The 270,443-nt window shown below is 42.4% G+C and overlaps 5 protein-coding genes across 5 annotated transcripts; 3 read left to right on the forward strand and 2 right to left on the reverse strand.

The window, feature by feature from the left end:
* The first annotated feature begins 39,126 nt into the window (after positions 1-39,126).
* LOC140122894 (saxiphilin-like) lies at positions 39,127-84,722 on the forward strand. Its single transcript, XM_072144136.1, has 22 exons — positions 39,127-39,284; positions 40,860-41,023; positions 41,780-41,888; positions 43,053-43,283; positions 43,661-43,882; positions 49,044-49,256; positions 63,380-63,598; positions 64,617-64,835; positions 68,104-68,295; positions 70,777-70,912; positions 73,596-73,651; positions 76,580-76,743; positions 77,726-77,867; positions 77,941-78,089; positions 78,185-78,281; positions 79,703-79,744; positions 80,021-80,185; positions 80,279-80,429; positions 81,611-81,675; positions 82,906-83,090; positions 84,300-84,501; positions 84,616-84,722. The coding sequence occupies exons 1-22, from the start codon at positions 39,236-39,238 to the stop codon at positions 84,705-84,707; spliced, it is 3,264 nt and encodes a 1,087-aa protein (XP_072000237.1). The 5' UTR covers positions 39,127-39,235; the 3' UTR covers positions 84,708-84,722.
* A 4,870-nt stretch (positions 84,723-89,592) lies between these two features.
* On the forward strand, positions 89,593-119,540 carry LOC140122493 (serotransferrin-B-like). The gene is made up of 17 exons (XM_072143422.1): positions 89,593-89,727; positions 92,341-92,504; positions 93,530-93,638; positions 93,807-93,983; positions 94,443-94,581; positions 94,691-94,746; positions 103,080-103,243; positions 106,389-106,536; positions 106,615-106,763; positions 107,314-107,410; positions 108,652-108,693; positions 112,251-112,409; positions 114,626-114,776; positions 116,117-116,181; positions 117,246-117,430; positions 117,646-117,838; positions 119,386-119,540. Exons 1-17 carry the CDS (start codon positions 89,682-89,684, stop codon positions 119,418-119,420), a joined length of 2,079 nt encoding a protein of 692 aa, XP_071999523.1. The 5' UTR covers positions 89,593-89,681; the 3' UTR covers positions 119,421-119,540.
* A 3,696-nt stretch (positions 119,541-123,236) lies between these two features.
* SRPRB (SRP receptor subunit beta) lies at positions 123,237-131,956 on the forward strand. The gene is made up of 7 exons (XM_072143423.1): positions 123,237-123,458; positions 123,833-123,927; positions 126,398-126,475; positions 127,349-127,431; positions 128,126-128,262; positions 130,420-130,474; positions 131,298-131,956. The coding sequence occupies exons 1-7, from the start codon at positions 123,320-123,322 to the stop codon at positions 131,512-131,514; spliced, it is 804 nt and encodes a 267-aa protein (XP_071999524.1). The 5' UTR covers positions 123,237-123,319; the 3' UTR covers positions 131,515-131,956.
* A 3,775-nt stretch (positions 131,957-135,731) lies between these two features.
* Positions 135,732-172,404, reverse strand: RAB6B (RAB6B, member RAS oncogene family). The gene is made up of 8 exons (XM_072143424.1): positions 172,043-172,404; positions 156,929-156,987; positions 154,499-154,552; positions 151,305-151,410; positions 148,820-148,931; positions 137,764-137,857; positions 137,600-137,666; positions 135,732-136,464 (listed from the first exon to the last, which is right to left on the reverse strand). Exons 1-8 carry the CDS (start codon positions 172,110-172,112, stop codon positions 136,400-136,402), a joined length of 627 nt encoding a protein of 208 aa, XP_071999525.1. The 5' UTR covers positions 172,113-172,404; the 3' UTR covers positions 135,732-136,399.
* A 17,854-nt stretch (positions 172,405-190,258) lies between these two features.
* Positions 190,259-223,809, reverse strand: SLCO2A1 (solute carrier organic anion transporter family member 2A1). Its single transcript, XM_072143425.1, has 14 exons — positions 223,548-223,809; positions 207,051-207,188; positions 206,641-206,803; positions 205,471-205,689; positions 205,297-205,395; positions 204,927-205,060; positions 204,133-204,214; positions 199,963-200,127; positions 197,959-198,145; positions 196,121-196,250; positions 194,869-195,038; positions 194,726-194,790; positions 194,479-194,602; positions 190,259-192,802 (listed from the first exon to the last, which is right to left on the reverse strand). Exons 1-14 carry the CDS (start codon positions 223,626-223,628, stop codon positions 192,682-192,684), a joined length of 1,878 nt encoding a protein of 625 aa, XP_071999526.1. The 5' UTR covers positions 223,629-223,809; the 3' UTR covers positions 190,259-192,681.
* Positions 223,810-270,443: the final 46,634 nt, after the last annotated feature.

The raw sequence follows: 270,443 nt of genomic DNA on the forward strand, positions 1-270,443 counted from the left end.
TGTGGTCAGTACTGAGCTGTAGCTAGTGGTGATTTTATGTAATTTTTTTGTGACCACTTAACATCTTTTATCCAATCTCAGAAAAAAGATTGTCAGCTATTCAGCTCCTCTCATGGGAAGAATTTGCTTTTTGAAGACACAACCACCAAGTTCATTCCTCTACCATCACCAATGGACCCTGCTTTGTTTTTGGGATCAGAGTTGTATATTGCCATGAAAAGACTGCACGGTAGGAGATATATATGTGCATTAGTATTTTTTGAGTTTAACAAGTGTTTTATATTTATTTTATATTCTATTAAAATCTATATTTTCAATTAGGAGAGCCTCTTCCATCCAACAAGGAGGTACGCTGGTGTCCACAAAGCAGTGATGAGAAGAAGAAATGTGATGACTGGTCTGCAGTGAGTGGGGGCGCTATTAAATGCACAGAGCCATTTACAACCCTGCAATGCATTGAAAAGGTCCTGGTAAGTAATCCTTAGTAGCAGCTGATAGGAACATCCATCTCGAAGATTGAGAGAAAAAAGTAAAAAGTGCTGTGGGCATCGCTGATGGGTTTTCTTTGCAGAAAGGAGAAGCTGATGTAGTAACAATCTCGTCGGTACATGCGCACACGGCTTTGAAATGTGGACTGGTCCCATCAGTGGAAGAGTACCACAATGAAGGTAAGATTAAATAGGCCAATGGCCACTTCTAGATATCTTGCCATTTTACCAGTTATAGTAAATAAGGTGAAAAAAAGAAACCAGTCCATCAAGTTCAAACCATTAATTCTACATTATACAGTGTTGATCCAGAGGAAAACAAATATCCTTTCTGAACTTAGAAAGGTAAAGGGTGATTAACTGGTACAGGCACAATACTGTAAAAAATATCCACTGATTTTTTTACTCAGTATTAGCCCATCTGCCTATAAATCTATGTATATGGTAAAAAATACTACATATAGGTTTGCCATGTATTGCATAAAAACTGTGTACAAATGGTTTTCAATTCTCTTTTGGGCAGACTTCAAACCTTGCGAGACAGATGCAGCAGATTATACTGGTATGGTACAGTACACATAAAATAGACACATCTTTTTTGAGTACTTAAAGCTTTGTGATAAGGGAGGACAAGTAAAATAGTAAATTGTTTCTAATAGACTAATAAAACTACCCAACTTGTCTGCTCCATTACTGACACTTCCGATCACACTGCATTTAATTTGTTGTCTTTCTGCTGATACCACAGGAAACACTAGGAGTATCTGCTCAACCAGTAGTTGGAGTGGTGACCCGCCTAGCAAGTGGTTGTCTAAGTGGCCTCTCCTCGAGTTTCCTGGGAGTTTTGGGAGACACCCAAGAAGTCCAATGCAGCAGGTCAGCAGCTGGCATTTAATTGGATACTAGGGGGCAACAAAGTCATAAACCTTCTCTTCAATTTTCCATACGTTAATGAGTCACAAATGCTTTCTGTTTACTATATAATTTTCTGTGTGTTCCAGAATTTTTGTCAGACAGAGTTGTGGCCGTCGTAAAGAAGGAAGACGCAGATATCACATGGAACACACTAAGAGGCAAAAAGTCCTGTCACACTGGTGTTGGCCATATGTCCGAATGGATCCGCACTGTTGGGCTGCTCAGTAAGCAGACCAGAACATAAGCAGAGGCTTTATATAAACTTTCTAAATATTCAGGAACCTGGATAAGCAGGGCCTGGCATAGAGATACACACTACGCAGAACCCTGCTTGATAGATCAAGAGGCCGGAGCCTCTTGATGTATTCGACTGCAACGGAGAAGCGGTGGGGATATCTTACGCCTGCGCACGAGTGGCGGCGTATGATAAGTAACCGCCTAAGTTTCTAATGACTTAACACTTTACAGATAGTCTATTCTCCTTAGAATCAACAAGGAAAGTATTCTCTAGGAGTGGAAACTGTTAATCATTAGTCTCCTTCTAACTTCAGTGGACTAACTCAGAAGGCTTTCATATACACTGCTCACTACAGGAGAACGAAGCAGAAAAAGGGACAGAGAGGCTGTTTAATTATGAATTATATTACAAAGTTTACTATTATCCCCTTATATATTCATTTCTTTAACCCCTTAAGGACGCAGGGTTTTTCGGCTGATTTCTCGCTCTCCAACTTCAAAAATCCATAACTTTTTCATTTTTACGTGTACAGACCTGTGTGAGGGCTTATTTTGTGCGTAACAAATTTTACTTTCCCGTGATGTTATTTATTTTAACATGCCGTGTACTGCGAAGCTGAAAAAAAATTCCAAATGTGGAAAAATTGAAACGTCACGTTCTTGTGGGCTCAGTTTTTACGACTTTCACTCTTCGCTCCAAATAACATGCCTACTTTATTCTTTGGTTCGGTGCGATACCAAATTTATATAGGTTTTATTGTGTTTTAATACATTTTCAAAAATTAAACGAATGTGTACAAAAAAGAAAAAAATTTTTTGCCATCTTCTGACAATAATAACTTTTTCATACTTTGGCGCACGGAGATGTGTGAGGGGTCATTTTTTGCGAAATGAGACGACGTTTTCATTGCTACCATTTTGAGGTCTGTGCGACATTTTGATCGTTTTTTTTTTCATTTTTTATGTTATGTAAAAAGGTGTAAAAGTCGCATTTCGGACATTTGGGCGCCATTTCCCGCCTCGGAGGTCACCGCCGGCCGTAACCGTTTTTATATTTTGATAGATCGGGCATTTTGGGACGCAGCGATACCTAATATGTTTGTGATTTTTACTGTTTGTTATGTTTTATATCCGTTCTAGGGAAAGGGAGGTGATTTGAACTTTTAATATTTTATTAATTTTTTTTATTTTTTAAACTTTTTTTTTTCTTTTTTTTTTCACTATTTTTTAGACCATCTAGGGTACATTAACCCTAGATGGTCAGATCGCTCCTACCATATACTGCAATACTACAGTATTGCAATATATGGCATTTTTGCAGGTCATACATTACAATGCATGAGGCTACCATGGCTACCATGGTAACCGATCGCCGCCCCCCCGATGACGTTCGGGGGCATGGCGAGCGGAAAAAAGATGGTGGCGCCCGCGCCCACATTTAGAGGGTTAATAGCCGCGATCGGTGCAAGCACCGACCGCGGTTATTAGCGGTGGGGGTTTTGTGCAAAATGCAAAAACCCCCACCTCTGCATGAAGAGGACTCAGCCCGTGAGCCCTCTTCATACATCCCTTATACCTTTGCACCGTAGAGCTACGGCGCAGAGCGTTAAGGGGTTAAAAAAAATACTGCTTTAAAAAAAATGCTTTAAAGGTTTATTTACTCTTTCATGCAAATGAGTAGATTTATTAAATATGCATGTAAAAGAAAAGTGGAGTAGTTCTTTTAAAGATGCTTTAAATCCACAAACAACAGACAGTCCCCAGGTTAGTTACGAGATAGCTTCTTTACGTTTGTTCTTAATTTCAATTTGTATATAAGTCGGAACTGGTATATTTTATAATTGTAACACCAGACAAAATTTTTTTTGTCCCAGTGACAAATTAACTTTTTAAAAATGTTGTGTTTTCAAGGGAACAAGTATTATCAATAAAACTGTATAACAGACACCTTACAGCTGATCATTGCAGCCTGAGACTAACGTAACATCCAGAGACTTCACCAGAGGTCACAGTGGGCAGAGGGGTCCTTCTATACCTAGGGGGGTCATATGTAAGTTGGGTGTACTTAAGTCAGGGACCACCTGTACTTAATTTCTCACTGGTTGCATATTATATATATTAAAAAAAAATACATTATTTTACATTATTTGTAAGGTACTTTGTGATCTAAATATCTATTACCCAGAACAGATCTGATCAGAACAGTGTCAGATTTTTGGACCTGCTTCCTGGAATTTAGATTTATAGCACACTGTGGGTAAATAAGCGAAACATAGAAAATCGGAATCAAAGTGACCTTAGACAAGGGATGCATGTAAAGCAGTTCCGCAGATTAAAGGGGTACTCCAAATTTCAGACTGGAGAATCTATCCACACCCCTGTGGATAGGCTTCTTTCAGCAGTTACAGCCAGCATTTCTCCATCAAATACAGATGTCAGTATCATCACATTCTCTTCCTCCATGGCCCTATTTCAGCTCAGCCAAATTACAGTGAATGTAGAATTAGTTTCATTACCAAACAATGCGCAGCCGTTTGCTTGGTAAGAAGGGAATGGACAAGCGCAGTTGTCAGATCCCGGATTACTCTTGTAAAGGAAATCAACCAAATGGATTCAGTATTGTACACCTAGAACACTTACACTCTGGTGTGTGTCTCCTGAAACAGGATCAGTTCTTCCCTTATCTTCTAATAGAAATCAAACTAAATGAAAATTATATTTTTAAATCATGCAAATGAACCTCAGGGGCTCCTATCTACATCACAGAAGCCCCTTCTGGGTTCTTCTTCTGCTAACTATGCACACCTCTGTTCACATTACTACCTGCCTCCTCCCTCCGCAGAATGCTGGTGCTGTCAGATGGAGCCTGATTGGGCTTCTTTGAAGTAAAAGGGATCGATCCCCAGAGGCTCATTTGCAATAATTTTAAGTCTCTTCTATGGTGATGGTAGAACTTCTCCTATAGGCATATAGAATGTCTCCTGTCTATGGTGATGGTAGATCCACCTCTCCCCTAGATGTAGAGGATGATGCCCCCCATCTATGGTGATGGCAAAACTACCTCACCTCTAGGTGTGGAGGATGTCCCCTGTCTATGGTGATGGTAGAACTACCTCTCCTCTAGGTGTAGAGGATACCCCCTGTCTATGGTGATGGTAGAACCTCCTGTCCTCTAGGTGTAGAGGATACCCCCTTTCTACGGTGATGGTAGAACCGCTCTTGTAGGCATATAGGATGCCTCCTATCTATGGCAATGATAGAACCACCTCTCTGCTAGGTGTAGAGGATGCTCCTTGTCTGTGGTGATGGTAGAACCGCCTCTCCTCTAGGTGAAGAGGATACCCCCCTTCTATGGTGATGGTAGAACTTCTCCTCTAGGCATATAGGATGTCTCCTGTCTATGGTGATAGTAGGAACACCTCTCCCCTAGGTGTAGAGGATGCCCCCCATCTATGGTGATGGCAGAACTGCCTCACCTCTAGGTGTAGAGGATGCCCCCCGTCTATGGTGATGGTAGAACCACCTCTCCTCTAGGTGTAGAGGATGTCCCCTTTCTACGGTGATGGTAGAACCGCTCTTCTAGGCATATAGGATGCCTCCTATCTATGGCAATGGTAGAACCACCTCTCTGCTAGGTGTAGAGGATGCTCCTTGTCTGTGGTGATGGTAGAACCACCTCTCCGCTAGGTGTAGAGGATGCTCTCTGTCTATGGCGATGGTAGAACCGCCTCTCCTCTAGGTGTAGAGGATACCCCCCTTCTATGGTGATGGTAGAACTTCTCTTCTAGGCATATAGGATGCCTCCTATCTATGGCAATGGTAGAACCACCTCTCCTCTAGGTGTAGAGGATGCTCTCTGTCTATGGGGATGGTAGAACCGCATCTGTTCTAGGCATAGAGTATGTCTCTGTCTATGGTGATGGCAGAACAGCCTCACCTCTTTGTGTGGAGGATGTCCCCTGTCTATGGTGATGGTGGAACCCCCTCTCCTCTAGGTGTAGAGGATGTCCCCTGTCTATGGTGATGGTAGAACATCCTCTCCTCTAGGTGTAGAGGATGCCCCCTGTCTATGGTGATGATAGAACCGCCTCTCCTCTAGGTGTAGAGGATGCCCCCTGTCTATGGTGATGATAGAACTGCCTCTCCTCTAGGTGTAGAGGATGCCCCCTGTCTATGGTGATGATAGAACTGCCTCTCCTCTAGGTGTAGAGGATGCCCTCTAACTATGGGAATAGTAGAACCACCTCTCAGATTGATGTAGAGGATCCCCCCTTCTCCTTGCCACAGGCCTTGGTATAAAAATATATTTGGAGAGATCTCTGTACTGCCCATTCAGGTATTTTTTACACTGTAAGGAGGTCACTCTTTAGTCACCATTTTTCTAAAGTGAATAATCCCTAATTTAGTACTGTAATCTGTTATTGTTTTCCATTCCATGCCTTCTCTGTTGGTTGCTCTCCTCTGATAATGATAGCATATCCATAGAAGATGTATTAAAATTTGCTAAAATTTAGAATTTATACCCCCATGATATTTGGATGGCAAGGTAATTTCTAGAGATGAGCGAGCACTAAAATGCTCGGGTACTCGTTATTCGAGACGAACTTTTCCCGATGCTCGAGTGCTCGTTTCGAGTAACGAGCCCCATTGAAGTCAATGGGAGACTCGAGCATTTTTCAAGGGGACCAAGGCTCTGCACAGGGAAGCTTGGCCAAACACCTGGGAACCTCAGAAAAGGATGGAAACACCACGGAAATGGACAGGAAACAGCAGGGGCAGCATGCATGGATGCCTCTGAGGCTGCTTAATCGCACCATTATGCCAAAATTATGGGCAACAGCATGGCCATGACAGAGTGACAGAATGAAGCTAGATAGCATCTAAAACATCCAATAATTGACCCTGACACTATAGGGGACGGCATGCAGAGGCAGCGGCAGCAGCGGAAGGCTAGAGAGTGGCATGGCGACATACCCTAAATGGACTCAGGCTTCAAACCAATGGGTAGCAGAGAGGAACCAAAGAAGGTGAGCAAGAAGCGCTCAAATAATATTGGTACATGATAAAAGTTTGCCAGTATATTTTGTGGATTACACAGCAGGGTGGCGACAAAGTTAACATGGAAGCCATGAAAACAATCCAAAATTCTGCCTGACACAGCTCGTTTGATAAGGGGACGATGTATGGAGGCAGTGAACTAGTAGTAGATTAAAGGTACTGCAGTTAAAACTATGTTAGTTGGTTCTTGGCATGGAGCTGGCGCTCCGCTGCCAGGCGAGCTTTCGCCAATCCAAGCCCCTGTCTCTAGGCTACTCCCCAAACAGCACTTCTAAGAACCTTTCGGATAAGATCAAGTGTAGTAGCGTTCTTATAAGTTTGGGATATGGCGGGTGAGGGGAATGTAAACATCTGCGCAAGAAGCGCTGAAATAATATCCGTAAATGAAAAAAGTTTTCCAGTATATTTTGTGGCTTACACAGCAGGGTGGCGACAAAGTTAACAAGTTTGATGTGGAATGCCCTGCAATAGCTCTTGGGCGGTGTGCCTTTTATCACCTAGGCTCAGCAGTTTGAGCACCGCCTGCTGTCGCTTAGCAACGGCACTGCTGCTGTGCCTAGAGCTACCGACTGATGGCGCCATGCCCACGGATGGTAATTCGGAGGAGGAGGAGGTGGAGGAGGGGTGGGAGGATTTGGAGGTATAGTAGGCCTTTGAGACCTGGACCGAGGTAGGCCCCGCAATCCTCTGCGTCGGCAGTATATGACCAGCCCCAGGGTCAGACTCGGTCCCAGCCTGCACCAAGTTAAGTGTAGTAGCGTTCTTATAAGTTTGGGATATGGCGGGTGAGGGGAATGTAAACAGATGCGCAAGAAGCGCATGATGCGCATGGAGCTGGCGCTCCGCTGCTAGGCGAGCTTTCGCCAATCCAAGCCCCTGTCTCTAGGCTACTCCCCAAACAGCACTTCTAAGAACCTTTTGTATAAGATCAAGTGTAGTAGCGTTCTTATAAGTTTAGGATATGGCGGGTGAGGGGAATGTAAACAGATGCGCAAGAAGCGCATGATGCGCATGGAGCTGGCGCTCCGCTGCTAGGCGAGCTTTCGCCAATCCAAGCCCCTGTCTCTAGGCTACTCCCCAAACAGCACTTCTAAGAACCTTTTGTATAAGATCAAGTGTAGTAGCGTTCTTATAAGTTTAGGATATGGCGGGTGAGGGGAATGTAAACAGATGCGCAAGAAGCGCATGATGCGCATGGAGCTGGCGCTCCGCTGCTAGGCGAGCTTTCGCCAATCCAAGCCCCTGTCTCTAGGCTACTCCCCAAACAGCACTTCTAAGAACCTTTTGTATAAGATCAAGTGTAGTAGCGTTCTTATAAGTTTAGGATATGGCGGGTGAGGGGAATGTAAACAGATGCGCAAGAAGCGCTGAAATAATATCCGTAAATGGTAAAAGTTTGCCAGTGTATTTTGTGGATAACACAGCAGGGTGGCGACAAAGTTAACAACTTTGATGTGGAATCCATGAAAACAACCCAAATTTCGGCCTGACAAACCTCGTTTGATAAAGGGACGATGTATGGAGGCAGCTATATGGACGACTTTTGGAGGTAGCAATGGAGACAACGTGTGGAGGCTGCTATGGAGACAATTCAATTTGGATAGTGCCTGTATGTGGCAGTCCAAAAAATTTTTCAAACCAGAGGAGCAGGTAGGTGGCCCTCCAGAAAAATGGAATAGATTGAGTGCCTGTATGTGGCAGTCCAAAAAATTTTTCAAACCAGAGGAGCAGGTAGGTGGCCCTCCAGAAAAATGGAATAGATTGAGTGCCTGTATGTGGCACTCCCAAAAATTGTTTAAAACAGAGGACCGTGTCGGTGGCCCTCCAGAAAAATTAAATGCATAAAGTACTATACCTAGAGCCAGTGGGCCCTGTCAAAAAACAGCCAGTTTCCTCTGCTTTACTGTAGAAAGAGGAGGAGAAGGAGGAAAATGAGGAGGAGGAGGAGTGGATAAATTATTCAGGTTGAGCTTCCTTCACCTGCTGGAGATTTGAAATTAGGAGAAATCCATGCTTTATTCATCTTGATAAGCGTCAGCCTGTCAGCGCTGTCAGTCGACAGGCGTGTACGCTTATCGGTGATGATGCCACCAGCTGCACTGAAAACCCGCTCTGACAAGACGCTAGCGGCAGGGCAGGCAAGAACCTCCAAGGCGTAGAGCGCCAGTTCGTGCCACATGTCCAGCTTTGAAACCCAGTAGTTGTAGGGAGCTGTGTGATCATTTAGGACGATGGTATGGTCAGCTACGTACTCCCTCACCATCTTTCTGTAAAGATCAGCCCTACTCTGCCGAGACTGGGGACAGGTGACAGTGTCTTGCTGGGGTGACATAAAGCTGGCAAAAGCCTTGTAAAGCGTACCCTTGCCAGTGCTGGACAAGCTGCCTGCTCGCCTACTCTCCCTCGCTACTTGTCCCGCAGAACTACGCACTCTGCCGCTAGCGCTGTCAGAAGGGAAATACTGTTTCAGCTTGTGCACCAGGGCCTGCTGGTATTCATGCATTCTCACACTCCTTTCCTCTCCAGGGATGAGAGTGGAAAGATTTTGCTTGTACCGTGGGTCCAGGAGAGTGAACACCCAGTAATCGGTGCTGGAATAAATTCTTTGAACGCGAGGGTCACGGGATAGGCAGCCTAGCATGAAATCTGCCATATGCGCCAGAGTACCAACGCGTAAGAATTCACTCCCCTCACTGGCCTGACTGTCCATTTCCTCCTCCTCCAACTCCTCCAACTCCTCTTCTTCTGCCCATACACGCTGAACAGTGTAGGACTCAACAATGGTCCCCTCTTGTGTCTCGCCAACATTCTCCTCCTCTTCCTCCTCATCCTCCTCCACCTCCACCTCCTCCGATATGCGCTGAGAAACAGACCTAAGGGTGCTTTGGCTATCAACAAGGGAATCTTCTTCCCCTGTCTCTTGTGAGGAGCGCAAAGCTTCCGACTTCATGCTGACCAGAGAGTTTTTCAACAGGCCAAGCAGCGGGATGGTGAGGCTGATGATGGCGGCATCGCCACTGACCATCTGTGTTGACTCCTCAAAGTTACTCAGCACCTGACAGATATCAGACATCCACGTCCACTCCTCATTGTAGACTTGAGGAAGCTGACTGACCTGACTACCAGTTCTGGTGGAAGTTGACATCTGGCAGTCTACAATGGCTCGGCGCTGCTGGTAAACTCTGGATAACATGGTCAGTGTTGAATTCCACCTCGTGGGCACGTCGCACAACAGTCGGTGAGCGGGCAGTTGGAGGCGGCGCTGCGCTGCCCTGAGAGTGGCAGCATCTGTGCTGGACTTCCTGAAATGCGCACAGATGCGGCGCACCTTCGTGAGCAAATCAGACAGATTGGGGTATGTCTTGAGGAAACGCTGAACTATCAGATTTAACACATGGGCCAGGCATGGCACATGTGTCAGTCTGCCGAGTTGCAGAGCCGCCACCAGGTTACGGCCGTTGTCACACACAACCATGCCTGGCTTCAGGTTCAGCGGTGCCAGCCACAGATCAGTCTGCGCCGTGATGCCCTGTAATAGTTCTTGGGCGGTGTGCCTTTTATCGCCTAGGCTCAGCAGTTTGAGCACCGCCTGCTGTCGCTTAGCGACGGCACTGCTGCTGTGCCTAGAGCTACCGACTGATGGCGCCATGCCCACGGATGGTCGTTCGGAGGAGGAGGTGGAGGAGGGGTGGGAGGAGGAGGAGGCATAGTAGGCCTCAAACACCTGGACCGAGGTAGGCCCCGCAATCCTCGGCGTCGGCAGTATATGACCAGCCGCAGGGTCACACTCGGTCCCAGCCTCCACCAAGTTAACCCAATGTGCCGTCAGAGATATATAGTGGCCCTGCCCGGCAGCACTCGTCCACGTGTCCGTGGTCAGGTGGACCTTGTCAGAAACGGCGTTGGTCAGGGCACGGATTATGTTGTCTGACACGTGCTGGTGCAGGGCTGGGACGGCACATCGGGAAAAGTAGTGGCGGCTGGGGACCGAATACCGAGGGGCGGCCGCCGCCATGAGGCTGCGAAAGGCCTCGGTCTCTACTAGCCTATAGGGCAGCATCTCCAGGCTTAGCAATCTGGAAATGTGCACATTAAGGGCTTGGGCGTGCGGGTGGGTTGCACTATATTTGCGTTTCCGCTCCAGCGTCTGGGGTATGGAGAGCTGAACGCTGGTGATTGCTGTGGAGGATCGTGGAGGTGACGATGGGGTTTTTGTGGCAGGGTCCTGGGCAGGGGGCTGACTATCAGCTGACACAGGGGAAGGAGCAGTGGTGTGCACGGCCGGAGGTGAACGCGCTTGTTGCCACTGAGTGGGGTGTTTAGCATTCATATGCCTGCGCATACTGGTGGTAGTTAAGCTAGTAGTGGTGGAACCCCTGCTGATCCTGGTTTGGCAAATGTGGCACACCACAGTCCGTCGGTCATCCGGTGTTTCCTTAAAGAACCTCCAGACTTCTGAAAATCTAGCCCTCGCCGCAGGAGCCCTCGCCACGGGAGCTTCACTAGTTGACACATTTGGCGCTGATGCACCAGCTCTGGCCCTGCCTCTCCGTCTGGCCCCACCACTGCCTCTTCCAACCTGTTCTGGTCGAGGACTCTCCTCCGTCTCAGAAGCACTGTGTTCACCCGGCCTCTCAACCCAGCTTGGGTCTGTCACCTCATCATCCTCCGATCCCTCAGTCTGCTCCCCCCTCGGACTTCCTGCCCTGACAACAACTTCCCCACTGTCTGACAACCGTGTCTCCTCATCGTCGGACACCTCTTTACACACTTCTTCCACTACGTCAACAAGGTCATCATCACCCACAGACTGCGACTGGTGGAAAACCTGGGCATCAGAAAATTGCTCATCAGCAACCGGACAAGTGGTTTGTGACTGTGGGAAGGGTCCAGAAAACAGTTCCTCAGAGTATGCCGGTGCAAATGGCAAATTTTGCTGGGAGGGGGCAGACTGGGGGGGAGGAGGCTGAGGTGCAGGAGCTGGAGGAGTGCCGATTTCGGTGACATGGGTGGACTGCGTGGAAGACTGACTGGTGGACAAATTGCTCGAAGCATTGTCGGCAATCCACGACATCACCTGTTCGCACTGTTCTGGCCTCAACAGTGCTCTACCACGAGTCCCAGTAACTTCAGACATGAACCTAGGGAGTGTAGCTCTGCGGCGTTCCCCTGCTCCCTCATAAGCAGGTGGTGTCTCACCCCGCCCAGGACCACGGCCTCTGACCCCTGCAGTAGTTGGACGCCCACGTCCCCGCCCTCGTCCTCTACCCCTAGCCCTCGGGTTAAACATTTTGAAAATGAGAGTTATAACTTGTATTTTTTTTTTAACTTTTTTTTTTTTTTTTTTTTTTTGTGTTTTTTAGTTTTTAAAACCAAACGATGCTATCCTATTGCTATGGCTATTTTCTAGCCAAGTATTACAGCACACTACTATGCCAGATGAGATGACGCTGAGTTATGAAAAAAATAAACGTAAAATAAAAAAGGAAATGGCAGACTGTGCCTAGTTGAAATACAACCCCGGGCCCTAATAAATTTTCCCACTTCGGTCTTTGCGATGGATATGTGCGTCACTAAAACACAGTGGTCGCAAGTCTGACTCCAAATTGCTCCCAATTTGATAGTAGATGCACTGCAGCAAGTACAGCCACCAGCAGATCAACCAGAAATCAAATATATATAACGCTACTGTAGGCGTAATTAAGACGTTTGTATTCTCCTATGGCTATTTTCTAGCCAAGTATTACAGCACACTACTATGCCAGATGAGATGACGCTGAGTTATGAAAAAAATAAACGTAAAATAAAAAAGGAAATGGCAGACTGTGCCTAGTTGAAATACAACCCCGGGCCCTAATAAATTTTCCCACTTCGGTCTTTGCGATGGATATGTGCGTCACTAAAACACAGTGGTCGCAAGTCTGACTCCAAATTGCTCCCAATTTGATAGTAGATGCACTGCAGCAAGTACAGCCACCAGCAGATCAACCAGAAATCAAATATATATAACGCTACTGTAGGCGTAATTAAGACGTTTGTATTCTCCTATGGCTATTTTCTAGCCAAGTATTACAGCACACTACTATGCCAGATGAGATGACGCTGAGTTATGAAAAAAATAAACGTAAAATAAAAAAGGAAATGGCAGACTGTGCCTAGTTGAAATACAACCCCGGGCCCTAATAAATTTTCCCACTTCGGTCTTTGCGATGGATATGTGCGTCACTAAAACACAGTGGTCGCAAGTCTGACTCCAAATTGCTCCCAATTTGATAGTAGATGCACTGCAGCAAGTACAGCCACCAGCAGATCAACCAGAAATCAAATATATATAACGCTACTGTAGGCGTAATTAAGACGTTTGTATTCTCCTATGGCTATTTTCTAGCCAAGTATTACAGCACACTACTATGCCAGATGAGATGACGCTGAGTTATGAAAAAAATAAACGTAAAATAAAAAGAAACTGGCAGACTGTGCCTAATTGAAATACAACCCCGGGCCTAATAAATTTTCCCACTTCGGTCTTTGCGATGGATATGTGCGTCACTAAAACACAGTGGTCGCAAGTCTGACTCCAAATTGCTCCCAATTTGATAGTAGATGCACTGCAGCAAGTACAGCCACCAGCAGATCAACCAGAAATCAAATATATATAACGCTACTGTAGGCGTAATTAAGACGTTTGTATTCTCCTATGGCTATTTTCTAGCCAAGTATTACAGCACACTACTATGCCAGATGAGATGACGCTGAGTTATGAAAAAAATAAACGTAAAATAAAAAGAAACTGGCAGACTGTGCCTAATTGAAATACAACCCCGGGCCCTAATAAATTTTCCCACTTCGGTCTTTGCGATGGATATGTGCGTCACTAAAACACAGTGGTCGCAAGTCTGACTCCAAATTGCTCCCAATTTGATAGTAGATGCACTGCAGCAAGTACAGCCACCAGCAGATCAACCAGAAATCAAATATATATAACGCTACTGTAGGCGTAATTAAGACGTTTGTATTCTCCTATGGCTATTTTCTAGCCAAGTATTACAGCACACTACTATGCCAGATGAGATGACGCTGAGTTATGAAAAAAATAAACGTAAAATAAAAAGAAACTGGCAGACTGTGCCTAATTGAAATACAACCCCGGGCCCTAATAAATTTTCCCACTTCGGTCTTTGCGATGGATATGTGCGTCACTAAAACACAGTGGTCGCAAGTCTGACTCCAAATTGCTCCCAATTTGATAGTAGATGCACTGCAGCAAGTACAGCCACCAGCAGATCAACCAGAAATCAAATATATATAACGCTACTGTAGGCGTAATTAAGACGTTTGTATTCTCCTATGGCTATTTTCTAGCCAAGTATTACAGCACACTACTATGCCAGATGAGATGACGCTGAGTTATGAAAAAAATAAACGTAAAATAAAAAGAAACTGGCAGACTGTGCCTAATTGAAATACAACCCCGGGCCCTAATAAATTTTCCCACTTCGGTCTTTGCGATGGATATGTGCGTCACTAAAACACAGTGGTCGCAAGTCTGACTCCAAATTGCTCCCAATTTGATAGTAGATGCACTGCAGCAAGTACAGCCACCAGCAGATCAACCAGAAATCAAATATATATAACGCTACTGCAGGCGTAGTTAAGACGTTTGTATTCTCCTATGGCTATTTTCTAGCCAAGTATTACAGCACACTACTATGCCAGATGAGATGACGCTGAGTTATGAAAAAAATAAACGTAAAATAAAAAGAAACTGGCAGACTGTGCCTAATTCTACTCAAACCCCTAATAAATTTTCCCACTTTGGTGTTTGAGGTGGATATGTGTGTCACTAAGAGCTAAACACAACGGTAGCAAGTCCCCCTGCTAATTCCTCACAATATGGTACTAGCTGCAAATAAAAAAAAAAAAAAATTATAACGTTATTGTAGCCCTAAGAAGGGCTGTTGGGTTCTTTAAGAATCACTCCTGCCTAACAGTAAGCTAATAGAACACCCTAACGCTTTCCCTGAGCAGCAGCAGCTCTCTCCCTAGCGGCATCCAGACAGAGAATGATCCGAGCAGCGCGGGCAGCGGCTAGTCTATCCCAGGGTCACCTGATCTGGCCAGCCAACCACTGCTATCTACGTGTAAGGGTACCACGTCATGCTGGGTGGAGTGCAGAGTCTCCTGGCTTGTGATTGGCTCTGTTTCTGGCCGCCAAAAAGCAAAACGGCGGGAGCTGCCATTTTCTCGAGCGGGCGAAATACTCGTCCGAGCAACGAGCAGTTACGAGTACGCTAATGCTCGATCGAGCATCAAGCTCGGACGAGTATGTTCGCTCATCTCTAGTAATTTCCTCTTAAATCTACTTGTGTTCTGACTGTAGGTGTCTGGTGGAGAGAGGAGATGTCGCTTTTGTGCCTCAATCTGCTGTGCTTGACAACACTGATGGTAAGAAAAGTGTTCTACATGCTTTACCACAATTATATCAGGGTTATTGACTTAGAATATTGCATTTTATAGAGTAGTTTATGATTGTCTTTAAAATGAAAGTGTAATTTAAGAACATGCACTTCCTATAAGGTTTTACAACAGAGGTGGTTCATGTCAATGTTCTTCTCCATCTGGTCCAGACCGCCATGATTATTTGTTTCAGCTAAGACTTTTTTCCACATAATTTTCTTTACAGACTCTTTTAGCTTCTCACTTTTCCAGTTCCCCTCGCCAAAAATTAATTTACCTTCAATTTCAAATGTACGGTAGCCAGTTTAATAGAACCTTACAAAATAATAGAAAATCCCTTTTTATAGATGTGATTACAACATAATTATTTACACTGTATATGATAATGTTCTACAAATAATCAATTTCTTATTCAGGTAAAAATCCTGCGGATTGGGTAAAGGACTTAAAATCCACAGATTGTCCTGATGGATCCCGTGCCCCTCTCAGTGACTACAAAACCTGTAGACTTGGAGGAGTCTCCCATGCAGGTGTCTTTTGCAGAGAGGAGAGCGCCACTGATGTTGCACGAATTATTCTGGGTCAGCAAGTAAGTGCCTGAACCAAAAGAAGTTGAGGAAAGTTATGTATTTTGTCTCTTGTTCTCCTCTTTCTTTGAAAATAACATTAAAATGTATTATATTTTTAACGGATGCACCATGTTACTGATGGAGATAGCCGACTATGGTACTAGGCTATCTCCATCAGTTCCTTACACATGAATAGAGCCAAATGGGGTTATTTATCATTAGGCCGCTCCTTGGGACAGTTCTATGTCTGTTTTTGGAGCTCCTCTGCCCATGAGAGTAATTTAAGTGGCTTTGGCCCTTTTATAGATGTTTGTTTGCTCTAATTGTTTTGTGGGATTTTTTTTCTTTAAAGTCCCAAAAAAGTCTCAAAATGCATTAAAAGTCACAACACATACACCAGCAGGGAACTGGAGTAACTATGAGACTTTTTATGGGACTTTTTGCAAAAATCACAAGTCATTAATCTGGCTTTGCACAGTGTTGCACTAGCAATAGTTCTGTTTACGCCAGATCAAAGAAGTAGCGGAAATAGCCCTGTGAGACTTTTTAGCAGTAAAAAGTCCCAAAAAATATAATCACGACTTATTGGAGACTTTTTTACTTGCCCAAAAGCTGAACAAAACCAAAGATAAATAACACCCACAGAGCGCATCTGTGACTGGCTCTTGTATTCATTAGGGGTACAGCAGAACCCCGTTCTTGTACTCTGTAAGAGCCTCACCGATGAGACACCCACCAATCATGTTAGGTTTTCTTCAATTCCCCCATCAATTAAAATATAAAAACAATTATCCCATGCCATGAATTGCATAATAGAAAACTGAATCCAAATGTCCTTATAGATGCTTCTTTATAATTTTACCAGCCATAAATATTTAAATACAAAGTGATCAAAAGGTCGTACAGTTCCCAAATTGGTATAAAAAGAACGATCAGCTTATCATACATAAATAAGACACAATACACTGTTATTTACACTGAAGTGTGAAAAAGATATGAGGGCTAAGAAACCAGCCAAACACAGAGATGTTTACTAAGTTTTTAAAAATTTTTAGAGGTCTTAAAATATAACAAATCTATATAAATTGTTATCTCTGTGATTGAACAATCCTACATTTTAAAGAGGATGTATTATTTGGATAAAACTGGAAAGAAAATGGTGTAATTGGGTTTTTGTGTCAAATTTGTGTTAAAATCACACTTTCATAAAAATAAAATTTCCAGCTTCCCAAAATATTGGTGGAGATTCATTGTGCTCTCGCCACAAAATTTCTGCTAGAGAAAGCACATAAATCTCCACCAGTTGGCCTGTTTCCATGGCCCGCACACGCCACTTTAGGCATGTTGGAGTGGGGATGGCTGGGGAAGGGCAGGGGCCATATATACCTTAGTCTCCACTGAAAAATGGCAGAGACTATAGTAGAAATCTCTGCCAGTTCGGACCTGGTCTTAGCTCCGACCTGGTGTAGATTGTGTCTGATCTACTAAGAGGCCAAAACCTCTAAGAAGATATAGGTGCCGAAGAGCCAGCGGGGAGAATTTTAAGACTGGTGTTTTGACTGGACGTTCCAGCCAGCACAAGATGCGAGTTTGTTGCGAGTTGGACATATCAGACTTACAGGTGTGTAGTGGGCCTCAGACTGGGTCAGAGATTTGGCTTTGAGTCTCAGACATTGCTCTATTAATAAGTGTTTTAATAACAGATCTGGTTTGATTGTTCTTATTTTACTCTAGGTACTGATCTATAATCACAATTATGGTCTAAGGGCACATTCACATGGCCGTCTGCGGGGACGTACATGCGGCCGCAAATTTGCGGCCGCATGTACGTCCCCATAGACGGCAATAGCGGCGCGGCGCAGATGCGGTGCCACACATGTGTGGCACCGATCCGGCCCGCACACCGCAAAAAGATAGAGCATGCTCTATCTTTTGGCGTGTGTGCGGCCGTGCGCCGCTATTCTCTATGGAGGGAGGAGGGGCTGCCTCCTCCTCCTCTCCAGCACACGGCGGTATGGCCGCACGGCGGGCATACCGCTGTGTGAATGTACCCTAATAATGTACATCAGTTTGATGTAACAATCACTTGTGTTGAATGTTTTCCTCTGTACTGATTCATTCAATCCTTCCATGCTGTTAAATATTTTTTCCTCAGTCTCTCTATGGGCGGAATGGATTTGAGAAGGACATATTTCAGATGTTTTCTTCAAATTTCGGACACAACCTCCTCTTCAGTGAAGGCACACAATGCCTGATTGAGTTTGACAGGATATATGAAAGAGACATCATGGAAGATTACTTTGGGAAACAAAATTATGCATTTTTGTTCCGTGATAACCGCTGCTTCCCAACATCAGGTATAGTTTCCGATCAAAGTAAACAGATTCGTACTTTCTGTAAATGTACTACCAATAATTTCTTGACTGAGGCCTCATGCACACCACCGTTTTCTTCACCGGGGCCAGGTTCATCCATCCCACCTCCATAGGAGAGCTGAGCACCCACGAATGGGACCTGCCCTATCTTTTACAGCGATGCTTCCTTGCTCAATCAAAGTGCGGTGGGAGATGGTGCACCCACGTGTGTAATAGAAGTCAATGAACACAAAAATGATGATGTGAACAGAGCCTTTTTTAAGTTTTTAAATTTGATGTCTTTTTGCCACATTCATATTGTCTTTCTTGACATTTTTATGGTGCTAAACTAATTGTTGGTGTCCTTTTCTAGTTTTTAAAATATTGTTTAGCATTTTTTAAAATCTTTTTATTACTTTAACATGAACATAGAATTCTGATCACTAGTATATTAGACTGCACTACTTTTCTTTGCTGCTGTGTATAACACCTAGCATCATTACACCGACAGTTATCAGAATAAACTCAACCCATTACTGGGTCATCATGCTGTCATTTATAGCAGGCCCGTTGCCTTTATAGAAGCTGCATTGTGGGGGGCAGGTAGCACAACGCACCCATCAAAACCCTTAGATGCTGCAGTGATGGTTCCATCTAGGGGGCTAATATCCATGTTTGTAGCTCTAACACTGCTCACTACCCACTACTGGGTTGGTAGAAGAATACCAGCCTATACACCAGTATAGATCACTACATCCCCCACATGTTAAGCAATTTTGCCTTGATCTCCTCACTTTAGTCCTTCACGAGAACTACTTTATGTTCCAAGATTCATTCTATCTCCAAATACGTGGCACAGCCATGGGCTCCAACGTGGCCCCCCCCCATATGCTAACAGTTACATGTCAGAATTCGAAAAACGATTCATCTATCCCAATGTACTCTATAAATCCCACGCAATCTAATGGAAAAGATATATCGATGATATTGTTTGCATATGGGGAGGGCCACTTGACACCCTCCTGGCATTCCACACACACCTCAATCAGATCTGGCCAGAACTACAGTTCACTATCAACTACAGCCTAGAACGCATTGACTTTCTTGACACCACGGTCATTAAAAACGAAATGGGTCTACTTATGACTGACCTGTACACAAAACCCACTGACCGCAATAGTCTTCTGCATTTTTCCAGCTGTCACCCAACCCCTTGCAAACAATCCTTTCCTAACTCTCAGTTACAGCGTGTACACAGAATCGTCACAGACCCATCACAAAAAGACATACGCCTTAAAGAAATGTGCCAGAAATTCAGAACCCGAGGCTATCCAGAGCACACACTCACAACATCACCATCCACCGATAAGAAGACCACCACTAAGGAACCACGCATCAACTTCATACACCAATATCACCCCACAATCTTTAGGTTACACAAAGCTATACGCAACCACTGGTCCATCCTTAGAAATAGCTATCCAAACATTCCAGAATTTGCCAACAATTTCCGTCCTTGCTACAAACGTTTACCCAACCTCAAGGATAGATTGGTTAAAGCAGACGAAGGCCCCACCAAACCTACGACCACACAACGCTTTCTCAGCACACCTAAATTTGGCACTTTCCCGTGCCTTAACTGCACACAATGCAGTAACGTACAAAAAGGTGACAAGGTGTTTCACCCCCGTACAGGCAAATCATACCCCATTCTTGATTACTTCACATGCGAATCATCTTTTGTAGTTTACGTCATCAAATGCCCTTGTGGTCTCGTGTATGTTGGTGAAACAGTTCAACATATACGAGATCGCATATCAAAACACAAATCCGACATCCGTTGCAACAAATTATTACTACCCTTGCCCCACCACTTCCATCAGGCCAAACACAGAATTTCTCAACTCAAATTTCAAGTGGTAGAGCATGTTCCCGTCCCACGGCGGGGCGGCAACAGGATTAAACAGCTGTTACTTCGTGAAGCCTTTTGGATCCATCGATTGGACGCCATGACCCCACACGGCCTCAATAGAGAATATGAAATCCAAGGTTTAACTTAATTTTCTAACTTTATTCTCATTTACTCCACAGATACGCTGAGGCTACCAACCCGCATTGCTAAGGTATATTCTTCTCCCCTTTCTCTTTAAACTCCTCTTCTCTTCTCCATCCCACACGCTCCTACACCACATACTCCTCATTCTCACACACATAAGTATCAGATACATCATTAGCCTTATAAATCCACTCACTTCCACTTACACGATCCCCACCATCTCCTGATATACAATCCACATCACACACATTCCCAACATTCTTTTCCATTCTCACCACACCACAGATTTCATTCATATTCCATACAACCGGTAATCTACTTGATGTATTACTTCTTATATCCTGTCCCACACAAACCAACCTTCACACATATGATTTACATTCACCACTGTTTGCCCAAAACATATATTTTATTAGGTCAATTTATCACTCCATCTTCGGTTTATGTCCCACACTATACATCGCCCCACTCATACCTCTCTCTGGCCTTTATCTCCATCAGCTCCGCCCCTTTCCAGGCTCCGTTCTGGGAATGATTACCTAGGCCTTGATAGAATCCATATGCGTTCCACGCTGGAACGCACAGGGCGGATCTGGAGCCGGGACGTCACTTCCGGCCCCCGACTTCCGGTCCGCGCTGTACATTACCGGGTGATCACACAGAACGCCAGCGCACTTTCCTCTAGCGGGAGACCCCGCTCTGCACACTACTCCTAGCGCTGCAGCAGTCATAGCACTGCGCCTCTCCTTTATGTCCTCTCCTATACCTAGCAATCCGGTAAGTATCTGTTGTCCACCATATTCATTATTCGAGTTCACCAGTACTACTTGTTTACATACTCTTTGTGCTTACCTGACCACAAATATAATCTCCTGACTACATGCCTTTTGAAAGACTGACCATTGTTTAACATACTTTTCTGTATACACTTGTCATTGGTTTACTATGGTCTTACTTGTGAACACCATTATACACCATTTTATGGACTTACAACCTGTTGTACATTAGTTTCTAATCATGATGCCTTTATTTTCAGTAATACTTACCTCCCTTTCGTGCCGCTATACGCACTTTCTCATGATATGCAGTTTGGAATCTTATGTACCATTCCACTTGCCGGCCTCAGACGACAAATACCGTATGCTAGATTATATTATCGATTGTATTATCGCTTTTGTAAATTACTTGTTGTATATACACAATGCTGTCATATTGATATGATTTATTCACTGTTTTATTCATTGTTTCACTCTATTAGCCTGATGAAGGTCTGAATTAAGACCAAAACGTTGCATAAATTGTTATTGGATTGCTGTTCTTGATCACATTGGAACTAAAAATAAAATAAGAATTCCTGATTTCACAAAATATAAGGAGTGCCAAGTTTTTCTTCATTTATAAATACGGTATTGTAACCTACTTGTGCACCCGTCAAGCTTCAGAGACTTCGAGTGGCGTGTACTCCTTCTACGGTAGAAGAACATCAACTGACTTGTCACATACTATTGTGGAACTTTTTGGGAATTAGGAAATGAAAAGACTATGGGGCACATTTACTTACCCGTCCCGTTGACGCCGCCGTTCCGGAATGTGACGAGAGCTGCTGCGATTCACTAAGATTGTGCGTTCAATTTCCTGCATATGTCGCTTCCTCAGCGACATATGCCGGAGTTCACCTTCTTCTTCCTGGTGTAAGTGCTGATCTTGCGACACAATTTGATTTTAAATTCCACGGTTTGTCCAAATCAGTTGGGTTGTCCGATGGCCACGCAGCGAACCCCCCCCCCCCCCCCCCCCGATTTGTGTTGCATGAAAGCCGGCACCAATGCGCCACAATCCGATCGTGTGCGGCAAAAACCCGGGTCAATTCAGCGCAAAACAAAAAAAATTCAGGAAACCCGACGGAAATGCGTCCGTTGGACCCTTAGTAAATGTGCCCCATTGTAAACAATAAACTGGTTATGTCAGTGAGATCCATCAAGATCAGCTTTTTTTTTTCTTTCTAAAAAAAGGTACATTCGGAGAAATGCAACAAAGCAACATATATATGATTTACTAACTTTTGTTTTCTCTTTTGTATCTACAGCATTGGACCCTGTTTGTGACTTTGATCACTACTAAGAGGACTAAGGAATAAAGATGTGCTGACTAAAATTTTGTCATTCTTTTACTTTTAGTTATTTACATTCTTCTTGCTTACAAACTTCAGTGGTTCAAATAAATGGTTTGAATTTACCACATATACTTTTTTTGAGAATTTGTGTATTTTGATCATGACGATCTGCTGCAAAAAAAATCCTTTATCATATAAAAATCATTCCACCTTCTTGCTGGAATAAGTTTAACAGTCAAGTTCCTATGTATTCCAGATGTTCAGATTCCTAGACGTCTTTCCTAGCAGATCATCTCATTGTCAGGCTTGCGGGTAGTGGATCCACTGGACCACTGCAGACGATGACTCAAGCCACCACCTGGGAGTCTAAGTGGTACCCGGTTTTCAGCAGAGCCCGCCGCAAAGCGGGTTAGACAAGCTGCGGCGTGGTACCACCAGGTCGTTCCTCAGGCATGACTTGTCTGCAGTGGCGGCCAAGGTTGAGGTACAAGAATGGCAATCAATGTCATGGTCAAAGTCCAAACACAGGGTCAGGGCAGAGATGCGACGTCAGGGTTCAATCCGGGGTCAGCAACAGGAGGTCCAAGCAGAGGGGTACGGGACACCGAACAGCAGCACGGAGGAACACTGGTACACGGAAACACGGAGGAGCTCAGGTAACACAGGAACACGGAGTGACACAGGAACGCAGGAGACACAGGAACGCAGGAGACACAGGAACGCAGGTTAATCACAGTAAAGCTTTCTCTCAGGCTGTGAGGCACAAAGATCCGGCAAGAGATACAGGAAGAGGCAGGCTTAAGTAGTTTTAGTGGGCCATGTGGACCGGGATATACTAATTAACATCCTTATCTGGAGGCTGCCGTTGACTTGGTTCCATGATGCAGCCGGGTGTGTATGCCTATATAGTTTTGTTTACTCTTTGATAATACTAAGTTGTAACATATGCTTTGCTAGCTGGTATCCTGTGTAGATGTTTACAAATGATGTTTACAAATGATGTTTACAAATGATGTTTACAAATGATGTTTACAAATGATGTTTACAAATGATGCTTACACATTTGTACTATTAAGTTACAATACGTTGTTTTGCTAGCTGTGATTATACAATATTAGGCTTTTCACACTTCACACACAGATTGACCATCTGTGTGCTATACTCATTTTGATTCCCTCAGCCACATGTCCACCTGTTTAAGATTTTGTGTATGTATTTTTTTAAATGATTTTAAACTGTCCCTGTGTAGTCTGTGATTTTTTAGTTTAAGAATTGAATAAAAAATATTGTTGTTTTTGTACCCTCAAAGATTGTTTTTGAGTGTTTGGTTTATAAGTCCATTTTCCTACATATAGGTAGTATATTCTCATAGGTTGATAGGTTTTTGCAGAAGTATTTTTGGTGCTCTGATTCATAGGTATTTATTGTTTTAGTGAAAATGGCCAGCGCCAATTAGTGGCGCGCTGGCCCTTTAAACTTGCCAAAGGTGGCTCGCGCGCGTCCCCGTGCTGCCGGAGTCGGCGTGGGAACGGTAAGTAAGAAGCCGGGGGACCGGGGCAGCCATGAAGCGCGGCACGGGTGCCCCTGCGACCCAGGAGGGAGGTCACAGAGGCACCCGTGACACTCATATATAAGAAATTACATGATGTCTGGGGCTATTTGGACACTGTACAGCACAGCTTTCTAAATATTCTTCATCAGTATATGTGTTGTGTAAATTTTAGAGATTTTAGGGCTGTGAAGGAAGATGTGACGTTTCGGACCCCTGAAGGGGTACGCAAGGTCAGGTAATTATCCTATTATAGACACTTCCAGAAAGCACGGGTTCTGAGAGGCGCGGCAAATGATTTAGAGTTGTCCACACAACTTCCGGATATGACACAACAATAAACCAAATCCCTTATTATCAAACCAATAAGCTGCCACCAGTTCTCCTATAATATAAGCCCGATCCGTAACAGGATTATATAGGGTGAGGAACCAACCCGGTAGCATGTATAGAAGTGAGACACGGACGTAGGGATTCGTGGATCGAGATAAAAGAGCAACGCAGGTTAAATTTTATGTTTAATTGCCTTAAGGGCACGCTAGACAAACAGTACACACATTTAATATATACAGTTAACAGAGTACAAAACCAGCATTACAAGTATCAGTATCATATGTTACTTACCTTATGTGTGGGCCTAATGGAAACTGATAGTCAAAAAATGTATTTGCCCTTCAGCTGTGATGGACCACAACTCCACAACTGTCCCTTACCAAAATATTGGTCAGAGATTTTAGAATCCTTTATCTTCTGGTTTAAAAATTGGAGAGAAGTCTCCTCAAGCCTTTCGGAGTCACTGTGGCTGCAAAAGGTGTTAGTTAATAGCTACCCCCTACAGAGCCAGAGCCCACTGCAGCCTTTGTAGTAAGAAGTTTCCAAGGTCTCATTAGTTATACAAGATAAAGTAAGGGATATTAATGGCTTGATGAGCAGGACCAGAGACTCTATTTGGTGTACCTTTCCTATGTGAATAGACTAATACTATAAACAAAATATTTTTTACTGGGGCCCGACAGCTTCAGTTACACCACTGACCACCACCACCACCACCACATACGTCCTGAAGAGGCAGCAACCCCATTCCCCCTGTAATATCAGATGGTCATCGGGGGTCTCACCTGTTATACCCATAAGCACCAACCGATCACCAGAAAGTTCTCATTTAAAGTTAAGGATGTCCATATTCGAAAACACCTTTATGGGCAGCTTTATTTGTCCTATTTGGAGAAACAATACTGTTTAATATTCAGTTTTTACACAAATAATTACTTATGTGCAAAGGGTTGTTTTTGTAAGTGTTTTTCATTTCTATGATTTATAATTTTTAAAGTGATTTTATAAAATTTCATTGACATTTTTCCTTTCCAATAGGAAAATTACTTTTGTGATCCTTTGATCGCTCATATAATACACTGCAGCACGTCCATACATACAATACACTGTCAGTTTTACACTGACAAGAAGCCTATTAGAACTAACCTCTGGCTGAGTCTAATAGGCTTCCAAAGTTGGCAGATCTAGAGGCTTTGATTAGGCTTCTGGCTGCCGTGGAAGTCCCACTGCACCCTGCGATCACATTGTGGTGGTTTGGGGCGACAGAAGGAACCTCTTTTCCTCTGTCTGTCTCCTCATCTTCCACAATCAGGGGTTTAAATTAAGGGTTGAAACTGTACTAAATGTAGCACAGATGCAACAAGCGTCAGGCTGTATTTTACCCACTGTCTGCAATATTTTTCACAAATCCTCATGGTCAAAAGCCTCTGAATGGACTCTGGCTGTGGAGTACAGAGCTCGTGAGTCACACCCAGAGCTGCCTTTCTGGGAGTTAAGTGACAGCTGCTTTGCCATATCTAAACCCCTGAAAAGTTGGGTGGTTTCATTCTGAAGCTATGTGCTAGAATCTGTGTGTTAATGATGCAGGGACTGACCAGGCAGCGACTGGGGGCGGCTCCAGGGGCTGGATAAATTCCCAGGGCTCAGTTCACTCATTGTGGGTTATTCTTTCCAATGTGAACCTCACCCTGATCCAGTACTGCTGTGTCCTGTTGTTGTTCTTCTGTCAGTTACCGTTGTCTGCGACTGGGGGCGGCTCCAGGGGCTGGATAAATTCCCAGGGCTCAGTTCACTCATTGTGGGTTATTCTTTCCAATGTGAACCTTAGCCTGATCCGGTACTGCTGTGACCTGTGGTTCTTCTGCCTGGTACCTGTGCTTGACTCTAACTTCATCAGCCTGACCTAACCAGGTTCACTGTATCCTTACCTGATCTGGAATCCTGTATCCTGACCTGGAATTCTGGCCTTATCTGGACCCAGGGTTGCTAAACCCCTTAATGCCCCTGGCTCAGCAGGACACTTGTCCGACTGTCCTGGCATCTTTCCTCACTCTCACCTCTATCTACATCCTCGAACGCAGATAGAGGTTTGTACTATAGTGGTCAGTACAAGCGGTGGTATATAGTGGTTATATACTGCAGGATGTGGAGGACATTATATACTGGGGACTGCAGAGGACGTCATATACTAGGGCTTGTGAAGGACATTATATACTCGGGCAGTGGGGGACGTTATTTACTGGGGCTGTGGGGGACATCACATACTGGGGACTGTGAGGTACATTATATACTGGGGCTGTGAAGGACAATATATACTGGGGACTGTGGGGGACGTTGTCTAGTGGGGGCAGAGGGGAGCATCAGATACTGGGTGCTGTCTGGGACATATACTGGGGGACATAAGATACTGGGGGTTGAGGGGGACAGTATATACTTGGAATTGTGAGGGACAACACACACTGGGGGCTGTCAGGCACATTAGATACTGGGTGCTATGCGGGATATAATACTGGGGGTAATGGGAGACATTATATAGCGGGGCTGTGAAGGACATTATATACTGTAAATGTGGAGGACATTATCCTGGGGGCTGTGGGGTACATTATATATTGGGGCTGAGGGGACATTACTTACGGGGGGCTGTGTCTGTATATTTCATACTGGGACCTGTTGAGGACATTATTTCCTGAGGAGACTTATTTAGTGTGGAATAATTATTCAATGGGGGAAATTATATACTGGGCTTCTGGGGAAACTTATATTGATGGCTGTGATGGACATTATATACTGGAGCTCTGGAGGTCATTACTTAATTACCGGGGCTGAGGGGAACATACCGGGGATTGTGGGGACATTAATTTTTGAGTAGAATTTAAGTGGGGGGGGGGGGTATGTAGTGCATGGGTATTGAGGGGGCATTAGCAGATGCCACAGGTAGAGTGGTTTGTATTATTATGTTCCAGGCTACATCCAATGTCGTTATCTAGAATATTGGAGAGGATAAAGAACATGTCACCTGCAGTCACTGGATGTAGGAATTTCTCCTGTGTTTTCTGTATGTGTTAGGTACTGTTGTTTTTGGCACATGTAAAGGAGTGATAGCTACTGAAAATTCGTTACATATGCATTGAGGCCCATACCCTGGATGCTTTATGACCCGACCAATACCCATGTCTGGATGCCCAGTAAACTGGAATCCTGTATCCTGACCTAATCCGGAACCCCTGTATCCTCATGTGATCTGGTAACCTAATACTCAGTGTGGTATCTAGCTCTGCTTACCCCAATTCTGAGCCAGAGACCTGTGTACCCTAGCCAGAACTCTGTACCCTTAAAATCTGTTTATCTGATCCATTTATCCGGTCCGTGTCTATGCTTATCTGCTATGACGGTTCAAATCAGATTTGCAATGTCTAAAGGGTAGGTGTAAATTGAAGCCAGAAGATTAATTTAACCTTGAAACAGGACACAGGATACAGTACTGGTGTTTTTATACATGGTCAATGTTGTAAAATCTCTGGGTCATTCACCTAAACTAGACGAATATTCTTTACATAACAATATGTACAAAATGCATTCATACAATGGATAATCTGAGCAAACATTGACATGGTGTCGAACTTTCCCCTTCAGACAGATAGCGTACAGTGCGGACCATGGAATAATCCAGTCCACAGAGAATTTATCTCCCCAGATCAAACACAACAGAGCAGATCAAGCACAACAGATAGATGGTAAAGTAATGGAAGTAAATGTATTACTAACTGGTTGCTGCAAATGTGATTTATTTTTATTGTTACCAAAATATTAACTATAAAAAAGAAAACAATAGACGAAAAATCATTTACTGTCTTCTATATAGTATTCTCCAGCCGAACTATAGACAGGCTCGGAAGGATCCATTCAAATACTAAATACCGTTTATATACTCGAGAATAAGCCGATTTTTTTCAGCACCAAAAATTTGGAAACTTTGAAAAACTCCAAGCAACATAGTTTTGTCGTCTATTTATTTCGACCTCCTCCTTTTTAACCGTATATTCTCGAATATAAGTCGAGTTTTTCAGCACAAAAAATCTGAAAAATCTTCTGAAAAAAATCTAACTCGGCCTATACTTGAGTGTATAAAAAAAATTAACACTGTACTCAACTTTCAGGGCACTCCCCCCCCCCCCCCCCACAGGTCTTCTATTTGCCTCCGATGTTCTGGTGCCTCTTCGGGTGCTTTGGCCCCTCTTCGGGTCGTTCGGCTCCTCTTTGAGTCCGCTTGCGATGCCAGTGGCTCACAAACAATGACGTCGGCAAGCGGCTGACGTCATTGTGTGTGCCGGCCGTGCGCAGAGACCCGAAGAGGAGCCGGAGGAGCTTTATACTGGCTGGAGGCTGTGACCAATGCATTTCCCTCCCTAGGCTTATACTCGAACCAATAGGTTTTCCCATTTTTCATGCTAAGATTAGGTACCAGTTTTTTGTTTTAAAACTAGGTTTATACTCGATTATATACGGTATATAAATTTGGTATCCCCGTGATCGCACCAGCTCAAATAATAAAGTAGACATGTCATTTGGGGCATACAGTGAAAGCTATAAAATCCACGCCCCCCAAAAAAGGATGCAAATGCATTTTTTCACCAATTTCACTACATTTGGAAATTTTTTGTGTTTCCCAGTATATGGCATGGTACATTAAATACTGCCACTGTGAAGTGCAATTTGATATGCAGAAAACCAGCCCTCACACCGCTCTTTACATGGTAAAATAAAAAAATATATAGGTTTTGAGGGTGGGGAGTGAAAAATGAAAACATAAAAATGAAAAAGGGCCAACTCGTTAAAGGGTAAATGAAGTTATCAAATGCTGATATTACCGCCTTCTCAGTTATACATTAGAAACCACTGTGTGAGCAGGACCACCGTCCCTCTATTAGGCAGACTAACTATGGACTTTCATGGTTATCCACTGATGATGGGGACATTGTTTATGCCTCCAGAAACACTTCGGGATGCAATGTTAGCACTTAGTGACAGGGATTATTCATAGCCCGTAGGCGGGTGGTGACTGCCTGCAAGGTTGTGGGGAAGATTTTGGTAAGGTGATCAGGTTGAGCAGAATGGCCCCTTTATTTCCCTTGGTAGGTGGGCTACGTGACGGTGGGTGGGCTATCCGTGTGGGTGGTCCCTAGGGCTGGTGAGGGTTGCTCACCTTCTTTCCTTGGGGAATCTTCCAACCCTCCCTTCCCTCTTTTTAATGATTTGCATCTAATGTCACAGCTGGCGGTCTTTTGAACAGGTTTGTGACCTTCATGCCCTGTAAAAGGCTGGCATACAGGTTCCCGGGGTTTATCTGATTATGATTTAATTGTGCTATTGTATGAATAAAAGTTATTTTGTTATAAGTAATTAATAAAGCTGTGGCTGACTTCCTAGTCGTCATACTGCAATGTTAATAGTGTCTGAGGTTATTTTGGTTATTAAAGGGAACCTGTCACCAGGGACCTAATTTTCACTAAAGTCAGGTTACAGAAGCCCATAACACCTGCAATCGAAATCTACGATAGGGTACATATTAGTGAGTTAGGGTGCAATAGGGTGAGGTATTTCCCCTGCATCCCATGAACCAACACACTTTCAAGGACCCCACCTGCCTCTTATCCGAAGCATTTCACAGCTGGTAAGACCTGACCATTTTCTTATCTACTTATTCAGTTATTTCTTTAAGACATTGCAATTATTCAGCAATTTTAAAATAATAGTTATCTGTTATTCTGTATCCCACCAAATGATTATTTATTTCTCTCCTCCTTATACTGTACCATCACTTCTAAATATCCTTCCATCTGCTGAGAAGGAGTATTGAGTTTACATATCAGCACATTCTTCAAACCCAAGGGGAATTTTATTTGCTCTGGCACAGAGACAGTGCTGGCTTTGTTACTAGATTATGTAATATATTTGCGCACCACAATGTTCTTACAATGGCTATTTTGATAAATTAGCATTTTGTTCTTGCCGTTCTACTCTTTTCATGGCCTTCGGACTCTCAGATTTAATGGCAAGAGACTAAATTAGTGGTTGGAGACTTACCGTACAAAGATTTAGCAGAGTACACATAGCCTCATGGCATTGGTCTTCCTTCCTGAATATCATGAAGACATTATTATCAATGTATCTATGCTACACCATTGTATGATTTTAAAAGAAGATGCACATAGACAAACCCACCTTTGAGTGTAACCCAATAAGCATATGGGGAGTCTGTAGCAGATTATAATATTAGTGGTTTGGCGTAACCGCCTAGGGCCAAAAGCTCCTGGGGAGCCTATGGCCATGCAACCCAAGAACTAAGATCGAAACTGTTGACTGATAAAAGAAAACAATTGACAGAAGGAATACCCCTTCCTCCCCATGGTGCATTAAGTGTCAATCCATACAAAAAGTAAGCTAGTAGGGAGTCCAAAATTTTCATGGCACTTTTAATTCACTCTTGTGGGGAGAAGTAAAAGTATCCACAATTCTAATCTTAGATTCTTCACACATGACAGCTGTACATTTTTGAAACACATTTTTCTATTATAACTCTTCAATTTTAAAACTGTTAACACAATGAAATCTCCCTACTCATTGAAACCATCCCATCTATCACTCATCTATCACTCATCTTTCACAGACATCTTCTAGCCCCAGACCCATATTTTGTCCTTCAAGGTTCTTTCCGGAGAACCCGACCCTTTTCCATCCTGGGACAGTACCACTTCCCCTCCACCTGCATTAATAACATATAAATTTACCCCTGAAGGACATAGACCTTTTTCATGGTTGCTTTTCCATTTTCATCCCCTCACTTTCAAAAAAATCTATATATTTTTTTTATTTTTCCATGTCCAGAGCTTTGTGTGGACTTGTTTTCTGTGTAACTAAATGTACTTCCTACTGATGATATTTGATATTCCTGACTGTGTACTACATAAAAAAAACGGGATAAACGATATGGGCGCTGACCACCGGGTTGGAGTATCCACGACAGTAGGCACTACCTCCACTCAAAAAATTGTTTATTAGTACGAACACTTTATGAAAATTATATAAAAGAATATTAAAATTAGGAAGCATAAAAATACATAACGTCCTTCTAACGCGTTTCGGGTGTCTACAGAGTGTCTACAGCACAGGGATTTATACACCTAGTCACATGACACAAAAAGCTGATTCATTAACTTGATTACAAAAAGCATTGCGTAATAGGCAAGAACCAGTTAAAAGGTTATGGATCATAAACATAAAGATTTGTACATTAAGAACTTACATGTTGGTGGGAACGCGCCAAAAACCACTTGAGGGTTTCAGGAAGGGAGATACGGTGTATCGCTCAGAACGCCACACATGCGATGTGCCAACTTCTGTTGGGCGTGCACGCGAGCTCAACTGTTAATAGAGAGCCAATGGGAGTGCGCATGCGCCGCCCAGGGTACTGAATATTGAAATAGCAAAGTTAAGATGTAAGTGTACTAGAGATAATGGTATTGGGAAAATAGAAATAGATAAATAGAAAATGGATAAAATACATGATAATTGGTTGTAAGTACTAATTAGGCAGTGATGGCCAAGAGATTATATGATAGGGGGAGCAATATGACTGTGGCTGTGTACTTGGAAGCTGAAAAAAATTCCAAATGTGGTAAAATTTACAAATAAAATCACATTGTTGCCACTTTCTTTTGGGCCCTGATTTTTAGCATATTGACGCTGCTAATTTTTATATACTTTGGCGTATGGAGCTGTGGAAGGTGTAATTTTTGTGGGATGTCATGATGTTTACATTGACTGTATCACTTTTTGATTGCTTTTTATTTCAATTTTTATGTGTTACACAATGGCAAAAAATTGATGTTTTGGACATTTCACTGCTATTTTCCCCTATGAGGAATAACCGTTTTTATATATTGAATGTTTATATATTGTTATATATTATTGTTTGTTTATTTTTATATCAGTTTCAGGAAAGAGGGGATGATTTAAACTTTAATTTTTTTATTTGTTATTTTAACTTTTAAAAATTTTTTTTTACTATTTTTTAGAACCCCTAGGGTACTTTAACCATAGGTTGTCTGATTCCTCCTTTCATACACTGCTATACAACAGTATAGCAATATATGGCATTTTTGAACATTTTAACAGATCTTCAGAAATTATAAGTCCTGGGGTCTTATAAATACCCAAAGCTGTCACAGTGATGGATCGTCGTTCCCCCAATGACGTGAAGTGATGGTAACTGCCAAGATGGCCACTAGCTGTTATATGCTGCTGGCAGCGTTGTCAGTGGCATGTAAAAAGTTAACAACCACAACCAGTGTAATATGCAGCAAACATTCAGTCTTTATAAAGAGGGCTCAGCCTGTGAGCCCTCTTCATATACCCCTTGCAGCACTGTGACATTCTTGTACAGCCTGGTGAAGCAAGGAGTTAATCAAAGAAAAAAAAAGTCCTCAAATTTTACTGAATGTGCATTAAAAGTCCAACGGATAGCCTAAAGGGGTATCCAGGGATAAGCATAATTTAAATTCAAATAGGTCATTCAAATATCAGTTAATTACACAGTTGTTTGTGGTGCACAGTTTGCCCCTTAAGGAGCTACTCACGGTATAAGACCGGTCCACACAGTCTTTGAAAAAGTCCACAAAATAGAGAAAAATATTTTCACTATGACCGGAGCTCCAAGGATTCTAAAACTTCGATGAACAGCACCAATCTTCAATTTCTCCTGCTGAAAGTATGTCACCATTCAGACTAGCACCATCGCACTCTCATTCTCCTCCTTTATTGTATTGTAACTGGAAGAAAATATGCAGGCAGATGGTGTGGTACGTTCCAACAAGGTTAAAATTTATTCCAATTCATTATACTCACAAAAATCCAATAAAAATGCGCATATCACAAATTCACATAACGGGATGCTAGCTTTCTATCCGCCCGACCCAGGGTTTCGCCGGCAAGGCTTCTTCCGGGGCCCCTTGTTGGAACGTACCACACCATCTGCCTGCATATTTTCTTCCAGTTACAATATAATAAAGGAGAAGAATGAGAGTGCGATGGTGCTAGTCTGAATGGTGACATACTTTCAGCAGGAGAAATTGAAGATTGGTGCTGTTCATCGAAGTTTTAGAATCCTTGGAGCTCCGGTCATAGTGAAAATATTTTTCTCTATTTTGTGTAATATGTAATTAGTTGTTATTTAAAATTTAAACAGGACTTACACTTCAATGAAGAATTAAAATGCTATTTTAAATGCTTTCCATTGACTTTGTCCCAGTGGAGGAGATACAAGACAGAAGATGGACGCTGGTCACATGTCTACATGACATGTCCTGTATAAGTCCAGAAAGAAGATCCGCTACAGCTTACACCTATCCTCCAAGTTTTAATAGTGGTGCCCAAATGGGAAGTACGATCCGTCACCATGCACGGATGGACTGGCTGGACTCCAGGATATCCACACTGGCTTCGAATATAATGAGAATCATCCAGCACTGTGTTTAAAAGTTTCTCCATTTTATTCTTCAGATATTAAAAATAATTTCCATACAAGAAAAGGGCATAGCAGCTGATGCGTTTCGAGCAATCACATGGCTCTTAGTCGTAGCTTGACTGCGTCTGTCCTGTACCTGCCTGGTCAGGTCATGTGTTCATCACTATGTTTGGCCAGTGTTGTAATGAGATGCCATCTCAGTGGGTCAATGTACAGTGATGACAGTTACACACATTATGACTATGGTAACAGAGCAGGAAAATCTGTTACATCAACAGAGCCTGAGAGGGAGGAGCTGAGAACTGAGGGATCATGGGAGTAGTAGTGTCTTGTGGCATCTTGGAGATTACTCTTAGAGACCACTTTAGAAAGCCCATAAAATTTTGTGAATGATAACTGCAAACTATTTAAACTCCATTTTGTGAACAATGACATTAAGCCTTGTTGTATTTATTTATTTATTTATAGCATGATTGGTTTTTATATCAGAGGTTCTTATTCCCAGAATACCCCTTTAACAGTTATGTACAATTTTGATGAGGGAGAAAATACCAACCGTCACCAACAGGTTTTAACTCTTATATAAGTGGGCTGCATTACTCTTGGGTTACAGCTTCTATCCTGCTTTTTACTAAGATGAGAGAGTAACTAAGTCGTTTCCAGTTTTGTTATAGAGGTGGAAACACTGGACATTTTATTGAAACTCTGTATTTGATCATTCTTTTTTTAGCTGAGCTGTCCTAATGTTGTAAAAACAAATAATGTGTCTGTGTCAAAACCAAAGTCTATCATCACAGAGAAGGAGGTGGACAGGTCTTATTGTGAAACATTTCTGTACATAATAAAGAACAAGTCTTTTGTATTATCTTACACTGCATGGGACCCTCTTTATATTGTGCCAAGTAAGAAACAAAGAATCACTCCTCACTATATCTTTGCCTGTTAGGTGAACCCAGACGACTTTGACATGTTCATGTAATGTGACTGAGTGAATTAAAGATAACCAACCACTTAGAAAAACAAAAAACACCTAGAAATACTCACCTCTGCTCCTCTTCATCTTGATTCCAGCGCTGTCTTTGGCTAGTTTTGACAAGCCAGAATCAGCTAGAAAAGAAATGTATAATTAGTAGCAGGGATCGCAGCGACAAGATGTCCGGCGCTTTTGGCTGCTAATTATGCACACCCCGCACCTCCCTCTCCCATGCTCACGTGATGTCACCTTGCTCTCCCATGCTCCAAGCATGGGAAAGGGAAGTGTGGGGTGTGCATAATTAGCAGTCCATAGCACCGGACATCTTGTCCCCGCACCTCGTTCTGCTAATTATAAGTTTCTTTTATGATCCCGGCCTGACTAACGACAAGGGATCAAGATGAAGAGGAGCGGTGGTGAGTATTTGTAGGCTTTTTTTTTAGTGGTTAATTTCCTTTAATATGATCAAATAATTAAATCTGTATAACGTATATTCTCAAGTATAAGCCGAGTTTTTCAGCACAAGAAATGTGCTGAAAAACCGTAACTTGGCTTATACTCGAGTCAAGAAAAAACAAAAAGTGTACTCACCTTCCGACACAATATCAATTATCAATACATACTTCATAATATTTTAATACATATTACAATAGGCGTATACCAGACTTAGTCTTAACAATGGTATGTACTGAAAAGATATTAGTTTATTTTTCAATGTGTTGTTAGTTACACATTGCATCAGAAATGTTTAGTCATTCCTAAATATCCCCCCTTATGTTGACACAGGTGGGTTGCTAGATACTTTTTAAGGTTAAGATTGTAAACTAGTGTTTGCGCTGTTTCATGATACACTTTATGCAAAGACACCTTTGATTCCTTTGTAAGTTTGAAGGTCTGTTACCTAATGATGTCTTAAATGCTGACAAAGAATATCTTACTATTACTATAATTTATAGGTTAACCATATCATACTACAGGGGGGTGGCATGAAATATACTACAGGGGCTGCCAGGCTATATACTACAGGAGGCTGTCTGGCTATATACTACCGGAGGAAGGCTATATACTACATAGGCTTGCTGGCTATATACTTCAGGGGCTGGCAGGCTATATACTACAGGGGTTGGCAGGCTATATACTACAGGGGCTTGCTGGCTATATACTACAGGGGCTGGCAGGCTATATTCTAGAGGGGTTGGCAGGCTATATACTACAGGGGCTGACAGGCTATATACTACAGGGGTTGGCAGGCTATATACTACAGGGGCTTGCTGGCTATATACTACAGGGGCTGGCAGGCTATATTCTAGAGGGGTTGGCAGGCTATATTCTAGAGGGGCTGGCAGGCTATATACGAGAGGGGCTGGCAGGCTTTATACTACAGAATGCTTGCTGGCTATATACTTCAGGGGGGCTGTGACTAATGCATTTCCCACCCTTGACTTATACTCGAGTCAATAGGTTTTCCTAGTTTTTGGTGGTAAAATTAGGAGTCTCGGCAAATACTCGAGTATATACGGTATTTGAAATTCTAATTACAATTAAATGTTTTAAAATGCAGGTAATATTTATCCAATCACAGATAGTCCAACCCATTGGACCACCAATTATCAGGACGATCAGAGACTGAGTGTCCCATAAAGAATCTTGTACAGAATAGTTGTGAATTTATTGCATTTCATACACCTCTATGGGATAATTGATATCTCCTTAGATGGGTTTCAACATTGAAATGGCATCTTCATCAGGCCAGAAGTTATAGCCACTAAAAAGCAATAATATAACAAAAAATTATCTAAAAAATGAAATAAAGTCATTGAATGAATAAACAAATGGAAAACCTGATGTGTGAAGTATTTGTACATGTACTGTGTTATTATCTATATACACTCACCGGCCACTTTATTAGGTACACCTGTCCAACTGCTCGTTAACACTAAATTTCTAATCAGCCAATCACATGGCGGCAACTCAGTGCATTTAGGCATGTAGACACGGTCAAGGCAATCTCCTGCAGTTCAAACCGAGCATCAGTATGGGGAAGAAAGGTGATTTGAGTGCCTTTGAACGTGGCATGGTTGTTGGTGCCAGAAGGGCTGGTCTGAGTATTTCAGAAACTGCTGATCTACTGGGATTTTCACGCACAACCATCTCTAGGGTTTACAGAGAATGGTCCGAAAAAGAAAAAACATCCAGTGAGCGGAAGTCTGTGGGCGGAAATGCCTTGTTGATGCCAGAGGTCAGAGGAGAATGGGCAGACTGGTTCGAGCTGATAGAAAGGCAACAGTGACTCAAATCGCCACCCGTTACAACCAAGGTAGGCAGAAGAGCATCTCTGAACGCACAGTACGTCGAACTTTGAGGCAGATGGGCTACAGCAGTAGAAGACCACACCGGGTGCCACTCCTTTCAGCTAAGAACAGGAAACTGAGGCTACAATTTGCACAAGCTCATCGAAATTGGACAGTAGAAGATTGGAAAAACGTTGCCTGGTCTGATGAGTCTCAATTTCTGCTGCGACATTCGGATGGTATGGTCAGAATTTGGCGTCAACAACATTAAAGCATGGATCCATCCTGCCTTGTATCAACGGTTCAGGCTGGTGGTGGTGGTGTCATGGTGTGGGGAATATTTTCTTGGCACTCTTTGGGCCCCTTGGTACCAATTGAGCATCGTTGCAACGCCACAGCCTACCTGAGTATTGTTGCTGACCATGTCCATCCCTTTATGACCACAATGTACCCAACATCTGATGGCTACTTTCAGCAGGATAATGCGCCATGTCATAAAGCTGGAATCATCTCAGACTGGTTTCGTGAACATGACAATGAGTTCACTGTACTCAAATGGCCTCCACAGTCACCAGATCTCAATCCAATAGAGCATCTTTGGGATGTGGTGGAACGGGAGATTCGCATCATGGATGTGCAGCCGACAAATCTGCTGCAACTGTGTGATGCCATCATGTCAATATGGACCAAAATCTCTGAGGAATGCTTCCAGCACCTTGTTGAATCTATGCCACGAAGAATTGAGGCAGTTCTGAAGGCAAAAGGGGGTCCAACCCGTTACTAGCATGGTGTACCTCATAAAGTGGCCGGTGAGTGTACATATAATGGAAAAATATAAAATGTTCATTATAAAAGGTTAAAAACATTTCCAAGATACCAGTTTATGACAGGTTTTTAAAAAATTTTTTACCCTATAAACCTTTTCTTCATCATAGATTGTAAGCTCCTGCGAGCAGGGCCCTCACTCCTATTGTTTAAATCATGGATTATTTTAATACTCTATAATGTTAGCATATTTTCAAATGAAAACTAGTAGTTAACCCCTTCCCGCTGTAATAGTACGCCGGTGGAAGGTCAGATGCAGGTACATGGGCTGAGCCCTCTCCATAGCCGGTAAGTCTTACAGCAAACATTTACCGGTAACACTCGTGATCGGTGCTAGCACTGATCGCGAGTGTTATCCCGTCCATCATCCCAGCAAAGCCGCCACTGGCTTCAAAAAGATGGCGGCACATGGGCGCCGCCATCTTGGTGAAGATTGTCGCTCCCCGTGATGCTTTTCCTCACCATTTTCACTGCATTTGGAATTTCTTTCCTGCTTCCCAGTACACGACATGTAATATTACATACCATCACTATGAAGTGCAATTTATTATGCAGAAAACAAGCCCTCACAGAGCTCTTTACGTGTAGTAATAAAAAAGTTATAGATTATTGATAGCAGGGACTGAAAAATGGAAATGCAAAAAACAAAAAAGGGCCAGGTCGTTAAGGGGTTAAAGGGCATCTAGCATCATATTTATTGATTGTAGAGGTCCCAAACTTACAGAAGACAGATGATGGCTTTGCTTTTTTTTTATATCCAGGCACATCAGCATTAAAAAACACTTTATAAAAATATTCAAATGAGTCGCCGGAGTCGCGAGCTGGTCTGCCCACTGATCCTGACATCTGCCTACCCTGCCCTGAAAGTAGGGAAGGCAGATGTCACATGCAGGGGGCGGCATATGGTGAAATGGTTGAATTGTAGCCTCAACGGGGCCCAATCTGTACAGTGATTGAGACTGGATGTTTCCATTCAGGTTCGGCCCACAAGACCCGCACATATTGCCAAATCGGCATCAGACCGGCTGTTCGTCGATCACTTCTGCTCATCTCTTGACCTCATCTCTTGACCTCTAACTTGACCTCAATGGACAAGCTAGACATTGAACCTTCCGTGCATTAGTGTCAATTTGCCCCTGAGTGTCTAAACTAGTGGAAACTAAGTAAATCTTAGCTGAATTGCAGCGATGGAATGACTAGGAGCATGTAAAGGATGCATGATTCATCAGCTAAACATTCTCTTCTGTTAAGTAAATCTATGATAATGTTACATAAAACTAAAAAACCTGCTTCTGTGCCAAAAACAAGAGTCTATTAAAATAATGGAGAAGAAGGTGAACAGGTCTTATTGGGAAACCTTTGTGTAAATAATACAAGGTCACCTGATCAGTTCACTCAGCCGTCCTCTTCTCCTATAAAACTAGGAAACAACCAATAACAGCGGTCAAGCTGCAGCACTGCACAGGACCTTCTTCATATGGTCCCCTGTAAGAAATGAGGATGACTCCGGCTTTCCAAGTCTTACTATATCTCTGCCTGTTAGGTAAGCAAACACACATTCATACTTGTGAGTTAAATATGAGTTAAATATCAGTGTTACAGCAAAGTGTCTGAATACTTATGACCATGTGGTATTTAAATTATTCTAGATATTTCTAGTTTTCTAGTTTTTTCTGTCAAGATGGGTGCAGAGTGAGTATTAATGAGCAATTGGCTGCAGTGAAACAAAGAGTGAAACATTTAAAGGAGTCTGAATACTTTCCGTACCCACTGTATATTTTCTACGATCCCTAAGCCCAAATTACTGCCCAAATTCTAAAATCTGTCTTCTTCAGAGCCTATAATGTTTTTCTTTCCAAACTTTTCTTTAACTTTTTATTCCTGATCTAAAAATGTCCTCTTGCACTGTGGGGACCTTATGTTATGAAGAAGATTTATCCAACAAGTTTTGTTGGATAATTAAAACTAAATTATCAAGCTCTCAAAATTTTTTTTTATCCCTGTGAAATTTTGGGTTGTTATGGGAACAAGGACTACCATTAAAGCTTCATTGCAGACACCTTTTATAACTCTTACAGTTGATCACTGCAGCCACAGCATTTAATAATTGGCATCCAGAGGTCTGTCTGTAACTAGGAGTTGTCTGTAAGTTTCCTTAAGTATAAATATAACAATATAAATCTTCTAAGGTTTAGTTACTTTTCAAAGCTATTTATCTCCAATGTCTGTGCCAAGACGTTCCTCTGTCCGCGGATGGCAGATTAGGTGGCGTTAATTCCTGTTTGTATTTTCTGTGTGTGAACTGTAGCTTAGGTATCTGCAGGGTTTGCATTTTTTGAGTTGCTTTATGCTTTATGCACTTCAGTGCTGTCCAGCTAAGGGTTACTAGTCTGATGGGCAGCTGATGGAGTCTGGTGCAGGAGACAGGTCCAGGATCTTCTTTATATACCTGCCCAGTCCCAGCAGATCCTGCGGGCTATATTTCATATCTCAGCTTGTATCCTGCTTGTGCCATTTCTGTTCTATTGCTATCTCTGATTATTTGATCTCGGTTATTGTACTCTTGACTATCCCTCTTGGATCCTGCGTCTGTACTGTACCTGCTATCTTGTTGTGACCCGGACCTCTGACCTCGTTTCTGTGATGTTTGTTTGTCAGTTTTGCTTTGTGTCTGCACTGCGGCTTAGGGAGTGACTGTCCTTGTGGTTGTCCCATATCACCTTGTACTGGAGGCAAGTAGGTAGGTGATAGCTTTGGGGGGCTCAGTTTAGGGCTCACTGTCCAGTTTGTCCTTCCATGTGCTCCAAGCCAACCCCACCTTGCACATACGGTACAATAGCTAATAGATTGTAACATTAATGACACCTATTGTTCTTTGTCAATATTTTTGTTTAAACAATTTAAATCTTATTTAACAAGGTAAATGTATAGACATTAATATTCTAAAAATCAGTATTCTTAGAGTTTTTCTAACACACATGCACACATACATTTTTACATTTCCGAGATGTTTTATTTACAATTTCTTGACACTTATAAAAAGGCTTGTATTTATTTAATAAAAAATGGTTATCTATACCGTTTACTTTAATGATAATTTCTAATCTTAATTGTCCAGGGCTGAGCTTTGCAGCACCCAAATCCAGAAATGTACGTTGGTGTGTGACATCAGATGCTGAAAACAAAGAGTGCAATGATCTGGCGAGCTCTTGCTTGGTCAGCGATATTCAACTCATATGTGTGAAAAAAACCAGCACTGAGAACTGTATAAAAGCTATCACTGTAAGTACACCCCCCGTTCATTGTAATTAATAAACACAGACTTAAAGGGGATCTCTACTATGGACCATGCCTACTACCCCAACATTGAGCAGCTCCTTGGGTTTGTGTATGGGCGCCTCATTGAACAGAGCTGGAAGCAGATGGCTCTGTGCACTGTGTAGTGGTCATGCACCATTACTGAGGTTCTGTTCCAATTGAAATTAATTCAATTCAACGTGGCACATTTACTTACCTGGTCCAGTCGAGATCCCACGGCGCGTTGTCCGACAAGGATTGGGGTCTGCCAGCATTCACTAAGGTCCTGCACCCGTTATACAGCAGGTGTCGCTGCTGCGCCGAGGTCTGCCGGAGTTCACCTTCTTCTTCCCGATACATGTAAGTGCTTGATCTTGCGACACAAATCGCTCTTTAAATCCTGCGGTTTTTCCGACGGATTGTCCGATGCCACGCCCCCCGCTTTCTTTCGCGTGAAAGCCGGCGCATGGAAATATTCGGGAAACCTGACGAAAGTGCGGCGTTCGGACCCTTAGTAAATGAGCCCCATTGTGTGTGCTAAATAGGGTATAGCATTATCCAGAGAGCTAGACATGTTCTTTTAAATTTTGGGAAAGGTCTCATGACAGTATAGCGCCAAAACTTTAGATACTGCAGCTGTGAGTTGCTGGATTCCCCCATGTTGTGGGTTGTTGTAATCAGCCTATTGATGACAAATCCTTCTAAACTTTTACTATCAATAATAAACCTATTCTCTTTCAGCATGGAGAAGCAGATGCAATGTCTCTACATGGTAAAGATCTTTATGAAGCTTCTATGAATCCTTATACCCTGAAGCCCATCCTGACTGAAAGTTATCATTTGCAGAAAAGTGAGTGCTGGCGCCACTTATGTTGGTACGGTAAATACCTGATGTATCCAGCCTACCCTTACATATCAGATGCATTTCCTAGAAAACCACAAAGCATTATTAAAAAGTTAATTATATTGTCAAGGCGGGCAAAAAAGTTCAGTAATTTGGAAAGGGAATTTGGGCTGAGGAGATTTGTTTGAGAACATGTGTAATAATAATAATAATATTAATAATAATTCTTTTATTTATATAGTGCACACAGATTACACATCTCTACACAGAACTTGCCAAATTGGTCCCTGTCCTCAATGGGGCTCATAATCTAATCAACCTTCCAATATGATTTTTTGGAGTGTGGGAGTAAACCGGAGGACCCGGAGGAAACCCACTCGAACATGGGGAGAGCCAATAAACTCTTTGCAGATGTGGACCCCAGCGCTGCAGGGCTGTAGTGTTAACCACTGAGCCAACGTGCTGCCCTATATCTCTAAATCTGAAATTCTGCACAAACAAACCCCATGAAGTAGCTTGTAGCATACCTTAAAAGTCTTCATTCAATGTGTTTATATATGTTATTGGTGCCACTGTTTCACCAAAAAGCAGTTCTATTCACTTCCTTTATTAAAGTCAATGAGGAGGAGTTGCTCTGCTATACAGTCAAACTACCCCGACTCCTTTTTATCCTTCACGCTCTTAACCCGACCCCTACTCAACTACATCATCCGCTTCTGTTCCTGAGGTCTTCTGTTCCATATATGCCATCACAGTGTACCGGGATCGCTCATCAGCTAACCCGTCCGATACTGAGCACATGCACACTGGAGCATGGACCTTATGAGTGCTACCACTGTGTGCACTGTGATGGCGCATGCATGTTGTGTCTATGAAGGCGGTCAAGGATGTGTAGGCTGGTTTCGAGCTCACAGGTACACTGTACATGCACAAAAATTTAAGCACCAGAGGAGGATGACGTTGTTGAGTAAAGGGCTGGAGTAGTAGAGAACAAGAGGAGGTGGGGAAGCTTGACTCTATGGTGGACCTACGCCTCCTTTTTGATTTTATCAAGGGGGTGAATATAACTGCAATAGTGGCACCTGTGTGAGGTTTTCGGGTGGTATGGTTGGTAACAGATTCTCTTTAACCATATTAAGCTAAAAACTGATAAAGCTTCCATTTTTAAAGTTGTCAATTTAGTGAACCAAGGCCCTTGTCATAAAGAGCGTCAGCGATTGCTTGAAGGAGGACGACCAGTACTAGGAGCTTTCGAGCCAACATGTGATGAAAAGGGAAACTATATTCCAAAGCAATGTCATGCCAGCACCGGATACTGCTGGTGTGTTACTGAAGAAGGTAAAGAGATTGAAGGAACAAAAACTCCCCGGGGACAACCACCTCCAACCTGTGAACAAGAAAGTACGTCACTTTTTTCGCTTTTAGTTTGTATAATAGTTTGAGAATATTCTATTATGTGACATTTATATTACATGGGATACTTTATGTTCAATGAATTTCTTGGTGATATAACTGATCCCAAAAAAAACAAAAAAAAAAACAAAACTGAAAGTACAGAAAGTACAAATGAAAAAAATCAAAAGACAGTAAAAAAAAATTTATTTTGCAATATTCTGTCCTGTGGTGTCTATATGTGGCCATTCACCCATATTCCAAATGAGGTACAGAATTGTTCCTCAAGTTAATGGGGATGTGATCCAGCGCTAACCATAATCAACTTTTATTATTTATTATAAAGGCTACAAAATGTTTCTTACTGTTTGTTGTGTTCTAAATAGAAATTACCCCTTGCTTGAAGCATCGACAGAGTGTGCTGGGAGGAAATAAGCCTAAAATAGGGGCATTTGCACCAAAATGTGATGAAAAGGGTAACTACGTTCCAAAGCAGTGCCATGGCAGCACCGGATTCTGTTGGTGTGTGAATGCAAACGGAGAAGAGATAGAGGGTACCAGAGCACGACATCAACCAGGCGCAAGTCCCCTAACATGTGAAGATACAGGTATAAGTCTATTTATTAATAGGAGTTGTGACTGCAGTCTATATATAACAAAAAAAGGATGCAACAAAGAAGATACAATATAATCAATAAGAACAACAAGGTAGAAAAACAGTTGCTTACATAGACTAAGCCTACACCCAAATAACCAAAAATATCTAGTATTTTATTATTATTATGCATAGCATACTGGAAGTCCCCCACAATAGTAGGTCAGCACTTCCCAACAATCTTCTATTCTACATAAGACAAGTCCAAAGCCCTAAAAAGACAATTAACCCCTTTCTGACCAGCCCTTAAGAGGCTTTACTGACCCGAGCATTTCTAACAAATTTTGATACTTTTTGGTTTAAGGGCCATAAATTTCTTTTTTGTCCAAAATCTTAAACATTGTTGGTTCATTTTTTTGTGACAAATAGGAATAGTTTTAAATAAAATATTAGGTACCGTAACCTTTTTTTTAATTTTTAGGTTTTTTTTTGGGGGGGGGGGGGGTTAAAGTTAGAAAAGCTGGAGAAAAAAATATGTTTTCGTTATGTATAGTATATATATTTCAGTTTTGCTAATTAATTAAAAATGATAATTATAGATTAATTCCCTAGGTCGATTTGATTGTATAATGTATGTATAGTCAAACAGAGCGACTATGGGGAGGTTTATTATAGTGTAGTGAGGTTTTTTTTTAATTTTATGTTTATTTTTGAAAATTTATTAATGAGATGTGTATTTTAACTTTATATGACCCCCCCATGAGGGGGACCACTGGCGGAGCCTTCCACTTTTTTTTATTTATTTTTTTTACAATTTTTTTTTCTGTTTTTCACCTATAACTGAGGCATCTGTAGGCGCCCCAGTTACAGGTCGATTGAGACCCGCAGCTCTGATTAACCCCTTTAGACCTAGCCATCACATGACTGTAGGGTCTGTAGACCTGGCGGCAGTCCCGGCTCTTCACCTCACTACACCGCACTAATTTAGCACAATGCAGAGAGAAGTGGGGAAGGAAGAAGCAGTAAACAACTTTTCCCTTCCCCCTAGGGTCCCCGGTCCTGCTCCCATGTTTAGTGCAGGAGATGAAGGAAACTGCAGCAACCTCCTTTGACTTGGGACACGCACCTGCTGGCGTCTTTCGGCAGTGGGCGGTCGGGGACAAGTTAATATGTAGTAAAAAAACAAAAACAACAAAAATATGATAAAAGATAAAGACAAATATAAATAAAGATGAATGGGATAATTACGATAATTTGCCCTATGCAGAACCACCTATAGAATCAATAAACATATAAAATGAACGGCTAATATAAAGTTATATATAAAACTGAATGCACCACTAAAGCTTTATGCACATTAGACATTAGTCCAAATAAGTATTGAAGATCAGCCGAGGTTTATTACCATGTATGGTTTCTTCAGGAATTGCTTGTGCCTAGGTGTATTCTCATTTTTAAGTTGTCACTTTAGCAAACCAAGGCCCTTGTCATAAGGCACGGCAGCGATTGCTTGAAGGAGGACGACCAGTACTAGGAGCTTTTGAGCCAACATGTGATGAAAAGGGAAACTATATTCCAAAGCAATGTCATGCCAGCACCGGATACTGCTGGTGTGTTACTGAAGAAGGTAAAGAGATTGAAGGAACAAAAACTCCCCGGGGACAACCACCTCCGGTCTGTGGAAGTAAGTCACACTTCTCTATTTTGTATAATAGGTTCAGGTTGATGTACGAATATTCTACCTTAAAGGACATCTGCTATCAGCCTGACTGATGGTAAATGTGTAGCACTTTAAGGCTCGCGGAGTGAAGCGGGTCTTGGATGTGGTCGTATTAAGTGCAGGAACGGCATCATTAACTAGAAAAAGAGTTTTTAAAAATATGTAAATTAGCTGGAGGCTCTTAAGGCTGAAATCACCTGAGCGTCTCTTGGCATCGCTGTCTTTTCATTTATTCATGCCCAACCACCAAGTCCTGCCTTGTCCTGCCCGGTGATGTCAGAGGTCCAGGGCTTGGAGAGTGCGGGCGTGAGCTCTCTTCTAGCTCTTCTGGAGGGACCAGTTGGGAATATGATAGTCTATGGTATAAATTAAAAGACGATAATGCCGAGAAGTGCTTGGGTGTCCTCAGCCAGAGCGCCTCCAGCCAATTTACATGTTTTTAAAAACTCTTTTCCTAGTTAATGATGATGTTCCTGCACTTCCTATCACCCAAACCTTGATGGTAAATGTACTGCTGTTAAGTTTGAAAATGTTATTACATGACCATTCACCTACTTGCAATGTGCATGTGAAGCTGCCCGCCAACACCTGCAGAAAAGCAAGGCTGGGACTGAAATCACAGCATACTCAAGAGTTGGATAGGAGAGTGACGTATACACAAAAGGGTGGTATTTTCCTTCCAGAATGGCTGTATGAAAGCAGATGAAGCTTGACTGACTGCATGGTTGAGCACTCAACCTTTGACTTTATGAGGGAGGTTAAATAGGTTTTAAAGTATACCCACCATGAGGAATCTATCTATTAATATACATCTGATAGTAGGTTTCTACTAACATCCTAAGCCCTAAACTACCTTTTGCTAGTTCTTTAACACTTTCTAACATGGACTACACTTTCTCTAACCAATATGCTCATTTTTGGCAGAGGCTACTGGGGTGGGGAAAAATCTCTACGGGCTTTGGGAGCAAAGCCTTCTCCATGCCCCAGTAGCCTTTGCTGTCCCTCCCACCTGCGCGTCCTCAACATGCTCCTTCTCACCTACAGCTTTTTAAAGTTCTTCATATGAGCAGTAGCTCCTTGCTTATAGCCGCCAGCACTATAGGGGTTACTGGGGTTACTAGAGGGGCACTTAAAGTGGTGGTGAGAATGAGCGTGCAAAGGAACTCCGAGGACATGCAGGTAGGAGGGGTAGCAGAGGCTACTGGGTAGTGAAGTAGCCCTTGATCCCACAGCTCGGAGAGATTGATCAGGTGTAGATCAGGTTAGAAAGTTTTATTTATTAGGCGCAAGATAGTTTAGGGCATAGCATGTTAGTAGACACCTAGGTAGATTCCTGAAGGTAGGTTTCCTTTAAAAAAATGTAAAAGGAACTGGATACAATTAAAGTGTAGAAGAAGGTACTACTGGGGGTATGGGGGAAGGGAGTCAGGTGACATTTTCCCTTTCATTTTACACCAATGAGGAAAACCCAGAAATACAGGTGGCTTGGAGATGAGACTGGTGGATACTCTGAATTTTACAAATTCTCCAATTAACCTGGGTCATATGGTGGTGGTTGTGACAACTAGCCACTATGTACAGCATCAAAAATGTTGAGGCAGACTAAGAAAAATACATATACAAAGATCTGGATCTTTCTCCACTGTTGTAAAAGCTACAGGATACCACATTTACTTATCTTTAGTCTACAGCCGTTTAAAGATAGTGGGGCACAATTACTAAGGGTCCGCGGACCGCATATCCGTTGGGTTTTCCGACTATTTCCGATTTGCACCGCATTTAACAAGGGTTTTTGGAGCACGTGATCGTTTTCAACACAAATCAGGGGGGGGGGGGCGTGGCCGTCGGACATCCCAACTGATTCGGACATGCACTCACATACATCGGGAAAAAGATAGTGAACTCTGTCGGACCTGAGCAGGGAAGCGACACATGCAGGATATCGGGCACATGATCTTGGTGAATCGCGCCGGACTTCATCGTCGTCATCGGGATTGCGACAGGACTGGTAAGTAAATGTGTCCCATACCGTCATTGTAATGCATTTGTATCATTTAGTTAGTTAACAAAAATGTATCAGAAATATAAATAAATTAAGATCTATTTTTAGTAAACACAATGCCATGCTTGAAAGAACGTCAGAAAGTGCTTAGCGCCGGGAAAGCTACACCAGGAGCGTTTCTGCCGGACTGTGATGAAAAGGGCAACTACAATCCCAAGCAGTGTCATGGCAGCACCGGACACTGCTGGTGTGTTAAAGAAAATGGTGAAGAGATCCCTGGTTCCAGAACCCCACCTGGACAACAAGCCCCAACATGTGGAGCTACAGGTAGGAACGTACTTTACTCTTACATTACTCTCATTATCACTTTAAGGATGTGTCACCAGTAATACTTTAATATGTATCTATTTTAAGATATCTTTTATGGCATTTTGAGGGGACAATGTATTGTTAAGGAAGAAGATATAGTAGTGGTTTTTGTAGGAGAGTGACACTTGCTTTTTTCAGTTTAGGAGATGTATAATTAGCCTATGGGATGATAAAATGAAATAAAGAAAAAGATGCTGTGTACTACCGCCAAATTCTACTGTTTAAGATAAATATGGCGTTCTTATCGGTGCATTGGACTACAACAATAAAATGAGGTGTCAGGGCAACTTAGAGAGAAAACACTAGAAGGCCACAAGCGAGTGCAGTCAGAAAAAATCTCTAAAAGGGATCTCCCGACCCAAACCTGGAATGAACTGACTTGCTGAATTCTTCAAGTGATCAGAGGTTTGAGTCTGGAGATCCCTTGAACTCCATTCCTTTGTGGGCAAGAGGTCTTAAAATAAAAAAAAATAAAAAAACAAGAAAATGAATATGGCACAAGATAATCCTATACAGGCACGAATAAAGAAATCTTTAGTGGAGTGAAGGGCCTTACAACTAGAGACTTTTAAACCCATTACCAGCCTAATTTTGCCATCTATGGGGGGCATTTGTCTTTTTTTGCCTTTTCTGTGTTTTTGACTGGTTTCATATATCTTAGAGGGTGATATATCAGGCATGTATGTCTGTTGTTTTTTGGGCCTTTTTCACAATTTCTTCTGAAACTTCTTCTACACTTTTGCTTAAGCCTACTTGAGACTGAAATTTATTTGTGCCAAATGGCACTATTTTACAGAGATTTGCGATCAAATTTGCAACTTTTTTAATATGTCCACATCTTGATTTTAAACATACATCAGGAGCAACAAAAAAACATTCTTGTCCAGCTTACTTTGCTTGGTGAATCAAAAAGTCAAAAATTTTGGCACTTAAAAAGTCGGAAATATAAGATTATAAAATATAAGATGACTATCGAATGACCGCTTGTTCAATTCCAAGAGTGGGACAGTAAAAAAATGTAAAAGACAGTAAAGTGTGTGGCTTATGCCTTGGTGTATACTAATTTTTAAGTTGTCACTTTAGCAAACCAAGGTCCTTGTCATAAGGCACGTCAGCGTTTGCTTGAAGGAGGACGACCAGTACTAGGAGCTTTCGAGCCAACATGTGATGAAAAGGGAAACTATATTCCAAAGCAATGCCATGCCAGCACCGGATACTGCTGGTGTGTTACTGAAGAAGGTAAAGAGATTGAAGGAACAAAAACTCCCCGGGGACAACCACCTCCAACCTGTGGAAGTAAGTCCCATTTTTTTTCTATTTTGTATAATAGGTTGAGGTTGATGTAAGAATATCCTACCTTAAAGGACATCTGCTATCAGGCTCACTGGGTAAAGCAGGTCCTGGATGTGGTCATAGTAAGTGCAGGAACGGCATCATTAACTAGAAAAAGAGTTTTTAAAAATATGTAAATTAGCCAGAGGCGCTCAGGCTGAAGTCACCTCTTAGTGACCACTTAGCATCGTTGTGTTTTAATTTATTCATGCCCAGCTATCATTGTCCCGACAAGTTCCGTCCTTCAACCCTTTAACGTCCTTGGAAGTAAATGTGTGTCCAAATCGCTGTGTATTTCCCATACAAAATCCCCATACAAAGACTACATATTATATATCACCGCGTCGGTGCAGTGAACACCGTAAAAAAAAAATAATTAAAAAACACACCAAAAATTTGGATTTTTGCACATACAATCAAACAAAAATAGCAATAGTAATTGATCAAAAAGTCCCATTTACGCCACAATGAATCCAATAAAAAGTCTTCTTAGAAGATGGCGATGCAAAAACAAGTGATTTTGTCAGCAAAATTATTAAAACATAAAAAAGCTATATGAATGGAATATTGCTGTACCGAGACATAGAACATAAATAACATGGTATCTATGCTATACCATGTGTAAAACTAGTAAAAATAATTAGAAATAAAAGTAAAAAATCAGTAAAAAAAGTTAATAAAATGTAACCACGCCAAAATAGTGTTACTATACTCCTTGAGGGGTTTAGTTTTCAAATGGGGTCACTTTTTAGGGGTTTCTTTTGTTCTCGTATGTTATAGGCTCAGCAAATGCCACTTAGCTCCTAAAATTTGTATCAGCAAAATTTGCCCTCCAAAAGCAAGATGGTGCTCCTTCCCTTTTGCACTCTGCCATGGGACCATAAAGTGGTTTACATCCACATGTGGGGTATTTCCATACACATGAGAAACCTCACACCAAATCTGAGATTTATTTTGCATTTTATCCTGCAAGAACATGTAACATGTATAAACATTTTATAGTCAAAATTTGACAAGATTAACAAGGGCTGTTTTGAATAGTTTGAGAGGTGTAATTTAAAAATGTGGTACATTGTGGGAAGTTTCTAATGAATAGAACTTTTAAAACCCCTTTACCGTATATACTCAAGTATAAGCCGACCCGAGTATAAGCCGAGACCCCTAATTTTACCACAGAAAACTGGGAAAACCTAGTGACTCGAGTATAAGCCGAGGGTGTAGTATACAGCCAGCCTGCCCCCGTGTAGCATACAGCCTGCCCCTGTGTAGCATACAGCCTGCCCCCGTGTAGCATACAGATAAAAAAAATAAACTTAATACTCACCCTCCGGTGTCCCCGATGTTCGTTGCGGCTCCCAATCCCCATCGCGGCTCCCGGCGGTTTCTTCACCCTTCTATCTTCTATCTCCTCTGGCCGGGAGATCGCGCCGTCCGTCGCACACTGTGATGCGCCGCTGTCGCCGCTGATGACGTCATCAGCAGCGACAGCGCTGCATCACAGTGTGCGACGGCCAGAGGGTGAGTATTAATTTTTTTTTTTTATCATTGACTCGTGTATAAGCCGAGACGAGGTTTTTCAGCACATTTTTTGTGCTTATACACGAGTATATACGGTAGGTGATTTTTTAGTAGCCTCCAGATTTTTTTTTCTTAGAAAAATCTTTGACCAGAGCAACCAGAATTTATTTACTAGAGTCAACCAATTATTTTTCTGCAAAAAGAAAAAAAAACCTTATTACTAGAGCAACCTGCAATAATTACCGTATATACTCGAGTATAAGCCGACCCGAGTATAAGCCGAGACCCCTAATTTTACCATCAAAAACTGGGAAAACCTATTGACTCGGGTATAAGCCGAGGGTGGGAAATGCATTGGTCACAGACCCCCCCCAGTATGTATACAGCCTGCCCCCAGTAGTATACAGCTTGCCCCCAGTAGTATACAGCTTGCCCCCAGTAGTATACAGCCTGCCCCCAGTAGTATACAGCCTGCCCCCAGTAGTATACAGCACTGTCTCCCAGTAGTATACAGCACTGCCTCCCAGTAGTATACAGCACTGCCTCCCAGTAGTATACAGCACTGCCTCCCAGTAGTATACAGCACTGCCTCCCAATAGTATACAGCACTGTCTCCCAGTAGTATACAGCACTGCCTCCCAGTAGTATACAGCACTGCCTCCCAGTAGTATACAGCTTGCCCCCAGTAGTATACAGCCTGCCCCATGTAGTATACAGCTTGCCACCAGTAGTATACAGCACTGCCTCCCAGTAGTATACAGCACTGCCTCCCAGTAGTATACAGCACTGCCTCCCAGTAGTATACAGCACTGCCTCCCAATAGTATACAGCACTGTCTCCCAGTAGTATACAGCACTGCCTCCCAGTAGTATACAGCACTGCCTCCCAGTAGTATACAGCTTGCCCCCAGTAGTATACAGCCTGCCCCCAGTAGTATACAGCACTGCCCCCAGTAGTATACAGATTGCCCCCAGTAGTATACAGCCTGCCCCATGTAGTATACAGCTTGACCCCAGTAGTATACAGCACAGCCCAGCATTAAAAGAAAGTAATAAACTTATATACTCACTCTCCGGTGGCCCCGACATGCAGCGCTGCTCCCCCGATGTCCACGCGGGTCCTCTTCTGGCTTCGGCGCCCGTCTTCTTTCTTCTCTAACTTCGTGCTGGGCGCTGACTGTATGACTTATGTATGACTCGTGTATAAGCCGAGGGGACGTTTTTCAGCACATTTTTTGTGCTGAAAAACTCGGCTTATACACAAGTATATACGGTAAATATAAATAAGCCTCTAAAATAATTAAATCTTAAAGGAAATCTACCATTTGTTTTTATGAATTGTGAACCAAACATACATTGAGCATGCTGTAATAACACTGATGCAGAAACATATCTTATCTGGTCAAAAAACAATTATAAAATTAAGGACCTTGGGAAAGCTGGGTGCCTACAAACACATTACACACGGAGCTTCCTGAACTGTCCAGACAGGACTAATCACCTGAGCTGAGGTACAGCGATTGAATACGTCTGCCTGTCAGGGAGAACACAGTGAACCACATGTATCATAGTTTTGTCTCTCTGAGGTGAATTTTAAACAAAAACGAAAGAAGAAAGCAGATGTGTGTATACGGAAAATACTTTATTAATCACCAACAGGGCAGAAATAAAAACATTTAAAAACCCTAAAGAAGAGGGTGTGCAGTCACAAAAACTCCCCAAGACGTGTTAGTATGGTAATAACACAGTAGGTAAGCAGATGAGGTAGGCGAATAAATAAATAAATATACAGTAACAGTATAGTACAAGTAATAAATAATGAAAAGCCACAAACTCATACAAATGATAAGAATACATTACCGATAATAAAAACCCAGGGGAGGATAGGAGACCCCACGCGTATCGCCCGTCTAGCGGGCTTCGTCAGGGGATAGTGGTGTAGTGGTCAGTGTGCCCTTAAATAGCCCCAAAGGAAGTCCTGATGCGACTCAGCCGTGGAATCGGCACGCCAGCAAAGCGCGACGTCACTTCCGGTTTAGACCGGAACTACGTCAGTATGCACGTGGTTCATGCGGTCCATAGAATAGGTGGGGTATACCCCACCTATTCTATGGACCGCATGAACCACGTGCATACTGACGTACTCCACCTATTCTATGGACCGCATGGGTGGTATACCCCACCTATTCTATGGACTGCATGAACCACGTGCATACTGACGTACTTCTGGTCTAAACCGGAAGTGACGTCGCGCTTTGCTGGCGTGCCGATTCCACGGCTGAGTCGCATCAGGACTTCCTTTGGGGCTATTTAAGGGCACACTGACCACTACACCCCTATCCCCTGACGAAGCCCGCTAGACAGGCGATACGCGTGGGGTCTCCTATCCTCCCCTGGGTTTTTATTATCGGTAATGTATTCTTATCATTTGTATGAGTTTGTGGCTTTTCATTATTTATTACTTGTACTATACTGTTACTGTATATTTATTTATTTATTCGCCTACCTCATCTGCTTACCTACTGTGTTATTACCATACTAACACGTCTTGGGGAGTTTTTGTGACTGCACACCCTCTTCTTTAGGGTTTTTAAATGTTTTTATTTCTGCCCTGTTGGTGATTAATAAAGTATTTTCCGTATATACACATCTGCTTTCTTCTTTCGTTTTTGTTTATTGATTCATTTAGATGTGTTAATCTTCCCCAATATTGACTATTTGCCCCGAATTGCTGAGGTGAATTTTAGAGACATTTGGAGGCTCTTTTTTGCACCTTGAAATTTGCATTTTGAAACAAATTACATTAGTTGAGGAGAGGTGATTTTCCCAATTACATTACTTTTAATATTTGAATTTAAAAAACGCATAATAAACGCAATGTTAACACGCACGTTAACATGGTGTTTATATTGCATTTTGTAAACGCAAATGTTAACAGTAATGAAATAAGGCAAATCACCTCCTCCGCTGTTGTAATTAGTTTCAAAATGCATTAAAAACACAATTAAACCAAAATGCAAAAATTTAAGAAGATTGTCAAAAGAGGTTACTGTGCAAAATGTTAAAGCATATGAAATAATTCCAATTTACATAATCAAATCAGGAAAAAAAAACTGCCCTGGATTTTTTGTGCCAAAGAAGTAACAAAAAAGGCACAAAAAAAGTGAAATGTCGCACGGAGCATCTGAAAAACAATGATACATAAGGCACGCTGCACAGAGGTGCAGACAAGGCGTACTTGAAAAAGAACAGAGTTAAAAGTCGCAAAAATGTCGCTAAAATTATGATACATGTACCCCAGTGATTACATCATTCTCTAAAGCAGTGCATAATTAAGGTAAGAGGAGAAGCTACGGAGCAGCTGGAGCCTCATTATCATAATGTTATAATTTTATCAGCAAAACCACTCAGCACAGGGATTAAACAAGATATGTTTCTGCATCAATATAGCTACAGCATTCTCAAGGTATGTTTGGTTCACAATGCAGAAAAAGAATTTTTATGAAAATCTTGAAAAGTGCTGATTTGTAAGCCTCCTAACATCCTAATAAAATAACATTTAAAAGTTTATGTCAACATATAGCAAAATATGGGAGACATATGGTTAATGTTAGTTAGCTACCAATTTGGGAGGTCAAACTAACTGTATGATGACAGTTATAACCCCAGATTTGAAAAATTGGTGGAAAAAGAGCAGGAACCTTAAAGGGTTAAGGGGAGCAGTGTCATGGCAGCACCAAGTGTGTGTTACCAAAGCTGGTGAAGAGACCAACTCGATATAAGTTAAATAAAGGAAAGGGATAAAAGTATAGAAAATTCTGTAAAACAAATGTCTCGTTTAGAAGGATGAGTGGATTTCTGTATTAAATTGTAAAGAAGGGTTTTCCAAGGTCAGCGCAGCACACAGAGCTTGTGATGTGACAGAAAACCAGCCAAAGTAACTACATTTGATTTGTTTGTCATGTACTGTTCAAAGTCCTAAATCTGACCATACTGACCCCTTGTAGGTGTTAGTGTCCCTCACTGCCCTACAGGTTAACACTTGAGTGGCAGGAATTTGTCTCACTAGGCTCACATACTTTGTTGGCTTTAGATTAATCAAAGAAGCAATGGCTTCATTTACCTCAGACATGACAGACATTGATCTCCTCTGAGGTATTTATATGCTGTGAAGCAATAATGGAGCCAATGCTCCAGTCACACACTGCAGCCACATTACCACAGAGCGACATGTCTGCCATGTTCTCACATCTGTAGTCACCTCACATGTGGGTCACGGGTATAGGAACAGTTATAAGAGTTATTGTTGTGATATCTCTTCTGACCAATGACTGGGATGCCTAGGGCCCACCAGTGAAGTAGATTGTGGAGGCCCACCTACCGCTACATACTGCAATTAAATGTACGTATATTTTTAGGCCACGCTGACATAATGGGGCTTTTTACTAAGGGTAACGGATCAGACTTTTGGTGGACTGTTCTCCGCCTTCGAGGATTGCACATCTTTGACAGGTACTTAACCGGTGTCTGCGCCAGGATTGTGTCGCACGTGATCAGACTTACAACTACTGACCACAATTCTGTCTGCACGACAATTCTGCAGCGTGAACAAAGTGCAGCAAAAAAAATGGTGCCCACTTTCTGAGCAGTGCAGGGGACACCAGATTCATAAAGAACGTGCGCCACAATTCATGAATCTGGCGTCCTCTGCACATTACACAGGCAAACTGCACAAAGTTTTTGATGTGGGCCATAGTGTGAAAGTTGCTTAGGGCCATGTTTACAAGATGCGATTGAATTATATTTTAGACCTCAGTGCCTGCTTCTGATAAGTAGTAACAAGTGTTTTTTTTTAACATGTGAAGGCACATTTCCCTTTTTACTGAACACATCAGTTTAGCTCTAAACACATCTGTGTTCAGGGAGGAGTTTTCCAGAAGTTCTTGGAATACATTTTAAAATGTAATTGCATCTTGTGAACATGGCCTTAAGGTCCAGCATTAGGTAGGACCTCTTATTAAAAGCAATCTGTGCCTCCCCCATCTCAACCTCTTATTGCGCTCCCTCTTATTGTGGGCACCTCTTATTTACTGCTCTTATTGTGCCCCATCATCTTGTAGGCCCCTCTCAACCTCCCCTTCATAGTTTGGCCCCTCTCATCTCCTCCCTCATAGTGTAGGCCTGCTAATCTCCAACATCATAGTATGGCCCTCTCATCAGCCACTCATCTTGCAGACCCACTCATGATCTACCCTTTCATAGCGTGACCCTCTTCATATGTCCCTCATTTGTGCTCCTGTCATCTCCTCCCTCTCTTAGTGTGGCCCCCTCTCCTATTTTTAGTGTAATTAAAAAATAATAAACACTATATACTTATCTCTCCCCATTTCCCAGCAGCTGTTCTCTCCTCTTCTTTCCTCTGCATGCTGGGCTGCAGCACAGAGCATCAAAGAGGCACAATAATGTTCAGGGGAGCTGCTAGCTGCCTGCAACATCATTGATTTCAACTATATCTAGAGGATCTTTGTCTAGAGGATGCAGACAAAGTTGAAGTCCCAGACGTAGTCAGCAGGAGGCGGCGTTACCTGTGATGGGGAGGAGTCAGTGGAAATCAGGCAGAGTCAGCAGGTGTCAGGCCAACCAATGGGCTCATTGGTACTCTGATGGGCCAATCCAACCCTAATCCTGAGTGATTGACATTCACATGTAAGACCTAATTTACCACAGAAATATGCTCTGTGTAAAATCTGCACACACCAGTATATATATAGCGTTGACAACCACTTCTGATATATGACTGATTTCCCATAGTTATACAGCATGTGGCCTTCTTCATTTGTGCAGAAACAGACCACAAAAATTCTCGTTTTCTGCACAGAGCCTCTGACGTGGGTCCCCTGACACCTGCTTTCTTGCTCCACCCCGATTGCCCGATTGTCATTGACCATCAATCAACCTTAATGGGGACAGTTGGCTGCAATTTGTGGCTTTGCTCATGGCCACATATATGGTTGAGGCCCATATCAGATAAAACTGAAGAGAAGCCCCGACCAGGATGCACTTTATCTCAGGTGAAGGTCTGCCCCATTCTGGTCTCTCTTGAAGCAGTGATGCACATTCACAGTAATGCATTCAATGGAGGCCACATATCAAGTGCTCAAACTTTTATTTGTTTTGATAAATTTTGTAAATTCAAATTCCAGAACCCAGGAATCAGTGAAACATGAAAAGGAAGGGACTATTAAGTCGCAAATGATAAATGTCGCCATCACTTTTCGATGCATGAAGTAGGTAGCTGATGTTGATGTTGCAAGGTGGCTATGATAATATGATATGATAAATAATATTTGAGGGGTTATTTAGAGATGCTACCTTGGAGGTGCTATGGAGTGTCTTGTTGGTAATAACCTTAAAGGGAATCTGTCAGCAGAAATTGACTTAATAAACCCGATTGTATTTCTTTCATGTGTGGTGGCATCATTCAGAAAATCAACTTTGAAGTGAGATGTAAATTGGTTGTATAAAGTTCTCAGAAGGCCCCCTTCCCTGTAATTGACGCTCCTGCATCCAGAGAAATGACCAGATCTCCTGAAGTCTAATGCATGATGTTAGTCACGGAGGAGTTCAGAGTTTCCCCCCTTGACTTCAGTTCTAAACTCTCTGCCTCTTTGCCTTTATACAATCAATTTACATCTCACTTCAAAGTTGATTTTCTAGATGATGCCACCACACTGGACCTTGAAAGAAACAAAAACTAGAAGGTGTTATGCTGTGTGACAATATTCTGTTAATGGTTTATCAGGCCAATTACTGATGACAGGTTCCCTATAAAACCCAGCATCACCATGGGCTTATAAAGGATCAGTTGTGTTTATAAAGGGATCAGTCGTGTCAAATCAATTTCTGTGAGGGGCAAGTTCTAAAATTGACCTGCGGGAAGCTGTGGATGTCATGTATCTGGACTTTTCCAATGCATTTGATACTGTACTGCCTTAAAGGTTGGCGCATAAAATTGATTAATAATCCAATGTTATAGAAGCTTGTATAGATGTAAGGTAAGGTGGGCAATACTTTTCTCCATAAAGTATAAATATCAATGGTCTAAAAGCATTAAATGTGCACAGAAATGTTAATGCATTTGTATCAGTCAGTCCTAATAAAAATGGTTGCAAAATTGGACCAATGAGCTAATTCCTGTTTGCAGCACAAGATACACCCTGCTTGAAGGAACGTCAGAAAGTTCTCAGTGGGGGGAAAGCTGCTCCGGGAGCGTTTCTGCCAGACTGTGATGAAAAGGGCAACTACAACTCAAAGCAGTGTCATGGAAGCACCGGACATTGCTGGTGTGTTACTGAGAGTGGTCAAGAGATTACTGGATCCAGAACTTTACCTGGACAAAAGGCCCCAACATGTGGAGCTACAGGTAGGAACAAAATATTACATAACTTTCAATCTATCTGCATCCACTTTATTATTAGCTGAATCACTGTTAAGATTTGTTAATACTTTTTGTCACTTTAATTGTGTTTCTTCATGGTAAGGTTGGGCAAAACAGGAATTAATCACTGCGGGTTTGCTGCAGCAGAAACTTCAGGGATACACCCGGAATTTGCAGCAATAATACTGTGGATTCAGGGTGCAGAATTGAAACTTTGCCATTCAAAGATTGAGCTCCACCGACTCTTACAGAAAAACTATGGCACTAGGTGCAGTCTACCTGTGGAGTGTGCAGGGTGCGCCAGATTCATGAATTGTGGCATGTTTTCTTCATGAATCTGGTGCCCTCTGCACCGCTCCGACAGAGTGTACCAACTTTTTGTGGTGCACCTTTTAACATAGAGCGTGCAAAACAATTCTGTCAGGCTCTGCATGATAAATTTGCCGCATGGACCGTGCACCAAAACGCCCCTGTCAGTGCAGAACTTTGTGTCTTGTCGGGTATAGTGCAGCTGCGGCACACCATTGTGGACATTTTATAAATACATTTGCAAGCATTTTGTACTGAAAAAATGTGTAAACCCAAACAAAAAACTGGTACAGGGGCTTTAAAGGGAACCTGTCACCAGAGACCTCATTTTCACTAAAGACAGATTATAAAAGCCTATGACACCTGCAGTGCAAACATGCTTTTTCTAGGCATTTGCATTACAATATAATTGTGTGTTATAACTTACTCTTGCATCCTGACAAAATCCTGGGGTAGGCACATGGGTTGGGCTTTGGTTTAGATGCATGTGACATGTGACATGATTGAGCTGCAGGTTGCCTCCATCTTTGTGCTCCAGTACAGCTTGTCCCTCCCCCACTGATGTCAGGCTGAAAGGGCTGTGACCTCTGAGAAGGAGCAGGAGGAGGAGCTGTACAGGAGCACAAAGGTGGGGGCTAAGCTCCAAGGAAGAAGTAACACAGACAAGGCACATTTTATTTTTTTAAATGCATCCAAACCAAAGTCCAACCCCTGTAACTACCCCAGAATTTTGTCAGGGTGCAAGGTAAGTTATAACACACAATTATATTGTAATGCAAATGCTTATAAAAGGCAGAGAGGCAGATTTGCACTGCAGGTGTAATGGGCTTCTGCAACTTGTCTTTTGTAAAAATTAGGTCCCTGGTGACAGGTTCCCTTTAATAAATGTGGGCCTATGTATTTAGCTCACATCCTTTTGCCAAGGGGAAAGACTAGTATCCACGAACCCACTTCCTGAACCTGGACAAAGCAGAAGCAAAAACAGGCAGAATGGACTTGTGAATCATGACCAGAGGGCAGGGAACTGTGACTTGGTCCCTAATTACCTCCTCCTGTGACCAGCTACAACTAATCTGCATACAAATAAAAAAAATCATTCCTTCACTTTTCGGTTTAACTTTGGGGCATGGTTAAAAAAGCTGCTAGGTATTTTAGAAAATCACCCTCCTTTTAAGGAAACTCACACTCCAGTATACTTTTAACCAGGTCGTTGGCTACCAACAGCAAACATCCATTAAGCCATATATCAGGTGAAATAAATATTGAGCACATCACCAGTTTTTTAAGTAGCTATATTTCTGAAGAAAGGACACAGGGAAAAAGTACTAACACATGAGAGGTACAAAAAGTCATGTAAAGTCATGACACCAGCTTAAATCTATCGGAAAGCAATCCTCACACTTAGTGAAAAATAAATTCAGCTGGTTCAACTGATGGCCTATAAATACATTTTGCTACCCTCTACTTTGTCATGAGTACATGGGTCGCAGGGGCACCCGTGTACCTCTGTGTGCTCCTCAGGGCTGCTGGCAATTGCACTTACCTCTCCCTGTTCCAGTGGCATCTCCCATGGCTCAACGCCCTGGTCAGCTGCCCATTCTGTTAAATAGCCAGCCCCTTCCTGTGTCTATGTCTAAGAGAAAGCTTTGTTCCATGCCCTTTGCGTTTATCCTGATTTGCTGTTGTGACCTCGATTCCATTCCTGACTCTGATCTCGTGCTGCCTGTCCTGAGCTACCGCTACATCACCGGCTCTGATCCTGTGGTGCCTATCTCAACCTCCTGCCTGTCCCCAAACACAAGTTTCCTTACAATTCTGTGCGCCTGGTGGTACCACGCTTTGCGGCGGGCTCTGGTGAAAACCAGGTGCCACTTAGACTCCAGTCCCAGGTGTCCAGAGGATCCACTACCGCTGATCCTGACATACTTATTATGTGTTTTGAGAATGATTATGCTTCTATTTAAGAAATACCCTGCTTGAAAAATCGGCAGAAAGTGCTTAACACTTGATTAATATAATGCAATTTCATAAAAGTGGGCAATACTTTTCTCCATAAAGTATAAATATCAATGAGCTACAGGCATTTAATAAAAATGGAAAACAAATTAGACTAAAGTACTTTGTATGTAATGTATATATGTAATTGTATATATCCTTTGTAGCACAAGAAATGCCATGCTTGAAGGAACGGCAGAAAGTGCTTAATGCCGGGAAAGCTGCACCAGGAACGTTTCTCCCGGACTGTGATGAAAAGGGCAACTACATTCCCAAGCAGTGTCATGGCAGCACCGGACATTGCTGGTGTGTTAAGGAAAATGGTGAAGAGATCCCTGGTTCCAGAACTCCACCTGGAAAGCCGGCCCCAACATGTGGAGCTACAGGTAGGAACAGAGCCACGCTTGTCTTTCCATGGAGGGAGAGGAGTGAGAAGCGCTCACATTCCACTGCCTGGCTGAAAGGATGCGAGCACACTCACCATTCAACCATATGGCAGGTTGTGTGCCTATAATCACTGCTATTTACATATGTCACTCGCATAGTGTTGAATTGAGAGGGAGTTGTAATCCAGTGGCAGATCTCTATGACTAGGTCTGCTAGTGTCCCTCCCCCTGTGACTAATTAGACATAACTTGCAAATACGTTATGTAGGTTATCATTTCCTTTTTCAGAGTTTGACCAGTCATTTCAAGTTTCCCACTATCAACTGAATGGTGAGAGTCCCAGTGGTGGCACTGACAGAAGTAGCTGTGCTATCTATGTCATTGCCAAAGAGATAAATAGAGACACAGGGGGAGATTTATTAGTGTTTCTACACAAGTTTTTATGCAAAACTACGCCAGTTCGGGCCTGTTGTAGCTTTGCCTTGCGGCACATCCGCACGACGGTACTTTAGGGGGTTTAAGCCTCATGATTAACCAACCCACTTCTTTTCCATATGACATGGACACGGAGAAACGGCTATAATAAATGTTCCCCACAGTGTGCCCAGTTTCTCTATTCATTTTGGGTCATCCCTTTTTATGATCCCACCACTGGGTCCCCCACAAGTTATCCACTATTCTGCAGACAGAACAAAATTTGTACTGACTGTAAAACACATTTAGGTAATTTTTTAAGACAATGGTAGAAAAAATCGGCACTTATCATCTGCCCTTAGCACAAGAAACGCCCTGCTTGAAAGAACGTCAGAAAGTGCTTAGCGCTGGTAGACCGGCTCCAGGAGCGTTTCTGCCGGACTGTGATGAAAAGGGCAAATACAATCCCAAGCAGTGTCATGGCAGCACCGGACATTGCTGGTGTGTTAAAGAAAATGGTGAAGAGATCCCTGGTACCAGAACTCCACCTGGACAACAAGCCCCAACATGTGGAGCTACAGGTAGGAACGTACTTTACTCTTACATCACTCTCTATGCTTTTACATTATTACACACTTATATTAGCAATACATTGTGTACCTATATTTATGTATCAGCTTGAAAACCCATTTTGCACTCCATTTTTATGATATTTTGAAGTAACATGGGGAATGGTGTTTCTTAACCATGGATTCCTCTGTAAGACGAGTTAGGAAGTTACGGTTAACTTTACCTCTTGCAGACTTAACTAGAACCACAGAAGAATACACACTGCTGTTTAGTACTAAATAATCCACACACTATTACCCCTTGTTGTTGTATAGCTGTCATATTAGCTGAAACACCTTGTACGAGAGAGCGGGAGAAAGTGCTGGGTGCGGGACAGCCGTTACGGGGAGTGTTTCTACCTGACTGTGATGAGAGAGGCAACTACAGTCCAAAGCAGTGTCATGGCAGCACCGGGCACTGCTGGTGTGTTACCAAAGCTGGTGAAGAGATAGCGGGTACAAGGACAGCACCTGGGCAGTCACCTCAGACGTGTGAGGTGAAATAAATATTGAGAACATCACCAAGTAGCTATATTTCTGAAGAAATGACACAGGGAAAAAGTACCAAAACATTAGAGGTACAAAAAGTCATGTAAAGTCATGACACCAGCTGAAATCTATCAGTAGTTAAAAAACAATTCTGACACGGCTGCTGGCAATTGCCCTTACCTCTCCCTGTTCCTGTGGCATCTCCCACAGCTTGGCATGCTGGCCGGCTGCCAATCCTGTTAAATAGCCAGCCTCTTCCTGTGTCCAAGCCTGAGAGAAAGCTTTGTTCCATGCCCTTTGTGATTATCATGATTTCCGGTTGTGACCTTGATTCTGTTCCTGACTCCGATGTCCTGACCTACCTTGTTCTGTTCCTGCTGCCTGTCCTGACCTACCACTACATCCCCCACTCTGATCTTGTGCTGCCTGTCTCGACTTCCTGCCTGGCCCCAACCACGAGTTTGCCTTACGATTCTGTAATTCACCCTGGCCGCCACAGAGGACAAAGTCACGCTGTGGAACGACCTGGTGGTTCCACGTCGCAGCAAGTCCAACCCGCTTTGGGTTCTGGTGAAAACCGGGTGCCACTTAGACTTCGGTTCCAGGTGTCGGCTTACGTCATCGTCCGCGATGGTCCAGAGGTTCCACTACCACTTATCCTGACATACTTTTTATGTGTTTTGAGAATGATTATGCTTCTATTCAAGATATACCCTGCTTTAAAAATCGGTGATTAACACTTGATTAATATAATGCAATTTCATAAAAGTGGGCAATACTTTTCTCCATAAATATATATGAGCTACATGCATTTAATAATGTAGAAAATTGTTATTGCATTTGTATTATTCAGTCCTAATAACATTTTTTTTTTAAATAGACTAAAGTACTAATCTATATGTATATATGTAATTGTATATATTCTTTGTAGCACAAGAAATGCCCTGTTTGAAGGAACGGCAGAAAGTGCTTAGTGCTGGGAAAGCTGCACCCGGAACGTTTCTGCCAGACTGTGATGAAAAGGGCAACTACAGTCCAAAGCAGTGTCATGGCAGCACCGGACACTGCTGGTGTGTTCAGGAAAATGGTGAAGAGATTCCTGGTTCCAGAACCCCACCTGGAAAGCCGGCCCCAACATGTGGAGCTACAGGTAGGAACTGAGCTGGGCTTGTATTTCCATGGAGGGAGAGGAGTGAGAAGCGCTCATCTCTCCTCCCTCCTCCTCTTGGCTGTGTGCTACTCCCAGGTTCCAGCCCGAGGAGCACGCAGCCTTCTCAATGTGGCCTTATAGGGGTTTTCCTGCCTAGACTATTTATGACACATCCCTAGGATGAGGGTCTTACTTCTGGGAGCAGAACTTATCCCAGTAAGGGCGGGGGGGGGGTCCGCTGTGAAACATACCACTGCCTGGCTGAAAGGCGAGTATGCTGTACATGCGCGCACACTCTCCATTCAACCATATGGCAGGTTGTGTGCTATAATCTCTGCTATTTTTGTCACTCGCATAGTGTTGAATTGAGAGTGGCCATTCAGTAAGTCATGTGTAATCCAGTGGCAGATCTCTATGACTAGGTCCGCTAGTGTCCATCCACCTGTGACTAATTTACACATAACTTGCAAGTACTTAATGTAGGTTATCATATCCATTTCCAAAGTCACAGAGGTTGACCAGTCATTTCAAGTTTCCCACTATCAACAGGATAGTGAATAACTTACTGAATTGTGAGGGTCCCAGTGGTGACACAGACAGAAGTAGCTGTGCTATCTATGTCATTGCCAAAGAGATGAATAGAGCCACGGGGAGATTTATCAGTGTTTCTACACAAGTTTTTATGCAAAACTACGCCAGGTCGGGCTTGTGGTAGCTTTGCCTTACGTCACATCTGCACGACAGTACATCAGGGGGTTTAAGCCTCTTGATTAACCAACCCAATTTTTTTTCATATGACATGGACACGGAGAAACGGCTATAATAAATGTTCCCCACAGTGTGCCCAGTTTCTCTATTCATTTTGGGTCATCCCTTTTTATGATCCCACCACTGGGTCCCCCACAAGTTATCCACTATTCTGCAGACAGAACAAAATTTGTACTGACTGTAAAACACATTTAGGTAACTTTTTAAGACAATGGTAGAAAAAAAATCGCCACTTATCATCTGCCCTCAGCACAAGAAACGCCCTGCTTGAAAGAACGTCAGAAAGTGCTTAGCGCTGGTAGACCGGCTCCAGGAGCATTTCTGCCGGACTGTGATGAAAAGGGCAACTACAATCCCAAGCAGTGTCATGGAAGCACCGGACATTGCTGGTGTGTTAAAGAAAATGGTGAAGAGATCCCTGGTACCAGAACCCCACCTGGACAACAAGCCCCAACATGTGGAGCTACAGGTAGGAACGTACTTTACTCTTACATCACTCTCTATGCTTTTACATTATTACACACTTATATTAGTAATACTTTGGGTACCTATATTTATGTATCAGCTTGGAAACCTATTTTGCAATTCATTTTTATGATATTTTGAAGTAACATGGGGAATGGTGTTTTTTAACCATGGATTCCTCTGTAAGACGAGTTAGGAAGTTACGGTTAACTTTACTTCTTGCAGACTTAACTATAACCACAGAAGAAAACACACTGCTGTTTAGTACTAAATAATCCACACACTATTACCCCTTGTTGTTGTATAGCGGTTGTATTAGCTGAAACACCTTGTACAAGAGAACGGCAGAAAGTGCTGGGTGCGGGACAGCCGATGCGAGGAGCGTTTTTACCTGACTGTGATGAGAGAGGCAACTACAGTCCAAAGCAGTGTCATGGCAGCACCGGGCACTGCTGGTGTGTTACCAAAGCTGGTGAAGAGATAGCGGGTACAAGGACGGCACCTGGGCAGTCACCTCAGACGTGTGAGGTCACAGGTATGAAACTACAATCCACAAAAAATAAACTCTCCTCTTTTCTTTTCTAATTTTTTTAAATTCTTAGCGCCTATCCCACATAAGCATCTCCAGAAACGATGTTATATATTTTATTAATGAAAAATGCCCATTTTTCAGCTTACATGCCCCTACACCTTCCTGACACAGAAGAACTGTGTACAATCCAAATCTATGGAGAGGGGAGGGGGAGGTGGAAACAGCCTGGTGTGCAGCACTGACATTCATCTGCAAAAAAACTGGAATATGAAGTTCATTTGTTACTGGCTATGGAGTCATGATAAAACTGCTATAGTGTGGGCTTGTTATCACTCTTCTCCCAGCTGCAGTGTCCTGCTCGCAAATCCTTCTATGTAGACTCCATGGTGTAGACTCCTTGGTAAATGTGGGGCACATTTACCAAGAGTAGTGCAAATTGCACTAAATGCAGTTTGCCTATGTATAATGCAGGGGGCGCCAAATTCAGAATTTCTGGAGCCCATTCTTCATGAATCTGGCGCCCCCTGCACTAACAGAGTTCACCAACTTTTTGTGGTGCACCTTTAACATAAAGCATGCGACAGACTTTGCAAGATATATGTGACTGAGCACGGGAACGCCCCTAATTTGTGTCGCCCGATGTCTAGTACAGCTATTCCATAAATTGGTTGCATGCTACACAAATGTGGGCAAGCAGTTTGCACCTAAAAGATCGTGCAAAGTCCGACAGAAAACAGATGCACGGCCCTTAGTAAATATGCCCCATTCTCTGTAGAAAAAGGAGGAATGCTCCAGTCCTAAGGAGCTGAAATATCACTCGACACATTTATAATAAAGGCATTTTCTTTTTTTCACTACAAATTTTTGGCTTGCTGCATTATCTTTTTTACTATCAATTGATATATTTTGCCTTTGACCTGTTCTTGCACCTACCAAACATTTTTGCTATTAGTGCTGTTTTTCCTCCTTTTAGTGTGATATAGGTTCCCTGGCTTTGTACTTAAAGGGGTTGTCCGAGTTTTGAAAAAGAACTATAGGTGGCCGGGAGCGGGCTGCTTAAAACAATAAAGCTGTACTTACCTTCCGGTGCCCTCCAGTATCCAGCGCTGCTGTCGATCCGGTCAGGGCGCCATGTAAACAAACATGGCCGCCGGAGCACCGCGGCATTCAGATTCCGGCCGGACCCGACAACCTTCCGGGCCACATTCACAATGCTGTGAACAGGGAGGGATAGGTGTACCCAGCCACGGCCAGCCGGAAGCTGAATGCAGCTGCTCCGGCGGCCATGTTTGTTTACATGGCGCCCGGACCGGAGCGACAGCAGCGCTGGATACCGGAGGGCACCTGAAGGTAAGTAAATCTTTATTGTTTTAAGCAGCCCGCTCCCGGCCACCTATAGTTTTTTTTCGGAACTCTCGGACAACCCCTTTAAGTAGAATCTGTATGCAAGCCGGAACTGTATATTTCATAATTGTAACTCCAGGCAGAATTTTATTTTGTCCCAATTATTATCAATAAAATATCATTACATACATCTTACAGCTGATCATTGCAGTCTGACGGTAAAGCATCCAGAGACTTCATCAGAGGTCACACTGGGCAGAGGGGTTCGTCTGTAACTAAGGGTCATCTGTAAGGTGTGTGTCCTTAAGTAGGGGACCGCATATATATATATATATATATATATATATATATACACGTGTAAATACGGGGTATAACAAAGATATCAGGACGGCAACTTAAAAATCTTAAATGGGAAATCCCATTTTTTACGGCAGATTCGCATTCCCAAGGAAAAATTACATTCATTTGACTTTGGTCTTTTTCAATTTCTAAGTTACAAAACAAATGGCCAATTGCAGGAAAAGAAAAGAAAAAAAAAGTTAAATTAGGAAAGCATTTTTGAAACAACAGCAGTATACATTTTTCAGAATAGCATCCAAAAAGACTTGGAACCAATGGGGCAGATTTACTTACCCGGTCCATTCGCGATCCAGCGGCGCGTACTCTGCGGTGGATTCGGGTCCGGCTGGGATTCACTAAGGTGAAGTCCGCTGAAATGCACTCAAGTACACCGGCCTATTCCTGGTGAAGGTAAGTGTAAGCTCCGCGACACTTTTTGTTTTTTAAATGCGGCGGTTTTTCCGAATCCGTCGGGTTTTCGTTCGGCCACACCCCCCGATTTCCGTCGCGTGCATGCCAGCGCCGATGCGCCAAAATCCGATCGTGTGCAAAATCCCGGGGCAATACAGGGAAAATCGGCGCAAATCGGAAATATTCGGGTAACACGTCGGGAAAACGCGAAACGGGCCCTTAGTAAATGACCCCCAATATGTTCAAGTTCATATATGGTGACTGCTTGTGGTGACCATCTCCAACACATGCTTGAATTACTAGACTTTATGAGCTTACTGCTGATATAAAAAATTATACATTAATTGCAGTATAACATCAAATCCTCATAAAAACTGAAATCTATTGTAAATCAGTTGGGCCATGATGATTCTGTCTGTGCCTCTCCCCATTATTTTATGTTCCCCATAAGAAATATTGTAAAAAATGTCAAGATAAGTGACCCATTTATGGTATGTTTCCCCAGTGTGTTAGGGTAACAGTACTAACATTGGTGTCATCCAATTTATAGACATGTTTACTATAATTTGTAAGGTGCTACAGAATTTGATGGCGCTATATAAATAAAGCTTATTATTATATTACTATCTTGTACATTATATCTTAGATCCCGTGACGTGCCATTATGCAGTAGCCGTGGTCAAAAAATCAAGTACATTCCAGTTTAACCAACTGAAGGGCAAAAGATCTTGTCATTCTGCGGTGGGAGAGTCGGCTGGTTGGGTTGCTCCTATGAGTGCACTCCTCGACAAGAAATTCCTGTTATGGGAAGGACCTGCAAAAAAATCTTTTGAAAAAGGTAAGATTAGTACAAGAGAGTTCAGATGAAGAACCAAACTCTAAGGGTGATTTATCACATGGCGTTTTTAATCCGTTTTTAAGCATGAGTTTTTAAAAATGCATCCGTTTTTGACTGTAAACAGGTTATAAGCAGCCAACTGCATGGAAACAGTCAAAAACAGATGCGTTTTTAAAAAACGCCATGTGTGGCATCACCCTAATTCCTACCTATGTTTGGTTCCATTGTAAATATACATTTTCTAATCAATAGTGAAACATATGAATTATTATCCTCCTTATTTTGAAGAAGTTTATAATTCAGGTGGCATAAGTTTGCTTGAAAAGATTACTTTCTGCTGTATGATTTGGAGAGTTGAGGTGCCAGTAAGATGTCATAGGGTTGAATACATAAACATGGGGTGAGGGAAACACTTGTCTATTGCTGCGCCACATTTATCACAGTGATGATGAATCCTGAATCCTACTTTTAGTTGGTCTAAACTGTGCGGTCGATTTCATACAAGCCACACCCCTTTTCACGCAATGCCACACCCATTTCCCCAGAAGGCCACGCCCCTTTTCAGGACAAGTCAGAAAACTGCAAAAAAAAAGTCTAAAACTGTGATGCAAGGCATTTTAGACAGTGTTTTTGGCGCAAAACCACCAGAATTGTGGTTTAATAAATCCCCCCCACTGTGTCTGGGGGTGCAGGGTGGTTGACAAAGCTCCAGATTCTTATGGTAAAATTCCAAATCGTGAGTTTATTCACTCGAAATACAGATATGCTTGTGCAGCAGATAAGCAAAAGCAGAAAATAGACACCTGCCCGTCAGGGCTCTAACTAAACATTTGTAGGTTACCTAACAATTGAACTGTATAAAAAGAACTGCTCCTTGCATGTTATATTAGATAGAAAGAACCCCCCCCCCCCTTGTGTAATTGTCTATAAAGGTGGTTGTCATGTACAAATTTCCTACAGTTGTATCATATTGTGTAGTATCACCTATTACAATGTGGTCACAACAGTCCACTGTCCAGCGTTCTACTGGCTTTCCACTATCTGTTAGGCTGCAGTTACACGTTAAAATTTTGAAACGCGATTAGAACGCAAGTGGAAGGGCATGGCCCAATGGCATATGCGTTTCCATTGAAACGCATGCGATTGGTAAGTATCACCCGGTGTTTTGCATTGTGTACATGCAAAACACCAGGTGCTTGTTACCAATTGCACGCGTTTCAATAGAAACGCATATGCCATCGGGCCAAATCCTGACTACTTGCATCTGGATTGCATTTCTAAATGCAAAGTGTGAATGCAGCCTTAAATTGGGGTAACTCTACCTATTGTTATCCCTACAAATGTATAAAATATTACTAGGTGTGATATAAAGGAACCAAGAAGAAATTCCACTGGTGTTACCTAAAAAAACTTTTAGTAAAAAATACACTATCCTTATGTTTTATATATAAACAATAAAAGTTAAATTTTAACCTTTTCACTCACAACTTTCCCTCTTTCTCAATCCCTCCTCTTACTGACATACTTAATGCAGTGGTTTACACCTGTGAGTGTTTCACCTCTATTCGCAGAGTCTCATCAAATCCCAGTCACTTGAGTTTCCTCAGGAATATCCATAATGTTGGAACTTTGAAGGGATGGGAATGGCAAGTCCCACAACCAGTCTACTAAAAATTCCCTAAAAATACAACCCAATACATTTAATAAATGCCTGGTGAATGTAACCCCTCGGCTTTGCTTGCAGTAGAAATGTGAAGAGGCACTGTCCTCTTTGTACCATATTTTTCGGACTATAAGGCGCACAAAATATCCTTTGATTCTCTTAGAAGTCAAAAGTGCGCCTTATGGTCCGGTGAGCCTTATATATGAACCGTACTTACAGACAACAGCTGCCTTGAACTGTGCACAGGTCTGCCACCTGCTGGTCATTCATCCTTATAATCAGGTGCGCCTTATATATGAACTTAGACGTTTTAGCAGGCATTTATTGAAAGTGCGCCTTATAATCCGGTGTGCCTTATAGTCCAAAAAATATACAGTATATCAGGCACTTTGATATCAGGTGAGACAATTCTACTTAAGGCGTAGTGTAACCTGCGTCAGGAACTCCACCCCCACTCCACCCACTTGGCGAGGAGGTGGGGAAATGGGGAGCAAAGTCACGATTCTTGGCCATTGGTAGATTCCTTATTGTAGGTTTATTATATCTGGATTTTAGACATCTGGGTGAGATGTACACCTTCTCCATTACCTGACCAGCCTTCAACTTACAATGGTCATGGATAAACTTTTAACAAAATAATCTTCTTCTTCTTTTAATATGGATATTATGTTGTGGATTATTCTACTACACATTTGGTTTGTTCCTATGAGGTTTTCTTCTGTAGTTTATTATTTGCATGTAATAATACTGTGTACTTCTATGTAATATGTTCTCTTGACTGGATGACTATAAGTTGATGTCTCTCATTTCTACCATAGCTGCTTCCGAGTTCTTCTCTGCCAGCTGTGCCCCAGGAGCCAAGGAAGAAAACTTGTGTAAGCAGTGTGCAGGACAGCAAGATAAGTGTAAGCAAAGTCCTGGAGAACCGTACTATGGAGATGAGGGAGCCTTCCGGTGAGTGGGGATGTAGTAAAGGACTACATCTACAAACGCTAGCCTGCTCCGGAAACTGATACTGAGACATCTTAGAAAGGACAATAATCTGACATCAATTGAAACCATTATCGTGACTTGGTAAAAACGCTAATGAGATTCAGACACTCTTAGATTCCACGCAAAAAGTAGGCCTTTGTTATCTTAAAGGAAACCTACCATGAGGAATCTACCATCAGAAGTAGATGTGATAGTAGATTCCTCCTGCCTCTGCTCTAATCTGTAATTGAATAATCCTGGAACCTAAACTGTTAAAAACTTTATTTTAGTAATTTGTAAATTAACGGCAGAGGCTACTGGGGTGTGGAGAAGCCTTAGCTCCCAGTGTCAGGCCAGGCTAGGACACGCCCTAGTAGCCTCTGCAGTTAATTTACATATTACTAAAATAAAGTTTTTAACAAAAGTAATCTAAGTAAAAAAGAGTATACGTGGCACATCCCATAAAACTTCAAAACTTTAGCCATGACTAAGGCTTGAGAGCAAGCTGAAACGCGTAGGTGGATTACCTACATGTCACTTTTCCTGCACTTTTTTTTAATGTAAGAAGAATAAAGTTTTGAAGTTTTATGGGATGTGCCACGTATACTCTTTTTTACTTGGATTACTTTTGGACAAACAAGCCAGCAACACGTGGGCACTCCAAACAAGCCTCCACTATCCTCAAAGCAAGTTTCTGGATATAAGGGTATGTGAGACATTTTACAGTTTAGGTTCCAGGATTATTAAATTACAGATTAGGGCAGAGGCAGGAGGAATCTACCATAATATCTACTTCTGATTCTGGGTTCTCTGGCAGCACAGATCACTGGATCTTTCATCCTGCACTGAACATACAGTCATTTACTAAATGCAGTTCCCTAATTGTGCCCACAGCGCACATATGACCCTTACCTGACAGATAAATTCAATATGAGTTTTACATCCTCACATCCATACTAACGTGCCTTACAGTTAGGGTACAGTCAGACGGCCGCCCACAGGGAAAAGGTAAAGCATGTTCTATCTTTCCCCTGTGTGTGCGGCCGTGCGCGGCTTTTCTCTATGAGGGGGTCAACTCCACCTCCTCTCCAGCGGTATGTCCGCACGCCCGGCCGGCATATGGCTGTGTAAATGTACCCTTACAGTGACCTAAATACACAAATCTGCTTCCTCTAATTACAAACACATCACATAGTCCCTCCTCTGCACCCATTGATGACCCAGCATGACATGACTGACCCGTCATGTACAGTTTTATCATGACAACCAGAGTGCAGGGTTGAAGGGAGAGGCGCTGAGGCAAGTACAAAGCAGAGGAGAGTAGGTAAAAAACAGCAATAAGGTAATGAATGTATATAGGAAAATGTGTTAAAGCTATAGAAAAAACTTTATACGTTTACAGTTACACTTTAACACCTTAACGACACAGCCTAAAATGGTCTTCAGGACACAAGGACACAGATCTTTTTATGTTTTTTTCCTGCTCAAATTCCAAAAGATATAACTTTTTTATTTTTTTATCTAACATGGGCATGTAATGGCTTGTTTTTTTGCGATTTGCATTTTCAAATGGTTTTATTTTTATGGCATGAGGATTCAAATTTATTAACCCTTTCCTGCAACCATACAGAATAAAACAGCTGTTTTGCCGCTTGCTTTTTTAAACATTTAATCAGTTCACCACACACTATAATAAACATGAAATAATTATTCTATAGTTTAGTATGGTTAAGGAGATTCTAAACATGTACAAGTTTTCTTATATTTTACTACTTTTTATGGAAACCGCATTTGCATAAGTGTCGCCATATTCTGAGAGCTTTAACTTTTTTATTCCTCAATCAAAAAAGAGTTATTAGGGCTTGTTTATAGCAGGAAAAAGGGAGCAGTTATATTGGTGCTATTATAGGGTACATCTTACATCTGACTTTTAGATCGCTATGTATTACATTTTATTTGAACGTAGGAAGCACTAAAATTGCAATTTTTAGTTAGTTTGTTATTTTTTATACACCTGACAATATGGGTATAATGTAATAGATGCTAAAATAGAATAATTAAATCAATCTGTTTTATGCTGTCCGGTTGCAGGAAAGGGGTAATAAATTTGAATCCTCATGCTATTTTTACCATAAAAATAAACCCATTGGAAAATACAAATCTTTCCACAAAACAAGACACTGTATAATCTGCTAAGCTCCTCCTGCTCTATAACATGCTGCCTGCAGATAGGACACTATGTACAATCTGCTAAGCTCATCCTGCTCTATAACATGCTGCCTGCAGATAGGACACTATGTACAAGCTGCTCAGCTTCTCCTACTCTATAACATGCTGCCTGCAGATAGGACACTATGTACAATCTGCTAAGCTCATCCTGCTCTATAACATGCTGCCTGCAGATAGGACAATATATACAATCTGCTCAGCTCCTCCTGCTCTATAACATGCTGCCTGCAGATAGGACACTATGTACAATCTGCTAAGCTCCTCCTGCTCTATAACATGCTGCCTGCAGATAGGGCACTATGTACAGTCTGCTCAGCTTCTCCTACTCTATAACATGCTGCCTGCAGATAGGACACTATGTACAATCTGTTCTTCTGCTTCTCCTCTATAATATGCTGACACTATTATTACTATATGTACTTTCTTTTTGGGACAGGTGTTTGAGAGAGGATAAAGGCGATGTGGCTTTTGTGGAGCACACAGTATTATCAGGTAACGTAATATTAACAATTCACTCAAATAATAATGTTTCTCAAAATTACCGTTGCATGTTTCTGTTATTTATGGTTCAATATATTTTCCTATTTTCATAATCTAATTGCAACATTCCATTCTACCTGCTGAAGTACATTACAACCAATGCTATTATTGTTTATGTTATTTAGGCAATAATGTTAATTGTTTTCTCTGTAATAAAAAATATTAGTGGAATCTTGTTGTTTAGTTATGAGGTAATTTGGGTAAAAAGGATATTATGAAGGATATTCAGGGACCACAATACACTACATGCAAAATCCACAGGCAAAATATATATCCTTATGAAATAAAAACTACTGTAAATTCATCTGCAAGCTCCCTGATATAGTCAGAAGAGTGCTCCATAGTACCAGATTATATAGAACGTACATGGTGCCAAAGAAGGAATGTATTCACCAGTGCTGCAAGTCCAGCTACAATCATAGAAAAGTGTTTTCACACTGCTGTGCCGTTAGATGTCCGCACTGAACTCCCTCCCTGCTGCTCTGAGTGATTACTGTAGTATCCAACTAGAAGCTTGCTGCAGCTTACTCAGAGCAATGGGTAGGAGCCATGGAGCAGTTGAATACAGAAATGGAATAGCACATCAATGTGAGAACACCCCAGTGCACATAGTCCAGCTACAATGCTGGAGTATAAATACCTTTAGTTGTGGTCCTGCTGCTATGAACAATTCACACAATCTTCTCAGTGCACTTAATAAGTGCTCAGCAAATATAGAAGGGGGGAATGCAGGGACGTAACTAGGAGAGGCAGGGCCCCATGCCAGACTTCTGTATGGGGCCCCCTATCTCCCCTAGGAAAAATAGATATTTGTATACGCACACATTTGTACACTCTTACACACTTGTAAGCACATATATACATTTATACACTTACCTCTCCCCCAACATTTCTTATCAAAGCTACTGATTCCTGCTGTGTACTGTGGAAGATGTGCAGTATTGTATACATATTATGGTGTACAATGTTCAGCATAATATGTATATAATGGGGCACATCCTCCATTCTCCAGTGTGTCAGGTCGGATGTCGGGCCCCTTGACACTGCAGGCCCCATAGCAGCTGCTATGGCTGCTATCACTGTGGATACGCCCGCTAGAGGGTGAACCTGCTTGTTCACAAGTGTTTTTTTCCTTTCTACAACTCCTTTATATGAATATTTCGGTCATTGTGTAAATAAGGGCGGGCTAAAAAGTTGCATATAAAGAAAAAAAACTGCACCAACATACTCAGACATACTCCTTGTGTACCAGGAACCCGGGTCCTATGCTATGCTGTCTTCATTTCTGGAATCATTAAGGAACCAGCAATCTCTTATAACTCCCAGATTTGAGAATGTGTTTTGTAAAAGGGTGGTTCAATAAGTACCCAGGATAGAAATGAAGACACCATTTAAAGAAAAATATATATATTTTTCAACATAGTCCCATTTTAGAAAGATACACGTTTCCCAACGTTCCTGCCATTTTTTTAACCCCTCCAAAATATAGAATTTGTCGAACTTCCCAAAATACGCCTATGTCTCGTCGATGACTTCCTCATTTGAGCTACATTTAGGGGACAAGAAAAAGTTGCAGGGAGCCAGATCAGGTGAATACGGGGGGTGCGGCAGCAATTCATAACACAATTCAAGCTGTTTGGCGCAACAACTCCGGATGAATGTGCTGCTGCGTTATCGTTGTGAAACGGCACCTTCTTTTTCACCAAATGCGACCGTGTCTCCTTCAATTTTTTGTCAAAGCGGACCAATAACTAATTGTAGCAATGTCCAGTGATTGTTCTTATATTTTCTAAAAAATCCATGAGGATGACAGTGTTTGCATCCTAAGAAAACATTGCCATGAACTTTTCGGCCTATGGGACTGTCTTCTCCTTCTTTGGAGCAGATTCACTGGGAGAAATCCATTATTTTGATTGTTCCTTAGTTTCTGGTGTGTAATGATGAATCCAAGTTTCATCAACCATGACAACTCAACGCAAAAACTCCTTTGGATCTCGCTTAAATTGCTCCAAACACTGCTTCGAAGTTAACAGCCGCATCCGCTTGTTGTCCACCGTCAGCACCCATTGGGACTACAATTTTTTACCTATGGCCTCTGCTACTTTGCGCACTTTCGATTAGCGAGTATCATGTTGTGGACTTTTTGAATGATTTCCTCGGTAACCACGTCTGCCGGGCGTCCTGGTAGCTCCTCATCAAAAGCGGATGTTCGCCCACGTTTAAATTTGTTGAACCAATATCTAACTGTGGTCATAGATGGCGAATTGTCCCCACAAACAGCATCCAACTTTGCTTTTATCTCCTCGCATTTTTTCCCATCCAAAAGCAAAAAGCGATTTACTGAACGATACTACTTTTCCATCTTAGCGAAAATCACGAAACACGTCTTACTCAAACGGCTGCCAAATCCAAACTAACCTATCAATCAGTCTGCAATTTGTTTTACCGTCGTTTGATAGATGGCAGCACACGATGATGACACCAACTTCCCTCAGGAATGCCCTCTGTCCTCAAACACGGGTACTTATTGAACCGCCTCGTAATTTACTGTGAAGTTACAAAATTGCTTCACAGATGCGATCAAATGTGTAGGTTTTCTTTTTATTATTTTATATTTATTTTTAATTTTTAATTGATTTTATATTCTCAGTACCTTCCTTCTTATGTTTTCATCATATTATTGATATCAGTTCTTATCTTTATTCTATAAATTTTTTTAATTGTTAATTAACCCTTATTTTCCATTTTACACATACCAATGTCAAATTCTCCACTATTAATAAAGACACAAATATAAGTACTATATGATAAAGCACACATAGATTTACTCTTGGCCTCAAATTCGAGCTTTCTGTCTTAACTCTGTGTTTTGCTCTTCAGGACAATACTCAGACAATTATGAGTTGCTGTGTCCAGACAAAACTAGAAAACCATTGAGCCAATATGAACACTGTCATTTTGGAAAAGTCCCCAGACCTGCTGTGGTGACCAGACACACTGGGAGAAAGACTAAGGATATCACTGACTATCTCCTTGAAGCCCAGGTAGATAAAGTTATCCATGTTAAAAAGTAAAGCACACATTGTGGTGGGTATTTATCAGGACCAAAGTGGCGTAGAAACCCTGAAATAATCACAAATTCTATCGCATAGCAATCCCGTCCCCATTCCACCACCTCCACGCCAAGCTGCGCTGGATGTGTGGTGGGGCTATCAAATGCCGATACATGATAAATGCACCCCCCCCCCCAGTGTAACTAGCACACAGAGTATATAATGGTAAGTGGCACCAGTTTGCAGTTTGGGGAGGAATCTGCAATAGGAGAAAAACTGCTGTTTTATGAGTCTTACCATAAGTTTCTGGGTTCTTTTTCCAAATTTAAGGTGGTGTTCTAAAGTTCTAAAGAGAATTAACTGAACATCCACAATATTAAAGGGTAACTTAACTTTTGAAGCGAAGCTATTTTTTTTAATCTCAGAAATTATTAGACCAGGGGATTATAGTAAACTTTGTAATATACTTAAGTAAAGTAGCTTCTCTGTGTCATTTTATGCTTCTTTCTCCTGCATTGAGCAGTGTTTCCAAAAGTCTTCCTCTTTTGGAAACACTTCAGACAGATAAGGAGGCTAATGATTAACTCTTTTCATACCTAGATAATCCCCTTTGATGATTTAGCTTTAAGAGGAGAGTAGATTATTAAGTGTCTGTAAGGAGTTAAGCCATTGGATACTTTATCAGGTTCCTTTATATCTCTCTGTCAGTGGATGCAGGTCAGTAAACTCATTTAAACAAACTGCGTAAATAAGGAGGAAAGGCACAGGAAAAGGAAGGAACAGGAACATATAGTATTTTTTTAAAAAGTTGACTATTATCTTCTGCTCTATTGATTTATGCAAATTAATCAAAAACTTTGTTACACTTTGAATTCCAGATAATTCCTTTTAATTATAGTCACCACATAACATAAGTAAAGGAATTAAATGTAAGACTTGTCCGTGTGACTTTGTATATTTTATCCAATCTCAGAAAAAAGAATGTAAACTTTTCAGCTCTACTCATGGGAAGAATCCACCTGACACAACCACCACGTTGACATCTCTTCCATTAGCGATGGACACTTTCCTGTTTTTGGGACCAGAATTGTTTAACGCCATGAAAAGAATGCATGGTAGGGACATTGGGTGATTTAAGAGTAGGTAGGCACCTCTGCATGTGTTTCAATATTCTGAATTTTTTAATAGGAGAACCTCTTCCATCCAACAAGGAGGTACGCTGGTGTCCACAAAGCAGTGATGAGAAGAAGAAATGTGATGACTGGTCTGCAGTGAGTGGGGGCGCTATTAAATGCACAGAGCCATTTACAACACTGCAATGCATTGAAAAGGTCCTGGTAAGTAATCCTTAGTAGCAGGAACAAGAAACATCCAGGTTATCTCCAAGATGGTGAGTAGTCATATGGACATCAGTAATGTTTTTTCTTTGCAGAAAGGGGAAGCTGAAGCAGTGACCCTCAATGTGGAGAACATGTACACAGCTCTGAAGTGTGGGCTCGTCCCAATTGTTGAGGAGTACCACAATAAAGGTAACTAGAGCAAGATTTTGGATTTGTACTCTGTTTCGCCCAGCATCTACAAAATGTGGCCCAACTTGAAGCCATCTGAAGCTTCCATCTACAGAAGTTAGGAGACAACTAGATGCATATGTTCAAAATCCATAATGAGCCAAGAGGGTGGACAATGAAGACTTTTTAGCACTTACTTACTCGTAATTAATTCAGTAGTTCAGGAGATGGGTAGCCTACATACAATATGCCTACAAAAAAAACATTAAATAAATACAATTACGCTCTAAAGATCCCTTGTTTTCAGCAATTTTGGATAAATTCTTTAGGGATCTACTCTGACACCATCGCCCTCACAATGGTTAAATAGATCATCAATGCTATGCCGACTGGAAGAAATCTCTGCGCTAAGGCTTTTAAGGCCTTAACTCCATCCCCCTCTCTGACTGTTCCTTTGTTTCAATGTTATATTATGCGAGGCCCACCCCCAAATCCACATGTCTATGTACCCATGTCTTCATTTTCACCATTGTGACATAAGAAATATTCTAAGTTTACCTGTATGTTTCCATATGATTTGTTTTTAAATCTAAAAACTTACCATTCAAGACAATTTTTTTTAAAGGGAACTTGTCACTATTGGGATGTTTTTCGTAGTGCCCAGATTCACACAGACATAGTAAAGTATAATCCAAAACAGTTTCTATAAAATAAATGACTTTTATGGTTAGTGAAATAAATTATTTTGAACTTTACCTGGCTCCCTGCCAGCTTTCTTCCTTAAGTCCCAGGGGTGTGTCACCCTCTATATTAAAATCAAAGAGCATTCAAAGAGCTTCGAAAGGAGCACAGCTGCCTGAGCAGCAACAGGGAGACGATGCAAACGATATAGTTAGCTGCGTACCCGACTCACTGCCAAGCAATCAGACGAGCAGTGCGGACGGCCCGTCTTCACTGCTATCTGCACATGTCAAGTATAAGCTGCTGACCGCCCAGCTTGCATGTGACACTCAGCAAAAACAGGAGGAGGGAAGGGGCTGGAAGGGGGTGGGCACTCTGCAACTTTCAACATACACCCCTGGGACTCAATGAAGAAAGCTGGTATGGAGGCAGGTAACGTTCAATATAATTTGTTTCACTAACCATAAAAGTAATTGATTTTATAAACAATGTTTTGGATTATGCTTTACGAATTCTATGTGAACCAAGGGCACTACTAAAAACTGCTCTCTGCTGACAGGTTCCCTTGATGGACAACAATGCTACTGCAGAGATCTCTGTTAACTGTAATTGGTGTCTGTCAAGCATCTTTATAGAATCTATAACTTTGTCAGGCAAAAAGTTTCTGTATGCCGGACTTTTAGCTTGGAGATGTGACATGTCCTACACAGCTGTGAACATAAATTTCTATTGACTATTGATATGTTTTCTATTTTTGCTAGATGACTTCAACCCATGTCAGAGTCGTGGAGCCCAAATAAAAGGTAAAATTCAGTCTGAATAAATCACTGAAGCATGAGAAATCTGGAAGGGATCAACCAACTGTCCATTGATATTGTATCCATAACTAGTTTTTATGTGTCCATAGCGTTGTATGTGAGGTGCTTATTGGATGCACCACTGGGAGTTATTATACAGTAACAATGTATATCAGATTTCTATTTTTAGCTTTTTGATGCCGTAGGATTTGTGTTGTGATTCATTCCTCTAAAATTATAACTTCTGTCACATTAACTATATGATATTTGTGCATGGCGTAGATTTTGGCACAGTCAAGGCAGTGGCTGTTGTAAAGAAGAGAGACAAAGATATCAATTGGAACAATCTTAAAGGCAAGAAGTCGTGTCACACTGGTGTCGGCCACCTGGCGGGATGGGTCGTCCCCGTTAGCCTGATTAATAAGCAGAGCAGAACATGTGACGTTGGTGAGTAGATCACAAGCCATGGCTATATGGACACTTTGCCACAGCATTGAGAAGCAATGCAGAATGCCTTTCTTGTGTTTGTGTCCTGAGCAGAGTCCTACTTTAATCAGAGCTGTGCCCCTGGATCAACGACTAAATCCAATCTCTGCAAACTGTGCATTGGTGATCCACAAAACACCAAAGCAAAGACAAAGTGCTCTCCAAATGACAAAGAGGCGTACTACGGCAACGAAGGGGCCATCAGGTAACGTGAACTTAAGAGAATGATACTATTTGTTTTTCTTTCCTTACTATTATTACACTAGGAACTAGAAAATATGTAGATACACAGCACATTTCTGTTTTCAATGACTTTGCAGCTTATTTCTTATTTCCTAACTATTACCATATATACTCAAGTATAAGCCTAGTTTTTCAGCACAAAAAAAATGTGCTAAAAACCCAAACTCGGCTTATACTCGAGATAAAAAATATATAACACTCACCTCTACAGCTTTCCCCGCTGCTGGCTATATACTGGGGCAGGGGGCTGGCTATATACTGGGGGATATGGGCTGGCAGGCTATATACTGGGGAATATGGGCTGGCAGGCTATATACTGGGGGCAGGTGCTGGCTATATACTATGGGGCAGGGTCCGGCAGGCTATATAATGGGGAGGCTGTGACCAATGCATTTCCCACCCTTGGCTTATACTTGAGTCGATAGGTTTTCCCAGGTTTCTGTGGTAAAATTAAGGTCCTCGGATTATACTTGGGTCGTCTTATACTCCAGTATATACGGTAATTCAAAATTGTTCCATCTTCATATGTTGTCTTGTGGATTGTTATGTTGACATTCAAGGAGTTGGCCACTAATAAGAAACTTTACCAAGGCCCATATTGTACTTGCCCTTGTAAGCTTTCTCTGTAGTGTGTGAGAGCTGCAGATCATGTGACTGGCAGCCTGACTTGGGACTTCCTTTGACATCCTGTGCTCTCCTGGTTTTTGGCAGATCAATCCATTCACTTGATACTTCATGCACATCCCCTTGCTGATAACCACTCAATTGACAGTGGGGCACACACTGACATCCGCATAACCCACAAAAGGCTGACATGGAAGTGATTATTAAGGAAGGGCATGGGCACAGTATCAAGTGAACATCTCTCTTAAACTGCCAGAAGTAGGCAGGACCCGGGATCTCACTGGAATTTCCGGTGGGCCATGTGATCCCTAACTCACCTGGAATGCAGAGAAATGTATTCCCGGATAAGTATAATATGTATAGATATATATATATTTTAGTAGCCAACCCTTTTAACATAAAAACTACATTTTTGTAATATTTTAATTACCATCATTATGATAGTTTGCTTACATTTTTAGTATTCAGCTCATTTGAATTTTTACTTTGACATCTTCTGTATTTGAATTCTGACTGTAGGTGTCTGGCAGAGAAAGGAGATGTGGCTTTTGTGCCTCACACCGCTGTATTTGAAAACACAGATGGTAAGACAACCATGCTCAGCAAAATTACAATACGTAGGAATAAAAACTGCAATGCAATCTGGGCGCAATCTGGGCATGGTGTAGAGCAGGGGTAACTATGTTTTCCATTTTTGTCTGGAAATCTACATTTACATATTGTATTATTGTAATGTGATATTCTGAGGACATACAGTGGGTACGGAAAGTATTCAGAATACTTTACATTTTTTACTCTTTTTTTCATAGCAGCCAATTGATGAAATCAAAAGTTCTTTTTTGCTCATTATTGTACCATGTTCACATAAAAAACTGATATGTAGATATTTTTCCTAATTTATTAAACACAAAAAACTTAAAATATCACTTGGTAATAAGAATTTAGACCCTTTGCTCAGTATTGAGTAGAAGCAGCTTTGGAGCTGGTGCAGCCAGGAGTCTTCTTGGGAATGATACAACAAGTCTTTCACGCCTGGATTTGGGGATCCTCTGCCTCTTCCTTGCAGATCCTCTCCAGTTCCCTCAGGTTGGATGGTGAACGTTGGTGGAAGCCATTTTCTAGTCTCTCCAGAAATGCTCCATTGGGTTTAGGTCTGGTCTCTGGCTGGGTCAGTCAGGAATGGTCACAGAGATGTTCTCTGCTGTGTTATTATAGCTGTGTGCTTAGGGTCATTGTCTTGTTGGAAGGTGAACCTACGGCCCAGTCTGGGGTCCAGAGCATCTGGAAGAGGTTTTCATCCAGGATATCTCTGTACTTGGCGGTATTCATCTTTCCCTCAATTGTAACCAGTCATCCTAATCTTGCTGGATTACAGAAAAACATATTTATATTAGTTGATGCCACATATATTGGTCAACATATATAAATATCTGACTATAACAGGTGGTCATCCAAACATATAGGGGCAGAATTTTAATCACCTGTCGACAAAGGACACACATTAGACTCAGTTCACACTTACATTTGGGGTTTTCATTATTTTTCCATAGAGCAAAACAGAAATGTAAGGTGAATGGAGGGTCTTCCGTTTACCTTCTGTTTCCCAAAGTGTATGGAGGTTTCCTAAACTCCTAAACTGATTGGTCAGTATGGGTTTCATATGGGTTCCAGGAGTGTGGAAGAACAGGAGACCACCACAAGGAAAATTTTTCTTGGTTACCCCAGCCGTGAATTCCTGTAAAACACCATTAATACATGAATAATAACCAAAAACAATAAGGTACACATGACAAATGATTTGATTTGTCTTTCAGGTAAAAATCCTGCTCTATGGGCAAAGGATTTAAAGTCCACAGATTTTGAGTTGCTATGCCCTGATGGATCTCGTGCCCCTGTCAGTAACTACAAAAACTGCAAACTTGCCGGCATCCCTCCTCGAGCTGTCGTCACCCGGAAGGACAGTGCCAGCGATGTAACTAAAATTATTGTTAACCAGCAGGTAAGTGCTGCGTATGGATCAACCAATAGATACATCAATTGTCTAAGAAAGTTGTGTATTTTGTATTTAGCTCTCAACATTTGTTTTACTATAATAAAGGAAATCTATCATCAAAATCCATCATGATATACCAGGGACACTTACTTATCGATCCAGGCACCATGACTGTGGCAAACTTTTTATATTTGTTATCCATGGCCTCCATCCTTCTAAAATAAACTTTTACAATTATGCTAATGAGCCTCAAGGGCCACTGGGGCACATCCCAGAACCCCTCAGTGCTGTAGATTCACAGGCTATTGCAATGTGCAGGAGCATTTCCCCCCTCCTAATGTGTGCTGAAATTTCATGTGTTGGCATGAGATAACATAGGGCAGAGGGAGGGGAAAGTGCTGAGGGAGCAGAGGTGCAGGGTGAGACAATGTCATATCCTGTGAATCTGCATCATGGAGGGTCTCTGGTAACTCCCTCAGTAGCCCCATTAGGCTCATTAGCATAATTTTCATGAATGGATAACAAATATAAGAAGAATACCACATGGTGCTTGGATCTATGAGTAACTGCCTCTAGACTATCCATGCCTGATTTCGGGGGTAGATTTCCTATAATAACAATAACATGTGTTGACATATGAATATGAATATTAGACATTTTCAGAGAAATATTTGTATCTTGTTCTCTCTAGCTCTATCTACAGATAGAGTCATATTGTCAAAATGTCATAGATTTGTGAGGAATAGCTCTGAAGTTCCTGGGCCTCAAGGCAATGTCGGTCTGACCCAATCAGAACATTTCCAAAATGCTCAGTCTTTTGGAGTGTCTCCCGCATGCATTGGCTGCAAACTACAAAATTTAGGACAAACAAATAAAAGTGAATCTGTGACAGCTAATGTCCTTTTGGAAGATTGATCCGGACATCTTTAATAATGTTATTTTGTCCAAGCCTTCATAGGTCAGAGCTTTGGGTCCTACACAATATTAGGGAGTTGAAATCAGTTTTACTGATGGTAGATGTGTCCTACTAAGAAGTTCCCGAGGAATGATGTTCCTCGGGACTTCTTTAAAGTAACTCTATACACCGCAATTGCAGCAATTATAAAAATTATGTTAATTACCCTGGGGTGCTTGGGAAACACCCCTGGAGCGCCTCAGAGTACCATTACAGTAAAACGTCATTGACCTTTAATCCCAATATTTGCTCTTCCTCAGTCTCTCTTTGGGCGTAAAGGATTTCAGAAGGACATATTTCAGATGTTTTCTTCAAGTAACGGACAAAACCTCCTCTTCAGCGATAACACACAATGCTTGATCGAGTTTGATAGGATGATAGAAAAAGACATCATGGAGGATTATTTTGGCAAAACCTATTATACGGCTGTGCACAGTGATAACCACTGCTTCCCACCATCAGGTACAGGGTCTTAATTTCCAGAAATGTGATGAATTATTTCATTTTATAATTTCATGAATTGAAAGATTCTGTGGGATTTTAGCAAAGTCTTTTTTTTTTCCTGGCTTACTGAAGGTATTTTATTACCAGGAATGAACGAACCTTCTATTGACGTAATGAATTCCAAAAATCTAAAGAGTTTGCGAGTATGTAGGAAAATATACTAAAAATATTGAAAAATATATTAACATAATAATAAATCTTTAATTATATATTTATATAGTGCCATGATATTACAAAGCATTTTACAGATCATTGGGAACTTATACAAATAATATAAGACACTACCAAGTAAAGGATTTAAAGGACATCTACCACCAGGATCAAGGATTGTAAACCAAGCACACTGACATACTGGTGTGTGCCCTCTCTGGCATGATCTCCTCTTCTCTTAGCATCTTATACCCTAGTTTTTGCAAAAAAATGCTTTTAAAATTATGCAAATGAGCCCCTCAGGCTCATTTGCATATCTTTTGAAGCATTTTTTTCTAAAAATAAGGGCATAAGAAGCTTAAAGAAGAGCAGGTCCTGACAGAGGGGGCACACACCAGTGTGCCAGTGTGCTTGGTTTACAATCCTTCATCCTGGTGGTAGATGTCCATTATATATTATATATACATATATATTAATGTGAAGACATTGGCTTACACCATTTTTAAAGGAAATCTACCACTAAAAAGGCTGCAAATACTCATCTCCGCTCCTCTTCACCTTGATCCCGGCACTGTCTTACGCTAGTCTTGACAAGCAGGAATCACCTAGAAAACAAACTTATAATTAGCAGTATGGAGTGCAGGGAAAAGATGTCCTGGACTCTGGGTGGCTAATTATGACACACCCCCGCACTTCCCTCTCCCAGCATGGTGAAGTCACACGAGAGCTGTTAATTCCTGCCTCTTGCATGACGTCACCTCGTTCTGCCATGCTCCCATCATGGGAGAGGGAGGTGAGGGGTGTGCATAATTAGCAGCCCGGAGCCCCAGACATCTTGTCCCCGCACTCCGTGCTGCTAATTATAAGTTTGTTTTCTAGGCAATCCTGGTTTGTCAAGACTAATAACAGACAACGCCGGGATCAAGGTAAAGAGGAGGGGAGGTGAGTATTTGCAGCTTTTTATTGTTGGTTTTTAGTGGTAGATTTCCTTTAAATTATTATTGTTGTAAGTTTTCAACAACCTTGTATGGGTCAACCGTTTTTTGGCTACTGCATATTGTAGTGCAGGACTCCTACTGATCAAATGTATCACCACCTGCGATTGGTAAAAAAAAAAGTATCCAGACTAATGAGATGTGTCACAATAAATCAAAACCCATACATCAATAATAACAGAAATGTACATATGGGGATGTAGTCTTACGCATGTCTACTAAAGCAAGTTTTAATAAAATGTTTGAAGATTTATTAATTTTATCTTCTCTTTGTATCTCCAGCACTGGCCTCTGCTTGCTCCTTCCATCACTGCTGAGAGGACGTAGTCATCATCTTCTCCATCTCTTTTGCTTTTACTGGTTTTCATTTCTGGTCTTACAAACCTCAGATTTACCAATAAACATTTTGAATTTCCTGCACGTGGTTCTTTTGTCATTGTTGATTACTTTATCATATTGAAATGATATGTAGCCCCCATATGTATGTTATACTCTCACCAGCCACTTTATTAGGTACACCTGTCCAACTGCTCGTTAACACTTAATCTCTAATCAGCCAATCACATGGCAGCAACTCAGTGCATTTAGGCATGTAGACATGGTCAAGACAATCTCCTGCAGTTCAAACTGAGCATCAGTATGGGGAAGAAAGGTGATTTGAGGCCTTTGAACGTGGCATGGTTGTTGGTGCCAGAAGGGCTGGTCTGAGTATTTCAGAAACTGCTGATCTACTGGGATTTTCCCGCACAACCATCTCTAGGGTTTACAGAGAATGGTCCGAAAAAGAAAAAACTTCCAGTGAGCGGCAGTTCTGTGGGCGGAAATGCCTTGTTGATGCCAGAGGTCAGAGGAGAATGGGCAGACTGGTTCGAGCTGATAGAAAGGCAACAATGACTCAAATCGCCACCCGTTACAACCAAGGTAGGCAGAAGAGCATCTCTGAACGCACAGTACGTCCTTTGGATTGTAAAAATATTTTGCAATACAAATGAACAAATTTGAATATTTTTGATCATGAGAACAGGAGTCCCCTGAATTCCTTATCATGAATTCAGTAAATGCCAAGGTGGTTGAACATGTCAGGCTCTCTTCATTCACGTCTATAGAACATCAGAGCCGATGCCGTAACTTGTGGCTGCTGGGTCCCAATGCAGAATTTGTACCAAGCCCAAATAGTTCAAGTTTCTTTATATAGGGAACGGACACCGTATAGACCCCCAAAGGCACCTTGGCCCAGGTATAACTGCATCCTCTGCAACCCAAGATACATCTCTGTTTGTAGAATAGTCAAACTTTCTTACTAAGAAATTCTTCTAACGCCCGGAGAAGTGAAATCTGCCCCACTATGTCAGCAAGACTGCAACTTGTGTAGGTCCAGAGGAAGGACCCTCATTTATCAGGCAATAATGGTATGTCCTACTATTTACCACATGTGAATACTCCTAGAGAGAGAATATTTTTGATTACCTTCAAAAACCCCAGTGATCAGTGGAACATGTTTAAATGTCATCTGTAGTACAAAATGCTTAAATAATAGTAATCGATTTGAGTCATTAGTCATATGTATTCATATTTTTATGAAATTCTGAAATTTTGCTGCTGGCGCAACAGCTTTATAAATGCTTGGGAAGAAAAACTATTTTCCGTTGTGACACATTCAGGATCCAGAGTAAATGAATAGAGAAGTACAACATTTCTCCGGCACAGAGCTCCTGTATACTTTCTCCCCTACCGAAAAACTCAATGTTACTTTTGGCAAAGAGAACAAATATTAGTAAAACTTTTGCAGTTGCATAACTTTCCCTACATGTCATAATTCACATGGAAAAAGACTGTAATGGTACATTCCCTTTCCCAAAAAAACTCTTAAGTTGTCACTTTTTTTCTACTTACTGATGGGAACATTGAAGACAGTACCAGCCATGAGGCAAAAGTATTTAAAAAATGACCCTGTACACCACCTTTCTGACAGTGGGGAGATTTGGGCACATAAACAATTAGTGTATTGTATAGGGTTTGGCTATTGGGTAAGATTACAAAGAGTTAATCTTATATATTGATGTCTATATATATATATGTCTCTAATACATTAGGAGACATGTCATATCTGACCCTATGGAAGCTATACAGTTGAGATGGCAAAATATTAGATTAATGTAATGTGTGTGTTGTAGCAGCTTATTGACCCTCTGCAAAGTGTCTCCTGTGGAGGGATAAGCTATCACCAAAGGTGTGTGTCAGCAATTATACTCCTCCTTTTCAAACATATCCACACGTACATAAGAATTCATGTGTATCAGGCGGTTGAAGGGGTTGGCCTCTCTTTAACATAAGTTGCCCACATGCCTTTAGTGTCTTAATAATAATCCCTGAATGATCTTTAAGCCATTCAGTATTTCTGCTACTTACTGTGCTGTGCTGTCTGATACATCTCTACATGGTCTCTACATGGATCTTTGTTAACATGTGTGAGCTCTGATGACTAGGAGGCAGCAGGAGATTTTGACCTATCCTGCTCCACAGTGTGTCTGTCATTGAGGACGGACTGTAAGAGAAAGAGGCACAGTAGGAGACTCCATTATGAAGGACTGAAGGAGAGAGAAACAGGAAGTTGTGCATATATGCAGAGGGTGGAAGGGTGAGAACAGCAAAAGGCTGAAGCTCTCAAAGAAGGCAAAGGTACAGGTACATATACCTGCAGAGACATGTCTAATGGAATAGATTGAAAAGAGGCCAAACCCTTTAATAGGAATAACTATCAAGTCATAGGGGCACTTATATCAGAAGTTTGGCTCTGTGCTTTTGTTTTGCTTTTTGTGAGTTAGATGTATCTTAGAGGTCTTTAGCCTTTTTTTTTAAATCATAAAGGGGAGGTTCTGGTATATTCAAGCTAACCTATAGCATTTCAGTATTTTATCACCTTTTCATGCCCTCTGCATAGCATTTTCTGCTCTGATATACACGACTGCCTGCTTGAAATAAACGCAGTGATTTGAGTGAAGCTTATGACCAAGTGTTTGTGTCTATTCTGTGCCCGTTATCCCAGCACTGAGAACAAAGATCTATAAATTTGGCAATCAAATTACATGTGTAGAAGGCTTCTTGGAGGCCTAGATAAAAATCTCTATCACACATTTACCTTCAGTGTCTAAGTCTTGAAAGCTAAGGAGCTGCCGGATGTCTTCATGCTGAAATCATTAGAGGATCAGGCAGAATCTGAAGATAATATGGGAGAAGTATCAATCACCTTGTGACCCGGCTCTACAGACTATTCTTCCATGTTTATATTGTCTTGTCTTTGCCTCTTTATTTGGCACTCTGGTGCAAGAAGAGAACATCGACCAGTTGATTTTTTGGGGTAATATGAGGCAATCAGGTAGGGACAGGGACAAGAGGATTCAGTCTGAGGGCCCACTGTCTCTGTCACCTGCCTATTTCCAGAGCCCTCATTACATGATCATTGTGTGTAGACATTTTTCTAGTAGTATCGAATGATGAGAATGACTGATCCTGGTGCATCCCAAAGCTATATAACAATCAAAATATTCTCATAAAAGACAGATTGGTAAAAGTGCCTTAAAATTTCTGTTTTTACAAGTGGGGTGGGAGTGTCCCTTTAAACATAGCAGAACATGTGTCACTTGTTTTGTGACATATTGGAGGGATACCTGATGCAGAGAGTGTGAGAGAGAAAAGTGCAATGTCCCGAATTCTACATCTCCTTACCGGTAAAAGGGTTATTTCGACTCCATCCAGATGGCCCGTTAGACCAAACATTGATTTTTGCCAGCAATTCTTATTTCCAGCTTAAATGAATGAACCCATTCAGAGCCACTTGAGAGGAAGCCGAGGTGGGTGTAATATTGAGAAATATTATGTGATGTTAACCCTGCTGTGAGGAAACATCTGCACACAGGGGCTCATGTGTCCTTATAAATGACAGCGTTCTCCCAGTAGGAAGAACATTCTCCTTCTAGCCCCTAGAGACTGTGGATGATGGCTCCTTACTTCCATGTGGTTCTATGCCTCAATATATTAGGTAAGAAAAAGGATCAACTAACCTGATAAATGTAAGTGTTCCTATCATGTTTACCTAATCTACAAGGAAAACCGATCATATCAATGTCAAGGATGAATAAGGCATTTAGGGCTCATGAGGGGTGCAGGTTATACCTGTCTACTGTGAATGGATATTGAATCATTGTACCTATACATCTATGACTTCTGCCTGGGATATTAATAATGGGATTCCAGTTGAGTAATGTATTACATAATTGTAGCCATAGATTTGCTTAGTAAGTTTCGTGAAGGAAGTCATGGTAACTTCTAGATAATGTGTGCTTTTACTTATGAAGAAGGCAACATTTTGAGCTGTAAGTAGATTTCATCATGAAATAAGCAGCATAGAAGAAAACATTGATCTGCTAGAGAAGCTTTCACATTACTCTTCCTAATCTTTAGATAAATTAGTATGAAGACCTCAGCTACCTAGATCTGGGAGACCCACTTCTCTTCTCCTCAACACAGACTCAGCAATATTGGTAATTAAAGGGGATCACATACAAGAGAAGATAACACATCTATACAGAACACAGTCATTACATCACTACTGACAATAGATGATGTCACAGCTTATCTCCTCCTCCTCCCTGTACAATGACCTCTATATAGATAACACTAACCCATCATTACATCACTACTGACAATAGATGATGTCACAGCTTATCTCCTCCTCCTCCCTGTACAATGACCTCTATATAGATAACACTGACCCATCATTACATCACTACTGACAATAGATGATGTCACAGCTTATCTCCTCCCCCTCCCTGCACAATGACCTCTATGTAGATAACACTAACCCATTATTACATCACTACTGACAATAGATGATTTCACAGCTTATTTCCTCCTCCATCCCTGTACAATGACCTCTATATAGATAACACTGAACCATCATTACATCACTACTGACAATAGATGATGTCACAGCTTATCTCCTCCCCTCCCTGTACAATGACCTCTATATAGATAACACTGACCCATCATTACATCTCCATTGACAATAGATGATGTCACAGCTTATCTCCTCCCCCTCCCTGTACAGTAACCTCTATATAGATAACACTGACCCATCATTACATCACTACTGACAATAGATGATGTCACAGCTTATCTCCTCCCCTCCCTGTACAATGACCTCTATATAGATAACACTGACCCATAATTACATCACTACTGACAATAGATGATGTCACAGCTTATCTCCTCTTCCCTGTACAATGGCCTCTATATAGATAACACTGACCCATCATTACATCACTACTGACAATAGATGATGTCACAGCTTATCTCCTCCCCTCCCTGTACAATGACCTCTATATAGATAACACTGACCCATCATTGTATCACTACTGACAATAGATGATGTCACAGCTTATCTCCTCCCCCTCCCTGTACAATGCCCTCTATATAGATTACACTGACCCATCATTACATCACTACTGACAATAGATGATGTCACAGCTTATCTCCTCCTCCTCCCTGTACAATGACCTCTATATAGATAACACTGACCCATCATTACATCACTACTGACGATAGATGATGTCACAGCTTATGTCCTCCCCCTCCCTGCACAGTGCATTTGTAGAAAACGTTCTTATAGACTCAGTGGTCCAGATTTATCAATATTGAGGCAAGCTGCAGTAAATGTAGTTTTCCTCACGAATGTGCTGGGTGCGGCAGATTATTCAATGCTGGCACACAGTCATCAATTATCTGGCGCCCCTGCACTGCTTGGGGTGGTTGCACCATTTTCTTTTTGGTGCACCTTTAACATACAGCGTGTGACACAATTCTGTCAAGTAGCTGGATTAAATATGTCTAAAATTTTCTGTCTGTCTTGCCGGACACAGTGCAGCCAAAGCCCAAAACTGGTGCAGACACTGTAAACACATGGGCCAGCCCCACAGACCTTCTTTTCAGTGCAAAGCCAGACAGAAAACTGGCGCAGCCTCAAAAATAGATCTTGGCCACCGAGTCAGCTTCAACTTTCCATTTAAGATAAAAAAGGGAACTCTTTCCCGAGCCTCGCCTCGCAGTGAGTGCAAAGGGTGGGAAGGCCGGATAGTCAACAAAATAGAGAAGTTAGAGTTATGTTCAACGAGGATTCGGAGCTGCCGCGATTCGTGCATCCAATCTCCTGCATGTGTCGCTTCCCCCGCTGAGGTCCGCCGGAGATCACCACACCGGTGCATGTGAGTGCTGATCTTGCGACACAACTCTGCGGTTTGTCCGAATCAGTTGGGTTTTCCGCCGGCCACGGCCCCCGATTTATGTGTGGCATGCAAGCCGGCGCTGATGCGGCACAATCCACTCGCTTGCGCCAAAAACCAATTCAGGGCAAATCGGAAAAATTCACGAAACCCCACGGAATTGCGTCCAACAGACCCTCAGTAAATGTGCCCCAGTGTGCGGTGAGCACATCACATCTCACAGCACAGTGACTGTGTAGATCCTATTCCTGCCTGTTTTGTGGCACATGAGGTCTTAGAAAACCCCTTTCATTAGCGCGAGAAGATCTTGTCTTGTGCTTGTTGTTGATATATGTTAGCATTACAGAAATGAATGTTACCTTTCTATCTCTCAGGCTTTTGTCTAGCTGTACCTAAATCAAGAAATATCCGCTGGTGTCTAACATCGGAAAGTGAATACAAAAAGTGTAGTAATTTGGCAAGATCTTGTAAGAGCGCGGATATTCCCCTCATCTGTGTAAAGAGATCCAGTGTTGAAGATTGTTTCATTGCTATTCATGTAAGTTTTGTGATTAGGGGACCGCACACATTGCACCATGGTTGAATGGGAAGCCTCGAAATTGGTTAACAAAACTCAAGGCTCCCCCCTTAAGGGACCAGAATTTTATATATATCGTAATTTATATGAATAAAGATAAAGATTTTTCTGCATTCAAGACACAGATTTTCTTTGGAAAGACACTCTTATGATGCAGGACATTTGATACGTGTCCCAGGAGCTGACATTTTCCCTTAAATTCAATGATATGTGTATACATTATATTATATGACCTTTAGTATCATCCCCCATGTAAGGTGCACCAGCCTTGGGGCAAGTATCTCTCCTCAGGCACCATCAACTGTGTCAGGATCAGTGGTAGTCGAGACAGGTGGCACAGGATCGGAGTCGGGTACGTAGTGGTAGGTCAGGACAGGCAGCACGGGATGGAAGTCAATAATGGAACCGGGGTCACAAAGGGAATTTAGAACCCCAGCAAATCGCATGAAATAGCTTTCTCCGAGGCACTAGGCACAAAGATCTGGCGGGGAATGCTTCGAGAGGCTGTTTTTTATGCAATTTCCTGGGGATGGCCAGCATCAACGGTGTACTGGCCCTTTAAATCTTCATTCACCCTAGGAGGGGGGAAAGAGGACAGGTAAGTTGCGCAAGTGTGGCGCCGGCAGGCAGCGAGTGGCACAGGTGAGCCAGCAACCAGCGATATGGGTCTCGGGAGCACCCGTGACAAATTGCAGGAAGGTGGGGGCTGCATTAGCAGGTCCTAATAGTTACAAATAGAGTCTCTTCTTGGCAGATATCAGCATGTGCGTGAGAAACTGAATGGGAAACCCACTGACTAAAAAAATAACATGATATATTACTATTGAATAGATCTGAAGGGGGGGGGGGGGTTATAGTTTGCCACAGGCAGCAGAGAGTTTAGGTTCACCCCTAGCCAAGTAGCAGTTAAGGGAACATTTTTTGTGCCTGGATGATATCTTCACAGTCTTTTTACTATAATCAAATAAATGCATGACATCTTGCAGGATGGAGATGCAGACGCCACAACTGTGGATAGTGGGAATGTCTATAAAGCATCCTTGCACCCCTACAACTTGAAACCAATCATGGCAGAAAGCTACGGCACTCAGAAAGGTACAGAATTACTACATTAAGCATCTGTATAAGATCAGACCAAAAGTCAAATTTTATTCTAAAAACAGCACCACATTGGTGCAGCTCAGCCGCATTTAACAAAAATATTGATAACAATTTTTTGTTATTATTAACAAAAAGTGACCCTAATTACCTTTGGTCTTGCAGAAACTTGCACCTATGCAGTGGCAGTAGTAAAAAAATCAACTACTTTCAAGTTTGATGAGTTGAAGAACAAGAGATCTTGTCAGCCTGGAGTAGGACATATGGCTGGATGGTACTCACCTCTGAGGACGCTCCATGAGAAGAAGCTACTAAACTGGACAGTGGCGGAAACAGAAAGGGGTAAATGTGCAATTCTACATTCAATAGTTTAGGAGTGCCGGAAATTGTTGTGTACAGCAGCCAGGTATCTCCCATTCACTGCCTATGAAAGCGCCAGAGATAGCTGACATGAGTGGAGCTGCAGGAAATGCTCGACCGGCTGCTCCACCCATTAGTGAGGATGGACCGCCCATTCTCCAGACCACCAGGTGTCGGTTCTAGTGATCGGTGATGTCCTTCTTGTTGGACTCTCACCTATGAGCTTGTTATCCCCTATGCTGAGAAAAGGGGATAACTTAAAAACATGGAACAACCCCTTTAATAGAAATTTTAAAAAATGTAATATTATTTTTATTTTTTAATATTGTATTATTCCTTAATATTCATAATATTTTTCTTTTTCATTGTCTTCTAAATGTTACAATCATAAAGACATTTGAATAGTTATAATTTTATTTTTATGATTTTCCTGGTTTACAGCCATCTCAAAGTATTTCTCGGCAAGTTGTGTCCCGGGAGCCATTGAGCCAAACCTGTGTAAGCAATGTACAGGACGGGGAAGCAATAAGTGCAAGCTCAGCAGTGATGAACCTTACTTCAACTCTGACGGAGCATTGAAGTAGGTACAAGGCAGCCCCAGCCAGACTGAACTATACTCTACCTGTAAGTATTGCTATATCCTCGGGTAGGGAAATAACCCATTCTCCCATCATTTCTGTTCTGTACAGATGTCTGAGAGATAACAAGGGCGATGTAGCTTTTACCTCACACACGGCAGTACCAGGTAATAAAAGCATACCATACACATACAGTACAAATATCACACAAATGAAAATCGTAAAAAAAATTTCTTTAAATTTAATAATAATATAGAATTTTAAATGGTTTTTGTAAGTCAGTGGTTCTCAACCTGTGGGTCGCGACCCGGCGGGGGTCGAACGATCAAAACACAGGGGTCGCCTAAAGCCATCGGAGCCACAATTTTATTGGATTTTTTGGCACAAATGCAATATTCTTGTATATGGTTTGGGGTCACCGCAACATGAGGAACTGTATTGCGCGGTCACAGCATTAGAAAGGTTGAGAACCACTGTTGTAAGTAATTACAATACAAAAAAGAAAGAATGCTATGTGTCATAATGCTAAGCATAAGGCTAAGGCTAAGCAATGAGTAATATTGTGTATATATATGTATATATATATACATTTTCAATGTTTAATTTTAGTTTTAGTAGTCCAGTGGGATGTCCTAATCAGTTACTGATGGCTGCAAAGTGATAGAATACAGACAGTAACTGGATAACACTGACCACTAATTCCAGAATGAGAAGATGTTGAAAACTTTTTCTATAAATCTATATATAATCGTCTCTATAACATGACGCTCTATAATATGCTTACTGCATATAGCAGTGATGGCGAACCTTTTAGAGACCGAGTGCCCAAACCACAACAAAGACCCACTTATTTATCGCAAAGTGCCAGCACAGAAATGTAATATGTGATTTATACTCCCTGCTCTGTCACAGCTTTCATTGATATCAGCACCCTGAGGACACAAATAAAGCAGAAAATAGGAGAAATTTGGATGATCATTGTAGCTTCCCTCCAGGGTTCCATAAACAGGAAGAATTGTCAGTGTCGGAGCAGGAGCTACAATGATAATCCAGATCTGTCCACACCTTCCCACTCCTCCAGCAGTCCCAGGTAGAGCTGTCACTTTAAAATAGCAAGTCCTGGGCTGTCTGGGACTGCAGGAAGATACCTGGAGTCATCTCTGGTGATGGCTTGAGTGCCCACAGAAAGGGCTCCGAGTGCCACCTCTGGCACCAGTGCCATAGGTTAGCCACCACTGGCATATAGGATGCTATGTACAATCTGCTCAGCTCCTCCTGCTCTATAACATGCTGCCTGCAGATAGGACACTATGTACAATCTGCTCAGCTCCTCCTGCTCTATAACATGCTGCCTGCAGATAGGACACTATGTACAATCTGCTCAGCTGCTCCTGCTCTATAACATGCTGCCTGCAGATAGGACACTATGTACAATCTCCTCAGCACCTCCTGCTCTATAACATGCTGCCTGCAGATAGGACACTATGTACAATCTCCTCAGCATCTCCTGTTTTGTAACACACTGCCGGCAGATAGGACACTATGTACAATCTGCTCAGCTCCCCCTGCTCTATAACATGCTGCCTGCAGATAGGACACTATGTACAATCTGCTCAGCTCCCCCTGCTCTATAACATGCTGCCTGCAGATAGGACACTATGTACAAGCTGCTCAGCTCCTCCTGCTCTATAACATGCTGCCTGCAGATAGGACACTACGTACAATCTCCTCAGCACCTCCTGCTCTATAACATACTGCCTGCAGATAGGACACTATGTACAATCTGCTCAGCTCATCCTGCTCTATAACATGTTGCCTGCAGATAGGACACTATGTACAATCTCCTCAGCACCTCCTGCTCTATAACATACTGCCTGCAGATAGGACACTATGTACAATCTCCTCAGCACCTCCTGCTCTATAACATACTGCCTGCAGATAGGACACTATGCATAGCTCCCAACCGTCCAGATTTTGACGGGACTTTCCCGTTTTTCGTACCTTTGCCCCGCGTCACGGGCAGCTATGAGATTGTCACGGATTTTCCCCCCAGGTCCCGGCGCTGTGTCCGCATAGTAAATACTTTGAAAGTCTGAACTCACAGTACAGAATGGCTTCTACAGACATCGGGAGCTATTTATATAATTAAATTACATAAAGTTTTGGCCAGGCTGAGATTCGAACCTGGGACCTTGTGCACCATAGACAGGAGCTTAAAGGGAACCTACCACCACGAATCTACCTATAAAGGTAGATCGGGTGGTAGGTGGATGTATGGGACGTGAGGATAGCCCTTTTTAGAGCTAATCCTCACGTCCCCGCTAGCCTAGCATAAACTTTATTGCCCTAATATGTTAATTTAATTAAGCGGCTACCGGGGCGTGGAGTAGCCGGACACGAGGCTACACGGCGCGGCTACTCCACGCCCCAGTAGCTGCTTTCCCCCGCCTACCCTGTGATCTTCGGCGCGCAGCTCCTGGCAGCTGCGCGCCCTCGTCCGAGAAGCCGGAGTTCTGCGCATGCGCAGTAACTCCGGCCTCGTTCCCGAGATCGCGCATCTTGGCCGGAGTTACTGCGCATGCGCAGAACTCCGGCTTCTCGGACGAGGGCGCGCAGCTGCCAGGAGCTGCGCGCCGAAGATCACAGGGTAGGCGGGGGAAAGCAGCTACTGGGGCGTGGAGTAGCCGCGCCGTGTAGCCTCGTGTCCGGCTACTCCACGCCCCGGTAGCCGCTTAATTAAATTAACATATTAGGGCAATAAAGTTTATGCTAGGCTAGCGGGGACGTGAGGATTAGCTCTAAAAAGGGCTATCCTCACGTCCCATACATCCACCTACCACCCGATCTACCTTTATAGGTAGATTCGTGGTGGTAGGTGCCCTTTAACTAACTGAGCTATAAGCCCAGTGATACAGAGCTGGGGATTTCTGGTAACTAAGAAGTGTTATCTGCCATTTACACTGTGACACAGACTAATGCACTGATATATAGAGAGGGATCTTCTCAGAGATTATTATTGTAATTATTGAGACTATTATTATTATTATAAATTTTATTATTTTTATTATTATGGAGATGATTATTAATAATGGTAAAAATAATAATAATCATCTCAATAATAATAATAATAATAATAATCATCTCCATAATAATAATAATAGTCTCAATAATTACAATAATTTGAGAAGATCCCTCCCTATATACCAAGGCAGTATATAGTCATAGTTCATAGTTACCAAAATTCTCTACCTTGTTAATCACAGAGATTATAGCTCAGTGGGTTGAGGCGCTGTGTTATTATTGTACATGGACACTGCAGGTTCTGGGTTCAAATCCCAATGAGGATCATTTTTTTTTTTTTTATTGAGATGATTTTTATTATTTTAATATGGCTAAAATTTGGGGCGTGGCCAGGGAGTGATTGGGGGTGTGGCTTAGGGGGATCGCCGCGGCCGCCATTTTGTCCCTCTTTCCTTTTCACAAATGTTGGGAGGTATGCACTATGTACAATTGGCTCACATCTCTACTACGCTCTATAGCATTGCAGATTCCATTTAGTTGTATTTAGCCCTAATTATTCATGATAGAGTAATCTGTGTTTCAATTGAGTTTTTGGTCATAGTGATCTGATTTAATTTCATAAAGTGTGGTGAAAAGCCTTGCAGGTACTAAGGAAAGAGATGTCCAAAAAACAATGATACCATACCTCCCAACTTTTGTGGAGGAGAAAGAGGGACAAAATGGCGGCGCGCGAAGCGCGCCGCGGCGATTTTTTTACCCACAGAAGCCACACCCTAGCCACGCCCCCTAACCACACCCCCTGGCCACGCCACTGCTCATACCTTCAACGCATCCACTGGCACCAATGTATATTTATGTATATAATTGGGGGGCATATTCCACTCCCCCTAGACAACGAGCATGCCCTCCTAGACAACGAGCATGTCCTCCCCTAGACAACGAGCATGCCCCCCCCAGACAACGAGCATGTCCTCCCCTAGACAACGAGCATGTCCCCCCCAGACAACGGGCATGTCCGCCCCCAGACAACGAGCATGCCCCCCCCCTAGACAACGAGCATGTCCCCCCCAGACAACGAGCATGTCCCCCCCAGACAACGGGCATGTCCGCCCCCAGACAACGAGCATGCCCCCCCCTAGACAACGAGCATGTCCCCCCCAGACAACGAGCATGCCCCCCCTAGACAACAAGCATGCCCCCCCTAGACAACGAGCATGTCCCCTAGACAACGAGCATGCCCCCCCCTAGACAACGAGCATGTACCCCCCCCTAGACAACGAGCATGTACCCCCACCTAGACAACGAGAATGTACCCCCACCTAGACAACGACCATGTCCCCCCCTAGACAACGAGCATGTCCCCCCCCCCTAGACAACGAGCATGTCCCCCACCTAGACAACGAGCCTGTCCCCCCCTGTGGCTGCGTGCCCTTTTTTGTGTGTTTGTGTTATTTTTGTCTTCCAGGACCGTGCATGCTGTGGACTGCTTCGGATTCGAAGGATTACATCGATGACCGACAGTTCTAACAAATAAAATGGTCAACGAGGGTGTGTCTGCGTTTTTTGTTCAATAAAATTTTCTGAAAACGGTGTGATTATATATTTTTTTGTGACACTCTTCATAGTTTGCCGTAGTAGTGGTGCCGGCTAGGTGACGGTGCTCATTACTAAGGGCAGGCCTTAGTGTTTGCCTTAATTTTTTTGGCAAATTCACACTAACGCCCATACCATTACCCCGGTACCCACCGCCACCAGGGGTGCCGGGAAGAGCCGGGTACAAACCAGTACCTGACCGTCTATAGATGGTCAGGTAGTGGGGCGGCTGCAGGCTGTTATTGTTGCGCTGGAATAGCCCCCTAACAGTGACCTATCCCAGCTCAGTAATAGCAGGCTGCTGCTGCTTTTTTGTATCAGGCTGATTTGAAAAATAGGGGCACCCCATGCCGTTTTTTCTTCAAATTTTTGACAAAAATATGCGTGGGGTCCCCCCTTTAAAGGGGGCTCCCAGGCTGTTTCCCCCATTTTTACAAAAAAATGGGGGGGAAAAACGGCATGGGGTGCCCCCTATTGTTCAAATCAGCCAGATACAAAAAAGCAGCAGCAGCCTGCTATTACTGAGCTGGGATAGGCCACTGTTAGGGGGCTATTCCAGCGCAACAATAACAGCCTGCAGCCGCCCCACTACCTGACCATCTATAGACGGTCAGGTACTGGTTTGTACCCGGCTCTTCCCGGCACCCCTGGTGGCGGTGGGTACCGGGGTAATGGTATGGGCGTTAGTGTAAATTTGCCAAAAAAATTAAGGCAAACACTAAGGCCAGCCCTTAGTAATGAGCACCGTCACCTAGCCGGCACCACTACTATGGCAAACTATGAAGAGTGTCGCAAAAAAATAAATAATCACACCGTTTTCAGAAAATTGTATTGAACAAAAGACGCAGACACACCCTCGTTGACCATTTTATTTGTTAGAAATGTCGGTCATCGACGTAATCCTTCGAATCCGAAGCAGTCCACAGCAGGCACGGTCCTGGAAGACAAAAATAACACAAACACACAAAAAAGGGCACGCAGCCACAGGGGAGGACATGCTCGTTGTCTAGGGGTCAGGGGTAGACATGCTCGTTGTCTAGGGGTCAGGGGTGGACATGCTCGTTGTCTAAGGGGGGGGGGAAATGCTAGTTGTCTAGGGGGGGGACATGCTCGTTGTCTAGGAGTCGGGGGGAGACATGCTCGTTGTCTAGGGGGGGGAATGCTCGTTGTCTGGGGGGGGGGACATGCTCGTTGTCTAGGGGGGGGGCATGCTCGTTGTCTTGGGGGGGGACATGCTCGTTGTCTAGGGGTCAGGGGGAGACATGCTCGTTGTCTAGCAGGGGGAAATGCTCGTTGTCTAGGGGGGGAAATCCTCGTTGTCTAGGGGGGGGACATGCTCGTTGTCGCAGTAAAGGGGAGGGGTCCTATGGAGCGCAGTAAAGGGGAGGGGTCCTATGGAGCGCAGTAAAGGGGAGGGGTCCTATGGAGCGCAGTAAAGGGGAGGGGTCCTATGGAGCGCAGTAAAGGGGAGGGGTCCTATGGAGCGCAGTAAAGGGGAGGGGTCCTATGGAGCGCAGTAAAGGGGAGGGGTCCTATGGAGCGCAGTAAAGGGGAGGAGTCCTATTGAGCGCGCAGTGAAAGCCATAAAAAACACATTTGATATTTTCCTTCCCGCTTCCCAGTACAGGGCCTGGAATATTTAATACTGTCACTAGGAAGTATAATTTGTTACGCAGAAACAGGCCGCACACAGCTCTGTACGTGGAAAAATAAAAAAGTTATTGATTTTTGAAAGTGGGGAGTGAAATATGGAAACGCAAAAATCGCTCCGTCAGAGTAATGGAGCAGACGGCCGTGTATGACCATTCTGCTCCATTACTGTCATAGAGCGATGACATGGACCTTATGTGGACCCCAACAGACCCCTTGTTTTCATGATCTATGGGGGTCACATCACTGAAACCCCCACACATCAGCAGGTTAAGCCCTGTCCTATGGATAGGGCCTAACTTGTATTTGTGGGAAAACCCCATTAACCCCTTAACGCTCTGCGCCGTAGCTCTACGACGCAGAGAGTATAAAGGAGTGTATGAAGAGGGCTCACGGGCTGAGTCTTCTTCATACAAGGTGGGGGGTTTTGCATGTTGCAGAAAACCCCCACCGCTAATAACCGCAGTCGGTCATTGTCGCCGGCAAAGTCTTTTTTACGATCGCTGTGCCCCCGAACGTCATCGGGGGCGGCGATCGTTTGCCGTGGTAGCCTCGGGTCTTCTTTTGACACGAGGCTACATGGCTTCTGCAGGTTCGTTACAATGAGCCAGAAGTATTGCAGTATATGGTAGGAGCGATCTGACCATCTAGGGTTAATGTACCGTAGATGGTCTAAGAAATAGTGGAAAAAAAAGAAAAAACAGGTTTTAAAAATAAAAAAAATTTATAAAATATTAAAAATTCTAATCACCCCCCTTTCCATAGAACGGATATAAAACATAATAAACAGTAAAGATCACAGACATATTAGGTATCGCCGCGTCCCAAAATGCCCGATCTATCAAAATATAAAAACGGTTACGGGCGGCGGTGACCTCCGAGGCGGGAAATGGCGCCCAAATGTCCGAAATGCGACTTTTACACCTTTTTACATCACATAAAAAATGAAATTAAAAATGATCAAAATGTCGCACAGACCTCAAAATGGTAGCAATGAAAACGTCGGCTCATTTCGCCAAAAATGACCCCACCCCCAGCTCCGTGCACCGAAATATGAAAAAGTTATTAGCGTCAGAAGATGGCAAAAATTTTTTTTTTTTTTTTTTGCACACATGCGTTTAATTTTTGAAAATGTATTAAAACACAATAAAACCTATAAATCCGGTATCACCGCGATCGCACCAAACCAAAGAATAAAGCTGAGGTGTTATTTTGAGTGCACAGTCAAAGTCGAAAAAACTGAGCCCACAAGAACGTGACATGTGCGGTTTTTTAAAAAATTTTTTCCACATTTGGAATTTTTTGCAGCTTCGCAGTACACGGCATGTTAAAATAAATAACATTACGGGAAAGTAAAATTTGTTACGCACAAAATAAGCCCTCACACAGGTCTGTACACGGAAACATGAAAAAGTTATGGATTTTTGAAGTTGGAGAGCGAGAAATGAGAGAAAAACCCTGCGTCCTTAAGGGGTTAAGGGATTAAGTATATGGTACAATAAAAGCAGAATAGAAGGGCACTGGGGGGGTTAGGGGTGGGGGCAGGGGGTCTATGGAGGAAAGTGAAGTGTTTAACCCTTTGCTGCCTGCAGTCACTGTAGAGTACCTGTTATCACACTGCAGCAGCTGCACACACTCGGCTCTGCTTCATCAGACGAACTTCAGTGAGGAGCAGGAGGAGGTGGGGGCAGGGAGCTATTGATGTAGCAGAGCTGGAGAGCTCCTGCCTGCACGGAGGATGATCCCCTGGGGCTGCTGTGCAGGGGCAGTGCAGAGAACATGACACTCTGCACTGCTCCATCCATCCATCCATCCATGTGCCTGCAAGTGGCAGCCTGAGGACAGGGAGGGCTCTGCCTCCCAGGGGAGGGGATGGGGGAGGTGCCGGCTCTGCAGCAGACAGCCCGGGAGCTGGAGAGGAGGAGGACGCTGTACCCCGCCCCCTGGCTTCTCTGTATCCTGAGCAGGACGGGGGCGGGACTCGGGGGCGGGACTCGGGGGGGGGGGCGGGACTCGGGGGCGGGACAAAACGGAAAAATCCGTGAAACCGCAAAAAAAACGGGACTTTCACTTAACGGTCCGTGCAGGCGGGACAAGGGTTAAAAAACGGGACTGTCCCGCCCAAAACGGGACGGTTGGGAGGTATGATGATACGTGTGACCCAGTGTCCCTTAATACTGTACTCCAACTTGCAACACATATTTGGCAATAACCTTAGTAAAATCCTGTTTTTCAGTTGAACTAAAAAAGAATTTCCAGCTTCTGTGCCCTGACAACACCAGAAAGTCACTAGACCAATACCAACAGTGCAATCTGGCCCGTGTGCCAGTCAGTGCGGTGGTGACCAGGGGTGCTGGAGACAAGACCATGGATATTGTGGCCTTTTTCCAAAGTTCCCAGGTAAAAATAAAGTTAAATAGTTTCAAAGGTAAAATGGGATAGAAGAAAACTAAAAACGATTTGTGTAATTGAGTTATTTTTCTGTAGCACATGGATTTCTGTCGTCCCAAAACGCAGATATTTTTGCAATAAATCGCCGTTTTTTAAAATGGATTAATTTAAAGTGAACCTGTCACGAGGAATGTCATGTTTAGCTGGTGACAGGTTCCAAAAGCCTATGCTGTGCTGATTTTAAAATGCCTTCGTCAGCATTCTGAATCATTTCAGTAGTTTATATAAGTTTATTTCACATTACATGTCTCCCTGCCAGCAACATGTGGAGAGTCCTGGGGAGGGCAGCTGCACCCTGTGTATGCCTGTGTCTCCTCTCCTCCAAACACAAACCGCTCCCTCCCCCCTCCCTGTCATGTGCATTGAGCAGGCAGGGTAGGGAGGGGGATGGTGTGGAGGAAGAATGCATGAGGAGATATAGGGAAATATGTAAATAGGTTTTGCTACATAGGAAAAGGAAAACCACACTTCTTTTGATACCTTGTACGGACAGCCCCCTCACCACCAAGCATTAACCCCTTCGCGCTCCGCGGCGGATATATCCGCCACGGAGCGCAGTGACTTAGCGCTCAGTGGCGGATATATCCGCCACGGCTCCTATGCCGGCTCGGCTCTGGATCAGAGCCGAACCGGCATCGGGAAACACGGGGTGCCGGCTGTAACTAATAGCCGGCACCCCAGTGTAACACCCGCGATCGGAGTTGTCTCCGATCGCGGGTGCTTAACCCGTTAGATGCCGCGGTCAGCGCGACCGCGGCATCTAACAAGTATCTGGGGGGTCTTTCCCCCACGATCGGCCCCCCCGAACCGTTTTCGGGGGGCGCCGATCGTTGCTATAGTAACTCTGGGGTCCGATCTGGACCCCAGAGTTACCTGCAAGAATTGCCAGTAAGATGGCGTCTGTGACGTCATCTTACTGGCAAAGTGCCAGCCTATGCAAGTGCATAGGCTGACACTGATAATACTCTGCAATACATGAGTATTGCAGAATATTATCATGAAGAAGCAATCAGAAGATTGCTTCTTCATGTCCCATGGTATAAAAGTGAAAAAGTAAAAAAAAAAGTTATTCAATAAAAAAATAAAGTCATAAATCACTAAAAATGCCCCAAACCCCCAAAACATATAAAGAGACATATAACTCAAAAAAAAAGTCTAAATCATAACACAAACCCCACATATATAGTATCACCGCGTCCGTAACAACCCGTAGAATAAAAGTAAATCATTATTGAACCCCCACGATAAACGCCGTAAAAAAAAACTGTTATAAACCCTCCAAAAATTATGATTTTTACCTTTTCAATCCCACAAAAAATGATATAAAATGCGACCAAAAAACCATATGTACTCAGACATGATACTGGTGCAAAGTACAACATGTCCCGCAAAAAACAAGCCATCAACCAGCTCCGTAGCCAAAAACGTAACAAAGTTATGCCACTTGGAAGATGGCAATACAAAAATTATAGATTTTTCCCCACATTAGGGTTTTGTTTGACAAATTTAGTAAAACGTAAGAAAATATATTCATGTCTGGTATCCCCGTAATCGTATCAACCCATAGAATAAAGATAACATGACTATTAGTCTATACGGTGAACACCAAAAAAAAAAAAGTCAAAAATCCAGTACAGAATTGATGCTTTTCTACTCCTGCCCTCAAAAAAAGTTCCTAAATTTTCAACAATAGGTGATACCAACCCCAAAATGGTAACAATGGAAAAAGCATCTCATCCCGCAAAAAAAATGCCGTCACATGGCCCCAATAACGAAAAAGCGAAAATTTTATAGCCTTCAAAAGGGGCCAATGAGGAAACTAAATTCCTGGCAGCTGCAGCGCCCTCCTTCCCTTCTGCGCCTCGCTGTGCCCCCATAAAACAAGTAACGGCCACATGTGGGGGGTCTTTGTACTCAGGAGAAATTGCAGAACAAATTGTATGGTGGGTTTTCTCTTTTTATATTTTGGAAATGTGTAAATTTTGGTGCTAAATGAACGTATAAGGGAACAATATGACCATTCTAAATTTCACCTCCATTTTGATTCAATTACTATGAAGATCTCAAGGGGTTAACAATCTTCGTAAAAGCTGTTTCTGATAGCTTGAGGGGTGCAGATTTGAAAATGGGTTGGTTATATAGGGGGTTTTGATGCTAAATATGTAAAATTTCATTCAAAACTGTATTTATCCCCAAAATAGTCAATTCTGAAAATCCGGAAAAGCGATATTCTATTTGCAAGCCGCGTGACGTCAAAATAAATTATCCAGATATTTCAGAAATTATGAAAATGTAAAGTAGACAAATGGGAAATGTTATTCAGCAACTTATTTAGCTGGTAAATCTATCTGCCTGAAAACGTGATGATTTAGAATTTCGAAAATGGCAAATTTTTCAAAAAATTCATCACATTTTCTTTTTTTTGTAAATAAACGCAAAACTTATCTGCCAAAATTTACCACTAAAATGAAGTACAACATGTGGGGAAAAAACAATCTCAGAATCGTTTTGATAAGTAACAGTGTTCAAAAGTTATAACCATATAAAGCGAAGCAAGTCAGAATCCAAAAAATCGGGCTGAGCCATAAGCTGTAAAATGGCTGCGTCCTTAAGGGGTTAAAGCCAAACCAGTATATCTATTCCAAAATTAACAGATTCCCAACCAGCCGGGGTGCAGGGGGGGGGGGAGTGCTCCTGCACAGTGTAACAGCCTGTGAAGCTACCACACAAAAGGGCTCTGGGAACACACCAAGAGCCATCCTGGCTCATTAGCATAACCATAAAAGTTGATTTTAGAAGGAAAGAGTGAGGATAAGAATTTTAGCACACTCACGGTGCCTGGATCTATGAGTAAGTATCTGTGGTTTATCATTGATTGATTTTGATGGAGGATTTCCTTTAATTCTGGGACAATTGGGCAATTCTGTTTTCATGATGACAAGGGGTTTCAGTGGTAATCTGATACAACGCATGAGCAATGCAATGGGATTTATTTGAGGTATAAATGAATATGTAGACTATTGTCTATGCCTTGACTGTGTCACCTGATGAAATCTATCTTTACTTCTCTTTATCTATATTTTATAACATAAAGAAAAAAGAATGCAAATTATCCGGCTCTAAGTTTGGGAAGAATGTACTTCTGAAAAACTCTGCCGCCTCTCTGATTACTTTACCATCTTTAATGGACGCCTTCTTGTACCTGGGAGCAAGTCACTTCAGTTCTATCCAAGCCATGTCTGGTAAGAATTTAGAGGAAAAGCAGTAAAGAAGGGGCTGGACAAAAAAAAACAATTCATAATTATTTACTATGTTTTTAGTGTTAAATTCTCCATCCAAGGAAGATGTACGCTGGTGCACCCAGAGCAAACAGGAGAAGAGCAAGTGCGACGACTGGACACCTGCAAGTGGTGGCGCCATTGAGTGCACTCAGGCATCTTCTGCAGAAGAATGCATTTTACAGGTCTTGGTAAGGGAAACTTGAAATGAGCTATTAAATAGAAAATAGATTATGCGTCTATTACAACTAAAGTAAGTTGTGACTGGTTTTTGAACAATGTCCAGCAGATTCCTGCACCAGTTCTTACTGTCCTACAGAAAGTATCTGAAGGGTTATTAGTAGTAGTAATAGTAGTATATTCCATCAATGGAGATCCCAGTCATCAGACTGCTGACTATTTAGTATTTATACCTTTTATCCAATGGATAGATAATAGGTCATCCTGAACAGAGTATCCTTATGCCAAAATTTTACTTCTTTTACTGTATGGGCAGCATGGTGGCTCAGTGGTTAGCACTACAGTCTTGCAGCGCTGGGGTCCCGGTTTCAAGTCCCATCCAGATCAACATCTACAAAGAGTTTGTATGTTCTCTCTGTGTTTTTGTGGGTTGATTGTGAGCCCCATGGGTACAGGGACTGATCTGGCAAGCTCTGTGTAGCGTTGTGTAATCTGTGTGCACTATATAAAGAATTATTATTATTAATAATATTAATTCAAGTTGAACCTATTCTTTTGTAGAAAGGTGATGCCGATGCAGTAACACTGGATGGAGGGTACTTGTACACCGCCGGCCAATGTGGTCTTATTCCTGTGATGGGAGAATACTATAACCAAGGTAAGTCAGTAAGTGCACTGTATTGCGGCAGGGCCTCCACTTAGAATGGATCATACCAATACATCATGCAATTAGAGTGCAAATAGAATGTAGCTGTAAAGGTTGATACATTTTCCTGAACGTTACTGTTTACCTAGTACTTAATATAAAGACCAGGTATATGGGAAGTAACTCCTTCAATAAGGAATAAAGGCACATAATTCCCAAGAAGCTAAAGTCAGGCATCACTACAAAGAACTACTAAAATAGTTTCCTTGAAGGAAATCTACCATCAAAATCAAAGATGAAAAACCGGGTACACTTACTAATTCTAACCCTCATCTACATGGGTCTGTGTGCATAGCCTGTGAAGCTACAACACATTGGGGCAGATTTACTTACCCGGTCCATTCGCGATCCAGCGGCGTGTTCTCTGCGCTGGATTCGGGTCCGGCCGGAATTCATTAAGGTAGTTCCTCCGCCGTCCACCAGGTGGCGCTGCTGTGCTGAAAAGCATCGGAACGAGCTGGAGTTCACCAGCTCGGGCTGAGTGAAGGTAAGTGCAAGCTCCGCAACAGATTTTTTTTTAAATGCGGCGGTTTTTCCGAATCCGTCGGGTTTTCGTTCGGCCACGCCCCCCGATTTCCGTCGCGCGCATGCCAGCGCCGATGCGCCACAATCCGATCGCGTGCGCCAAAATCCTGGGGCAATTCAGGGGAAATCGGCGAAAATCGCAAATATTCGGGTAACACGCCGGGAAAACGCGAATCGGGCCCTTAGTAAATGACCCCCATTGACTCATTAGCATAAATATAATTAGCATAACAAATTTAAGAAGATTGCCAAAGTCACGGTGCCTGGATCTGTGATGGATTTTAATGGTAGATTTCTTTTAAAGAGCTCTTTCACATTGGCGTTGTGTTTCATGTTTGTGGTTCAGTGATTTCCACGGATGCCCCACAAAGGGTGTTTTCACATTGGCTTCTATTTTCACAGGTTTTAAATTCACTGATGAGACTAAAAACCCAGGTTTGATGTTTACAAAGCAATGTTAAACCTACATTTTTTTTTTTGCGGACACGGAGATAAAATGGATTCATCATAGAGTCAAAACGGAAAGGACTCACAACTGAAGCTGCACATCAACGCCAATGTGAATGAGCCCAAACTCAGAATGGAATCTTCTTGTTGCTCATAGGAAAGTTTTTGTTCTTGGGGCATTTTAATATTCCCGAGAGTAATAAAACACTTTTTTTTTACAGATGATTTGAAACCCTGCAGAACAAGTGGATCAAAAACACAAGGTATTAACTGAAACTTATTGTTCACATTGTTGAGCTTTCTATTATTTTGATCCAAGAATGGTGACAGTAAAAATTTGTATCTTTCTGTTTTTAATTTAGATTTTTATTCACTTTTTAACAAAGTTAACAAAGTTTTCAAATAAGATTCATATTTGCTCATTTATAAATATTATGTACCGTATACAGTAGACATGCTTTACTCTTAGCGGAACCGATGGTCGGTGCATTAAAATATAGGACACAAGCAAGTATTGTATATAGTGTAGTTGCCACATGACCGTACTTCTCCGTCACGTGCATCAAGCATACGATTGTGACATTTAGGTTGAGAGGGAGAGTGATTTAAATCCATCTGGATTTTGTTATATAATCTCTAATGTTTCAGGCAAGACTCCATTTGTCCCTGGTTCAAACTTTGAATCTGGACCCTACATAACTAAACTCACATTGCCACCCTCGTCCTGCTCATTACACTTGAGAATACACGCAGACATATATGCACAGTACCATATTCAAACACCTTATATATAGCTTCCAGCAGCCTCCTCTTAATTAATTAATAAACCGTCCAACAGCTTTCAATAATGAAATGTCCAGTAGAAGCACCTTAATGACAATAAATCCACAGCAGTCCCATTAATAATGAGTGTCCAGTATCCCACTTAATTATAAAATGTCCAGTAGCAGCTTCCTTAATGGACATCTACCACCAGGTCGAAAGATTGTAAACCAAGCACACTTACATACTGGTTCGTGCCTTCTCTGGCAGGATCTGCTCTTCTTTTTTTGAGCTTCTTATGCCCTTGTTATTTTTCCAAACAAAGGCTTTTTTAAATGTTATGCAAATGACATTCTGAGAGGCTCCAGGCTTCATTAACACCTATGAAGCCTGGAGCCCCTCTGGATCATTTGCATAATTTGCATAAAAAGCCTTTTTTTGGAAAAAGCAGGGCATAAGAAACTAAAAGAAGAGCAGATCCTGCCAGAGGGGGGCACATACTAGTATATCAGTATGCTTGGTTTACAATCCTTCATCCTGGTGGTAGATTTCCTTTAACCCCTTAACGACTTGGCCTTTTTTAGTTTTTTCACTTCCATTTTTCACTCCCCACCTTCAAAAATCTATAACTTTTTTATTTTTCCACATAAAGAGCTCTGTTATGGCTTATTTTCTGCGTAACAAATTGCACTTCGTAGTGATGGTATTTAATGTTCCATGGTGCGTACTGGGAAGCGGGAAAAAAATTCCAAATGCAGTGAAAATGGTGAAAAAACACATTTGCAACGTTTTCTTGTGGGCTTGGATTTTACAACTTTCCCTGTGCGCCCCAAATGACATGTCTATTTTATTCTTTGGGTTGCTACGATTATGTGGATACCAAATTTGTATAGGTTTTATAATGTTTTCATACGTTTAAAAAAATTAAAACCTCCTGTACAAATTTTTATTTTTTTTATTTTGTCATCTTCTAGCGGCAATAACTTTTTCATACTTTGGTGTACGGAGCTGTGGGTGGTGTCATTTTTTGCGACTTTTGATGGCGTTTTCATTTATATCATTTTTAGGACTGTGCGACCTTTTGATCACTTTTTATAAATTTTTTTATATTTTCCAAAATGGCAAAAAAATTTCATTTTTGACTTTGGACGCTATTTTCCGTTACGGGGTTAAACGCAGTGAAAAGCCGTTATTATATTTTGATATATCGGACATTTTCGGACACGGCGATACCTAATGTGTTTATGATTTTTACTGTTTATTAATATTAATATCAGTTCTAGGGAAAGGGGGGTGATTTGAATTTTTAGGTTTTTTTATTATAATTTTTTTTTTTAACTTTTTTTTACTTTTACTTTTACTATTTTTCAGACTCCCTAGGGTACTTTAACCCTAGGTTGTCTGATCGATCCTACCATATACTGTCATACTGCAATATGGCAGTATATGGGGATTTTACTCCTCATTCATTACAATGTGCTGATAGCACATTGTAATGAATGTGTTAAAACAAGACAGCTTCGGGCCTCCGTGAGACCCGAAGCTGTCATGGCAACGGATCACCGCTCCCCGTGACGTCATCGGGGAGCGATGATCCGCGGCAAGATCTTTCTGAAGCCTCCGGCAGCATTGCCGGCGGCGATCGCAGTGCTAGCACCGATCGCGGGTGTTACCGGTAAGCCTTTGCTGCAATATGCAGCAAAGACTTACCGGCTATGGAGAGGGCTCGGCCCGCGAGCCCTCTCCATGCACCTGGACCCGTGTCGGGAAGGGGTTAAGGATGAAACGTCCACAGCAGTCCCCTCAATAATGAAATGTCCAGTAGCACTCTCCTTAATTATGATAAGTCGACAGAAGCCCCTTTAATAACAAAATGTCCTGCAGTACCCTTAATAGTGAAATGTTCAGCAGGACCCTTAATAATAAAATGTCCAGTAACAGTCCCCTTAATGATAATAAGTCCACAGCAGCCCCATTAATAATGAAATGTCCACGATCCCCCTTAATAATGAAATGTCCAGTAGCAGGCCCCTTAAGGATGATATGTCCTCAGCAGCCCCTTTAATAATGAAATGTCCAGCAGACCCCCTTAATAATGGTATCTTCACAGGAGCTCCCTAATAATCAGCAGAAGGGCCTCTCCTGGAAAAAAAAAAAAAACTCACTACTCACCTCCCTCTACCCGGCTATTTTAAGGCTTCTTCTTCCACGCTGTAGAAGAGCAGCAGCGTGGGCAGAGGCATATCCGTCTGTGCAATCTACCCGTGCACACTGTATGATGTCATCGCAAAGTCACCACCTGATGACATCATACAGTGTGCGCAGACAGAGAGCACAAACGTATCCCCATCCCCGGGCCCTGTCATGGTCGCACCCCCTGTAACTGTTATGCCCCTGGCAAAAGTCTTTAAAAAAAAAATTTACATTGTTTATGCAATACTTTTAAAAAAATTACACTTCTGCAATGTTTAAAAAGGTTTACACTGGTTCTATCCACCACTGCTTGTTAGGCAAAGTCTATCTCTAGAAGAAAGTACGACAGCCTGTATAATCGATAATGATGAAAAGTGCAATTATTCTGAATACTGATTACTCTGATATGCGCTGAGCGGCATCACAAAGTATACAGAGAGTAATAGAAGAGAATTCAGCTCATTGTATACATGTGTACTGCCACATGGAAGTACCTCCATTAGTAAACTGCCCAACCATAGCCAAACCATAGTCTTATGCCCTTGATCTCGCTGTCGACAGAAAGTGGCAACAACAGCAAAATGTTGTTCAAAGCAAATAGAAAAATATGGAGAAAGTCTAAAAGATGGTTACTGGAAAATATTACCACTCTAATGTCTGGTGATGATTTACTTACAGCAGAAGTAGAAAGTGCTAATACTACACAGTGTGCCGACTATGCCATTTCTTTCTCAACTTACTTTGCGTTATTAGATCTCAGTGCCAGGTATGTCATCCAGGACACCTCTCCAATTGGTCAGATGACCAAAGTCACATGACAATTGTCCATCTATATTGTTGTAAAATCACAATTTTCTCCACACAGGAACATATTATGCCGTGGCTGTTGTAAAGAAAAGTAACAGAGACATCTCATGGAACAATCTTAAGGGGAAAATGTCCTGTCATACGGCTGTGGGGCGCACGGCTGGATGGAATATTCCTATTGGTCTTATTAATAAGAAGAACGGTAACTGTGATATTGGTGAGTAGTTCAAAACATTACACAAAAAAAATTACTCAAAGTTGACAGCGTAATAATAGTTATTCTAAAACCATTGCCAGTACATAGGATCCTACTTACCCAGAGCCATAACTGAGCCATACCTAATTTCCATGGACCCAGTGAAACTGTCCCCTGCACCTAATCTACTGTGCAAGGCACAATATCAAATTAATGGACAATATGGTGACCTCGATGTAGGCCCTATATCATGGTCATGTTGCCTGCGATGCTATTTATTCCTGTCCCTAAAAAAAAACACTCTTTTCATACAAAGGCATTTCTTCTAGAACAAGGTTGTCAAACTCCATTTCACTGGGTCACACTATCCATGTGGTTGCCTTGAAGACCCAGTGGTACTTGTAAGATTCTCCTTTCCCCCCAGTACTTTGCACCCAAACAACTTCCTCCACCATTGGTGGTCACATTCGTGTCATGGAGGGGAGTCTAGCTAACATGTAATTGCAGTCAGTCAGCTTCACGTCCTATGGTCATTGGGGGGCTTGGAGCAGGACATCCAATAATTATTTGGGGTGGATCTGCATCAATAAGCCTAATCAAATGTTTACATGATGCCAACCTTGTGGACCACATAAAATGAAGTGGCAGGCAGACTTGTATTTTAGACTTTGTGTTGGAAGCATTCGCCCAAAACTGTGATGCTCTTCTTTCTGAATATTAATTTATACATTAGCAACTTGGTGGTATTATATACTTTGTCGGAGAAGTGTGTCTCTACATAAATTATTACTTACTGTAGTGTCGGAATATATTAGGACAGACCCCTACGGATGACACCAAGTTGTTGTTTACTAAATTTCTACAAAGAAAAAAGACCATATGAACAAGTTATAGTACTGTACGTAGGATTCATGGCCGCAGTCAAGTGTTCTAAAAAACATATATATATGTATAAAAACATGATGCAAAAGCAATCTGATATTAAAAAAACACTGCAACTCTTTAGAGACTGTTCTTGCTGACAGTGGCCTTGGCCAAAGAGGTTGTTCCTGTGCCAGCCATAAACATTGAGTAATCAGAACAATTAATGTAGTGAGAGAGGAAGAGCTGTCACCTCCAATTTGTTTCAATAATAGACATTCAATTATAAGTGATTGCATTGATGTTTTATTATATTTGGTATTTGCAGTTTAGTTCATAAGTATGAACATAGGTGCACAGATACCACTGACAGTGTAATCAATAAGAGCCCACCCACTGCAAATAACCGGGCAAACCAACAAAATACACAAATAAAATGCTCAAAATAAAATGTACAAAATTTTAAATAATCAAAATAAGACTGACGAGACGGCGCAGCGGAAAATAAAGAAAAAAGTCCAAAATAGTAATCTTTCACCGCATCAACGTCTTTGTGAGCTTCAATGTGTCTTTAAAGCAAGTACAATGTAGAAGTGTTGAACCAAGTTACACAGTACATCTAGTGCTCTGTCTCTAAACCGGAGTTGAACGGGCGTCCTCCCGTCTCCTGGTTTCCCCGTGTTAGTGTTTCGCCGTTGGTAGGTGGATCACTTGGATAGCGGTTACTTCCAGATGTGCGAGTTCAGTCTTCCGACTTGAAACTTGCACCTCCTTACTGTTGGTTCTGCCAAACTCCGAGTGACCCCGGCTCCGTTCCCATGGAAGAAACGACACCCAATAGTGTAACTATTACTTACAGCAGAAGTAGAAAGTGCTAATACTATACAGTGTGCCGACTATGCCGTTTCTTTCTCAACTTACTTTGCATTATTAGACCTCAGTGCCAGGTATGTCATCCATTCGTTCCTCCTTGCCCGACTCAGAGTTTCGCCTTCACGGCTTCTTCCGGGGCTTGCCAACGTGCGTGTATTGTTAACTATTTATAGCAATTAGTCTATCACAAAGTTAGCAATGTGTCCATATGCATTAGGCAAACAATTACAATCTACAATGAATCAAATACATTATATCACATATTAGAATATCATAGAACATCAAAATATCATGAACAACAAATTGTTTTCATATATGTATGTGTCCTAAAAACAGATAATATTCTATTTATAATAAAGAAAAATGTACATGTAAATCAAGTGATCGTTTATGTTTTTAATTGAAAACATAAATTGAAAACCATTGAAAGTGGTAACTGGAAACGTTTTAGATAGGATGTGTATATCTGATGTTACAGATGATATTCTCCGTGTCTATGGCAGGATCCTACTTCAGTAGAAGCTGTGCTCCCGGCTCTGACATTACTTCTAGCTTCTGTCAGTTATGTATCGGTGACCCACAAAAACCACTCACAGATACTAAATGCTCTCCCAGTGATGCTGAAGCTTACTATGGATACTCCGGAGCCTTCAGGTAAACTAAATTAAAAGCCAGTCAGGGGCGTAACTTGAGGCGTTACAGGGGGTGCGGTGGCAACCGGGCCCAAGAGGCGTCACTTTCCCATATGAGAAGACTCGTACTATTAACCATACATTATAATTGGGGACCCTGGCAAAGACTTTGTAGCAAGTAATACTCAATGTATTAACATTAGGGTCGGAAGCATTATACATACCGTATATACTTGTGTATAAGCAGAGTTTTTCAGCACAAAAAATGTGCTGAAAAACGTCCCCTCGGCTTATACACGAGTCTATTACCAAAAAAAAAATTACCCACTTCAAAAAATAAACTTAAATACTCACCCTCCGATGTCAGCGCGGCTTACCGATGTCCCCGATGTCAGCGCGTCCCGTCTTCTTTCTTCTCCGCGGCTCTTCTTCTTTCTTCTGTCATGGACACGGCCATGTTTTCTTCTAGCAGACGCATACTATGATGTCAGCAGCGGCCACGTCATAGTATGCGCCTGCTAGAAGAAAACATGGCCGCGTCCATGCCGGAAGAGAGAAGAAGAGCCGCGGAGAAGAAAGAAGACGGGACGCGCTGACATCGGGGACATCGGTAAGCTGTGCCGACATCGGAGGGTGAGTATTTAAGTTTATTTTTTTGAGGGCCGTGGGGGCAGGCTGGCTGTATACTACTAGGGGCTGCTGTATACTACTAGGGGCTGCTGTATACTACATGGGGGCTGCTGTATACTACATGGGGGCTGCTGTATACTACAGGGGGCTGCTGTATACTTCTAGGGGCTGCTGTATACTACTAGGGGCTGCTGTATACTACTAGGGGCTGCTGTATACTACTAGGGGCTTGCTGTATACTACATGGGGGTTGCTGTATACTACATGGGGGCTGCTGTATACTACTAGAGGCTGCTGTATACTACTAGGGGCTGCTGTATATTACTAGGGGCTGGTGTTTACTACTAGGGGCTTGCTGTATACTACATGGGGGCTGCTGTATACTACATGGGGGCTGCTGTATACTACTAGGGGCTGCTGTATTCTTCTGGAGGCTGGCAGGCTGTATACTACTGGGGGCTGGCAGGCTGTATACTACTGGGGGCTGGCAGGCTGTATACTACTGGGGGCTGGCAGGCTGTATACTACTGGGGGCTGGCAAGCTGTATACTACTGGGGGGTTTGACCAATGCATTTCCCACCCTCGGCTTAGTCAGTAGTTTTTCCCAGTTTTTGGTGATAAAATTAGGGGTCTCGGCTTATACTCGGGTCGGCTTATACTCGAGTATATACGGTAGCTTACATTGCAGATGTACATTGTAAATGGTAAAATTCTACTTTCTCTATATTTAGGTGTCTTGTTGAAAAAGGAGATGTGGCATTTGTGAAGCATACAACTGTATTCGAGAATACAGATGGTAAGAAGATAATATAATTCTTACATACCTAACATTTTAACATAAAGGCATAAAAAATTTTGCAGCGTTTTTCTCGTGACACACAGGGATAGTTTAAAATTTTAAAATGTAAAAAAAAAAGTTCCAAAAACTGGAGAAAAAGATTTTTCTTGTAATGTATATTACATATTTTAATATAGTCTTGGGAAAATGGAGCGCATATGGCAATGTTTTTTATAATGTGGAGAGGGGTGAGGGACATTTCTACAGTTTGTTTTTTTTTTTTTAATTTATTTTCTTTTCACTTACTAGTTTTTACCTGTATACGGGGAGAAGCCCAGTTACAAAGGGAAACGACCCCCTGTGGGGCATCATAATTTTAATTTGTTAAACAGTTTTTAGGTTTATAATTGTTATAAGTTTTTCTTCTTCTTTTCTTCTTTGTAAATTTTTGCTACTTCTTTGTCTAGTTATAATATAGCGATACCTTGAGATAGACATTTAAATTGTGTTCATCATTATTTACTACAAATTCTGATCTGTTGCATATTTGAGCTTAACTGGACTAAGACATCAATGAAAGTGGACACATTTTTTTTGCCTTGGTGTTTTATTCAAAATGTACCTTTTTCTTTTTCCTTTTATATTCTATTATCTGTCCATGGTGAACATCTAACAAAAAGAGATTTTTAATAAGCAAATGAATAGGATTTTAAGCACTTTGGGAAAGAAGAGAAAGATGTTTAGAGAGTAGGTACATAGAACACATAAAAAGTACACACAAATAAATGAAATTACTTCATTCTCTATGTTACTGCTGGAGATCGCTATGCTCTGTACTCAGCTATCTTCCTCAGTCCCATTAATATGTTGAGAAAATTATTGACGTACCGTGTTAGCCAGAAAAATCAAAAATCTGATGTAAATACTTTTGTGTAAAAACTGCAAAAGTGCTTAAGGAATGATACCTTTATTGGCTAACCAGAAAATTATACAGTCCTATTAAAGAGGGAAAGGGACCTGGTGGTCAGACCCATACCAATCTGAATATTACCTTATTCTTTTTGTTGCTTGGCTTCATTCAGGTAAAGGTGCTGCAGACTGGGCAAAAAAATTAAAGTCAGGAGATTTTGAGTTGTTATGTCTCGACGGCTCTCGTGCATCTGTCAACGACTACAAAACTTGCAACCTGGCGGAGGTGCCTGCCCATGCTGTGGTCACGCGCCCCGAGAAGAGAAATAGTGTGCTGAAGATGCTTAGTAAACAGCAGGTAATGTCTTCACCAACTCATCCCCTTGTGTTCTTCTATCCTTTAACTGCTTCCTTTCAGTAAATTCTACCGCATTCCAAAACTGAACTATCATCCCAAATTTAGATTCTTCTAACACCTGTGCCCAATCATATTGACCAATACCGAAACTAGAAAATGACAAATATTGTTTTTAAAATTGATGTATTCTATTTCCCATGTCTCCACATTTGTAGTCCTTGTTTGGAAGGAATGGGATCCAGAAACAAAAATATCAGTTATTCGGCTCTAAGGAAGGCAAAGATCTTCTCTTCAAGGATTCCACTCAATGTTTGCTTGAGATTGATCAGAAAATCACTATGGAGGACTTCCTAGGAAAAGCCTACTACTCCGCAGTGTCTTCTCTTAACAAGTGCTCAATGACATCAGGTATTCTTGGCCTCTTTATCATTTTTTTCTGTTCTCCTAGATGAATATTGGTGAAACGTTAGGCCTCATGCAGACGTCCTTGTGCTCATTTGGGCCGTAGCCAGGGCAAGCACAAGGCCTGGAGGAAATAAAAAAGCCGGGATAGGGCCTAACTTGCTGATCAGTGGAGGTCTCAGTGCTGCGACCCCCTCGTCGCTCTTCAGACTAATGGAGCAGACGGCCGCGTATGACTGTTCTGCTCCATTAATCTCTATGGAGCTGGCGGAGATCGGTGAGCGCGGCACTCCGATGGCCCCCTCATTTTCGGATCTGTAATGGTCTCAGCACTGAGACAATCACTGATCAACAATTTAGGCCCTATCCACGGGATAAGGCCTGACTTTCCTTCGTGGGAAAACCAGTATAACTGATGCGGCTAAAAAAGGTGAATCTTCTGCCTGAGAATTTTTAATTTTACGAAACCTAAAACGATCATCAAATTGTGATACCTTTTAATGGCTAACAGGAAAATAAGATGCCTCGAGATTTCCATATCTTTGGCTAACTTGAAACCAATTTAGCTAACAAGCCGAACTCAGCTGGGCCAAGGTTTTTTTTGGCATTTAATCTGGCTAATCACAATCCAAGTTTATAGCATTGAAGTTGGCCATGTAAAAAGTCCTTATTTAATTGAGTCTATCCCCCAGGGACCCATTTCTGTCCCCCACACAGTGCAGCATGACAAAGCCAATACCCTCTAATGGACTACATTGAAAACGGCCTTAGAACAGTATATTCCACAACCTAGTGAAAGATGCAGGTTGTGATGATATACTGGGGTGTCAATTCACTTGCATCAACTTTCAGATGTAAAACTAGTACTATGGGGCTTATTTACTAAGGGTCCGTGGATTGCACTTTCACACCGCTGTGACAGGTATTTAACTGGGGATTGTGTCGCACACGATCCGATTGTATCGCAGCTGTACTGGCTTTTAGGCAAAAGAAATAGCGAGGTGTGCCATCGGATGATCCAACGGATTCGGACTGAGCGCGGGATTTAACTTTCAAATTGTATCACAAGATCAAGCACTTACATGCAACATGAAGAAGAAGGTGAGCTCCGTCGGACCTGAGCGGGGAAGTGACACATCGTGTGCACGATCTTAATGAATCCCGGCACAGTGCATTCCAGTCGGGGAACGCGTCAGGACAGGTGAGTAAATGTGCCCCATTATTTTGCTGCTTGGTGTTCTGGTTCAAATTAATGAACATTTTAGGTCACAATTGTCAATGTTAACAAATATGGGTTCAAAGTCTTGTGCACAGGATCTCAGAGGATGCAGGATTTATTATTGGGCCTTTTAATAATCTGAAAACTGAACAAAGTCTGTACACAAAACTGCACACCAGTCTTAGTAAGTTCTTCAGCTTTTTTTAAACCAATCAAAAATGAAATGTCAACCGGCTATTTTGTTGGGGTCTTCTATAGTATTATGTATGTGTATGTGCTGAAGTTAGGTAATAACACCTTATGTCGTATGTCAATTATGTCTTTCCATCCACAGAACTGCTGTCCGCCTGCATGTTCCACAGCTGTTAAGCCGGGACGGGTGGGGAAGAATGAGCTGCTGGCGGCCACCGGTCGGATGTTGTGTCCCGACAGTCTTCACCTGTCTACAAAATCTGCTTTTTTTCAATAAATGTGATAAATCTAAATACATTTGCTTAAGTTGTTTTCACTTAATTAAAAATCTTGTGTTATTTGCAAATAGGCCAAGTTATCACAGGAGGCTCTGCACGTTACCCCCCAATACATCACATTTGTTTTCAGGACCGGGATGTACACAGAGTAAGGTCGCATTTACACGGACATATGCCAGCCAGGCAAGGAGCTCCGGGCAGACTGTTTTATTTTTACTAATTGCTAGATGTGGGATCCATCTGTGACTGTTTGGCAGCTCCTATAGGGGATAGTGTGCATCACAAAAACACTTTTTCTTTTATATCTCCAGAGCAATGGAGAGGAGGGAGGGAAGAAAATAGGGACATGTCTAGAACCATTCAGAAATAGCTCATCCAAATACCGGGGTACCTTCCACAATGTTCCGTGTTGAGAGGACCCAGAGGATTCTTTCTGGCCCCATTCCTAGAGCTATAACAGAGAAAAATCTGGATTATATTTTACAGAAGAGTCGTGGAAAACCTCAAATATTACTGAATGTAGCAAAGGTATCTATCTACCCTGATTTACCCAGGGATACCCAGAAGAAAATAGCCATCTTAAATGTGTCAAGAAGAGGCTTTTAGAGGCCAAATTGCAAACACCTTATTGTTTCCCACTAAACCGTCTGTGATCTATAAAGAAAGGACCTGGTATTTTACATCACCTGAGGAGGCTTCTAGTTAGTTGGAACAATTAAAGTCCACTATCAGTGCTCTTGTATTAACCTACACAGATGCTTCTATTCTGTGTGAGTCACTGCAATGGCTACCCATCACCTCGCTGCGCCTTCCTACCTTTCTACCCTCCTCTCAGTCTATCACTCAGCCCCTGATCTTCGATCCTCCAGTGATGTGTTACACTCTTCCCTATTAAGAACCTCTAAATCACATCTCCAGGATTTCTCTTGAGCTGCACCTATTCTCTGGAATGCACTACCTCAATCTATCAGGCTAATATCTAACCTGCCCTAACAATCTTTTCAGGCAGGCCTAACACATTCCCTAACTGCATATAACTTGCACTTTTCTTTCTCTTAACCTTCCCTGACTTATTCTCCTATGTAATTCCTTATCACTTGATACCATTAAACAGGGTTTCTGCAGAACAATGCACCCACATGTTTTGTAAATATTGATAGCTGCCTGTGACTCCTTCATTCAGCATTATGTATCTATTTAATATCTTGTCCCCTAAAGAATGGCTGAACCACTATACAAGTCACCTTCTTGTCACCCCTTCATCCTCATAGACTGTAAGCTCTTGAGAGCAGGGCCCTCACTCATTGTTTCACCTGATTATTTTAATACTCTGTAATGTCCATTTTATTGGTTATGTACCCCATGATCTATACAGTGCTGCAGAATATGATTGTGCTTTATTGTTATTAAAATTTTAGCATGGGAGTTCGGAGGTGCAGCAGAAGAGAGGGAGGCTGGCCATGAACATGACTCAATTTTAATTGAGTCAGGTTCCTCCCTTCAAGCCCTGCATAATCCGCTTGCTGTCTTTTTATAGAAAGCTTCTATGTTTACTTCCAGTAGACAGAAATCTGACCATGGTCACACAGGTGCACGGCTCGTTAGTATCACAGAGAGTAATCAGAGCTGTGGGTTATAACGAGCCGTGCACCTGTTTTGCCATGGTCAGATTTCTAGCCACCGAAACTAAACAGTGAAGCTTTCTATAGCGGAACAGCAAGCAGAGATCTAGAAAACTGAAGAATTGATACAGAAACAATATCAGTTACTTGTTGAAATGAGAACACCCCTTTAATTTAATGTACAGGCAGTTACGTACAAGATAGGGTCCACAGGTTTGTTCTTAAGTTGAATTTGTATGCAAGTCGAAACTCTATACTTTATCATTGTAGATCCAGACAAAATCCGTCCGTCTTTAACTATGGGTCGTCTGTAAGTCGGGTGTCCTTAAGCAAGTCCTTAAGTTTCCCTGGAGTGTTCCTTTAAGAGTTCTGTCATTTTTATCGTAGCTAAACTTCAACTGTGAGAAATAGAATCTAAAAAAAAAACTTAAAATAATCACACTGAATGATTGGGCAAATTCTTCTTTTATATTTTATTATTATTCAACAGAAAAACAGAACTTAATATTTGGAACAGAAACCTTGGTTTGCAAAAAGTCAGTTCTTCACCAATTTTTCACATATTGCTGCAAGGATTTTGAGACCGGAAAAAAAAAAGTAATCCAGCAATACCGGCAAATCAAAAAATTCTTTGTCATCCGCTAAAACTTAATTTAATTGAAAATGAATGAAAACATCTTCCTTACAGAAAAGCTTAGGTGTAGGCAGCATTGCAGGACTTCATCACTGATGATCATGCTCAGGTTGAAGGGGGGATATATTGTTGGCTGCGGGGCCATTGATTTTGCTTTTTTTGTAGACTTGCACGGCTGATGATGATCCGACAGCGGAAGCCTCAGCTAGTGGACTCTCTGTCTGCTCTATACTGAGTACAGGAAAAAAAACTGCCTACAGTGAATTGGTCTTTCTCTTGTCCAAGCCCAATTTGTAGGGTCATGGGTCATTATCAGATGACAGGTGGTCAGGTCTACCCAAGCTCTAAATCCAATTCCCTGGAACAGCCAATTGCGTCCATATAAGGGGTTGGTTAAGAAGAGTGCTGGGGAGAAGTTGTGTCTGTAGTGATTGGTAGGTAAGTCCTGCTCTCCTGACGTACTTACAGTCCATCAGCAGGAGACATTTGTCAGATATCTTCCTGCGGCTATCATTGGCAAGGAACAGTCTGATGTGTTTATCTTCTAGTAGATGGAGGATAGCCGCCATCTCCTCCTGCGGGGTCAGGTGGTCCTTCTCCCCTGGTGGGCAGGTGGTGAAGTCTCTTCTTCTATCTTGACTCATAGTTGGCAGTAGATCTTCTAACTTGATTATATGGATCCAGGTTTTGGCCAAATAAATAGAATAGCTCCTAAATTGATTGATGCAATGAAATTGAGCCGGTCTTATCCCTGGTGAGAACATTCACATACAGTTTGTTTTTGCATTGAAGTAATATTCTGCAATCCTATTGGTTGCTTTGTGTGGCACCTTAAAGGGAAACTCCTTTAATGTCATCTTACACCTCAGACTTGTATATATAACCAGCGTTCATCGGGTTCATAGTTAACAATTCACCTCCTTATACAAAGGGGAAAATGTACTGTAACGACTACTTTTTTTTAGAAATAGTTTTAATAAAAAGGTCATTAAAAATAGCAACCAATCAGAGCCCGGCTTTCATTCCTTGCATCTCAAGGGGTTGTATTCAAAGTTTCATCTCTGTAAAACAGTTTTAAAAGTTTTTTTTTTTGTCTAAATAAAATATTTTGGCTTGAGAGCAGCGAGTGTGGACCCTCCTTTCTAGGACTGATGGCTTCCATGATTATATAACACAGGGATCTGGGAATCAAAAGCAAATGATGTACCATGGAGAGTCCCATCACGCCAGTTCATTTTCCCTCTCACCTATCGTCCATACTGATATACTGATACAGGACACAGCGCCGGGCTGTACACACGGTTGCGCCCCCCGGGTGATATAGGTTACAAGCCGCACTGTCGTCGGGCTGTGTACACACGAGCGCGCATTTTGCAATCCAGCGCGCGTCACGTGACATCCCTCCCTCTCCCGTCATGCACCGCGCCTGTCAGTCGCTTAGGACAGCTCACTGGTTGGCAACTAGTGACACGTTGCCGGCAGCAGGGCGCATGCGCGGTAGAGTGTGTAGCGCCCTGCGCAGGCGCACAGAGGAGGAGAATCATGGCGGCAGAAGCGGTACAGGAGAGTGTGAGCAGCCAGTGGCTGCCGGACATGGAGTTCATCAGGCAGGAGCTTGGACGGCAGGACCCCACCGTGCTGTCTGTACTGGTGGCGCTCGTGGTGGGGCTGATCAGCCTCTGTAAGTATACACTGCCATGTCTCATCCTTCACCTGCAGGGGCACTACAAGTGCCAGCAACTCTTACCACATCTGCCAGTGATAGCTAGGAGGTCGGCTCTGAGCTGTGACACTTCTTCACAGGGGGGAACATCACTGATACCTACTGATAACCTGTATCTAAAACACATCTGAGTTGTAGTATGTACACATATATCTATATACACATATATATGTATATGTTACAGATCCTGTATATTACACTGTTATGGGGTAACCTAGTATCCCCTGTGTATTGTGGCCCTGTGGGGGGCTCATCCACATGTCGTTGTGCTTGTATATTATTGTGTTTTTCCTCTCACTTGTATAAATTCTCCCGTTTCTTGTCCTTACTAGTGATCTGGCGATTGCTGCGGGGCAGTCAGAGCAGACGCAGAGCCATTCTGCTCGTGGGATTGTGTGATTCCGGGAAAACCCTCCTCTTCAGCAGGGTAAGACATTCATCATCATCATCATCATCATCATCTCTCTGTACCTGGTGAAGATCAGGTTCCTGTAGTGTCTGGTTGTAGAATCACCCTAGAGATAAATGTCCCATCCAGGGCAGCTGTAGCATGTGTTCTGCCTGGACATGCAATATTGTGCTCCTCCAAAAATAAGAAGGGTCTTATGTCATTTTCTTTGCTTGGAAAGTAAATTAGGGCTTAGTTTTAGGGGATGTCATAATGTTAATGTTGTCCATGAACAAAAGCCCTAATTTATTCTTGACGGAAAATAAACATTTCTTCAAATCTAAGGCTGGGTTCACATCCCATTTTATGTATACACTCAGCATATATGTTGGGAAAGCTCCCGACCAGATACGCTGAGTATATACATTTGTCATATAGTGGCAGACAGAGGCAATAATAGATCCACTGAAAAAGGCGAGATGGAGAGATGCAGCAAGCTACGTTATTCCAACCCGCAGCCTCCTGTTGATAAACCTATTCAGAGGCAATAGAAGGCAGCAGATGCTGGGTGTTGCATCCCTCCCCCAGCCTTGCGTCGCTCAACAGGAGGACGCACCTGGTGATGTCACTGTCCGTCTTTTGACATTGACAACACTGGGGAAATATCCAATACATCTGCAACGGCTAATCAATAGCTGCTGCCGATGTACACCCCCCAGGTGATGTAGTACAAGCATACAGTGGGATACGTCCATACCATACATTGTTAGGACACAACAGAACCCTCCCCCCCAACGTGTAATTACAATGTATGGCCAAAAAATTTGGTGTCTTTATTGGCTGTAATGTCCAGCAGTGGAACTTCCCTTATCTTAACCCCTCTTTTCCATGTAACGGCTTGTAAACATTGCATCTGTCAGCTTCTGCACCTCTTTCTCCATGCTACCTTCAGCTGACAGGCTGGATGGACAGCTCTGAAGCGGCTATGAATTATGTACAATTGCATCCAGAAACACATTTTTTTTCCCCGCACTGCCTACTGAAACTTTAAAGTCTTTGGCAACTACGTAAAACAGTAACCCAATGTGCCTTTACTGCCTTGTGGATAATCCCTGAATGTTCATCAAGTGATTCAGCAGTCCTGCTAATTACTTTTGCTCTTTTTGCAAACTCCCTGTGATTCTTTGTTTTACATCTCTGAGCTCTGATGAACAAGAGGAGCTGTAGAAAGAGAGTTATGACTTTTCCTGCTCCCTCTCCACCGCCGCCACAGTCTCTTAATGAGGACGAACATCAAAAGGAGAGACACAGCGTGTGACACCATGTGGACAACTTAGACAGTCAGAGAGAAGACGTTGTGTGTGTGTGTATATGCAGAGGGCAGCATGGTGAGAACGGAGAAAGGCTTAAACTATCAAAGGAGGCAAAGACACATGGAGAGACGTGTCTAATGGAACAAATTTATTGAAAAATGGCCAGCCCCTTTAACAGTGGATATCTCCAGTTCTCTGGCATCATGTTAAAATTAAACAAAAAAATGGGGCATGTGTTGAGGAGCTCTGACTGTACAGAACACTGAGCATCATGTCGCCTCCATACACCCCACCAGCTGCCCAATTTCTTCACCTAGAACCACCTCCCATAATACTTAATCTTTTTATCAATCTTTATATTAACCTTTACCGAACTGGCAAATGACAGATTCAGCAGGGACCTGCTACAGGTCAACACCAAGATGAGCGATTGGCTTGGGAGGTTTAGTTTCTGTAGTCAAAGTATTTAGGACTTTAAAGGGGTATTCTTGTCTGGGCAGTCACATTCAGTTTCTTTAATCTTCCATGTATAAACATTTCTTCAATTGGATGTTATTTAAAAAAAAATGTTTCTGTGTGAAGATAATTTCCCATAAACATAGCCATGTTGTCCCTTAGCTTCCTCGGTTACGACCACGTCACATTTAGGCAGCAGTGGCCAGACATGCACTATTGAGCCCTGCCTGACCACCTGGATTCAGTGATCATTACTAGAGGACGGCTGCAAGACATGTATAATTCTCAGATATTTCATATACAAAACCTTTTTGTTTATTTGTGCAATCCCTCCAGCAGAGGTGGCCGTATCCGGGGAAGCCATCTCGTTTCTAAGGGACCATATGACTACATTTATGGAAAATTATCTTCACACAGGAACGTTTTTTTAATAACATCTAATTGAAGAAATGTTTATTAATGGCAGATAAATCAAACTGAATGTGAATGCCCAGACGAGAATACCCCTTTAACCTCATTGACCAGCCATCTGATGCTGGAACGCAGGACCTCCGTTACGGCCTCCAGGATCATTTATGTCCTTATTAGATTTGGGCAGAGATGCAGCATACAGTATTCATTTTCTTCTGGTTTTCCTGTGTTTTGGGAATGGAAATTATACACCTATTGATGTGAGGCATTTTAGGAGCTTTATATTTATTTATTGTAACTTGGTTTCATTGATTTATTCTACATTTCAGCTTCTAACTGGAAATTATTGGAAAACTCATACGTCTATTTCTCCCAATACTGCGGCTTACAGACCAAAGAATGACAAGGTGAGACGACTGAGCTTCAATGGTAAATTCTCAAAGTTGAGCTTAATGTATGTGCAAATTAGGTCTTGTTTTCAGCCCTTTTTGGCCAATGTCCATGCACCCTGTGTCTCAACACATTGTGATTGCGCACAATGGGGCTCATTTACTAAGGGTCCGCGAAGCGCATTTTTGTAGGTTTCCTGACGATTTCCGTTACGCAGCGCATCGCGCCGGGATTGTGCGGCACACAATCGGCTTTTGCCGCATTGGTGCTGGCTTGCACGCGGCAGAAATTGGGGGGGGGGGCGTTGGACAACCCGACGGATTCGGAATACACGCAGGATTTAACATTTTAGAATTGTGTCACAAATCACGCACTTACAAGTGCCGGGAAGAAGAAGGTGAATTCTGGCGGACCTTGGCGGGGAAGCAACGGATGCAGGAACTCGGGCGCACGATCTTCATGAATCAGGACGTCATCCTTGTCAGACCGTCCGAATCGGGGATCGCGACAGGACCAGGTAAGTAAATTTGCATGGAAATGAACTTTCAATCCACATAAATTTTCTTCTTTCGCAGTGAGAGTGGAGAATACCTCTATCAAATTTCCTATATACATTTATTCCATGTAGGTTCACCATGGATTATTGTCCAAATATGGACGTGGGTTTGGTTGGAAGGCATCCATGTCCATATACCTGTGTGCTTGGCTTCGGTCATGATCTGCCTGTACATAATTCCATTGTCCAGGCAGGGACAGCTAAGCTGAATATTACACATTCATTGCTGAGAATAGTCATTCTGCATGCCTCAGACTTTATAAGGAAATGTTACAAGATCTAAATACTACAGGTCTGTCATAACACAAAAATGTTATATTTTTTGCATCTACAGGGTTCAAATTTCACCTTGGTTGATGTTCCTGGGCATGAAAGTCTACGGCTTCAGTTCTTGGAACAGTACAAGACAGCAGTCAGGTATAGTATGACACGTTGCTTTGCTCCATCGAATACATACACTATTTCAGTTGAAGTTCTCTATTTTCAACTTCATAATTTGTATAAATTATAACAAGTCTGCGCTTCACTCCAGACAAAGAGAATATAGGTAGCCTAATTCCCTTCTAAATGTGCAGTTAGGAACAGAATATCACAACACATAATACATGGATGTCTTCTCATGTGACCATTACTTCTCAGAGTTTAGGTCCATGCAGGGTAAGGCTCTGTTCACATGTGCATTAGAAATCCTCGATTGGGTAAATTTGGTTTTATTGATGGTAAATGGAAAACTGATAGATCCCATAGACTTTAGTTTGAGCAAATGGGGCCATAGACTGAGCTAAAATAATTCACCGAAATCAATAATTAAAGGTGATGTTTGGGATCAGAAAGCTTCCCATTGGCACCAGCTGATGTAAAAATAACAATGTCCCTTATTCCTGGTAAGCGCCTCTTATTGGGTACACAGTGGTTCGGCGGTGGTGTTGTATCGAGTACTTACCCCTGCTGCAGGCTGTATACAGTTTGTAATATGTTTCTCTGTGTGTTCTCATTCTAGAGCTGTGGCTAGAGCTCAGGGTAACCAGCGTGACCTTACCTCTCTATGTTCTATGATGCAATGTAGTCCCAAATATATGAGTGAATAATAATACTTCTTCTAATCCTGCAGGGCAATGATTTTTGTAGTGGACAGCTCGGCATTTCAGCGTCAGGTCAAGGAGGTGGCAGAATTCCTGTACCAAATTCTTACTGATGCTACATTGCTGCAATATAGTCCCCCAATGCTGATTGCCTGCAATAAGCAAGGTGAGTTGTTTTCTAAGATGGAGACCCTTGGCCTCAGCCCAAAAACACCTAAACGACTGCAAATCTTTCATTTTCTTTTACTGTGTTTTTCAGACTATAAGGCGCATTAGGTGCACCACCAATAAATGCCTGCTAAGACATCTAGGTTCATATATAAGGTGCACTGGATTATAAGGCATTATATATAGGCATTTTTAGGGTAGCGGGTATAAAAACTGCACTTGGCTTTCCTTTCAAATGCAGTAACTAAAAATGACCAGCAGGTGGCAGACAGGTGCACAGTTCAAGGCAGCTGCAGTTCCTGGGAAACTTTTCTCCAGCCTGTCACAGAGCTCCGATCTCATAGCTATGGGCTGCTGGGGGTTAATGTTGCAAGGGTGATGCAGTTATTCCTGTGGGGTTCCCAGTGGCTCCTTCTCTTTCCCCTGTTACAGAGCTGTCAGGTACTGGGGATTGTTTACTGATGATGATGATGATTGCCTCGTGGTCGGCACTATGGCAGCTCCGGTCTCTCCGTGCTAGGGGAGGGCAGGATGGGCACAATGTTGGTTGTGGTGCCAGGGCACTTCAGGAGCCAGGGACCCTATATACTGTGTGGGCTGGTGCAGTATATTTCTGGGGGCAGAGCTCTTAACACTGTTAAATGTACAGTACATCTTGTCTGTAGTATAGTTCCTAAATAAGACGCACCAAACTATAAGGCGCACCTTTGATTTTTGAGAAAATCAAAGGATTTTTGGTGTGCCTTATAGTCTGAAAAATATGGTGTATTGTATTTGTCATCTTCTCATTCTTTTATAGCTTCTCATGCCCTTTTTTGTAAATAATAAAAAAAATATATATATATATAAAATTATACAAATGAGCCCAAGGGGCTCCGGGATCCATATTTGTTAATGATCCCCACTGACTCATTTTTAAAACCTATTAAAAACACATACATAGGAAGCTTAAAGAAGAGCAGATCCTGCCATAGGGGGCACACACCAGTTTGTCAGTGTGCTTGGTTTACAATCCTTCATCCTGGTGGTAGATGTCCTTTAAATAAAAACATGTTGGGTTGCACCATTGATATGTATAGATCCATATGTGGTGTTTAGTGCTTGGAGAAAAGAAAAACTTAGGCTTGGGTGAAAGGTGGTGTATGTCCAAAAACATTTGCTGAGGTTTAACAGGTTGCAAACCTCCTAACAGTTTCCATTTAAAGATCCATCATGATAAACCGGGGACCCTTACTCATAGATCCAGGCACCGTAACTCTGCTAACCTTCTTATAGTTGTTATTGATTGCCTTTCTAAAATACACATGTTACAATGAGCAGAGCAGGTCTCCCCTCCCTGCACTTGCTGCTGTTGCTAGATTACACAGGCGGGGGAAGGGAGACGTGTTCTGCTCATTGTAGCAGCTTGTGAAGCTGATTCACTGAGGGACTCTGGAAAAACCTACCATAGCCCATCAGGTTCGTTAGCATAACTTTAAAAATCTATTTTAGAAGGAAGAAGGGGATGTATAAAACAAATATAGAAGATCTTATTATACTTGGTATCCATGGTTTCCTTTGTTCTAAAATCAACTTTAACAATATGTTAATGAGCCAGAAGAGCTCTGGCGGGTGTTAACAGAGCCCCTCAGAGGTGTAGCTATTACTGTCTCCCTCCCTTCCCTCTGCCTGATGTAATCAGGAAGGAAACTTCCCTGCATAGTGTAACAGCCTGTAAGGCTACAGCACTGAGGGGCTCTGGTAAAACTCCAGAGCCCCTCTGTGTCATTAGCATAATTTAAAAGTTGATTTTAGACGGAAGGAGGCCGTGTATAACAAATATAAGAAGTTTCTTATAAGACGACCACAGTCAAGGTGCCCTGATCTATGAGTAAGTATCATGATGGATTTTGATGGTTGATTTCTTTTAAGCAAGTCCGTTGCCCAAATATTATGGTAAAGATGACATACTGAAAGAACAGGCCTGTAAGACAGATGGTTTATTGGTTCTGTATCTTTAATGGAATACATTAGTCTTGGATATTTGTCCAGACTATTAATTTGGAGAGCACCCACTTGCCGTTCTCTGTGAGACTCTAACTGTACCACCACGTCTGTGAATTGGTTTTTTAAGTGGTCATTTTGTTAACTTGATATTTTATTCTCTTCTCAACAGATATATCCATGGCCAAGTCCGCTAAACTGATACAACAGCAACTGGAAAAGGAGTTGTAAGTATATCACCTAGTAACCATAAAAGGTGCTCTGTAAAATACATATGCACTCTCTGTTACCGGCAAGGGGTTCATCAGTTTTTCCATAAACAATGTTAAGAGAATGCTGAGGTAGCAGGAAGGGCTCCTCTACAAAGAATCCAGATGGAGGAGCCGTTGGCTCTGTTTACAAAGGTCAGATTCGGAAGACCTCTCACTTGGGCTCCATTCACACAGCCATATTGGGGACCATGATCTGACTGCACAAATTTCTAGTACATCTGGTCACAATGTGGTGAGCACTAGAAAATGTAGGACAGGTCCTATTCCTGCCCGGATTTGCGGTGCTGCCGCTCCTCACCCCACATCCCCACTTTCTCTGATTTCTGCCACTGAGCCACAAACAGTATAGCCACTTTGCTTTGGAGAACCTGTCCTATAATTACATTGATTTAAACTTTACCATACTTTATCTAGTGCCCCAGGCTGCGCCATAAAAATCTAAATATTCACAGCCATGTCTTTCTACCGCTGGTTTATAGCTGTGCTCATGTAGTTTGGTTAAAAATTTTGTTTAAAATGTAAATCAAGTGCTCTTGGAAAGGGGAATCACCAGTGGGCAGAGCACATACTACAACTATTTTTTGCTTAATCTAGGTCAACCCCTTTAAGGGTGAATACAGTAATAAACCAGCGGTAGATTCCCTTTTAATTTTGGTTCTTAGCCTAGGGATACTGAATGTGGCCACCATTACAGCTCTCTGGTTGTCAGTAGTAAATCGTCCTACACCTTTGGCGATCATTTTTGCTGTTACATATTTTTTTTCCTCTCCTTTAACAGGAATACTCTCCGTGTCACACAGTCCGCTGCTCCGAGCACCCTGGAAGGCAGCGATTCCCCAACCACCACACAGCTCGGGAAAAAGGGTAAAGACTTTGAATTCTCCCAACTCCCTATGAAGATCGAATTCCTGGAGTGCAGCCTCCGAGACAGCAAGGAGGAGGAGGGAGATGCAAATCTGGGCAATGTGGAAGGATGGTTGGCAAAGTTGGCATAAGCAAAAGTGATGATTGGTTATAAGCTGGACATGTGATTATGGTGACAACCAGAGGAATTTCATTACGTGTTATGGTCACACCTAGTTGTGAGAATATAGAGGATTTCCTTCCATCTCTGCTATGTAATATATGATATATCTCTCATAGACAATCCTTGCACTCCTGAGTGAACATGGGCTGCCATATTGTAAGAGTCTGTGCTAAAGTCTTGCTAAGATTACTTGTGATCTATTTCCAGGAGCAAGTGTCTGATGTATTTATTTATGCCTAATAAAGCTTAATTATGTGTTTCAACCCAAAAAAAATTTGGCTATGAGAGGACAAGATTAATCTGGGTTAGTGGCCCATATGCAAGTTGGTCAACAGCAAATAGTACATTTAGGCAAGGCTGTTTTAATCCCATTTGTACAAAATTGATTGGAGTGTCCCACTTGTTATATAGACGCAGCGAGCCGTGTTACACACTTGCCCGGCTTGGGGAAAATCTGCTGAGACACTTGCATTGTGTTCAATGGGGTTGTGGGGGACATAGTGAAGGTCCTTAGGTCTATTCATATTGTCAATTCTATAACTCTCTTGGACTAGGACAATCCTGCAGGCACAATGAACTGCAATATAAAACTAATATAGTTTATCGATCAAGCTATTGCATGTTCATTTTCCCTAGGGGGGGCATAAAAAGAAATTGTAATTCTAGGGCTACGCTGTCTATACATATATTTATAGTGTATGTATGAGTTCATATATCTATGCTTACCCCATGTGCTCAAAACTATTGAATGAAAAAATAGGCCCCTCTACAGCTCTGTTCATAAACAATAAATGAGTTTTTAGAATATGGGGACACAAATGGTGGCAGATCTCGGTTATAATATGTTGTGCTCAGAGCATGAGCTTTTCTCTGGACAGACTATGGACTGTTGTAGCTGGGGGGAAGGGGTGTAAGGCAGTGCTGTATGTAATGTACCTGGATACACTGTAAATGTGATGATAGGTTTCTCAGTCGTCTTTACAGGAGCTTGGATACCATATTGCACAATAAACATATTTTATTTTTCTTGTTTTTGCCAACTTTCGTTTGAGTCGTGGATCAAATTTGGACACCGGTTTAGAGGGCTACTATTGTTTTTTTTTCCCCCCTAAAAGCTAATTCATTACGGGGGAATTTATAAAGTACTGGAGCATTGAGGGCCAGTGTTTTTGTTTCCCTTTTCATCCCGCCGAGTCTCCAGGCTCTCGTGCCTAGCCGGGCAATTCTACACCAGGTCCGGTTTGGCGTAGGATTGCGCCATATCCTTTTCCAGGAACAGACGCAGGTTGTAGCTGGATTATTACTGTGCCCCACTTTTACGGCACAGCCCCATACCATGCCTCGCCATACCCACTTGGTGTAGAGGTGGCTTAAGGGGCTAAAAATTTGCTTTACACCAAGTATTACATCAGAGACTCTCCAGCTCATCATGAAGTGCTTCTGCACGTAGCCTTAATGCAGTTCCAAGTCTGTATTAGTCCAGGCCTCTTGTACACAACACCATGATAAAGGCAATATATAATGGATGCCATGACACCAAAATTGTGCCTAAGCACCTTGAAATGCCTTTGAAGACACAGGGATGTGTAAGGAAGGTCTATCCACGTCTGGATGTTGAACAATGAATCTGGGGAGGATCCTTGAGCTTGTTGGTTGATCAGACCATCCTTTCTACTGACAGTCTATCTGCACCTTTGCTGTGTAGTGGCACCACTGGACCCAATACCTAATAACTGGGTCAAAATGGCATAGCAGGTGGGAAAATGTTTGAAACAACCATCCTGCTTGCCTCAGTCTAATAATTCACCCTTTATCAAGGTCTGATAAAGTGTCACAGTGATTTGTATCAGTCAACGATCTGTCAATAAGAGGTAAACTACACAAAAGCAGCCTCTTTATAACACAATGGGAAGCTCTTTTAAGTCTTCTTTAGGCTATAGACAAGAGGAGAGCAGTGGATTTTTTGTGCCAATACTTTTGCCATCAGTCTCTTTTGTACAGAGAAGAGAGATAGATGATAACATTACTAAGAAAGTGCTGATCCGGTGATGTTGCCTAATATAATATGTAAAGTGGAGCTTCTCTGTCCTGATAATGGATGCATTGATCAACCTTGAATGCTCAGCGGCAAGTAATGTGATGAAAACCTTGCTTTAAGAAGCCTCTCAAGGTTGACTATAGTTTTGTTAGAAATCTTCAGACTCCATTAGTACATCTTCTCTGAGGTTGATTTACAGAAGCCCAGCTTGGGAATAAAGTCTTAAAGGGGTTGACCACTTTAACTCATGGTTTTGTAATGTGTGGGGGGGAAGGTTATTGGGTAATTTACCAATATACATCTAATAACTTCTGCTCCGCTTTCTTGATATGTAAAGTGAAGCCTCCTGTCTTTTACCTCATCAGCCGGACATTACTGTCCATAAAATGGCTACAGATAGGTCGCTCTGCCAGGACCTTATGATGGTATTCATGAATATAAAAATCAAGGTCCTGGAAGGGCAATTGCTCATGGACATATAAGCTCCCATGACCCTCCACCCACTTTATGGTCTATGAATGACTGATGAGGAAGAAGACAGGAGGTTTTACGTTTTTTTTTAATTTTTTTTTTTTTTTTTTTTTTTTTTACATATCAGGAAAGTGGTGCAGACCTTTGAATAGCTGTATTAGTTAGTAAATTATCTAATTTCCTGCCCCCACACATTACATGAGGTAAAGTGTTATTACTTTTGCAATTTGGGGGAGGTTTATCAGTAGTGTCTGAGAGCAGAACTGTTCTAGTTGCAACTGGATCAGTTTTACCTCAGACACTTCTGATAAATCGCTCCCATTTTATTAACAGCTGTGGGAAAATGAAAGTTTAGTTCTGATTGGTTGTCATGGGCAACTAGAACAGTTCTGCCTCAGACACTTCTGATAATAACACCCCCCCAGGCCCCTTCTACACTTTAGATTTTCATGCGTGCATCCTGTGTGTGCTTTTGACACGCAAAACTTGCATTTCACTCTGACCCATTGTAATCCATTTTTCAGACTTGAAGTCACGCGTGTGAAAAACGCCCCATACAAATCTGGTGACGCATCAAAAACACATTGCACTCTGAGATACATGGAAGTCCAATGCGTTTTTCACACATTAAGGCTACATTCACACTACAGTATGGGGGATGTATATACGGCCGATACACGTGCGGCACTGTACCACTCCGTAGCTCGGGAAAAGATAGGACACGTCCTATCTTTTCCCGTATTACAGCGCCGCGGCACATATGTTCCTATGGAGAGGGGCGGGGGTGAGCTGCGCTCACCTCCTCCTCTCCACGCGCTGCCGTGTGCCCGTCGTGCTACGGTGCGGCGGGCTCACGGCAGTGTGAATGTAGCCTAAATGCCACAGAAAAGGTAGACCTCAGTCCTGAGACATTTTCACTGACATTTTTCAATCAGTGTTCAGTCAGAGTTTGTTCAGTGTCTCAGTTTTTTTCAATGCAATTTCAATGCGTTTTTCTCGCGCAGATAACGCAAGTGAACGCATGGGCATATGTTTGTGCGAATGTAGCCTAATGGAGATATATTTCAATCTCCTTAGTTCTCCTCGCTGCATTACCTGTATATCACTGAGGAAAACACCTATAAAATTCTGAATTAAATGTTATGAAAGTAAAAGGCTTTTATTGTGTGATATTAAATAAAAAACACAGTAATGGGAATAATGCTCTGATGCTCTACAGGCTGCGGACATGACATGGTCACCCAAAAACATGTCATTCGAGGAACGTGTTCTTGATCACCTATAGTGTGCACTCATGAACCTGCTTACAGTGTTGGGCTCAGTCTAAACTGCCCAGTGCTACATTTAGCATAATTGATCAATAATTTGATTGATCGCGCACAATGCTGTACAAGCTGCATTCATATACATACATTGGAGGAGATTTATCAGTGTCTGAGGTAAAACTGTTCTAGTTGTCCATGGAAACCAATCAGAGCTCAGCTTTCATTTTATAAACAGCTGTGGGAAAAAGAAAGCAGAGTTTTGATTGGTTGCCATGGGCAACTAGAACAGTTTTACCTCAGACACTTCTGATAAATCTCCTCCATTTCCCATTTATCCCCAATCACCAAATGATAAATACATAACTATCTGCCGACAAAACACAAACCTCAAAATACCAAGTGCTACATACATCCCGTCACATTGTTTTTGGCAATTTTAATAAAGTACAATTATATATATATTACAACAAAAAAGTGAAAAAAAAAAAATATAACGTCAATGTTAATAACAGGAACTTGTCTTCTTGTATGAAGAGAACCAGTTTTGGTATGAGGGGAAGAGAATCTACGGTATTTTACAAATCTGCTTAGAATAATCTGAGTGAGTTACTCGGGAGAGTGTGTGTATTCATATCAAGTTATTTTACACATATTTGGATATTCTTGGCTTTTACTAGTTGTAAAGAATTAACCACTTGGTGAACCCTTCTATGTTTCTACGTCTAAGCAAGTGAGTGTTATTGTACATGTGTTATGCAAATCTGTCAATCTCAAGGTGCGTTTAGAAGGAGCCGGGATTGTGAGCACAAGAGGGCCAGAAAGAAGAGACACGGTGAAATGAGTCAAACATCTGTGAAGAGTGGGGGGAAAAGACTCAGGACCAACACAAGAACCAAAGAAAGTCGACAAAAGGCAAACAAGGTCTCCGGGGAAGGTGGGAGAGGTCAGGAACAGTGGTGGATCTTGAAATTCTCTAGATGTGGTTTCCGAATTTATTTTGTTTTTCCAGGCTAACCAATAGGAAGCATCTTGGGGCTAAGCACATGGCCTCTGGCAGCTCACCTGTCATGCGCTGCATATTAACAAGAGCACCCGGCATCAGCAACCTGCGGTTCTTGGGGTTTGTCAAGTTTTATGTCGATCACTGTGATCACGGCAGTTAAGGATCATTGAGAGCACAGAAAAACAGATTTCTCTGATCTAGGATTGTTAATATTCTGATTATAACGTTTTGATAAACAAATTAAGTTCAATTGGTATCTCAATTAGAATTGTTCACCTGGTATATACTCCATTGACGCTGAAGGCTAGTTCATGGATAAATCCTCCATCGTGGAACATCAAGGAAAAATATGGAGGAATCCAGAATCTTTCAAACCTACAAGCTTTATTATTCCCAAAGATGTCTCGTTATAAAACATTCACATGACAAACACACTTAAGATGTAGACAGGACAAAAGTGTGGGAGTTTGGATTAATAAGGATGCTGGATTCCTCCATATTGTTCCTCACAAATGTCAAACACGAGGCCGAGGGCCAATTCCAGTCCAGCACCTCATTTTATGTGGTGTGGAAAACCCTGATTCTGCACCAAAACAGATATGGATGGATCTGAAACAGTCATGGTATCCTAACATATCAGCCCCCATCTCCCTACATTTTGGATAGTTACTGCCAGTGGTAGAGGAGGTTTGTTGGGTGTAAGGTATTGAGGAAGAGGGGAGGTGTCTAACTTGGTTAGGAGAAGTTGGGTGTTTTTTAGACAAGAAAGGAATGCTACGATCTTACAAAGGCCAATTTCTATAAAGTTAATGCTCCTGCTTTATACATTGGGCGGTATTATACGCTGACACATTGGGGGTCATTTACTAAAGGCCCTATTCGCGTTTTCCCGACGTGTTACCCGAATATTTCCGATTTGTGACGATTTTTCCTGACTTGCCCCGGGATTTTGGTGCACGCGATCGGCTTGTGGCGCATCGGCGCCGGCATGCACGCGACGGAAATCGGGGGCATGGCTGAACGAAAACCCGACGGATTCGGAAAAACCGCCGCATTTAAAAAAAAAAAGTGTCGCGAAAATTGCACTTACTTTCACTCAGCCCAGCTCGGTGTATTCCAGTGCGTTCCGATGCTCTTCAGCACAGCTGCGCCCCCTGGTGAAGGAACTACCTTAATAAATCCCAGCCGGACCCCGAATCCAGCGCAGAGAACGCGCCGCTGGATCGCGAATGTGCCGGGTAAGTAAATCTGCCCCAATATGTCTTTTAAAGGATACTTCCATCCTTGGTCTTCTCTTCTGTGCACTCCATACCTGGCAAGGCAGAAGCAACCCTACGAAATAGCTGAAAAGGAAAAATGATCAATAATTAGACAATTTTGCTGGCAACATTTCATTTGGATGAAAATTATTAAAAAACGGGAGATAGAAAAAGATGTCACCTGTTTAACATTGTATCCGGTTTTGGCACTAGTTTCAATAAACATAACATTCAGCTCTTTGGCCCGCTGTTCTCCTTCCTCGATGGTGATCTGCCTAATAAATCACAAAAGATTTTATATCAGGTCATGCTAAAACACAAAGCGTATAGAAACATATTGTTTTCATACTAACATAGATCCCCCCTCATATGGTTTCCATTATCCGCAGACTCCTTTCCCCATGGTATACACTATATTTCATTTGAAGATTGCCTGTACACAGTGGGGCACATTTGCTAAGGGTCCGAACGCTGCATTTTTGTCAGGTTTCGCAATTCTTTTTCGTTTTGCCCTGAATTGCCCCGATTTTTTGGCGCATGCGATCGGATTGTGTCGCATCGTCGCCGGCTTGCATGCGACACAAATTGGGGGGCCTGGACTGATTTGGACAAACGCGTAATTTTAAAGAAAATTGAGTCCCAAGATCAGCACTCACATGCACGGGGAAGAAGGTGAACTCCGGCGGACCTCAGCGGGGGAAGTGACACATGCAGGAAATTGGACACACGATCTTAGTGAATTACAGCAGACCCGAATTCTCGTCGGACAACACACGGCGGGGATCGTGGCGGGATCGGTAAGTAAATGTGCCCCAGTGTATCTGGATTGTAACTTTTCTTCATATGTAGCTCTTGTATTTGGTATTGTAATTGCATGAAGCAGCTTTACAATGTTTATGGGAATAATTACATAAACCATAACGACCTAACAACCTCCACCCATCATGTCATTATAAGAGGCCAATGGAACCGATTCCATAGACGCCAAACCACCTGAGTTTACCTATAGAGCCCATAGCTTCTCATATGTGTAAAGGGCCCTTCTCTTGTTGTAAACAAAGTTAAACAGAATCTGGGCCTCGAGTGCCCTCTACTTCTATCAGGGTATTGAAGTAGCATTAAATACACAATCTTTTAATGAAGAGTCCATGCATTGCTTTGTAGTTTGCACCATTTACTACAGTAAGTGTTACCAGGACCATATTTACAGCTGAGGTCTCTATATACCCCCAGTGATTGGCCATTTATAGTCAACAATTCTCATGATTTGCTTCTTTCTTTAATGACCTTTGGAAGTGTTATTCCCACTTCAGTAGAATAATCACTTTTGTTCCCAGTGCTCCATACTATGACCTCACTATGCCTCCACTCCCATACATTAGGACTCCCATGTACATTCCAATAGACCATTCACTGCTTTTTCCACACTTCTATAAACTACCACTTCCTATACATTATAACACCCCTCTGCCCCCATTCCAAGACTTTTGGGGACTTCTCATTTAGTTTATGATACTGATCCTTCAGTCTATAACAGTAACCTGGCCGAAAAATAAATGGATAATTAACAATAGTCCTGAGGACGACCCTCCCTACTGGACACTCTAGGCACAGTGGATTTTTATTCTGCTGGATCTCTGGAATCTATAATTGTGTAATTGAGGGGACTGGTCACTTATACAGGTTAAGGCCCCTTGCACATGAACATGAGAGGGATGAGGAGCGCTCACCGCTCCTGCACACGAGCGTGTGCTCGCCTGGTTTTCTCCATAGAAAGCGGAGCGGCTCACCGCACCATGACCCATTGCCGTGGACCTTCATGAGGGCTGTGATCTGGACACAAATTTTGCGGCAAGATCATGGCCAACCTCTTCAAGACCTTATTCTGACCAATACATCTCTGCCTATGAGATTGAGACACGTAGTTGGAAGACAGATTGCTGTATTCGTTTTTACAGAGCGTATGTAGGTTGCACTAATATTGTATAAGTTTTGATCCATTATGCAGTAGAGATCAGTGACCGCCATGTAGCCGTCTTCAATCATTCCCCTTGTTATGAGATATGAGTTGAGTCCAATATATGTCTTAATGCATATTCAATAACTGGAAATAAAATGTTGTAGGTCCCTCATCATCCAAGTGTTTCTGACCGAAATCAACCCCAAAGCATATAGTTATATTACACCCGAATGAACCGATTCCCTCTTGTCCTGTTAATGATGGTTCATAACAAGATTAAAATAGAGCAGAATGAGAACAGAGTTAAATATATTTAATGGAGAATGAAAGCTGCCATGGGAACAGCGGGATAAATGATTGCTCTGATGAACCTGTAAACGAGTCTATGTAAATGAGCAATTAAATTGTCAGTTGTTAATGAAAAGTTCACTTATAACTAAGCTACAAGAATCATGGGAGTCCTCATTTTTTCACATTTTATGAGTGTATTTTGTTGTGTAGATTGGTACAGGATTAGTAGAGACATGTTATTATAATTATAGAGGCATACAGGGGCATAACCATCTCGGTTGCAGGGGTGTGACCAGGCCCAGGGATGGAGGGGGCCCTCACTGCAGGTCCATCAGAGGAAAAGTGAATCAATTGTATGCGTGTAAGACACACACCTTGTTTACCGGGGCGCAAAGGCAGAGACGTCTATGCACACACGCTATGATGTCATCAAAGAGGTCAAACTCTGTGTCATATGTGTGGGCAGGGTGCACAAACACTCTCTGCCTGCACTGCTGTACTGCAACCCCAGGGAGAAGAGGAAGCGGCTGGGACCACCAGAGGTAAGTACTGATTAAATTTTTATTATTTCTTAGTATTTTTCTTTTTGAATATGATGAAATTCCCTGTGTCTGCTGCTGCTCATTTCATGAGAGGAGGCTGCCGAACACTTACTCAGTGAAGGGAGGCTGCCGAACACTTACTTACTGAAGGGAGGCTGCCGAACACTTACTTAGTGAAGGGAGGCTGCCGAACACTTACTTACTGAAGGGAGGCTGCCGAACACTTACTTACTGAAGGGAGGCTGCCGAACACTTACTTACTGAAGGGAGGCTGCCGAACACTTACTTACTGAAGGGAGGCTGCCGAACACTTACTTACTGAAGGGAGGCTGCCGAACACTTACTTACTGAAGGGAGGCTGCCGAACACTTACTTACTGAAGGGAGGCTGCCGAACACTTACTTACTGAAGGGAGGCTGCCGAACACTTACTTAGTGAAGGGAGGCTGCCGAACACTTACTTACTGAAGGGAGGCTGCCGAACACTTACTTAGTGAAGGGAGGCTGCCGAACACTTACTTAGTGAAGGGAGGCTGCCGAACACTTACTTAGTGAAGGGAGGCTGCCGAACACTTACTTACTGAAGGGAGGCTGCCGAACACTTACTTACTGAAGGGAGGCTGCCGAACACTTACTCAGTGAAGGGAGGCTGCCGAACACTTACTCAGTGAAGGGAGGCTGCCGAACACTTACTTAGTGAAGGGAGGCTGCCGAACACTTACTTAGTGAAGGGAGGCTGCCGAACACTTACTTAGTGAAGGGAGGCTGCCGAACACTTACTCAGTGAAGGGAGGCTGCCGAACACTTACTCAGTGAAGGGAGGCTGCCGAAAACTTACTCAGTGAAGGGAGGCTGCCGAACACTTACTTACTGAAGGGAGGCTGCCGAACACTTACTTAGTGAAGGGAGGCTGCCGAACACTTACTCAGTGAAGGGAGGCTGCCGAACACTTACTTAGTGAAGGGAGGCTGCCGAACACTTACTTAGTGAAGGGAGGCTGCCGAACACTTACTCAGTGAAGGAAGGCTGCCGAACACTAACTCAGTGAAGGGAGGCTGCCGAACACTTACTCAGTGAAGGGAGGCTGCCGAACACTTACTCAGTGAAGGGAGGCTGCCGAACACTTACTCAGTGAAGGGAGGCTGCCGAACACTTACTCAGTGAAGGGAGGCTGCCGAACACTTACTCAGTGAAGGGAGGCTGCCGAACACTTACTTAGTGAAGGGAGGCTGCCGAACACTTACTTAGTGAAGGGAGGCTGCCGAACATTTACTCAGTGAAGGGAGGCTGCCGAACACTTACTCAGTGAAGGGAGGCTGCCGAACACTTACTCAGTGAAGGGAGGCTGCCGAACACTTACTCAGTGAAGGGAGGCTGCCGAACACTTACTCAGTGAAGGGAGGCTGCCGAACACTTACTTAGTGAAGGGAGACCTGCAGTGAGGGCCCAGGGATGGAGGGGGCCCTCACTGCAGGTCCATCAGAGGAAAAGTGAATCAATTGTATGCATGTAAGACACACACCTTGTTTACCGGGGCGCAAAGGCAGAGACATCTATGCACACTCGCTATGATGTCATCAAACAGGTCAAACTCTGCGTCATATGTGTGGGCAGGGTGCACAAACACTCTCTGCCTGCACTGCTGTACTGCAAACCAGGGAGAAGAGGAAGCGGCTGGGACCACCAGAGGTAAGTACTGATTAAATTTTTATTATTTCTTAGTATTTTTCTTTTTGAATATGATGAAACTCCCTGTGTCTGCTGCTGCTCATTTCATGAGAGGAGGCTGCCGAACACTTACTTAGTGAAGGGAGGCTGCCGAACACTTACTCAGTGAAGGGAGGCTGCCGAACACTTACTTAGTGAAGGGAGGCTGCCGAACACTTACTTAGTGAAGGGAGGCTGCCGAACACTTACTCAGTGAAGGAAGGCTGCCGAACACTAACTCAGTGAAGGGAGGCTGCCGAACACTTACTCAGTGAAGGGAGGCTGCCGAACACTTACTCAGTGAAGGGAGGCTGCCGAACACTTACTCAGTGAAGGGAGGCTGCCGAACACTTACTCAGTGAAGGGAGGCTGCCGAACACTTACTCAGTGAAGGGAGGCTGCCGAACACTTACTCAGTGAAGGGAGGCTGCCGAACACTTACTCAGTGAAGGGAGGCTGCCGAACACTTACTTAGTGAAGGGAGGCTGCCGAACATTTACTCAGTGAAGGGAGGCTGCCGAACACTTACTCAGTGAAGGGAGGCTGCCGAACACTTACTCAGTGAAGGGAGGCTGCCGAACACTTACTCAGTGAAGGGAGGCTGCCGAACACTTACTCAGTGAAGGGAGGCTGCCGAACACTTACTTAGTGAAGGGAGACCTGCAGTGAGGGCCCAGGGATGGAGGGGGCCCTCACTGCAGGTCCATCAGAGGAAAAGTGAATCAATTGTATGCATGTAAGACACACACCTTGTTTACCGGGGCGCAAAGGCAGAGACATCTATGCACACTCGCTATGATGTCATCAAACAGGTCAAACTCTGCGTCATATGTGTGGGCAGGGTGCACAAACACTCTCTGCCTGCACTGCTGTACTGCAAACCAGGGAGAAGAGGAAGCGGCTGGGACCACCAGAGGTAAGTACTGATTAAATTTTTATTATTTCTTAGTATTTTTCTTTTTGAATATGATGAAATTCCCTGTGTCTGCTGCTGCTCATTTCATGAGAGGAGGCTGCCGAACACTTACTTAGTGAAGGGAGGCTGCCGAACACTTACTTAGTGAAGGGAGGCTGCCGAACACTTACTTAGTGAAGGGAGGCTGCCGAACACTTACTTAGTGAAGGGAGGCTGCCGAACACTTACTTACTGAAGGGAGGCTGCCGAACACTTACTTACTGAAGGGAGGCTGCCGAACACTTACTTACTGAAGGGAGGCTGCCGAACACTTACTTACTGAAGGGAGGCTGCCGAACACTTACTCAGTGAAGGGAGGCTGCCGAACACTTACTCAGTGAAGGGAGGCTGCCGAACACTTACTTAGTGAAGGGAGGCTGCCGAACACTTACTTAGTGAAGGGAGGCTGCCGAACACTTACTTAGTGAAGGGAGGCTGCCGAACACTTACTCAGTGAAGGGAGGCTGCCGAACACTTACTTAGTGAAGGGAGGCTGCCGAACACTTACTCAGTGAAGGGAGGCTGCCGAACACTTACTCAGTGAAGGGAGGCTGCCGAACACTTACTCAGTGAAGGGAGGCTGCCGAACACTTACTCAGTGAAGGGAGGCTGCCGAACACTTACTCAGTGAAGGGAGGCTGCCGAACACTTACTCAGTGAAGGGAGGCTGCCGAACACTTACTCAGTGAAGGGAGGCTGCCGAACACTTACTCAGTGAAGGGAGGCTGCCGAACACTTACTCAGTGAAGGGAGGCTGCCGAACACTTACTTAGTGAAGGGAGGCTGCCGAACACTTACTTACTGAAGGGAGGCTGCCGAACACTTACTCAGTGAAGGGAGGCTGCCGAACACTTACTCAGTGAAGGGAGGCTGCCGAACACTTACTCAGTGAAGGGAGGCTGCCGAACACTTACTTAGTGAAGGGAGGCTGCCGAACACTTACTTAGTGAAGGGAGGCTGCCGAACACTTACTTAGTGAAGGGAGGCTGCCGAACACTTACTTAGTGAAGGGAGGCTTCTGGACATTTACTTAGTGAAGGGAGGGTGCTGGACATTTGCTTAGTGAAGGGAGGCTGCTGGACATTTAATTAGTAATTGGAGGCTGAAGGATATTTAATTATTGAGAGGAGGTTGCCAGACATGAATAAGGGGAGGTTACTACTGGACATTTCATTTCATGAATGAGGGGAGGTGCTGGACATTTCATTAGTGAGGGGAGGCTGCTAGAAATTTCATTGGTGAGGGGAGGCTGTTGCACAGTATATTTATGAGAGGAGGTACTACTGGACAATATATATATACCATATATATATATATATATATATATATATATATATATATATATATATGGTATAGTTATATATGAACATATATATACTCAAATTTAATGTGTGTGATAGGGATGGCAACTAGAGTTTAGGTATAGGAGTACCCAATCTAAAGTTTGCACCAGAGCCAACTGATGCACTTTTACACCATTGATCGTGGATTGTATTATGGGATGGATAGGTGGATGTTCAGGGTCCTGAGGCACATAACATAGGCATAGATGATTGATCTTTACAATGTCAAATAACCACATTTGCTAGGATCCCAAAGCCTCTGCAAGACTCCACATTGAAAGAATAATATGCAGATATATGGATCCTGCACAATACCTCTTCATTGTGTTAATCCAGTAAGATTTGTTCTCGTATTGAATCAATGTGGTAATCCTAAAGAAAATGTGGTTCTGTAACTGTATCCAGTAAGCTTTGTGTTTGTACTAAATCTATGCAGTAGACTTTGTTCTGGTTCCATATCTATAGTATAGCATGCATTGCTCTGTTGACATACCCATGTATTAAGCCTGGTTCTGATACTGTATCTCTGCAGTAACTTTGGTTATGGTATTGTATCTAGGCAGTAAGCATCAGCTAATTTAAACATTATTGCATTGCTGAGTTCCATAATCTAAAGGTCATTGGTATTTTTAAAGGGAGTAAATAATAGATATTGATTGCATAACGAAAAGTTATACAGTCTTCCAAAATACTTTCTGTATCAATTAACCATGGTTTTCTAGATCTTTTCATTCAACAGAAAGCTTAATTGTTTACTTCCTGTTGATAAAAACCACTCCCAGGTCATGTGATGTCACACAGGTGCATGGCACGTTATATTACACAGCTCTGATTACTCTCTGTGATACTGACAAGCCTTGCACCTGTGTCACATCACATGATTAGAGATGGATTTTTATGTAAACAGGAAGTGAACAATGAAGCTTCCTGTTGAAAGCAGCCATGAGGAATTATTACAGAAAGTATTCTGGATAATTATTATTTGCTAAAAGTGGGCAACCCCTTTAATCAACCCCTGGCTTTCCTCCATCTCTTACTGGGGACATTTTTATGTCCATAAACAACTGTTTATGATGGTGGCTCAGTAGTGATCACTTTTGCTTTGCATCACTGCAGTCCTAGACTTCATTGCATATAACAGCAACATCTGCGTTTAGGGCACTTTCACATTGGCGTTGTTTTTCATGTCCGTGATTCAGTGATTTCCATGGATGCCTCACAAAGCCATCGATTGCTATAGGTGTTTTCACATTGGCTTTTATTTCCACTGATCTGTTGTCCGTAGAAAAATTATGAACCATATCTTATTTTTTTCACGATGTGGATCACAGAAGGCAATACAATTCTATGGGTCCACAAAAACAACGGATGAAACATCTATTTTTTTCATTGATGAGACTGAAATACCAGCTGTGATGTTTTCAAAGCAATGTTAAACCTTTAGTTTTTTTGTTGACATGGAGACAAAACGGAAGAAAAACGGAGACACAACTGAGGCAAAACGCAACGGATGCGTAACTGAAAATGAACATCAATGTGAAAGAGCCCTAGGTGTGTAAGTTCTCCCCAAGTCTATAACTTTTTAGGACCCTGCTTTCAGGGTTACATTTCAAAGTAACCACTAATGGTGGTCACATCACCCTCAGGGCTCATGCACATGCAAGCTTGCGGCGATATATATGTTCCCCATAGATGCTATGGCGCACAGGCCCGGTATGTTCCGAGCTGTAGCCGCAAAAAGATAGAGCTTGCTCTATCTTTGGCCATATTGAAGACCGTATGGCTACTATTTTCTATGGTTAGTGTGCATGAGCCCGGTAACACGCTGAGACTTTTGTATACAAGCTTACTCCTATTCATCTGGTTCCGAAAGTTATATTTCTAGACCATAAACCGAGAGATCTCCATTTAACTTGAAGATCTTATTGCCAGCTCTCATGTCATTAATTGCAACAACCTCAAACTGTCAAAGGATCCACAATCCCACACACTGAGAGCCAAAGATTAAAGAAGAATCCACTACTCTCCGAGATGTTTCTCAGTTAGGAAAGACAATGCATCAAGATAATGAGCTCAGTATCCAGCAGGACATATATCACAGAGCTGCAGTAGCTTTCTGTACTGCGAGAATGGAAACATGTGACCTTGGACCATAGGGAACTGCAAAATGATATGATTTCTAGGAAAATCTAACCTTTTATAGGCATTTTTATAGTCACATTTTGTGATTTTGCATAGACATAAAATGTCAGATGGCTTTGATTTATCCAATTAGATCGCTGTGTCTTTGAGTTGTTTTAATGGATTTCGTGTCTGTGAAATCAATGTAATAGATTTTTGCTACAGTCTTGATCACAGTTATACAGAGGCATCCAATGCAACAGAAACACTTTTGTAACTGTGTAGTACAATAGAAGGTGCACTACACAATAATACACAATATAAGTGTACGTCATGCCGCAGTGGCTCTGATCAGGTTCATTAAACAGGTTTTCCCACAAAGAAAAGTAAGGGCCTTTCCAATATAAGGCAGAGATCCAATTATCCAAGTATTCAATCAAAGATAAAGCTATGGATCCCATAAGAGATCAGCTATATGTTAAAGGGGTAATAGAGGAATAAGTCCTGGCCAGACTTCTCTGGCAGTGGCTTGCTTTAAAGGGGTTTTCCCACGCTGAGACCCCCACAGATCCTGAAAAAGAGGGGTCTGATGGGGTCCCACATACCTCCGTCGGACCCCTTGTCGCTCCGTTAGACTAATGGAGTAGACGGCAGCACATGACTGTTCTGCTCCATGTGCAGAGCGAAATTGCAGAGCGTTGCGCTCACCGATCTCCATCAGCTCTATAGAGATTGATGGAGCAGAACGGTCATGCACGGCCGTCTGCTCCATTAGTCTGACGGAGTGAGACCCACACTGATCAGCAAGTTAGGTCCTATCCCATGGACAGGGCCTGACTTTAGTTAGTGGGAAAACCCCTTTAAAGCAAGTCACTGCCAGAGAAGTCTGGCCAGGACTTATTCTTCTATTACCCCCTCAAAATATAGCTGACGTTTTATGGGATCCATAGTTTTACCCTTACTTGAATACTTAACCGTAATTGGATCACTGCCCCATATTGGGTCCATGTTCTCATTGCTTTGGATACCTTCCCGTTTTATTGGATTCCTGAGCCATATTTTATTCATTATCTTATTCTATATCTGTCCCCTTGTTGGATCCAATATGTATTATCATTCACATAGACTTATTCCTCGGCCCCAGTAGGGTGTTTATCAGGTATTTTCTGGGTAATGAGAAAAGTTATTCATCCTTGTTCCCTGTGTGCACTGATAGTGGCCTGGTATATAATCTAAAAGTAGTCATGTACAGTATAGTCAGGACCAGCGCCAGCACTTTGCATAAGGACTGCGGGGGCTGTATCTAATGAATCCATAGGGTATGAGGGGGACTAGGGAACAGGAGACTGTTTTAGTTTCTGAATTTTTAATGCTGCCATGTGAGGAACAGATCAATCACCTGACCTATATCAGACTAAATACTGGACATGTGGAAGAATTGGGTTACAGATTTTTTTTGATTGCAGAAGTAATAATAATTCTCATAATAAAATTATACTAGCAAACTGTGATATTAGTCTTTAACCCCTTTGTGACCGAAGGTCATTAATGTCTGAATGTCCAGGTCAATTTTTTCAGTTCTGTTTTGCGCCTATCTTCGGAAAAGCTTTACATATCGCAACAATTTTACAGAAAAAAATGAACTTTTATTAATTATATGTTTTTGTTTCTTTGTAAAATTAGCCAATAAATGACTACAAATGTGAAAAAGTAAGCTTTTTTGTAATGTTTCCAATCATAGTTTTTTTAAAATAAGTTGTAAAAGTGAATAAACCTTTACCAAAATATGTTATAAATATGTACAGCGCCATTCCAAGTCTTTTCTGCAGCTTCTTCTACATTGTACAATCTGGAGGGGGCACACCTCAGATGCCTAAATCTCCTGAACCATGGCACTTAGAAACACAGTTCTTGTGTCATATTAAACAGGAGAATCCCCCATTTGTTATCTTGCCGTTGTGTTGGGATATTTCACAGAAACAGAGATATCCACTGTTAAAATTACAGTTGGAAATATAAAGCTCTACATTAAAATCAAATTTTTAAAAGAAATTTTAACAGTAGATATCTCCAGTTCTGTCTAGCAATCACACAAAATCATATTATAGTGGACATTCTCCTGTTTAATATGACACCTATATTGTGTTTAGGTGCCAGGGTTCTGGAGATATAGGCTTTGAATTTGGCCACTGTCATGACGTTTATACTCCTTCTATCTGTTTTTGGTTTATGTGAAAATATGACATACATAACCGAATGGCAGTCGTGAAGGGGTTAAACTAGTTATATACATATGCAGTAAATAAGTGTATTTATTACCTTTTGTCTGCAAGATCTGTCTTATTTCCAACCAGCATTATTATGACATCACTTCCTCGCTCTGTTCTGACATCATCAATCCATTTGGATGTTTGGTGGAAAGAATTCAAATCTATAAAACAATCATGAACATTCAGATTAGTACAAAGCGACTGTGTAGGGAGATATTACTTATAGATTGTATTTTTTTATGGTATTGTTCACATAAGGCTAAGAGCTTGTTTGGCTATACACACATGCATGCTCGGCTCAGTATGAATAGGGGCTGGCTGGCTATATACTACTGGGGGGGCTGGCTGGCTATTTACTACTGGGGGCTGACTTTTCTATATACTACTGGGGGCTGGCTATATACTACTGGGGGCTGGCTATATACTACTGGGGGCTCGCTGGCTATATACTACTGGGTGCTGGCTGGCTATATACTACTGGGGACTGGCTATATACTAAATATATATATACTAAAATACCACTGGGGGGCTGGCTGGCTATATACTACTGGGGGCTGGCTGTATACTACTGGGTGCTGGCTGGCTATATACTACTGGGGGCTGGCTATATACTACTGGGGGCTGGCTATATACTACTGGGGGCTGGCTATATACTAAATGTATATATACTAAAATACCACTGGGGGGCTGGCTGTCTATAAACTACTGGGGGTTGGCTGGCTATATACTACTGGGGGCTGTCTATATGCCACTGGGGGACTGGCTATACACCACTGGGGGGCTGGCTATAGACTACTGGGGGCTGGCTGGCTATATACTACTGGGGGGGCTGGCTGGATATATACAACTGGGGGGCTGGCTGGCTATGTACTGTAGAGGCTGTGATCAATGCATTTTCCAACCTATTCTTGTACTTGAATTGTACACAATTGTGTTTGGATTGAATCTCGGAGTGTTGCCATTTTTATTCTAATATATATATATATATATATATATATATATATATATATATATATATATATATATTGAAACCTCTGCATAGTATAGGATATTTTAAAATCAGTATATTTAGTGCAATATAGAAAAAGTTAATTGGTTTTTTTAGGGGGTTTATAAGAAAAGTAGCCGAAATTATAAAATTGGAACAACTTAAGTGAGATCATATACACACAGTTATACAGGTATATGAGAAAGAAATCTGCATTATGAACAGGAATAAGCGTATGTGACAGAGGTAGAAAATATTGATTCTCAGCTTCAGTTTACAGTATATTATAACAGCACTAACAAACACGGAGCGGTATAATGAAAGTCATGCCACACGCCTGGATTTGTGATCACAGCTCGGAGGAATGTGATAAGAAGAGGATTTACACGTGCTAACAAGATGTTAAAGAGCCACTAAATAGGAACTGTTAATTATCTAATGAGCTGATAGTGTTACTCCCATTCAGGAAATAAGCTTTCCCGCAGGGGGTCCAGAGCTGCTAGTAAAACGCTGCAGTAATCACCAGCGCCTGTAGAGGGCAGTGCACTCTATACACATATTAAATCCCCCTTTAACAATCTTCTTTTCTCCTCTTTTCTGGGTAATCTTCTATGTTTTGGTTTCACAAACTTTAATTCTCAATTATCATACTGGAAAAGTAAACATTATTCGGCATACATGCTCGCCTAACTTGTGGAGGAATATTTGCTAAACACAAGCTCTACTTTCTATTCTAAATTAGAATTCACATTCATTATTGAAAAGTTTAAAAAGCTTTGTCAGTTTTTTATCATAGTTGCAAGATGCCTGCCTAATGATAAATATCCCCCATATAGGGTAACTTTAGGAGGGGCTAGGATGTATCCTACTGTACGCTTATACTATGTGCACATAAGGTGGGATATGTCATCATGTTCTTCCCCCTCCAGTTTGGATTCTAATAATTTTTGTCAAATTGGCTGAAAATGCACCAAAGAGACTTTAAAGATCTCATATTTTATCTTTCACAATCACACTAGAGCCTAAGGATCTGCCGCAGATTTGCTTCATGATTATAGTTTGTTACTGTTGTTTTTTGGGGGAAGATGGGACTCCTTGCATTATGGGGCACATGTACCATAATGTGCATATGTTTTGCAGTCACTGAGGCACATTTGTCATACGCTGACCTATAAGTACGCCAGCATAGGATGGTGCCTGGATGTATCAGGAAGCTCTGACCTCTTGATAAATCCCAATGGGCAGCTGTGGTGCACTGCACCAACGAGGCACTTCTACGCCAGGTCTCACCTTGCATAGAATTGCGCCCTAGTCTGCGCCTAAACAAGCACAGGCTAAAAGCAGTGCCCAGGCCTGGCACTGCATGACCCAGCAATGCCCCTTCCTCGCCAACCGCTAGAGAGGATGGAGAAATCGCATTTCCCAGCACTGTGCCAGGATTAAGATTGTCAATGCCTCTTGGTAAATAATCGCCCTGACCCAATATTCTCAAATTGTTACACCGAGCTGCACATACATTTACATCCAAAACCTAGAATATACTCACTTGTAATGTCATAAACTACCACAGCCACGGTGGAGTCTCGGATATAACTCGGGATGAGGCTGCGGAACCTCTCTTGGCCGGCCGTGTCCCAGAGCTGCAGTCTGACCTGGGACAACATAACAAGTGATAGAAGAAACAGCAACAACTTCCTATACCATGTCATAGTCACACTGTGCTGTGGGTCTTCATATCTATAAATATATTATATATTTGTATAAAAGTGAAGCATGCTTGAGAAAAGTGTAGATTTACACTGAAACGTTGCGGTTTATGGAATAAAGGTTCACCCCCTTTCAACACATCTTGGAGTGCTGCCTCTTCACTTTTTATATATTTGGGATTCTTTACCAAGGAACTATCGGCTACTGCACTCACTGCCTCAGCTGTGCTGCTAAGGACTTTCCATTGTTTTTCTGTATGTGTATGTGTGTATGTATGTATGTATGTATCTATCTAGTGGGCCTGCTTATACAATTTGCTCACCCACAACTATTTCTCACTTGGAGATGATCCGTACCTACAGTGTAAGGGACCATCAATGGGTTCAAGGTGTGCACCACAGTGTGCCAATCTATTTATGTCTGAACTGGAAGGTGCTTGTTATCCGGAGTGCCCTGAGACCTCCATCAGAAAATGGTACCTCACCCTGCCTGCAAAGTAGGTGTAAGACATGCCAGCACATTTGCACGGATGACCACAGGTGACCTCAATCACAGCGGGTACATAAGATCAAGGGGACCTTTTCCTGCAGGTCCTCTAATGTGGTCTACCTTATTATGTGTCAGCAGCTGGGGCGTCGCTAGGTTCAAAGATCCGGGGCTCGTGCCCCGGATCTTTTGGCTGGAGCCCCGGATCTCCCCTGCGCATCCTCCTCTCTCTCATCACCATCTCTACAGATCATGATCAGAAGGAGTGCAGTCACTGCTTTCCCCTGCAGGAGCTGCAGCCTCTGGAGGAATAATACTCTGAAGGACCTGTGATGATGTCATGGTCACATGACCTGCCGGGGAAACACACAGTGAACACATAGACCTGCATCATTGAGGTAAGTGGGGCTGTGTGGGGGACATTACCTACAGGGGGGGGGGGGGGCTGTGTGGGGGCACATTAGCTACTGTGGGCGACATTACCTACAGGGGGGGCTGTGTGGGGGCACATTACTTACTGGGGGGGGGGGCTGTGTGGGGGCACATTAGCTACTGAGGGTAGCTGTGTGGGGGACATTAGCTACTGAGGGTAGCTGTGTGGGGGACATTAGCTACTGAGGGTAGCTGTGTGGGGGCACATTACTTACTGGGGGGCTGTGTGGGGGCACATTACTTACTGGGGGGCACATTAGCTACTGAGGGTGGCTGTGTGGGGGCACATTAGCTACTGAGGGTGGCTGTGTGGGGGCACATTAGCTACTGAGGGTGGCTGTGTGGGGGCACATTAGCTACTGAGGGTAGCTGTGTGGGGGCACATTAGCTACTGTGGGTAGCTGTGTGGGGAACATTTTGGGGGTGGTAGATGTATGGGGGTCATTGCTTTGTGGCTGTGTGGGGAACATTACTGGGGGTATCTGTGTGGGGCATGTTACTGGGGCACTGTGTGGGGGACATTTCTTGGGGCGTGTTCACACGTGGCACTAGGACAGGCCCTGATTTGATCTCATTTGCGTTTCTAGTGAGACCAATGTGATGGGTAACAAACTCCTGGTGTTTAAATGCAAGCCTTACAATATTTGGGGGAGATTGTTAGGGGCAGCAGCAGGATAACACTGTCCAAGATGTAGGGACAATGAGGAACGTAAGATGTGGTGATGTCTAATGGAGAAGATGGAGGAGACGTCACCTGCAGTCACTGGAGGGAAAAAGTAGGGGTTTCTCTTGTGGTTTCTGTAGCTGTAAACACCGTCAGGTTGTTATTGGCACAGCCACATGTGAGGGGGTTATGTACAGGGGGGGCATTACTAAAAGTCTGATACACATGCATTGGGGCCCGTGCCCCGGATCTTTTTCCACCCTAGCAACGCCCCTGGTCAGCAGTGTCCAACCACAGGCCTTTATATTGGGGAAAATGGCAGAAACTCCATCAGTCCATGAACTCGCACAGATCTGATATTAAAAATGAAAGTAAAGATCTCCCAGTGCCTGCACATTTCTCCAGAGAGGGCCACACTATGGAAGACACAGAGGGAAAGGAAAGAATGGGAGTATAAATTAATGAGGACATTCAACACCTTACAAAGTGGTCTTAACATTCATGCCAGCATCATGACCTCCTACCTCTGACCTGGAGGCCACAAGCAGGTAAGAGCCAGGGCTCATGTGTCTCACCTCATAGGTTTTAAGTCTGTTTATTGCCATCCTGTCGTAAATAAGATGTCCCTGTATTTAACAATCTGTTGTTTTAGAGGTTTTTTTTTTATATCCTTTGATGATCACTTCCTAGTGTGTATAAAAAGCTGTGAATTTTCTGTTTCATGCATAACATCATGTCTGACGAAGAGAACTAGTATTCTTGAAAGCTCACCATCAAATATACTCATCATCAAATTAGCCTCAAAAAGGTATGGCCTGATTTATTCACTCTTCTACTATCAGGGGGCACATTTACTAAGAACAGTACAGTCCGTACTATGTGCAGTTTGCCTGTGTAGTCTGCAGAAGTCCGTTCTTCATGAATCTGGCAACCCCTGCTTTGCCCCGACAAAGCGCACCACTCTTTTATGGGGCACCTTTATCATGGGGCATGCAACACAATTCTGTCCGACTTTGCATATTGAATCTGGCACACGGTGCGACTGAGCACCTGAGCGCCCCAAAAGGGTCGTGTGCAACAAAAATGTGGCGCAGACACTTCTTAAATATCTGTACAAGCAGTTTGCACATAAAAGAACGTGCAAAGTCCGACAGAAAACTGGTGCAGGGTCCTCAGTAAATGTGCCCCAATATCTTTTTATTCATCAAACTGCCATGGGCCGTGGGCTGTATGAATATTATAGCCCCTATAAGTCTGCTACTGACTATGCAGTACATGGTTTTCTGCCCTTGCTGCTTGTTTAGTTGTTAGCTTTTATATGAAAGTCTATCATGGCAGGAAGATAGGGATGATAAAGAGCTGGAATAGCTGTGCTGGGATTTCCTGGCCCTGGTCAGTTACTGTAGGTCAGGTTGAGATAACCTTGAAAGCTTTTGAAAGAAGAAACTCACCGTCCGATCCTCTAAGTACATTGTCTTTGATAGGAAGTCTATTCCAATAGTAGCCTAAACAAAAAAGAAATACATTAACATATTGCAGTCATAGGCCACATGCACACAAACCAGGGGCGTAACAACAGGGGTAGCAGCCATAGCAGCTGCTATGGGGCCCACACTGTCAGGGGCACCAGCATCTGGGATATTGGATGTGCTGTATGTGTGTATTTGTGATGTGATGTGTGTAGGCTCTAAATGTGTACGCATATGTGATGTGTATATGCTGTATGTCTGTCTATATGATGCATGAGTGTATATGGTACTGTATGTATGTGTGTACAGTATATGCTGTACGTATGTATATATGGTGTATATACTGTATGTATATTCTTTAAGGCGTAAGTAAAGCCCCATTCAGAAGTTTGCTATGGGGTTCTGCCTCTCCTAGTTACACCACTGACACAAAAGTCTTATATGGACAATTCCTTTATGGTATTTTTTACCATAACACACTAGCATTTGTTCCATCCACAACCCTGTGCAAAAGATAGGGAATATCCCATTACTGGGTAGTGGTCTGGGGTAGTGGCCTGGATAGTGTTTTTTTATTATTGTCATCAGTGATGGCACACAGGATACAAATAGCAGTCCACTGTGTGTTGGTCCAATCCCACAGACTGCACACATTCCACAGGACGGGTGATCTTGTATTATACAAATATATGACAGCTCCTACAGCACCAGCTCTGTAATTCATCCTACAACCATAAATGTAGGTACTACCGCATACTACCCCCCTGTATGATAATAGGATTTCTGCTCTGTAGGACTGCAGAGGGTGTCTTGGTTGTATAACATGTCTATATGAAGTCCGTAACCAACTTACAACGCACCCAAACTTATTAATCACATTTCCCGTAAATCACTGCTACACTGGGTGTACTTGAAGACTGACACATTGCTGGCTATAATGTGAGGGTTACCTGCAATTTCTAACAGGTTTTTCCCCTGTAATCTTTCATTTTGTGTTGTCAGTGCTGCTAGGTGAAGACTGGCTACTAGGATGTCTCCCATGCACTGCACACAAAAAGTAAAGGGAAATTTGCTCATCTAAATTTCACCCTTATTTGGGAGCATCATATATAGGATATTAAAGAGAAGTTTCTAAGTGAGCTTTGTCTAAATAGACTTCAGAGTAAAAGGCAGTTTAACAGGGAGGGAGGTGAGGAAATGTGTAGTAAAAGAAATTACTACTAAGGCATGTCAGGATCAGGGGTAGTGGATGACACAAGCCGACACCTGGGACCGGAGTGGCAGCTGGTCTTCACCAAAGCCTGTTACAAAGCAAGTTGGACTTGCTGCGGCGTAGAACCACCAGGTCGTTCCACGGGTGCGACTTTGTCCGTGGTGGCAACCAAGGCGAGGTACAGAGTTGGAAAGCAAGTTCTTGGTCGGGGACAGGCAGGAGGTCAAGACAGGCAGCAAAGGTTCAGGGTCAGAGGCAGAGCAGAAGGTCAGGGCTGGCAGCGGAGGAGCATAAACGGGAACAGGTCTGGGGTCACAACGGGAAATCAAATCACAGGCACAAGGCAAAGATACGAGCTTTTTCAATGGCATAGAGCACGAAGATTTGTCAGGGAATGCTTGGAAATCTTCTAAAGTCGGCGTGTGCGCCCTAGGAGACTGGGACGCGCGCAAGGCCGCTGGACGGGAGTCGGGAACGGGGACAGGTGAGTGAGTGTATCGGGGCACTGTGGCACACGGAGGATCATCCATAAGGTGCTAATTCACATTACAGCAGGATGTAGGTAATATATAAGCATAACATTTAATTCAATACATAAAAAACCATAAGAATCGTGCATCCTCCATATGAAATGAAAGCGATACAATACATAGGGAACAATTGAGTCAATGTCACATTAGGGAGTAATGATAAGGATGGGTCTCACCAATATCCAGGGATGATGGGAGTTTTCGGTGGCTTGAATGATGCACATGAACTCACTATCGCTCTTTCTATGAGAATCCCTAATCGCAGTACCGCGGTTTAAAACACTTTTTAAACTTTATGGCCGGAGCTGCTTTGTCGCACGGAGGTACGCGCTCGGCGCACCATGCTCGCGACCGTGCCCGCGGCTACATAGGAAGTGAAGGAGAGCCGCGCGCATGGTGCGCCGAGCGCGTACTTCCCTGCGCCGAAGCATCTTCGGCCATAAAGTTTAAAAAGTGTTTAAACCGCGATGCTGCGTTTTAAAACACTAACAAAAATAAGCTCGGTAGTTCCCTCTTATACCTGCCACTTCAAGTGGTAGGTTTCCTCTTAATATCCACAGATTATGGTAATTGTTTTTAGTGTTCTGGGTCGTTTTAGATGGTATCAAGTCACTAATCGGATATTTACATCATCAACTATCAGTTAGTAAATCTCATAGTCACACATACCTGATACGTGTTGTCGAAACTGTCATACATAAACCGTGTGATGAGAGACGTCTTTCCGACTGTGGGATGAGAAAACTTGTATTAGTACCATCAACACCAGGACAAATATGATTTTTTTAATCTTTTTATATATTTATTTACTGTAATCAACTTTGTAATGGACTTTGATGTTTTTACTTAAGACAACACTAAAAACATAGATTAAAATGGGTTTATATATTCTAAGATTATAGCCTCTACAAGTATCATAACCCTGCGGTGCTCTTAGAGCACACGTGTCAACATGTGTCACATTTTCCAAATGAAGCCCAGAGCAATAGCAGAAGGTGGGAGGAGACTACAAGCAGCAATAGAGCACTTGTGGTAGGACTGAGTGAAATATGGGGCTTGTAGGAAACTGCCATCAAGTGTGAGTCCTCTGGACTGTCACATTGTATGTTATTTTGGGCTCTGCTCGGTGGGAGTAGAATAAAGTTATACAGTGAAAAAGTTATACAGACAGTCCCTGACTTAAAGGGTATTATGACAACACTAAAGTTAGAAAATCCAATTGCACTAAAATTTTATTGCAAAGAGTTGCACTTAGAAAATACACCAATTCCGACTTACATACCAATTCAACAAACCTACCAATCTTGTGCGTAACCCGGGCACTGCCTGTATATGCAAAGTAATATTTACTGTTATCCCTAGCTTTTTAGGGCAATTTAGCAGAACTTTGGGACAGCCTAACCCAGGATACCGAGGCTACACAGAGGTATACATACATCTTTGCCCTTTCTCTAATGCAATGTAAATTTACACTAAAGGACTGGGAAATGGATCAATAATTTAAAAACAACTTGTACAAAAAACGAAAGATACTATTTTAGCATCTTGCAAGTCAATGACAGAGGAAGATGAATTGGCTTTGTAGATGTTGACGTTGGTACCAGATTTTAGTAATGATGACATCCTTACACCATAGTGGCAATGGGGCTAGTTGGGGTAAATAGCTGTAGGGGGTAGAAGCATCTGAACCCTGATGTCTGTGGGGCTCAAAATCCTTTTTTTTTCATCAAAAGAAGACACCAGTATTATCAATGACAAATGGAGAGTGAGGGGTGCTGTTACAGATCTTACACCGCAGCCTTGGAGCCTCGAGTTATGCCTCCGGCTTTCCGCAGTAATTGGGACTTGCTTTTTGTGCTGCCTGTTATGTGCAGGTGTCCTATATGTGTAAGCATCAGGAAAGGCCTCCTAATGAATTCATCCATTCTCAGTAATATCTAGTTCCTGGGAAAAGATATTGAGTGACAAATCTGTGCAGTTCTGTAATGATTCATCCACCTCCTGCATAACAGTGAATTCATCCACCTGGATGAGCCGGGATATCTATGCCAGATGTCACCGCTGAACAGATATTTATTAAGAGTTAAAAGTTTTATAAGGTACACAGAAATGTTGCTGTCTGTAGTCTTTTGAAGGAGTCTGTCAGTATTTTGGATAATGCAAACTGCGGACAGTGCTAGGTAGCACCCGTAGAGCGCTATGTAATCATTCACGCACCTTTGCGGATGTTGTTAGTTGAGGCATGGCAGAAAAATGGATTTATATTTCAGGATTATACATTTCTCCAAGGCTCTTGACCATGCTGTGCTCTTAGTGCTCTCTATTGAATTGCCCCTAAGCTCCATGCTCTGAGTGACTGCTGCAGTTTACAACCAAATCCCTTCTATAGCTTTTATCCAGAGCAGAGGGGAAGGGCTGTGCAAAAGCTCAATGCAGTGAACGAAGATCACAACACAGATAAGACAATCCACCAGAACACTTGGAAAAGCTTCAATCCTGAGATATAAATGAATTGTTTAAAGTCCTGCTTAGAGATGAGTGAACCATTCAAGAAACGCTTGCTGAATTTTTTAGTAAGAATCGGGTCTGAATCTATTTGACTTGATCCATTGTTACTTTAATTGTCCTGGAAAATGGTATACAACTACCTCCAATGCTCCAAAACAGTTTTTTATGTAAGAAGCCTAACAGACGTGGTGCAAATGGACAATGACGGAAACCACCAAAAGACTATTGCAATTAATGGAAATTTCAATGGATCAGTTACACTTTCTATATTACTGTTATTATCGTACATACAAGATTTGTCCAAAGCAAATAAGAAATCTGATACAATTTGTTGTCTGAAAATTGGCAGATTTGAACCGAATTGACCAATAAACACACACCAAATGATGGCGACACAGATCTCTGGGGACGGTACCTAACACTGTTTGCAATGTGACATTCTATAGTAAATCCAGCCTCATATTCTTAAAAGATCCTTACAAGACCAAGTCAGATATTACTTAGACAGCTGACTACGTGTTTCAGATTTACCTCTTTCATCGAAACCAGGAAGCCTGAAAATGCGTAGGTAACGGCAGGATTGTATCACTGTCAAAACTTAATTTGTTGCTGTTGAGGGACAAAACCTAATGGGGATGTGGTGATATCAGATGTCATGTACTCCACCGAGGCCATATTGATTGCTGTAACAAATCCATATTATTCCTTAAATGCACATTTGACCTTGGGGACCAGTGAAAGGAAATATACATATATATTTACTCTGCCAGGAAGAGCTACTGCAGGGAATTTCCTTTCCTCTTGTCTGCTTTCCCGGTCAGGCCTTGTGTACGTAATGCCGTGATGTGCACAGGGCAGTGGTTTCCATGGCCTTGTGTATGAGATGAATGCCCAAACCACGAATTAGAGAGTCGGTCCTCCTCCTGCCTGTTTCTTGTCCACAGTCATGGGTGCATAAGCGGACCTCACACTCTGATAACATAGTCCCGCTGTTTGAACCCAATATTACACATTAGTTTGCACAAGGCTCTATCCCCCTTGTATTGCTGTGCGGTTCGGTAATGATGAAAACATTGCTGTGATATCTTTATTTCACACCTCACTTGTTCGTTCCAGAAATCATTAGGTTAAAAATGAAACCTCGCTATATTTTCTGTAGAACTGCAACCTTAACTGACCGAAAAGGGTCTGACAGGCGCTTGTCTCCTTTGTATTGTAACGTAGCAACAAAGACAGAAGGGACCTTTCAGCCTTTCTTCAGCTTTTCCCCAGAGACCTTGCAGGAGAACAGCCCTGAGAGTAAATATCCTTAATGAAATCTTGCTTTTCAGCCACCATTACTAAGACGCTACATTGCAGGAAAGGCTATGGAATAGAAGATTGTGACCGGGCCTGGCCTGTCACCCGGGCCTGTCATCTGTATCCGCCGCAAGCTCAGACGTAAGCGATACAAAATCTATATGTTCCTGGAAAGGATCCCAACATACATTTCTTCAGCTGTGGGAGAGTCACTTCTCCAGTGATCCCACTAACAATTAATCCCAGACTAAACCGAGTCATTAGGATTCTCCTCAAAGACGCCTTGTCCTTCTGTGAACTGCTCATATCCCAGAGAAAGGTGATCACTCCGCAGCCCTTGTAGCCTGCACAAAGCACTTTCCATGTCTGGCCCGGATGACTGACAGCTCCCCTATAACAACGCCGGCACTGTCTGCATGAACAGGCTAGCTGTCAGGAAACCGGCAGCTACCTGACATTATATTCTGTTTAGAGATGAATATTAGAGCAGGATATTTTACTGGGAAAACACACACAAGGACATTTAAAGGGCACTTCCCTATAAAGAAAAAATTGCCAGTAAAGGGAAGCCCTTGAGTTGTCCTCTTCTGTCAAGTTGTCCTAGAAATTTCTTGGTGTGTCCATTCCATTGGCCTGGGCATACAGGATATTCCACAGGGATTCTGCATCAATAGTCAATTGTGGGGGTCAAAATCTGTCCCCAGTATTATTTAGCTGTTCTGAGCCCCCATTGAAAGTAAATGGCTAAATGCTTCTAGCGTCGTGCCCCTCCAAACAGCTGATCGGTGTAGCGACTGGGCTTTGGCCCCATGGTCAACTATTGATGGCCTATCATAAGGTATTTATGAGGACTGGGGGCTTTCGTAAATGCACTCAGCCATCCAAGCCATGTCCCGACCCATCAACCCCCTTGAGTATGCCAGGGAAAAAGACACAATTTTTGACCTTACTCCAGGAATTGCAAATTTTTCATGCTTTGTAAATTAGTTTTTTGCCCCCAGTAATTAGGAGTGTCATAGATACCTGAGCTCAACCTGTGGGGCACATGAGTTAGTGAGAACAGGACCCCTATTCTCGTGATCAATAGGGGTCTGATCTTGTCATTGGTGGGGTCCCAAAAATTGGATCTATCCTTTTGATACAGAATGGCAAACTTGGAACAACCGCTTTAATACCGGTAAAACTGGACTACAATTCATATCAGACATATGAAGAGACTCATTATTTGTCCAAATCTTTGTTGTGTTCTCAGTGTTCCTAAAGCAGATGACAGGGATTCTGTACTTGGACATTCCCTGTTTATTGGAAGGGTCTCTTGATTACATAGCGCACCCCTTGTGTTCACCTGTAATAAGTGTTCAATTTCCCTGCAGTGCCACTTAAAGGTAAATTAAATTCACATCTATGGATTTTCTGTGGAAGGCCCTTACACAGAAATCAATGGGAGGCTACTTGCAGGGGAAAAAAATGAAGCAACATGTCCTGTATTTCAGGTGGAATCCAGAACTATGCCGCATGGAATACTGTATAATAAAGAATGGTTAAAAACGTTGTGTCACTATAGAGAGAAAGATGTTCTGTCCATTTGAGGCTCATTGCCCAGAAGCAGGTTTATTTCTTGCACATTCTATAAATGAACTGAACTCAGCATATTAGTTCAGTTCAGTAAACGTGATGTGGATGGGCGGCACAGTAGAAAGAGGGTTCAACCCCGTGGGTGCAAAGCTACAGCGGGTCCGATCCTAGACCGCTATGTACAGCATAGAATAAAGGAAGTAGCAGCACTCCGTTCCAGTTCAAGGAAGTTTATTCACCAAGTGAGGGTATAGCAACGTTTCAGCTAACTCATTGTAGCCATTTTCAAGCCTACAATGAGTTAGCTGAAACGTTGCTATACCCTCACTTGGTGAATAAACTTCCTTGAACTGGAACGGAGTGCTGCTACTTCCTTTAGTTCAGTTCAGTGATTTTAGGTTCAGTTCCGCTAAATCCCGAATGCGCAAGATCACTCGTGGACATTGGGCCTTAGCGATGCGATGCAGGACTGAACATAGGACGCACTAGTTTTAATTTCAGATTCTCTACTGAATAAAGAAATGGGTTTAGAAAACTAGACAACAATCGTTTACCATTCTAAACTCATAGGGGGAGATTTATCAGAATTAGTCTTAGAGCAGAACTGTTCTAATTGCCCATGGAAACCAATCAGAGCTCAGATTTCATTTTACCACAGCTGTTTATAAAATTAAAGCTGAACTCTGATTGGTTTACATGGGCAACTGGAACTGTTTTACCTCTGATATTTCTTATAAATCTCCCCCATAGAATGGATGTACTGCTGAATGGTTATAGTTTTTTGTATGATACGGATAAGATCTGTAGAAATCTCATCTACCTGTGGGTTTGCCAAAACCATATGTGGGTGTTTGTCAAGTCCCGCACACCAAAATTTATTAACAAAACACTGCATTATAGAGGGTTGAGACATTTTTGCCTTATTTTAACAAAAAAATTGTTACATTTGAAATTTAAATACAATTGATGCAAGTTACAGCTACAAACACTAGCAAACAAATCCCCTCCTGATACATTCACTCCATGTAATATTCAACCATTTGAGAAAACTAAATCATTTTTCACTTTTAGTCCTGCTTATTTCGAGGTTACATAAAACTCAATTTTATAGAGAGTGCAGGGAAAGGGAACAAATATGACAACAGAGAGAGAAAGGGAGAGGGAGAGAAGATGGAGGAGGATTCTTTGGAAGCCATTAACCATATGAATTCAGCTGAAGACCTCATTAAGTATTGATTACCTCGGAAGGAAATTGGTGCACTCTGGGATTAAACATGCACAGCTTGATGGCGGTTATAAAAGGTTGTCTGAAGCATTTGCGCTACGCAACCTTTACCATCCAGGACAACCTCAGATTAAAGTAAGCAGTTTATTTTCCTTCTTACATGTAATAAGTCCTGCCTCGCTTGCCATATATCACTACATAATGTAATGGAGACAACACTGATGGAGCTCATTATCCGCAGACTGGAGACTTGCTGAGGGTTGTAGTTTTGAGATAGCTGGAGAGACCAGAAGCCATCATCTGGATACATCATTTCATTCTATGGTAATGTGCTCCTCCTAGACAAAGCCAAGTTAAGCTTGATGCGTGTAAGGGAGTTCAGTCCGAGAAACTCGCTCCTTGCGCTTGCAGGATTTTTCCGACTGAACCAAGAATCACTGAACAGAACATGCTGGGTTCAGTTCTGTTGTTGTAGGTTTGATCCGGAAAATCCCATAAGCAGGGGTGTATCTATAGCGGTAGCAGCCATAGAATCTGCTATGGGGCCCGCAATGTCAGGGGGCACAGGCTTCTGACCTTACACAATAAAGAATGGAGAATGTGCACCATTATATACATATTGGGGCTCATTTACTTACCCAGTCCATTCGCGTTCCCGCGGCTCGTTGTCTGACGTTCATTCGGAGCTTGCTGGGATTCACTAAGGTCGTGCGCCCGATATCCACTAGGTGTCGCTGCTGCGCTGCGGTCCGCCGGAGTTCACCATCCTCTTCCTGGTGCATATAAGTGCGTGTCGACACATTTTTTTTAAAATACCGCGGTTTTTCCGAATCTGTCGGGTTTTCCGATGGCCACGCCCCCCGATTTCCATCGCGTGAAACCCGGCACCAATGCGACACACTCCGATCGCGTGCGCCAAAAACCCAGGGCAAAGTGGCGCAAACCAGTAATTTTCGGAAAACTCAACGAAAATGAGCGATTCGGGCCCCTAGTAAATGAGCCCCATTATGTTGCACATTGTAAAACAAAATCTGCATTTAACTGTGCACATCTTCCACAGTATACAATATAAATGTGTGAGTACCGTATATACTCGAGTATAAGCCGACCCGAGTATAAGCCGAGGCGCCTAATTTTACCAAAAAATACTGAGAAAACCTATTGACTCGAGTATAAGCCGAGGGTGGGAAATGCATTGGTCACAGCTTACCCAGTATATAGCCAGCCAGCCCCTGCCCCAGTGTATATAGCAGTGATGGCTAACCTATGGCACTAGTGCCAGAGGTGGCACTCAGAGCCCTTTCTGTGGGCACTCAGGCCATCACCAGAGATGACTCTAGGTATCTTCCTGCAGTCCCAGACAGCCCAGGACTTGCTGTGCACAGAGCTATTTTAATGTATCAGCTGTACCTGAGACTATCTCCTGCTTTATTGGTGTCCTCAGGTGCTGGTTTCAAAGAAAGCTGTGACAAAAAAGGGAGTATAAATCACAAATTACATTTCTGTGTTGGCACTTTGCGATAAAAAAGGTTTGCCATCACTGGATATTACCTGCCAGACCCTGCCCCAGTTTATATAGCCTGCCGCCGCTGCCGGACAGATCGCACAGAAGATATACAGGGGTCGCCGGAAAAGTGAGTTTAGATATATTTATTTTTTTGACTTGAGTATAAGCCGAGTTTGGGTTTTTCAGCACATTTTTTGTGCTGAAAAACTAGGCTTATACTCAAGTATATAAGGTATGTATATTTACTGAGGTAGTAGGAGGGCCATGTTCTATGTCTGCTATGGGGCCCTGCCTCTCCTTGCTACTCCCCTGCCCACAAGCATGTGCAGTGGGTTTCTCAAAATGAACTCACTTGTTGGCAATGGACTTTGGGGAGGAATAAGAATTTGGGTAACCCCTTTTTAAACATGTTGAGTCAACCATCCTGGGGAAGGGGTATGAGGTCCCGAAGGACCTTCTCCTACATATATTGAGAGTATTGAATATATATCTACATAGTTACTCTAGGAACACTTTTTATTGCTATTGTACATCTCCAGATGTCATAATTGATAAAGATTTAAATGGTGACATTATCATGGATGTATAGGCATCAAATTCCTCATGAGCGCCTTGTGGTAATTTTATTAAAAGGCACATCCCACCAATACTTGGACACATGCTTGTAATAGTGATAGCGCCTAATACCTATAAAAAGCTGAGATCTTGTGGATGATACATACGCTTATTCTGCAAACTGGTATTTATCCTGTGGGTATATCATAAATACCTGAGATGGCTATTCACCTTTAACAACTAGCTAAATTAATATTTCCATATGGTTTTCAGGGTCTTAGGGGGTTTATATCTTACATACATGCCCTGATCCTCCAGGACATTTGTTGTACAACCCTTCCCAATGCCTATTGTACCCATTCAGTCTAGCTTATGCTTGTACTACTGATTATCCTTGTACAAGGCCTACTGAGAAATGGATGCTCCTGAGCCCCTACATCTACAGCCATCTACATCTGAATCCCTTCCCACAATCTCCTCCCCGCGTTCAGTACAGTATAGTTTATCCCACAAATGATTTCTGAACCGGTCTAATTATTTCCACCGCTCCAGCTGACTCCAGCGAGCTAACCACTTGAGCTAACAAAACACTTGAGCTTTCAAGACTTAGGTTGTGGCCCAACATTGTTGTTATGCATGGTTGGTAACATTACTAGCTCACCATCCACTCCTTGAAACACACTCTAGCCCTTGTTGTGTAGACTCGCTCAGTATTATGAGGTGACTCCTCTCCTCGGGTCTTCACTGGTTATGATTCATGACCGATAACCCACCATTAATCACGCCCAACCTTTAACCCTTCAGCCGACAATCTGCTATCTCCCTGGATGTCTACAGAAGGACAAACCAACTCTCATTTGTGATTGCAGGCCTCCAGCACCTTAGCATTGCCAAGGCTGATGCTATAGAGTCTTATTTTTTGTGTATGTTTCATCACCTATATATCACCTCTGTATTGGTTGAATGATCACAATAAGTTACACCACCATCTCCAGCATGACCACACTACAAATTCTAAATTGCCCTACAAAAAATGGTCCATTTCGTGACCAAAAGAAACTCTAACGAAAAGATATTTCTCTTTGGCGGTGCTACCATATTTTTTAGATGGTTGACATGGTCTTTCCTTTAACTAATTTGGGGGTTAATGATTTCCAAAATATGTTCTCCACTCCTGAGATTTATGGTATATATTATGTATATTATATATGTATATATATTATATTATATACTCTAAGTATAATATAAGTTCTATAACATTAAGTTCTCCAAAACTGCTCTCTAAAGAAAGCTATCCTCACAGGCTATGATCTGATCCAGTCACCTTGTGCACAATTCTTTGCTATAAATTGACCAAACAGAGTTTTTTCTATAATTAGGTGCTGTGACAAAGCTTTGGTTGCCTCATGGCACCAATATTCATGATGCAGCTATTAGGAGTTATGTTTCCCAGCACTTGTATGACTAACAGTATGGACAATAGAAATTTGTGTTATTTATAATTGGGAGATGTATTAGTCATTTTAATAGAATATTATCAGTGCCTTTCAGTTTGAACGGATTTCTGCCACATGGATGCAGTGTTTCTAAACCAAGGACACTGACACGCTGGGGTGTGCCTCCTGAAACAGAATTCATTCTTCTTTTTTTATTTTAATAGCTAAGTTTTTGAGAAAACTCTCTTTTAAAATTATTCAAATGAGCCTCAGTGGCTCCTGGCAACGTCACAGAATTCCCTGCTGGCTCCATCGTTTGCCAATTATTCTGGCCTCCATTTGGCTCTCTTGCTGGGGAGTAAGGAGGTGGGCACAAACGCCGAATGGAGATGTGAGTAATTAGCAGACAACAGAGCCAAAAGGGGCTTCTGTGATGTAGCCAGGAGCCCCGGAGGCTCATTTGCATAACTTTAAAACTTGTTTTTCTCAAAAATTAAGCTATTAGAAGTTAATAGAATAATGCATCCTGTTTTAGGATGCACACCCCAGCATGCTTGGTTTAGAAGCACTGCACCCATGTGGTAAATTACCTTTAAAGTGGAATTACTGGGTGATTATTACAGCCCAATCTGACAGAGAAGGAGTAGCTGAATTACATTTTTTAAACAGTACCTTTCTAATTGAATGGGACCACTAAAATGTCAGTATGCCATTATCCAGCTGGGGTTTAGGTTCTGAAACCTGTTTAGCTTCCCTCTACCGGTTGCCTAATCCACTTTACTTCATGTGCCTGATGGAAAGAGATGGAAAGAGGCACATTCCAAGTTCCGTGTTGAATGGCAGCTCTCCTACTGTTTTTCTTTGAGTAAATCCTTAAAGGATTTACTCAGATTTTTTGCTCTAATACATATAAATCACATAGATTAATTTCTCTCCAGCTTTTATATCCTGGTATTCTATATATTTCAATTACTTACCAGGATTGAGATCATAACTTTGAATTCTATTATGGAAATCATCAGTATGGATTCTATATCTAATTCTTATTTTTGTGCTTGATGGGTTGACTAATTTCCTGTCCACATGTTGCCATTGCAGTTGTATGTTGGGAAGTCTGAAATTTACATTTGAAAGACACTAGATCTTGTGTAGAAAGTTGAGAAACAAGATGGTCCTCCATTTCAGATTTATAGGTGTTAAAAACCCAACACTTCCATAGATTAGCTAGTTTTTGACAACTGATACACCGAGAATGAAACAGAAGGCTGACAGCTCCTGTACCATTGTAGTGGTTGGATCAGGTTACTGCAGATTCATTTCAATAGCTGCTAAGCTGCAGTGACTTGTTGGCTTGGCCACAACATAGAGAGCAGAGCAACCTCTTACGCGTTTCATTCTCTATTCATCAGCATATCCTGTGGATATATCATAACTACCTAAAATGGGAATTTACCTTTAACATCTAGCAAAAAGAATTTTTTGAAGCCATGTGCTTCATTTCTCCATTATGGCTTTCTGTGTCCTTAAGGGTTTATGTCTTACATGTAGGCCCTGATCCCCATACTTAAAGCTACATTCACACAAATATATATATGGGTACCATACTTGGGACCCCATTCTTTTCAATGGGTAATACATCCTTCCATTGAATGGCCATATTGTGCACCATACAGTACAGTACCATTTTTGAGCAATATAAAATATAGAGCATGTACTATTTTCTCATGAATTTGCATCAGTATGCCCTTTAGAAGTCAATGGGAACGTATAAAATACAGGTTGCATACCAGCTGCATATGGTTAAGCACTGTATGATGCCGTATATATACGTGCATTACCCAAAACCAGTGGGAGGTGCATTCTGTCAGCAAGCCAATAGTCCGCCACGAGTGGCGATACGCGTGGGGCTCTCCCAGCCCTTTCCCCGTCTGTCCGGTCTGCTTGGAAACTATAATGACTGATATTATCCTTACTCTTTCTCCATGGACATTTTTCTGCCGTGATGTTGTACAACTCTTGGTAACCTTTGCTACTTTTTATACCTGTGTAGCCGGACAGGCATAGGGTTTGGGGCTGGGTAGGGAGATGTTGTTTTGGTGGTCCTTATCATGTGCCCTACCCTCCCTTGGTTTTTGTATAGAGGATTCTTTTTAAATGTTTTTATTGGTTTCTGGTTTGGTGTACATTATTGATTTTCTTGTTTAAATAAATAAAGATTGTATATTTTGGCATAGCACATGGTTGTTCTCTATTCGTAATAGTCCGCCATCCATTATTTGCGAGCCCACAGTATTTTATATGGATACGGTTCAATATGTGTACATACGGATACGGATTTTATTACCATCTATGCCAGTGCAAGTCCTACTGAGATATGAATCCTCCTCAGCCCCTACATCTAGAGCCATTTACATCTGATTCACTTGCCCTACCACAATCTCCTTCCCGGTTTGAGCACAGTATAACTTATCCCACAAATGTTTTCTTATCCGGTCTAATTATTTCCCCAGCTCCAGTTGACTACACTGAGCAAACCACTTGAGGTAACAAAATACTTGAGCTGTCATGACTTAGGTGGTGGCCCAACATCATTGTTATACATGGATGGTCACATTGCTAGCTCACCATCCAGTCCTTGAAACACACTCCAGTCTTTGCTTTGTTGAGCCTCTAGTTATGACTCATGACCTTCAACCCACCACTAACGACTCCCAACCTTCAACCCACCAGTCTACAATCTTCAGCCTCCCTGGACCTCTATAGCAGGACAAGCCTGCTCCCATTGGTGACTGAGACAAGGCTTATGCCTTACACAGGCCTCCAGCACTCATGTATAGCACCTTTGCAAATACCCTATGATCTTAATTTGTGTTACTTATTCTCTTTATCTTCCTGTTATCAGCATGATATTGAATGTCCTAGTAATAGGGGCTCCTCCATCTCTCCGTGTGGCATAACCATATAAAATGTGTGTGTACATATGTTAACGTGTGTGTTTATGTATCTCTCCTTATCTCCATCATACGAAATCACCTGTATACACATCATAAATCAGATAATATTCAGAAAATTGTCTATATTTAAAGCCCATGTAGATCCTTCTACCATCTTTACTCAACCTTCACCATAACTGCTATTCACATGTACAAGTCTCAGTTTAGTAATGTAAATCTCAGCTGCTCAGAAAGACCTCTAGTAATAAACACTGCCCTGGGGTCAGAGGGTCCCTTAATATTAGTCCAGAGTTGTCACCCTTGACCTAAAGCTTTATGTGGATTATAAAGATCCCAATATCCTTAATGTGGTAGGCGCACAAGCAGCCATGTGCAATTTAGTGTCCTTCTTTCATTGGTCGGCACATTTATGTTCTCCTTTCAAGGTGACTGAACATCATGTCGTTTGGTGGTGACCTAAAGATACAAATATCTACATATACATGGTTCTCTATCATAAGAAGACCTCTAGGAATTTGGAGAGCTCTTGTAAAACATTGTCACTGAAGTTATAGAGGGATGTCCCTCCTTTATAAGCTGCCACAGAAGGTGGATCCAAAATGTCTGTCTTTGGTGGACCCAATGCCGGTATGTATGAGAAGGTCCGTTCATTACAATTGGCACCATGAAATATCATGTACCATATTTTTCGGACTATAAGGCGCACAAAAAATCCTTAGATTTTTCAGAAATCACAAGGTGCGCCTTATATATGAACCGTACTTACAGACAACAGCTGCCTTGAACTGTGCACAGGTCTGCCACCTGCTGGTCATTCATCCTTATAATCAGGTGCGCCTTATAATCCGGTGCGCCTTATATATGAACCTAGACATTTTAGCAGGCATTTATTGATGGTGCGCCTTATACTCCGGTGCGCCTTATAGTCCGAAAAATACTGTAATTACTAGCAATAACACTCAGGATATGGTCAGCTTTGGGGGTTACCCCTTTTGTGGCTTCCCCATTTTTTTATCAAACGGAATTAGAAGTTATGTCCTGTGACCCTTTAGGAAACAATGGCAGCAGTGTACTCTGATCTCTGATCTTTGACCCCTACTATTTCCCTAAATAAAACCATAGCTCCCATTATATTATGGAAAAGAATCTTGAACCTCTTCAGTGATGCTTGAAGATTTCTTTCAGGGAAATATCAAGTGTTAGACTGGTCCACTGAACTCAATAGCACTTTGTCATAAATGGATGAATGTCTCAAAGCAATGCCATAGGAATTTTGGGTGTTCTATATAGATGATCACATACTCTTTGCTTTTTGAATGGTTTAGGCTTTGGTTCATGGGGGGGATATTAGTTTGAAATTTTTGACCACTCATCATTCTGTATATATCAGGTTGGTCATACACATCTATGGGCAATGCCAACGTTAGTAGCACTGAAACCTAACCAGTTGCACATCCCTTTAGCTCATTGCGAAAGAGGTAAACCAAGGGTGGGGAATGTAGGGGGGTACGTACTGTGTCCTTGTTAGCCAAGCGTCCTCATACATTGGGGGTTAGTCCTGTCTGTTAGTAAATTTTTTAAAATGGAAAAATTTACTAAAATTGTAAAATTCGTGAGACTTATGTTACAAATCTTAATCAATAGTTCTAATAATGTGTTAAAATTTTGAAAACAAGTCAGATTTTATGGACTAAAGGATCAGATTTCTATATAATGGTATGGTCCACCCATGGATCATCATCTTGACCTTTACATTCAATAGAGTTTATCTGAATCATTGTGAAGTCTTATTGCATAATGTAATGTATAACACAGTGTAACATTTTGGGAAAGTTGATGCTAATAATCGCCCTAGTAATGGTAGAAATACATAGAGTGGAAGCCATTAGTATACAGCTATGTAACACGGGAAACATTTATTGATCTCCTCCAATGAATAACCCCTTATAGCAGCAGCTTGTTTTCTGCTTCATCCTGATAGAAATCGGTTAATTTGCAGCAATTTACTTCTCTTTTTATAGAACGGTCAAGTGGACCGTAATATGAAAAAAACAAACATTTACGGACATCTACCACCTTGGACTAACACATCCTCCCGAGCCGCACTGATAACAGAGAAGACGTCTGTGTCTCCTGTACATATCCCAGGAGTCATTAAGGGTGTGTCCGACTGAAAAAAAAATTGTACATTACACCATAGGAAGCCTGCAACCTGCCATGTAATAAAATCACGCCTAAACCCTTCTGACAATACCTTAACCCTTTCCATGGTGGGAGGGCATATAAATTATCACTTGATATTTCTGATAATGGAGCATTAGGCCTTGACTGGATATAAGTCACATATGACGTTGACTAATGGTGTAATATTCCATATTTATATGTGGCAGCTACATTTTTTTTTAGAGGTTATTATCAGATTAAAATGGTAGTTACTGTATTTAAACCCAACAAGACGGACTAATCAGTGTGGGGCGACACTTCTGCGTCAATGTGGGAGGGGTTAAAGCCTCACCTGTGCGCCCCTCTCTGGTTATAAATGGGGGGGTTTGGGGCTTTGCCTGGATGAGGATGATGTATTCTCAGTGATGATGAAGGGTTGGGAGGTGGTGTTCATTGGAAAGACTCATAGACCTGCAGAAATCACTGGTAACAGGATATAATAACCGGATATAATATAACCTGTAAAAGCCAAGGAACGCCGGATAAAGTGACGCCACTTACCGCTCTGTTCTCCTAGAAAGACCAGCTTGAATTTCCTCAGTGGGTTTCCAAAATCTCCCCCTGCAGACATGATGCTCGGGGAAGGACCAGGAGCCAGGACCAGGAAAAAAAGAGCAGCCAAATCCCTTTCTGCAGGATGGTTGTCTCCCCTCTTGGTCCTGTGTGTCTGCTCTGGAGGCTGGGAAGCTGAATGGAGGCTCGGAGAGAGGGAAGAGATGCGGGTTAACTGGGTGGTGTCTGCAGTGAGGCAGGAATAGGTTAATGGCTTGCCTAGGAGAGGCAGAGCAGGCAGTACAGTAGGTGAATAAGGATGCTTGAGGCTGCTCTACATCTCTCCCCTCCCCACCCATATACAATACGCCTGCGTATCCCTCTCCCCCCTCACACACACACAAGCCTCGCTGATGTCAGGGAGACAGACAAGCTGCTCTACAAATACCTGCACTCCTATGCAGATCCTCCAGTGACGCCAGGACATTTTTTTTCTGCATTTTTAATATGCATCACAATCAAATAGTTGTCTTTACTTTCAAGAGGAGTATCTCTGTACTAAACTCTAAAAATTGCAGTCCCCTCTGCTATGTCTACGAGTACAATCTTTTATTTCATCCTATAGATTATATATGTCTCATAGAGTGTAAGCTCTTGTTTCAACTGACCGTGTTATTACTCTGTAGCGTCTTGTTTTATGTCTCCCATGATTTGTAAAGCTCTGTGGAATATGATGGCGCTATATAAATATTATTATTATAATTATTATTATATAGTGCCGACATGTTCCATGTTCTGGACAGAGATTGTCATCAGTAAAATCCATCCTGAAACCTAAAGTACATCTAGTATTTAACAATTTCCCGAATACAAAGGGTATTTTTGCCCCAATTAAAGGGGTTGTCCGGGATCTGGGGGAAGGGGGGGTTAAATAAAGGGCAGAGAGGGGTGAAGTTTTGTATAAAGATGACAAACACTTAAAACAATAAACAAAAAATAAAAACCTCTCTTCTGCGCTTTGGTTTAGCATGATGACACCTATGATCCCAGACAACCCCTTTAAGAGGTGAGAGATTTTCTGCGGATGAGCCGGACTTTGAATGCTGATGGTTCTCTCTACGGTTCTGCCATTTTTCCAGTACCCATTGAAATCCGAATCTTTACTGCTTTGCCATATTTTAAAATGGCGACTAACATATATTATCATTTATCCCAGAGTTTAGGGAGGAGGGGATTGTCAACGTTTTAAAAATCTTAAAAAAAATTAATGTAACCAGATAGGAGTTTGTCATGAAAAATCTGTGTTTTAGAGGATTTACAATTAAAGCAACTTCGGGTTTATGAAAAAAAAATTATGAAAAATTTTTCAAAGCTTCTTTGAAGCAAATCTTGGATGATCCAATCATCTGGTAATCAGTTCTACCATCACTTTTCAACAGAACTACTATCATTTTTTACTTCTCCCAAACAGATTGATCCTATCTGTTTCATAATTTTACTAAATCACATTTAAAGGAAACCTACCACTGCTCACATGATAAAATCATGCGAGCAGACCACCTGGTAGGCTATTTAATACTGATGCCGGCACATACTTTAGTTAGGCACGGCGATCGTTAGTTTAGATAAAAAAATGTTTTACTTACATATGAAAATATCCCTCCGGTGCTACCCCTACGTCATCTTCGGAAGGGAGATGCCTTCCGATCTTTAATTATTCCCGCCTCCTTCATTGTAGCCGTTTCCTTCGGGTGCTGAGAGCCGTGACGTCACCAAGCTCTCGGCACCTATCGCTGTCCGGTTGTGTGAGAGTTAGTATCTGCGCATGCGCGATAGGTGCCGAGAGCTTGGTGACGTCACGGCTCTCGGCACCCGAAGGAGGACGGCTACAATGAAGGAGGCGGGAATAATTAAAGATCGGAAGGCATCTCCCTTCCGAAGATGACGTAGGGGTAGCACCGGAGGGATATTTACATATGTAAGTAAAACATTTTTTTATCTAAACTAACGATCGCCGTGCCTAACTAAAGTATGTGCCGGCATCAGTATTAAATAGCCTACCAGGTGGTCTGCTCGCATGATTTTATCATGCGAGCAGTGGTAGGTTTCCTTTAATACATTAGTGATCAACTGATTCCACCACAAGAATCAATACACAGGGGGTCATTTACTAAGGGCCCGAATTGCGTTTTTACGTCGGGTTACAGTTTTGCGCTGATTTGCACCAAATTCTGCCGGGTTTTTGGCGCACGCGATTGGATTGTGGCGCATCGGTGCCTGCATGCACGTGGGAAAACCCGTCGGATTCGGAGAAAACGCTGTATTTTTTAAAAAAAATTTGTCGCTTGACACGTGCTTACCTGCACCCGGCCTAGCTTGGGGAACTTCAGTGCACTCCAACGGACTTCAGTGCAGCAGCGACACCTAGTGGATATCGAGGGAGCTACCTTAGTGAATCGCCGGAAGACCCGAATCCTCCACAGAGAACGCGCCGCTGGATCGCGACAGGACCGGGTAAATAAATCTGCCCCAAAGATCGGGGCCAGAACAACTGCTCAATTCTCTGTGTGGCCAAACTGTGTTACTGCAGCTCAGGTCCTGATCACTTGAATGAGAACTGAGCTGTAGTTACCATGCCTGGCCACTACACACAATAGAGTCTTCATATTCTTCTAGCTGACACCAGATTAACTGATCAGTGATCAGCTGCCACTGCCAAACCGGTCATGCTGGAGGATGTTGAGGGTAGCAAATTGCTCTCCAACGTCTCCAGGTTCTTGCTGTAAGCAAGACTTTTGGACAACGGGCCCTCATCCCACCATTATGGAGTCTGTTTCTGGCAGTTCAAGCCGGCATGTGGATATTAGTGGCCTACTGGAGGTCATTTCGGAGAGCTTTGGCACTAGGCACTGCTCATCCTGTTCTGTTCCAGGTAGTGGTCCTGCTGCTGGGTTGATGTCCCTCTATATTCCCTTCTCCTGCTCTCTGCTCCATGCTTTGGTTGCTGTGATGACAGACACAGCTAATCTTCTTGCCACAGCTCACATTGATGTGCCATCTGGATGAGCTGCACCTGAGCAATTTCTGTTGATGGTAGACACCCCCTTTAAGCTACTTCTAGGAGTGAGAGCAATGACTCAAAAGTGACCAAAACAACAGCAAAATAGGATGAGAACAGACAAATGGCCTGTGGTCACCACCTACAGGACTACTCCTATATAGGAGTTGTCTTGATAATTGCTAATCATTTTTACCTGTTGTTTCCATTTGCACAACAGCAGGGGAAATTACTGTATATACTTGAGTATAAGCCGACCCAAGTATAAGCCGCAACCCCTAATTTTACCACAAAAACCTGGTAAAACATGTATTATTTTTACTCGAGTATAAGCCGAGTTGGGGTTTCAGCACATTTTTTTTTTGCTGAAAAACTAGGCTTATACTTGAGTATATATGGTAATTCATAAGCAGTGTTGATTTGTAACTGTACATGCTGATTTAGCAGACGTGTCATTGATTTGGAGTTACATTGTTTTGTTTAATTGTTCCCTTTATTTTTTTGAACTACATATATGTATATATCTGGTATATATGCATATCTGGTATATATATATATATATATATTGTACAGCATTTTTAAATCCTGTTTTATTTATAACGCATAAATTCAATATACAAAGTGCATTGTTTAGTTACCTCAGTTTTGAGCCTATACACTTTCCTATTGAAATAAAAGCTCACAAGCTTTTTCAGATTGTATCAGCCCCCATAAAGACGCAGGTCTTCAATTGCTTGTAGATGGGGGAGGGGGGGTGGGTGGCTGGGGCGCTCCTTGCTATACACACATTTTGCTAATGGGACCTAAAGTGATAGCATCAGATCCATCCGCTTATAAGCACAGACCGGAACTCATGAATTATACAGATATTCTGTAGAGATTTGTGTGTTATGTATACATGAACCTATTTAATGCTGGAAACCGTTATAGCTGTGTAGCAGTTCTGATAGCGGTGTAGCACGGACCATGCAGTTATATTTTAATATTTTGGGAGGGCTCTTGTTCTTTTAGTTATTCTTTTGAATATTTTGGATGGTTTAAACAGACACTTATACTGGGGCTACACGGGCTACAATCTCCATAGGGAACTCATAGACTCATCCCTTTCCCATCCTACACAAGTCTACAGAGTGCAAGATTCTCATGACAAACCTTTCCATTATAAAAAGCTGGGGCAACTCAATAGAAATTGCATCTGTTTTTGGTTAGGTCCACTGTGGGGTGTCTAGAATGTAAATTCTGTGGCGGCCTGACCTGTCCAGTATTACAGCCCTTGCACATTGTCATAAATCCAAAAACTACTATAACTCCATAGTGGGTTCCTCAAACAACTACTGTGTCATTCAATGCCATTTATTCAATGGGATTACTTATATGCAGTGTGTATGGTTACATTTCCACCTGGATATTGGTATAAGACTCATATGTATTTATAGGTATACCTTAAGGAGAACCCTTACTTCCCAACCCCAGTTAAGAACCTCTGTCTCAGCCAAATCAGTGTCCTGCACTGTACTGAAGAGATGCAACCAAGTTGAAACAGTGCTGTCTGCAGTTGAGAATCAGTTTCTTTCCGAATAGATCTGCTGGTTTGGTCTTAATCCTGCATCATGCCATAAGGTCCCTTGTACGTCGTGCTTGATGTCACGGGAGCTGCCTTACAAGGTAGCTAAAAGAGGCAAGGTTTTCCTTATCCCATCCTGGAAAACTTATTTGCATATTTTCTATGTATATGTGCAATTGCATGCCGCCCTGCAGGTAAGAGGCCCCACTAATTCCTATAAAACTACCCCCTATTACAGTCATGGCGAACCTTTTAGAGACCAAGCGCCCAAACTACAAACGAAATCCACTTATTTACCGTGAAGTGCCAACATGAAATATTAAGCAGTAACTTATTGCTACCTGTTCTTTCACATCTTTCAATGATATTGGTGGTCTGAGGCCACCAATTAAAAGAAGGAGGGCAAATTCAGATTATTATTGTAGCTTCTCTCCAGGGTCTCGCTGTAGAGGAAAAATGGACGGGTCCAGCATGAGGACCTCCAAAGATAATGCAGTTCTGTCAAAACCTTCTCAGTTTTCCTGCAGTTCCAAACAGCCAACGAAGTGTCAAAAAGCACTGAGAGCAGCATCTCTTAATTTGCCTGGGACTGCAGGAAGATTCAGTGTTTGGTGAACTCTGTCCTGGGTTGATGGCCTAAGTGCCCATAGAAAGGGCTCTGGGTGCCACCTCTGGCACCCGTGCCATAGGTTCGCCACCACTGCCCTATTGGATGGCACAGCACTGGTAAAAGAATACACTTATTCTCATCAATGGGGCTTAACTAATAGACTGGCAGAGCAGTGAGGGCAATGAGGGTGTGTATGGAGAGCCATGAATGAGATGGTCCATAGCTGGCATGACACTGTTGTTCTACAACTACATATATTCTTCTCTGTTTTCATTGTTCGCCCCTCTTCCAGCCTTAGTTAAATCTAGGCCATGAGTACAAGAGACAGAGCTCTGTTAGTATTCCATTAGCGTACTGCTCGTGGTTTCACTGTGAGCACTGGACAAGTTCTGTTCCACTTCAGAACATTAAAAAGAACAATCAGGATGCGTTTACAATTCTACCTTCCATAGGTTCTGGTCTGATAGCCCCACTGCTCAGTGAAATTGATCCCCCTGAGGTAACCACAGTATAATATTGGCATACTACATGTATGACACTTGGTGCTTGATGCAGTAAGCTTTATTTTTCTTAACTGGACCTTACTTTTAATACTTTATATAAAAAAAAAAAAACAAAGTCTAAAAAACCCGCGACACACAGAAATTGTCCAGCATGAATTTTGTACCTCCACACCTTTAGCAACCCAGGCAACAAAACTATAATAGTATTTATCCCGTACAACAGAAAATGGAAAAATAAATGGAAAACAATGGCCAAATTGACATTTTTTTAATCATCCATCCCACAAAAAATTATATTAATTACAATGAAAAAACTTATGAACCCCTAGATGATACAAATAAAATATACAGGTCTTTTAGCAAAAAAAATGAGCCCCCACAAAGCTAAATTGACAAAGTGCTTGGAAGATGAAAAAAGTTTTTCTACCCCCAAAAGTTTTTCATTATGCAAAGGAAGTTCATTTAAATAAAAAATACCCTCTATGCCCTAAAAAATTTTAAAAGTTTTTTATATTATTTAGATTCAATGATAAAGGCATAAAAATTTTATTTGAAAAAACAATGCAAGATTTATGTTCTTTTTTAAAAAAAAAATATTCTTCAGAAAGGTTTAATAAAAGTCTCCCAAAAAAACAAAACCCCATACAACTATCTACAGTGAGCCAAGTCAGCTCTGAAGCATTTACAGCACAACAGCAATCAGGAGTGTCTACAGAAAAGTCTCAAGACAGACTCACGAGTGAGACCACCTAAGCTCAAGAAAGAGACTAAAGACCCCAACCCCCAAACTGAGCCTACATACATAGACCTGCTCTGTTTAAACACTCTGGGGTGCCAGCCAATGAAAGCCTGCAAAGCCTCAGGAAAGTTACAATGAAAACAAATATAATGCACCAGATGCCTAAAGTGTCCAGCCAGTTGTGTGGTGCAGCTGCACTGCGTCCACCACCTCACACAATTGCACTTAAAGGTGCAGAGTCGGTCCATGCCACATTTATTACAGTGCTTGGGAGAAATGTGGCACACGCCTGTTAAACTGAGTTCACCAAATTGTTGTTCTGATAATCTAGTGAAAAAAACGAAGTGCACCACAAAAAAACCTGGTGCACAATCGGTGCATGCAGAGTGTGCCGGATCATTGAAGACTGTGCGTACCCTGCATGCGCCAATCGTGCTCCAGTTTTTTTGTGCTGCACTCTAGATTACCACCATATTATCACTATTGATGAATCCAGCCAAATGTAAATAGAACATGGATTAACCAATAACCATTGGGTTAACAGACCTAGATGTATATAAATAATGCACATATAATGCCCTATTCTTGCCACTTGGTGGTAGTGTTGTACCATGCGGCCTTGGGTATTTAACATTCAATTAATGGGATTATAACTGCTAAAGAGGCCCTAAATACCTGGATTACCGAAGTTGGAGAAGCTAATGGGGTAATCAGATATACTAGATTCCTGGCGCAAGAATTCCAGGGAGAAATTTAGTAATGGCCAAACTCCAGGATATTTACACAAGGGTCCAGTGTCCATATTAGATAACTAGACAACCACAAGAAGAAAACCCACACCTATCAACGGTACAACCCCTGAGGAAGCTACCATTGGTTGTTCTAGAATTGTAATTGACTTATTCTTGGGATAATTAATGAAAAACGAACCCTGCACAACCACAACCAATATGTAAAGTTCTATAGGTAATGCCGACACACCCTGCTTGAGTAATCCAGACAAAGAAAAAACTGTGTGTCATAAAGGTTGGAAGATAAGGTGTTGGAAGATAGAGTTTACAAAAACTCTACACAGACAATTGAATATAAAATCAATTAAAACGTAACGTGTGGGGAGCCCTCCACCTCCTGGATAGTCACTATCCCTCATCTGATGCTGTGATATCTGGATGCAAATTCGCCGCTATGTGATTTGTTATGTATACCAGGGATTTGATTTGTGTACCTATTGGGGCAGATGTACCTATTGATCCAGCGGCGTGTTCTCTGCAGTGGATTTGGGTCCGGCCGGGATTTATTAAGGCAGTTCCTCCGACGTCCACCAGGTGGCGCTGCTGCGCTGAAGTTAGAGACAATTACCCATGGAGATTTTCCATTTTATCCTGTCCTCTCTTTCATTTATTTTTTTTCGATGGCGATTAGCCTCCTTTGGGGACTTTCTAGAAATCACTTGGACTTGGAATGACCAACTTCTCTTGCTATGGTTAACAGGGTCACCCTATTTTTGCAAAGTCAGTGAAAACTGGAAAGTTCGGCTGCCAGTTACATAGGGTTTGTCAGATAATGAAGGAAAAAAGCACCAGCTGCCAGAATAACAACAATAACTTGCAGGTGTCTGAAAGTGTTCTCTAATTTTGATCAGTGTCTTTTATAATGATCTCATTTGCATTTTATTCTGTGTTTTAGAATATGTACAATTTATGAAATAAGCTTAAAATACGGCTATTGTACCAATTTTAGGATATATTCACATAGTACTACACAATGACCTGGACATTTAGGAAATTGTGTGTTGTTTTCTAATTTTGATCTCCAGTGTAGGTACTAACACCTAGGGGGACATTTATCATACACTGGCACTCGTGCATATATTCGTAGAGGCGGAAGCCTCTTGATGTATCGGGGGAAGGATTCTGCGCAACGTTTATTCTATGCCGGCCCACTCCCGACTGGCCGCACCCTTCGCTCGGCCACCCCCCCTCCCTCCTGCCCCTTTAAGCCCCACTGGCGTCAACGTGGCGGAGAGGGCTAAATAGTCTCAAGTGCTAGCAATAGGCTCTGCGACGTGGCGCAGAGGTCCTGATAAATATGCCCCTAATGTCTGTGTGCCACCACGCCAAAAAAAATTGCATCATAACTTCTCTTGACTTTGATTTTTTGATTCTTTGATTTCTGGTAATTAGCCGAAAGTTACTTGTGGATGATATCAACCAAATATATCAGTCATTACCTTTTTGTTGTGACTCTTACTACCGAACACTGCAATAGTGATTGTAGCCGGAGCCATAGCCGACCAATTTAATCATTCTTCAGCCTTTTTCTATTTCATACAGAGAATCTAATCGTGTTTTACCCTATATCCCCACTAGAGGGAGCCCCGTATTCATTATTTTAGTGTTGTATTGAATAGTATTCCCCTTCAAGTTAATTATCCTTTATACAGAATCTGAATGAATTAGAGTTTTTACAACACTAACCAATAAAGTAATATATATAGTAATATTTCTAGCATTTTTCTCCAAATGAATTACAAAAAAGAAGTGTTTAAAAATGATTTATTAATTTGTGGGTTTACAAGTCTATATAAAATATAATTTATTCTGCATTTATATTCCCCCTTCTGTGCCCTCCAGCTCCTCCACCGACCTCTCTCATCTCTGCTGAGGATTTTGCTCACACTTCAAAAACAAAACAGACAGCATCACGGAAAGCTTCAACCTTCAATCCCTGAAACCCACCCAGGATATCCAGTCCCCCTTCGTTTATCTAATTTCTCTTCCCTCACTGATGAGAATGTTTCCTCCAAGTTGTCACGCTCAGTGGCGGATTAAGTATCCCATGGGCTGTTCACACGACTAGGCCCCCCCCCCAGCATCCAAACCAACATGTGCCTGTTACCTGCCTTAAGGATATATAATCTATATCCTTAAGCTCATCCCCTAAAACAGTGGGGGCAAACCTATGGCACGGGTGCCAAAGGTGGCACTCAGAGTGCTCTATGTGGGTACTCAAACTCAGCACAGAGTTCACCAGACAGGACTCAAATAATTTAACTGCAGTTCCACACAAGTCAAAATGTACTAATCTCAGTGCTATGTTAACCCTTTAATAGCCGAGGGAGTAACTCATTTGTCCTCATAAGGTGGCACCTCAGTGGCCAAGCATGTATGAGATGCGTCCTGGATTATCCAAGCCATAACTTTGGATCCCTGGCACCTAGAATCTCTTGGCAGCGTGCAGATGAAGGAAAAGGAGAAATAAAAGTGTGGAGAGGACTGGATTATCTTTGAAGGTCCTCTTGCTGTTCCCACAACTCTTCCTATACAGTGGGACCCTAAAGAAAAGTGAGAGTCCGGATTTGCCCTCCTCCTTTTAATTGTATTGGTGTCCTCAGGAGGCAGGTATGATTGAAAGTTGTGGGAGAACAGCTTAACAAATAAAGAAATTGCTGCTTATATTGCCACTTTGTGATAAATGAGTGGGTTTTGGTTGTAGTCTGGACACTCGGTCTGGGCACTGTCCTAAACTGATCACATTTCCTAACTGCATGAAACCATCCACAGCGACTACCGCCCAGACCAGACCTCCCAGACAGTGTATCAGATGTGGATGCTACCCCTGCCCTGGCCCGTGTGTGCTATGCAGCTAAATTCCCCCTCATACTGTAAATACTTGCGTATAAGCCGAGGCTCCTAATTTTACCACAAAACAACTGGGAAAAGTTATTGACTTGAGTAAAAGCCCTATGGTTGGAAATGCAGCTGTCGCTCTAATAAAATGTCCTCTGGCAGAGTCCCCCTTTACAGAAATGTCCACAGCAGAGCCCCCCTTTAATGAAAATGTCCACAGCAGATGCCCCCTTTAATTAAATTGTCGAAAGCAGATGCCGCCCTTTAATAAAATTTCCGCAGCAGGCCCCTCCCTTTACATAACCATCCCAAGTAGAGATCCCCCACCCTATTAATGAAAAAAAATTAAAAACCCTCTATACTCACCTCTTCTTCTCCCCGCAGCTCCGTCTTCTCCTCTTCCTGTCTGCGAGGCGCATACACTATAACGTCTCATGGCCATGAACCGCCGCATCATAGTTTATGCACATGGGCCGGAAGGAAAATATGGAGCTGCAGGGCCAGAATGAGAAGACGGAGCCACAGGGCCAGGGAGAAGGAGCCAGAGGTGAGTATAGATCTTTCTTTTTAAAGACTGATGGCGAATCCTCATATAAGGCCTGGGTATAGGCAGTTGTGGACCCCTCAGAAGCCAAAGGCCACGGCCATACTACATATATGAAAATCCGCCATTGGTCACGCTCACACCTTACTACTTGTGCACTTGATCCAATCCCATCACAACCCTTTACCCCCATCCTCAAAACTGTGCTCATCCCAGCCCTAAATCATCTCTTTAACCTTTCACTATCCACTGGTGGTATTCAATCTTCCTATTTACACAGAACTTTCACATCAATCCTAAAGATGCCTTCTCTAAACCCATCTTCTCTGCTTAACTATCACCCTATCTGACTACTTCCATTTGGATCAAAACTCCTAGAACATTGGGGCTTATTTACTAAGGGTCCGCAGATCGCATTTCCATCAGACTTCCCAACATTTTTGGGATTTGCGCCGCTGTGACAGGGATTTAGCAGGATTGTGTTGCATGCGATCGGATTTTGCAACAGAAATGGGGGGAGAGGGCTGCGCGAGTCGTCGGACGATCCGACTGATTTGGTCTGATCACGGGATTTAAAATTACAATTGTGTCGCATTTCATGCACTTACATACACCGGGAAGAAGATGGTGAACTCTGGTGGACCTGAGCGGGGAAGCGACACATGCAGGATAACGGCCCAAAGTGAATCGCGGCACAGTACATTGTTTTCGGACAATGCATTTTCGGGAACTCTGAGAGACCGGGTAAGTAAATGTGCCCCTTCATGTCCATCAAAAACTATCCTCCTATGAAAAATAATCCGATGGTCCAGCCAGATTCCAAAACGTGTTCAAAATGTATTCAATTCAATCTTTACATCCACAGTGTAATTCCTGTCCACCAACGAGTTTCAAACGGTACAACCATCCTTAGTCATGGTCCTTAGTCATCCTCCTTATCTTTCCTCCTACTCACTCTTTAACAAACTACAGTCTGGTTTCTGCCCCAATCCAAAGTCTCCAATAATCTACTGTCATCACTACTCTGCTTTTCTCCTTTTTGTTCTGTTGCAGACACTGGGGCTAATTTATTAGGGGTCCTGAGGCCGCATTTCCATCGGGTTTTTCCAACATTCCTGGGATTGCGACAGGGATTTAGAAGGGGGATTTAGATTGCACGCAATCAGATTTTGGCGCATTGGCGCCGGCTTTCATGTGACAGAAATAGGGGTTGGGCCGTCAGACGATCTGACTGATTCAGACTGAGCGCAGCATTTAACTTTCGATTTGTGTAGACAGCCCAAGCACTTACATGCACCAGGAAGAAGATGGTGAACTCCGGCGGACCTGAGCGGGGAAGTGACACATGCAGGAAATCGGGCGCACAATCTTCTTGAAAGCGGCAGATGTGCATCCCGGTCGGACATTCCGGATTGGGGAACGCGCATGGATGGGTAAGTAAATGTGCCCCATTGTGTTCTTTGACCTGGCCCTCTCCTCGGCAATCTACGTCAGCTCCATAGAGATGAATGGAGCAGAACAGACATGCATGGGCATCAGCTCCAGTCATTTCGGGATCAAAACCCCCTTTCTCGTGATCAGCAAGTTAGGCCCTATCCTTTAAGAATATATTCTTACTGAGTCATGTGATATAACTAGAGATGAGCGAACACATTCGTCCGAGCTTGATGCTCGTTCGAGCATTAGTGTACTCGGAACTGCTCGTTGCTCGGACGAATACTTGGCCAGCTCAAGAAAATGGCATCTCCCGCCGTTTTGATTTTTGGCGGCCAGAAACAGAGCCAATCACAAGCCAGGAGACTCTGCACTCCACCCAGCATGACGTGGTACCCTTACACGTTGATAGCAGTGGTTGGCTGGCCTGATCAGGTGACCCTGGAATAGACTAGCCCCTGCCCACGCTGCTCGCATCATTCGCTGTCTGGATGCCGTTAGGGAGAGATCTGCTGCTGCTGCAGGGAAAGCGTTAGGGTGTTATATTAGCTTACTGTTAGGCAGGAGTGAGTCTACAAGAACCCAACAGCCCTTGTTAGGGCTAGAATAGCATTATATATATATATTTATTTTTTGTTTGCTTGTGGCTGGGCTTGCTGGCACTAGTAGTGCAGCTAGTACCATATTGTGAGGAATTTGCAGGGAGACTTGGGAACGTTCTATTTAGCTCTTAGTGACACACATATCCATCTCAAACACCTAAGTGGGACAATTTATTAGGGGTTTGATTGAATTAGGCACAGTCTGACGATTTTTTTATTTTTTTTCAAAACTTAAAGTGACTTAAAATCCAGTTGTTGTGTGCTGTCAGTATAGGTTAGAAACTAGGCATACAAGAACCCAACTGACTTTCTTATGCCTACAATAGCGTTATATATATTGTTGATTTGCTTGTGGCTGGGCTTGCTGGCACTAGTAGTGCAGCTAGTACCATATTGTGAGGAATTCGCAGAGAGACTTGGGAATGTTCTATTTAGCTCTAAGTGACACACACATCTCAAACACCTAAGTGGGACAATTTATTAGGGGTTTGATTGAATTAGGCACAGTTTGCTGATTTTTTTTTTTTTACTTTTATTTTTTTTTATAACTCAAAGTCATCAGGCACAGCACAAAATCCAGTTGTGTGCTGTCAGTGTATGGTTAGAAACTAGCCATAGCAATAGGATAGCATCGTTTTGTAAAAAAAAAAAAAAATGCAAAAAAATTTACAGTTTACACTTTAATTTTGAAAATGTTTAACCCGAGGGCTAGGGGTAGAGGACGAGGGCGGGGACGTGGGCGTCCAACTACTGCAGGGGTCAGAGGCCGTGGTCCTGGGCAGGGTGAGACACCACCTGCTGATGAGGGAGCAGGGGAACGCCACAGAGCTACACTCCCTAGGTTCATGTCTCAAGTTACTGGGACTTGTGGTAGAGCACTGTTGAGGCCAGAACAATGCGAACAGGTGATGTTGTGGATTGCGGACAATGCTTCTAGCCATTTTTCCACCAGTCAGTCTTCCACGCAGTCCACCCATGTCACCGAAATCAGCACTCCTCCACCTCAGCCTCCTTCCCCCCAGTCTGCCCCCTCCCAGGAAAATTTGGCATTTGAACCGGCATACTCTGAGGAACTGTTTTCTGGACCCTTCTCAGAGTCACAAACCACTTGTCCGGTTGCTGCTGAGCTCTTTTCCGATGCCCAGGTTTTCCACCGGTCGCAGTCTGATGATGACATTGTTGACTTAGTGGAAGAAGTGTGTAAAGAGGTGTCGGACGATGAGGAGACACGGTTGTCAGACAGTGGTGAAGTTGTTGTCAGGGCAGGCAGTCCGAGGGGGGAGCAGACTGAGGGATCGGAGGATGATGAGGTGACAGACCCAAGCTGGGTTGATAGGCCGGGTGAACACAGTGCTTCTGAGACGGAGGAGAGTCCTCGACGAGAACAGGTTGGAAGAGGCAGTGGTGGGGCCAGACGGAGAGGCAGGGCCAGAGCTGGTGCATCAGCGCCAAATGTTTCACGTAGTGAAGCTCCCGTGGCGAGGGCTAGATTTTCGGAAGTCTGGAGGTTCTTTAAAGAAACACCGGATGACCGACGGACTGTGGTGTGCAACCTTTGCCACACCAGGATCAGCAGGGGTTCCACCACTACCAGCTTAACCACCACCAGTATGCGCAGGCATATGAATGCTAAACACCCCACTCAATGGGACCATGGCCGTTCACCTCCGGCCGGGCACACCACTGATCCTTCCCCTGTGTCATCTGCTGCCTCTGCTAGTCAGCCCCCTGCCCAGGACCCCGGCCCAAACACCTCCCGTGCGAAAACCACACCTTCGCCTCCACGATCCTCCACAGCATCCACCAATGTCTCCATGCACAGTGTTCAGCTCTCCATACCCCAGACGCTGGAGCGCCAGAGGAAGTACAGTGCAACTCACCCACACGCCCAAGCCCTCAACGTCCACATCTCCAAACTACTTAGCCTGGAGATGCTGCCCTATAGGCTGGTAGAGACCGAGGCCTTTCGCAACCACATGGCGACGGCCGGCCCTCGGTATTCGGTCCCCAGCCGCCACTACTTTTCCCAATGTGCCGTCCCAGCCCTGCACCAGCACGTGTCAGACAACATCATCCGTGCCCAGACCAACGCCGTTTCTGACAAGGTCCACCTGACCACGGACACGTGGACGAGTGCTGCCGGGCAGGGCCACTATATATCGCTGACGGCACATTGGGTTAACTTGGTGGAGGCTGGGACCGAGGCGCGGCCTACCTCGGTCCAGGTCTCTCAGGCCTGATATGCCTCCTCCTCCCACCCCTCCTCCACCTCCTCCTCCGAATTACCATCCGTGGGCATGGCGCCATCAGTCGGTAGCTCTAGGCACAGCAGCAGTGCCATCGCTAAGCGACAGCAGGCGGTGCTCAAACTGCTGAGCCTAGGCGATAAAAGGCACACCGCCCAAGAGCTATTACAGGACATCACGGCGCAGACTGATCTGTGGCTGGCACCGCTGAACCTGAAGCCTGCCATGGTTGTGTGTGACAACGGCCGTAACTTGGTGGCGGCTCTGCAACTCGGCAGACTGACACATGGGCCAAGTCTACAATGAGGAGTGGACATGGATGTCTGATATCTGTCAGGTGCTGAGTAACTTTGAGGAGTCAACACAGATGGTCAGTGGCGATGCCGCCATCATCAGCCTCACCATCCCGCTGCTTGGCCTGTTGAAAAACTCTCTGGCCAGCATGAAGTCAGAAGCTTTGCGCTCGTCACAAGAGACGGGGGGAGAAGATTCCCTTGTTGATAGCCAAAGCACCCTCAGGTCTGTTTCTCAGCGCATATCGGAGGAGGTGGAGGAGGAAGAGGAGGAGAATGTTGGCGAGACAGAAGAGGGGACCATTGTTCAGTCCTTCACTGTTCAGCGTGTATGGGCAGAAGAAGAGGAGTTGGAGGAGGAGGAGATGGACAGTCAGGCCAGTGAGGGGAGTGAATTCTTGAGTCTCCCATTGACTTCAATGGTGCTTGTTATTCGAGACAAGCACTCGAGCATCGGGAAAAGTTTGTCTCGAATAACGAGCACCCGAGCATTTTAGTGCTCGCTCATCTCTAGATATAACCTATAATTGCCCCTACTGCCCTCTGGTGGTGGTATTTTATACTTAGTTTCGGAAAATTGTCCAGATTCCAGAATAGTAATTATGTTTGGCCAAGGGGATTATAATATGAGGATTCAAAATCTCAGTATTGGTCTTATCTCCTATCTCGGCTAACAGTCCATTATCTGTAAGTAGTGATGAGCAGACCCGAACAGATTCAGTCAGAAGTCCAGGTTCAGATCCAGGTTCGGCTAGACTTCCCATTTCCCCGCCACTTAACATCTGTGATTGTTACCTCAGATGTTAACTCTTTAAATGCCAGATGCGGCATATAAATGAAGATTTCATGTGCGCACCTAATTTCTGGTGGTGCATGTGTGCTGTGATTTTGCCAAGCATCATTGCTGCCTAAATGCAGGTACCATTTAAATAGTTAACATTATGGCTGCTGATGGGAGTTTGTGATCAGTGCCGGAACGCAAACTGAATTTTGAGTTTCGGGTTCAGCTCAAACTTCAACAGGTCCAACCATCCCTATGTGTAAGACATAATTTGTGGTCTTTGTCAATGTTTTGGCTTTGCAACCACCTCTATACAGGCAGAACCATCCCATTCTTTTGAACTTTTATGATTCTTCAAATCCATTAAACCTTGACATGCTTTGTGCAGCGCTGCGTAATCTGTGGGCGCTATATAAATAAATAATTATTATATTATTATTACGTATTTATATGCAATGTAAATGGAACGTAATTCCAAATGCAATTTGAAATTGATAAAAAACACACATTTGCTCCATTATCTTACTGGCTCTGAGTTTGCGTCTTTCTCTCGGCGCTCCAAATAACACCACCTCTGTATTCATTGGGTAGGTATGATCAAGTATATATCATTCAATTAATTTTTTTTTTTAATGAAATCTTTTGTACAAAACCAAAATTAGATGTTTCTACATATTCTGACACCCATAACATTTTCATATTTAGGTGTACAGCCAAATGTAAGATGTCATTTTTGCAGGATGAGCCTACATTTTCATTGACACCATTTTGAGGACTGTATAACATTTTGTATAATATTCTATAACGGTTTTATTTTTATATGTGGCCAAATGGCAGAATAGTAACTGTTCTGACCTTTGGATTTTTCTTTTCGTTACAGCATTCACTGTTGTCATTTTATTTGTATATTTATATTTCAGTTCTAGTTAATGGGGGGGAGATTTAAACTTTTACATTATTTTAATAAATGTTATAACTAAAATTTTAGGTCACTTACATGAACCCTATGGATTCTGATCGCTCATCCGATTTACACCAATACTACTATTTTGCAGTATATTATAAATTAACTTCTGAATTAGACCGTGTGTCAGGCTCTGATTCAGATCAAATGATAATGGAAAAACTATGGTTCAGTTCACCTTCCCTTTAAGCCACTAAATCAGAGGATATCGATGCACAGGATCTGCCGTGTCAGAATCAGAAATACAGGCAGTCCCCGGGTTACATACAAGATAGGGTCCGGAGGTTTGCTCTTAAGTTGAATTTGTATGTAAGTCGATACTGTATATTTTATAATTGAAGTTCTAGACAAATTTTTTTTCTTTTGTTCCAGTGACAATTGGAGTTTCAAATTTTTTGCTGTAATTGGACCAAGGATTATTAATAAAGCTTCATTACAGACACCTTACAGCTGATCATTGCAGCCTGGGACTATAGTAACATCCAGGGACTTCACCAGAGGTCACAGTGGGCAGAGGGGTCCGTCTGTAACTATGGGTTGTCTGTAAGTCGGGTGTCCTTAAGTAGGGGACCGCCTGTACATGGAGACATGGTTGATCCAGCAGCCGATAAGAGGTTAATCCCTGTGAAAAATTAATAGTTAAAAACTTTCTTTATTGAAAAGCCATTAAAAACTTTTTTAATGGCTTTTCAATAAAGAAAGTTTTTAACTATTAATTTTAACCAGCTCTAAGGCTTCATTCACATCTTGTTTTGGGGAGCTGAACATATCCACAGACATATACTTGCAGGTATAGAAGCATCCTTTTTGCCTCTATCTTCACAATATATATTGGATCCTGCAGGAAACACTGGATGGAAAGATGCAAAAACCATGTCTATCCATTGGGCTCCCTCCTGCTGCGGGATCTAAGGGGGTGGCAGGAAGAGGACTTATCCCACTGTATGAGCATACAACGGGATACTTCCCGGGAATCTGGGATATGAACTTGGCCTAAATCCTTCTTGTTTTAGGGTTGCCTTTCATCTGTTTGATCTATTGGACAGGTTGTCTCCACACTCCATCCACATGTGGTTACAAGAGCAAGAATATTGAACGCCAACTTCACTAAAAGTGTCCTTGGATCTGTCACAGGAAGCTGAAGTAGGTTGAGTATATTGTATTTCTTTTTATTTTATTCCCTGCCCCAGTTTCCCCGAGGATTTTTCAATGAGCCCTGGAAACCCCTTTAAGAAATAATCTAGAAGTAGACAACACACTCTGTAAATACATGGAAATGTTTATATATAAATTACATTACAAACATATTAAGTTACCAGTGTTGGGTTAACTGTGACAAATATGTAGAAGAGACCGTAATATTTACCAGAGCCTAAAACAACGACAGGGCGTAGAATTCTCCACTTGGGTCCACACTATATATAGACCCTGCAGATAGTCTGGGACACAGTATATACAGTGATTTGTTTCATATTTACACATGTATATTGTAGTAATAGTCCGGAGGTAGGAAACGTGTAAAGAGATAGAAGCCATAGAAGAACTAGAAGTCTAAGGCCACTTACACATGAGCAAGTCTGATGCGTAAAACTCGGATTATACTCCCATCACACTGTGCTGGCTGGAAAATCCGTCCCGAACGCTGCCAACTAGAACTGAACTGACGCGCTGACGAGTTCAGTTCCGGCTGCTCAGCATTTGGGTGGGACGCAAAAGCCCTCAAACATGGATGCATCACACTTCCTTGTGTGTAAGAGACCTCAGGAAACCTGTGTATGTTATGAACATGGATAAACTTCCAGAATATCCAGATCAGGAAAACCTGGAGTGATCATTCCGAAATTCTGAGAAACTTTTAACCTTTATCCAACAGATGTAATGGCAAACACCATAGCAGGACATCTGGAGTCACAACGAGATACTAGAAACAACCCCATAGAAAACAATAAAATCATTTACCCTTCATTGCTGCCCATATGTGATTCTATCTTAAAGAATTTTCCCATTTGGATAATAACTCTTTTCCTTTGTTCTCTGTAAATGTCTTGCAAGAAATTAAGTGCCTGAATAGATAATTTATACAGCTTGAGTTGCACTTTTGGTTTGCTACTTTTTTTGTAAGAAACTAGACATGTTTTTCAACCTCTTTAAGTCCATGTGTGGTAAATGGGAGACATCATTGTAGCTAAGTCTCCATTTAAAGCTCTGGGACAACTGAGATTCAGAGTCTGCAGAAGGGAAAACTGCTAATAACCCTAAAAACAAAGCATAAAATGTCAAAAATAGAATTTCTCATATACATGGAAGATTATCCTAAGTATCTTTTCCAAAAGGTTATTTTTTGCCTAAAATAAACTATACTTCTATTGCTTTAGTACTGTGCACCCAGTGTTCATAAGCCACACAGTATGTCATGTGCTGTGCGCCGCCAGGGGCAGAATCACAACTGGGATTTAGAGAATAAATTACAAATACTATATAAAAAAGTACAATCTCAGGTAATCTTGTATTACAATATGTTTATCACCCTTGCTAATCATATCTCATTGATGAGTCAAATAGGGTTTTTTTTTATTATTTAATATAATAAATACATATGCACCTTTTAAGAATTAAGGCTCTCATTTTTGGTTGGTGACCAACAGGATCAATCTGTTTTTTTGCAACTTTGTACATTTATGGTGATGCCAACTCTATATCTTCTGTGGAAAACACTAAGAACTATAAGACCTGCTGAGATGCAGGGTCCCACTGAGCACTACATGGACCCCAGGGGCCCTCCAATGCGAGATCTGTTTATTGTGGGGGAATAGTGAAAAAGCCATTATTTGGGAATCCATCCCTTAAAAATGCCCCTAAAAAGCATATAAGGTTCTCAAGAACGTCAACACTCATTACAATGCTGATGTGAGGTTCTTCCGAACTCCTGGAAGAAACTGCACTGAAATAGTCCCCACCAAAACTTCATTGGATTTGGCCAACTTTGTCCACACATGGACAGCTTGTCAACAGCACAATAAGACTCCTTCCCACAGTCTTCAAGACTGTTATCATGGAGAAATCACTTATTCTGTTGGTCAATGAAGCAGTAACTATAGGTCTCACATCTAACCATGCTTTGGTTATGGTGCAGAAGTTCAGCTCTGGATGAGATATTCTGGTTTGACCACTGAAATGATTCTGAATGAAGCCCTGCAGCTATATAATATCATTAGACAGGAGTGACAAATCCAAATTTCAACCTCAGATACTCAAAAATTGTAAGTAAAACATTTGTAGCAATGGCAGTAAAGTTGAAGAAAGTAGAGTTCTTTCTGCTCCGCAGATCATCCGTCCTTCAGCCTGGCCCATCATCTTATAGTTCCTTCTATATACAGCAGCAGGAGTAGGATTGTTCAGTGATACAGTATATACACATTTGTGAAGTGCAATTTTACTTGTGCGCCTGTGCATTCTTCTGGTCATCCATCCGGAGCGGTGGTACGCGCGCTTGCGTCTTGTTCTCCAGGAGACCTCGGATTTTCCTGCTTTGTAGTTAGGCCTGATACTAATATCAGCCGTGTAATTTGCATTGCTAGGTGGGGCTCTGGCAGAGATAGCAGTATCTGGCCCCTGAGGAATACAGTTTCAAGGAAAGTCAAAATTCTTTAGTCCAGCAGCTTGAACTGTGGAGGAGAGAAGCTATGCCAGGGCAGAATTCTTCTCTTGTAAATTGTACTCCCTGCTCTTCTTCACCTTCCAGGCAATGAATGCAAGAAGCAGCACTCCCAAACACTTGTATCCCATCTGGAGACCAAGATACCTGAGGGATAAAGAGTATTCAGAATCGTAACCCATATTATAGTGTCAGTTTCTTCATATAATACATAACAGTTTCTTATGATTCAATGGTGTTCTAGGTGCTACTAAGTACTACATGCTACATTGTAAATACAGGCAGTCCCCGACTTAAGAACACCCGACTTACAGGAGACCCCTAGTTACAAACGGACCTCTGGATATTGGTAATTTATTGTACTTTAGCCTTAGGCTACAATAAACAGCTATAACAGTTATCACAGGCATCTGTAATGAAGCTTTATTGTTAATCCTGGTTCTTATGACAACCCAACATTTTTAAAATCCAATTGTCACAGAGACCAAAAAAATTTAGTCTGGAGTTACAATTATAAAATATACAGTTTCGACTTACATACAAGTTCAACTTAAGAATAAATCTAAATAACCTATCTTGTATGTAACCCGGGGACTGCCTGTATAAATAATTACTAGAGATAAATACTTTACAGAGATTAGCTGAAGATAAGCAAATCATTCAAAATCGCTTCATTGAAGCTCTGCCAAAATTTTTGTAAGATTTGATTCAAGTCTAAAAGTCTGGTATCAGCTGGTTATGGTGGTCCCAAGGTCATCAATATCATTTTACTAGAAAACGCCTTCAATGGGCATGGAATCTGAATGGTATATCACTGTATCTCATACAGTTTAAATCTTGAAGGGATTTTCCCGGACTTACACATCGATTACTCAAACTGGTTATCAATATTAGATTGTTGGAGTTTGAAACCTGGGATCATCTGGTACACATCCAGTAATAATTTGCCTATGAAATTTCCACCGGAGATTTAAGGGGTATTCCCATCTGGACATACTCATGTAATTTAATTCATCTGTCATATTTAAACATTTCTTCAATTAGATGTTATTGAAAAAAGTAACCTGTGTTATTATAATTTCCCATAAATGTTGCCATGTTGCCCATTAGAAATAAGAAAGCTACCCTTGGATATGACAACCAATGAACTCTGGTAGTGGGGTTCACGAATGTGCTATTGAGCCCTGTCCGAACACCTGGATTTAGCTCTCACTACCAGAGATTCAATTTGCAAAAACAATTTGTTTCTTTGTGCAATCACTCCACCAGAGGTGGTCGTATCCAAGGACAACAATCTCATTTCTGAGGGGCAACATGGCTCATTTATGGGAAATTATCTTCACACAAGGATGTTTTTTTTTAAATAACACCCAATTGAAGAAGTGTTTGTACAAAGCAGGTGAATTATATTAAATGTCAATGCCTGGATGGGAATACCCCATTAAATGGGTTGGACATAAATTACTATTGATGCTATATAAATAAAGGAATTATTATTGAGGATATCTTCCGCTGTTTGGCAATGTTTATGTAAAGGGCACAGAGCTGAAAGCAGTTAGTTACATGTTTTTGTATTGACTCGGCAACATTAGTGCCTGTGAACCATTACTTTAGTTACTTTTTTCATCAACTACAGGGACACAGAGACAAATGCTTTCCTCTGGATAGACCAACTTTCGTCATTCCTGCCCCACCGCTTTAAAATAGATATTACTTGTGGCCCTATTCAAACTAAGAACTCCAGTACTGCTTGGCACTAGAAACCTTTGATCCACTATGCTGCTTGTAGTTACTGTAAATAAAGTTAGATTATATTTGAATACCTGTTCCTCAAGAGGTCATTGTCATAATATCGACACGCTCCTCTATTCTGGTTAGAAGATGTAGCCCACTGTATACAGCTTGAGTCAATGACTAGTCCGAAGAGCGCTGGGGCTGGTAGCCATGCTGAAATACCAACACAAGGAGAGAGTATTAGACATGAGATGTTGTCTTTTGTAGGTGCAGTACAACGCAACTTTATTTTCTTTAATAATTAATTTAATTAATTTTATTTCCTGAATAACTCACCTAAGAGTCTCATAAGAAGGAACTGTACTCCGATGGCAAATGATTTCTCATCCTGTGGAACTACCCTAAAAAAAGAATAGATAATATTAAGTGGGTTGGGCATTTTATCAATATAAACCTTGTCCTATTTCTTCCTTACCTACCTTAAAACCATCATGTACAATGGATTATGGGATAGACAGGCTATGAGTCCAGCGAATGAGATGAGGAATATTACAGGAAGCAGGAGGTGGGCACAGCTAACCGGGCAGGATCCTGACTTTGCTGTTCCTCCACGGGAACCATAACTCATACACGAGCAATTTGTATATACCTGGATGAAATAAGAAAACATTCCTTAACAAGGCAGACCATTTTGTGATGATCAGTAACTCTGTGTTATCAAAAATGCTTCTAGTATTCAGGCAAAGTATTTGAAAAGTTAGCAACCATTTAACTGAATCCCGACCACCCATAGCTGAAGTAGCGCTACGCCGTGAATAGAGGAGGCGACAATGCCCCCAGCTCTATAGGGATTCGATTGATTGGTCTGAAAGAGTTAATCAGAGCTGCTAAGTTTGATCAGATCCAATACAGCTCAGATTCAGACATCTGCCCCCGTAGGGGTCCATTTTCAACCCAATACCCAAGTCTAAGAAAAAAAGTAAAAATGCCCCCCAGGGGTATTGTACGACCTTATATGGGGGCATATTAAATTTAAAAAAACACACATATAAAATATAAATAAATAAATAGAAATACATATAATAACAATATTATTTCCTGATTAAAATTTAAAAACCCTCTATACTATAAAAAACGTCATCACAGTTGCCCCATTTGCCCGAAAAAACACGTTGTATACCGGAATGACTGTCACGCATTAGGAAAACCAATTCATACTGTTCATTTTGAGTTGATTTAAAAATTGCAAAGTCTATAAATACACAATACTAAAAACTAAATAAAACATTATTTTAACATTTGTTAATTTTAACAGCTATGACTATGCGTCACAATAAAAATGCCCAAAACGGTAGCACAGAAAAAAATGAAGTTATGGCCCTGAAATCGTTTTCACGCCTCGTCGTTAAGGGGTTAAGGATTTCCACACTTTGGACTTACACAGGTCTTAAAAATATTCATAGAATCAGATAACTGACATGAGTTTGCTATATTTGACTTATGAGCAGGACCCTTGGTGGAGGCATCTGGGCAGAAAGTATGTTGTGGTCCCAATGATCGTTTCATATAACACATGGATTTGTTTGGCTGGGGTAATTACTACTAGATAATTGCTGGCAGATCCCATTATTATATTGTATAATTATCTAAATATATTAAATTCCAGTCTTGGAAATAAGACAAATCATTTTGGCACCCAAAACTTCCATCAATGCCATGTGGCTTACTCACCCCTAACGTAGTATTTAACACGCTACACCCGGCATGGCAGGGGGACAGGTACTCCACTCCATCAGACCCACACACTGGGTGGAAAGCATCTTCTGGGCAAACACATTGCTGAAGTGAAGTCATATTTGTGCTGGAAAACATCATAATCTCTCATTTAGACTAAATCTAATGTGCATTAGTCAGGAGTGATTAACAATAGCAGATTGCTGACTTACAAGCACTAAGTGCGTCTATCCCTACACGAAGACGACATGAAAAATTACATGGAATGCCAATTCATTATATTTAACGTCAAGTATGTTAGATTGGATCCCTGCCAAATATTCCGAGGTGTGTTTGGTATTTGAGCAAATGTTAAGAAATTGGAGAAGAATTCAGCTATCTCATAAATATCATTTACAACGTTTACACAGGAGATAAAGAGACTACGAAGGTGTTGAGTTTTGGTTTTGTGTTAACTATCTGATTTTTCAGCATAACCTAGATGTGTGCTGTATATATTCTTTACGTATTTATTGTCAATGTTTAGCACTCTACAGAAAGGGGATCAAACCAAATCCACCCCCTACTACAACGACTACATGACTGCCATCCGTATATGTGTAGTATTAACCAAGGAGTATCATGGACACATTTATATGATCCGTGATAGAACATTTCAAACTGTTAAGATGTTCTCTATTTAGCTGTGGTACTGCTCCTAAATATCTAAGGGAAACGGCTATTAAAGACCAATACACCATAAAATACAAAGATTAGCCCCTTGTATGTCCATAATCAATAACACAGCATTTTTGTTCCTTTAACTTTCTAAAACAACAATAAATTATATAATTCACTTTTTGACACATTTTTTATTAGGCAATTCTGAGAGCAGAGTATGACAGAAGATAAATAGATGATAGATAGATAAATGATATGATTTAGAGCAGGATTTCTATAGGACTCCTACTTGCCTGATAGGACTCCTGGGAGAAGAAGAAACGGGGAGACAGTAATCCCTGCCCAATAGGGTCTGATAGTAAATACAGGGGCCCACAGCTGTCAATCTTAGTTGCCAGGATCAATGCAAATGTCCATAGAAGAGAAAAGCAGCAGAATTCCTTTAGTTGCAGTGAAGAAAGTTTTTTCAAGCATAGAAGTATTTTTCAAGCTTGAAGCGTTGCATTGTTTTGTGAATAAAGGACACCATTTTCTTCACTGCAACTTAAGGAGAGATTTTCTTTTCTAAGGACTCCTAGGAGAGACAGAGAGAGCTCGGATTTCCCCGCCCCACACTCTGATTGACAGTCAGAGTCCTGATTAGACCACCCCCACACTGTGATTGACAGTAAGAGCCCTGATTAGACCACCCCCACACTGTGATTGACAGTAAGAGCCCTGATTACCACGCTCCCAAAGAGTGATTGACAGTGATAGTCCTGATTACCCCGCCCCCCACTGTGATTGAAAATGAGCATCCTGATTTCTTCACCTCCACTTTGTGATTGACAGCAAGAGTTCTGATTACCCCGCCCTTCCACTGTGATTGACAGTGAGAAAACTGATTGCCCCTCCCACACACAGGATCATTAACAGCTCTCCCTGTATCAATGTATGTGCAGAGAAGCCTGCCAATCACTATGTATAGGCAGGTTAGTAAGAACTCTATTCAATCTCTAGTTGGAGTAATGACAAAATTCACTCTGCCTTTTTACATGGAAATCTTGCTCTTGTATAAACTGAAAAAAACTATATATATATATATATCCCAGAACTCAGCTTCTCTTCCTTTAGAATACCCTACCCTCATATAGGGTTCCCTACCCAATACTCCTGATTGTATTAGAATTGTATACCTGGTACTGAAGCTTCCCAGCTTCTTTGTTGAACATCCCATGAAGAACAGAGGTACACAAAGTAGAATGGAGGTGACCAGAACTATCAATGAAAAACGAGGGATGATCTTGGCAGAAAAACAAAATTTCTTCATTATGATTCCTCCAATTAGCATACCAAGAGCAGCAGTTGGTAAATTTATAGCACCTGTATACAAGAGATACATTTAATCAGTTACCGAACCATAAATTCTATAAAGTTTATGAATCAAACATCTTTTAGTAAACTATCTAAGCATCCTGCAGTTATAACATACCAAAAGCAATGTTCTAAAGATTTCTTTTCTAAGGCCATTATTTACTTAATTTACATATGTCAAAATGCACATTATCAATTCTAAGTATAAACATTACTTATATATTTTATATTTTGTCTTAATTACTTAGAGCTCACTCATTCTCAGCATAGAAAATTTCATTAAATGGCAAAATCCTAGTGGCCTGCAGACCAGTAACCTTACAGCATAAATATTTATTACTGACTGTTTGAACAGTATGCAGTTTGCTCCCAAGCTCCCCCTAGTGGTGCCTTTGGGTAGCCATAATTATATCACTTTCAATATGTTTATGCACAGAATTTGGAAGTTTGTGTTAGTCAAGCTTTGAAGTAAGATGTTCATCACTGCAGGGTTTTGGAACTTTTTACATAGGAAAATGGGTTTCATGGAGGACAAAAAACGTGCCTTGCTTTTACTGTGTTCCCTGGCACATAACCACCAGCAGCACATCTGAGCACAGCAACATTTTATATCTGTCTCCAGCAAATATGGAAATTATTAAATGAGTAAAAGTCAAGCCTAAATACTGGTTCAGAAGACAATGATGGATCTTTGCTTGATTCCTACTTCTTAAAAAGTCTCCACTTTCTCACACAGCATATTTTAGATTTATAAAACAATATGTGCTTAGTAAAATCCACTGTTTCCCACACTTTCTATCTGACAATAAGAATACTCTGCCAGCTGGACGCAGGTCAAGAAAGGGCTTTGATCTTGATAGATTTTAACCCATTTTGAGCCTTAATGACTGAGCATTTATTTCCTCTTATTAGAGCCGTAATACTTTTATTTTTCCACTAAAATAGCCGATAGTTGCTTGTTTTTTAAAGAAGTAATTCTATCGTTCGGTGACATCATTCTGCTTTATTTTACACCAGGGAGAAGTGGTGATAAGAAGCTTGTATTGTGCAACATCCTGTACTGTACGAAGGGGGGGGAGATAGCAACTTGTTTGTTTGAACAGGATCTAAGCCTTCGGAGCATAGTCACGAGTCTTACTTAGGCTACCTTCACATCTAGTTTATTAGATGCCTTCGGTGTGCGGCAGAATAGTTCCTGCTGTACACGCTGAACGTGTCCATAGACATATACTCATCCATGTCTGCTCACAATTTGTCCCATACACCAAGAAACATTGGATAGTGTAGAAAATGGTAGTAGATAGTGTTTTTACCCTGCTGTAAAAAAAAGTATATGTTCCTCCAAACCTACACAGTGGGTGTTTTTTTCAATGACCGTATACAGAGACAGCAAATCACAACCTGCTGTGAATGTTTGCTCCTCCTCCTGTTTTCAGGGGGAAAGTTGACCCGAAGAATGTATCCAACTGTATAAGCATACAGTGAAATACATCCAGCCCTCCATTGTAAGCATACATTGGGGGGGACTACCGACATATACATACATAGGAGGGACATCTCAACTACAAACACAAGAATATTAAACATGACCAAACACATAAGATATACAATATCAAGACACTCCAATATAGGAAAGTCCATCCGATACATAATGCTGCCCCAATTTTTCCAAATGGAAAATAAGGATGGGCATGCTGGCCAACACAAGAGGTATCTGGCAGTGGCCAACTACCTCTGCAAGAAGAAAGATGTTACTATTTTAAGACGTGTATCCATCCCCTCAAGCTACAAAGAAGGATGAGAATATTTTCAGAAGTTTCACTTACCAATGAGCAAATTGGCATATGAAGTGTTGGCTCCATATTGATTCTCTAGATATTTGTTGAGGAAGGTAGATAGAGCGGCAATGACCGATGAGAAACTGCACTGAGACAGGACCAGGAACAAGAAGAGGGGATTCATGAGCAGACGCACAAAGTAACGTGGGAACTCTGCAAGGAGAGGAAACATTCATTCATTACTAAAATACACACGTATGTAGACATGGTCATAGTTTACCCATAGACAAGTAAGATGACGGTTCTGTCATCATCATATGGAGAGTTACAATTGTGATCCAGAATAAATAAAATATACATTTATTTATCTATCTTAAAAAATATTGGCACTCCCAAAAATTCAAAAACAAAAAGTTGATTACTTTATATAGTGCAATATTTCAGTCCATTTATCAGAAACCTTTCTCAAGGAGCTGAAATGTTGCAGTATGGGAATAAAGTAACCCACTCTTTGTTTTTGGATTCTTCGGAGAGCCACCATTTTTTGTTTATATATTGAGGATTAATCGTTTCCTGGACATGCACCCACTTCTTTTGACGGGTGCACCTTCTAATTCTATCTATCTATTTACCTACTGTTATCTTTATTACTTTCTTTCTATATATCTATGAGCCCAGTGTATTCACAAGTGGGATACAACAATATGGCAGAGTAGTTAAATCCTAAAAAAAAAAATCTGACTTTCTTGCATGCATGAATAATTGATCTCTGCTTGCTTTCAGTGACTGGGAATATTCATTGTCCAGTTCTAATTATTTCCATTCTCTCAGAGGAAATAGAGAGCCTGGAAAACACAAAACCCCTGGGCTACCATTTAGTGCGCACCAATAAAAATTCCCAAATGCCAATACTGCCTATTAAATGTTGTTCCAATGTGAAAATCTGCAAAGAATCAAAAGTCCAAAAATAATCAGTCTCATCTGTAACCAACTTGCAACCAATGTCCTGTCTCTCGTTGAGCTGAAAATGAGTGCCCAACCCCTGGCAGCTACTTCCCAGCAACACACTCAACACATGTCAAGTTCTGTCAGGTCCCCAGGATCAGGATCAAATCAGTTTATAGTAACTGCAGCCAAGTGGAAACTGAGCCGTCATGTAATACCGCAAGGTTTATAAAGTCATCTATAATCTCTGACACCGGAGCACAGTAACGCAACGTCTGCCACCAGCCAACTGTATCCCGAGAGGTGAAGTTCATTCTATTACAGCTAATTTATTTACTAACATTTTATCCCAAAATAATAATAATTCTCCTGTCCTGTAACTAAACACTCCTGGACCCCAGTCAGCACTCACTGACCATCTCTGCCAAGTTGGACACATATTCAAGAATGTTCTTGCCAAAATTCTTCTTATTAATGTTCCTGAACGGCTGCGTGATTGACTATGATGTGTGCCAAATATTCTTTATAGCCATTGCAGCAAACAAGAGAAAGCTTAGTGCGTGTCCCGGTATCCTCATAGTGTGTGCTAGAACTTTACACTTTCCTGTTCTGTGATAATCGCTTCCACCTTCATAACTGCTGCCAAACTATAAACCTTACCTGGAAAGCCACTGAAATCTAAACCTCATAATTCCTTAATCTTGGCAATGGGCTGACCTCTTTCTACTTTGTCTTCTATATAAACTATATCATTATTTTACATTAAAAAGCAAAAAAAAGACTTTATGGAAATATTAAAATAGTTCAAAGATTGTAGACCTAAAAGTGATTTGTTTTGTGTATGCAGCACCTCTGCAGGTCTATGTAGCCCTATAGATAAAATAAATCTTTGTGTAGTCTGATTATGTGGTCTTGAGTCAATTTACCCTTTTGGGACTTAAAAGCTTGGCAAGTATTTTATTGATCACCTATACTACTCTACTGCAACTCAAAAAACCCACAGTTTTAAAGTGGCTGGTCTTGGTATTGCAGTTAAAGGGGTATTCCGATTTGGGCATTGACAGTTCATTTAATTCATCTGCCATCTATAAACATTGCATGCGTGAAGATAATTTCCAATAAATGTAGCCATTTTGTTCCTTAAAAACAAGATAGCTGTACTTGGATATGACCACCCCCATGCACTGGCAGCAGTGGCTAGACATGTGCTATTGAGTTCTGCCTGATGACCTGGATTCAGCGTTCATTACCAGAGGATGACTGTGGGACACGCAGTAACTCCCGGACATTTCATATACAAAAATTATTTTTTGTGTAATCACTCCTTTAGAGGTGGTCATGTCCAAGGACAACAATCTTATTAAAGGACAACATGGCTATATTTATGAGATATTATTTTCATACAGGTACATTTTTTTATGAGTTTACTGTATATGTAATGTCAATACCCATATAAGAATACCCCTTAACTGGCACTACTTTGCACAGCAGATTGGTGGAGGAGCAAGGAATCGGCCAGTCTAACAAAGGAATGGACATCCAGTGATTTCATAGCTCAATCAGCGTAAAACTGGTACTTTTTGTAAAAGATCTTGTGCTTTCTTCAAAATCAATGTGAGAATGTTTACTTGCTCATAAACTCTTTTTTTCATCTATTCAGATTTTTTAGTTAAATCTTGGAGTATCTCTCCTGCTGGAGGACCTCACATGACCACTCATTACATATACTGTTTATTGGTTTCACTGTCAATTGTGTAATTCTTCCACTCGCCTGTAGTGGTGCTCTAGGGAAATCAAATACTTCTATTTCTATTCTAAAAGATTGTCCATATCATCTATCGCTGTCTACCTGCAGAAATAAACATGTCATACAAGCTTGTTGTATATTACGGAGCCTGAAACATTGCTTTTGGCCAAAAAAGCTTTTAACTGACAGTTATCTTCTCTTTATGGCCGGCTAATCCCTGAGGTATTCACTTTTTTCATTAAAATGTGAATTATTTGTGTGATTAGTTGACTGTTTATTTCCTACAGTTTTAGTACAAAGGGCCCATTGTGAGAGTATTTTACAAAGAAAATGGCTTTATGCCTGTAAAAAACATTATACTTGGCGTGTATATCTTAGTTATAATCACATTCATGAAAAAACACGTCTGAAGCATCTTATCGTCTTATCGTTGAACTTTACACTTTGAGATTCCTCTGTTATTCCTTCTAGGATAATAAGTACTTCTTTGAGTTTAGGGTGTGTCCCTGTACAATTGGACATTATCCAATCAGATTGTGTAGGGACACACCTCTATGTCTAAAATAGATGATTACGTAACAAAGAGGATTGCCGCAAAAAAAAAAAATAATCAATGGTCATGTGTAGTACAAGCACACATGACTGCCAATGATTGGCTGCAATCATTCAAGATTCGATTCGTAGAAGCTATTTTGAATTTGGGTTCGAATCCAATTGGTCCCAACCGATGTTGCTCCAATTGTCCTGAATTGATCCATAACCCCCTCTATTCCTAAAAATCTCTGATCTTGTTTCTATAATATTTTATGAATTTTTTGATTTTCTATCGCCCCTGCCTAAGGTCTGGAATGATTGACAATATTAATTAGCCAACATTTTGAAAGATTTGTGAAGCAGAAAAGAGTTGGATTCAATTTGGTGCCTGAAAAATGGAAGATTTCTACCAAATCTACAAACCAAGAATAGAAGGCTCTAGGGAGGCTTTTTTATAACCATGATTATCCTGATTGTTTTAAACATCAGCAGGACAATCCCCTTTTAGGCTAAATTTACACAAATGTATATACACTGGGCTCTAGCCAGGTGGGCATACGTCCGGCGCCATGGAGAAGAGGAAGGGTGACCCCCTCCCCTCTCCATAGAAATGCACGCTGTGCTGGCCGAATACGCGGGGAAGGATAGGACACGTCCTATCTTTTTCCAGTGTACGGAGCGGTACGGTACAATGGTTGTGTGAATATAGCCTTACTGTGTTAATGCTGTTTAGGGATCATTACAGAAACTTTTTAGTTTCCTAAAATGACAACACAACATCCAGTTTTGGCCAGCAATTGTATGTTGGTCAGAAATGACTTTCCTGATCATGAGATTCATGTTATTGTTAGTCACAAAACTGTCCTTCAAGCACAAAAATTCACAGTGTAAGCAATGGACAGGAAAATTATTTTGCACTTGAGGAATATTATGTGCTCGGCCCTTCCTGTGATATGGCTGGCTGTGGTGTCCCTGTGGTGCCGTCTCCTTACTTTTAATAAAACCGGATAGAGAACCTTCTTCATTGGTCGTATCTGGGAGCTTTCTCAGAGCGTTCTCCTCTGTATTAGACTTCTGCCAAAAAAACATAGACATTTATAGTTGATGAAAAAATATGTGGACACTATGGTTACACAATGTCATGCAATTTTCATATTTAGAAGCAGAAAATCAGGTCAAACTGAGGAGACCACAATGTTGTAGGGCAGGGTGTCACCTTTCAAAAAAGGTCATCTATGAAATTACTCCCTCGCTACAACTGTACTGGACAAGACTCAATGCCGAGAAGAAACATCTGAAAAGTAATGAGCTGAGCTCTGAAGCTGTGGACCACCCGTGGTCATCAAGCTAAATGAGGATCCTGGGCTTGGGATCACCAGTTCATGGTCCATGGACTGTTATTGAGTTCCAAACTGCATAAAATATTTGTAAGTGACCTCATGGTATGGGATTTTGAGGCTAAATCACTCCATCATTGAGAACTTCTATTATACTCTAGAGAAACAGAAACCAATTAAGCTTCACCACCTGGCTTTTCCATCTGGTTTTGAGAATATTTACTAAAAAAATATTTTAAAAAAATGTTTTTAGTAAATTTTCTCAAAGTCCTTCAAGAATAAACTTTTCCCCTACAAGCATTTATGGCACATCCATTGTATGCCATATACTTCTTTATTCATAATGTTGATAAAACCAACAGAAACCAGCAGTTTTTAACTCCTTACTAATTTTTTTTTACTTATTAAGCTTAATTTTCCAGTCTGAAAAGTAGATGTGGAGCTTTTACCTTATTTGTTGACATGTGCTTTGGGAAGAAAAAGTAAGGGATAGATGTAATCACGAGGCATCCACATGCAATGAGCAGACCGAGCCACCAAGCCCCAATCCAACGAGGATCCCGTGGATTAATGTTGACTTTGTCTGAAACCACAGAAATAATACAGAAGTTGTCATTAATGGATCAACTAATTAGTTCCATGACGGAAGATGAATGGATTAACGATCTTAAACCTTTCAGTCTTGAACTCAACAGTTTAAGATATACAATATATGTCCCCAATTTATGTTCTCAATTTCCCTTAAGAAATCGGTTTATATAATTATAAGCAAATAAAAACATGTTACTTTGTATACTGTATGTTTTTAGCTCTACTCACCCAGATCAATTCTTCCAATGTCGACAAATATACTCAAGACCACAGAACCTAAGAGATACCCAAACGCTGGTCCAAACACTGATATGGCAAACAGAATGGCTGTAGACAAAAATTCGAAAAAGTTAGGAACATAAAAAGAAAATAACTTAAATTCTACTTCTATTTATTACTTACCAATATATAAAGGTGAATTGTTAGGCTCTGCAAAATCGTCAATGTACGAGATGCCAAAAGGTTGAATGGGAACCGTGCCAATCCCAGCCAGTAGTTGTCCCACGACCATTATTGACCACATGTGATTGCTTTTTGTTTGAGATGTATCTTGGCCTTGTGTCCTTACACAATCTGAAGTCCTATTTTGTCCTGTGCATAGTTCCTGGTGGGTCCTATTACCTGTGGAATAAACCATAGGTCAAATAAGTAAAATTCTATAGTGTATGATGCTAATAGCTTCACCAAAGGTCAGGAGGGAAGAGTTCTCCTTACGGAGCCAATTAAGAGCACTTACAGGTGTGTAGTGACTTAGATTCATTGATGCTCTACTAGGGGATACTGCAAATATGTTTTCCAGGGCAAGATAAGGTAAACATTGCCTCTAGCTACCTTGTGAGGCAGCTCCCTTAAAATCAAGCATGACTTTCAGGAAGCCTATTGACATGAAAGCCAAACCAGTCTATCTATTCCATAAGGAACAGATACTCAACTGTAGACAGCACTGTTTCGATGTGGCTCCATCTCTTCAGTAAAGTGTAGGGAACTGGTTTAGTTGAGTTTCCTTACAAGGTAGCCAAAGAGGCATTCTTTTCCTCATCCTATTCTAGAAAACTTATGTGCATATGTATCCTTGTTTCCAAAGTCAGGATTAGTGTCTAAAATCTTATATATAAAATATAAGTTGTTTTTACCACTGACATCCTCCCTTCTAGATGTCCCGATGGCCTCTATGTCGAGTTCCTGTTTATGTAATTGACACTATAAGGTTCTTCACATGCTTCCTATTTTTTCAGCCAACAGTCGTTCCTTCCAGCTGTTGAGTGTGAATGTATTTTGAATGAAATAGACAATCATCTGCCAACCACTCTGGTAAAGGCTTATCTCCGGAGTATTGAAATTCAATATGCCTAATCCTCAATATGCCCATTCCCTCCAAAACCTGCACTCGAGGTTGTGTTAGGAAACCAAGGTTTTTTCTCTACCTTGAACTTGAGGAGTTTTGGGAATTTATTATTACTACTGCTATTGCTAATAACGATAAGGGGCCTTCATGTTGAATAATGAAAACGGGGTAAAAAAATATTACAGTTTCAACCATCAAACTTGTCATTCTTCTGCAAGTACTCTTACCATTTTCAAGAGATGTGTACTGATACTTGTCTGAGAGGAAGTGTGGTACTGTCAACAGGAACGTCCCAAGGGCCAGAAGTAAACCCCCAATACCAATAACACGAGGGCGATGAACCCGACTTCCAAAATAGCTTATAAATATTATCAGCACCACATTACTAATCTGAAACAGAGAAAGTACAATATCAGTCAAAAAAACAACAATAATAAAGTATTTCTTATAGTTCCCCTTATAATGAAGAAGTAGGAGTGTATAAACTTGTATCAAAACAGTAAGTTAAAAATGTGTTGTTTTTTTTTGTAGAAAAAGTGCCTTTCCTGGGCATGGGTATTGTCCAGTATTGCAGATCACTTTATAATCTGTTTGTACAAGAGTAGCTCCATCTATTGTAAAATGTAAATCTACCTACCTCATGGATACTTGAGAGAAGACCAGAAGATGAACTGGAGAGGCCAAAGCGTTTCTCAATTGTGGTCAGACAACTCTTAAAGTAAGCACTGTACAGGAGCTGGGAGAGCTGCAGCAGAGCATGGCAAAGGACAAAAACCTAAAAAGAAGAAATGTACTGATTTACTGTACCTAGAAGAGGGGGAACCATAGGAAACGGCAAAACAAATGTCCAGTCTAGTGGCTGGTTTGCCCCTCCAAAAGAAGGACCCGATATAGGCAACAACCTACTCCTTTTCCATAGTTCTTGGTCAGCGGGGAAGAAGCATTTATCAGGTCTTTGTTTTTGGAGAGAATCGTTTAAGCTTCTTTAAAGTTTGAATGTTTATGTGCCAACAAGAGATAAAGTGGCCAACACCTGTAAGAAGTTTATAGATGAGCACAGTATAGTTAAGTTGTATGAGTTTCTTGATGTACCAAAGGATAATTTAGAGAACCTTATAACCATTTTGTGCAGTGCTTTTAGAAGTCCTCACCGCTGTATCTGTAGAAGGATGTGAGTCGTGTAGCCTAGAAGTTCTGCTTCCCCGTCACATCAGGGGGTGTATGATGTTGTCCCGGATCTAACACCAAACCAAAAGGGGTAGCTCCATATACTAGGACCATAAGAACCAAAGAAGAGCTACAACGTACTGTACCAGATATGGATAGATACTCCCTAACTCCATCCTTTCATGACATTTCTGCTCTTTATTTAGCAGTTTTTACATGGTCTGTAGATTCCTGCCCTTGTCTAGCTCACATGTAAGCTAATTTGCATTGGAAATGTCTGAAGAAATTATTTAAGTATTTATATTGTGATTTATTATTTATGTATGGTCATTTAAAGATGATTGTTATTGTCATTAATGGTTTTGGAATCTGGAAAATCCCTTGAACGCTCATAGCAGGTTTCCTTAAAGGGGGTTTCCAGGAGACTAAATAAATTTATTAAATTGGCTCCATCACATACAAATACATTACACAGCTATTCCTGATTGAATTCTGTGCCAATCCAGATAATGCCGATGTTTACAAAAGACAGGAAATGTTTGAATGGTATCTCCATTCACTTTGTGTTGGGAGACATAATAAATTGGAGTGCAGGAGGGACCTGGGCAATGTCTGGACTGGACCTGTCCAGGAATCAGGTATAAATGAGTAATATTTTCTTATATTAGACATTTTATCTCCCTGGAAATCCCCTAAAACAACCACTAGCTTTATGCACCGATACTGGATTAACCACTGCTAACCATATATTAGATAAAGAATAACAAGGAACTTCACATTATAATATAATCTGTGCAATGTACAAAGTTCATTATGTTACAAACACATAGAAAATTGTGGATTTGCAGTTTTGGGCTTTTCCTTTGAAGCAAAGTTTCTTGTCCCTTATTTGAGCTCAAGCAGCAAAAAAGGAAGGAAGTGGAAGTGAAAACAAATGTGATGTCCTCTGACCACTATGAAGATAGATCAAGAAATGAATCAGTAGAAAAAGTTCAACCTAAAAACGACATAGTGCTAAAAGCTAAATGTTATCTTGGATAAAAGGACTGTATAATGTTTAGAAAACACCAGGCAGTACGTGTCTGATCAGCAATAGCCATAGCCTGAGGCAAGCTTTAGCATAGCGCCCCCTGTGCCCCAACCAGAAGTAATATATCAGGTTATTTTTTTAGTAAGTGGGTTCTACAATCAGTGTCTAACACCAATGCTGACATCAGGTGTGAAGAGACATTATTTTTAGTTGTCAGGTACTGCTTTATAGCAGGTGATTGCGCCCCTGATGCTGCCCCCATCTTGCTGTGGCTGGTGCTTCCTGAGGAAAGTGGCTCAGCTCGCCTCATGGATGGTGCACTCCTGGCTGTAGCCCAAACACTAGGACACTAGGGTGTGCGCCTCTCATCCCTGACCCTCCTGAACCCATAAACTGCAAGACATTAGCTTTTTAGTAAATGATACAAACTTTTTTACAATCCTGTGTTCAAGCCCCTGGATGGGGATGATAAAAAAAAGCTTTAAGAAGTATAGCAAATTTTTTTTTTTTAAGTATTTTTTTTTAAATACGCATCTAAAAATTTAAATCATCCTCTCAGATAAAGAGAAACAAAAAAATAAATCATAGGCACATTAATTGTCAACATATTGAAAAGGCTCCTAATATTAAAATCTAAAAATAAATATCCTAAGCAGGGAACGCCATAATGTGAAAAAAAATAACTAAAAATTTCCATGTCGTCACTTTTTTTTTTTTCAATCTTGCCTCCCTTTAAAATTTTAATTAAAAATTATCAAATAGTCAAACTTTTACCAAAATTGTATCAATGCTATAGAATGTCTGGGAAATATTACCCCTTACACAATTCCCTACGTGGAACATAAAGTTATAAAAAACTTTTTGAAATAAAAAGATATTAAAGGTATTTAAACAATATACAAACCTTAAAAATCGGCTATTTACGTGATCCTAATAATCAAAAGAATCCAGGGGGTGTCATTTGGATTGTACAAGCCATAAAGACCATAAGAAAATTTCACAATTAGTGCAAATATTTTTAAAAAGTCACAGATTTTGGAATTGAAGGAACTAAAAAGTGAAAAGGTCTTGGTCCTTAAGCTGTTAATGTAGATTCAAGTTTCAGTGAACTCGTATGTCCATTAGGGTTGTCTCTAACTAAAACTGATTTTCGTTACAAAAAAAAAAAGAGGGAATATTTGTGTTTTTTCATTCTTCTCTTATACGTCTCAGCAATGTTCAGTGACCATGCACAGAAACATATGAAATAGGAAGTATGCCACACATATAATATAGTATTCTTTCATGCATATAATACACTTACGGGTGGCACATATTGCAAAACAACCTAAAGAGCAGCCAAGAATCAATGACTATGAATGTTTAAGAGCCAACAAAAAAAACAAGGATCTCGAGCTCACAGTACCCAGAACACAGGGCCCCTCTGGCAGGAGAAGATTTAGGTCACATGTTGCTATTTGTTCATTAATTCCCTAGAAAAATTTTGTCCACCCAAAATGAGAGACAAGAGACCTGCCTAGAGTACAGCTTGGCAAAGTATACGGCTATTAAACAAATAGATACAAGGCAAATAATGTCCCTGAACAAAATGTTCAGTATGGATGTTAATGTTTGCACCCCCGCCACCCCCACTCCCTCCCGTCTCCCGTTATTTTCATGATGTATTAACTCGGAACAGGAAGACATCTCTTTTTTTATGGAGAAACATCATGACTAGTACTGTATGTGTTTTACCATGTTACAAACATCCGACACCTCCAAAGTGCTAATACTACATGACTCACTCTTAAAGTGTATTTGTAGAAGGTACCTGCACCTTACAAATGTTTTTGATCCCTGTGACTATTGGATTTTAAAAATGTTGGGTTGTCATAAAAACCTGGATTAACAGTAAAGTTTCATTACAGACACCTGTGATAACTATTATAGGTGTTTATTGTAATCTGGGGCTAAAGTACAGTCAATTACCAATATCCAGATGTCCGTTTGTTACTGAGGGTCTTCTGTAAGTAGGGGACCGGATGTATGAGATGCAAAGCATGGACCAAAAAGTCCTTCTGTAAAATAACACCACAACAGAAACCCAATTATAGGTAATGTGGTGTTAAGTAATATCTTCTGCCTAACCTGAAAAAAATCTACTTTGGATATACCAAACCAATATGGGGCTTAAAGGAAACCTACCATGAGGAGTCTGCCATCAGAAGTAGATGTGATGGAAGATTCCTCCTCCTGCCTCTGCCCTAATATGTCATTTAATAATATGGAAACCTAATCTAATTTGTCAAAAACTTTATTTTAGTGATATGAAAATTAACTTCAGTGGTTACTGGGGCGTGTACTAGCCTGGCCGGGCACTGGGAGCTAAGGCTACTCCATGGTCCACTCCTGTGCAGTTAATTTACATATTACTAAAATAAAGTTTAACAAGTTATGTTCCAGGGTTATTAAATTACAGTAGGTGGAATCAACCATCAGATCTAGATGATAGATTCCTCATGGTAGGTTTCTTTTGACAAGATGTTAATTGCCGGTGCTGTGGGTTCAGTCCCACCTGTGACATCCACTATTGCCACCAAGTGGACATACAAGGGATACAAGAGCCACATGTGGCTACCAAATCACTGATGTGGGAACTCTACCTGTCTATTTTGCCTACAAGCATACTTGTGGGCCCATTAATCTTATAGAAAGGCAAGATAGATTAATCACAAGTGCCACTGAATGTAATAACTATGCAAGCACATCCGTTGTGATACAGATATTCCCAATAAACCCTGCCCAAGGGACCTAGATATTGTAGACCATTGAAGAACATTTTGACCTGCAAACTCTTAAAATATGCAATACTTTCTTGGATGGAATAGCATGTTATTGAATACAGTAGATACCCAGGTTGTACAGTAGATGGCAGTCCTATTTGGTAAATAATCTTAAACATTACGGCATCTACAACTTCCCATAGAATTCCATTTTACCTCTAAGAAGATGAGTGACAACTGGAAACCTTGGGTACTTTTCTTTAGTTTGATCTATTTGGGGATAGACAACCCCCATCTATAGGATTAGCTTCATGTTGGAGTCCATCAATTAGTCAGGACAGAGATAAGCTCTTGCTCTAGATTACTGAAGTCATCACGTGTGTGGTCAGCATGGTGACTTTAGGGTGAAGGCAGATGACCGTGACCTCCCTGAAGGATGACCTTAAAAAAGGTTACTACAGGAGAATAGGAACACTTCCTGCACTAACTCATGTTTTTGGGTCTGCTTCCTGTCGGGAGTTCAAAGTGGGGATTAACATAGGGTCCACTTCATCCAAAGAGTGGCCTCCTCGAACAGGGGACAACAAAGAGAAGCCACTTGGAAAGGGGAATTGATGTCCCGTGGTCTGAGGAGGTCACTCATTTTCTAAAGCCCCCATGAAATTTCCTGATAGTTATAGTCCCAAAAATGGGAAGTTCCAGAGTGATGTGGGAACCAGAGTGGGGTAAGTATCTGTTCCATCCATTTTCCATTCCATTTTCCAGATTCCTTAAAGAATTTCAATCAAAACAAAAAGAAATGTTGGAATAATGTATACATTAATCGATAAATAAATGAGTGCAACTTGTAATTTCCCTTCATATATCTGATCTACAGTTCCTAAACTGGGTGGAAAATAAAATTCTTCTGGCAACGTCTCCATTGAGTGTTGCCTGATTTTTCATTCCCTTGAAATTTGATTCTTGTGGGGAAACCAGAGACCCCCAATACACCATAGATCTAGCTTCTGGTTCGGTCAGGTTTCCCTGTTGTTGAGGTGAGCAAGTATTACTATGTTCTTCTTGCGTCTTTTATCCAGTGTCCATTGTAATTTCTCTTCATTAATCAGGTAAATTTACTCAAAAGCAGATTTATTTTTCAAAATTTCACCCAAATGATGCACACAGAAATCCAAGTACTTGCCCCAAAACAACCCCGTTGAGATTAATAGAACTGAATTTTAGTCACAGAATTTCAGCAATGAATGGGACTCATGGGAATATACTGACATTTTTCCACAACCTACAAGTTTTTCTAACAATACTTTATGTTCTCAAAATTCTACTGTCATCGATGATTCGATGTTTGTACTATGACTTCTGCATAATTCTTTGCAGCAATTCTTAACAAAAATAGTTTGTGGTCACTTTCTCGACATTTCAACAAAATGAAATTCCATTGCGGGGCACAGCAGACTTGTACATTCTCATCTTCCCATTTCTATGGGCTTTTACTAAGGCGTTTTGACAGCAATCTCTTAATTATAATAATAATAATAATGATGTGCTGTAAAAACACTATAAAAATTACAAATCATTCCATATTGTTGTAACCATATTTAATAGCAGGTTTCTCCTAAGCACTGACGTTCATAAATAACTGGAGACCTTCAGATGAAGAGATGAATCGCTATTTCTTGCCTTCTTGCCAAATGTAAGGTCCACCACAGGTTTGGAAGATTGATGCTAAGATCTTGGCTACAGATTTTCATTTTTCAGTGCAGTGAGTCTAGGTAATAATTAGACTTATTGGGGCTTATTTACTAAGCGTCCGCGGCCGCACTTACATCAGATTTTCCGTAGTTTTTGGGATTTGCGCCGCTGTGACAGGTACTTAACTGGAGATTGTGTCGCACGTGATCAGATTGTGGCGCAGCTGCGCTGGCTTTCATGTGACAGAAATAGGGGGCAGGCCGTCGGACGATCCGACTGAGCACAGGATTTAACGTTCAAATTGTGTCGCAAGATCAAGCACTTACATGCACCAGGAAGAAAAATTTGAACTCCGGCGGACCTGAGCGGGGAGCGACACATGCAAGATATCAGGTGCACGATTGTAGTGAATCACGGCAGAGTCCATTCCAGTCGGACAACGCGCGATCTCGGATCCAAAGCCGGAGCTACTGCACATGCGCAGAACGAGTGTGCAGCTCCTTGTAGCTGTGTGCTGAAGATGTCTTGGTAGGAGGATCAAAGAGGCTACTGGGGCATGGAGTAGTCGAGCCGTGTAGCCTCAGCTCAAGCTATGTAAATGAGCTCGTATGTGCACCCAGGATGATGGCCTAGCTTCCATACTATCGGTCTACCCCCTCTGCTAACTGGCAGTGTTCCAGGCCTTTTTCCTTATTCATAGGGTCTGGTGCATGTGCAGTGCTTCTTTCCATGTGCCCGATCCTATGACTATGCCGAGTGGTGTAGGAAGGGCCGGATTAAAGGAGGGACTCATGGGGCTCGAGCCCCGGGGCCCCCATCACTTTCACTTTTTAAGGGGCCCCCACCAGTTTCAGACAGTCAGCAAGTCAGCTCACCTGAGTCACTGACTGTCTCTGTGTGCAATGCGCAGCGCCCCGTGGCCACCCGCAACACACATATGGGTCTAGGATGACAGCTGTGTCCGTGAGACACAGCTGCCTTTGCTGGGGGAGATCACCGAGATCGCCATTTTCTACAGAGGACTGGCGGCTAAAGTTTACAGGGGGCTGGTAGCTGTATACTACAGGGGTACTTAATCCGGCCCTGGGTGTAGGAAGGCGAAAGACGGCCTCAGCGGCGCCAGTTAGAGGAACACAACATACTTCTTTTACATACATCTATGAAGGGAATTCTTCACTTAGCAGTGTTGTTCCAAATTTGAAAGTTATCCGCTACCCACAGGATAAGGAATAACAAGCTGAACAGTGAGGTTAAAACTGCTGGAACTGCCACAATCTAGAGACCTGGACCCCCAGGGTTCCCTAATAAGTGGGTCCCGTTCTCACTAATTAATGGAGCGTCAGGTCAAGCATGTATCCTGCCGCTCCAATCAATAGTACTGGAGTGTTAGGAAATGCTGAGCAATGGCGCTCAGGTTTCTTCAACACTATCTCGGAGCAGCAGGACACATCCCCCACCGGCCTCTCCACCAATTCTCCAGATTGCTGGGGGTCCTGTTCATGGGATCATTGGGGGTCCCATCAGTTGAACAGCTGGTAATGACCCATCTTGGGATAATTACAAACTTGATACAATCCCCTAACTAGGACTGGGACTTCTATGTCTACTATATCCTGGCATGGGAAAACCTATTAATACCGTATGTACATAATGCTTATGACTAAGTTGAGCTAAGACTGTATCCAAGTAAAGTGTAACATTTGCTATCCATATCATGCCGTTTCTTGCCTTATTACTTTACAATCACTCGACCCCTGTCCTTCACACTAAATCAGTCCCACCCCTATGACTCACTGTGCAGCCTAAATGATGGAAAAGACATCATATTAGTCGTTTCTCTCATCTGATTCATTCATGTTAAGTTTTCTCTCATCGTTTCTTTTAATGAATGTAATTCCCAGGCAGCTCACTTATGTCATGTTATCCTCGTAAATGAGATAAGCCCCGAGGGCAAGTGTATTAAGCAACAGATTTTTATTATGAATATTGTATCTCATCGGAATCAGGAAGTCTTAATGTTATATATCGCAGGAATTTTACACTTTGTCATTTATGTGGAATTTTAAAGCATAAAATTTAAGCTGACACCTTTGACAGCCGAACAATAGGATTTTAGAGCCTGGGTAATTATCAGATACTGATACTTGGGGTATCTGTCCCCTAAAGTTGTATTTTCTGATATATCCGGGACAACCTGTATGAAAGGTCAAAGGAGAATTCTGGTTGACACTTTTATGTGAAATGGAGCTTGAGATTTTACACTTTTGCTCAGCAACTCAGATGAACAACATTCTCCGACTTTGATTTATGACAAAGTCAAGTCAACGACCGAGTCAACCAATAAGATTCTGCCTGATATACAAACTTCTATTATCCATGATAAACTATGGATAACATGTTTAGGGATTTTCATAAGGAAATTAATTCACATAGAAAATGTATTATGTAAAAAAAATATACCTTGTTCCTAAAAAGTTGGAAAATTAGGAAGCCCGATCTAGACCCCAATGGTCTGGAAATGTAGGAAATGGCTGAAAATACTTTGAGCATACTCTTCAAAGGAAATCTACCATCAAAATCCATCATTATAAACCAGGGACACAATGGGGCAGATTTACTTACCTGGTCCGTTCACGATCCAGCGGCGCGTTCTCTGCGCTGGATTCGGGTCCGGCCGGGATTCATTAGGGTAGTTCCTCCGCCGTCCACCAGGTGGCGCTGCTGCGCTGAAAAGCATCGGAACGCGCTGGAGTTCACCGGCTCGGGCTGAGTGAAGGTAAGTGCAAGCTCCGCGGCAGATTTTTTGTTTTAAATGCGGCGGTTTTTCCGAATCCGTTGGGTTTTCGTTCGGCCACGCCCCCCGATTTCCATCGCCGGCGCCGATGCGCCACAATCCGATCTCGTGCGCCAAAATCCCAGGGAAATTCAGGGGAAATCGGCGCAAATCAGAAATATTCGGGTAACACATCGGGAAAACGCGAATCGGGCCCTTAGTAAATGACCCCCAATATGTCCCAATGTTAGGCTGTTTTTTGATGTCACAGATGATCAGCTGACTGCTGAAGTATGAAAATAGCCATTTATAGTCATATAACCATCAACCAGGGACACTGACCCATAGACAGGCACTGTGATATTTGTTATCCACAGTCTCCTTCCTTCTAAAATCTAATTTATGCTAATGAGTCCAAAGGCCTTCTGGGGCTATTATCTGTGCCACGCCATGCTGAAGCTTCACAGGCTATTACACTGTGCAGGAGCACTTTCCCCCTCCTACTGTAAAATGAAACTTCCTTTGCTTTTTCTATGAAGAGGGAGGGAGTAATGCTGAGGGAGCAGAGGGGGAGTCAGTTTAACAGCCTGTGAAGCAGCAGAACGGAGCAGGCCCCAAGGAGTCTCCAAGCCCTTCAGGATTATTACCATAATTTTAAAACTTGATATTAGAAGGAAAAAGGCCATGGATAACAATTATAAGAAGATACCACATTCACGGTGCCTGGATTTATGGGTAAGTGTCTCTGATTTAGTGTGACTTTGATGGCTATATGAATATTAGGCTATTTTCACACTTCAGCAGTCAGCTGACCATCTACGGCATCAAAAAACATTGGGACATAATGTTTTTGTTAAACAAGCAAATGTTAGGAAATATTCCTAGAAAAGTTGTTTTACTTGTTTTCCCTTAGTGACTATTATCCAGTCATGATAACTTTTTTCCGATTCACCCCCTAGGTAGTTTGCATGAGTTGTGTTTGGATCCATAACTTATTATAGTCCCATCTATTGAACAGGATTATACAGCTGCTATGTAACCTGTAAGTCTAGTTGTTACGGTGCTTACATTTTTGGGGTTCAACCAGTCTACAATGCTCTTTCCACCCAATGCTATTGTATATGGAGCATGTTAGTTAGTGACCGTAAAAAAATCACAACTTGTGTAAAATGTTATACATCATAAATATGGGACCTCATTATTATATAATAGGATGTGAGAACATTTTAACGTTTTTTTTTTTAATGATCAAAAAATACTCTTGTTTGTATAATGAAATGTTATACAATTTTCCACTATACTTTTTGTATTAATTCCTTGCAGCTTTCTAGATCTCTGCTTGCTGCCCTTCTATAGGAAACTTGTATGTTAACTTTCTGTGTGCCTGGTCATGTGATGTCACACAGGTGCACGGCTCGTTATATCACTGAGACTAATCAGAGCTGTGTGATAATAATGAGCCATGCACCTGTGTGACATCACATGACCAGGGAGATAACAAGCTGTGCACCTCTGTGACATCACATGACCAGGGAGATAATGAGCCATGCACCTGTGTGACATCACATGACCAGGGAGATAACAAGCTGTGCACCTCTGTGACATCACATGACCAGGGAGATAATGAGCCATGCACCTGTGTGACATCACAAGGCCGGTGATATAATGAGCAGTGCACCTGTGTGACATCACATGGCCAGAGAGTGATTTATATCCACTAAAAGAAAACAATGAAGCTTCCTATAAAATGACAGCAAGCGGAGATCTAGAAAACCATGAGGAATTGAAACAGAAAGTATATTGGAAAATTGTATACATTTTCATCTTACAAACAATAACATCTATTTGCGGAACACCCCTTGTAAGGGTACATTTACACGCGGTATGCCCGTTGTGCGGGCATACCGCCGAGTGCTGGAGAGGAGGAGGAGGTGATCCCTCCTCCCTCCATAGAGAATAGCGGCGCACGGCCGCACACACGCCGAAAGATAGAGCATGCTATGCGCATATCGCAGCGCAGCGCCGCTATTGCCGTCTATGGGGACGTACATGCGGCCGTATGTACGTCCCCGCAGACGGCCGTGTGTATAAGCCCTAACAAAGTTCTTCGACTACAATAATAAGACAAGATGATTTACTTTTTTACTCTATAGACCATAATGGAAAAAAAATATCTATTTGCCCAGCACTCATTCAGTTAACAATGTTTTTATAGCCCAGGAGAGGAAGGGTGGGTCATTCAACTTCTATGCTCAATAATGTGTAGTATTTTTTGTTAACATAAGCTAAAAAGAGTTACAGATGTAGACCATCCCATCCAGCTCGCAACTTAATATCCCAGTATGAGGACTTGTCCTTCACATTCAAGAGGGTTCATTCTAATCCGATAAGTTATTTATAGGGTAGAGAATTCCGTCTTACCCACCAAACTCAGGTTTAGATACAAATTAAAAATGTACCAGCTTAAAACCAGATGAGTTCTCATCTATTCCTCCTGGACCTCTTAGATATGTTCATTTTTCTCAGCTGATTGGGAAAAGGGGACTAAACTTCTGCCACATACTTTCGGTGACGACCCCCAAGAAGAAACTTGTCAGACATGATCATATCCACATGTCAGACACTTCACTTATTCAAGATCTACAACTGAAATAGTTTCAGCACCTCCATGCACGTAAGAGTCGGTAAGTCGGTTTGGATGAAACTGTATATATAATTTGATGTGGTTGACCAAGCTAAGGAAGTGGAATAAGTCAACGTGAGAAAATATGAAGAATAAATCAATGCAAAGAGTCATTAAGATGATTAACACTTAATGAGAAAGAAGATGTGTCAAAGCCAAGAATGGGATAAGATCCAAACAATGGCCTTTAGTTTACCTATAAGCTGTAGAGGAACATGACCTAAAGTAAACAGTCTAAGAAGCATTTACACATCTAAGGTGTAGAATATTGGAACAGCTCCTATGTAAAAGAGTCAATAGAAAGTTATTGTAGTGAAGACGTGTAACAAAGCCTACAAAGCTTCAGAGAGGGAAGGATACTGTTCCAGCCTCTTCTCATGTGTTGTAGTTACTGCTTACAATATAAGTATGCACCTTCATGTTAGGCCTCCTGGGTTGTTTGCTGCTCATAGGTTATGTCAGGAGGAAGTGACCGGTTGGCACATTCGTGGTGACACACGGTGCAAGAATCGTTTCTCGCCGCAACTCAATGCACAATGAACGTGCACAATACAAATGTATGGGGGCTGTGAATCACGTTGTGTGTGTGAGGCCTGACTAACATACTCAGTTCTTACTCTTGGTAGCCAAGTGACTTGCCATCAAAGAAAAGTATAGAGAGATCTGCAGCAATGTTCAAAATTAGGCTTGGTAAACTTCTCACATAAAAAGACCTCCATGTCTTGTTGAGAAGAACCTCAGTCTGTCCAACAGATACTCTGGAAACTCTTCAAAAGACCACCTCTTTGTGAAGTCTACCTTGTTCGGCTATATTCACATGACCGTGAATATATATACGTCCCCCATAGATGGCTATGGGCGCACGGCGCCATACGGGAGTGGTACAGTGCCGCACACGTGCGGCACCGTACCGTCCCGTAGCTGGGAGAAAGACAGAACATGTCCTATCTTTCAACAGAATACGACACTGCTGTGGAACATCTTGCAAATAAAATACTACCCATGAAAAGATATAATTTATTAATGCTATAGAGGTAGGAATTAATAGCACTGTGTCTATTTTTGCCGATGACATCAAGCTGTGTAGTGTAATACAGTCTATGGAGGATGGGAGTAGTAGTACAAGCTGTGTAGTGTAATACAGTCTATGGAGGATGTTCATAAGCTGCAGGTGACTTGGACAAACTGAGTGTTTGGTCATCCACTTGGCAAATGAGGTTTAATGTGGATAAATGTAATGTTATGCACCTGGGGGCCAATAATCCAAAGGCAAAATATGTCCTTGGGGGAGTAAATCTGGGAGAGTCCCTGGTTGAGAAAGACCTGGGTGACTAGTAGATCATAGATTAAATAACAGCATGCAATGTCAATCAGCTGCCTCTAAAGCCAGTAGGATCTTGTCATGTATCAAAAGTGGTATGGACTCTCGGGATAGAGATGTAATATTACCACTGTACAAGGCACTGGTTCGGCCACACCTGGAATATGCTGTCCAGTTCTGGGCACTGGTCCATAAAAAGGATGCCCTGGAGCTGGAGAGGGTTCAACGTAGAACCACAAAAATGATAAGGGGTATGGCGGGTCTCAGTTATGAGGAAAGATTAAAACAACTAGATTTATATAGTCTGGATAAGAGACGACTACAAGGGGACATGATTGATTTATATAAAAATATGAATGATCCATACAAAAAATATGGTGGTAAATTGTTCCATATTAAATCAAATCAAAAGACGAGGGGGCACTGTTTCCTTCTGGAGAAAACAAGGTTTAATCACCAGAGGCGTCAGGGTTTTTTAACTACGAGAACTGTCAATCTGTGGAATAGCCTGCCTCAGGCTCTGGTCACAGCAGGGACAGCAGAGAGCTTCAAGAAGGGTCTAAATGCCTTTTTACAAGCTTTAATCACCAGTGGTGTCAGGGCTTTTTTACTATGAGAACTGTCAATCTGTGGAATAGCCTGCCTCAGGGGCTGGTCACAGCAGGGACAGCAGGGAGCATCAAGAAGTGTCTAGATGCCCTTTTACAGCTAAATACCATTGATGTGTTATATAGAATTGTTTCCCCTAAATCACTTCCTCATCCAATCCCTTCCCTATCTTGGTTTAACTTGATGGACATATGTCTTTTTTCAACTGTATAAACTATGATGAATGTTCTAAGCAGAAGGCTTAAAAAAGTCACTTCTTTACCTCAAAGTGATGGTGATACATATATGATTTTATATAGTTCTTTTTCTGTACATACCTTCCTCTCAGCCCGGTACCTTACCTTGTATGGTCAACTTTAACTATACTAGAATAAAAGCCAGAAATAATGTTGCTTATGTTCCTGGCTGTAGTTATAGAGATGGGGCGAAAGTGCTGATTTTTTTTTAAAGAAATCAGTTTTATTAAAAGAGAAGGATGACTTCAGGCAAAGAAGATTTAGTACAGGACCCAGATTAGGCCAAGTGTCTCTATGGGCCACCCCGGGCTGGCTGCCTGCTCATTACACAGGATATATATATATAACACTTCACTCAATGTGCGGTTAGTAAAGATGGCAGATGGACACTTTGCGGAATATTTTCGTGTTAGCAATTTTTTTTTTAGGTTGTCCAAGAATTGTACAGATCAGATTTCTAGACAGATTATATTTCTACCCCATTACAACTAAAGGGAAATCAGAAAAGCAGCAAATACATGAACAAAATTCTTAAGCAAACATGTGCAATGAGCCTCAGGTATTGTCCCAGAACTAATCACATTTTATGGCATGTTGCAGAACAGTTATGTCAGAGAAGCCACGAGAGGGGAAAACTCTTAGGTGGTTACATATATATGTATAAGCAGGGGTGGATTAAGACTGCCTTCACCCCTGGGCTGTGTGACAATTGTAAAAAGTCTAATATTTTATGTTTGACACTCACAGTCTGCTATAGGAGGGGAGGCTTTCTCTTCTGTAGATCTAGGACCTTCAAAGGTCCTGGAAGGGCTCTTGTAAATCATGTATTTCAATAGCATGTATGAGGATTTTAGGACTGAAGGTCCTTCTTTTTATTATCTAAAAAGGGCAATATGAAACTCAGTGAGTGGTTTGCGTGGCCACGGGCCCCCTAGGTTGCTGCCCCCTGGGTTGCTGCCCAAACCATTGTATAGATACTATTATAATCTACTACTGTTCCCTTATATGCATCTATTAACAGCATCATATAAGAGGAAGAGGGGAAAACCAAAAAAACTGAGCTCACTCTTTATTTGTGAGACTTCTCCACCAGCCAGTAGTGTCATAATTTATACTAATAGTAATGAATAACAATATCTGGGGATATGGCTTACCCTGATATATTATATGAATCATCCTCACCATATTGAAAGCAGTTGCTATAATAGAAGTATATAATAATAGCTACTGCTATATATACAATTCCCATCAACGGGAAGACTAATTCTACAGAAATAGATCTGTTCTTCATGAACAGCGCCACTCTTGTCTATAGGCTGTGCCTGGTATTACATCGGAGCTATAATTTGAGTGAATTTGATTTCTATTAATACTATACAATACCCATAGATTTGAGAGTCAATTTTAGTAGGAGTAAAAAAAGACGTACATTTTTGTAAGATTGTAAGACAATCTCCCTGTTATGTGTATGTTCATGGAATGTAAACCTATCGGAGATGGAACTATGATCATTTTCTGACTATGTCACACTGCGCTGACTATGATTATACCCCCTGCCCCCTGTACATATCAGGGGGACGGATTTCGTTTATGCCCAGTGTTGCGTATTCCTATTGATCTAGGCAGGTTCACCTCGTTCCAGGCTTTAGCTTATTTCCTCACCCTGATAAGGAAGCTAAACTTAGAATACCTGCCGTGCCAATGTGTCATTACCCCGACAGCGAATGATGACATCCCAGGATCATTCACTTATGGCGTGAACCAAGACTCACTAGTGGAAGTGAACCAAGGGCAAGAAGCCACCGTTAGGGAGGTACCTGCGGTCCATTATCGCCGGCCTGGGGACTATCACTAATGCACAATGTCTTATCAGCCAGGTTTCACTCTACACACTTACACCGATAACTTCTCTCTGATAACTGGAGTATAGGGAGAACATTACATAGGGAGAAAGCTCCGAAACTTTGCAGTGACATCTTTGCTTGAGGGCTAAAAAAAAAAAAATTATCTAAACCATCAACGTTTCTAAAAAAATCCTAAAGCCACGCTCTAACTTTTAATCTACGTCTCTCTGGAGCGCAGCTGGAAGCACAGGCTGCTGTATGTTTACTTACGTACGCATTAAAAAGTGATATATACAGCCATTCCTAATCCGTATCCATGCGCAGAAGTAAACACACAACATTCAGTTTGCAGCTGCCTCATAGAGTTTACAATGATACTTCTCCAAAAGGACCACATCTCTCAGAAGACCACCCTGCTGTCCCAACTCGATTTCCTGTTCCATCATATACTATACATATGAAACGTGGTCCCTAGAAGATCACACTTAGGGAATTTCATCCAAGTCAATTTGTAAATTCCCTATTGTATTTAAATGATGCCCTATTTATGTCCCCCTCCCTCTCCCGAAGACTCTGCAGATGCCATCAGAGTAATGAACACCACTAGTAATATTTCTGCATGATATGTATACAAGATCCTCTATGTTCTCTAATATCAGAAGCCTCTATTACATAGACATCCATAGGAATAACCTCATGTCATCAACTACTACGGTGCGTAACACATGTTACCAGCCTGTTCATACTTATTCCACTCATGTAGATGAAGATTCCAGTGATTGAGATTGAAAACAGATCATCATGTGCTCCACAGACCAATATCTGCAAAATAACCTTATGTTCAGGTCCTTAGAGGAGAAGAACATTAGGAGAAGATATGTAGGGACCCTCTCCTGGTATGGAAGTACATTATGGACAGAATATACCATATATAAACCAGCAGATAATAATGTAACATTCTGATGTACTATATTTACTATATTACAGAACTAGTAGATGCCAAAAAATGCAGCTTACCTTGATGTTGCTGAAGACCCCCATACAGCAGCTACCTATGGACCTGGCTTGGGACTTGTTATCTCTAAGTTTGACTCCCATTGTGACCTGATGAGATGCCTGAAGTACTCCAGAGGATGTGTCTAGAGAGAGATGACAGGTCCTGGGTGGAGGTCTCTGGTGGCCTTCAGAGAGGGTCTCTAGTACACTCTCCAGCGCAGGCAGCTGTGCAGAGCTTTCTCCTTCCCTCTCAGCTCAGGTGTCTGCAGAGGTTTAAGTAAAAAGTGGGAGGTTTTATAAGTTTTCCACTATGACAGATTCCTTCTCCCTCCCTCCTCCCACTTTTCAAACAATTGGGAGAAGAGAAATCTGCAGGAGCCTGGAAGAGAGTGAAACCCAACAGACAATGAAAAGTGTCCTGAGGAACAGAATACAAAGTCCTATGGGTGACAATTCCTGGCAATGCTGGGAGCACTGAGCACCTTGGACTTGTGAATAATGACTATAGGACTGAACGGTGTCTTTTATATTGTTTGTGAGCTACAATACAGAAGTGACTGTCCTCTATCAGAGCACATAGTATATAACACACAATCTGTGGACAAGAATCATCAACTTCTTACAGAGTAGAAGAATAGAATGACAACACAGTTATCCAGTGTGAAAGCACCTGGAAACCTTAAATATATACATGTCATATATAGTTGATATACAACATATATACATATATACTGTATAATGTATATCATATGGATTTGATACTTTTATAATAGGAAGCAACTGTTCCTCCAAGGGATGATCTTATATTGCAGCCAATGGAGAAAACTTACAAAATGTGCACGACCAGATTGTACCTAGTGTCCTATCTGCAGGCGGCATGTTATAGAGCAGGAGGAGCTGAGCACATTGTACATGGTGACCTATGTGCAGGCAGCATGTTATAGAGCAGGAGTAGCTGAGCAGATTGTACATAGTGTCCTATCTGCAGGAAGCATATTACAGAACAGGAGGAGCTGAGCAGATTGTACATAGTGTCCTATCTGCAGACAGCATGTTATAGAGCAGGGGGAGCAGAGCAGATTGTACATGGTGACCTATGTGCAGGCAGCATGTTATAGAGCAGGAGGAGCTGAGCAGATTGTAGATAGTGTCCTATCTGCAGGCAGAATGTTATAGAGCAGGAGGAGCTCAGAAGATTGTACATGGAGACCTATGTGCAGGCAGCATGTTATAGAGCAGGAGGAGCTGAGCATATTGTACATAGTGTCCTATCTGCGGATAGAAAGTTATAGAGCAGGAGGAGCTGAGCAGATTGTGCAGGCATTTCATCTAACTATATTATTCCTCTGTAATATCTAATTATGTCTGTGCATGTCATGATTTATAAAGCGCTGCAGAACATGATGGCGCAGTAGAAATAAAGATTTATTTAGTGTTTTTATCCAGTCAGTGAACTGAATATGTAACGTAGGTGTATAGCTAAGATGAGTAAATCTCTGAGTGCACAGAATGAGGACTATTTACACTAGGATCCTAGTATTTATTCCTCTTCTATGGATGTATATAGTAATGTACATAGTCAGTAATGTAAATATTCCGCATTCATGGATGAGATGGATATAAATGGGTTGTCACTCTTACAGTCCTGACCCCGGGGATCACATGCTATAATAGGAAATCTTACAACTTGCACTTCTGTGAATTGTGTTTCACTTGCAAATGCTGCGTGCAATAGGAAAGAGTGGCGCTGTTTCTGGGATAGTAACCGGGTTCTAATCTAACTTAAAATCCATCATGATAAACCAGGGACACTTACTCGTAGATCCAGGCACTAAATATTTATTATCCATGGCCTCCTTCCTTCTAAAATCAACTTTTAACATTATGCTAATAAAGTACTGTAGGGCTGTGGGGTCATTACCAGAGCTCCTCTCTGGCTCATTAGCATAATTTTAAACATTGGTTTAGAAGATGTAATACAAGAAGATTACCACAGTCACGGGGCCTGGATCTATGAATAAGCACCTCTGGTTTATCGTGATGGATTGTAATAATAGATTTCCTTAGAAATGTTTCTGTTTCCATATTTCTGGTGTCTTCAGGTCCACAGTGTTTTGTTGCTCTCAGAGTGGCTGTTTTTATCTAAGTTTACCTGGCAGGTGTGATCTGTGGCTTATAACAATATTTAACCTCATTGTTCCTTTGTGGCAGCTTCCTCTTGGATGACAGATTATATATACCGTATATACTCGAGTATAAGCCGACCCAAGTATAAGCCGAGGCCCCTAATTTTACCACAAAACCTTGTAAAACCTATATATTTTTTACTCGAGTATAAGCCGAGTTTGGGTTTTCAGCACATTTTTTTGTGCTGAAAAACTAGGCTTATACTCAAGTATATAAGGTACATAGTATAAAACAGGATTGTGCGGTATCTTAGGACCCACTGGTATAACATTTAAGGTGTGAAGCCACTTAGAAAGAAGCTTCTGCAAGCTACCAGCTTAGTAACTATTGATGGGACAAAATGAGCTGCAGACAAACCAGTGCAAAGAGAGAAGAAAAGGAACAAATCAGGATTGCAGGTAGAAGGAGGAAGACAGAACTGGTCTGGAAAGTGGAAGATCTGATCAATCACACTGAGAAGAGCTAACATAGACAAAAAAGACTATGACTGGCCATCAGGGCCGGCGTTGGGGCGAAGCAAACTGGACATTAGCCCAGGGCCCCCTGTCCTAAAGTGGCCCCCTGCATGTGGAGTTTTGTGGGCAGAGGATGTATTGCTCTTTTAATACCCCTTGGTTAAATGCCCAGGTGAAGATGCTTATTATCTATCTCCTGTCTATATATCTATCATCTATCTGTCTGGTTATCTCCTATAATTTATCTATTTCCCATTTATATATATGTCTATCATCTATCTATAATTCTATATCATATTTTATATTTATCTTCTATCATCCATCTACCTATCACTTGTCTTATTCCTACAGTCCTATATTACAGATACTTTCCTTACTATTGTCTGTAACTACAAAGTGTTATTATAGTGCAGCGATAAAGAAGCCTCTTACTGACTGTGACTGTTCATAAAATAGTTTTATTGTGGGCCCCACTTTTTGGATTGCCCAAGGCCCCCCTTTGTCTGAAACCGGCCCTGCTGGCCATGCTTGCTGACACTTGCTAGTAGATTGAATATTTTGTTACAATAGGTTGTAGCAGATGAGGGCAAAGTTCCATATTACTACCCTGGCTCTGTATTGAAATTGTCAATAACTTTTCAGCAAACTTTGAATAAATCCATAGCACAATTAAAGGGAACCTGTCATCAGAAATGGGCCTAATAAACCACTACCATTATGTTGTCAAGGAGCTGATCAGCTTCCAGATCATGTTTCTTTCAAGGCGCAGGGTGGTGGCGTCATCCTGAAAATCAACTTTGAAGTGAGATGTTAATTAGTTGTAAGTCAAGGAGGCGGAGAGTTTAACACTGAAGTCCAGCTCTCCCTGCCTTTGTACTCCTCCACCTATGTGATTACCATCATGTACCAGACTTCAGGAATTCTTGTCAATGATGTCCTTGAATGCAGGACCATAAATTACAGTAGAAGGGGCTTTCTGAGGAAGAGAGAGCTTGACTTCAGTGTTGAACTCTCCTCCTCCCTGACTTCATAAAACCAAGTAACATCTAACTCCAAAGTTGACTTTCTGGATGATGACACCACACCAGACCATGAAAAAAACATGATGTAGAAGCTGCTCAGCTGCGTAACAACATACTGGCAGTGGTTTATTAAGCCAATTTCTGATGACAGGTTCCCTTTAAATATAAGAGATTGTATCATGTATATTTTCAGAGGAAATGCTTCTTTTTCCATGACTTTGGCTCTTCGCATGCTCCCTCCCTTCCTGATTGATTTCCCTTCTAAAAATATTGACTGAATTTCTATAGAACCAGAGATAAGGTTATTTTGTAATGAAAGCTACAGATAAAGATCCTTTCCAGACTCGAACTACCTGTATCCCTGTCTGTGCGGCACAGAGAACCAGAATCTAAAGGGAATTCTCATCTTAAATGATACCAGAAGAGCCGAAGAAAGAGGCTTCTATCACTCCCCTGACAGAATTTATAAGTGAGTCATTTAAGGCAAAAAGTGTCTCTTCTCTGCTCATTTTCACATGACTTAGGAGGAGAATTTTTTTTTAAGGAAAACAGGTGAGATTTCACATAAAAGAGGGAATTCTAGAACAGACATTTCATTCCCTATCATTAGGGATCTGTACATAATGTATAGTGACACAGTCCCTTTAATGGACTAGGGACTATTTTGGTCACGGATGCCCTAGGGGGCAGGAAGGAGCAGATCGGAAACACCAGTTGAGGCGTTGGAAGAGCAGAAGATAGTGGAGAAAGAAAGCAACGCCAAGAACAACACAGAGATAACGTGACAAAACATACAAAAAGATAACAGCATCACATAGTAGATGCTGCTTTACCGAGCATCCGCAGCGTACTGTGTGACAATACGTGATTGTATATATAATCCCACGTCTGTTTAGTGTAAATGACAACCTTGATAGGAAAACCAGGAGACGTCATGTCTGATCGGGGCAGGATAAACCCTATGGACACAGAACAGTTTTTACACTTAATAATAGCTTTACACCATGTTGTATCAACAATACATGGACATCACCCTGCCAGCACCTGACACATGAGCACCGACAAATGTTCTTCTGCAGTGTTTGGAGTGTTACACAATAGCAAACACACAGAGGATAATACAAAGAGTCCACTCCACTCAGGGCACTGCATGTACCCTAAGATACACTCAATATCAAGTGGCCGCTCTCACTAGTAATACGTGCACACATTTCAACGGCAACTAAAAACTTCCTGTGCTGGTGTGATGGTCCAGAAGGGGAAAAAAGTGTCTTGTCTGTACGCTTTACAGGCTGTTATACTGTCTCATCCTCCCCCTGCTCCCTCAGTGAGCACTTTCTGTTGCTGTTGCAATCTCAGTGCTGAAGGAGCTGAAGGGAGCGTGAGACAGTGTAACAGCTTGTAACACCAGGTCACCGATGGGCAAGGGGAGCCCCTCAGGCTAATTAATTTAGTTTTTAAAGCTGATTTTAGAAGGATGGATAACAAATATAAGACAATTACCACAGTCACGGTGCCTGGATCTATGAGTAAGTGTCCCTGGTTTATCATGATTGATTTTGACGGTAGATTTCTTTTAAGACTTTCAATGAGCACCTTGTGAATTTAAAGATCCCTGAAATTCCTAAAAAATTAGATTTGCCACAAATTCAAATTTCCTGGTGATTCATGATAAAAAGTCCTGTAATCTGGGGGGTTGTGGAAGCTGTGATTGACCTCCTGGATCCCTTTTCAGCATGGCCTAGCCTTACCATAAGTTCCATTACAACTCTCAAAAAGTAGCCATCCTCCTACCTAGAGCCATAAGGGGGAGAGGAATGGTCTTCCTGATGATAGAGAAGCAGATCTGTAGTTCCCAAGGAGCATCTACCAGGTGGTTCCCTTCCTGGACGTCTATGATTCAGGAGGGCAGCTACTTTTTTGAGATCCTCCTGGTCTTGGCAGAAATTCTGCCGTGACAGGGGCAAAGAAACAGGCCAAGCCAGAAAGGACTTAAACAAGTAGGATAGGGCTTCTACAATCTACCTATTGTTCCAAGCAAACTTGGAATAAATCCATAGCACAATTAAAGGGAACCTGTCATCAGAAATGGGCCTAATAAACCACTACCATTATGTTGTCAAGGAGCTGATCAGCTTCCAGATCATGTTTCTTTCATGGAGCAGGGTGGTGGCGTCATCCTGAAAAATAAACTTTGAAGTGAGATGTTAATTGGTTGTAAGTCAAGGAGGCGGAGAGTTTAACACTGAAGTCCAGCTCTCCCTGCCTTTGTACTCCACCACCTATGTGATTAACATCATGTGCCAGACTTCAGGAATTCTGGTCAATGATGTCCTTGAATGCAGGACCATACATTACAGTAGAAGGGGCTTTCTGAGGAAGAGAGAGCTTGACTTCAGTGTTGAACTCTCTTCCTCCCTGACTTCATAAAACCAAGTAACATCTAACTCCAAAGTTGATTTTCTGGATGATGCCACCACACCAGACCATGAAAAAAACATGATGTAGAAGCTGCTCAGATGCGTAACAACATACTGTCAGTGGTTTATTAAGCCAATTTCTGATGACAGGTTCCCTTTAAATATAAGAAATTCCCTAGGGCTTCCACAATCTACCTGTTGGGACTGATTAGAATTTTTGAGAATCTCTAATCCAATTACAATGATACAACGATACTGGCTGCAACATAAAAATTCTATTCTCATGCCTAACATTAATTCATCATTTTTGTGCTGAGGTCAGGTTCCTCGTAAGATAAGTAGCAGGTCAAATACAGAGGGAAAACATTCCTATTGAATAGGATCTCAGTATAATTTGACATTTGATAACCCACGACTTCCCATACACCGCTGCCTTATGGTGACTGTGCACAGGAGGAGAGTTCCCCTTTTCTATTCTGAAAATGTCATCCTTAAATAACTTCTTAGTGACGACCCCCGTGATTAATCCTCGCCTTACTGATTTCCAGGACTTTGACATCAGCTGGACATGTTAGAAAATTCTAACATATCAGTGTCTAGTGACTGTATGACGATGACGCTTTCGCAGGTCGGTCGTAGACGCTTCCGAGGCGAGCCTCCCGCTGGTGACTAACATCCATGTCAATCTCACAGAGGTGCCAAGTCATCCTGCTAACTAGGTCAATAGCAATAAAGTCGTTGTATCGTAAATGAATTCATTACCTTGATATTGTTTTTCCATCAAATAAGGTGACACCAGATAATAATAACACACCAAACACTTTGTGGTGTAATAACAGCACTGCAGATCATCTGATGTATACACACAACATGTGGATACACAGCAAAGCTCCCCGCCATTGATCCTGGAGATATGCACGTGATACATTTACTGTAATTTGCATATTCTTTCTATAAATAAGAAAGACAATAATCATATGATGGTAGGTCCCAAGTAACATCCTAAATCCTAAACTATCCTTCCCTAACCCCTAATACTTTCTAACCTAATCTACAGTTTATCTAACAAATATGATAATTTTTCGGAGAGGCTACTAGGCCATGGAGTAAGAAAGTATTATAGGGTTAGGGAAGGATAGTTAGGGGTTTAGGATGTTACAGGGAACCTACCATCAGATGTACCTTTCCATTAAAGGGGATATGTTAGCTACTGGGTCACAGATAAACTAAACATATGGGGGGGGGGGGTGATATACTAAGATTGGGGCATTGTGCACCACTATTACTAATCGACACACCCGGCATGTGACATGCCAGAAATACTAATACCTCTGACCCCCTGGTAATTTCGGAGCAGTACTTGTGCGCCAAAATGGAAATGGAATTCGCCATATTCTATTCTATGTATTTATGGGAGGCGTCATCTTTATGAGACAAGGAGAAGTTTTCATTGCTGCCATTTTGGGGACTGTATGACCTTTGGATCAGTTTTTAGGGAAAGGATTATGTTTTTCCATCTACCATCCGTCTCAGCTAGAATATGAAATGTCCTGAAAAGTGAAAAGGGAATTCTAGAAAGAGGGAATAGCCTCTTTTATGTGAACTCTCACCGACTTATTCAAGAAAGGCAAATATGACTCACCTCATTTTCACATTAGATGAGTCAAGTTTAATGGCTGCAGGGGGTTAATTCAAAAGCCCCTGTGCTCTGTTCTATAGCACCTAGAAACATGTATTTTGTATCATATTAACGCTAAGGATCTCATCTTTTTCAGATCACATTTGGCTTATGGCTTTGGGAGCTACCAGATCAAAAATACAGACATCTATACACATAATTGGAAAGGCAAGCCGCAGATAACGATCCTGTTCCCGCCCCCTTCTACCATGTTTCTAGGTGCTATAGAACAAAAGATAGGGACTTCTGAAGTGACTCTTCCCCTGTAAAAGGGAAGAGTCATGTTTGCCTTACTTTTTGAGGGATTTTTTTTAGGAAATGGGTGAGATTTCACATAACAGAGGGAATTAAGAAAAGATATTTCCTACCTGACCTGAAGCAACTAGTAATTTAGAGGGGTAAAACCTGAGGGCAGATTTCCTTTAAGAACCTTGAGTGGTGATTAGTCACATTACAGATTATCGATTTTGGTTTAGTTTAAGGAGGATATATTAGCTCCTGGGTTGCATATAAATTACCAATCCAGAACTGAACCAAGTCTGACTTGGTGTAGATTTCAGCTATAACTTCCATCACTATTTTGGTGCACGTTATGGTAAACTTACCCGGCCAGGGCATCCTTCCCTCCCCAGCACACCTTGTGCCCCACACATTTACCTTAAAAGTGGTGCATGAAGTAGAAAAGAGTAAAAAAAAAATCTGTGGGTTATTAATTAGCGTGTCGGCTCCAGGTTTCAGTAGGCCCCTTTGCAGTGAACTCACATGACGGCATTAAAACTTCTGAAGCTAAACCCGATTCCTGTTTCCTAAAAAATTCCATAGTTTATAACACCAAACAGCCTCTTTATGGTTATTCTACATAATGCCCCTTCACCCCCATGAATTCCTTATGTACAGCCTTATGTAGCCATCCCCCAGTAGCTCTGAGTCCTGGCACTTGCCCAGGTATGCCCATTGCTGGCACGGCCCTGTTAGTCAGGCAGGAGGGGATATTTCAGTGTGACGCTTCTTTGCCCCATTGACTACTTACAGGTCACATGAATTTGGCATTCAGAAGTCTATTTCTATGTAATGTTCCTACTACTTCTTTGGAAAGCAACACCACATAGTGAATCATGGGGCATTTCCATGGATGATCTTGTGGTTTGGGAAGCTTTTAGTTTCCATGGAAATGTTCCTAATGTTACCAAGCTTCATGTATGGGTTAACTGGCTTATTAAAGTTACTCATGATTTGGTACTGATGTATATATGTATCCTGCTGTTACTGTGGGTTGTGGAACAGTCCATACATTTGTGTATATCCTATTACAGGTATCTGTGAGGCAGACAGTGTCTTGTGTAGGAACACCATACACATGCCATATACAGTAAGGGCGTAGGCTGCAGGGCCGGGCTGAGTTAGGGTCACATCAGAGCACACGTGTATTTGGCACAAGCTGCAACCTGTGCGCCAAAGTGAAACTCACACCAGTAGCTAAATCGACATTTATTGGCATAACACCCCAAGAAAGTGTTCTGGAAATAGTTCTAGAGCGTAGAGAAGTAAGAGATGAAGCAGAAATAGTCCACCTGGAGAGGTTAACCCTGGAGGCGGACAAAAAGGCGGACAAAAAACATACCTGATGTTTCTCAAATTCTCTGTATGACTACAAACTTTATTGATTACACGACTTCCAGGACTGGTAAGCAGGGCCAGATTATAGGAAGGGCTCCAGGGGCACGTGCTCTGGGGCCCCCACCACTTTACTTATAATGGAGCCCCCACCAGCAATGTTGGTTTGTAACCACCAAGTATGGTGCCTCAACTTGAATTGGCTGGGAACACGACTTACTGCCATATGCACCTCAGATATTGAAACATCCTCCTTTTGGGCCCTGGACATGTTACTGATAGGGCCAGTTATCCTGCTGAGGACTAGCATCAGCACTATTACCTAGTATGACACTATTGTAAACTCAAGTACCAAAGTTGCATAATTAGCAAAAATAGATCTGTCAACGACAGCTTATTGACACTTCCAAGATTTTTTAGTAAAAACTTCACAAAGGAAATGAAATGATACAACAAAGATGATTTCTATGGACCTTAGCAGAAAACACCTTGGCACTCCTCCAGTGATCCTATATGCCTGTCCTCACAATATACATCAATAGGTCACTAGCGATACAATATGCGCTCAACCAACAGGATGCTCCTGGGTTGTAGATTTGTCATCCGTGGGATCTGGAATGTCAGTGTTAGGTATAAACATGTAACATCTGGCCAGAGGATATACATATGTTATATGGCAGAATGGGAAATGTTTTCATGGAAAATTTGATGGTTTTTTTGGTAAAATATTATAAATGTATATCTTGTAGTAATCTTTATGTTACCAGGGGTTGGTTGTGGACGCATAACCAGATATGTGCCGATGCCTGTATGATTATGGTACGGTGGTTTGCTTCTATTCTAACCTTACCCATATAAGCCCAAACATTATTTCCCCTCTCTCCCTAAATAAGTATACTACAACCGTGCATGGAAAATAATGGCTACAGCATCCACTTTATTAACTTTATAACATATAAGTTTTATAATCGGTACGATGAGAAGAAGCCCATACATGAGGTCATGGATGGCCAAGTATCTGGCGTACCAAAAATATCACTGTCCCCAGTCTCACGTTAATACATCTGTCCTTGGTATTGCTCTCAGACTCTCTTCTAACTTGTTCTCACTATTGGCCTTTATAAGAGACCCCACAGCCATAGACATCCTAATTTCCCTTGATGGGTTTCTCAACATTACTCAACTATTTAGTTCATCAGATCCATCTAAACTCCTCCAAGCCACTGTTCTCCCTCCCTTCCATTCTTGACTTGCTTCAAACTTTCACCTTTCTACGGCCCCCAGAGTACCACACACAATACTGGACCTAAGAGGTACAGCAGAAGACAGCTCAGTTGTCCCCAGGATCATTTGTATCTGAAGGGCCCCAAGATCATTTGTATCTGGTGGGCACCTGGGATAATTTGTATCTGGTGGGCCCCAGGATTATTTGTATCTGGTGGACACCCAGGATCATTTAAATCTGGTGGGCACCCAGGATCTGTTGTATCTGGTGGGTACGCAGGATCATTTGTATCTGGTGGTACACCCAGGATCAGTTGTATCTGGTGGGCACCCAGGATCATTTGTATCTGGTGGGCACCCAGGATCAGTTGTATCTGGTGGGCACCCAGGATCATTTGTATCTGGTGGGCCCCAGAATCATTTGTATCTGGTGGTATACCCAGGATCATTTGTATCTGGTGGTACACCCAGGATCAGTTTTATCTGGTGGGCCCCAGGATCATTTGTATCTGGTGGGCACCCAGGATCATTTGTATCTGGTGGGCCCCAGGATCATTTGTATCTGGTGGGCCCCAGGATCATTTGTATCTGGTGGGCACCCAGGATCATTTGTATCTGGTGGGCACCAGGATCAGTTGTATCTGGTGGGTCCCAGGATCAGTTGTATCTGGTGGGCCCCAGGATTTGTTATATTTGGTGGGCCCTAGGATCATTTGTATCTGGTGGGCCCCAGGATCAGTTGTATCTGGTGGGTACGCAGGATCATTTGTATCTGGTGGTACACCCAGGATCAGTTGTATCTGGTGGGCACCCAGGATCATTTGTATCTGGTGGGCACCCAGGATCAGTTGTATCTGGTGGGCACCCAGGATCATTTGTATCTGGTGGGCCCCAGAATCATTTGTATCTGGTGGTATACCCAGGATCATTTGTATCTGGTGGTACACCCAGGATCAGTTTTATCTGGTGGGCCCCAGGATCATTTGTATCTGGTGGGCACCCAGGATCATTTGTATCTGGTGGGCCCCAGGATCATTTGTATCTGGTGGGCACCCAGGATCATTTGTATCTGGTGGGCACCAGGATCAGTTGTATCTGGTGGGTCCCAGGATCAGTTGTATCTGGTGGGCCCCAGGATTTGTTATATTTGGTGGGCCCTAGGATCATTTGTATCTGGTGGGCCCCAGGATCAGTTGTATCTGGTGGGTCCCAGGATCAGTTGTATCTGGTGGGCCCCAGGATTAGTTGAATCTGGTGGGCCCCAGGATCAGTTGAATCTGGTGGGCCCCAGAATCATTTGTATCTGGTGGGCCCCCGGATCATTTGTATCTGGTGGGCCCCAGTATCAGTTGTATCTGGTGGGCCCCAGGATCAGTTGTATCTGGTGGGGTCCCAGGATCATTTGTATCTGGTGGGCCCCAGGATTAGTTGTATCTGGTGGGCACCCAGGATCATTTGTATCTGGTGGGCCCCAGAATCATTTGTATCTGGTGGACACCCAGGATCATTTAAATCTGGTGGGCACCCAGGATCTGTTGTATCTGGTGGGTACGCAGGATCATTTGTATCTGGTGGTACACCCAGGATCAGTTGTATCTGGTGGGCACCCAGGATCATTTGTATCTGGTGGGCACCAGGATCAGTTGTATCTGGTGGGCACCCAGGATCAGTTGTATCTGGTGGGCCCCAGGATCAGTTGTATCTGGTGGGCACCCAGGATCAGTTGTATCTGGTGGGCACCCAGGATCAGTTGTATCTGGTGGGCACCCAGGATCAGTTGTATCTGGTGGGCACCCAGGATCATTTGTATCTGGTGGGCACCCAGGATCAGTTGTATCTGGTGGGCACCAGGATCATTTGTATCTGGTGGTACACCCAGGATCATTTGTATCTGGTGGTACACCCAGGATCAGTTTTATCTGGTAGGCACCCAGGATCATTTGTATCTGGTGGGCACCCAGGATCATTTGTATCTGGTGGGCCCCAGGATCAGTTGTATCTGGTGGGCCCCAGGATCATTTGTATCTGGTGGGCACCCAGGATCATTTGTATCTGGTGGGCACCCAGGATCAGTTGTATCTGGTGGGCACCAGGATCAGTTGTATCTGGTGGGTCCCAGGATCAGTTGTATCTGGTGGGCCCCAGGATTTGTTGTATCTGGTGGGCCCCAGGATCATTTGTATCTGGTGAGCCCCAGGATCAGTTGTATCTGGTGGGTCCCAGGATCAGTTGTATCTGGTGGGCCCCAGGATTAGTTGTATCTGGTGGGCCCCAGAATCATTTGTATCTGGTGGGCTCCAGGATCATTTGTATCTGGTGGGCCCCAGGATCATTTGTATCTGGTGGGCCCCAGGATCATTTGTATCTGGTGGGCCCAAGAATCAGTTGTATCTGGTGGGTCCCAGGATCATTTGTATCTGGTGGGCCCCAGGATCAGTTGTATCTGGTGGGTCCCAGGATCAGTTGTATCTGGCCGGGCCAAGGAACTCCAGTCCTACACTTGAAGACTATTAGACTTGGCTGGTGTTTCTTCTTCATCAAAGTCCTACTCTAGCTTCTCTTAACTTGAGATCTTTTCACGTTGAAGCCTGCACTTGGAGCTAACCCCTTTTGGCTTCTCATTTTCTATTTTATATTAGACATAAGACTAAATTGATTGTGTCTCAGTCGAGATAATTGAACTACATCCTGCTCTCTGGTCGTCACATGCCTGACCTTTGTTTGAAGAGTTAAACCCTACCCTGGCACATAAATCCTGTATTCCCGTTAGCACGAGCCCTGGTGACACTTTGGGTGTGTGATCATTTAATCAGGACACTGGGCCCACATTAAAAATTGCAAAATTAAGGAAGAGAGGTGTTTGTGTTAGTCTTCAAGGAAAGGATGCTCTGCTCAAGCCAAGTGACTCAGGTTCTTAGTAGGGTGGAGAAAATCTGTATGACACTGCACAGATCAGTCCAGAAAATACACCCAGAGTCATCTGTGTCTTATAGATATGTCTGAAGATAACAATAGTTGGGGCTCATGCAAGACCACCTTAGAAGGAGAAAAGGAGCAGATGCTACTCTGTCTTAAAGGAAATCTACCATTTTGCTTTTTATGAACCACACATACCCCAAGAATGCTGTAGCTACACTGATGCAGAAACATATCTTGTTTAATCCCTGAACTAAGTGATTTTGCTGAAAAAACAATTATAAAATTATCATAATTAGGCTCAGTCACTCCGGGGGTGCCCTTGGGCTTCTCCTCACCCTAATTAAGCACTGCTCCAGCCTTGTCCTGCCCAGCATAAGTTAAAAATACGTCACCACTGTGTTGTCCCTGACAGACAGAAGTAATCAATTACTGCCCATCCCCCGGATCCTGTTTATGAGTCATCCATCTCAGGTTGATTAGTCCTGTCTGGACAGTCCAAGAAGCTCAAGAAGTTCAAGAAGTGTTTATGTGGGGCAGCCAGTCTGCACCCAGCTTTCCCAAAGTCCTGAATTTATCTGTATGTTTGGTTCATTATGCATAAAAACAATTTGTAGATTTCCTTTAAACATGTTTTGTGACCTTATTTAAAGTTAGTTTTATTCACAAACTGTGTAAAAGTAGGAAAGACACATCAAAGAATACACTTTTACTACTGATTTCGGTTATGGTTTCCTCAAGCAGATTTGCCCACATGTGGAAAATGGAAGTATCAGCCCCCTAATGCAATGAATGCTGGAAGTTTTTTTATGTGATTTTCTGGTGCAATCTGTGTGTCAATATCTGTGTGAATAAACACATAAGCTAAATATCTGTCCCATTCTTGCCTTTCCCTTATGACAGATTTTAAGAATGAGTGATGGAGGCTGTCTCTAAAAGTGAATATAATTGCTAACACAATAATACAAACAATCCTATTGATGATATTACTATACATACAATTTGTTTGTTTGGTGACACTTTAGTAACTCTGTACTAACAAGTGCAACCCATTATGTCCAGGAGAGGCTCCAAGAGCCATTGTGGAAGTGCTCTATGGGTGTAAGTGGCTTCGCTTGTCTGAAGAGTATTTGAGGCTGTCAAGTACACGGAGGTCGATGGGAAATCCATGAGAGGCGTCTGGTTTCACCTGGTTTGATGTATATAAGTAAGTTAATTGATGAAAGAAGACGTCTGAACTTTTATAGGGTGAAATAATCGTTTTCACTCGGGAACACCCTGTAGCTGAAGCCTCTATAACCTATAATCATTGACGGAATAGTGAAGCTCACTACAATAAGGCGTGCTTGTGCATCTTCTGCTTTTCATCTGCTATCCTTCCTTTATGTGGGCATAATCCCTATTCCTTTCCTTTTATTCTTTATTTTTCATCCTTTATTTTTTTATATAGCGCTCACAGATTACGCAGCACTACACAGAGCTTGCCAAATCAGTCCCTGTCCCCATGGGGCTCACAATCTAATATACTTATCAGTATGTTTTATTTTGGAGTGTGGGAGGAAACCGGAGAACCCAGAGGAAACGCAGGCAAACACGGAGGGAACATACAAACTCTTTGCAGATGGATGGGACTTGAACCCACGACCCCAGCGTTGCAAGGCTATAATGCTAACCACTGAGCCACTGTGATCCCTATGTTACTATATGTAACTATATATATGTACTATATGTATGTATAACTCTCTCCCCGTTGTGGTGCTGGCCCGGTAGAGGGTCTCTATAGATGGCTCTGATATCAGCACACTGTGGATAGTACTAGTGGTACATGGTGGCAGTGACTGTGGCTAAGTGGCAGAGGTGGATAGGAAACTATTATTGCCCCTGGATAGATTGGACATTGGACATTTTGTTGTATTTAGATAGACAGGAGCGTTAGCAAGTTCTTAAGTTGGTGGCGTTGAAAATTACTGGAACATAGTGAATACCAGCAGAAGAGTGTGAAGTCTATACAGAATAGACGGAGGACTGTAAGGAGTGGCTCTTGGCCGGGTGGATTATGTACTGCTAAGTGTTATACAGTCTCCTCCATATTATCTCAGGTTGAGTACGTTTGGAGATCCCTATGTTACTATATGTAACTATATATATGTACTATATGTATGTATAACTCTCTCCCCGTTGTGGTGCTGGCCCGGTAGAGGGTCTCTATAGATGGCTCTGATATCAGCACACTGTGGATACTACTAGTGGTACATGGTGGTAGTGACTGTGGCTAAGTGGCAGAGGTGGATCGGAAACTATTATTGCCCCTGGATAGATTGAACATTGGACATTTTGTTGTATTCAGATAGACACGGCGACAGCGTTAGCAAGTTCTTAAGTTGGTGGCGTTGAAAATTACTAGAACATAGTGAATACCAGCAGAAGAGTGTGAAGTCTATTCATGATAGATGGAGGACTGTAAGGAGTGGCTCTGGGCCGGGTGGATTATGTACTGCTAAGTGTTATACAGTCTCCTCCATATTATCTCAGGTTGGATATACCATGTGGTCTGAGTTCTGTGAGGGGCTCATAGCTGCTACTTTCTGGCGTCTTCTTTTATTTCATCAGTTCTGTTCATGATATTGGTATAATCAGTACATTGGGTCGATCATATTCAGTCACCGGCCCCATTTACTCCCCCACCTTCTAACTTCATGACTGACCGGCTCTCTTGGATTTCTCCTTTTGGAGTTCATGGTCAATACTGACCGCGTGTTTGACCTCTCTGTCCATGATCTTACTTTTAGTCACATTCTCAGACAAACTTGACTTTGCTGAACATTTGCCAACAAAATTGGACGTAACAAATGTCCCGCAGCCTCTAAATAATAGTGTCTTCGAGCAATGGCTAATACGGGTGGAATGCTGTCACACAGACAAGATCTGTCAGTTCAGAGGGTTGTGTCGCTTATAGGCCTGTGCTCCAGGCAAGACTAAAAGAGAAGTATAGTGCTGTCAGGAATACTACACAGTCAAGGGCAAAAATGACTCATTGGCAGTAGGAGGTCGTATTGGAAGTTGTCTATGGTAGTCACTCTTACATATTCAAGTAAAAATTATGAGCGTTCTTCTGTATACAATATTTTAGGTGCAACTCGTGAATAATCATTAATCATTTAATTATTAAATAGTTGTGTTCCCCATTTTTCCCATGTGCCTGGGTGGGGATATACCAGCTTATCTTGACACTTGACACTAGGACTGTGTAGCCACCTTAGGTCTGGATTGCTTACTACTTAAGAAATTTAGAGCCCTAAAGTGGCCAGCCATAATTCCAATTTGGGATGGAGGAATAAAAAATGATGTATGAACAGATTAACCCAAAAGACAAGGAGCTTTTAACCCCCCCCAGGAGGTCTAATAAAAAGGCTGCTCAAAAAAAGGGAACAATTAAACAACACAATATAACTCCAAGTAAAACTAACTTCTGTCAAAGGAAGCAACACTAACTGACAATCAATTCCACATTCTGTTGTGCAAATAGAATAGACATTAGGTGGAAATGATTGGCAATTAGAAAGACACACTCATTGAAGGAGTGGTTCTGCAGGTGGGGACCACAGACCAGAGCAGTGTAGTAAAAAAGGAAGTTTTTAAAATGAAAGTTCAAATCTCCCCCCTTTCCCAAGAACTGAAATAAAAAAATATGCAAATAAAATCATTAAAAAAATGACCCCTCATCGCTCCATCACATTAATGGAGCAGAAGGAGGCCCATGACTGTTCTGATCCATTAATCTCTATGAAGCTGACGGAAATTGCCGAGCGCCGCGCTCACCGATCTCCGTCAGCTCCAAAGAGATTGATGGAGCAGAACGGTCAACGGTCCATTAGTCTGACAGACACCTCGTTTTCGTGATCTGTGGGCGTCTCGGCACTGAGACCCCCACTGATAAGCAAGTTAGGTCCTTTCCTGTGGATAGGGCCTAATTTTTCTTTGTGGGAAAACCCCTTTAAAGAGGACCTGTCACCCAGGAGCTGCTTAATAAATAACGCTATCTAACACTGCGGCAGAGTACAATGTAAACGCTGGACCTCTCGCAAAGCGGTCCGATGTATTCATGAGGGGGTGGTCCGAGGTGCTGCCTCTTCCCCGGACCACCCCGCTCGCTCCATAGGCCGGCGGTGACTGCCACGCGTCATGCGACAGTCACCGCCCCTAAACCCGCCCACAATCCTGTCCCCTCATGAATACGTCAGACCGCTTTAGTAAGCAACTCCTAGTGCCAAATTTATGGGTGACAGGTCCTCTTTAAACAGGTGTATTTTCTCAGTAGTGTCATGAAAGACCTGATGGACGTAAATTAAATTATTCAGTTCCCATAAGGATAGTGGTGGATATTTATCATAGCCCCGCCGCTGCAAGTTCGCAGCCCAATACATCAAGAGGCTTCACGTATGAAAAGTCGCAGCAGCGAGGGCGCAGGTGCGGGGACAGTAACACCAGTGCCGGCCCACTACTGGCTGGCCGCACTCTCCACTCGGCCGGCCACGCCCCACTTCACGCCCCTTCATGCCCCACTGGCGTGAAGGTGGCGGATCGGGGCAAATAATCGCAAAAGCTAGCAATAAGCCACTGGCGTGGCGCAGAGGTCCTGATAAATATACCCCAGTGTCTCTTTTGCTAATTTTCTGCTGAATTCTTCAATATCTCTAATTTTTAAATATTTGGTTAACTTTCTGTTTATCCCGAGAGTTTTTCGAAAAGTCCTCCACCCTAAGAAGGTATCATTCAATTATAGATGATTTTTTAATTCTTTGCCTCTCACTGGTTTTAATTTGTGAATTGATCTTCTGATGTTATTTAGGTTTTATGTCTCATCTTCTCCTTCTAGTGTATAGATTTGTCCTTCCCGATTATCCGTTCTCTTTCCTAGCCCGCAGGCTGATTAAGCCTGGGGGCGGCAGGACTGGTAGTGTTCGCCTCCCCCTCCCCCCTTTTTTCCCTTCCTGGTTTTTTTTTTAATCCCTCCCCCCTTGTTCCCGTCCCCTGCTTGTTTCTTTGTAGCCATCAAGTGGCCAGGAAGTGCGCCTGGCCACTTGATGGGGCTAGTCTCGGGCTATTTAGCCCCGAGCGCGGAGCTAGTCCAGCCTCTTTTGGACTGCTCCTTGCTCAAGAGATTCCCACCTGCCCACCCTCAGATAATGGGGGTCATTTACTAAGGGCTCGATTCGCGTTTTCCCGACGTGTTACCCGAATATTTCTGATTTGCGACGATTGTACCTGAATTGGCCTGGGATTTTGGCACACGCGATCGGATTGTGGCGCATCGGCGCCGGCATGCATGCGATGGAAATCGGGGGGCGTGGCCGAACAAAAACCCGACGGATTCGGAAAAACCTCAGCATTTAAGAAAAAAAATGTGTTGCGAAAATTACACTTACCTTCACCAGGCATAGGCCGGTGAATTTCAGGGCATTCCAGCGTGCCTCCGGTGGACGGCGGAGGAACTACCTTAGTGAATCCCGGCCTGACCCGAATCCACCGCAGAGAACGCGCCGCTGGATCGCGAATGGACCGGGTAAGTAAATCTGCCCCAATGTCTTTTTGGTTTTGGTTAGGTATTTTTGTTAGGTAAATTTTTTGTTATGTATATTTATTTACACAGTTTATTTGTTTGTATATTGTTTGTGTTTTAATGTGCTTTCATTGTTGTTTTGTTGGTAGTCACAGCTTGGCCTGTGGTGGAATCTGGACCCTCTCGGCTTACGTCGAAATCACCTGTCGGACCAACAAGGACATGCCCCCGCGTAGGCGGGGCCAGGCATGCAAGGTGAATAATTCAGGAAGGGTCTGGGTCTTCCCACAGGTCAGTTTAATTTTTTGTAAATATTGTTAATTAATAAAGCTGTGCCCAACCTCCACTTTTTCCCATCCAGACAGCCTCATGTTAGTTTTTTGTTCAGGGGATGGGTGGGGGTTACGCCATTGGGTTGGTTTATTGATACTGCCAGTCTAAATCCCTAAATATGAAGGTTAAGTTATAGATTTTAATATCAGGGAGATCTAATCCTCCCTACACTTCTGCATCTTGGGTAATGATATCCTGGGTACTTTTTTTCTCCACAGAAATTTAGGCTTTTCAAGTCCTTTCCTTTCATTTTGGTTGGCAGATTGTGCATTGGGTATAAAAGTTTAGGTGGTATGTTCAGCTAAGGCCAGCGGAAGATCTACCCATCATTTCAATTCTTCTCTCACCTTATGGGTAACCAATGAAAAATGTAATTGATACATTTCTAGTTGTGATTGTGAATGCCCAAATATTTAATAGACAAATTTACTATTTGGATTTTATTTTGCAGTCTCTCATTACTTTCTCATTTACTTAAAGGACACCCACCACCAGGATGAAGAATTATAAACCACTAACATGCTAGCATGCAGGTGTGTGCCCCCCTGACATAAACCACTTTTCTTTTTTCTTCTTATGCCCTTGTTTTTGTGGAAAACATTTTTTTTTAAATGATGCAAATGAGTCTGAGGGGCTTTTGGCTCCATATATGTCATTGGAGCCTGGAGCCCCTCAGGCTTATTTACATAATTTGTAAAACTTTTTTTTGGTAAAACCAGGGCTTAAGAAGCTAAAAGAAGAGCGGTTCCTGCCAGAGGGGGCACACAGCAGTATGTCATTGTGCTTGGTTTACAATCCTTCATCCTGGTGCCAGATGTCCTTTAACATCAACAAGCTGCTTTCTACCTTGTTGACTTTGTAGCCAGATACAGAGCCAAACAGATCGAACAGATCCCATAATCTCCCTGGAGAATGCGAGGGGGAATTCAAAAAAATCTAAATGTCATCAGTAAACATAATTATGCAATGTTCTATCGGCCCTTAACCTATTGAATGATGCTTTGAACTCCGTAACGTAAAAGAGGGCCCAAAAGTCTGAATCACAACTTTTTCACCATTTTGCAAATCATAAAAAAGTAAAAAGTGATCGAAAATTGTACAGTCCAAAAAATAGTAGTAATGAGTAAGTATGCAGTAAGTATGAAAAAGTTATTAGCCTCAGAATATGGCAAATGATTTTGTTAGTAGAAAAGGTTTTCCTTTTTAAAAATCTCTTAAAACCTAATAAAACCTATATAATATAATTTGGTATCCTCACGATCATACTGACACAGAGAATAAAGTACAGGTGTCATTTGGAGCGCACAGGGAAAGCCGTAAAAAAAACTACGAGAAAATAGCGAAAACACTTTTTTTTCTGACAATTTCACCGCATTCTGAATTTTTTTCCTGCTTCACAGTAAATGGCATGGGATATTAAATCCCGTCACAAGGAAGTACAAATTGTTAAGCAAAAAACAAGCCCACATAAAGCTCTGTATACAAAAAAATAAAAAAAAAATACAGATTTTAAAGAAGGGAAACAAAAATGGAAACACAAACGAAAAAGGGCTGTGGTGGGAAGGGGTTAAAAGCGTTGGCCCCTTTACCTCATGTATTTGTAATGTGTGTGTGTGGGGAGGGGGGCAGGATATTAGGTAATTTACCAATATACATCTATTAATAGTTCTGCTCTGCTTTCTTGATATATAAAGTGAAGCCTCCCGTCTTTTATCTCATCAGCCAGAGATTCCTGTCCATAAAATGGCCACAGATGGAGGAGCATGTGTTCTTATCTGTCCTTGAACAATCGCCCTGCCAGGACCTTATGATAGTATTCATGAATCTAAGATCAAGGTTCTGGTAGGGCGATTCTACATGGACAGTTAGAGATCACATCTGCGGCCATTTTATGGACAGGAATGTCGGGTTAATGAGGTAAAAGACAGGAGACTTCACTTTACAAATCAAGAAAGCGGAGCAGGACTATTAATAGAACGTATATTGGTTAGTTACCTAATATCCTCCCCCTCCACACTTACACACATATTACAAAAACATGAGGTAAAATGGCCAACGTCTTTAAGATCTGTAAAAAAAATTGGATCAGCAATGTCTCCCAATGTGGTAGGTAGGGGGCAGTGTTGCTGGTCAGAATCCCAAGACCAAAAGCTGAAGTTACTGGACAGGAGGATAATAACTAGCGGTCCAGTCAATAGCCAGTACCGAGATCTAGAGTAGGGAGGAGCAGTTGTGGTGAGGCCGAGTTTGGGGAGGATCGGTGCTCCCCATAATGTCATTGACTTTGCTGGTGGCATTTAAACACTTGCCAGTGCCAGCACCGATTGAGAGTGTTACTGAGCCGGACCCGTACCTAGACCTCTAATGAAGTCTGGGGTAAAGTTATTGCCCCTTAGTCATGTTCAACGCCGCAGGATCTGTCATTTCCAATGCAGTTATTTGTGAATCATCTTCCCGTCCGCTTCTGTATTGTCTATATCTTTCCTGTACATCTAATTCCTTCACCTGACGCCTTCATATCTGCCCTTCCCATTCTTTCCTGCCGGTCCTATTCCTGTCTGATGGTATAATTATACACTTCAAGCCCTAATTATTGTGTAATAATAATGCACTGTTCCTCACGCTGTTAGGTCGTGACCCATCTGTGTCCATTTCCTGAAGACACCTTGAAAATGAATCCTTTGATAGTAAATGTGTGTAAGCACAATGCGTTACCATGTCTTCTCCACCCTCCATTATTCCCGTCTCCATGTAGGGAATCCCATAAATATGATGGTGGATAAAGAGTGGTCTCCTGGGCCTCATTAATAGGAAATGATCTCTTGACTTCCATGTCTGCACTTCTTATTGTCGTGGGTTTATGATCATACTTGGTAGATTAATCACGTTAAGCGTCTCGCGCCTGTAGACTCTCACAGGGACACTTCGTTTATGGCGCTCTTCTTAGGAGTCGACGAAGAGTTCTGGGATATTATTCCCCTGTTGGTAAGAGTTGAGATGTTTATCTGCGTGAGTACATTCATCACTGCCTTAAAGGGGTTGTCCAAAAGTTAAAGCTAGTTTCATTAATGTGTTAAAAATAAGTGAAACAAACAAACCTGACCCCTCCATTCTATGACCATGTGATGCATTTCATGAGGCTCCAGCTGTGTAGAGGTCATCACTCGCTACGCCGCTGGATATGTTCCTCCACTTCTGGCAGTGTCAGACTGGCCCACCAGAGTACCAGAGGATCCTCCGGTGGGCCCTGGCTCAACCCAATACTGAACCCCAGAGATCCATCAGAAAACACCACAATTTGGAGACTGCTAGAGTATATTTACTGGGGGATAATGAAGAATTGGTCCCAAATTAAATTTGCTCTGATGGGCCTAAGGAAAGCCAGTCCGACACTGACTACCATACAATTATTATCACATTGTAGGGACAAGATTTACTGTACACGTAGACAAATAGTCACATCCATTTCCATTCTCCTTGATATTCTGTTCCTCTTGATTGTGGCAGTAGTTAGAGATCATCTATTCGGGCATCTCCTGTGATGTCATTTAACATTTTGTGCATCAAGTCTGAACCTTACCTTAAACCTCTTTATAAAAGGGAAATTGTCAACAGATTTCAACCTTAAAGATTAGCATATGAATGCGATTTCATGCCAAATAAGTGCTCTGTCCATTTGCATACATTGCGGCACATTTACTAAGGGCTTTGTTGGATTGGTTACGTTGTTCTAGGCTAAAACGTCTTCCATGTGACATAAATCAGGGTCCGTGCCGTCAGACGATCCGACTGATTTGGACTGAGTGCAGTATTTAACTTTCAAATTGTGTCGTGTGCCCTATGTTGAAGGTGCACCCCTAAAAAGATGGTGAACTCTGTCGGACCTGAGCGGGGAAGAGACACATTTATGATTTCTGGCGCACGATCTTAGTGAATCGCTGCACGCAGCATTATATACGGACAGTGCACTTTCAGTGAACTGGAGTGACCAGTGGCATAACTAGAAGCTGATGGGCCCCAGTGCAAAGTCTGTGCCAGGCCCCGACTACAATGTATGGTTTATAGTAATAGTCTTCTCATATGGGAAAGTGACACCATAAGGGCCCCCTAAACCTCTTGGGCCCAGGTGCGATCGCAACCTCTGCACCCCCTCAAGTTACGCCCCTGCAAGTGACCTTGTAAGTAAATGTGCCCCAATGTGTCGCCTTGCTAGTCTATCTGTGGTCATACAGGTACAGTATGGTGTCACATGTCTCCTATACAGTGCTGTAGTACTTATAGAGCATGTGACAGGCTCCCATTATGCCTTTGGCAGGTGACACATGACAATTACTGAATGTCCTGACGCTATAGTACCTGTATAATCGTCAGCTATGGAACAAATCCCACAAGTCACCTGGTAGAAACCCCTATGACCATGAGTGAAACTCCAGAAAGATAGCGAGCGGGACTTTGAAGTGTCTATTATTTCATGTTTCTGTAGATACTGGCTTTTCATTGTCAGACTAAACATCCACAAGAATATTCTTCAAAGTGTATGAGGTTAAGGACAGTGAGAATCCATTCTGGATACATGTTCCAGCAGCCATAAAAATAGCAATAAATAATCCGAGCTGAAGAAAAACAAAGGAAAAGTGACATTGTGGATACTATCAGCAGACACCATGTATCTGATCACAAAAAATAGTCAGGGACAGATGTTTAATAAGTGGGGACTGTCCCTGAAAATCAGGGACATTTGGCAGCGATACAAATGAATAGCGGAAGTAATAGCAACAGTAAGTCCTCTCTGATGTTTGCTCTGCTGAAGTTATATGGCAACATCTCTGTGCACACACACTTATGCTTGTACTGATACTGCTGCCATCTCTGTGTATGATTTGTTACCATGGAGCAGGAAGTGATGGAATCTCAGGTGAGACCTGTTATGTTATGTACATTGGGGGGAACAAGAGGAGTATATTTTGGATGTGCTAGGTCCTAGTTCAGACTTATAGACAAGGCCTCTACTTATAAGACATTGGGGCACATTAACTAAGGGTCCGAAAGCTGCATTTCCGTCGGGTTTCGCGATTTTTCATTTTTTTTTGCACTGAATTGCCCCAGGTTTTCGGTGCACGTAATCGGATTGTGTCGCATCGGCGCCAGCTTGCATGCGACACAAATCGGGGGGCCTGGACGACAGACAACCCAACTGATTCGGACAAAACGCGGAATTTAAGAAGCAAATTGTGTAGCAAGACATGCACTCACATACACCGGGAAGAAGAAGGTGAACTCCGGTGGACCTCAGCGGGGGAAGCGACAGATGCAGCAAATTGGACGCACGATCTTAGTGAATTGCGGCAGACCTGAATCCTCTTCGGACAACGCACGGCGGGGATCGCGACGGGACGGGTAAGTAATTGTGCCCCATTATTTTGATTCGTCACCATAAAGTAAGATGCCTCAGACTAGCTAGTAGTTAGTTAGTAGTTAGTAGTGTGGCAGTGTGTACTACCTGTAGTTTGCCTCTCTATTGTGCAGCGTAGCGTGGTCTTCATGAATCTGGCGCACGCTGCGCCTGCATGTGGCCAAAGTGCACTTGTTTTTTTCTGGTGCCTTCAGTTCAAGTGATGTGTGACACATTTCTGTCTGCGCCACACCAGAACGCCCCTCTCTGTGCACGGGATTGTGTCGGGACGTGCACAACTGCGACACATAACTGGTGCAAACACTTCATAAATACATCTGCAACCAGTTTTTCACATGTATTTTTGTGCAATCTACACCAGAATTCTTATGTAGATTGCTTCATAAATGTATTTTATTCTATTTATTAACCCCTAAACGCCCTGGCCCTTTTTTCTTTTCTATTTTTAACTCCCCACCTTCAAAAATCCATAACTTTCTTTTATCTTTACACGTACAGAGCTCTGTGATGGCTTATTTTCTGCGCAACAAATTGCACTTCATAAGGACGGTATTGAATATTTCTTGCCGTGTACTGGGAAGCGGGAAAAAAATTCCAAATGCTGTGAAAATGGTGAACAAACACATGCGCCGCCATCTTTTTGAAACCACCTGCAAAGCGATCATTTTGTGTCACGGCTGCTCTGTGTCCTACAAGGCAGAAAAAATGTGCATCTAAAGGCGTGTTACTGCTTAGTCAGAGATTGCATCACATTTATTACTGACGTGCGCTACTATTCTGCAGTATGAACAAAGTGCACCAAAAAAATAATAAAAATAATGAAGGGGGCACCTGATTCATGCAAACCGGGCACCAGTTTTAATGAATCTGGCGCCCACTACACACTACACAGGCAAACTGCACCTAGTACAGACTGCACTAGTTTTGATAAATGTGGGCCAGTGATGTCTCAGTACAGGGGTAGTACACACAGTGATGTCACAGTACAGGGATAATACACACACTGATGTCACAGTACAGGGATAATACATACAGTGATGTCACAGTACAGGGATAATACACACAGTGATGTCACAGTACAGGGACAATACACACAGTGATGCCACAGTACAGGGATAATACACACAGTGATGTCACAGTACAGGGATAATACACACAGTGATGTCACAGTACAGGGATAATACACACAGTGATGTCTCAGTACAGGGATAGTACACACAGTGGTGTCACAGTACAGGGATAATACACACAGTGATGTCACAGTACAGGGATAAGACATACAATGATGTCACAGTACAGGGATAATACACACAGTGATTTCACAGTACAGGGACAATACACACAGTGATGTCACAGTACAGGGATAATACACACAGTGATGTCACAGTACATGGATAATACACACAGTGATGTCACAGTACAGGGACAGTACACACAGTGATGTCACAGTACAGGGATAATACACACAGTGATGTCACAGTACAGGGATAATTCACACAGCGATGTCACAGTACAGAGATAATACACACAGTGATGTCATAGTACAGGGATAATACACACAGTGATGTCACAGTACAGGGATAATACACACAGTGATGTCACAGTCCCGGGATAATACACAGTGATGTCACAGTACAGGGATAATTCACACAGCGATGTCACAGTACAGAGATAATACACACAGTGATGTCATAGTACAGGGATAATACACACAGTGATGTCACAGTACAGGGATAATAAACACAGTGATGTCATAGTACAGGGATAATACACACAGTGATGTCATAGTACAGGGATAATACACACAGTGATGTCACAGTACAGGGATAATACACACAGTGAGGTCATAGTACATGGATAATACACACAGTGATGTCATAGTACAGGGATAATATTATACACAGTGATTTCAAATTATAGAGATCACACGGTCATGTACCTGTAGAAAGGTTTTAAAAACAGGGTGCAGTGTCACAGTAAAGCATCAATAAACATTTTTACAATGATTTACAATGATAATTTACAGGTATTATACACACAGTGATGTCCCAGTAAAGGAATAATACACAGTGATGTCCCAGTAAAGGAATAATACACAAAGTGATGTCACAGTTATATAATAATGAATATGGTTATGTTACAGTCAGTTGTAGAAATGAGCCCAATGGAGCCGATACTCCATAATTGAGTATAATTTGCTTTATTCTTTGTATTAATATTATTGTTATCGTTCTATCTGCTTTAGATCCTGAGATACTTACAAAGGAACATGTTGTTGTTTTCCTTTTGACTTTCAGGATCTTCTCTTCCTCCTCCATCTGTAAGAATGATCATACACATTAGGTCATACTAGATCCGTGTGTTTATGGAGGATAATGCAAAAACCTAGCCAAAACAACTTTCATCCGGTGCTGACAGTACGTCATGTCTTGCAGAAAACAAGTGTATTTTTAAGCTTGTTTTGTGCTGACCTTGCACTTGTGTTATCTTGGCCATCTTGTCGGAGCCCTGACTGATGTGTGTGGTGTACACTGCTTCATACGCTGCCGTCATATTGGCCCTGTCCTGATCTTATAAGAGATGCCAAGTTTTACTAATAAGACTTAAACCTCAGCCCCACCTCATTTATATTGTATGTGGATTATAAGAGATTGACAATTGAGCTCCAGGCGAAGATGAGGAGATTATTTGGAGAAGGAGTCAAACAATGGTGGCTAAGCTGACTGGGTGCTACAGATATTACATGGACTGATTCGCCTGTCAGGGTTTATCTGGGTAGGATTCCTGAGAGAGATTTTAGTAGATCCATCTGACCCAGGATGTTATATGGTCCTCACCTGTCATTGGTCACAAACATCTTACCGGGTATACCAACGGCAAGAGCCATCCGAAACATTTGGATTTCCCAAAGTTCCCATGACTTTACGAAAGCTACCACCAGTTTTGAACATACCAAGCTACAGACAGTGTTAGGTACTAGCAGAGGTGGACCAAAACTTTCTGCTGCCTGAGCCAGGCTATAGATGGCGCCCCCTCCACCCTACCCATTGATAATAAATCAGGGAATTATTTTAGTAGGTAGGCTCACCATGCAGGGCCTCACAGTCATGCTGAAGTGCTGCAGGTTCTGCTGCCTGAGGCTAGAGGCTCAACTTGCATCATGTTTGGTGCACCCCTGGGTATTAGGCCTAAAAATCTGTTTAACCATATCTGTGTGTGGCAGTAGGACTGTGAAAATGGATGTAGCCTTCTACAGCCAGAACAGAGGGAACACCTGTTTTTCGTGAGGACATCTTTCAACAAAATACAGGGGCGGCGCCAGCACCTGACATACCTGGGAAAGGGTCGGGGCCCAGAGCTACTTGGAGGGGGCCACACAGCCAAATTTCAATCACCAGTAGCATGGTGGCACCTACGCACTGACACCACAAAGCGGCGCTCCATGCACTGCAGGTGGGGTGAAAGGGACTATTTAGAATGAATTCATGGAGGGGGCCTGTATATTGTACATAGAATGTAAGCTCTTGTGATCCCCCCATCATCCTCATAGACTGTAAGCTCTTGTGACCCCCCATCATCCTCATAGACTGTAAGCTCTTGTGTCACCCCCTCATCCTCATAGACTGTAAGCTCTTGTGACCCCCCATCATCCTCATAGACTGTAAGCTCTTGTGTCACCCCCTTCATCCTCATAGACTGTAAGCTCTTGTGTCACCCCCTCATCCTCATAGACTGTAAGCTCTTGTGTCACCCCCTCATCCTCATAGACTGTAAGCTCTTGTGTCACCCCCTCATCCTCATAGACTGTAAGCTCTTGTGACCCCCCATCATCCTCATAGACTGTAGACTCTTGTGACCCCCCATCATCCTCATAGACTGTAAGCTCTTGTGACCCCCCATCATCCTCATAGACTGTAAGCTCTTGTGAGCAGGGCCCTAGCTCCTATTGTTCCATATGACTGTTTGTATTCTGTAATGTAATATTAAATTTCTATTTGTCCCCTATGATTTGTAAAGCGCTATGGAATATATTGGTGCTATTAAAAAAAAAGATTATTATTTTTAGTAACCATGTGGGGCTGTATATAATAGAAACATGTGGGGTCCCATCAACCGACCTGACACACTAAAGAATAGAGGATGTGCACCACCATATACATATATTCCTGAACATTGTACAGCATAATATGTATATAACAGGGCACATCCTCCCCAGTACACAGCAGGAATCGGCATCCAAGATAAGAAATGTTGGGGTACTGCCGTCTAGTTCCCCCATTTGGTCATCAACTATTAGGAGATCTGTGTAAGTGTATAAGAACAGTGGAGAACAGTGGCATCAAATAGGTCTCATAGGGATATATCTTACACCAAATCACATGGTCGGGGGCAGTCCCCAGTGTCTCATTGTTGGTGCTTTAGCTGTGAACAAAATTAATCAAATTTTGCCAATTTTAGACCATATTAACATCAGCACTTGTGTATTCCAATTTTCTGCTTCCTTCTAGAAGTAGTAGAATTTTAACAAGTTAAGCACCAACAGAGTCCAAATGATCTCATCATGAAAGCTGTTGGGTTCACTTTGAAGGAAACTGAAGGGTACGCAAGGTCACTTAATTATCCTCTTTAGACACTCCCAGAACACACAGAAATCACAGGAAGTGATTTAAAGTTGTCCACACAACTTCTGGATATACAGAACCTTATCAACCCAATTAAGCTACCACCAGTTCTCCCTTAATATAAGCCAGGACAGTAACGGGATTATATAGAGTGAGGAACCAACCCGGTGGCATGTATATAACTGTGACACGGACATTGGGGTTCATGAATCGAGATAAAAGAGCAACACAGGTTAAATTTTATATTGAATTGCCTTAAGGGCACACTAGACACTAGAGATAAGTTTGTTACCTTGTGTGTGGGCCTAAAGGAACCTGATGGTCTACACCTTAAGATCTTCCCTGCACTTGGTGATGGTAAAATTTCCCCCAGGTGAAACACAAAATCATCAGGGGTGTTCTGATTATATTAGGTGCAGACACACCCCCAGGAGGGCTCATAGGACCCTCCTATTTGGTATTATGTCTAGAACATTGGAGAAGTCACAGCTTCTCAAGGGGAAGTCATAGGGTCAGGGTTCTGGTATCATTGGGTCCGGGTGAATCCCTGGATCACATTGATACCAAACCTGATCCATTTGCTATGGTCCCATTCAGAGATATCTATATCTCTGGACCCAAGGGTGCTAGAGCCTTGGGAATTGGGGCACTGTGATCCCCTGACGATACCGAATCCAAAAATGCAGTTGCCCCTGGGCTGAGATGGACCATAACTGCATAACCAACATATTGGTCTGAGTTTTATGACTCATTGTCTCTTGTTTGAAAATGGAGTGAAAAAGATGTTACTTAATAGCTACCCCCTACAGAGCCAGAGTCCCTCTGCAGCCTTTGTAGTGTTAGATAACACTCTAGCTAGCTCCATTGAGCTAATTATCTGAGGCTGGGGGGAAGTAAGGGATAAGAATAGTATAAGGCCCCCCCTCCGACTGGCCATATTTATCACACTCACAGTCAGCGGTCCACCATTTTGCCATTCGAAGTCCTAACAGAACCGCTGCCGCACATTAAACGTGTCCTTATATTGGTAGAATTTTTGGGTGGTAATACCCTTGTTCCCTCCTTATAGTCAAGCCTAAATAGGGGCTTTAATAACCCTGTCCATTTATTAACCAGAGGTTATAGAATAGGCCGTATCTTGTTATCTGGAATGAGCTTTGTAGACGTCATATTGACTGTAAAAAGGCTTAGTGTCTGCCTAGCCTGGAGCGAATTACTTAAATAGTATATGCTTCAACACATGCAAGACAATGGAAAAGGAAAGGAACTTGCTGTGCTAAATTATGGAACATTTAACTCTTTCCATGCAGGTGAAAGGTAAAGCCAGATTTGAAGGAGATGTTATTCCATAAAAGAAATGTTCAGATTTTACATATCATGATGGGGAATTGCAATTTAGTTAATAATAGAGGATCGTTTCTAAAAAAAAAAAAAAAGGATAGATGAATATTGATTATCCAGAAAAGAATGACACATGTTGTAAAAAATGAAATAGATTGATTAAAAAAAATCAACACAGAGTTTAAGGATTTAGATTATGAAAGGTTAAAGCATTTGGTTAAGACTGAATCAAGATTTAGTGGTGGGCCTAAAGAGGAGGAACATGACCTACTATGTGCACGGTACGGATAAAGAGAAGAACAGCACCTTGTATTTTCAGGATGGTGCAAATGAGGAGGAATGGGACCTTCTATGTGCAGGGTGGAGCTAAAGAGGAGAAACAGGACCTACTATGTGCAGGGTGGAGCTAAAGAGGAGAAACAGGACCTTCTATGTGCAGGGTGGGGCTAAAGAGGAGAAACAGGACCTACTATGTGCAGGGTGGGGCTAAAGAGGAGGAACAGGACCTTCTATGTGCAGGGTGGGGCTAAAGAGGAGAAACAGGACCTTCTATGTGCAGGGTGCGGCTAAAGAGGAGGACAGGACCTTCTATGTGCAGGGTGGGGCTAAAGAGGAGGAACGGGACCTTCTATGTGCAGGGTGGAGCTAAAGAGGAGAAACAGGACCTTCTATGTGCAGGATGGGGCTAAAGAGGAGGAACAGGACCTTCTATATGCAGGATGGGGCTAAAGAGGAGGACAGGACCTTCTATGTGCAGGGTGGGGCTAAAGAGGAGGAACGGGACCTTCTATGTGCAGGGTGGAGCTAAAGAGGAGAAACAGGACCTTCTATGTGCAGGATGGGGCTAAAGAGGAGGAACAGGACCTTCTATATGCAGGATGGGGCTAAAGAGGAGGAACAGGACCTTCTGTGTGCAGGGTATGGCTAAAGAGGAGGACAGGACCTTCTATGTGCAGGGTGGGGCTAAAGAGGAGGAACGGGACCTTCTATGTGCAGGGTGGAGCTAAAGAGAAGGAACAGGACCTTCTTTGTGCAGGGTGGGGACTCATGTCTATGTGTCCTTAGACATTTTTTTACCATTTACTATGATGGTTTAATGGGAAATTATCTGAGAACAGTTTTGATAGGTTTATAAATGGCTTATAAATGGCTTCAAATAAAAGAAGTGATGCAATAGCAGATGGCTGTCAGACTATGTGGGTTCAAGGACCCTCTTCATCTTTATCTCAGGGACTCGTATCAGGAGAATGCTATGAGTAGTACAGACTCTCTGCATTCCCCAGCAACCTGCAGTTTGGAGATACGGTGGAGAGTTCTCTGGCGGCTTCATTGTTTTGATAGGTTTGTGTAACAACACACTCAGTAATGGCAGTGCAAGGTACTGCAGCTTTATTCTATTAGAGGGATTGGAATGAAAGTGCAATATCCACAAAAGACCAAGGGGCACATTTACTTACCCGGTCCAGTCGCGATCCAGCGGCGCGTTCTCTGCTCTGGATTCGGGTCCGGCCGGGATTTATGAATGTAGTTCTTCCGCCGTCTACCAGGTGGCGCTGCTGCGCTGAAAGTCATCTCATCGCGCCGGAATGCACCAGCTCGGACCAGGTGAAGGTAAGCGCTCCCCAAGCGACACTTTTTCGGTTTTTAAATGCGGCGGTTTTTCCGAATACGTCGGGTTTTCGTTCGGCCACGCCCCCCGATTTTCATCGCGCGCATGCCGGCGCCGATGCGCCACAATCCGATCGCGTGCGCCACAATCCCGGGGCAATTCAGGTACAATCGGCGCAAATCGGAAATATTCGGGTAACACGTCGGGAAAACGCGAATCGGGCCCTTAGTAAATGACCCCCCAAGTGTCTGACTCCCACCAACTTATCCAAGTGATAGACCATCAATATTGTAACTCTGCCATCCCCCTGAAGGCCCTGTGGTTTTTATATTCATATATATATATATATACTGTATATATATAAAATTAGTTATAATTAGAATAATATCAGAATAACTTGATAATGTGTCCCCTACAACATGCTGTAGTCACTTCCTAGCTCTGGCTACTGTACATGTGAATGGCTACAATATATCTCCTATGACCCGCTGCCAGTCTACCATATGACTGCTCAATGCTTTGCACCTTTAGCACTCCTCTTCCAGTGTAATACATGTTTGCTTTACTGGTGTTTGTTAATATATATATATATATTTTTTGCATCATTATTACTGACGTCATTCATGTTCTGTTCTCGGACTACATTGCGAACATATGACGTAAGCGAAAAGGAAGAACGACTATCAGCATGTAGTGGACTGTCAGCAGCTGTCAGCAGCTTGTATAGAAAGCACTGTAAGAAGCATGAGAATACGTGTGATGCATAGGGGCAATGATGAAATGTAGTCAAACACTTATGCAATATGTGCAAACAAATACCTAATGGATTGATCTGCCATTGACCATCATAATAAAGGAAATCAGTACCATAAGGTACAGTATTGACTCTATACTTCTACTCAATAGTTGTCAGTATTCACAGGGGCTTTCATATAGATAGTTTATTTCCTAAAGTGATTGTTTACATGCTAAGAGTATAAGTCCCATAAATGCTTGCAGAGCAGGCTATGTATAGTAGGCTCCTCCCCCCTCTGTATCAGACCTTGCAGTGTTGCCTATTGGATAAAGAGACTTTCCCAACAGGAGCTGTTCATTCTTCTCCCTTCTGCCAATCGAGCACTGCCACTACTACTACCTGCACATTGATGGTAGGCAGCTTCAGTAGAATAACATTTCAACTCCTTCCTTTCTCCGAGGCCTGCTACACAGTGTAGTCGTATGTTATCATATGTAGCATGTCTCATGCTACTATCCATCCCGGTCCAGCCATGTGATATAGTACAAGGAGGAGCTGATCGATTCCTCTGTCCTTCCTCCGCCCAGTCCAGCTTCTCAGGTGATATATTCACCCCTTCAGAGTCAGGACTCTGGCTATGAACTTGTAATCTTACCAAGTAGCTAAATCAGAGTTGACACAACTAGCTAGACGAGTAGGAATCCGCACAGAATTGACACAGAAGACACATTTTCAAGGTAAGTGTCTATCACTAATTTTATTTTTTTCTAAGAAAAACACCTGTAACCAACCAAAGTTGGCCAATGCTATAAGAATTGATGCTACAGATGTAAGTTCAGGTGTGGACTGGACCACAGGTGAATCCCTGGTGAACCTTTATTCTAGTTGGGCCTCTAGCACCTACATGTGTAATAGATGGCACAGTACTCGCACCAGACGTCAATTAAATATTCATCGCCAGAAGTCTAAATGTGTAAAATACTAGAATGGGAGGAGTTTGGGGGCAGAAATGGTCTTACTGGAAATGTAGTATAGGAACAGTTGTCCAGATATTACCAGGTAACCAAGTGAAGTATTGGACTTCCTTCTGGTCACGAAAGTTTTCTGTGTTTATGGTAGCGTCACGACCCAGGCAGTATTTCCAGCACAGAGCACAGCTGTTCCAGGAAAATATCTGCATATTTATGTAGGAAGGGACTGTTTGACACAGATCTGCCAAATTTATATCTGATGTATGCAACGTTATGCCAATATATATACAGCCATGGAAGCCATTAGCTACCGTTGTGTACAGCTGTATATGAAAGCTGATATGTCACAATCCACTCTACTCTACGTACTGCAACCATATAATCTGCATATAACTGCAACCCATCATAATACACCAAGACCTCCCACTGCACGTTCCTCCTTTACGATCAAAAATTGTAATTCTGCCATTTGTCTTATAAGGTTGTGGTCAAGTTTTGTAGACGTCTAGATACAAATCATCCTACAGATACAGCAATGCATCTCCGGGCCACGTATCACTAGCCTTAATATTGGTCATGCTATTGACAATTCCTGTGGCGGCCATGTTGGTTCTAAGTCACCTTCCCGTAACTCCTATCTGGAGTGTCTGACACCTCATTACAGTACTTTATCTCTTTGTTTCCTGTGGATGTCTTGGCCATATACAGAAATCTGTGCCCCTTTACCAGTACCTGACGTCATTTTCCACGTCTATACTTTGATATCCTCCTACAATGACTTGTATTTAAACATTGGATCAGGCCAAACCGGGGGACAGGAAGCAGAGGTTGGTTTCTTTAGATCTTAGGAGTCACTTCTGGGTAAGTAAGACATTACTCTCAGCATAAGACATAATTACGGGAAGGGGCTACAAGTATATGGATTAAGTAAACAGCCATAGCATTGGCTTTACCTCCGACTGGTATCAGATGTAAACACTGGGAATCTGCTTCTCATAACTCCGGGAAGAATGTAGACTGCAAGTGTAAGAAGGAGGATAGATGAGACTGGGGTTAATAACTAATCATATTTATATATAGTTGTGTGGACTCTGTTCAGAACCAGAGCAGGTGGATCATTTGGATTCATTATTGAGGTCCAATGGTCCAAGGTAGCCGCAGCTGTTTTGTCAGCTACAGTATGAATGCTAATGACAGTAATAATCGTGACTGAAATGTAATAATTTAACCATAATAATTTAATTGTTTGACATTTACTTAATACAAATAGAGCCTTGGATGGCCGCCTAAACCGGCCACATTATAATCGGCTATTTGGTCCTGCTTGTGGCATCCCTAACATAACTTTCCTGCATACCATTAAATTTGGTTTATTCTGAGACAATACCTAAGGCGGATTGCACATTTGCTCAGTTGTTCCGTTTATGCTTTTACTGCTTTTCTGATTTGCTGAATAATTATAGCATAGAAATACAACCTGTGAGGAGATCTGATCTCCTGAACAATTAAAAAAAAACACTAAAATATTCAGCATATTCTCCATCTGCCATGTCCTTTACTAACAACACCCTGGGTTGCAACCAAAACAACCCCTAATATAATCTACTACTGCCCCAAACCCAAGGCCAGCACCAGGAATAAAGGCACAAGCACTTCAGATCTTCAGTATTTTTATCAACAGGACCATATAACTTAATCTGGGTAGAAATGGGGCACTACACGTTTACCACTACTATTTTAGAGGCGCTATCTATAGGAGCAACATAGAAGGTACACAATTGGAAACAATGGTAAGCAGCAAAGCAACAGAATGAGTATTTGTGGAAAAGTTGGGTGGTGTTCTAAAAAAGTGCGGAGCCAAAGATGCCTGTGTTATACATTTTACAAAGACGAGTGACAGCTAGAAGAAGTCATCATGGGGGTCTGCATTTTCCATCAGACCACTATGATGACTTCTACAGGAAATTGTAATATCTACAGAGAAGATGTCACATAATGGTTACTGCACTTAAACAATCTATGTAAAACGGCTATTTACCACTATATGAACGAAGTGGAGAGACAAGAGGAGACAGAGAGCGCTCCTATGGTGTATTACCCTTGATAATATGGATATCAGTGTTGTGGTATTCCACTCACCTCTGAGAGTTGTGCATCAAGGGCACAACTCCTTTTGATGCCTGTAACAATGCTCTAAGCCGCTGCCCGGTCCCGCTGTTCACTCTCCTGTAAACAGTACACAGTATTCTAGAGCATCCGAATGGGGTGCGTTGATGTTCTCAAGTTTTGGGACATGAGACAGGCGCTGACTTCAACTGACAACTAAGCCAAGAAGACTGGGACTTCTCATCCGCCAATTCACCAATGTCTGCAAACATAAAATCCGTCACCTATGAAGTCATTGAGATCAGACCAGCTGTTACAACTGTCACCGTACCGAGCCCAGGCGCCATGGCCGCCTATGGAGATGTATATCCTGACGCAAATTCGCATGTGATCGGTAACCAGCACCCAGTGTCTTGTTTAAATGCAAGAAACCAGGTGCTGGTTACTGATCACATACATTTCCATAAAAATATATCAGGCCCGTGAGCTTGGATTCAGTTTCTAAACAGAATCAAAGTGGTAAGCGCGAGCGCATCCTAATGAAGTTTTATTGATAATCCTTGTTCCCATGACAGCACAAAATTTGGAAAATTGTCACAATTGTCTACAATTATAAAATACACCTGTTCTGACTTACATACAAATTCAACTTAAGTACAAACCTAAAGAACCTACCTATCCTGTACATAACCCGGGGACTGCCTGTATCTGATTAATGAAAATACAAAAACTCGCATTCCCCTACAATCAGATAATTCCCTGGGTCTCTGGCGCCGGACACAACAAGGAGAATGGAGAAGCTGGAAAACTCCTTTACATAGAGCTTTCCAGCTGGTGACGGATAGTTGTACCATTCCAGTAGCATGGCTCTATTCATACAGTCTATACTGTTTATATGTATTTTATATGTTTATCTTTGACATTTTTACATCTATATAGTCTGTTTAGTAGAAGCCAATGTTCTACCTCTGCACATGAGTGATTGACTCCACATTGTGGTTCATTTATCGCAGCCTGAACTCAGCCAAGTGCTGCATTCCTGGCTCTTACACAAGACGTGTATACTACTCAGCCATGTACAAGGAGAAATTCCATTGACGCCGGAACCAAATTTAATGGAACCGATATAGATTAGTTCCATCCATCTGGGTATTTTATGATGACAATGTTGTCCACTTTATTCACAGGCCTGGTGTCCATGTCTGACTAATCCATCACAACTCATGTCACGAGACACAACCCTGTTCCTGTATAAAAACAATGGGATAAGTGGAGCTGAACTTAGAGGCATCCAAGCAGCAAGCACCGAGGAGAATAAAGTATTTCATGTGTGACCTTCACCTCATGTATCAGCCCACAGAAGACAATGGGGCACATTTACTAAGGGTCCGCAGCCGCAAATCCGTCGGGTTTTTCCCCAATATTTCCGTTTTGCGCTGTATTTCACGGGATTGTGGCGCACGCGATCGATTTTTGGCGCAATCTTTTTGGCGCCGACTTTCACGCGACAGAAATCGGGGGCGTGGCTACCGGACAACCCAAAGGATTCGGAAAAACCGCGGAATTTAAAAAGCCATTTGTGTCGCAAGATCAAGCACTCACATACACCAGAAAAAAGCAGGTGAACTCCAGCGGACCTCGGCGGAGCAGCGACACCTGGTGAATATCGGCGCACGGACCTTAGTGAATCCCGGCCGGACCCGAATCCAGTGCAGAGAACGCACCGCTGGATCGGGAATGGACCGGGTAAGTAAATCTGCCCCATTCTGAATGGAACCTGACCGCCTCTTTTGCACCTCTTAAGACCCCAGCTTCATTTATTGAGCTTTACAATCAGGTCTCTCAGATACCGGACTATCTATGTTAGATAGAAAAGTTCAAAAACATTCTTCTATTTACCCAAAGTAGCCACAGGGAGAGAGGATCCAGTCCACCTAGTCAATGGTCGTATGAGGTGACTACATTGCCCTCACACATGCGCACTAGTCCTCCTGATGTTCAAAGAGAAGGAATACAATGGGGTTTGAGGGAGATTTAGGGCCCAAAATGGGGTGAGGGACATGTGAATCACTTGTACTAAGATATAATAAGAAGGTCAAACATGACAGACCTTATTCTCCTCGATGCTTGGGTGAATCCAGTTCAGCTCCAATAATCCTATTGTTTCTTAGAGTCCTGTCTAGTGACATAAGTCTCAGTCAGGCATAGACACCAGACCCGTGAATAAAATGGACAACTTGTGTCCGGCCCAGCTATAAAACAACAATGAATATATCTGATACATACATACATATGGCATGGTGTCCTAGGAGTGATGAATGTCATGTATCGCCTACAGGCCATATCGCGGGATTTGCTTGGTGTGAATGGCCTAGAGAAATTTTATGGGTTGTTTAGGTTGGGATTTTTAGAAAATGAGCGCAGGGGCTTGTGTAATTGGCATGTCCTATGTTACCTGATAGGAAGGGAGTAAAATTAGGCTGAGCCCCATGTTGTGTTAGATTAGAGTGTGCCCCCTAGATAGATAATTGTGTAAAAAGTCTACTAGCAAGATGGTGACCCTGACCTTGCATGAACATGAAAACAGCTGGTAGCCAGAACTGTGTAATATCAGGCTGGAGCCTCATTGAGGCCATGCAAGGAGCCATGAGGACTGGGCAGTAGTGCATGAAGTGTGTGAATAGAAACCAGGAGACTATGGGGAATATTTATCAGGACCTCTGCGCACCGCCAGTGGCGCAGAGGCCCTGAAATAATCACAAATGCTAGCTTATTGCTATTGAAGGGGGGGCGCGGCCGGCCGAGCGGGGGGTGCGGCCGGACGGGAGTGGGCCGGCGCGGGGCGCTACTGTCCCCGCGCCTGCGCACTCGCTGCTGCCGGCGACTTTTCATACGTGAAAAGTCGCCGGTTGCGTTTTTTTCTACGCCAGGCCCTGCCTTGTGTAGGATAAACTCTGCGCAGCTGGCAGCCCGATACATCAAGAGGCAGAAGCCTCATCATGTATCGGGCTGCGAATTTGTAGCGGCGGGGCTATCATAGGATAGGAAGCCAGCTGTTTCATCCTCCAACCATGAATCCATCTCCGCGGCAGTGCACACTACGCTGAATATCTCTATCCTCCGCTGCTTTATATATGGAGGTGGCAGAAATGGGCAGCATGAAAAATCTGATGATGGTGACACATTGAGAACAGAATAATGAAGAATAAAAATAAAACAATTGCTGGTATAATAAAGACAGTATAATAAATGGTCTGAATAATACAGTCCTGACAAACAGACAGGGATTGTATAATAATCTTAGGTAACAAACAGGTAACAAGTCTGTGGTGAGGAGGAACAAGGAACTGGAACTGACAAACAAAATACCCCAACTAATTGTTGATTTAAGGTTTTAGTCAAAGTCCTCAACAAGTGGAAACAAGTGCCCCAGGACTTGGAGTGATGTTGTCTCTATTCACATGACCCCTGGGCTAAGCACTGGCCTCAGCACTGGCCTCAGCAACAACCTGCTATATTTTCACACATCGCTGTTGAGGCCAGTGAATGGTTCAGCCATCACCTGCACATGGAACATGTCATCATCACTTTCTGTTAAACAGGAACCAGAAGCCACAGGACAGGACTGGAGAGGGCATAACTTTTGGGAAACCTCTTGTGTTAGGCAGAGTAGTGCAAAGCACATCACCAGCTTCTCTGCAATGAAGAAATTTTCTTTTTTATTTTGTTTTACGACAGTGAACCAAACACCATTATTCTGACTGACAGCTCTGTGTCTCCTCTGTGTCTCCTCAAATGACTGACTGCTACTATTCAACTACAGACATACAGTATAAAACTCTATGTACTTTTTTTTCTAATTTTTTTTACACAGTGCCTTGCTCATGTCATGTGACCAGAGTGACATCATCTAAGGTCCTTCAGCCTCCTAATATTAAAAAAACTGTACACCTTGTATGTATCTGTTCACATAAAATCACAGCATGCCTCCATAAAGGATGTAGAGAAGTAAAAGTCCTTGGAGGCATGTTTGGATTTTATGTGATCAGATACATACATGGGGTAGATTTTGCAAATATAAAGGGTGTAGGACCTTAGATGACATCACCCTGGTCACATGACATGAACTGCTGAATAGTAAAGAGGCATAAGGCATGGGAGGGACCGGCTGAGCAGGACACACCCCCTCTGATGCCTGGTAAGATACCATTTTTAGCTAAAGGAAGGGTTTCATTTAGTTACCGTATATACTCGTGTATAAGCCGAGTTTTTCAGCACAAAAAATGTGCTGAAAAACGTCCCCTCGGCTTATACACGAGTCAATACTTAAGTCCATGGGCTTCAAGAATAATAAACTTAAATACTCACCCTCCGGTGGCCCCGATGTGCAGCGCTGCTCCCCCGATGTCCGCAGGCTCGTCTTCTGGCTTCCCGGCTCCTCTTCTGTAAGATCGTGCTGGGCGCAGCCATTGTTCTCTGGGCGGCGCCCAGCACGATCTTACAGAAAAGGAGCCGGGAAGCCAGAAGACGTGCTGCGCGGACATCGGGGGAGCAGCGCTGCACATCGGGGCCACTGGAGGGTGAGTATATAAGTTTATTATTTTTTTAAATGCTGTGCAGGCTGTATACTACTGGGGGCTGGCTGTATACTACTGGGGGCAAGCTGTATACTACTGGGGGCAGGCTGTATACTACTGGGGGCAAGCTGTATACTACTGGGGGCAGGCTGTATACTACTGGGGGCAGGCTGTATACTACTGGGGACTGGCTGTATACTACTGGGGGCAAGCTGTATACTACTGGGGGCAGGCTGTATACTACTGGGGGCAAGCTGTATACTACTGGGGGCCGGCTGTATACTACTGGGGGCAAGCTGTATACTACTGGGGGCAGGCTGTATACTACTGGGGGCAAGCTGTATACTACTGGGGACTGGCTGTATACTACTGGGGGCAAGCTGTATACTACTGGGGGCAAGCTGTATACTACTGGGGGCAAGCTGTATACTACTGGGGGCAGGCTGTATACCACTGGGGGCAGGCTGTATACTACTGGGGGCAAGCCGTATACTACTGGGGGAAAGCCGTATACTATTGGGGGCAAGTTGTATACTACTGGGGACTGGCTGTATACTACTGGGGACTGGCTGTATACTACTGGGGACTGGCTGTATACTACCGGGGCAGGCTGCATACTACTAGAGGCAAGCTGTATACTACTGGGGGCAGGCTGTATACTACTGGTGGCAAGCTGTATACTACTGGGGACTGGCTGTATACTACTGGGGGCAAGCTGTATACTGATGGGGGCAGGCTGTATACTACTGGGGCTGGCTGTATACTACTGGGGGCAGGCTGTATACTACTGGGGGCAAGCTGTATACTACTGGGGACTGGCTGTATACTACTGGGGGCAGGCTGTATACTACTGGGGGCAAGCCGTATACTATTGGGGGCAAGCCGTATACTACTGGGGACTGGCTGTATACTACTGGGGGCAAGCTGTATACTACTGGGGACTGGCTGTATACTACTGGGGGCAAGCTGTATACTACTAGAGGCAAGCTGTATACTACTGGGGACTGGCTGTATACTACTGGGGGCAGGCTGTATGCTACTGGGGACTGGCTGTATACTACTGGGGGCAGGCTGTATACTACTAGAGGCAAGCTGTATACTACTGGGGGCAGGCTGTATACTACTAGAGGCAGGCTGTATACTACTAGAGGCAAGCTGTATACTACTGGGGGCAAGCTGTATACTACTGGGGGCAGGCTGTATACTACTGGGGGCAGGCTGTATACTACTGGGGGCAAGCTGTATACTACTGGGGACTGGTTGTATACTACTGGGGGCAAACTGTATACTGATGGGGGCAGGCTGTATACTACTGGGGGCTGGCTGTATACTACTAGAGGCAAGCTGTATACTACTGGGGACTGGCTGTATACTACTGGGGACTGGCTGTATACTACTGGGGGCAGGCTGTATACTACTAGAGGCAAGCTGTATACTACTGGGAGCAGGCTGTATACTACTAGAGGCAAGCTGTATACTGCTGGGGGCAAGCTGTATACTACTGGGGGCAGGCTGTATACTACTGGAGGCAGGCTGTATACTACTGGTGGCAAGCTGTATACTACTGGGGACTGGCTGTATACTACTGGGGGCAAACTGTATACTGATGGGGGCAGGCTGTATACTACTGGGGGCTGGCTGTATACTACTGGGGGCAGGCTGTATACTACTGGGGGCAGGCTGTATACTACTGGGGGCAGGCTGTATACTACTGGGGGCAGTGCTGTATACTACTGGGGGCAGGCTGTATATTACTGGAGGCAGGCTGTATACTACTGGGGGCAGTGCTGTATACTACTGGGGGCTGTGCTGTATACTACTGGGGCAAGCTGTATACTACTGGGGGCAGGCTGTATACTACTGGGGGCAGGCTGTATATTACTGGGGGCAGTGCTGTATACTACTGGGGGCAGTGCTGCATACTACTGGGGACTGGCTGTATACTACTGGGGGAAAGCTGTATACTACTGGGGACTGGCTGTATACTACTGGGGGCAGGCTGTATACTACTGGAGGCAGGCTGTATACTACTGGGGGCAAGCTGGGCTGGCTGTATACTGCAGGGGGCGGAATGTATACTATAGGGGGCTGGCTGGCTATATACTGGGAGGATGTGACCAATGCATTTCCTCGGCTTATACTCGGGTCAGCTCGAGTATATATGGTAATAGGGCTCTATGGGAATCTGTCAATAGCTGTATATGTGTAGATGTGGTGACAGGTTCCCTTTAACTTAGACTTAAGAGGATAGGCTCAAAAACATCAGAAAAGTTTTGTTTTGAACTGGTGCATATCATGCAGGTTAATGTGGCTCTCTGCAGGTTTCCAGCACTGCATATAGAAAGCGAAAAAAACAAAAACAAAAAAAAACATGATGCAGTGACCCCCTAAACGAGAACCTTATACACAACAGCCACATCGGATACTTGGATGTCTTGTGTTGCTAAGTGATCACATATACCCTGGGGTTTTCCTTCCTTATGTTTTGGATGCCTTTTGAATGACCCTGTACATTTATTTTGGAATGTTAAGAATTATTCTGGTGATATATGTTTTCTTAATAATAATTCTTTAGTTATATAGTGCACGCAGCGCTGCACAGAACTCGCCAAATCAGTCCCTGTCCCCAATGGGGCTCACAATCTAATCAACCTACCGGTATGTTTTGGAGTGTGGGAGGAAACCGGAGGAATAAAGGAAACTTTAAAATACCAAATCCTTGATCTCAATGCATAAACATATTCCAGTTTCCCTTCTTTCCTCATTACATATTGGAATGGGATGAGAATAATAAAACAAAAATGATCAATGAAAATCAAAATGTATATCCCATGGAGGTCTGGAGCTGGAATGATACTCAAAATCAAAGCAGGAAATCAATATTTCAGGTGGATCCAAATTCAGTGGAAATGCCTCAAGTCAAAGAATTGACGCTCAGTGTTGTGTGTGGCCTCCACGTGCCTGTGTGACCTCCCTACAATGCGTCGGCATGCTCCTGCTGAGGTGGTGGATGTTCTCCTGAGGGATCTCCTCCGAGACCTGGATTAAAGCTTCAGTCATCTCCTGGACAGTCTGTGGTGTGACATGTGCCATTCCACAGCAGCAGGAACTGCGGACCAACACAGCCAAACAAGGCCAAGTATTATTGTGCATCATAAAGAACCTGAGGCTCCCTACACCTGCATATGGTTTCACAGTGGGTCCGAAGATCTCACCTGTACCTAATGGCAGTCAGGATATCTCTGGCTTGCACATGGATGGTTGTGTGGACCTCCAAAGAAATGGCCTGACACACCACCAAACGGGTCATGCTGGAGGATCGTGAGGGCCGCAGAACGTTTTCCATGGAGTCTACAGATTTGTCTGTAACTTGTGCTTAGGGTGAACCTGCTCTTATCCACGAAGAGCACAGGACATCAATGTTAAATCTGTAATCTCTGTCAAAGGCTAATCGCTCTGCATAGTACTGGACTCCAAACACAACCCCAACTATCATTGCTTAAAATTTCTACCTGTTATCTTGTTCGATTTGCACAATAGGAGAAATTGATTCAAAATCAGTGTGGACAGGTCGATTCAACGGAAGGCTTGTTGACAAGGGTTGAGTTACATTGTGTTGTTTAAAGAGAACCTGTCATCAGAAATTGGCCTAATAAACCATTAGCAGTGGTCAAGCAGCTATGCAATATCAAATATCTGTGGTTTATGTATGTGACCCATAGATGTTTCTATGAAAGTTGATTTTCTGGATGATACCACCAAGCTGGCTAAAGAAAGAAAATTGATGTAGAAGCTGTTCAACTGCTTGACAACATACTGATGACAGGTTCCCTACAAGTTATCCCTTTATTTATTTATTTTTTATCAATCATGTTTATTTGAGAAGATATGTCAGTAACATCATAAGAACATTTTCTCTATAGTTACAATTGTGAATAACCTGTGGGTTACAAGTATCATTTTTTATGGATCTCAATGAAAATTTTCAAACGTTTATACATGTAAAACATTTCTTTGTTAGGATTAATAATTCTATCTTAACGTTTAACTTTATTAATTCTGTTAATTCTTCGCAGGAGGCAGAGTAGGGTAAAGATGGAAGGGGGAGGTTGGCATGTGAGGGAAGGAATCCCAGGCTATCTTGGTCTAGTTAAAGCGGTTGGGTTAGTATATGTCAGTGATGGCGAACCTATGGCACTGGTGCCAGAGGTGGCACTCAGAGCCCTTTCTGTGGGCACTCAGGCCATCAGCCCAGGACTGAGTCCAACAAACAGGAACAAATCCATGAAATCTTCCTGCAGTCCTGGGAAATTTATGAGATGCTGCGCTCAGCACTATTTTACAGCGACACTTCATTGGCTGTTTGGAACTGCTTGAAAATTGAGAAGGTGTTGAAAGAAGTGCATTATCTTTGGAGGTCCTCCTGCTGGACCCACCATTCTAACTCTACAGAAAGACCCTGGCGAAAAGCTATAATGAGAGATTGATTTGGCCACTTTCTTTAAACTGTATTGGTGGCCTCAGGCGGCCGATACAATTAAAGAAGTGGAAGAATAGGTAGCAATAAGTTACTGCTTAAAATGGCACATCAGATTATATAAGTGGGTTTTGGTTGTACTTTGGGCACTCGGTCTATAAAAGGTTCACCATCACTGGTATATGTGATCTGGGTCTTTTATGGGTCAGTCAGGGTATGTTGTGAATAATGTTCAGTTTTGGAAAGTGATCCACGGAGACCAAATTCTCAGGTACTCGTCATGGGACTTTTTGTTTTCAGCCGTGAGTTCTTCCATTTTCTATTTGAACCATTCAGAAATAGATGGGGATTTAGTAGATTTCCAAAGTCTTGGAATAAGGGTATGTGCTGATGTCAGCAGAAAATTGAGTAGTTTACTTTTCTTGTGTTCAAGTTGGGTGGGAAAAATGGAGAGTAATAAAATTGATGAGTCATTTGGGATATTATATTCAAGGATGTTTGTTGTTAGATTGCTAACTCGTTTCCAAAAAGTTTGTATCATTGAGCATTGCCACCAAATATGAGACATTGGGGCAGATTTACTTACCCGGTCCATTCGCGATCCAACAGCGCGTTCTCTGCGGAGGATTCGGGTCTTCCGGCGATTCACTAAGGTAGTTCCTCCAGGTTCACTAAGGTAGGTCCACCAGGTGTCGCTGCTGCGCTAAAGTTCGTTGGAGTGCACTGAAGTACACCAAGCCAGGCCGAATGCAGGTAAGTGCGTGTCAAGCGACACATTTTTTTTCTCAGAATCCGCAGGGTTTTCCGACGGCCATGCCCCCGATTTCCGTCGACGATGCACCACAATCCGATCGCGTGCGCCAAAATCCCATGGCAATTCAGGGAAAAATCGGCGCAAAACTGTAAAATTCGGGTAAAACTACATAAAAACGCAATTCGGGCCCTTAGTAAATGACTCCCATTGTGCCTTCCTTTTGTTTACATCTCCAACATTCATTAGGGCAGGAAGGGTAGATCTTGTGAAGTTTGGCCGGCGCCCAGTACCACCTTGAGATAATTTTAAAATTAGTTTCTTGGGATTTGGTTGAGAGTGATAGTTTATGTGTTTGATGTAATGCTCTGGACCCTTCTTCTATGGTGAGGGGTTTGTGGAGTTCCTCTTCCCATGCTTTAGTGTAATGAATAGGAGGGAGTGACCATCTATCAAGTATCTTTTTAACAGTAAGTTTTGAAGAATGGGAAAATGAAAGCTTTGCCTCTGGTGCTACCTTAAAGCATAAGTGCAAAGTTTAAAATGTTTTTCTGAGAACTGCAAACTAAAATTTTTCCAATATAAACCCATTACCCATTATTAATTTCAGCCATTTATCTGCTTTCTGCCCGTCTCTCTAGCCCCTCTCCCTTCAGCCCTGCACTCAGGTTGCCAAGAAGAATCCCCAGAGTAAATCAGAGACTATACTGAGGGTCAGAAATGGGTGGTGAGGGGCTATGCAATGTACGCCTTCCCATAACTGCTCAGTAATTACAGGAAGCAGCTTCTTCGTGTCTACACTGTCCTCTCCACAGTCTGCACATCATGTTCCCAAACTCAATCCATTTCCTCCCCATGCAGATGCTCAGTTTACATACAGTAGTAATAACCCACCCACCCAGCCA

The sequence above is a fragment of the Engystomops pustulosus genome, chromosome 3 (assembly GCF_040894005.1).
Source record: "Engystomops pustulosus chromosome 3, aEngPut4.maternal, whole genome shotgun sequence".
NCBI lineage: Eukaryota > Metazoa > Chordata > Amphibia > Anura > Leptodactylidae > Engystomops > Engystomops pustulosus.

Bases quoted from the DNA above. Each gene is read 5' to 3' on its own strand.
- SLCO2A1 (XM_072143425.1), bottom strand. From the start codon at position 223,628: ATGGGAGTCAAACTTAGAGATAACAAGTCCCAAGCCAGGTCCATAGGT. The intron at 206,804-207,050 runs GTAGGTAGATTT...TCTCTGTTTCAG, and splicing joins TTCTCTCAAGTATCCATGAG to ATTAGTAATGTGGTGCTGAT. The intron at 196,251-197,958 runs GTATACAATTCT...GATGTTTTCCAG, and splicing joins CTGGGAAGCTTCAGTACCAG to CACAAATATGACTTCACTTC.
- LOC140122493 (XM_072143422.1), top strand. From the start codon at position 89,682: ATGATGGCTCCTTACTTCCATGTGGTTCTATGCCTCAATATATTAG. The intron at 89,728-92,340 runs GTAAGAAAAAGG...TCTATCTCTCAG, and splicing joins TCTATGCCTCAATATATTAG to GCTTTTGTCTAGCTGTACCT. The intron at 106,537-106,614 runs GTAAGAATTTAG...CTATGTTTTTAG, and splicing joins TTCTATCCAAGCCATGTCTG to TGTTAAATTCTCCATCCAAG.
- SRPRB (XM_072143423.1), top strand. From the start codon at position 123,320: ATGGCGGCAGAAGCGGTACAGGAGAGTGTGAGCAGCCAGTGGCTGCCG. The intron at 123,928-126,397 runs GTAAGACATTCA...TCTACATTTCAG, and splicing joins AAACCCTCCTCTTCAGCAGG to CTTCTAACTGGAAATTATTG. The intron at 127,432-128,125 runs GTATAGTATGAC...CTAATCCTGCAG, and splicing joins CAGTACAAGACAGCAGTCAG to GGCAATGATTTTTGTAGTGG.
- RAB6B (XM_072143424.1), bottom strand. From the start codon at position 172,112: ATGTCTGCAGGGGGAGATTTTGGAAACCCACTGAGGAAATTCAAGCTG. The intron at 151,411-154,498 runs GTGAGTTTCTTC...ATGTTGTCCCAG, and splicing joins TGTACTTAGAGGATCGGACG to GTCAGACTGCAGCTCTGGGA. The intron at 148,932-151,304 runs GTGAGTATATTC...ATTGTTTTATAG, and splicing joins GGTAGTTTATGACATTACAA to ATTTGAATTCTTTCCACCAA.
- LOC140122894 (XM_072144136.1), top strand. From the start codon at position 39,236: ATGAGGATGACTCCGGCTTTCCAAGTCTTACTATATCTCTGCCTGTTA. The intron at 64,836-68,103 runs GTAGGAACGTAC...ATTATATCTTAG, and splicing joins CCCAACATGTGGAGCTACAG to ATCCCGTGACGTGCCATTAT. The intron at 70,913-73,595 runs GTGAGTGGGGAT...TTTTTGGGACAG, and splicing joins GGAGATGAGGGAGCCTTCCG to GTGTTTGAGAGAGGATAAAG.